Below are 235207 nucleotides of genomic sequence, written 5' to 3' on the forward strand. Positions count from 1 at the left end.
TTCCGCATGAAATATTCAAGGGTTTACCGGTCGTATACGCAATATCTCGGACTCCGCGCGAACGTGAATGATTGGCTTGGATCCGGGGTAGGATTTTGGTTTTGGTTTTTGTTCTGTTGGTGGTACTCTGAGCCTGGGATGGACTTGAACTGGAGCCTCAGCTGGCGAGGGGGGGGGGTCGTGATGAGATGGTGATGGTGATGGCGATGGTGGCCTATGCTCCATGCAGCGGCAATGACGTCGACGGCGTCTGCACACCTGTTTGACTCTGCTCATTGGCCCCGCAGAGCAGAGCAGATGAATGGAGGAGCCCGGAGTCCGGAGCCCAGCCCGATCCGAGCTGAACCGAACCGAACCCGATTCGCAACCGATTCCGGATCCGATTCAATGCTGTGCTGTGCTGTGCTGCGCTGCTGCTGCAGTTGACACTTTGACCTTATGCAGTTGTGCGTCCAAGTCGGAGTCCGCTTCCTGCACTTTCCACCCCTCCCCGCCCAGAAAAAAAAACATCATACCCCCCTCCCCCCCATTAAATCCCAGCCAACCCAGCCAATTACGGACCGACCTTCGCATTTATTTTTAGTGCACTTCTAAAAATAAATCGGGGTCAGATAGAGAGTCAGAAGACCGAAACCGAAAAACCGAAAACTTTCAGTTGATATTCTTGCAGGCGTATAATTTTGCTAGTTCGGGAATTTCAATTCCCAGTGGGATTCCAGATGCCAAATAAAACCAGATGCGGTGCAGGAAAAGGGGGTGCTTCGCAGAATCGAGTAGGTGGAATATGGCAAGGAGGTGGCTATATCTTTAGACGGGCTAGTTGTCGCTGCCAACAGAGAGAGGAGCCAAGAAAAAGAATAGAGACAGCCCGAAAGAAGCGTATTTTTATTATGCCACATATACATTGTATGGGCGTCTATATAGACTACTGTATTGGTATACCTCACCATATAGCTGCAGATATGTGCCCGAACCCGAACCCGTACCCGATTATTCGGCTCTATGTGCATGCATGGATTTCGTTCTAATGCCAAACACGATTATGTGCGTCTGAAGATCCACATACTATATGTTCAGTCGTATATAGTGGGCCTATTTGTGTGCAAGATCTGTGAGCGATTCACTTATAGGAATGCGTCGATTGTTGTTCATGCAAGTGTCTGGCACAAATAGAGGGAAGACTGCGAGAAAATGCAGCCGAATGCTGGGTTTCCTGATTCAGCTCTGCAGAGATGGCTATGTATCTATAGATTCAGGTGTTTTCATTATTCTCTGAAATAACGCGCTTTCGTGTAACTGACTATTTTCTGAGTATGTGATTTTTAAAAGATACAAATATCTATACGTGCAGGTGTTTAAAAAGCTCTTTAAAACAAAATCATTTAGCGTAATTGCATAGTTTTAAAGTCTGTGATTTTTAAACCTCACTAGCAATTTAAAATTCCTCATAAAGAAGTCTATTTTGAATCGAAAAGTTTGATGGCTACAGCATTTATAAATGAATTAAACAAAAACGCTCATAAATACAAAATAATTTAAGTGAAACTTTAAAATGGTTTTGTTACTTTGGCATTTTTTAATAGTGGGATTGATTAATTACTAGAATTTCTAATTTAATTCTGGATATCCGAAACTGATTCAAAGCGAGAATTCGTTATCTTTATCTCAGTTGCAACATTTGGGGACAGCCTTATAGTTTTTAATATTTTCCAAAAGTTTGGGGAAATTCCGTTTAAAAAATATTAAGCATACTTATTTTATTCAAATTTAGTAGTTGAATAATATTGCAAATTATTAATATAACTTAATATTCAAAGTAGCTACAAAGAACTTATATATTTCTTAGCTACTTCTCCTTTTTATCCACACCGAGAATCAAAATCTGTGATGACAGCAATGGAACAATGAGAAGTCCCATAGTGGATCAATTTAAACGCAACTACCTTTCGCATTCAAGTCCAAATTGCAAATCGCATTGGCCATTTCCTTTTCGAATTCCCCATGTCTGTCTGTTGCAAAATAGGGTCGCTTAAGTCATCAGAGTCCGGGGCAGATAAAGTGCCCCGAATCAGATCCAATTGAAAGCCAAACAGGACACAAAAGGAGTACATTTCCATGGGCCAGGACAGGCCAGGACAGGCCAGGACATGCCAGGACATTGGGCAAGCACATGGCCAGCTCGGCCCGCTTGACATTTATCTGGTTTTTGCATTTCAGTATTTCTGTTGCCATAGCGCCACGCCCACCCACCGACAACGGAAAATCGGAATGGGAGGCCCATTGATGACGCTGAAGATTTTCATTCACAAAACTGCAGGATTTCAAGGCAGGCACGGAGTAGCAAACGTCAGCAGTGAATGGAAAAGCCAACCTCCAACACCCTCCCCCCCCACCCCACACCATCCCCCTCTCATTCAGTCCCTCGGCGAAAATGTGGAAAATTGTGCAGCTGGATGTCCTTCGTGGCGGATGTGGATGTGGATGGAATGGCCGGGCGACGGAGGTTCCTTGGCTAATGAAGACCAATGACGTCCGACAGGCCACTAAAGCACTCGCAAAAAAGTTTTTAAATTTCAATTAAGAACATCACCTTTCATTCGGCTTTACAATTGCATATTTGTCCCACTTTACATGGTTTTTTATTTTAAGAAATACATTAAGAAATAAAAGATTGTCTACAAAGATAATTTGCTAAAAGATATTTACTTATTTTTAAAGCAAATCATATTTTTGCAACCGCCTGAGGAACAATTTTATTCAAGTTCTCTGTATTTAGGAAAACAATTTTGTTTTATGTAAAACGTTTATTTCAAGTGTTTGCAAAAAGTCAGGGAAAAGACGTGGAAAAATTCTGGAGAAATCGGGGCTCCTGATTGACCTCAGCTTATTGGACCATCAATCAATTAGGCGCCATTTTCCTTTCCACGAGCGCATGCACATGGAATCCATATCATATTCCTGCATCATGTTGCATGTTGCATGGACTGACCTCGCTGCCTCCGATGACGTCTGCCGTGGAAACTATGACGTCACTGGCGGAGAAACTAGTGCAAATCCACTACACAGTGCTCACGCCTTCCATCGGTGTGCCCGGCTGTTTGTGAGTGTATTTGTGGGTGCGCACGTCATCATTATGGAATATGGAAACAAATGTAGAAAAAAAACAGAAGCATAATAATATAGTTATGGTTACATAGATATTAATCTGAAAACTATACGAATTGCTTAATCCAAAATGAAGTTTGCATTTTGAGCTGGTTTGAAACGAACTCAAAGATCACTCTTAAATTATTAGTTAACAAATAAATATGATTTTAGACATTGATTTCTTGATAAAACAAACAAACAGACAAACAACAATTAATATTAATTTGGTATAAAAATGTAAAAAGTTATAAGTTAGAAGCAAATAAAATAAAGAATTCAAGAGTCGAGCTAAAATTCATTTTTGAAAATGAAATTCAAAACAAATAATTGACCAATGAATTAACTATTACTCCCAGAATATGAATAAAAATACTTTTTGTGGTAGCATAACTTTTTAAAATATGTGTTTAGTTTAAATATTATTTTTTGGCTATCTGTAAATTAAGTTACTAATAAATCCTACTTTGACTTTTTCATCCAATCTCTTTCAGATTGAATTTCAGATTAAAGAGATCGCCAAAAGTTTCTGTAACTACAGTTAATACAAGCAATATAAGTAAAGTGCATTTGAAACTATAATCCATTTAGTTGATTTAAATAAATTTGAGGAAACTTTGGGGAAAGTTTGGGGTCAAGTTGGGCAGTGTTATTTAAATATTTCGCAGGACTTGTCGGAGTTGGCGAAAGCTGACAGCTTCCATGAGTGCCAGTATATATATTATGCAAGTGCATATAGCAAAAAGGAGGCAGGATGCAGGATGCAGGATGTGAGTGCCTGTTTGTGTATATATAACCCTAAATGGGTCAGCAGCAACAAGAGGGGAGTTCGGCGACGACGACGACAGCAGCGACAAATAGTTGTCAGGTAGAGCGAACATTACAAGGCCAAGCCCAGAGTGTGTGGTTCAAGAGGGGTGTGGGGGTGGGGGTGGTGGTGTTGCCAGAGGGGGGTGGCAAACAAGGGGGCGGTAAAAGGCGGTTCAAAGGCGGTTCAAAGGGGGCGTATGACGTTTGTTTTGCTTTGACGCACTCGCAGAATGTTGACCATCCATCGACGGTTCGCCTTTAGACCCAAATTAAGCTCGATTTCAGCCAGGCATGTCTTTTGCCTACCTAAATTTGCCAGAAAATGAAAAACGATGGGTAGAGTTAGGCAAAATCTTAAAATTCATATAATATTTTAGAGAATTGCTATTAATTGCCATATCCACATACTTTGATAAGTAGCTCATGATTATGACTATTATTTATGTACATTCAAACATTTTACTTTTATTGGAAGCTTAACTTTTATTTTGTTTATTGGTAGATTTGACAAACGCTTCAGTTTTTCTATCATTTTGTTAATCAAATTGTTTTCTTCAAAAATAAAACTTTAGTTTCTTAACTTTACAACCACCCCCGCTCTTATGTTTCCTGTTTGCCAAAGAGCCAAAAATAAAGCACAATATAAAAGATGTTTTTGAAAAGAAAAACATTTTCGAAATTCATAAATTAAAACGAAAATTGCTTGGGCGCGCAACGAAACTTGGTTAAATGCTTTAAACGAAAATAAAGGCGAAAATAGATTCGTCCAGGCATAGACGAACTGATCAAGTTCCCTACGAAAACGAAAAGGAAAACGAAAACATTTCCCTCAAGCTAACCCACTGCCCTTCCGCAGTCCCCTTTCCATTTGCTCCCCCCTGGAAGCCAAGATCTAAATTTAAATGGGGAAAAAACAAAATAGAAATCATCGAAAACACATTTCGAAATAGAGCTAGAACAAGCCACACAACAACAAGAAAAATTAAAAAAAAAACCGAGAACAACAAGAAAAGCAAGGAAAAGCAACATTATTTTCAACAATATATTGTTTTTGCTTTTATGCAGAAAGTTTATAGAATCGGAACATACATATACGCGTCTATGTATATCTAAATTCATATATGATATATATATAGACACGGTTTCGTGATCGAAACGTTTTATTCGTTTCGTTCTCGGCGAAATTTGAAATTACTTTCAACAAACGTTGCAAGGCATTTTGTGTACGGGGCGTATGCGTGATTTTCACTTAGTGGGCTTCTGTAGGTGTGTTGCAGCGTCATTCGCAGAGTTTACCATTATAGCATATATATGTATACATATATATATGGAATGTATATGTGTATTTGGCCATATTCCGTACATACATTATATTTAGATTGACGATGCCAAAGTAATTCAGCTAAAACATTGATATTAACAAAACGGACATAGGCTATACACACGTACAATTCGACAAGAATTCACTATTCGAAAGTTTATAGTTATGTCAGCGTACAACATCCAAGATAAATAGCCGAACAAAATGAGGGAGACCGACTAAAGCAGTTTTCTAGATCAAGTCCAAAGTGGCTCGGTCTGAAACTAAATTAAATGTGATAACTCCATTGATGATAAATTACTTACAAATATTCTAATTAAGAGAATAAAACTTTAATATAATAATAATAATAATAAAACTATATTAAGTTATTATAACTAAAGGATTGATATAATTGTTGTATTATTTTTCTTGTTAGTCATTTAATTTCTTTAGGTACTTCATTTGTTACTACTTTTCTATCAAAATAGTATCATTCATATGACATACTCGTACTTCTTTTATCACTTAAGCCATTTGGAAACTTTAAGCTAGTTGTACATTTGTTCTGGTTGTTTATATGCTTTTGAGGATCAATGTTTTGTACAAACTTAGTTCAGGAATTAATGCATTTTCTAATTTTGTATTATATTGGTTGATTAAACCGGTTGGGAGTTCTAGGGGAATTGTACCTATTACTTTATTATTAAACATAAGAAGACATTTAATTGGGAATAAGTCGCTTGACCTTTAATCCCAAAGGTGTAGTTCGCGTATTCAGACTACGGATTGTGCCCAAAACTATATAAATATTTTCGAATTTCTGGCCTGTTGGTCAGGGCTGGCGAAACCCGAGGCCGGCTGCAGGCGGTCGCCACCCCTGGGCGCCCAATCTCGTAGAGCGACTGCACCGCCATTGCGTAGCCTCCTCCCAACTGGAGCAAAACTTATTTTTATCCATTGCATTGAATTCCAAGCGGCTCCGTTTACACCAGCGCACACACAGACTGCAGATACGGATTTTCGAATACAGATTCGTCGGATACAGAGCCTGTTCGCTCTTCTCCAAGCGGTATGATGGGCGTTACGGGCTGCAGTTGGGGGGAGGGGGGTCCTATGGGTGCCGGATCGGGATGCGATCGGAAATGCTCGGCACCGGCGCCGAACACTTTTCGGTATCCATTTCGATTTTGGGGCTTTGTCAGTGTTTTGGGGGGTCTATTTTTAGACCTCACGCCCAGATACATAGCCCCGGCCCCCGAACCACTCTCGCCCCGCTCTCTCCCTCTCCCTCTCGCGCTGTCGCCGTCTCGCTCTCGCACGTACGCGAAGGACGGTGGGCAGGTGGGCGGTTGGCCGTCGGCTGTCGGAACGGAACGATCCGATACCGAAACGATAAACGACGGACGATGAACGATCCGTATCTGTATCCGTTGGTTGGCTGGCCGCTAGAATATAGTCTGCCGTGGATCGTCGGACCGTTCAGTCTTTTTGTGTCGTTCAGTATCATCCGATTCGTGTGATCGACAGCACAGCCGAATTTTTTTTCTTTTTTTTCTAATTCCTTGAAGGTGAGTGCTTGAAGCGGAGCAACATCCACAAATGACAAAAAAGAAAAGGAGAAAACATCATCGACAACAAATAACAATGAAAGATCAACAGAAAAGGAAAAAAAAACGCAAAACTTCAAAATGCAAAATGCAAAGAAAAACAAATGTGCCTCAATCCTTTCTGATACGTTGTATATGTCCACATATACCTGGACCTGACCAAAATCGTGTGTGTTTCCCAGAGGAGGATTCTACCTTTTTTTTTTCACCAACTATTTTTTTGATATTTTTTTCAAGTGATACACAAGTTAACAAGTGTTTACAAGACAATTCAACGAACAACATTTGCAAACATTATTTTGACTTCATTTTTTTGAACAATTTTTTTTTCTTCTATTGGCTTGCCAATTATGTAAGAAGTTGCAGTGTGTGTGTGTGTGTGCGTGTGTGCGTGTGTGTGCGTGCTGAAAGCTAAAAATGTATTCCACAGATACAAGATACATTTCGAAAAAGCTGAAATACTGAGAAAGTGCCTGAAAATAGAACGAAGCGAGAATACGAAATCCTAAGAGAGAAAAACAATACACACACATGCAAAACACACTCACACACACACTCACAGACAAACACACAGAGAAAAAGACGCACACATCGTCTATATAAAAATATATCTGGATAAATACTCTCCGCACTTTTGGATTATTATTCGATTTGAATTTCGCTGTTCCAATTTCATTTTTTTTCCGTGAACACATAAACAAATTGAACGGCGAATCATAAATAGCTGCCATATTTCTCGCATCCGAAATTCGTGTATCTATCAACAGGTTTATTTTTAAAACAGACAGATACTAGATACAATAGAAGCCGTCTCATTCGCTCTTACTCTGAGATCTATGCTAAATGGAGACTGAGACTTCAGCAATGCTTAAATTTGTTCTGCATTTTCCTCAGTGTGTGTGTGCATATCCGAAGGTCGTCATTGTCAGAACATTTTCACGCCTTACCTTCGCAAAGGTGCGCAAAGACAAGTCGAATTCTTGGGGCTAAATATACGCCTAGGCCCCTAGCTTTTCGTTCTATTAAGCCATATGGTTCTGGCATTTTGGTTTCATCATTAAAGAGGCAAATTATTGTTTCCTTAAAAAGATAAAAGTTCACCAAGGTTTTTAACCTATTAAAAAAATATTAAGGACTTCTAATAGAACCGTTCCATATCAATAATACAATATTGTTAAAAGATTACTTTTATTAACTAGCAGAATCTTCACAGGAATATACTGCATATTTATTTTCCAATAAAAGCACCTAATTAGGAGTTAAATCTCTAATTCAATTCAGCTACGAGTGGATATTCACAGGCTTTTATCCCTTTATTATTTTATATTTTCCTTGACTTGTTCAACCACCTATAAGAAGGATTAGTCAACAATCATAACATAATAATATGGCTTATAGTAATGTCATCAAAATATACATTTGCTTAAAAGCCTTTCAAATGTTTTATACTCAAAACTTGCATATAAAAACATGCATAAATGAGTTCATTAATCAGATTGAATATGCAAATGTTCAAGTTATACCTTTTAAATGGTGGATGCTTAAAGTCCATATTGTAGGAAACTTTCCATTAACAAGATCAGCTGGCTGAGATTGGTTGGTTAAGAGGATTTGCCTAGCTTTCTTTACTCGGCTTCTTAGCACTCACTTGAAATCGGATATCGAAGAGAGAAACTGAAAAGATCTAGCAATACAGTGGTCTTTTTCTGGCAGGCAGACGCCCACGCCAAAGTAAATGTGCGAAAGAAAAGCAATCGAAGAGAGAGAGAGAGAGCGAGCGAGATGCTGGGGTTGCCCCCCATATACGGCATGGCCCAATGCTGCGTATACGTAATATGCGGCATATGTTAGAATCATTGCGCATACGCACTGTGGGCCTCGGTGAGATCGTAGGCGTGTGTGAATGAGAAAAAGAGAGAGAGAGAGAGAGAGAGCGACTGATTTATGGAACAAATATATATAAACACACACATATACACATATATCGGCGTCTATACCTATAGCCGTGTATATATAGGACAATCGGAATGATGTCACCGAACATTTCCATTCACTATTCACCATTCACCACATTCACCTCCAGTTCCAGTTCCTTGAGTTCACCTCTCGATTTTTTTTCCCTTTTGCAGTAACCAAAAACACAAATCAAAATGGCTGATGATGAGGTGAGGTGAGTATCGTTATTGAAACGCTCTCCAATCGCTTTGACCTATGGTGGATTAACCTTTGACCTTCTTCGGCAGTTAACTATTTTTGGGTATTGATTGCACGCACTGGCACTGGAAATGGATGAGATTTGGACGGGACTACCCCTGACTGGATGTGGCTAAAGGTAAGCAGAGTTCCCAATAGATCCCAGAGCTGCTACTGCCCCTCACTTTGAGCAACCAAGCAACCCAAGCCAAAATGCCTTTCTCTTGCTTTCACAGGATCGCAGCTGTTCGCGCCCCCCCTTTGAGTCCCAGCCATTTCTTCCTTTCGATTAAGGAGCACAGATAATGATAACTGTCAAGTCTAAATCAAAAAGCTATGTCTGTTATCGTTAGTGTGTGTCTATGTCTCTGTGCTTTTCGCTGTCCCTCATTGTTTTCAGTTGGTTTTGGGCTTGGAGAAAGTTGTAATCTTTAAAACGAATCAAGAGTTTCACCTGCTTAATTTTTTGTTTAACGAAGAATATAGAATAACTTTTTAAATCAAAATGAAAGAAGAACGATGTCCAAAATTGTTGATGATACAAATTACCTAATGGATAACCATTTTTATTTCTCGAGTATCTAATTAAAATTTGTTGCTTTCCGTTCATAAATTGGTTCTTAAATACTTTTGAATATGTTATTTGTCAGAAGAGTAAAATCTTCCGAGTATTTGTTTGAATTCTTTACCTTTTTTTAAATTAATAATGGATAGTCCAATCCTTAAGGATAATCCAAGTACATCTTTTGAAATATTTGAAACTCTGGCTATTTTCTCCAGGGCAGACCACCATTTCTGTCTCTATGAACCCCACTTAATTGTAAATTCTTTGCTTTGATTTCAGAAAAGGCAGCAGCTCCGGCCGCGGCTCCGGCAGCGGCAGCGGCGGCCAAACCGGCGGCTGCTGCACCAGCGGCAGCGGCGGCCAAGCCGGGAGCGGCCCCGGCGGCCAATGGCAAAGCGGCAGCCGCCGCGCCAGCAGCCCCCGCCGGTCCGCCCAAGGACCCCAACGACCCCAAAGTGAAGGCCGAGGAGGTACACTTGTGTACGTGTGTGCCCGTTCAACTCCAAGTCCACGTCAACGTTCACGTCCAAGTTCTGTGCTGTGCTGTGCCATGTTCGACCATATAGTGTTATGTCCGATTTTGGATTTGTGGCTTGACCATGCTGATTCGCGGATTGTGTCTTTGATTTGCAGGCTAAGAAGGCTAAACAGGCTGAGATCGAGCGCAAGCGTGCTGAGGTGCGCAAGCGCATGGAGGAAGCCTCCAAGGCCAAGAAGGCCAAGAAGGGTTTCATGACCCCAGAGAGGAAGAAGAAACTCAGGGTAAGTTTCGGGGCTATTGGCTGTTCCTGTGCACCCGGATCACCTGCTAACACCGATACCAATACTCCATCCACAGTTGCTGCTGCGTAAGAAAGCCGCTGAGGAGCTGAAGAAGGAACAGGAACGCAAAGCGGCTGAACGTAGACGTATCATCGAAGAACGTTGCGGCAGTCCCAGAAATCTCAGCGATGCTAGCGAAGGTGAGTAGCCTCGGTCCTCGAATCGAGTGGTGAAGATCCCGGGACGAGGTGCGTGGAAGTTCCGATCCTCGTGGCTTCCTTGCACCTTCAACGGGCACAGGCATACAAAATTAATAAACTTATAATGGAGATAAATGAAATCAACCAGTAAACCAGGCTGGCGGATCATATATCCGCTTTGTCGAGAAGCATAAAACGAAATCGATAACTAAAAGTTGAACAATTGTCATCAATCGCATACATACATTCCAAAACATTCCAACACCAATACACCCACACCAACACGGAGACACAGTGCATAAACACCACACACACCCACACCCACACATACATGCATACATCGCAGGATAACCAATAACCGATAACCGATTACCTTCGACCTCCCAAATCGGATCACGACGTCGCAGAGGAACCATTGTCCAATAACCATAGCCTGAAAAGGAACCACTTTGTGCAACATGTATCTAAATGTGTCTCTATCTCTATCTCTCTTTTGCCGCCCCCCATGTCCGTTTTAAATCCAATCGATCCACACACACACCCCACTCCACAACTCCAACACAACCAACACCCCATACCAACTCCGAACCACTCCGAAAAAAACCCTTTGTGAACAGACACACTCAAATCTCTGCTCAAGCAACACTATGACAGGATTAATAAATTGGAGGACCAGAAATATGATCTTGAGTATGTTGTTAAACGCAAGGATGTTGAGGTACACGAACACCACCAACTTTATATACGCCACCTAAATACGCCTAAGTCTATCCTCGATCAAAATCAAAAGTTAACAACTACGCTTAACAACTACAATATAAACACCTTCTGTCAGCTGTCTCTTTCTATATATCTAAAATACTATCTCACTCTCAATCTGTTTACTGTATAATACATTCTCTTATATATGTTCGTGAAAAGTGTTATTTGCCCAGGCACTAAAAACTGTACAGAAACTCCATAGCTCTATGGCTCTATAGCTCCGTGTACTCACCCAATTAATGTAGGTCTCTTTCTATATGTACCTCCAGTGAGGATGATGTGTTCTGTTTACCCATGGAAGTATAGGTGTCATATCTCGTGTAGATTAGTTTCACAAAAACACACTCACCCAAACCCATACAAAAAAACACACACTTAAACACCTATACAGATCGAACCGTTTTGATAACCACACTTCGTTCCCCAGATACTCTTCAGGGTGTTTGTAAGGACTATCAAAATAAGATACTGAAACTGGAGTCTGAAAAATACGATCTCGAGTACGAGGTAGCCAGAAAGGATTATGAGGCAAGCAGCTCCGGTTTCCAATAGTTTCAATCTTTCGCAGATCGTAGAACTTGTCGATAACTCAATATTTATATAGACTTACTTCACTAGCCGAGGCAGCAACACAACCAGCCCAAAAATATATGCAAATATTTCGGAGCTATATATACACCAGTGTGTGTGTCCGGCGGACAAAAAAAAAAAAAAAAACACTTTGTAGAAACCGTAGTTAACATCTTGTATTTTTTAAATATGCCTTTTCTTTTTGGGAGAGAGCTGTGCAAACAAGGCCCCCCCCTCCCCAAAGACATCGAGGTGTTTTGGGCACCCGAAAATCGTATATACCATATAGAAAGTAGAGCCCTAGTCAATGCAGCTAACACGTAACATAAGAGCCTACAGATCGGACCCAAAATATCGGGAAGATCGAAAATAACTACGCTGCCTTCACATACTAACAACCCAAGCCGAATGCAACAAATGCTGACAATACCTATTTTTTGATGTCACCGTATTTGTGCGTTTTTTTGCTTTTTGCGGCTTTAGCTATAAGCTTTTTGTGGCTACAAGTTTTTTGGCTTTTTTAATGTAGCGAAAAACACATGTACTATTTTTGTATTTTTGTGAAAGCTTCTACTAACCCACCAAAACAAAAGAATATATAAAAATGAAATGAAACGGTTAGGGGTAGGGAAGTGCAGCTTACTCCTAGAGTGACCAGAGCTCAGGCCAACCACGTACAGTCATCCCAGAAAGTACAGTCACGCACAAAGAAAACAACAGAAGACACTGACACTTTTACAGACACTTCATGATGCACCAAGAAACGAATACACAACACTGTCTTACATTTAGAACATTTGTAGGTGATAAAGACCGAGTTCAATCTATAACTTTATATTAATCAAATCTTAATCTAATCCTTCTTTTTCTCGAAAACGCGCCAACCAATCAATCAAACAAACCAAAAACGAACAAACAAACTCAAATCAAAACAAACAATTTACTGCGTCTTTGTCGTCGTCTCTATCTTCTTCTCTCTCTCTCTGTCTCTCTTGCTATCTTCTTTTGACAATATCTATCTTTGTATCTTAACCTATATCTGTCACTGTCTCTTCTTCCATGTCATTCCTTTTCTCTTTCCCAATATTTGTCTTTATATCTGTCTTCCCAAATCTTTCACTCTATATCTTATCTCTATTCTTGGATCCGTAACCCCCACACACACATACAAAACAACAAACAAACACCAATACCAACACACCCACAACGAACACACTCGTAAACACCAATACAAAACGAACTTTGTCGTTACGTCTTCTCAAAAACGTCGAACGTTTACCGTTTCGTAACCGCTACTGTTACCGCTACCGTTACCGTTACCGTTTACCGCAGCCGAACTGCAAACAATATGCAAACAATATTGGCAACGCGTTTACGAATTGGAGGGCGATAAGTTTGATTTAGAACACGTGCAGAAAGTCAAGGCCCAAGAGGTAAATTCCCCAAAGATTTACAAAGTTTTGCCATGCACCCAAAAAAAAAACAAAAAAAATGAATACAAAAAAAAAAGAAACCAAAATCGAATGTTTTTTTCTTACTTTCTTATCAAGCCAAAAAAAAAAAAGATATTTACATATATATAAATCGATTATTAATCATAACTCTACTTTACAATTATGCCCTTGATTTAATTACTTGATTTCATTTCTAAATATTTCCTAATCATATTTTTAGTTTTTTACTGCGATACTTCTGTTCGTTTACCTAATTTTGATATTGTTTTAACTGCGCTAAACTACAGAACAAAAACAAAATCAGAGAGATTTTCTCGCATCGGCGCGTGCTTCAAACAGTTCGGACTTGGGCGAAATAGTTCCCGGGCCGCCCGTGTATATAGTCTATTCGTCCGGATCCGGGAACTGTCTAACCCGCCGAACCCCCCAAGCCAGGTCTTCGGTCCGCCGGAGGGGAAGCTTGTAGGAAAATCAATAAGAAACAACTTTCATTAATTGTCAAACCCGAATAATAAGTCTCAGCTAAACGTGAAGCCCATGGAATTCACGCGAACCCAATAAGCCAATAACGTAAACCGTAACGATCGCTTCCGTTCCGCTCCGATTTGTTCCGTTCCGTTCCGAAACAGAAACAGTAAAAAATCCAAGCCAAAAAAAATCGAAGAATGAAAACTCATCGAACACATAACATCTAATGAAGCTGCGAAACAACAAACGATAAGATATCGATAACCATTATTGCGATAAACCAAAAGAAAACTCTATAAACAGTAATTCCAATCATAACTACTTTTAGTCATACCTAGATTTAGAACTTTACCAAACGTCGATCGTCGATTAAAAGTTTAAGCCAAAACCAAATCCCGAAAAATAAAATATTTTTGCAGGCGAATTGCAAGAGATTTGCGAAGAGTATTACGAGCGTATGTATATTTGTGAAGGCCAGAAATGGGATCTGGAATACGAAGTCAGGAAAAAAGACTGGGAGGTACTGCAACAATTTCAATTTAAATTTTCAAATCGTTCTCAATCAATCAATCAATGTCAAAACTCTGAATACAAAAGAACAACCAACCAAACAAAAAAATAATAATAAAACCAACTCACCTAAGACAGAATGCAACAAAATTGTATCAAAACTAAAATCTGAATTGATTATCTAAAGTATTCATTTGAGTTCTAGTATCATGTTCGTTTCCGTTCCGTTCAGTTCCGTTGTTTCTTTCTTACTTGTTGAATGCGCATCTCAAAAATATGTCTCTTAGTTTGTATCTGTTTTACTTGACTGTTTCACAAAACAACAACCACTCGTGCTTCCCCTGCCCATATATATATACAGAAGCATATATGTGGGTGTGGGTAAGGGCACACAATCGTGACTATTTATTCGTACTACTCCCTCTGTTCGATTTCAATTTCGATTTTGAGTTTCTAATGCCGTTGTTACTCACGTTTAACTCCAAAACTCAAGACGGAAACACGAATAAGCTGAAAACGCGCGGATTGCCAACTAGACCAGACCAGACCAGTCAATCGTTATCGAATCTGTCGAGAAATCTACCCAACTACCCGACAACAATGTGTCGTTTCCAATGAGGTTATGTCCGAACGATTAGTGAGGTTAAGTCCGCTACCAAGCACACGAACAAATATGTCACATGGCACCTCCTCACTTCCTTTTTGCAAAAATATCAATTAACTGGCAATCCAAGTATGCTCATCAGTTACTACACACCCCAGACAACAAGAACAATAAACAACCAAAAAACAACAACAAGAAACAAGCAACAACAATGTAGTATTAGTAAATTGCACAGCAACAACAACAGCAAGATAACTAGTTTGTTGCACCATTTGTGAACTTTGTTTTGTGTGTGTGTTATTTCTCTTTTTTCTTAACTGTAACCAAAAAATAAATTTGTTTGTGCCGCTGTCGACGCGTTACCGCCATTACTACACAGCACCGCAGTCTGTGCGTCCGGTCCACAAACACAATTACAATTAAAAATTTAGAAGCACAAAAGCATACAAGCACACTAGCACAAAAGCACACGACCACAAGTGAAAAATAAAAAGTACAGTCACGCTCACACGAAACGCAACGCACGCAAGCACGCAACATTTTGCATGCAGCACATGAAAAAAAAACAAATAAAAAATTACACCGTAAAGACCGACAAGCAGCAGCCAACCTATCCCGATCAGCCACGCCCTCTACTGTCCACCGCCCACCAAGCCACCGCACTTCATTGTAAATAATGTTTGTGTAAATATTTCCCATTGCCGCTCACACTCTGTCTATCTCTGTCTCTCTATCTATCTCTGTCTTTCTGTCACTTTTTTTCTGTGTTTCTATTACTCTCTGTCCGCGAAAAGCCACAAAAAAAGAAAAGAAAAGCAAAGCAAAGCTAAGAAGAACTGAGTTCCAAATTGAAAAGCATAAAAGCCAAGCGTCGATTACTTCTCGATTGAATCACTTAATGCTAGTCCACTAAACGTGAAATACCGATTACCGATACCGATACCGTTTACCGTTACACGAACCCGCAAAAATGCCAAATGAAACGCGCAGCCGAACAAACAAATCAAAAGAAAGAGAAACAAGAAAGCAAAGCAAAGCAGGAAAAGCAACACAAAACAAAATAACGAAGGGAGCAAGCAGAGGAAAAGGAGGCTGTTATTAGCGATCCGATAACGATTACGATAACGATATATAAGAATACCGTTAAGCAGTACCTCAGCCCAGTCGCCCTATTGGGTTTATGTTTCAGTTTCAGTCGTTTCAGTTTCAGTTCCATTTCCATTGCAGTTGCAGTCAGGCCAACGTCGCTCGTTCCGTCACACTCACTCCGAATCCGACTATCTATATCTCTATCTCTTTCACTTGATCACTCTGACTATCTGTCTCTGTCTAGTGTATATATGTATAAACGAACAATACTCTCTATAAAACTACAAATAAAGCATTAAAGCAAAAGCAATCGACATTTGGATGTTATGCTGTTCAATCAACAAGAGGCGCGAGCTGAATATAAATATAAAAGCGCCAATCTTTTGAACCACCATTCCGCAACCACCAATATCCTCGTCTCGCTCCCACTAGGCAGTTTAGATCGCAGAGAACTTGGCTCGTATGGCTCGTCCGCTCGCTCGCTTACTCGCTCTATCGCACTCACTCACCCACGCACGCAAGCACGCCCTAGTATTAGCTCCTAGAACTTAGCATTACGACTTAATGGTAGTGCCAATGGTAGAGTATGCTCTATATGTCTGCAACCCATGTTTCCTGTTTCCTTTGCATGCCTAGTCTATAAAAAACCTTCCATCGAAAAGAAAGAACTTCTTCTTGAAGCATTTTGATTTTGATAGTTGCCCGCCAGTAGCTGTAGCTTTATGTGTCGATAGACCGTTTGACAATAGTCGATGAACTCGTTCTAATCGCGTAACTTCTCTCTTCCCAACTCTCTCTTAATCTCTGACGTGTAACCACAGATCAACGATCTCAATGCCCAAGTTAACGATCTTCGCGGCAAGTTGTAAGTACAATCGAAATAATCGATCGAAATTCGATTATAAATCGACTGTTTCCTTTTTGCTACCTATAGCGTCAAGCCAGCCCTGAAGAAGGTCTCCAAATACGAAAACAAATTCGCCAAGCTGCAGAAGAAGGCCGCTGAGTTCAACTTCCGCAACCAGCTCAAGGTGGTGAAGAAGAAGGAGTTCACGCTGGAGGAGGAGGAGAAGGAGGTAAATGGGGGACTTCTGGGCGGGAATCTATAATTTATAATCTCTTCTCGACGATGATCAAAACATTACACCGATCTTTATATCTCTATCTTTTCTGTGACGTTTAGAAAAAGATAAAAGATGCCGCTGTGCTAAAACAAGCCAAAAAGTGTAAGAACCTGAGTGTGTGCGTGTGACCCAGAATCCTTCTGTTTGTATTGAGCACCTAAGTGCACCCGCTCTATATCTTTCTCTCTATATCTTTTGTCGCACACTGATCTGTCTTTGTCTTTCTACGATTGGTAGCTGTCTTTAGTCAGTAGTTATAGTCCAACACTTTCTCTCTAAATCACACACAAAAAAGAAAAAATACCATAGATTTACTCGATGTGTTACGAGGTCAATTTGATCTTTCTTTTATAAAAGAAATATCACTCATCCAATATTGAAATTAATCTTGAGAGGATAATGATCTCTATTTAAAATTTGTTGATCGAAGGATCAATGCAGATCAAATTGACCCTCAAACCATATTACTTTCTTTCGGAGCACACACAAGTCACTTGTACATGTAGATCACAATGTAGTTTTTAGTGTCGGCACCGAGCATCCAGATGTTGTATGTGGCCATTCGCTATGATTATCCAACTAATGCCGATTCATTTTCTCCTCTATTCCGTCATGACATCCACCTCCGATCCCGATTCCGGATGAGCAGAAGAAACCCGACTGGTCCAAGGGCAAGCCCGGAGATGCCAAGGTGAAGGAGGAGGTTGAGGCCGAAGCTTAAGTGTCCACACGTCCACTAGTGTCCACTGACCCGTGACTCCCGCCCTAAACAATAATTGAAATTATTTACAACAATTATCTGAAGCAATACAATTTATATAAATCTATTAATATATATATCTACAAAAATATATATGCATGTATATATCTCGCCATATATATGTGTCCACAATGGATTTGATCAGAAATGAAGTCAATAAACAACAACAGCAACAACTTAAACAACTCAAAATCAAACTCAGACTCAAACTCAAACTCAACTGCTACAAATAATTCAGATCAACGATTCAAAACAACAACCAAACATCTGAACATCTTGATGAATTATTGATTATATTTCATTATTTACAAATTATATTTTTTAATGTAAATTAAATTAAATTACAAAAAAAAAAGAAACAACAGACAGAGTCTCGCACATTATTTCTATCTCTCTATAATTTAATTTTCTTCGGCACCTCAGATCATAATTTGCACACGAACATTCACACGGGGAGGGATTACAGCTTAGTCGATACTTTTTGGAGGTAAATAGTTTCCAAAAAGAATAGAGACGAATTTAAGACATATGTAGGCTTTTATAAAATGAGTATAAGCCGAAGGAATCGCAAACTCATGTAATATTTTCATATTCCACAGTGGACATATTGACACTCACATTTTTTTGCAATTATAAATTTGCATATTATGGTATTCTTTGCAATTTATCATTTGGCAGCAGCATGTGTGACAATATTATTAATTTCGCATCATTGAATTTATAAAAGTTCGCAGCACCTTCCGTTCGACTGACTACGATTCTAATTACCCACACCAAAGTATTTGTGGAAAATATAATCAGGATAAACGCTTTAACGTCGACTACAAGATACCCAGCTTGGATAATATTTTGCCTACTTAAGCGGATAGAAGAAAATGTTTTTAACGAAATAAACTCGGTCTTCCTACTTATTTTAAATTAATTAGGACATAAATAAATAGGTGCCAGCCTAATGTGAAACAAATCTGTAATCTGAATCTAAATATTTCCTGAGATTCTGAGCTTATAAGGTAAGAGTATATATTTCAAAATACTCTTCTTCTCTTATTTCAACCAGGCATTGAGGGGCTGGCCTTCAATCGATTGAAATATCACTAAAATCCCAGCCAGTAAATATACCCTAAATATAATCGAATACTGATTTTAAAATCCCTCCGTATTAGCGTACTTTGGGACGTGTCAAATATAGTGCACAATCTCGCCATAATCAAATCATAAGGCCGCGCTTACGGTGTAATTTAATTACAAATATTTCACATTAAATTATTACCAATGACTGAATCCATTCTGTCCCCAGCTTCTCATATTGACCGGGCTATAATAATTGGGCTTATTTACAACAAATTCTGGGGACTGGAGGAGCATATTATTGCACATGAATATAATTCGATTTAATGTAAAATATTAAATGCACCATGCGTTGAAACTAATACGGTTGGACAACAATATTTTCGCATCTCATAATTGGCTTGTGCTCGTAGCCTTGTTTAATTCAAAGGTGAGAACTTTGACACGCCATTAAATTGGATTTTATAAAATTAGTCACTCCCAATTGATACTGATATGATTGGGCAATACTTTTGCATTTTACAATTGAATGGTTTTAATAAGTGGGAGGTTTAACAATGTTGAATCACGACCAATAAAACACAAAATAACTAGCTAAAAAGGCAAGGAAAAAGAATAAGAAGTAGATCTACCTTAAGAGGGAGCTACTATTATTTATCCATTTCCGTTTAATTGACTACAAGCTAAGTCTCGCACCTCGGTTGTTATCAATGTTTTATACCAACGTCCATTTAAATGGTTTAAGAATACACTAAACCAATTTCAAATAAACTATTTGAAGAACTTTTAAATTTGTAATGAGTATTTTAAAATAATTTTATTTTAAAAAGTAAATAATTTTATTTTAAAATTTAAAAATAGCTCTACCAATAAGAACTGTTAATTCATAATAATGCCCCTTGGATGCTCAAACCCTGTAATGTCCAAAATAAAACTCCAGATTGACTTGAAAACTCACCTCAACGGTCAGTTTGTAACTTAGAATTTATATAAAACCGGAGTGTATAAATTGTCTATCAATATTTAAAACCGCACACTTAAATGCTACTTTTGGTTATCTCTAGGGTGGAGGGCGTGGGTATCGTTGGTGCTGTGGTTGCCAGACTGCGGCTGGGCATAATTCCTGGTGTCGGGCCAGTCTTGGAGCGCTTCGGCAGGGTAGCGGCACGTAAATAAGGATTATCTATGTTTGGGTTCTCCAAAATAGCCTTGTTAGTGGTGGAATTGGGCTTGATCTCCAGCTCGGGCTTCTCCTCCTTGGACTTGTCGCCATCCATCTCCTCGTTCTCGCTGTCACCCTCTTCGCCGTCCTCTAAAAAATGAAGGAAGTGTTTAAAGTAGGCGGAGTTGGTGTATAAAGGAGAAACGCACCTTTGCTGGGGACATCTTCTGTGCGATTGGCCACCAAATAGTGATACTCCAGCTCCTCGAAGTCAAACACCTGATCCGTGGGGTTCAAGGCAGCTGCATACGGAGGAAAGGCAGCCTTGCAGGCAATTACTGGAAGGAAAAGTAAAACAAAATTAATTACGAGAAAATGGGATACTTTTGATGACTCTTACAGGGAAACATGTTATCTTCGGTGGGGAAGAGGTTGTTCGTCTCTGTAGTCTTGCAGAGGAACTTAGTGAGTGCCTTTTCGATGTCCCGCTTCTGGCAGGCGGCCTTCTCCCTTATGGCCTCGTACTCCGTAACCGGCTGCTTATGCGTGGGGGTCCGTATGTAGGCGTGCGGATCGGGCATGGCCGGGAAATAGCTGGGCACATAGTGGGGATGCGAGGACTTGCTGCCCGCCTGGAGCAGGCTCAGTTGACGCTGTTGCGTCTGCTGCGGCGGCAGGGGAATGCCCACATGCGTTTCCTTGCGCATATACGGATCAAGACTGGCGATCGTGATGCCCATGTTGATCAGGGCCAGGCTGACATCGCCCACGGTGGGCATTGTGCGTCCGCTCAGTTCGCAGTAGTTGTGCGCGGAATTCCCAATCTCGCCGATCACTGCAAGGGGTGTAAATCAGTAATGGGTTATTCCTAATCCCCAATTTCTACTCACGGGCCTGCAGCATCTGGGTGAGCGTCTCCAGACACTGGTTACTCGCCTGGCCAGCGCCCTTGTCCACCAGCAACTGGGACACCGCCTTGTTCAGCAGTCGCCGATACGCATCCACATTGGGCACCGTCACCGCCTCCACTTTCTCCATAAGATCAGTCTTTGTCCGGTTTGTTTATGCTAAGAAATAAAAAAACAACCAAAATTGTACTTTCGCCACTCGAGCGGTTAGAGATGCTTGCATTCTAGGAACTATCGATGACTACGAGTATGTTCGATAGCATATAACCCACTACTCTAGAATCTCCAATGCAAGTGCACACTTATAAGCGACATTTTAGTGGTAAAAGGTGGCGGGCTATCTCTGTTTTTATTTTTTACTAAAAATATTCTTTTAAGCATTTTAATAATTTGGTTTAATAATTGAAGATTGCAAAATCATCCAACTTTTCGCGGATAAATAATTTATTAATAATTGTATCTTATACCAAATATGAAGAATCCCCTTCAAGTTTTCTTAAGGATTAGAAGGTCAAGGTTCTTAGCTTAAGGTTCGGATTCTGAACTGAAAATCTTTATTTTTATTAAAAGTAAATTTCTGTATTGCTCAAAAATATCTAGGTTAAATGGTTATTAATTTCCAAGGCTTAAGAAATAAAAAACTTTATAAACATTCCTTTTGTGATTTTAAAGTCGGAAAAAAACAACCAATTAAAATTCAATTTAAGAAGTGTCTCTGTGTCATTAAATTAATAATTCGTTGTGCTATAAAAGTAAGTTTACTGATAAGATTTCTGAAATTCTTCTAGAAGAATTAATTTATAAGTTTTTGCTGCTTGAATAAGTTGACTGATAAGAATCCAGAAAAATTTTACGAAAAGATTTTACTCGATTTTTGATGGCAATATAAAGAGCAATCATCGATAGTCGCGGGAAACAATCGATGATTAGAAAAATAGTGGCTCATCTCAAATAAATCAGTGTATTTTTTTTTGTTGTTTGCCAAACAATAGAAGACGGCGTACTCTGAAATCGGGGGACCGGATCGTTAATTGTTTTATTAAATGCTGCTAGAGTTATCGACACGGCGGAGCAGAGCGGATCCTAAACGTTGAGTGATCTCTGGGCAACCTGGAGTCATAGGTGCCCGCGGACTCGTATTCTGAACCCGAATCGCTCCATCGGGAATTATTAATTGTGTACGTATAGAGTGAGTGTGTGGTTGGATGCTGTGTTGGTTGACTAATGTTTTTTTGGGGAATCGGGAGGGGAGCCTCTCTATTTCTTGGCAATTTGCACTTATAATTGGAATCGTGTGCGAGGTGTTTTCGGACGGTTTCTCTATGGTTTCTATTTTTAAGCCAAGTGTGCTCCACTTTGGTTATCAGCCGGAGTTTCCCCACATCCCCAGACATATATACACCAACCACTCGTAATCCCCCTTTCTTTGTCTGCGCGCCAAAGTATTTTTCTTTCGAAACCTTAGAAAGTATGTGTACAGGAAAAAAACAAGATCTTAAATAATGATCGATGGGATATTAGGCTGCTTAAAATAAGAATCAGGCAAGAAACTTATATTGAAAACCAATATTATAAATTTTCTTTATATCTTATTGAAAAGACAGTAACGAATTTAACACCAGACATTGTAGGGTGCAATTATTTAATATCTTCTCAAAACTTATTCGAACTTGATAACATATAACTAGTATAAAATATATACTTTACAAATTTGATAACAATGATTTCTTAAAAGAATCTAATAGGACTATATTTTTTAATAAATTGTTTCGAACTCTCTGCTAACGAATAACCAACTATCATAAAAACCAACCCCTTTTCTTACAGTGCTGTTGATATTGGTACTTTATTTGTTTTGTATATGGTTATTCTTTGTCTGGTTTCTGTTTTGATTTCTTGTAAACGGGGTTTTATTTAATTTTGCATTTGGTTTTTGCAGTTTTTGGGTGACTCAGTGTTGCCGGCCGTCACCTTACTCAGTCTATCTTATCGGTAATTAAATATAGAACTAATTGACAATCCGGAAAACAAAAAAAAAAAAAGAGAGACATCTCCACTATCGGATTGTAAAGTGCGCACTCGATCGGGCAGCCGTTTGTTTATTTTATTACCCCTGACCCCGCCTCAGCTCTTTGCATATGTGAGTGGTTAAAGAGAAACTCGGACCTGGCCCTGGTGAAGCGACCTACAAAAGAATGCCATGCAAAAAACCCAGCAGCAAGATCATGAATCACTTGCGTGGGGCGGGAAAAAGCACCACCAGATCGCCAGTGCGATCAGAGGTGGGGGTATCACAGTATAAGTACCGGTATTAAGGTGCCTGAGTAATAATTTCCAGATATTCTTACTTGATCATGAAATGTTTGATAATTATTTCCGAATTCCGGATTATTAAACGGATTAGGAGAATATACAATATTTGTATTTTTTACAAACACATAAATATTATCTCACCCATCACTACCTTCGACCTATAAATCAAATCCAAATTTGGTTATTTTTTATCACCGGCTAACGAATTGTTTTCTCTGCTAAATTTATTTTTTAGGAAACTAAGCAATGAACAAGGTGGGCAAGCATATCCAAAGTGGCATCTCGGGGCTGGGCAGCGGCGGATCACCCAACGCGGCACTGTCCACGGCAGCTCTACTGGGATCCCCGCTGGAGGCAGCCAATGGAGCAGGGTCAGCCAATACCACGAATGTGTTCAATTCCATCATGAGCTTCCTGCCAGACAATCGGCCCATCACATCGCTGCACATTGTCGAGGACTTCGAGCGGTTAGTAGGGAGTTTGCCATCCGAAAGTGATTGATCCATATTAAAGATACTTATTTTATCAGCTGCCCGAAGAACTTTAGTGCCATACACCGCACCTATGATCAGGATTCGGATGCGGATCTGTGGCGCGACTACAGCCTGTTTGGGCGCCAGAACACACGCTATCTATGTCTGTCCAAGTCCGAAGGCCTACCGGAATACGTGGTGGAGACACTGCAGTAAGTTTAACTATTTGTACCTCATATCCCCTGGATTACCCATTGATTTGCAGAGTCATTGCGGACAAGACGGCGCCGCCCAAGGAATTCTCACAGGTCTCCCGCACGGCCGACAGTGACCAGAAGGCCTGGCGCAAGCGGCAGATCATCTACAAGCTGTCTAAGCGGGGCACAGTGACCCAGGCGGTCACCGACATCATACTTTGCTCCAAGCTAAAAGCGGCACCTGATGGCTTTAAGCTGGCCGGCGATATCAACGGAGTGCTCATCTGCTACAAGACCAGTGCGATTCCAGTGCGCCAGCCGCCACCAGTGCCGGGAGTAGGAGTTTCAGCTGCTGCTACTTGCGAGGTGGAGCAGGCCCTAAACCGCCTAAACCTTCAAGGGCAGCGCAACTCACGGGGACCAGTAAGTGTTTCCGTGTCTTGAACCCATCGTTATCTAACTAATATATACCCATTCTGCCAAGCAGCTGCCACAACCACCGACTGAACAGCATGACTATGAAGAGATCCAAGCCAACTATCAAATTAACTCGCCACAACGACCGGCGCCGCCTCGTCCGGCGGGAGGACGTGGTACTTACGGCGGCACCGGCACCCTGGGAACCTACACCGAACTGGAGGGAGTGCCATTCGTCATGGACATTAGGCTGCAACGCAATCAAGCTGTAACTGATGTGAGTGATGCATTACAAAAATTCCACCATCTCGCTCTAATTCGATATTTGTATATATATATTTATATAGATACCCACATTGCCAGAAATCTCTACACTGCTTAAGTCTCTGGATTATGACTTTCAATTGGAACGTCAGATCTTGTGCACTATGAAGTCATCGGCGTCGAAGAACCCGTTCTTCAAGTAAGAAGATTGCAAAACTTTATTCGGGAACGTCACAAATTGAGCGTTGAGCAATATTATACAACAAAGCAAAAGAACCGTAAATGAGTGTACTTTATATTTAGTTTAGCATAAGCTTGAACAGATCTGATGCGCATGTGGTAGCTGCCATGGTAAACCCAGTAGTTATTCAGTTAAATTCAGTTCTGAGGACCCTGTCCCCTTAGAGTAAAATGTGTGTAATATTCCTGTGCCTTCGATATGTATCTAATTTTCATGATTGCCAAAGCAGTCATAGACCTCAGTTTTTTAAAGTCCCTCATTGGAAACCAACTTAAGCAGAATCCTACCTATTTACATCATAGAAATCATTCATATACATGCATCGATTAACCCCGAATTGTGATCAGAAGAACAGGCGAAATGTTTTGTCATTATTTTAGAAGCGCTAAATCGGATGGCTTTACGTGTATACAACACATACAATTATGTAATTTGAAAGGCCCACGCATAAGATAAACACCTACCACATATGTCTAAAAATATAATGTTAATGTTGAAAGAAGTCTAGAAAGCTGATTGCTAATAACAAACTTAATATAAACCTAGAACATACAAGCATACATCTGATATATATATATATACGTTTATAGGCCACTTAGCACTTAAAACCAGTTGGTTTTTAAAAAAATATATCTATTACATATTAGCTCTAGTGACGATTAGACTGTATTGCAAAATCATAGATTCTTCCCAACTGCCTCTGCCCCAGTCACCCCACATTCCCCCCTCCTAATCGCCTCCTAAAAAACACAAGCCCCACCATGTTATAGAGCAGTTCAAATACAAAAAAATATATACATATATGTAATACCGTGAAAATCCATTACCATTGTCTTTTAATGATTCAGCGAACTAAGGGTTTTGGGAAAAACGTAGCTCGGGTCTTTTCGAAATCTCGGAAGATTATAAAAGCATTAGTCATTTTGTTTATTACTCAAATGAAAAATGTGAAAACAGCACTAATAAAATATTTTATTTTTTATTCTATGAAGGATAAAACCTTAAAGTTGATTAAACATAAATAAAAAAGTTATGATATAAAAAAATCAATATAATATTTGTGGCCGTAGTAGTTGCTTGTGTCCCTGTATGTGGGTTAGTAAGCTTAAGCCTAAAGTCATTCAATATGTACAGTGCTCTCTCTGGCATAAAGGATCAAAGGACTGAGGTCCTATGGATCCCGGGGGTCCATTTCATCGGGTCAGATCAGAACAGATTGTGGAAGAGGAGGTCCGGTTGCGACAGAGTCTTCTTCAGGTTGCGCATGCTCAGACGACGCTGGCGGCGATCGGCGGTGCATCTGTAGACGACGGGATCGTTGGGAATAGGGATTCGGGTAGCAGGTACAGAGGGTGTTGGGTTCAGGTTCAGGATTTCGTGTGGTTAGCAATACGTTCGAGACAACGGCACAGGGATGAGCGGTTTGGATGAGGCGTACATAAGCAGCTAGGATTCGGGTTTGGGAAACAGTAGCGGGCGGCCGGAAACCAATGCACCTTCACCAGGGAGACGGGGCTGGGGCTGGGGCTCCTCCTCCTCCTCCTTTATGGGGCTCACTTACTCGAATATGCGCCCCTGGTACTCGATCATCAGCTTGACGCAGTCGGCTAAAGTTTCGCCTTCGCGCAGCAGTTTCTGGATGTCCTGCATGTGGACGCCCTGCGGCACCGTGTGGAAGATCGAGGGTGTCACCGATATGGACAGCGTCTCGGCGCTGATTTGCTGCAGTGGTACTTTAGTCAATCTGTTAATATATGTATAAATATGAATATTCAATTGAATTTATTCTTTAATATGTATTTCGCTACGATCCTAGTATTATAACCATTTCCAAAAATATTAATTAAATTTATTACTTGCATAGAAGATTAAAGTTAAGAGTGGGTTACGTGAAAGCATTTATAAAATATGATTATCTGTTCTAACTGAGAAAAAGAACTACAATTGAGTGTCACAGAGATTATACATTTTCTTTTCCTATGACTGTTTGCGAACAACTTTAATATGTTCTTAAGTCTCTTCACAAATAAAAATGGTATTTGATTTGTGTAACGAAATTAAACTTAAAGCGATGGTGATGAATTTATTACTAAAAAAATAATGACTAATTGGAAATTTATTATAAAGCCTGGGTCATGCTGAATATTTCTGAATAATTTTAATAAAAAATAAAATATGTCTGTTACTTTTCATTTGAAATATTTTAATTAAAAACCCCATTCATAAGAATGTCCATAAATTGTGGACTTAGTGGAGGAGATATTTTCCAAACTAACAGCTATTATCACTCTAAGGCAGGATGGGAACCACTCACTTATTGAAGTGCCCGAAGATATACTCCATGGTGTCGCGGTTGCTCTCCGGCAGCGAGCGTATCAGTCTTTTTAGGGTGTCCAGCTTGACGGAGAGATCGGTTAGCACTGTGGGGCGAAAAATACGAAATAGATTACACACGAATACTTTTAAAAGGGGGCTTCCGAACTTACACCACTGATTGGCCGATCCAATGAAGGTCTTGGCCTCGTTGACACTAACCAGCGGACTCTTGATTTCACGCAGGAAAAGCTTCAGCACCCCGGTCAACGTGTGTATATCCACGTCCGGCTGCTTCAGTGCGTCATAGTCATTGGCATCGATGCTGAAGCGCAGCGTTTGGATTTTGTTGTAATCGCCGCACTGCCGGTAGATGCCCTCAATGGGCTGCGTGGAGCTGCGGTACATCTTCTCGATGAGATGGCAGCAGTCCACAACGATCCGGGGCACAGTGCTATGCTGTTCGTGCTTTAGAACCATCTCCAGTTCCGTATCGAAGCAGGGCTCGTCGAAGAAGATGCGCTGTTCTCGCAGGGTCTCCACGCTGGGCCTGCTCTTAAACCAGTTGGACAGGTTCATCCAGGCCACCAGGCGTGAGGGTCGGACATTGGGACTGCCTGTGGGATGGGGATGACGCCTGCCGGATCCTCCTCCTCCTCCTCCTGCGGGGCGCTGCCTTTCCCTGTCTCTGTCCCGCTCCTGAAGCAGCTCGCCCAACTGTCGACTCATTTCGCCTACTTTCTGCTCCAACTCCTGACTGTAAGTGGTCTGGACTAGCAGGTCCTGCTCTAGCGTGTGCATACGCTGCTTGAGGTCATGCCAACGCTTCGAGCAGCTGCTGCAGCACTCCACCGCGCTGTGGCGATCCCTGACCCTGGACCTACCCACCGCCGGACTTCCGCCGGAGCTGGAGTTCGAGGAGCAGACATCCAGGCTGGTGTTGGACACCAGCACGGCCGTGTTGTTCGCATCATCCAGGAATAGGCGGGTCAGATCCCTGCTGCTGCTGCTCTTGAGCAGCGCCAGTTTGTTGGGCTTGGTCTTCAGCTCTCTCAGCAGGACGACCGCCTCGGGTCGTCCAGTTTCCTGCCTGCCTGCTTTGTCCAAGTTACTGTTGGAACCGCCATTGCCTTCCAGGCGGAACAGGGTGCCCGAGGTGACGCTGTGGCCGCGCACATAGACGTGTTGGGCCTGCGACGACGACGACGATGTCGTGGAGCGGTCGCGGAAACAATTCATCAGGGTCTTTCCGGGCTGGCGTCTCTCATGTGCCACAAGTCCCGCGGCGCCGATCACGATATGTGCCGAGTCTGGAGTGCCAGGCGTTACTGGCCGTTGATGTGTCGTCGTCTGCATGATGCTGGGATCGCTTATCGTGGTCCGCCCTTTCCTCTTCACTTCTTCTCGATTGGCTGCACTTGGGCTTATCGGAATACCCGCCAAAGGCAGAGGCAGCTGACCAGCGAAACCCTCCTTCTCCTCCTTCTTTGGTGGCAAGTGACGTCACTGTGCGGAGGGAAATAATCGTGGGTATAATTAGTTCATGACTATTGAATTTAAGTGAAGATAGCAAAGACAGAGGGCACTGGTAGTTATAAAACCCATTTGAGAGGCAAGAACCTACATTATATGACGACATATTTGCAACTTTAAAGCTATAAAAAAAGTGGGGTTTAAGTTTATAAACTAAAGAAATATTGTTTATGGCTGTTGAATGTTATAAATAACTAATATTCGACATCCTTAAGAAGAGTCGTACTCTTTAGGCAGTATATACTGTGGTAAACACCCACCTCTTCCGCTTTTTAAGTGCCTATTTCCGCCAAGTGTTGTTGGCCGAAGAAGTTGCAATAGCAAACGAAATTGCAACTCCAGCAGCAACACCTTGCACAGCGGCAACACAAGTTGACCACAAATCACTTCTTGGGCTTCTGATGATGACTTTTACTTGGCCAATCTTCCTTTTCTTTGCGATTTGAATGACGCAGTGTCAGAGGCTCGATTGCCAGTCGGTCATGAATGGTGGATAATTCGCAGGCAGCTCCAATTTCAACTGACTGACTGGGACCAGCGTTTGGAATTCTCTGGGCGCTTATCGCACGTTTAATTGTTCCCCAGTCACAGTCTCTGCCACTCCGACACCCCCGATAAGATAAGCGGGGAGCCAAACAAATGCCAAAGCATTGGGTACAAAAATAAATAAAACTAGCTGTCACAGAATTGGCGATAATGTGTGAAATGCACTGTAGGAGTTTCTATCCTCCCCATGCACATGATATATCCAACATTCATATCGCTCTGTTTACACTGCCAAATGGCAATGGCTTCTGCTCTGGTGGCTGTATACCCCGCCAGCTTGGACTTTGGCAATTTGTGGGTAACTGGAGCAAGTCAGGGCCTTGACCAACCCATAGAGATATAACTTATCGGCTGCGATGGGAAGGGCACTACCGCTTATAGGTAGGAAATACCAAAGCCGGTAAAGGTAAAAAGTACAATGCCAGTTATCGTACACAATCAAATGAATATAAATCCTAAGCACCATTTTTAAGTATTTAAATATTGATTATTGATATAACTAATAGTAAAAGGCTCCCTGTTCCTAGTTCCGATGAGGATTATTGAGGGACCTCCTCTTCCTCCTTAGTTATCTTAATTAAGACGCGACAGGTCTTCATGTGTGCTTTCCGTGATTTATCCTGGGCAAATCTCCTCCCGCAGGTCTTGCACAAATACCGTTTGTGCTCTGCGTGGATCTCCTTGTGGCGCCTCAGGTACCTGGCGCTGGTAAATCGCTTGTGGCACACATCGCACTCCTTATTGCGCACGTTCAGATGCGCATTGATGTGGTCCCGCAGCTCGCTTCGCGTGTAAAAGCCCTTGTCGCAGATGTGGCACTTGGCCACCCGACGCTGCTCATGCCGTAGCTTGTGCCTCTTCAAACAGGTGCTTGCTAGAAAGCGCCTGCCGCAGATGTGACAGCAATAGGGACGTTCGCCGGTATGCGTCCGCCGATGGTTTGTAACATCCGCGGTATTGGCGAATAGCCTGCCGCACTCCTCACAGCTTAAATGGTAGTCCGGATTGTGCCTCCGGAAGTGATTGGTGCAATCACCAACCTTGTAAAAGCCCTTACCACATGTTGGACATACAAAGGGGTGGCTGCCATCGTGTTTGGCCCGATGAATCTTGTAGAGATCCACGCTGTTTATCAACTTGTGGCACAAATCGCACCGAAACGGCGCCATGTGTTGTTCTAAAAACTTCAATTTCTCGTAGTAGCGGGAACGGGAGCAGAACTCCTTGCCCTCACATTCACTCTTAAGTTGGCGAGCCTTTTCCTGACGATACGTGGACCTCAGGCGCCGAACAAAAGCCTGCAGCTGCGAGGGATCTAGCGGAATATGCAGTTCAGAGCGACACAGCTCCAGCAGGCGGTCCTTGGCTGCCCGACGGACTTGATTCAGTCGGCAGGACATGTCCTGCATGTCCCAGTTCGCGCGGCACTGGCGGTACAGCTCGATGAGCTTCAGGTTCTGGGCATGATGCAACCCAAGAGGTTGCCCCTGTCCTCCCAGGCTCTTAACCAGAAAGTGAAGCCGCTGGTAATACCACGTTGGGGTAGCTGGTGGATCTGTAATCTGCTCCAGGCGTAGCTTTTCCTTATTATATACATATTTCAGTTGATTGGTATATGAGGCTATATCTTGCTCTGTTAGCTTTAGTCCAAATTGATCCAATAGTCCACCAGCGATCTTCTCGTAGGCCTTGCTGCGTTGCCTGTAGTTCCGATAGCCCTCCATGCCCAAGTCCCAGAGCAGAGGCTGCTGCTCCAGCTGTGCGATGAAGGCCAGCATTATGGGGTGCTCCAGCAACCAAAACGGCGATAAGTCCGTGATTGTAGGTGGCTGAAAAATGGGATGAAAGCTGTGTAAGTATAAGAAGCGAAGTATGTGCATATGTTATTGGTAGCTCACAGTTTGCACTTCTTTGCTAGCCTGCAGCGACTCGATGCTGTCGCAATCGCTCTCTAAGCATTCCAGCAGGGTGTCCTCCTCATGGTCCCCTTGGAATTCCTGCGCATCGTCTTCTGACAAAAATTCCTCCATTTTAATCTGTTCTTCGACCTGTGATGCCAAAGGATCCTCTTCCTTGGCTGTGGGGACAGCCTCCTGATCTCTGTTGTCAAGTATTTCATTTTCCAAAACGGGCTTTATGTCCTCATTTTCTTCGCCCTGGAAAAGCGCCGAGTGCTGTCTCTCCAGGTGCAACTTAAAGTCCTTGAATGTGGTCGTCCTGCTGTCCTGGCAAAAGATGCACTGGAAAGCAAAGGTGCGCGTCCGCTTCTTGCATATCCACACTATATCTCCGCAGCGCTGATATTGCGGCATTATCTTTTTAAGAGCGATTCTTAATCGAGTTTGTTTACAATTGTAAAAGGAACTGCCAACTTGCGTGAAATGAAATCAATTAAAAGGTTGGTGTTCTAAAATACCCTTTAAACTTGAATGTTGATACTAAGCTTTGTTCATAATTTATTTTAATTTATAATGCAAGATAACCACAAATTTTAATTAAACTTATTTAAAAGTGTATTACCTGTTGCAGATGAATTTTAACCCAAAAAACCCTATAATACCATTCAAGTTTTCAACAGTGTTGAAAAGAGCCAAACAGACGGGCCCCTAAAATTTGAAATGTGTGTTTAATAGCAATTATTACATAATTTCGGGACAGATAATAAAACTTTTCAGCTTAAGCACTAGACAATAGATAAATGCAAACTGATCGAGCCACTTATGGGTTCTTCATAATAAGATTTAGGGCTGCATACGCAGGGCACCGTCGAGGCGGATAACCTCGCCGTTGAGAAGTGGGTTCTCGAAGATGGCCTGCACCAGATGGGCGTACTCACTGGGCTCGCCCAGGCGCTGCGGGAACGGTATGGATTTGGCCAGGAAAGTGCGCACCTTCTCCGGAAGCGCAGCTAACATTGGGGTGTTGAACAGACCTGGGGCAATCGTACAGATCCGGATGCCCTGGGTGCTCAGATCGCGGGCAATGGGCAGAGTCATGCCCACCACAGCCGCCTTGGAGGCCGAGTAGGCCGCCTGTCCAATTTGGCCATCAAAGGCCGCCACCGAGGCGGTGTTCACAATCACGCCACGCTGTCCATCCTGATTCGGCTCGTTGGCACCCATCAGGCCGGCGGATAGGCGGATCACATTGAACGTGCCCACCGTGTTGATGTTGATCACCCGCTGGAAGTCCTCCAGTCTGTGGGCCACGTTCTTGTTGAAGTTGTAGGTCTTCACCGCCGTCGCGGTGCCCGCACAGTTCACCGTCAGATCCAGCCGACCGAACTTGTCCTTGGCCGTCTGCAGGGCGGCGCTCACATCCTTCTCGGAAGTCACATCCACGGGCACAAAGACCACCTTGTCGCCCAGCTCCTTGGCCACCTCGTTGCCCTTGGATGAGGGTAGATCGGCCAGGATCACGCTGGCTCCCTGCTTAGCCAGGCGTTCGGCGGTGGCGCGACCCAGTCCAGAGGCTCCTCCGGTCACCAGCGATACTGCGTTCTAGAGGGGATCAGAAGGAGGATTATAAAATTTAAATTTTTAAGATTTTGACATTGGAAATTTCTCTAAAAACCGGTATAAAACTGACCCCTTAGAAAACAGGAATATTAGGTTATTTTAGGCAAAAAAACTAGGTAATTTGAACTGTAATTTAAAATATATTTACCAGATTTTTACTATCTCAAATGAAAGTATGATTTTGCTGTCTTTATGAATTGGTGAAACACTACCAATTTTTACTACTGGTTAACAATGTTATCTTTAATAAAATGTTGCCTTGCAAAATATGTAGGTTATGGTTTTCAAAACAAAACATTATATTTAAGTTGAGACTTGTGCAGAACCTTTACTCTTTACAGTTATGTAGCTAAAACAGGGTCCACTATCTCCGACCAAGCCCAAGAACTATAACAAATCCCTGACGCCGGTTTATTTATTTATTTTTAGCAAGCAACAGATGGGAGCACTCTGCATAAGTATCAGTTCACTTTCCAGATAAGCCCCCTCTATGATGACATTATGTTATTGTATAACTTGCGAGAAAGTAATGCTAATTGCCCGGCGGGTACAAGGTGCATCGCTACAGAAAGAGATACGGTTATTTATGGCCCCCAAAGACACGAGTTCAGATCCCAATTGGACTTTGCACCCGGGCACCGGGTCGTCCGGCATTTTGTCTTCACTAATTCCCGAGTAATCGCTATATGGTTATTATTTACAGCCCCCACGTACCTTAATCATTCTGCCGAGTTGTGTTGTGTTTGCGGAAAGAGGCGGTTACTCAGTGGTAGGGAAAGCTTTAAACAAAAACTTGTTAAACAATTCGAAACCGGAGCAGTGTGCCCGTAGTCGGACCGTTAGGAAATGCTGGCGCGGCTTTAAAAAATACAAGATAAGGGTATTCTTGATATTTTTATATTAATTGCTTTTTACAACATTTATACGGATATCACCTACACAATTTGGCGAATCGTGAAGTTAAATATCAATTTATCAAATTTTTCATTTATCAAACATTTTCATAATGTTTTACATACCCAACTATTTGTCATTATTTCCTATCGTGACACGAAAGAAATCGGTGCGTCACGTGCGTTTGGTCCATCTCTAATCTGATTGAAAGCGAGTGGTGTGCTAAGCAAAAACAAAAAGCAATACAATAACAAACAATTAAATGGTTAAGAAAACATCATGTCGTCCAGTGGCAGAAACAAACAAGGCAAGTTAACGAACCCCCGACTTTTGGGCGACGAGGAGTGGGATAAACTGATTGGGAGTCCGCGGTTGCCAAATGGTGAGTTTTTGCCCCCTCCGAAATGAAATGTTAGCCAGTTAATTATCGCATTTCAACAGTCGTCCCTGGCAATAGGCAACCTGCACAGGATCGCCTAAAGCGGCTACAAGCCAATATAAAGCGGGTGCAGGACAAGAACCCGATCAAGGAAAGGGACATCAAGCGGACCACGCGCAGCTCGTCCTTATCCAGCCATCCGCAGATTAGAGCTCCGACTTCAGTTCCAAGCCGCCGGGCAAGTGTCTCCGTGGCCCCAGTGGCCATATCCACACCGAAAAGATCCGTGGGGGAGCGACTGAGGGTCAAGGCCAGAGTCGCAAAGAGTTCGTCCCCCAAAAACGCCTGGGAGAAGCCAAAGGCTCTGCTGGATGCCAGCAATCGCCTGAAAGCTGGTAGTTCTGAAAGTGGTAGGTGCTCCAGGGGTATAGTAAGTTTTTTCATTAGTGCCTTTCCCATTAACCATTTCCAAAAGTCATCTTTCCCGCTTATTAAGTCGCTAAATGAATTTCCCTCTTGTGATTCAATTCCCTAAAAATCTCCTGTAATTTGGGTAGATTTTTTGACATTTCCACATTTTTGGAAATTGGAGTTGCAGAAAAGTGACCTAAAATATGCACTTCTAAGCCCATAACTTTTCTATCTGAAGTCCGATTCTAGAATGGTATGTCTTAAATAGCTCGTGGTTAAATTCCCTAAAAATCTGCATTCCCATATTTTTTGTAATTTTGGGTCGATTTCTTTGACTTTTCAATGAAGTAACCCCTTTCCAAATTTCCGGAAATTGGAGTTGCAGAAAAGTGACCTAAATCTTGTACTTCAGAGCCCATAACTTTTCTATCTGTAGTCCGATTCCAAAATGGTATGTCTTAAATAGCTCGTGGTTAAATTCCCTAAAAATCTGCATTCCCATATTTTTTGTAATTTTGGGTCGATTTCTTTGACTTTTCAATGAAGTAACCCCTTTCCAAATTTCCGGAAATTGGAGTTGCAGAAAAATGACCTAAAATTTGTACTTCTAAGCCCATTACTTTTCTATCTGAAGTCCGATTCTAAAATGGTATGTTTTAAATAGCTCGTGGTTGAATTCCCTAAAAATCTGCATTCACACATTTTTTTGTAATTTTGGGTCGATTTTCCATGAAGTAACCCCTTTCCAAATTTCCGGAAATTGGAGTTGCAGAAAAGTGACCTAAATCTGGCACTTCTAAGCCCATAACTTTTCTATCTGAAGTCCGATTCTAAAATGGTATGTTTTAAATAGCTCGTGGTTGAATTCCCTAAAAATCTGCATTCACACATTTTTTTGTAATTTTGGGTCGATTTTCCATGAAGTAACCCCTTTCCAAATTTCCGGAAATTGGAGTTGCAGAAAAGTGACCTAAATCTTGTACTTCAGAGCCCATAACTTTTCTATCTGTAGTCCGATTCTAAAATGGTATGTTTTAAATAGCTCGTGATTAAATTCCCTAAAAATCTGCATTCCCATATTTTTTTGTAATTTTTGGTCGATTTCTTTGACTTTTCAATGAGGTAACCCCTTTCCAAATTTCCGGAAATTGGTGTTGCAGAAAAGAGACCTAAATCTTGTACTTCAAAGTCCATAACTTTTCTATCTGTTGTCCGATTCCAAAATGGTATGTCTTAAATGGCTCCTGATTAAAATCCCTAAAAATCTGCATTCCCACATTTTTTTGTAATTTTGGGTCGATTTCTTTGACTTTTCAATGAGGTAACCCCTTTCCAAATTTCCGGAAATTGGAGTTGCAGAAAAGTGACCTAAATCTTGTACTTCAGAGCCCATAACTTTTCTATCTAAAGTCCGATTCTAGAATGGTATATCTTAAATAGCTCGTGGTTAAATTCCCTAAAAATCTGCATTCACACATTTTTTTGTAATTTTGGGTCGATTTTCCATGAAGAAATTGGAGCTGCAGAAAAGAGACCTAAATCTTGTACTTCAAAGCCCATAACTTTTCTATCTGTTGTCCGATTCCAAAATGGTATGTCTTAAATGGCTCATGATTAAATTCCCTAAAAATCTGCATTCACACATTTTTTTGTAATTTTGGGTCGATTTTCCATGAAGAAATTGGAGCTGCAGAAAAATGACCTAAAATATGCACTTCTAAGCCCATAACTTTTCTATCTGAAGTCCGATTCTAAAATGGTATGTTTTAAATAGCTCGTGGTTGAATTCCCTAAAAATCTGCATTCACACATTTTTTTGTAATTTTGGGTCGATTTTCCATGAAGTAACACCTTTCCAAATTTTTGTAAATTGGAGTTGCAGAAAAGTGACCTAAATCTGGCACTTCTAAGCCCATAACTTTTCTATCTGAAGTCCGATTCTAAAATGGTATGTTTTAAATAGCTCTTGGTTGAATTCCCTAAAAATCTGCATTCACACATTTTTTTGTAATTTTGGGTCGATTTTCCATGAAGTAACCCCTTTCCAAATTTCCGGAAATTGGAGTTGCAGAAAAGTGACCTAAATCTTGTACTTCTAAGCCCATAACTTTTCTATCTGAGGTCCGATTTTAGAATGGTATGTCTTTAATAGCTCGTGGTTAAATTCCCTAAAAATCTGCGTTCAAAGCTAAGTTTTAAATTTCGAGTTAATTTTTTTTAGGTTGCCTACTGTTTTTAAGTGTAAGTTTCTCCTTTTAAAAATCTTCCTACATCTTCCTTCCTTTTTAACTTTTTTTTTTATTTAACTTGTATTCTTCTTGCTAGCCAACCAGCGTCTAACGCAGTTAATAACTACACTGCAGCAGAAGCAAAAGGAGCAGGAGCTTAACAACAATGATGTAGGCAAGGCTAACGAAAAAAGCAACAAAAAACAGCAAGGAAACGGCCATACCACAAACACGAGTGCATTTAACAGCTCGACGGCGAGCGAGGTGGAACCAGAGCCCATGGAATGGGAGGAGTCCATAGAAGATGAACCTCCAAAGCAGGATGAGGATCTGGCCCGGAAGGAGGACGACATCCTGCTTATGCGCCAAGCCGCGGATAGTGAGGAGTTACCCACCCACCTCCTAGATCACATGTATTTCGTTTTGGACACAAACGTTCTAATGCACAACATTAAGTTTGTGGAGAGTCTCACCGAGGTGGTGCTGCCGGGAACGGTGGGCAGCATGCTGTACATTCCCTACATAGTCATCAAGGAGCTAGACAAGCTGAAGGGTCAGCACCACGGGGATGATCCGAAGCGACTGATTGCCGTGCGAGCCATTCGCTACCTGAACACGAAATTCGATGAGAGTTTGGAAATACAAGGTGGGTTTAAACAGATTAAACATAACAAAATCTCTGATATTAACCCATATTACTCATGTTGCAGCTCAATCCGCCGTGGATGAGGCGGAGCACCTGATCGAAGTGGACTGCCCGGACGACAGCATAGTCAACTGCTGCCTGCAGCTGCAGCAGCAAGTGCCAAACATGATGCTCCTCACAAACGATGCCAATCTCCGTCTCAAAGCCAACGCCTCGGCCATACAGGTCTCCTGTCGCTCCGACCTGTTGGCCGCCCATCCTGATGAGTTTGCCGCCTTGGGCGAATAACTCGAACACCTCTAGTTTTGATACTCTAGTATACTAAAGACTGCGATTGCGTTTGTGATATGGGATCCGGAAGCAGCTGGAGGGGATCCACCAGTCAAGCCACTGCACCGCAGCACACATGAAGTACAATCAATCATTTACACACACATCACATTTAAGAAAAAGGCCACCGGCAATGTTCAATGAAGACTAAAGCTACTGCCTTTTGCTACCAGCAATAAAGTTTGTTTTTTTGAGATATTTGCCTTTGAGATTAGCGAAAAAGATAGGGAAACTGTGATCCCCGGAAAGGCATCCTCGGATCGAAGACCCCCTCTTGTTTGAATTTAATTAGCCGCACTCCAGAATTGCCGCCTTTGATTGCGACTTATCGGTTGGGTAAACAAGATCGGTGGAGGAGGCGCCTCCACTCCACACATCCGCTAGAGTTCACCTGGCCCGCGCGGCTCACAAGATCGAATTCAAAGCGAACGCAACGTTCACCCAGTGCGGTGGTTCTTCTTCTCCAAACTTCCACGGCGGAAAATTCTGCGGTTTACTCTCGATAGTGACAACTTTATTGCCGTGCGATAACTTAAGCTATACAAAGTGTACGTATTTGGGAGCGTTAAATAGGGTGGCTCAATATTTATAGTTGCAAAAAACAAAAAAAAAACTTTGGATTCCTAGAGACGGATAGTAATCTGTGGGTAATTCTAGTACTTAAGGGTTTTAGATTAAATTTAAAAGAAAACTCAACTTATTGAGTAAAGATCTTATATCAACACTATTTCTATTTACAAAGCCAAATCTAGCATATTTTAGCAGCTTTTATTATTAAGCCATAAAATATATGGAAGTATGCAACCTTCTTTATGTTGTATTTCATTCCTAGCAATTGTAAAATAAAGACGAAAGGCTGTTTCTGGTAGTATATTTTTCATGAACATAAATTTGTCTTTTTTCCTATTTTTAAAACTTTTAAGTCTTCAAATAGCATAACTAGGGTTTCACAATAGGTCAGCTTGGAATTAGCCATAAGTTACTTTCCGCCACTTTGAATATATTATCTAAATAATGTAATTCACTTTAATCTTGAACTCTACATACTATAAGGTATATATCTTTGTTAATGTACAGTCTGGCGACAAAGATAAGAATACGGGATAGGGAAGTTATTAGAAAGTCTCGAAGGTGGCTTTTGATTTGGAGAAACCAAAAGCTGATATTATGCAGGGCTTTTTAGGGCCACTGGAGCACCTTCTCCTAACTATCCACACCTCGGTTTGGGTACGCTACATTCTACAGGGTCATATTCTTTGCTAATGTACAGTCTGGCGAAAAGGAAGGAGACGAGACAGAGGAGGGATCCCTTCAGACACATTGCAGCTTGAGGCTAGCGTCACGGACCTGCCTCTTTGCCTGATGCATGGCCATTAGCTGGCACCAGCCCCAGGCCAGGGTCCTGTCCTACATCTTGGACTCGAGAAGGGAGCCCGCAGAGCCGCCGATGCATGGCAGATGCATCTGCATCCGCTCCAACTGATCCGCTAGCAGGCGTTGTTCGTTGGTCAGTCGCAGTATCTCCTGCTTCTCCTCGATGGTGTGGCCCTTGCGTTTGGCCCGATACTGCAGCATCCGTTTGTAGCACTCAAGTATCTCCTGGTCGACCGTGTCCAATTTCCGCTTGATTGCAATCCGTTTGATCTCCTCGCTGGCGGCGGAACGAAGCCGCTTCAGTTCCTCGCTGTTGAATTGGGAAATAGTGCTTATTTCGGTCGTGACCCGCTTGATCTCCAGCAGCACCTCGTCTACGTCCTCCTGGGCCGCAAACTCACTGGCGTCGATCAGACCGTTCTCTATCAGAGTCTTCTTCAGGCGCTGTTCGATGCCCACGCCATGTTTCATCATGGCGAGTGATCGGAAATTGCCGGAGGCAGCCGCCGCTGCGGCATTTGCTGAAGATGAGGAGTGTGAGTGGGTGTTCTCGTTGCTGCTGCTCGTGGTGCTGTTGCTGTGCTCCCCCACCGCGGCCTGTTCGCTGGGAAGCGTCATCAGCGACTCCTCCATGAAGGCGGAAACCAAACGCTGGGTCAGCGGGCCCGTAATGCTCTCCTCAACCATTCCCTCGGCCTTTTTGAGCATTCCGCTAGCATTATGCGACTTGAGGCGTGCTCCTCCGGGCTGCAACGCCTTCATATCCTCCTCGGCCCAAACCGTGGAGTAATGCGGTCCCAGCGTGGGCACTGGCGGCACCAAAGGACCCCGGTACTGCTCCAGCAGGTCATCGATTAGACGCAGATCCTCGTTGGTTAGGGGCATGCAGTAGGGCTCGACAGACAGCCAGAATTTGTTGGGTGTATCGTTCTTGGGCACCGCCACCTTGGGCAGCTGAGGCAAAGGTTGATGGTGCGGCAGCACGGATCCAGAGGCGTTGGCTGCCACCAAGGTGGGCAGGTAGTCCATGCTGTCATCGGTGTGCACGATCAGAGGGCTGTTTTTGGCCTGATGCTTCGCTGCGCTGCTGGAAACGCCTTGTTGCTTAAGAATGGTCATCGAGGAGTGTTTTTTGCGCACGCCCGTCGGTTCTTCACGCTTCCGCTTTGACTGGCTGGAGGAGGAGGCGCCTCCCCCGCCCAGGGGACTGCCCAGACTCGTGGAGGAGTTGCTGCCAATGCCGAGTAAGCCATTTAGCATACTAGTTGGGCAAGGTGGCGATCCAGGGACGCGGTCTAGCTTTCTGCGATCTTGGCGCTTCTCATCTTTGTCCAAGCTATCGTACTCTGTCTTCAGAACACGCGTGCGCAGCGCCACATTGGAGAGCATCTGTTCTAGCTCCAGCTGCACTGCATCCAGATCCTCGGCGGCCAAATGATCATCCGCCGGACGCTGCAGAGCGGTTGCAATTGTGGGCAGCAACTTAGCCACGTCCCGGGTGCGAATGATGGGTATAACGACGCCTCCGGGCGTGGCCAGCACCTCGGCCTCCGCGAAGGAGCTTGTCGGAGCGGATTTCCCGCCACCCGTGCCATTTGTGGGCAGTTTGCCAGCGCCTCCGGACGACGCTGAGATGCCAAAGCCACCGGAACTGGGCGCTCCGCCGGATCCGCCGCCACCGAAGTGGCTCAGCTTTATGTTCTTCAAGTTTGCACTCATGGACTGGAGCGAACGGATCGGGTCCTCTGTTTTGGTGAAATAAGTTGTTTTTAGGTAGTATAATGTAAAATCGCAATTTGTTTGCGTCAGTGGCAGTGTGACCAAGTCGGAATAAGTAAAATATACCAGGGGGTGAAATACTGAAAAATACCAAACACGCTGACAAACTACAGAAGTACAGTGGTTCAAATTTTCACTGAAATTTTAAATAGACTGTTTTTGCATACAAATGTTTACAAAATTTAACTTGAGACAACCGTGGCGCTTCCCATTTGTATATATTATAATAAATATATGTGAAATCAAATATGGTTAGCAAAAGCGCTTATCAGGTTTCAGTAAGACATTAAAACAAAATTTGCTTAATACATTTTTAGTTTGCTGACATTCTTCCACTGCAAAAGAGGAAAATTCCTAGGTTATGTTTTGTCTCTGTTGTATTGTAATTAATTTTTTTAAAATTTATTTTTTCAATAAACTTTAACAGTGATCGTGACTTATAACATGCGCCTAACAGCACTGTTCGGTCGCTATGCAAGACTGGTGCCCCAGCAACGCGCGCTCGTTTTCCAATACTTGGTATGTTTTTAGTTTGTGTGGTTCGTTTAGTTCTTTGTTGTTGTTTGGCCCTCGCATTTCGCCCGTCGTCTGAATTTCAGTGATATGCGCGCTATTCGGTGATAAGCAGTGTACTTAACAAATCAGCGACTGTTGACAATAAGCAAGGGCCTGTGTGGGAGCAGCTTGAGATGCTAAAATAGAAGCCCCCTTGGAGACGAATTGCAAGTGCAAACTGCAGCGCGGTGCAGCGTATGTATGTAATTTTATGTAATTGAAAAGCAATTTCCCACCAGCACCCCACCACCACCAAATCCCCCCCAAAAACGTCCACGAAACGTCCGATAATCTCGGACTGGGTGCCTCCAATTGCGCCTCGTTTGAGCCAATTGTGGGGAAGGCGAAAAATCACAAGACAAATTGATGAGCTAGCTCTGCCGCCCCGCCCACTTCGCTGCCTCCGCCCCTGGGCCAAAATCAACAAAAATCAAAAGCCAACGATTCAGTCCAGTATATCCCAGCTTCAATATCGCCACTTCGCTCTTTTCATTCGTTTCTACTTTACCTTCAAAGGGGTACTAACATTACTCGAAGAGGTTTGCAATACCTGCTTAAATAATGATCGTCTCAACTAAAAAATATATTGACTTATTTATTTTTCCTTTCCATTAATCAAAAGTGTTTTATTTGAGTTTTTGAATACTGCCTGAAAGCTTTTAAAGTTTCTGAATTGAAAGTGTTTTTAAGTGAATATCCTATCTTAATCCAACTAACCTGAATATATTGTAAACAGGTATTTAGTTACTAATATTTCTAAATGATAAGTGATTACGAGAATATTAATTTATATTCCTAACCCAAACTAAAATTGAAAAATGTGAGTTTTAGCGTATTTATGTTTCAATTCAATGACATATTCTTTAAAACTTTCTTACTTATACATTTCACAGCTCTTAATGAAAAACAATTAAATGAGTACTACACAGTGCTTTGTTTCATTCTCTCTTTGTTTTCGTTGGTTTCAAGTTTTCTCTGTTTATAATGAATAGTCTAATACTTTGTGATCTTTAATGTACAAATGGAAAGGTTTTTTGATTATATACTATAGTATGTCGCAAGTTGTTTGTTTTTTAAGATAAACCAATCGAGATTGTTGCAGATTGGGGCTTATAATTGACTTAAGATCTGTAGTATTCCAGCTCCCATAGCAATAGTTTGTGGGTAAGGGTATTTCCAGTTTCGGTCCCCCCAACCGAACCCTTCGTTCTTGTTTTATTGATCAAATATTTGCGTCTACGTGTGCCGTCGATGTGTTCCGGCGATGTCTCAGCGATTATGAAGCTTTGTGTGTCAGCTGTTGGTGCTGTTGTTTTAGTCGGCACTAGCACATGTTTTATAAGCCCAGCCGTTTCGTTATCAGTGCTAATTAAACTACAGAGGAGAAATCTGTGAACAGCGGCGATAAGGCGATAAGGTCGGAACTATGAGATCGCCGGGATAACTTCAGATCCGCCGACGATGTCGATCGATCAGAGACAACACCTCTAATCCATTACGATGGCCATTGTTCGCCACGGGTCTAATCAATCAGCGAGCCGAACCGATCTATATTTAGGCTGTACTGTTGACGTTAATTGACCGCCAGTCGGTCCCACCCCCTACCACCACCACCCCCTCCACTGACCCTGTCATCAATTATCGCCCAGGTATTGGCCACTCTTCTGGGTTCCACTGGTGGAAATAACCATAAACTATGGAAATGGGTATGCAGAGGAAAAAAATCATCAGAATACCAGTTCAAAAAAATATGCTTATTCTACGTGAATCAAGTATAAACATCAAAATAACATCAATTTAAACTTGGTATTTCCATTCGATACTAAACTGTTCACATATGAATAAGATTGTACATCTTTATTAAAATGGTTTAGTGGTTATCAATAATAATAATATCCAGCTTGAATTCGTAGTATCTACATCATATTGATACAACTAATTAATAATAATTCAAATTAAATCGTAACAGCAAATTTAAATTGCTTGCGCACTTATAGCTATGAAATGTTAAAAATAGTATACGTTTTTTTTAAATTGACAAGTTAATAATGAGATTAAGATAACAAAAAATGCTAGCCGTATTTATTAATTACGTCGGCCACTATCTTTTTCAGGGTTTTCAATAATGTATCTAATCAAAAATAATAAATGAACTGCATTCTAAGTGAAAAACTTCTAAAATAAAGCAACATGTATAGATTTCTTCAAAACATTTTCTAAAAAACAATCCCCAGATATGTTGATAGTTTTGCAAAATTAATTTTATGCCCAATTAGTGGTTCATTTTTAACTGTGTAGGAAAGGGGCTTAGGCGGAAGTTGCGCCCAGAAAACGAGGAAGGGCAGCCGTAAAATAAGAGACATAAATAGTAACAAATGCCACAGCAACAGTTGGCGACGCAAATATTTGTGCAATTGATTAAAACTCTCTCGCATCTCTATCTGTATCTGTATATAAGAATATCTTATTCGGTGCTGTTTGAACGGGCGACAAAAATTTTCCAATTTGCTTAACTCGTTATGCGGGCCCCGTTAATGATATAAACATATATTCTGTAAAGAGTCGGGTGGCACAGACCCCAATAATTGTGTTTTTATGGCTTATATGTACGTATATTCTCTTTTTTTCGGGGCTGAAGCTTATCAGTTATGAAAAACACACCCACCAACGTGCAATTTACGATCGCTGGTAGTCGTATATTAGGTGCTTGGTTAATACGACCGATTAGCTACCGCATTGATTTGAGCCATTATCCATTAGTCCAGTCACTCATCCGTTAAATTACCACTAGCAACTTGGAGAAAGCTGAACGATGGGTTCTGAATTCATGGATAACTCGGTTCAGTATAATCCGAGTGCTGCTGACTCGACTTTTAGGCCCTCGCATTACTCACTCTCAGGGAAAACAAGTGTATTTGGGCTGTGAATCATTATAAAATATATCTTTCCTAATCTTAATCTTTCTTGCTGCACGTTTTTAATAAATAAACATTAATTTTTGTGCTTAAAGGCCATAAAAGATTACTAAGCTTGCACAATAATATAAAATTGGATAATATTCAAGTACTTTTAACGGCCTTTATTATTTTATTTTCTTAAGTTTGACATTATTCATGCCTATACTTAGTTATTAAACTCTTTGTTCGTTTTATAAATAATGTTGCTTAAAAAAGTCTTAGGGTACTATCATATTTTAAACCCTATTATGGCTAAACAAAAGTCTAGTTTTAAGTAATACGATTTACTATCAGGAAGTGCCCTTAACAACTCTCATATTTTATCGTTTCAGACGCGCTTCAGTGCAGCGCCGATCAACGGAACGGATCCGATCTGGACTGGACTGAGCTATAGCCCTAGAATAGCCAGGCCAAAACAGCGGCAGCCATGAAGTTCGCCGAGCACCTGTCGGCGCACATAACGCCTGAGTGGCGCAAACAATACATCAACTATGAGGTGAGTTCGAGCCAACCCAATATGAACCCATTGCTGACCCAACTGACATTCAAATTTCTGCGCTACAGGAAATGAAGGCCATGCTGTATTTGGCCGTGGAGGAGGCGCCATCGGTGGAGAGTGTAGAGGATGATGTGCTGAAGCGGCATTTTGCCAACTTCGATGAGAACTTCTTTCATTTTTGCGACAAGGAGCTAAAGAAGATCAACACATTCTACTCAGAAAAGCTGGCAGAGGCCACTCGTAAATTTGCCACCCTAAATGCCGAGCTTAAGACCTCCATTGAGGAGTCGGAGCGGAGTGCCAAGAAGTCCAAGGGCCAGAAACGGCATGCCGCGCTGCCGGATCGCAAGGCCCGCGAACTGAAGTTGGCCTTCAGCGAGTTCTACCTGAGTCTGATCCTCCTGCAGAACTATCAGAATCTGAATCACACCGGCTTCCGTAAAATACTCAAGAAGCACGATAAAGTGAGTCTGATTTACGGCCACCGCAGAGGCATCACTGAACCTTGACCTAGTCAAGAATTTTGTTGGATTACGTCTAGTCTGCGGCGTAAAACACGTTGAGGAATAACACATTTTGTCTGAGGAATTAGTAATTCATATTTATTATAGAGTTTTCGGGGAAAAGTTGGCTAAATATAGTCAGCGTTATCGCCAGCTATGACTTGTATTGTTCGAGCTTTTCAATTATGTGCTTTTCGGTTACCATCATAAAGTATGAGTGAATCATTTACTCTTTTGAGATAAAAACAATCGGTGAAATATGTTTGAAATCAATTCCAATTCACTAAGGGATTTTGGGATTTACTTTTGGTGTATTTATTACTTTTGTGAGCCAGTAATTATTTTGAGATTTATTAGAATAAATTGTTGATATTAGTGACTATATAATCTTATGAAAGCTTTTAATTTAGAAAGATACAATATCATTTTTTAATAAATATTATAGAATATAAGTGTACTTTAATACATATTTCTAACTATTTGATTTATAAAATGTTATCCTATCTTTGCGCCACAGCTTTTACGCGTTGATACCGGTGCTAAATGGAGGCAGGAGTATGTGGAGGCGTCGCACTTCTTCACCAACAAGGATATCGACAACATCATCAACGAGACGGAGACGACGGTCACTGGCGAACTGGAGGGCGGCGATCGGCAGCGGGCAATGAAGCGACTTCGAGTTCCACCGCTGGGCGAACAGCAGAGTCCGTGGACCACCTTCAAGGTGGGCCTCTTCTCCGGCAGCTTCATAGTGCTGGGCATTGTGGTGGTGCTGTCGGCCATCTTCCACGAAATCAGCGGCGAGAACCTGAAGGTCACGTTCCGCCTGTATCGCGGTCCCCTGCTCATCATCGAGTTCATCTTTCTCATCGGCGTGAATATCTACGGCTGGCGGTCGTCGGGCGTGAATCATGTACTAATATTCGAGCTAGATCCGCGCAATCATCTATCCGAACAGCATCTTATGGAATTGGCGGCGATCTTCGGCGTCATTTGGACACTCAGCATGTTGAGTTTTCTCTACAGTGCCAGCTTGGCTATACCGGCGTTTATCAATCCGCTCACGCTTACGCTGATTATGGTGCTGTTTTTGGCCAATCCGTTCCATGTGCTCCATCACGATGCTCGGTTTTGGCTGTGGCGAATCACTGGTCGCTGTCTCTCCGCACCGTTCTTTCATGTGGGCTTCGCCGATTTCTGGCTGGGTGATCAGCTGAATTCGTTGGCTACAGCGATCCTGGACTTCGAGTATCTGATTTGTTTCTATTTCACAAATGGCAACTGGACGGAGGCAAGGGATGCCTCTATTTGCATGGAGAAGGACTTCATCATCCGGCCGATTGTCAATTGCCTGCCCGCTTGGTTTCGATTTGCCCAGTGCCTGCGGCGATATCGCGACTCGCGGGAGGCTTTTCCCCATTTGGTAAATGCCGGCAAATACTCAACCACCTTCCTAGTAGTGATCTTCGCCACCCTCAAGAGCTTTCACAGTCGTGAGTGTTATATTTTTCTCTTTAATATATATTTTTCAATGGTTTTGTTCTTTTAATTTAGCGAACTATGCCAGCACGTTTGACAATCCCTATACCTGGCTGTGGATCATTGCCTCGATTGTATCCTCTTGCTATGCCTACACCTGGGACATCAAAATGGATTGGGGTCTGTTCGACAAGAATGCCGGCGAGAATACTTTCCTGCGCGAGGAAGTCGTCTACTCTTCGACGGTTAGTAAATATTTTAATTCGAAATATGTTGGATACAATATAGTCAATATTTCCGTAATTTGTCTGTAATTGTATTTACCAGTCTTTATTGACTATGGTTTAATTCTTAATCTTTATTCACCCCTTAGGGTTTCTACTACTTTGCCATTGTCGAAGATTTGGCATTACGCTTTATTTGGGCGCTGTCTTTCTACCTTACCGAGATGAAAATAGTGAGCAGTGATATAATGACCTCCATCACAGGCATCCTGGAGGTGTTCCGGTGAGTTTAGATGGCAGAATACAATCCTGTCCAAGTTAATTAAGCCTTATATCATTTCAGGCGCTTTGTTTGGAACTTTTTCCGATTGGAGAACGAACATCTGAACAATTGTGGTAAGTTCCGAGCTGTGCGTGACATCTCCATAGCGCCGCTGGACTCCTCCGACCAGGCGCTCATCCTGCGCATGATGGACGAGAGCGATGGAGTGATCAATCGCTACACGAAGACGAACAGACCGAAGCCCAAGAAGGTCAAGGATCCGGAGAAGCGGAGTCTGTTGCAGACTCGAGGATCGCTGCCCGATCTCAGGATCGATATGGACAGTAAAAAATTGTAGGCAGCGATCTGCGCCCACCAAATTGTGCTTCCTAATGAACGATTTTGCGGAACGTGTTATACGACAGTTTATCAATAATTCTATTTACATTTTTTTTTTAAATTAATTTTTTTCGCGTTGTTTAGCTAATTTGTATATTTAGTGACTAAGTACTTAAAGTTGAGGAGAGACAATGTCCAGCAATAATTAGTGCATAAGTTTTCTAACTAATTTAGCATTCCATTTATGCGGTGAACTAACTAAAAAGACCAACCTATATATCTACAACCTATTCCCTATGCCCGTAACCCTTAGCCCCTAAGCCACATTTCCACGTTTCCAAATCCAATTCGAAATCCACACCTTTCACAATAATTGGAGTAGAGAACGGCAGTATTAGTACTTAGAAAAGGCGAACAAAATAACAAAAACCAAACAAAAGAAAAACAACTGCATTACCTGCAGCCACCACATTCCTCTATCTATCAGTGTATGTTTATCGTTAGTCAATTAGTTAGATTTGCCTTATCTGTTATCTGTCTGTCCACCTGTCGATTGATATACGACATAGACTGTGACCAAACCGAAACTTAAACTGAAACTAAAACTGAAACTGAAACCGAAAGGAATTGTACATAGTATACATATAGTTGTGCCTGTGAGTGTGTTTCTCTCAGTGTGTGTGTAAGCAAGGTCTAGAATTCCAAAGTAGATTTGATTAATACTGAATGAGAATATTGAAAAGAGACTTGAAAAGTAAAATCTTGTATATACGAACAATACAGATGTCTACAAAAAATATACGCATAGGCTTAAGAACATTTTGTCAGATATTTAATGAAGACTTTGTCAGTTTTTGCCATAACTAGCTCGTATTTTGAGCTCTACTTCGACCCCAATTTGCCTTGTCAAAATAAATAAGTCTAATTTGTAAAATTGCTTTTGATACGATACAAAAACTAGTGCACAAAATCGGAACTACTTACTAAACGATGTGTTTGTGAAATCTCAAGAGATTAAATATTTGAATGCCTTTGAAAGAAGGAAGAAATCTCTAGGGATTTCAAAAACACTTCGCTTTTGTATATACTCTAGTTCACAAGTCTTGACCTTAAGCTAAATAGTTAACTAATCCACACACACACACAATACGTATTGTACACCTTCGCTAGAAATCCCGAGAACAAGAAACGAAATAAAGACGGCTTGAAGTATGCAGAAAAAAAAACCAAAAAATTCGAATAATATCTAAACCTCCCCCCACTCGTAAGTCTTAACAAATGTTTTCCAATACCGCCGAAACTAGAGCTGTGCCCCGCATTATCCAAAACTCTGGGTCGTTGTTGCTGCGCAGAAGGCACGCCAGAATGAAGTTGGTCGAGTGACCCGTGGTGGAGAGGACGCCGGATCGCTGTTGGGTTTTGTAGAGGGGCGCCTCATACCGCACCACCGGCGAGATCTCCAGGCAGGGCTTGAACCTCACCACCGGCATCCGGGAGAAGAGCTCCCCGAAGTTGGCGTCGCACAGACCACCCCGGCTCAAATCCCAGCGAGCTGCCTCGATGAAGATGCCGTGCACATTGATAATGGCATCCGTGCACTCCTGCAGGTTGCCGTACAGCTTTTGGTCCTGAAAAGAGTAAAATAAAACATTAAAATAAATTAATTTATGCAACACAGATAGGAAGTTAATAGGAGCTACCGAATTTCAATTAATTTTACTTTTACTATTTATTTTCTCTGTGCAATATTTATCTGCAAATTTGGGTCTTAGTACTCACATTCATGTTGTTCATGTGCATCTCGAAGAAATCCTGCTGAATCAGCTCTTTCTCGAACACATCAAAGTCGATCTTGAGCGAATCGATGGGCAGGACTCGTCGGCGGGCGTATGTCTGCAGGACGCCGGTGAGGAAGGACTGCGGAAAGAAGAACCCACTGATCCAATAGGAGCGTGGTGCTCCGTTTTCCGCCCACTGCTGGATGAAGTCGATGCGCCGCTGGAAGTCGGCTATGTAGCTGGGGAGCGGCTTGATGGAGAGGAAGCAGCGTTTGGCCCAGGATGCGGGCACTTGGTTGGACAGCAGCGCCTTGAACACGTTCTCCAGCTCCTCGGACATCACCACCAATCCCTTGATGGCCTTGGCCAAGTTGATCATGCTGTCATGGATGATGCCCAGTGCGATGTTGAAGCGGTCGATCTCCTGCACCAGCACAATGGTCAGCGATGGCACCTGACCCTTGGAGTCCAGCTGGAAAAGGGGTAAATATGATGACTTGGAACGTATGAAACTCTTTTCAAAACCCACCATCGAGAGCGTGTCGTGGATGGGCTCCCGTTTAATCTTGGTGGCCAGGGCCTTTTGGATGCGAGCGATTGTCTGCTGGCAGATCTCGTTCTCCGCGGCCTGACCCTCGTCTGCGGCGGATCTCGGCTGGCCCAGGAGCAGGGTGCTGATGAAGAAGGCCGTCTCTTTGGTCTGGAACACAATGTTGGCGTTCTGGTTCATGCCGAAGATCTCCGGATCCTCCAGCACCGGGAATCCCTGCACATAGGCAGAGTATTCGACCAGCGTCTTTTTGCGCGGATCCCGGTAGTAGCTATCGCCGCGGCAGTACTTGTAATCCGGCTGGATTATCCTCTTCGAGGAGAAGATCGTCAGGATGGTGCGCAGGCAGCGCAAGTCCCAGTAGTCCGTCACCCGGCCGCCCCAGGTGATGTCCCCGTTAATATAGAGTATGGCCTCCCAGGGAATGTCGTCGAGCACCTCTCGATCGATAAAGAAGTCGAGTGTTTTTAAGCCGCATTCGCGATCGCTTTCGCTGAACTCGTACGTGATGTTCCATCCCAGAGGACCGAACTTCCGCCGCTCCAGCAAAACCGCATGGAACATGCACAGCCCGAAGACAATGGCACGCCAATTGCCGTTCTGGATGTGCTGCTCGAAGAAGTCCGGCTTCAGATCCGCCATCGCCCCGAACACATTCGCCTTGATGCCCTTGGGCGGTTCGTTGGTGATCTTCACCGAATTCTGGAGCACGCTGATCGGGAACGTCTGAATGGGCATCGAGGAGAGATACAGACGGAAATCGGGATGCGCCTTGGTGATGCCCAGCGTCAGGTTCCGCACAATCGTCTCCAGCGTCTGCATGAACGAGGTGGCCAAGTGGCAGTTCTGCAGGAACACCCAGTGACCCAGTCGCAGGCTCTTGTCGATCAGGTTCTCCGCCAGCGGGCCCTGGCCCTGACCCAGCGAAATGGAGTAGTACTTGTCGGTGAACTGCATCTGGGTGGTGAACTTGAGGAAGCCCGACATCGGATCCGAGCCGGTGGACAGCACAAAGATCAGCGGCGTCACCGCCGAGGTGTCCAAATAGCTGAAGGGACATTTAAAAATACGGATTACAAGTATATACTGGGAGCAACAGGAGTAGAGGATCTTACACAGAGCTCAACTGAGTGCCGCCGGAGGCCTCGGTGAAGTACTTGCCCACGGTGGACTGAAGGTAGCAGACCACGTTGAGGAGGAACCGCGGTTTCCGGAAGGCCCCGATGAACATCAGCTTGTGGAAGACCAGCAGACGTTTGTTCCACTTGTCCGTGGGCGGCTGATTGGTCTGGGCAAAGTCGAAGACCTCCTTGTTCTCCTGCAGCTGGATGAAGAAGGGCTTGTCCAGATCGCTGGTGAAGCCGCTGAAATAGTTCCCGAAGTTGTCCTCCAGAAAGATGCAAGAATCCCATTCAATCTGGCTCATCTTGATGTTGTCCGGCTTCTTCTTTGGTCGAATATTGCCCACGGGACCGCGGGTGAGGAAGAGGAACTCTCCTTCGGTCACCCGACCCTCCTGTCGCTCAACCGACAGGGCCAGCAGGAAGCTGAAGATGATCTTGTGGTTCTCGAACAGGCCACGCGATATGTTGTCGAAAATGGCCTTCAGTTCGTCCGTCATCAGTGTGGAAATGCGCAGCTCCACCGCCTGCGGTGGATGCTCCAATCGCAGGACATTGCAGAAGACCTGGGTGAAGTACTTCAGACTGTACTGGTACATCGGATCGATCTCGGCCAGACCCGCCACCACAAAGTAGAGAATGGCCCCGCGGGAGGCCAGGATGCGATAGCGTTCCCGAGATGCGGTTATGACCTTCTCCGTCTCCTCGGTGTCAATCAATCGGGCGGCAATGATCAGCGATGTTTCCTATACAAAGTCATTATAATAAGGCAAGTCTGTGTATTAATACTTATATTCAAGCCCACCTTGGCGTCATTGAGCGTCTCCACCAGCTCTTCATCATCGAGGATGTTGCCCTCGGAATTAAAGAGCAGCTTTAGCACCTTGTCCTCCAGCGCCAGCAATTGTTGTTTGTCCGAGTTGATCTTGACCACCAGATCGTTTCGCTGGATCTCCATGGCGGGCAGCTCGATGGCCACAATGTCTCTAACAATGTAATCAAATTAATTATCAAATCAGATATATTTATAAACCTCCCAAAAAGTGTTAAATTATTAGTTATAAAATCTAAGCTAATTTGAATAGTTCTACTCACGCCAGTAGCTGATCCTCGAGACCGCTCTCGGTGACCAGGAAGTTGACCAGGGTCACGTTGATGCACACCTCGGGCAAATAGTGGGGATTGGGCAGCTTTGTGGTCATGTACAGCTTGAAGTTGTCGTCGTAGTCGATCACCATATCGCCCAGTTTCAAATAGACGCGACCCTCGAAGCGGTACGTTTCCCGCTGAAGGATGGGCCGCAGACTGGGATCGATGGTCTCGTTGATCTCCTCGAGCAGCACCGGGTATCCCTGGCGCACGCTGTTCTCCAGCACCCGCATCATGGACGAGTCGGTCATCTTGATCACCTGCAGATTGTTGGCACGCTCCATGTTGCGGATCCAGCGATTGGCCTGCTCCTGGGGATCGATCATGAGGGCCCAGCGCAGAGCCCTCGTGGCATAGATGCCGTTCTCGATGGATATGTTATCCTTGGGCAGACCGTCCACATTCCACTGCCGCATCTCGTACGGATCGCCCAGGACCTTGAGCAGATTGAACTCGGGACTGGAGGGGATCTTGTGCTCATGGCACTTGCTCACCCACAGGGCGCTCATGTCCCTGCGATATTCGTGGGAAAAGGCTCCCAAATAGGCGACACAAGCGGCCGCGACCAGGACATCGCCCGGCACACAGGCCAGATCTCCTGTCAGGGATTTCACCGTTTCCCGCCAGCGCACCTGTTCGTCGGAAAGGGCAGAGGTCAGGCGACCGGCTCGATTGATCCGCCCGTATGTCAAGTCCACATTGTCCTGGATCACTTGGAATTCGCGCTGCTTCTCCTCGAGACTATCGCGAAGTCCTTGGATCTTGGCCTCCACTGCGGCCAGTTCCTTTTGCTTCTGCCTCAGCACCGTCATCACCTCCTTGAGCTCCGCTTCGGCGGCCTCCTTTCGCTTGATCTTCGGCTCCACCACCTTGTACACCTTGGAGAACTTGTCCATGGATATCACCCACATGCTCATCGACTTGGCCACCTTGGAGACCTTCTCGAATTTCTGTCAAGTGTTTTAAAAAACGTGGTTGGTCAAGATATTAATATTCACAAAAGTGCAAGAACAATCTCTAGCGACTTTAAACTTCTAGAGGTTTAACTTACAGCCGGCACGAAGTCCTTGTGATCGATGTACTTCTTGACCTTTTTCAGGGTATCCTCCTTCATGTGCTCCTTGTCGTACTCGAACAGCCGCTTGATGAAGTTAATGTCCGCCATAATGGCTTTGGCGGATGCCCATGTAGGTCTGTTATAGATACAATTAAATGCAGGAATGTGAAGGAGAGAATCCACTCACTTGACGCCCAGCAGGATGCAAACGGCCTCCATGCAGAACTGCACCAGAGCCGGCGGCGTGGTGAAGGACTTCAGTTCATTGATGTCCGCCTTGGTCAGACCCTTGAGGGCATCCTCCGCCTCGCGCAGGGCGGGCATGGCAATCTCCAGATCCTTGCCAGCATCCTCGGATATCGCCTGGGCCACCGCCGCCTTCTCCTTGGCATTCATCTCGTCCTCCATCACGCTCTGCTTCACTGCGTCCGCCTGCTTCGTCTCCTTGGTCAGATTGTCCACCAGGGACTTCATCAAGGCTGATTTCTCATCCAACTGGGGCACCATCACCTCCAGCTCTTTTCCCATGACAGCGATCTGAGGGAAGGCAACAGGATATACCCTCTAAGGAGAACAAAATAAGGGATAACTACTTACCACTTCATTGGTCTCCAGTAGCTTGTTCAGGCCATTGGCAATTCGCTTTCTCTTGGCTATGATCTCCATGTTCTTGATCTTCAGCAGATTCTGGTAGAGCTTCAACAACTCCAGGTAGCTACTGGGTGTGGTGTAGTAATGCCTCTTCATCTCCTTGTAAAATCGCACCGAGGCATCCTCAACGGTCTGCAATAGATTTTTCCGTGAGCGAAGGAAGCTATTCATGGGCCTAAACCTTACTCACCTTGTGCATGAACACCGTGGTGCTGGCCAGCGATATGCGATCCTCCATTTTGGGGGCGATCTTGGTCAGCAGTCCCAGGGCCACCGAATAGAGGGCCTCCGTGGGCCAGCTGGTGAACCAATCGATGGTGGTGCAGTTGACCAGCGAGGGGAACATGCGGCACCGGCGGCGGAATGCATCGCCCACCGGACTCATAGACATCACCACGTGCAGATTATTGCGCACACGGTTGATGAAGAACTTGTAGATGTCATCGCGCGTGCAGAGCTAAACCAGACATTAAAAAGATTCCCAGATTATATAGTGATATGATGTGGTATTAGGAGTACCCACATCGTCCTTCCTGAACTCGTTACACCCATCGCGGGCATCCAAGATGATCTTCTCGAACTCATCACCTTCGAATAGATTGGGCACCTCGCCGGAATTGAGGATGTTGTTGATGTCCTCGAGGAACTCCTCCTCCACGATCTGACTGTCGATCAGCAGGAAGGTCACAGGTTGATTTTCGATCTGTTCAAGAAAGGAAAAGGAGAATTTAACAAGATACTCTTAAAGTCTCCAGTTAATACTCACCCCAGCGATCCGGTAGAGAACCCGCAGATCTTCGTGGAAAGCATTTAGGTCGTAGTTGCGCCGCATCTCGATCTGCCAGCAGTTGTACTCGTTGACGTGCGATGCCAGCCGGGTGAGGGATTGCTTGCCCATTCCGGCCACGCCCACCAGCAGCCCATTTCCACGATCGCTGCGCAGGAGTCGCGCCAAGCGCACCGTATGCTCCATGGCGTCCTGGAAGAGGATCAGCTTCATCTGCTTGCCCACCGCCACCGAGTTGTAGTCCGAAATGTAATCGTTGAGGACGCTCTCCAGCTTTGCGTGATCCTTGACCTCATCGTAGATACGCTCGTTCTTTGGCTTTCCAAACACCATAAAGTCGCCGAAGAGGATTGGCGGCTCTGCGTCATCGATCACCGGCCGATTGAAGTGATCCTGGCAGACGCTCTTCATCAGCGACTTGAAAAGGTTCTTGTCGTCCTGATTGATCAACCGGTCGTGGAAGACGCAAGTGGTCTCGTGATAGAAGAGCCGGAGGATCTGGTTCTCCTGGTTGTAGTGCAGATTGCTCGCCTGCAGGATACCCTGTATGCACTTGGACAGATCGCGCAGATTGAAGATATAGTGCGATCGATCCGGTGTGGGCAGCATGACGTTAGCCACCCGCATGTAGACATCCACACAGGCATTAACCATCGGCTCTGAGAGAGCTCTCACCGCGGAGGAGAACGTCTGCAGGAAGCCGCGCAGGATGCCATTGAAGATCTGGGTTAGGGTCTCTTCATTTGGCTTCGGCAGGGAAAACAATGCAAAGTGACGAACAAAGCGAGGTGTCAGCGGGTTTCGTCCGCCACCCGGCGGAGCACAGGCACAGCCCAAGACCACGTCCAGGATCTCCTTCCAGTAGAGCTTCTCCCGATCGTAGAAGCCCTTGAAGTCCAGGAACTGACGCAACAGCTCGATGGCCGGCGAGGCGCCGTAAGTGTCCAACTTGGGCATGTTCACGTCGTCGATGAAAATAATCACCGTCTTGCCCACCGGAGCACCCAATTGGGTTTTCTTGCGCTTCTCCAGTGGCCCCTCGATCATCTCCTGGGTGCGCACACTGCTCGTCTGGGCGGAGAAGTTGAGGATCACCGGGATGACCCGGCCCTCGGACAGTCGTTTCATGCAACTAATGGCCAGGACTGTCTTTCCCACACCCGTATCTCCAGTCACCATCACGGGCATGCCCCGTTTGAACAGAAGATCGGACACATAACTGGAGGGGATTGGAGGGGATTTAGTGGTAAGGATTTGTATACTGCTCATAAGGCAGTTCTCACCCGTATTTGGTGGTATCCACCGTGGGCACCTGCATGTCGTAGTAAGAAGTTTCCGGGTCGAAGACGAACTTGGTCATGATCTCCAGCCAATTACCCCAGTCCATTTTCTCCAGGTCGATGCGATAGTTCCACATGGTGTAATTTGGCAGGCTGTTGGCGGTGGAGATATAGTCTTCGTTGTTTAGTGAACCACCATTCATACCTCATATTCGGATGCTGGGAAATGGCCCTGCTCCACTGCTCCTCGAAGGACATCTTCTCCGCGTCCTTGAGATTCGAGGCCACGGCCCAGAGCACCGCCCAGGCGAAGATCTTGGTCAGCAGATCCTTGGCCTGCTCCTCATTCAGCGCTGCCCACTTGACCGCCTCCAGCTGGGAGGAGATCAGCTCACAGCACAGTCGCACCTTCGATCCGAGCACCTGGTGGATGGTGTACACCGCCCGCTTTCGTTCGATCTTCAGCGCCTTGTCGAAGTAGCCCACGAAGAGCTGGTAGAAGAACTCGGCCAGTGGAGCCGGCAGCTTGTGCCGCATGTCCACCTCCCGCCAGGTGTCGATCAGCGGCATCCAGCCGAGATCGCCGGGATCAACATACACCATGCCGCACCGGGAAACGGTGGCCGGCGAGGCCTGCAGCAGGTCCTGCACCTCGAAGAGCATGTGGATCCAGGCGGTCAGCTTGATGCGCTCCGAGTTGGCCAGGCACAGCATCTTGTTGTCGTCCAGCACCGTGTTCAAGTTCTCGATCCAGACCGCGTCCACGGGCCCGTCGCACATGATCCACTGGTGGATCTCGTCTGCAAAAATAAGCAAATGTTTTTGTGCTTTTAAAAACTATTAAGGATATGCCCCACCTTCTATCGTGGTGGCAGTTCGCACGGCCAATCCCAGTAGCCCATCCTGCCACTCCAGCGTCTTGGGATCCACATAGCCGTACAGCTCGTTCATGGTCACCGCCTTGGGGTTCATTGTCTGGATGACGACGGGCCGGAAATTGGGGTCCGGCACCTCGTTCTCGAAGAGATGCGAGAGGGCGAACTCGAGGGCGTGCAGCACCACGGACTTGCCGCCTCCGGTGGGACCCACCAGCATCACGCCCCAGCGGACGCACATCGTCTCGTAGAGCTGCAGACACTTCCTGATGGTCGTCGGCACCGCCTGGAGGTTCCTCTGCCGCAGTCCCAGTCGCAAACTTTCCTCCAGATGCGGATGCTGTGAGTCCGGCAGCTCGACGCCGGGAAACAGATCGCTCAGTATGCCACGAAACAGGATGGCATCGTCGGCCAGGAACTTGGGTATATTGGAGTCCCTCAGAGCCGCAATCAGGGTGATGTCCTCCCGCTGATTGGGCGCTGCTCTCTTGAGAGCACCTGCCATCACCAGGACAGATTTCACCGCTCGCATACCGAAATCGTAGTGATTCTGCTGACTGAGTTGCTGGCTGCACAACTGGTACATCTGCACCATCTTGCGGGCCAGGATCTTGGGGTCCTCGAAGCCCTCCGAGTACAGGATCACCTCCGAGATGAGCGCATAGTCGGGCACCATCATGGAGATGGGTCGGAACAGGGCCTTCAGATTGTCGGGCAGCTCGGTTCGACCCGCGTAGCCGGGATTCATGGTGATGAACACACAGCAGGAGCGATTGATCTTGATCTCGCGACCTTCGAAGATGAAGCTGTGCGACAGGAAACACTCAATCAATATGACTGCCTTACAAAATTCATATTTTGATTAACAAAAAAACTGTAATTGTATATTTTACCATTTTTTAGACCCTTAATGACTTAACATACAGTTAATTTTATTTATTGTTGATTTGACCCCAAAAAAAAAAAAAAAAAAAATGTGGTTCGTGTTTAGGTCCACTTTAATGTAGAATACCAACTAAGTATGTTGACTAGACTTTCTAATTAGATATAAAAACAGATGTTGTTTATATTAAAATGAACCCATTTAATGTTTGATTTGACCCCTCCAAATATATTAATATTGGCAAATATGAGAAATATGAAAAGATCGAAGATAACTTACCGCTTCACTCTCATGGCCTTGGCCGTCCGGATGGTGATCAGCTGCTGGGCAATGACGGACAGCACCTCGATGTCGATGCGGTTGAACTCGTCGAAGCAGCACCAGGCACCACATTGAGCCAGTCCCGAGAAGAAGCGCCCCATCATCTTGTAGTCCAGGCCATCCGAGCAGTTGAAGACGACGCACTGTTTGGCCAGCGCCTTGGCCAGATCCTTGGTGGTCTCGGTCTTGCCCGTTCCGGCCGGTCCCGCTGGTGCTCCGCCCAAATCCATCTGGAAGGCGCCCATCAGACAGAGGTAGCAGCGATCCGTCAGTGGGGTGAGCACCAGGACACCACCCGCGCCCAAGTACTCGTAGTAGTAGGGTATGTTGGCGGCAGCCATGCGGGAGTAGACCGTTTCCGTCTCATCGGCCCAGTAGAATCGCAGCATCTTCAGCCAGTTGAAGTCGGTGCTGGATGGGGATTGGGATTGGGATTAGGCTAGATCTGGGATCAACATTTCCTCCTCCTCCATCAAACACTCACGGTTTGCTGACCTCCTTTTCGATCAGCATGCGCACCGAATCCTTGGCATGCACATCGATGGTGATCAGGGCGCAAAGGATCTTGCGCAGCAGCGAGCTAATGCTCTTCCTGGTCAACGCGGCAAGGGCGCCCAGATCCTTCAGGCACTTCACCTCGAACTTGGCCATCTTCTCGAGAATGTTCAGGGGATTGCGCTCCTTGCCCTCGTAGATGCGATGAATGTCGGCGGCCCACTGAACCTGGGAGACGGTCAACACCACCTGGTTGGGATGGTCCTGGAACCAGTCCTCGCGCTCCTTGGCCGGATAGCACTGGTACCCGAACCGCATGTACCGCTTCCCGGACACGAACATCGCCTCCTCCACCTTGCTGAGCCACTCCTCCACGGCGCCGCGCGCTTTGAGTCCCTTTCCAAACTGCAGCTTCTCTCCCTCGGGCGACAGGAAGGCGACGATGTCGTTGGTGGCCACCATCTTGCCGTCGCCCCCCTCCTTCGATCCGAACTCCAGCCGGTAGATGGCGTCGAAGCACTTGCGCAGATGCGGCTGCACAGCCTGCGGAATACGCGTTTGGGCCAGGATCTCCAGCAGCTCGTCGTTGGACAGAAAGTAGAATCTAAAAAAAAAGTAACGAAAAGCAATCCAAAGTTATAAAATCTGAGAATTAAGAATTAATTAGAGAATTTAAGAGCTTTAATGGCATTCAATTACCAGATATTTTGACAAGCGAATGTTCTTAATATACTTTACTTACTCCCTGAATTTATTATTTTACGAAATATAAAATATAAAAATATCCTTACCTGGGGAACACCACCCGCTTCACCTCCAAATAGGCCTCCAGGCCACGTGAAATGAGGTCGAGCAACCGGTTGTTCTCCAACAGCACCTTGTGTACATCCACATTGGACATGGTGGGCAGGGCCAGGGCCACCTTCTTCGCCTGCCGCACCGTCTCCTTGAAGCTCTTGTCCACCGTGAAGAACATCTTGGCCTCGTGGGGCAGCTGGCGCTGGATATCCGCCGAGGCGAAGATGGCCTCCAGGTAAATCCAAGCGCCCTGGCAGTCCATCCAGCTTTCTGTTGGGCGAATTGAATGAGTAATTATACCCTTATGTTATTATTTAAGAACACTCACCAAAAGTCTTGCTAAACTGATCCATGGCGCCAATCCACTCGTCCACCTTGCCCTTGATGGGTCCCACAAACTTGGAGGCGGCTATGGTGTTGATGTTCACATTGGAGTCGTCCAGGACCGCCTGCAACTCCTCGGTTCCGGCCAGGATGAAGACGTCCTTGGCGTCGTGGTGCGACACAATGGCCAGTTCCGTCTCCTTCCAGGTGGTCTCGATGGCTTTTAGCATGTTCTCCAGCTGCACCTCTCCGGTGGCCTGCGATGATATCTGCATCAGGGCCTCGCCGATATTCACATCATCGAATGCGTGCACATCCTCGTACGTTTGGATTATAATGTCCTTCTCCTGGAAGAACTTTCGGTTAAGCAGATCCTCGATCTCTGCCCAGTGGCGCTAAGGATAGGAAGATTAAAGGTAGGGATTAATTGTCAATATTGTGGGACATTTTATTATACTCAATATACATGAGTCAAAAATGATTAAAAAATTAAGATGAATGAAAAATAGTTTAGGTAAAGGACACCCTAATTTTTATACCCTTGCAGAGGGTATTATAATTTTGGTCAAAAGTGTGCAACGCAGTGAAGGAGACATCTCCGACCATATAAAGTATATATATTCTTGATCAGGATCACCTCCTGAGTTGATATAGCCATGTCCGTCTGTCCGTCTGTCCGTCTGTCTGTCCGTCTGTCCGTCTGTCTGTTTCTACGCAAACTAGTCTCTCAGTTTTAAAGCTATCGAATTGAAACTTTGCACACACCCTTCTTTCCTTTGCACGCAGTATATAAGTCGGAACGGCCGGGATCGGCCGACTATATCCTATAGCTGCCATATAACTGATTAATCGGAAATGCCATTACTTTGGTGTTTGTAAAGTTAGGAAGCTGGGATTTACTATGGGTTTTATATTTGGCCAATCAATCCGACCTACCAAATTTCATAAGGATCGGCCGACTATATCCTATAGCTGCCATATAACTGATTGATCGGAAATGCCATAACTTTTGTGTTTGCAAAGTTAGGAAGCTGGGATTTCCTATGGGTTTTATATTTGGCCAATCAATCCGACCTACCAAATTTCATAAGGATCGGCCGACTATATCCTATAGCTGCCATATAACTGATTGATCGGAAATGCCATAACTTTTGTGTTTGCAAAGTTAGGAAGCTGGGATTTCCTATGGGTTTTATATTTGGCCAATCAATCCGACCTACCAAATTTCATAAGGATCGGCCGACTATATTCTATAGCTGCCATATAACTGATTGATCGGAAATGCCATAACTTTGGTGTTTGTAAAGTTAGGAAGCTGGGATTTCCTATGGGTTTTATATTTGGCCAATCCATCCGACCTACCGAATTTCATAAGGATCGGCCGACTATATTCTATAGCTGCCATATAACTGATTGATCGGAAATGCCATAACTTTTGTGTTTTTAAAGTTAGAAAGTTGGGATTTTTTATGAGTATTAAGAATGCATCATATGAATAATTTTGGAGAATATAATTTACAGAGTATTCTGCAAGGGTATATCAACTTCGGCTCCGCCCGAAGTTAGCTTTCCTTTCTTGTTTTAAATTTAATGCTCAGGACATAACTTACAGCTCTCAGATTGGGATTACGCAGGTAACCAATCACGGGTAGCTTCTCCTTGAAGGCTTCTGCGGATTTGTGGAGCACTGGTACGATGTTATTCTCCGGCAGATACTTCAGGAACTGCAGACAGTTCTTGATGGTCTTGGCGTTTAGTTCAACCAAGTCGTTCACCGACAGGCTGTTGAAATCGGCCACTATCCACTCGGCCAGCGATTCCTCCCAGTCCGACCAGGTGCGGTAGAGGTTCTGGCGCATCCGGATGTCGTAGAAGCCGCTGGCCATCTCCTCGTACATGGTCAGATCGATCTGGAACTCCTTCTGGTAGCCCAGGAATTCGTCGGCTCTCTCGCGACATTGGTTCAGGTGGTCCAGCATGGCGTCCAGTTTGTTGGTGACCGACAACCGATTGGAATTGGCCTAGAAAGGATTACATTTAATTACAAATATCAACTGCTTTAAAATATTATTATTAGTTACTTATTTTTCATATACGAATTTCAATTGTTGCGATGCGAATCAAGAATATATATACTTTAATGTATTCTTAATTACTCATTGAAATTTTAATATATAAATTTCTGGCAAAAAAGGTAATTATATTAAAATGCCATTCAACATGTATACTTATAGAATAAAATTTATTTTTTGGAGCACTCACATCCAAAAGCCATGGCTGCAAAGCTTCGATGGCCACCTCGTGGATCTCCTCCTTGAGCGCCGCTATGTCATCCTGCATGGCGTCCTCGAGTCGATTGATGAAGTCCTGCCGCTTTTCCCTGATCTCCTCCAGCGTCTCTCGCGTGCGGTTCAAATAGTCCTCGGTGTCCATGTAATCCTCCTTGGACTCGTCATCGATCGGTATGCCAAAGTCCTTGATAATCAGCAACAGGTCGTGCACATAGTCGATGCCACTGAATATCTCGTCCAGTTCGGAGGAGCACTTGTCCAGGAATCGGATGTGGGCCACAATCTCCAGTGTTTCGTGCGGCTCGTAACAGATCCTGCCATAGAAGTCCTGGGCCTCTTCGTAGAGCCGTGTGGTCTCCTCCTCGGCCAATTTGGGTAGGTATGTGGCCAGGATGTTCTGAAGTCGAGAGCAAACTGGTGTCACCGTATCCTTGAAGTTCGTCTGTGTGAGCTTCAATAGTCCCAGGAACACATACTCCAGGATTCCATCCAAAGCTCTTAGATTATTGCAGTATCTATCGCAGTAGGCCCGCAGGATCTGAAGATCTGAAAATGTATGGGTTATATTATACTATATTCCTTAATATTTATTATATTACCTCTTTCGGTGTTGAGAACCGTGGGATCTGTACTATTGTCTATCTCAAAGTTCTCACGGATCTGCTGGAACCTCTGCGTATAAAGACGAGCTCTTTCATAAGCTTTGCGGATCAGCACGAACATGTTTTTCCTATTAAGAAAATATTTAGATCAATTTAATATTTATACCTTGAGTGACACTTACCGATTAAACTGAAATCGATGATCAGCGCGCAGCAGATAGTGCAAATCGGGAGCGCCATCGTAAAGCACCTCCTCCTGACGTCCCATAATCGAGGGTCTATAATTAGGTCAAGTCAATTAATAAAGTGCCTAACTAAGAAAAAGACAACCAACTTACTGAGTGTACTGCGTGAAGAAGGGATCTGTGGTGAACGGGTGGATCTCGAGGACCGTCTCCAGTATAAGTCCAGTGATGCGCTGAAAGATAATCCTGATCACATCCTCCGAGGGCTCCACATCAATGCGATCGGGCAAAAGACGCAGCATGGCCAAAAAGAATGGACTCTGTGGCTTGTCCGCTGGTCGCTGCCTCTCAATCCTCTTGTCCACCCGATCGTGTTTATTAATATCCGCCTCCGAGGGTCCCACCTCATCGTGCAACTCAAAGGCACTGGCCAAGTCGGCGAAACTTTTGATCGTTATGCGGTAAAGCATTTGGTAGACCATCATGTCGCAGTAGGTGAGAAAACTAATCATAATAAATTATTAAAATATATTCACAATATTAATGGTTTTAATGGATTATCCTACTTGGTCAAGGTCTTGCAGAAGGCTCGCTTTCGTGCTCGATCCATAAAACTGTGCGCCTCGCGCATCTTCTTCAGCGACGGGTAGTAGTTGATCTCGTCATCCGGATAGAAACCCCGTGCTTGGATGGCATCCGTGCAGGCTCGAACTTTGATGAGGATAGAAAAAAAGTTAAAGATTTGGTTGGTTATTTGCAATGTATACATTTTTGTTGGGAATAATTATTGAAATCACTTTTGAAGGTATCTACAAGTATGCTGAGCAACAAGGAACTTTATCTAACCCTAGTGATTTTTGTAATAATTTCTTTTCTAATTCAGATTTACTAGATAATTTATAAATTTAGCTAGCACTCACATATGGTTTTGCCAATGAACTCCCGAAAGTCGGTAAATATCTTGTGCAGCTGCTCGTAGATGCGCATGTGCATCTCCAGGAAGTAGAACGGATGCCAGTTCTCGATGTTGGTGACATTGACGAAATTCAGTCGCTGCATATGGACAATATCGCTGCGCATGCGCAGAATCGCTTTGGCCAGCTGGGGAATCACGATGAAGAGGTTGTTTTGCAGATAGTCGCGCGCCTCGTTCAGTTTCCGCCACTTGATCGTTTTTTCCCACACCTAGAATGTCCGATATGCAAATGGTATTTTCAATTATTAAGATGGTTACAAATATTTATATCAATGGGTTATGAGCTTATCACTAAGTTAGTAAAACTCTCTGTTATGCTTTAAAAATAAAATAATCTAAATTAAAGCGAGTTGGCATATGAAATATATAATACAAAATAAATGTTTTAAGCAATAGCTAGTTGATTACTTTTGGTTTTTCCTATAATTATTTTATGACTAGATTTTTAATACCTATGCTGACTAGCTATTAATACTTATAAGTACGGTTCTTCTGCTCAAGAATTATAGAATGTTCTCCTTATTACAAATTGCTGTATTCGTGTTTTGCAAACCTTACCTTAAATCCCTTCCACAGCCGGAAGATGGAGAAGGATCGTATCTGGATGATGCTGAGGAACTGCTCGAACTCCTGCTGCCACTGGTCGAGTGGCGTGAAGAAGTTCTCGGAGCAGTGCCAGAAGGTGACCCCGTGGCGGGTGACGGTGTAGAAGGGTTCGTAGGTGTTCAGCTCCTTGTACTCCACCAGTCGCAGGCTGTAGGGCGTGAAGTACTCGCTGTCGTGGGGCAGCATGTAGTCCATGTAGACGAAGGAGTCGTCGGGCATGTTGCGCATCCGGTTGATGATCAGGTTCAGGTCGGGGATGAGCGAGGCTCCGGTGGTGATTTTCGTGGAGCTGGCGTTTCGCGACTTGGCACCACCCGTCGAGGTGACCGATTTGGTGATGGAGAAGTTCAGTCGATAGTTGGACTTCTTCTTCTTGCCTCCGGTGCCGTGGTGTACTCCGGTATGGCCCCTTCCCCCACTGGCCTCCGGCGGACCCGTGCTGCTGCCATCATTGGCATCGCTGGCGCGATCCGTGAGGGCGGTGCCGTCGCTACCAAGTCGGTCCATGGACAGGCCACTTGGTCGCTCCTCGTTGGTCAGTCGCTTGTGCCCCATCTCGTTGTAGGGATCTCCGCCGTCGCCCGCCGACAGCCTCCTCCTCCGCCTTCTCTGCTCCCTCCCGTTCCGCCAGTCATCGTCCTCATCCTCCTCGTCCTCCTCGCTGTCCCGATCCCTGCCCTCATCCCTGGCGAGCCCCTGGCGGCTGAACATTTCCGATTTTGGGACGAGAGAGAGCCGACCTGGATAAGTGGTTGGGTTTTGATCGGCTTCGCACCGACTGACAGCTGTTGGTTGTTTGTTTTTCCGGTTTGTTTTTCCGTCGCTATGTCTACTGTTGTTAGCCGTCCGGAAAAGGAAACAAGTTTGTTTATAAGCAGCCGTTCACATACCCTGTAATATCAGATGGCTGAACCAAATTTCCAATATTTTCCATGGCAACTTAATTGTATAAGAAATAGATCCAAGAGCATACAAAATGTTATAATTTTTTTAAATATATATTTTGTAAATGTATCTCCTTTTAGCATTTCTAAAAATATGCTACGCTAAAACATTGATTTATAATTTAATTATAATTTATTTGAATGTTAATCTGTTTACCTATTAGATCTTCTAAATATCCTTGTTTTTAAACTCACCTTTTGTCGGGCTTTTACCAAAAGTTTTTGAACAAGTTGTCGGCGATAAGCTTTACGAATAAGCTTTAAACAAATCGTAAGCATGTTTTCCAGTGGGCGTTAAACATTTAAGTCTCAAATTCGCCAATTTTTTTAGTTTAAAAGGTTTATAGAAAAAAAAACAAACAAAAACCTATAAAACCTTTAAATAAGTAAACAACATTTTTAAACTGTTTACTAGTTGAATAATATGTTGATTATTGTTATATGTTTTATTAGGTATTTGATAGATAGTTGGAAAAAACTTCAGGTTTTAAGTTGACCAACATTCCTTTCACTTTTTTTAATGTAAAACCAAACAAACCAACAAAAATGTAAATTTATGAAAGTATTTTATTCAAAATTAATTGTTTAGGTCTTTTCTTAATTTCAATTATTTTAAAGGCCATGTCGCCAACATCCTTTTAACGGTTTTAAACGAGTCGAAACTTTGTGGAAGAGCTTTCGCGTGTGGAAAAGTGGAAACTCGAAAATCTGCTGCATTCCGCTGCGGTGGTCGCGTCGCTCCAAAGCCAAAGCCAGTTGGCCCACTTTCCACCCGCGTGTCCACGTTCTGCAGGATGCCACGCTTCCACCGGCAAAAAAAATGGGGAGGCGAGGGGCGGCGATTGTTGCGCCTGCCTGCCGCTGACCTTCAAAGCTGCGCCACAAGCTTTTTCGACATCGAAACGAAGCGGTGCGAAAAGAAAGGCAAGGTGAAAGCATCTCTCTTTCGACGGCGACGTCGCTGTTGGCAGCGACGCCTCCGTCGGCGGCTGCAGTCGGTTTTGGTTTTTCAGTTTCGGAAAAAAGCGACTCGATTCGGCTCCGTCGGATTTTCGGACACGAATCGGTTGGCGATATTCGGGCGCTGCGATTCTGGGTTCCGTTCCGCACACTATAGTCTCCAGCTAGTCGAGACTAGTCGTTGGGTATACGGCGCGATGTACAGAGCCGCGACACGCGACACGCAACCACCAGCAGCAGCAGCAGTAGCAGCAGCAGCAGCAGCAAAAGTTGTGGCAGCAACACCAGCAACAGCAACAGCAGCAGCAGCAGCAGCAGCAGCTCTTGCAACAGCAGCAACACTGGCAGCAGCAGCAGCAACACTAGCAACAGCCACATCAGCCGGAAGACCAAACGACCATTGAGCCGCCCTTTTTAAGCCGTGTTAGTAGACCGTCGTCGAAATCGTCGCCAAAAGTCCGCTAAAACCGTCGCAGCCTCCTACGAATTCTTCTATTTTTTTTGTACATTTTTTTCCAGTGCTCGCGACGCGAAAAAGAAAAATAGAAATTTGAAATCTAAAAAAAATCTATAAAAAAAAAATCTCTTTCTAACTTCATCTCAACTAGAAGTCCTTTGACCATCCAGCATAACTTTGAGGTAGGTGTTTACCCCTCGATCATAATGTTCCCATTCCCCTGGCTTTTATTAATATTTAAATAGCCATCAAATTGTTGTGACGTAAATACTAAACTGAATCTCTTTTTTTTTTTTTTGGTTTTGAATCTTTCTATTTATTTTGAACGTCGCGTCGCATCGTTAAAAACGATTTTCATATTCATAACATTGCAGGTCGGCTGTAATACATAATTTTAATTTTTCCTCTGATATTTTTCGTATAATTTTTTCTTTAATGGTTCTCACATGTGTGTGCGATGTTTTTGGCGATCCATTGAGTAGGAATATATTTTCCCTTTTTGCGCACTGCCATTGGAAATGTCCTTGAACATTTTTTCCTGCACATGTGTGCTTGTGGCTGAGCATCAGTCAAGTGGGCCTGGTTTTTTGCTTAACAGTTCAGGCCATACAAATGTTAATAAAACCCCAAAAAAAAAGACAACAAATAATGGGAGGAGATGCAAGAAACCCAGGTTAAAGCAAATTCAAATGGAAAAAGAAGCCAGGAGGAAAGTTCATACTTTCAGACCATCCCCCAAATCTCCAGCCCCTTGCAGTTTTGTGGGCGGCTGCAGCACCGCCCCCTCAACCCGCCTAATTTTCCACCCCCCCTCCACCAGGATACACAGATAAAAATGGCAACAATTTTAATCTCTTCTTTAATAAAAGGAAGATTATTAGAGTTAGGTAAACGAACATAAAATTATAATTGTGACTAGACAACGTACTAAACTAATACTGAATTAATAACAACAGATTAGGTTCTTGATTATATGCTTGATTTCTGAATATTTTTTTATTTATTTTATAATGTAAACAAGAGTTTCACACACAAACTGCAGGTGTGCTATGTTATTATATAAATTATAAAACAAAGTCAGTTTAATAGAGAGATTTTTAGGGGTTAAAATGTAATATTTGATTTGAAAAGATATTGTAAATTAGGTGCCATTTTTATCTCTCTGTACTTTGGGGTAACTTTCTGCCATTAGCGAAGTAAAACGAACTGAAATGAAATGAAATAAAACTACAAAAGACAAAGTCAAGTCGCGGAGCATTTTTGGCCCGCAGGCTGTCGGAGCACAGGAATTCACTTAAATTGCGAAGAATGCGAATTTGGTTAAAGACCCAGCGAAAGAGATGGCTATAGCCGGAGGAAAGGAGACAGGAGAGTAGAACCCCCTACCACCCCCTACCACCTCTACCACCCCCAGCAACCTCCGTTGAATGTGCAAAATTTTGCACGCCCCGTCAGCTTTGGAGCGGCGGAAAAGTCAGGGGTGGCGTTATAAAAGGGGGCCGAAAAGGGGGTGGAAGGCCAGGTGAGAGGAAATCGAGGAAAAAGGGGGCGAAGCAGCGAAAAAGGAGGCGGGGCGGTGCTGACAGCATACCAGGCCCTCGAGGGAACAAGGCGGATTCTTTATCAAAATGTATGACAAGTTTAAAAAGCCTTGCGGAGAGCATCAACAAAACGAAGGTGGACGGGCGAAAAAAGCGAAGGGGGGCCCGAAACGGTGGTAGGTAAGCCAATATGCGAAAGGATAAAGAGATAAAGTAATATAACGCCAAGGTACTTGCCGTTTCAAGCTTTAAGCCAAATAAATCAGGCTGCGAAAGTTGGCTGAAATTGGGCCAAGGAGTCAAATATCACCAGATTCTTGCTCAAAAGAGCAAAACGAAAAACTTCATAAGATTGCAGAAATTCCTAAATTTTCATTTCATGCTGTTCCAGCTGCAATCAATTATTTTCCATCAGAGATTTTACAAAGAAATATTGTGGAAAATGTTTGTGCCACATGTGTAGGTTTTTAATTTTGATTTTTTGGTTTGGCTTCTAATTATTTTACCTTTGTGAATGCAAACATTTTGTAAAATTATTTTTTTGTAATTCTAAACAAAGTGCTTCATTTATTGAAAGTCCTTAATATTATTTAAAACTTTTCTAGTCAGTTAGTATGATGTTTCCGAAAGGACTTAACCAACTTAATGCCAAGTCCAAGTAATTAGCAGCCAATCCTAGCTAATTAAATTTCTAGAAGCCTTTTAGGCCGATAAGTGCACTTGATTAATGCCAGATATCATTTGATTACTGCATTAAGTAAGTGACCCCATTAAGGCAACTGCGCTCGGTGCATGGACACTTTAAAGTCCTGAAACGCACTGTACCTTGTGGCAGGCCTGCAAACTAGGTTTATTTGGCCAACCTCAATCCCATCGGCAGTTTGTGCAAACACTCTATCCATCACCCACACAAACACACGCGCACACACACACACACACGCACACGCACAAGCGTGTGCATAACCAACGACCATAATTTGTTGCAAATTTATTGAAAAGCCATAAAAGAATTTCCGTTTCCTTTTGCTTTCCGCTTTTCCACGATTGCAGGCGGAAAACGACACGAATCACACCCCAACTAATGCCGCGCCAAATGAGCTGGAAATGTCCAAGTGGCCGGTGGCGATGGTGATGGTGATGTTGGATGGGCCATCAGGGGCACAACGACAGCGGTGGCAAATAGGCCAAATTAACGAGATCCCGGCCAGAAGCGGGCACATCTCATTCGCATCCGAGGAACAATGCCCTGAAAGAAAGCCATTCAAATCGCCCAAGTAATCGGCAAATAATCGAATAGTCGCTTTGTTTCGGTTCTCCGTTCTCCGTTCTCGGTTTTCGGTTTTCGTTTTTTTCGGTTTCGGATTTTCGCGAGTGCTCCCACCACTTCCGTTTCCGCCCTCGTCCTTCGTGTATGTGTTTCTGTGTTCTTGGGTGTGAGGAGCAGTTGGCCAGATATATCTATCTTCATTTTTTTTTTGTTTTTTTTTTATCCACTGTCCAAAGATCTTGGCCGCTCGCAGAGTTGAAAAGTTTTGAAGAACTAACTAAAGGGATGCGAATAAAGTCGGATAAATGAGCACTGAGAGTTGCGGTCGAGGGCAGTTCCAGGACCATTCTCGCCGGCCTACACTGTGCATCGCGAGTGGGACTCGAATCGCAGCCATTCTCGCTCCTCCCCATCCTCTGTCCTTCGCTCTCAGCATTATCAAAGCCAACTACGGATATTAATAGTTCTTAATGCATAATTATCAATAGCAATCTACGATTCAAGTAATAATACAATACATATTCGAAACATAACAACTACCAGCTCAGCCAGCACACGGAAAAGCAATAAGGTGAGTTTAACCACGTATTACGTATTATAAAATGATGTTAAGATGTTTATAAAAATGAATGGAATATATGAGGGTACTCAGAATTCGTAAGAGGTTTAAGATCACATATTAAAGTGTTATTAAATCTTTGGATTTTATGAAAAAGAGTACTGTGAGTTATTATGATTTCTTCAAAGATATTAAGTAAACTATTATTGGAAAGTTTTGAATATTTTGGGCTAAGTTGAAAAGTCTAGGCTCTAGTTCTTGTTTCAATTGCCTTTATGTTAACATTGAACGTAGTAATTATACAAATTTAAGGATTCAGTGAAAGGATTTTATGAAAAGGTAAAAATAGGAGCCACCATATGACTTTGCGCATACCGTTCCCATTGGCGTCCTTCTTCTGTGACACATAATTGCGAAAAATAATTCAATTTGCCAGCATTTTATGGGTTCAAAAGCAAATCATTGGCAATAATCATAGAGGGGAAAAGTCAAGGGGCGGTCTGGTGGAAAATGGCGAAAGGCTTGGCTTGGCTAGGGGCCAACCTGCCGCCAGTTGGATAGTGGATGGACCAGCGGATGTCCCCCAAAACACCCACATCCCCATTTTTTCATGCCATGCCTGCTGAATGTTGAATGGAAGCAACAGCCTCCTTTGGCTCGTAAATGTGAATGATGCTGCTGATAGTCGGGTGGGGACTCCGGCGGATAACTACGGACTACGGACTACGGACTACGGACTGCGGACTACTGAACTACGGACTTCGGTTGCGGCATAGTCCCCTTCCAGAGACCGTGGCCCAGCTAAAGTGCTCATAAACATTTTGTGTCCAGTTTAGCCCTCTGTCCCAGCGATTCCCCTGTTTCCCAAAAAGATGGACCACAACTTGCATGTGTCGCTACACAGAGAGCAATACTCTTTTGAAAAAGGATAGATTGTCTTTCAAAAATTTCGAGTTTCAGAATCGTATTCAGAATAGATTCAAGTAACGACCTTTTAATTATTAATCTAAAGGAATTGGTTTTTAATCTCTCATTTTATTGCGGTATTTTTTTTTTATATTTTGATTTTGTAATACAAATGGCTAGAAGATTATATTTTTTTTTAAAGAATTTGAGCTTAGATAGTTTTCGTTCAATTAAACTCAAAGGACTTCCTTCCATTTTATATAAAAGCTAAATATTAAAACATGTATAACAGTTTTGTTTACCTTGGTATACCTGATTAACTAAAAAGTGTATTCAATATTGATATCCATTAAGGATTTGCAATAAAATTAATAGAATCCTTGAAATTTTTCATATTTAAAATAAATTGGTGTTAATTTTTCTCAGCGTTGCCGCAGCTCATAGTTTACGGCCTTCTCTTTATGTGCAAATATTTTAGGCACCCTACATTTTTTTTGCTTCATTCCGCGAAGAAACCAAAAATTGCAACAGAAGCTTTGAAAATGTTTGTAGGCTTTTCCCGAAAAAGAACCAAAAAAGGCGAACTAAAACCGAAAAAAAACACAAACAAAAGAAACCAAGAAAAATATGCGTACGCTCCAGAACGTCCAAGGTCGTCCCACTTGCCACCACCCCCCCACGCTTCACACCCCCTCCCTCGAGCACTTCCTTCATATTATTATTCGCTGTTGCTTTGCGCGTGCCATTCGTTTTGCGAAATTGCTGTATTTAATTTGGCCAGCTTCTTGTGTCCATCGCCCTCTCGCTCGCACGCCCTCTAAACATCGCCGGCAGGACGAAAAGGAGCGGAGCGAGTCCCGTTTGCGCAATTTTACGACTCACCAGAGGCATCCTGCTTCTCCTTCTCATCCTCGCCACTTCCGAACCTCAACTTCCCACTTCACTTGCCTGTCGTAGTACACTTACAAGCTTTTCTATAAAGTTTAGATCTTCAATAATTTGGAAATGTATTGTATTTAGTTGTAAAGGATGTTATTCCTAAACCCCGAAATTTAAAGAGGCTATTTTAACCATATCGAAAGTAAGCCAATTTATACTCACTGAACATTTCATTGATAATAATTTAAATTCAACTGACTTCAGAGTACGATTTTCTCTGAGTGCATCTGTGTAAAACTCTTGTTGTTGTTTGTTTTTCCGTTTTTCGGTTGTTTTTCCTCCTTACTCCTCTTGCCCATGCAGCTCCACATAATTTAAGCCGCCGACTCCTTCTTTTTCGTTTGCTTGTTTTTCCTTTATATTATTTTTATATGCTCCAATTCGAGTAGGAATTTTGCAGCTGGTGTCCAGAGTTGCTTTTCAGCCGCATAACGGGAATGGCCTAAGCCGCTTTGCAACTCTGATTTCAAGCAATTTCATGCACTTATCGATTGCAAGGCTATTACTGCGAGGTTGAGATTTTTATATATTTTGTACCACCTAATTGGTCGATATTTTAAAAATATTGATGCATTTTTCTATTTAAAGAAAAATATAATTGGTGAAAAGAATACAGTATCTGGCAGTACAATTATGGTAAAACTTTAATATTTTAAAGAGCATCTGGTAACACTTTTACGTTGCATATAAACAGCTGGTAACACTGCAATCAGCGGTGAAGTGCAATTTTCCGCGCTATTGTTTGGGGCATGAGTTAGCGTGTCAAATAAAACAGATTTGCCTGTTGCTGCGTCATTTGTTGTTGCCGTTTCGCCTTTTTTTGGCTTTTCGTTTTTCCAAAAATAAAGTGCGTTTTGGGAGCAGTGCGACAAACGACATATCCACGACTGCCCGCCAAGACTTCTAAATTTATGTAAGTTTTATTTTCGTTTTATGGCCGTTGTGTTGTTGCTATTGCATTTCGCATGTGTCGCTTGGTTGCGTTTTTTTTTTTTTTTTCTATTTTTATCTTGACACACTCACATACCCACGTGTGCCTTTGCTATTTTGCATATTCGCTGCGCTTTTATTATTTATTTTGGTCTTCTTCCCCTTCAAATCAATGAGATCGCCCGCGAAATTGGGTCGAAGGGATATATTGGGCCAATGTTTGGGTTCTGTGTGACCACACACGTAGGAACAAAAACAACAGCGTTGCTTCATTAAAATTGCTCATTTCACCGGGGGCTTTAGAATTTCAAATTTCAGGGGGGATTGGTCAATTTATTTTGCGGTTTTTAAACTGTGGCATCGTTGCATTTTTAACGTCCCAGCTGTGGTCTTATTTTATGTTCTCTTGTGTGTGTGAGCCAGTGAGGTGGATGTGAAAACGCAGTGAATGAAATTGGGGAAAATCAAATTAAAGCACGTGCATGCAACTGAAATGGAAATACGGTAGAACATACCTAACTCCGTTAGGTTTAATTTGTTTGTGTGGTCGGTGGAGATGATAAAGTGTCTGATTTTCATTTTCATTTTCATTTTCAGACTATTCATACGACATATGTACTATTTTGAATCCACTTCGCTGGATTAGATTTCGTATTGCATGTAGAAAAAACCAGTGTGAGCAAAATAGACTCAATAGACTGGGCCGGATAATATATTCGAATCTATTTTTGAAAATGGAGCTGCTAATATTTTGGTATTCAAGGGTAACAACAAAGAAAAAATTTGGTATAATAAGGTTAAATAGTTCTTAAAGAGACACACGATTAATTCAAGGGAAACTAGGAGCACTCTGCCTCGTTCTGCCGCTCTAACAAATTGGCAAAACGAAATGAAATCAATTGGAAATGGGCCTAGAAGCGATCAAAAGTGGACGCTTCTGTTTCTCGCATGTGCTTTATAGGCCCACGCAAAGACACACACAGACGCACATGAGATATAGACAGTGGGACAGACATGCGATAAATCGCCGCTGATATTTATAGAGGAGTTTAGTTCAACGACACACCCAGCGAATCAAGAACAACAAAATGCGGGGCGAAGGCAGAGGCAAAATAAAAACTAAAACAAAACACGAAAACCAGGCTAAGCTGCAGATGACCTTGCGATACCCTTCCAAGTTGGCTGAGATCTTTGGCCATTGGAATCGATTAATTTATGGACAAGCTCATGGCCCACTTCCCTCGATAACGCATGTACTCTGGCGAAGGGAACAAATAGCGAAGGACAAAGCACAGACCTATACCACGACGTACGTACACAGGGAGAAATATCGGTTCATTGTTAAATTCATACTTGTCACATAGGCGTGCCAATATTGCCATTATAATTTTCCATTAGTAAGACATCTTTTCACTATTTTAGTTCTATCAACTATGTTATATACCTAAAAACAAAATCATCTAAAGTAGTGATATAATAAAAATATATCAAAAAGAGATAGCATAAAATACTTTAAATAGGTAAAACAGAAAATCAGAACAAAAAATTATTATTTTCCGTTAAAACAAAACAATGGGTTTCCTTTGGCTTAAGTGTCCCCATTTAATACTCTTTTTTTAAGATTTTTCATACTTTATGTATGCTTGCCAATATTCGTTATAATTTTTTCCAGTGTGCATGCAACTTTGGCCCTGTCATCATCGGGCAATATTCAAGACATTTTATAGTACGCGCGTGTCCATCGATAAGCAGCAGCCCTGCCCGCCCTTTTCACTCCTTGGTCTTGCTTTCCTTGAAAATGCCGTAAAACGCCAGAGTGCGATGCGAATCGTTAACAAATTGAAAAGCAACTAAATATTCGCCTACTTTTGGCAACCAATTATAACTTTTATAATATCCTGTTTTTTTAGTAATTCTGTCACAAAAAATTATTTTGGTTTGAACTTAAATGTCTGTACTTGATTTGAAAATTAATCAGAAACAGGGTATAAGACTGACACACAGGAAACTGGAAATATTAAAGACGGAAATAAATTAAATTTAATTATCTTTCGCTTACTTATATGTTTCTATCGTTTGAGCAATTGTTTCTTTCTTTCCGAGAATGATATTTAGTTTAACTATCAGTATGGCATCATCAAAAGAACACTTTTAATAGTTTTTACTTTCCCTTTTTCCGCATCGCCTTTTATTCAGTGTGTTCTTCTCGATTTCAAATTTTAAATAGTTTATTTTTAGAGTTTATGGTGACAAAGCATTGGAAAACGTCGCAATAGATTTTCCGATGATAATTTGCCAAATCAAAAGGCCCTTGGGCTTTTCCAGATTTTTACGCACAATCAATAAAACCATGAAATGGCAATTTCAACAGGTGGAAGAGCTGAGAAGTCGAGGAAGTTACTAGTCGAGGGAAGTGCTAGAAAACGCAACTAAGTAAAAACCCGAATAAAATTGCCGCTAATCAAAAGCTGCACGAATGTTGTGAAACGTTGAGGCAGGTGGGTGGAAAATTGGGGTGGCAGTTGGGTGGTTTTTAGTTTTTCGGTTTTCGGTTTTCTGCTTTCGGTTGGTATATGCCTGCAACAATAACTAATCAAAAACTGGGTGACGACGGACGGGGGCAAAATGTTGCAGGGCAGTGTGAATGGTTTGGGCTTAGGTTTAGGTTTAGGTTTACGGATTGTAAACTTGGTCCTTGCACACGCACACAAATGCATGTGCAACATGGCAGCAGCTGTAGATGTCTGCAGCACTTTGTTGCTGCCGCTAGAATTCATTTTAAATTGAGAAAAATCGCAGCTACACTGGCACGAAATCACGAAAAGTTTTAATTATTTTCTAACAGGCGAACACACACGCAGCAAGGGAGGGGCAGCAAAAAAACAGAGGAAAGCCAGTGAGCGGAAGCGGAGAAAAGTTGCTCGCGGCATTTAAGTTTTATACAGCAGTTTGTCACGTGCTGTAAAGTCTACAGTTTTCGAAAGTAAGCAAACAGATTTATTTTCCATAATTGGTAATAAATTGGTATTCATTTTGTTTTTAAAATGTTTTAAAAAAAAGGTTAAAAAATGTAATACTTCTAAGTCTGTTTTATTTAACAAGCTTTTTTATAATCTTTCTAAACTTTAACATTTTTGCGTGCTGTAAATAAAAAACTCTAAGAAGCACAAAACCGAGATTTTGAAAAAAAATTAGTAAACTAAAAAAAAAATAATGCAAAAAACTTAATTTAAAAAATATATATTTTTTCGATAGTTATAAACTTATTTGAATCATTTTTGTTAACTCAAATTTTATTTTTATTTTGTATAGTATATTAGAAGGCTAATAAATAAATGGATGATTGCAAATAGTTAGCCATCTTAAGTTTGGCCTTAACTTTTCCCAAAACGTTTGTTTTAAAACCCCTAGAATGTCGAGATCTTTGTTTCTCGAGCTGATACTGAAAATGAAACTGAACTTGCAATATATTTAAGTTGGTAAAAACAATCGGAAACAGTTAAGTACTTGACCTGGAACTGTTATACCCTGAAATACTGTGATGGGTGTTTCTGTGGAATTTCGGCACGTCTTGGGTGCAGAGGAGATCCAAGGAATGGTCCTGCGAAATCGTGTCCTACGCTGTGCCTCTGTGTGGGTGAGCGAGAGGGGGAGAGGGAAATTAAATACGTTAAATAACCTATATACATGCACGTAGCCGCACACACTCACACATTCCCACGGCAATTTGTGGTCATTTCCTTTTTCATCAGCTGGGGCAATAATTCCTCGTCTCCGTCCTTTCCTCTTCTCTCCGCTCTCTCTCACTCCCCATCTCTCTTGCTCTTTCTCTATTGGGCTGTTTTCTTTGGTCCGCTTTGTTTACCGTTAGCTCTCTGCAATTGCGGTACGTGCAGATGCCCGACTTATCTATGTGTGTGGGAGCGAGAGGGGCGGAAAAAAAAGAAGAGACGCACGATGAGTGAGAGAGAGATATGGGGGCAGCCTTGCATAAATATTTTGTAGCTCGCTTTTCGACAAATATTTTTCCGACAAAGACAACGAAAAAAGAAAGGCAAGAAATTCAACCAAACTCTTAAATTAAGTCTGGAAACGACTGGAGAACCCCCATGAAATATTGATGCCGTGCACAAGTGCTTAAGATATACTCGATACAGTCGCCCAAACTCCAAAGAGCATCTGTCACGTTCGAATTAAATTGAAAACTAGTTTAAGATGCTCACAAAAGTTTACAAAACATGTGTTTGAATTTAACTTTAGCAAGAAACGTTTTTATAAATTCTTGGGAAGACAGCAGTTTAAGCGTCTACTGAAAGTCTTTTGTTTTTGTGGCCAAACAGTTTTTCTTAATATTTTAAGCGTTGCGAGTGGTCACAAAAAAACTGGTTCATGGAAAATTACTCATACGCTACGTACACCCAACTGGTGATTAGATTATTTTATAATTATTATACATAACATACAAATCAATAATTTTCCAAAACTAATGGTTAAAAATAAGCTTTATATAAAAATTGATCAAAGGCAACAGTACGTATGAGTGATTTAATAGGTTAAGCGTTGCCAGTGGTAACAAAAAAATGGTTCATAAAAAAATTACTTATACGCAATGTACACCAGTTGGGCTTTGCATTCATTTTTTGAAATATTGTGCATGGCAAACAAATCAATAATTTTCCAATACCAATGCTTAAAAAAAAAGCTAAATTTCGAAATTGATGAAAGACAACAGAGCGTATGAGTGATATCATTAACATTGTATTTCTTCATAGCTAATGTTAATTTTCGTCAACTTATTTATAAAGCGTTTATCAAAGTATTTTGAAAATACCCAAAGTAGAGCAAAGACGTTTCCTGACACATGACGATATCTTTATACATAAATTGTTATTTATGTGGGTATAGTCAGGAATTCGGACTATATCTTCCTCCTTGCAACTTTTTCAATCTCGCACCCGTTGATTAAAGCACAAAACCAAACTGAATTCAAATGAAATACATAAATTTTGGAATGCAATTTGGTAGCTCATGCGGAATAATGCTCTTAGGACACCGCATATGCATCTCACTTGCCGTCTCGCTCTGTTCTCATACGTATTTGTGGTTCTCCTGGGTGTGTGTGTGTGTCTGTGAGTGTGTGTGCGTGCGAGGACATGTGGTTGCATGCATGTGCAAGAACCAAAATGAATGACAAACTTTCGAGCGAGCGAGAGGGAACATGTCTCTGGGCCATTTGCATAAATATTGCCTCTGCCGCTGCCACTCGCTATCTCGCTCGCTCACACTTGCCGCGCTGCGTGCGGCGGTCGCTAGGTGGCGCTGTAATCAACTGTGTCAAAATGCCAGCGCAGAAAGTCAAAAGTCGTCGCTGTCAAGTGAAGAAAAGGGCAGAAAAGGGCCGACTGACGAGTGGTGGGGGAAGGGGGATAGAATGGTAAAGGACTCGAGCAAGTCAAATTTTAAACACACCAAAACACACACTTACATCTATACACACATAGATTTCAAGGCACACCTGCCCAGCATCAGAGACGTTGTAAATTGAGGTTAAAAACGAAACGAAACCAAAGGAGGCAAAAAATGGGAAACAAGAAAGGCGAAACCGAAAAGGAACAAAAACACGGCTGTCAACTTGACAAGCACGTAGGTGACTTGCTCCCTCTTCCTCTGATTCCCTCGATGAAAGGTAGACAAGATGTGTAAAGCGCTATCTCCGTCTCACTCTGTCATTTGTCATCTTTCCTTTTTTTTAGCCATGTCTCGCGTTTTTTTGTGTGTTGCTGTAATTGACACTTAAACTCGAAATTTGACGCAAATTGCTGAAATACAATGCACAAAAATAGGGTCTTAAAAAATAATAAATGCAACTCGCTTGTTCCTCTGGGTAAAAAAAAGTGGGGGTTAAAGAAGCATTTTTTGAGGACCTCTTTTATTTTTATCATAAAGTTTTAAAACAATAAAAATAAATTCTCGAAGAAACCGCTTTTAAGTGAAATATTCTTACATTTAAAAGAATGAATATATAAAACTACATATACAATTACTGGCACCATACATCAAAGGATTGTTTCAATTTTGAAATGGAAGGGTTAAGTTTTTTGTGTGTAAAAGGAGGAGTTGCTCTATGCAACCATTTTTACCCAGCAGTTAAGAGTGTCTTGCAACTGTAGCCAAGGCAGAAGGAGCAGAAGCAGCGACGTTTCAAGTGTCGCATGCGGAAGTCTCTGCCGCAGCCTCTGTCGCGTCTCTGCCGGGGCTTAAAGCCTGCTTGCGTCATAACCGCGCTGCTTGACAATGCTCCCTCTCGCTCACACCACACAGGTACACTGAGGATTATAATTATAATTAGAGTGCAGGGGAATATTGATTTTGCAATGACTTTTTAGTTTAATTAGTTATAAGTCACAAGGAATGTTTACAGAAAACAATTAGCTAATAAAAAGGGTTCTCTAACCCAGTATGGTTTTAGAATCACTTATAAAAACTAAACTTGGTCTTTCGGAACTTATATGTCAGAATAAAATTATAATTCCGCATACTTTTAGAAAGATTTTTCGGAGAGGACAGAAAAAATGTCTAAAAAAAATTAAAAAGTTGTAATTTTGGTTTTCGTCATTTATTCCTGGGGCTTTTGGAAATGAAATAAATTAAAAGGGACCATTTTCAAACCTGCAGAGAACTGGTTTTAATTACTTAAACTTGATGTTACCTCCTTTTTGGTTGGAAGTGGACATAATGAAGGGATTATTTCAGTGCACCAACTCGTACTTAGCGTATGCACACACTCACTCGCTCGCCACCTGTACATAATGAATTGTAATTTGAACAGACGCGGAGCTCTGAATGCGTGCGCTTGTATGTGTGTGTGCGTCGCTCTCTCTCTTCCCCAGTATGTGTGTGTGTTCATGTGCGAGTCGGCTATTAACTTAAATTACGTAGCATACTTTTGTGAGCCGCCTGCGGATTTAACGTATGTGTGCTACAAAAGCAACGCATTAAAGTCGCACATACATGCATGCTCTCAGTTGTTAAGATTGTGCAGAAAAAGCAAAAAAAAAATAAGCGAGAAAACACCAGATTTATTGTTGATGCCAGGTAACAAGAATTTTAGTGCTACCTTGATTAAAGCACAAACATTATTTACGCACACACACACATGCTGGGGGACATTTGCATAGTTATGCTTGTCACTTAACACATGTAATATGCCAGGGAAATGGTTTGGACTTGGCTAAAATTTGCCATTAAATAAAACCCAACAACGGTCATGAGATTTCACTGATAATTCAGCTAAATGTAGGATATATTTAATTTATGCAAAAATCTGTTTAGAGAAGCCAAACAAATGTTTACAACCTAATTTACTGTGGCCAATCGAAATAAATGTGCGAGCATATACAATTTCAGCTGGTATCCGACAGGTGTATGAGCGGTTAAAGGGAAACGGAAAACGGCTACCGGCACAGGTGTCAAAACCGGAAACGGAAACAAAGTTCACACTCGCCTTCCGACCACCGACGCCAGCCCCAAAAAAAAAAACAAAATCAAAAGCAGCCACATCAGTGGTAATTCATATGCGATTAGTCCAAAGGATCAGAGGGGGTGTTGCTGTGGTTTCGTATCCTTGTTGGGGCACAACAAACTGCAAAACAAACCGCAATTGCAGCGAAAATCTGCCAACGGGTAATCGTTCGAGGGGAAAGGTTAAACATCAACATGGGTTGTAGGGTATCCCCGGAGTTTACTTAACAAACTTATAATATTTGTAATTTAAATGTAGAAAAATATATAAAGCCTCACAAAACTATTTCAATTTTGATTTTTTGTTATTTCAATACAAACATGCATTGCAAATATTTAATTTTAAACAATTCAACGTTTGTTTTATTTTATTTTAACGTCTATGAAGTGTATTCGGCTATTCTGCATTAGAGACTTAACCCCATTATTCTTCCTAAAAGCCCTGTTCGCATTCAATTCAATTTGGGAAAGACAAATACTTTTTAATTATTTATTAATGCATATGGAACACGGCGTTGGAGGCAAACTTGCTCATTAACAAAACAAACGATGGCGGAAAAGCGGTGGGCGGGGTGGAGGCATTTCAGTTGACGCAGTTGTCAGACAGCTTGGCGCCAATTGCGCTGTGCGACCTTCACTGGCGGCCACAATAAGCGGGAAGTTAACCCCCAGCCTCCGAAAAGAAGAAAACAGAAAAAAAACAACATAGCCACCCACCACACGCAAGTTGCGTATACGCAGCGTGGTCGCTTTTCTCCTTGTTTTTAATACCCTTTACTTGTGGAGCTAAGGGTTTTATAGGACTTGAAACTGAAAGTTAAAGATTTTTAAAATATGTATATTCCAGAGAATGGTCTTAGCATGATTTAAAGTAAGAGAAATATACACCAAACTAGAAAAAAGTTGATTCTGTGTAATCATCTTTATATTTATGTGGAAAACAAGAACCATGATATCGTTTTTTTCCCTTTTTGAGCATAGCACTTACATATTTAAAGATACAGATCGAATAATAAAAAAATATTCGTATGACACTAAGGTAGGCAATGATTTGTGAAAATCGAGGGTATTTAATGGTGGAATGGCTCGTCCTTTCTTAGTTTTCCTCGCCTCTTTCTGCCCTTTAACCGCTTCTTCCTTTTTCGCTTCGGGCCGAAAACGGAATGACGGGCAAAGTGAAAAAATGGCAAGAGGCCCAAGCGGGCATTAAGGGATAAGCTCGCTGTGAATATGTTAATTGTGCCGCCTTTGTGCGGGAGTGTGTGTATATAGTAAGACGGGAATGGGTGGACTAATGGGTGGCGCATACAAGAAACGTCCATGGGGCAGGGGACAAAATGCTGACAATGGAAATATATTATAATTGGAGAGGGAGACAATTTCGTTAGAGATTGATGATGCCTTTGTGGGAAAGCGCTATTCCTAAGTGGATAAAAAGCTGAATTATCGATATGGCTCTGCTTTGTGTATCCGCATAGAATACTTCACAAAGCATTAAATTTTGTATGCCGAGAAATGTTTTGTATAGGCGCATTTCCAAAGTTTAGTGTGGGTTCTATGAAAATGTTTTTAATGTATTTATTGTATTATATTTTTATCAGAAAAATATTATATTTTAAATGAAAGTTATGGACCCATGTTTCCAGGGCCCTTAATTAAAGTTTTAAGATAGAAAGATTATTGTTTTTAAAAGATCTTAGATACCTATAAAAATTGTTTTGATTACTGGTAGTTCTAACACAAGCTGAGCGGTCGAATGGCCATCAAAATCTTGGCTATATTGTCCCTGAGAACGGGACTCATGGTCCGCTGTTTCTCCAGACTTCCTGGCTGCGAATGAGCCTGCGACAGTTGATACAGATCGGCGTAGTACTCCATTCCGGCAATGCCCACGGCATTGAAACTGGCCGACACTTCCGTACAGTCAATGATCGAGGTCTTGAGCGGGGTGACCAGTAAGGTGGAGTAGTACGGCACCTTCTTGCCCTCTATTAGTTCACGGACGAGCAGGACAGCAGTTCGGGAACCGGCCAAAAGGTTCCAACGCGACCAGCTGAAATTGTGCGACTGGGCCAAAGTCGAGAGACACGCGTAGCAATGCATCTCCATCACATAGTTCTTCTCGCAGGATCCCTCCGTATAGCAGAAGGCGTCCTCGTCCGGAAAAATGTCCACAGCGGATATAATCAGCGTGGCCTTGAGCTCCGACAGCGACAATGTCTTCCCAATCATATCGGTAATGCCCTGAGTGCTCCCACCCTGAAAGTTATTGACCGTATACCCCGATTCGGTGATGGTCATATCCAAACTGATCAGCGAGGCCGTAAAACTGAAGATGATGGTGCCGGGACTAAAGGTTTATGGTGTAAGAATTGGCATAGTTTTTATACGAGTTCACTTACTTTTTCATATCGGGTCGTAGGTCCCAAGTCTGATACGGCATATTGCTGTATTTATTCAAAGCGAACCCAAAAATACCTGCAGGTTTCGGTAGATTTGGGCTTTTGTTGCATTCATTGTTACGAGCAGTGAGTTTCTTACCCAATCTTCCGGTTCGAAATTGTATGGAGAGCTTGTCCTCATTGAACTTGGTATCGTGCACATCGCGGGTGCTCCATTTGCCCTGGGTTATGGCGGCTGCATTGCTCATTTTCTGTTTGCTATATATTTGGATTTATATAAGGATAAGTTGGAAATAATATATCATACCATATAAGCCCCCATTCCTCTTTTATTAAATAAAACCTTTCAATACCTTTCGCTGTCACTGTTGTCACTTTTACTTAGAGGACCCAGCAGATCGTGCAGGGTGTTGGCCGCCGTGGAGGTTCCTCCTTCGAGGAGTTCCACCAGGCTATCCACATCGTCGTCGTCGTCCTCACTGCTGTCCATGCTGTTGGATCGCTTGGCCGTGGTTTCCGGTTCCGGTTCCGGTGGTAGTTGTGAGTCCCGCACAAAGGATATACCCGTGTAGTAGGCGAAAGCGGCGGCTGCAGCGGCGGGTTGCAGGACATCCACTAGCTCCTGGCTAAGTGGTTGCATATTCTCCGCCTGATCCTCATCGTTTTCCACCTCTTTGGGGTCTTTCTCGCCTGCAGGCAAAGAACTGCTCAAAGATCTTTCCATTACTTGTAAACAAGATATATCTCACCTGACTCACTCGCTCGCGAACCAGTTGGAGATAGCTGCTCGGATATCTGCTGGATGAGCTCCTCCTGCTGATCCCTGGGCAGCTGCAGTCGCCACAGTCGATCCATGTCCTCGATCAGCTGGGAAAACAGGTAACCCTGCAGATGGGCCGGTGGTCCAGATCGTGGTGCCAATTGCCGGAACTTCAGAAGCTTATCGAAACACAGGGGTGGAAACATCTCGGCCGGTTCCTCGGTGTCCAGAAACTCAGCTCCCAGGCCCGTTTTGCTGGCATTCAGCTTCTGAAGCTCCTTGGGTATCAACAGTTGATCGTCTTCCATGCCCAATCCACCCAATCCCTGCTGACCCAATCGGATATGGGTTTGCCGAGCCAAGAACATCACTTTGCGGTGTCGCAAGCCCGTGGCCATGATCGGCGTCGATTGTTCCAGGCGAACGCAGAATCCCTGGGGCAAACGTGGCACCACAAAGTCCTTCACCAGGCCATACAAATCCACATCGCTGGGAATGGCCCGCAGGTCGAAGTCATTGATTTCACGGAGTACCTGTTGCCGGGATTCCCCGGCAATATCCGATTTCTGGGAACGCATGCGGGCTGGACAGCGGGGTGAACTCTTCAGGGGGCTGGGTTGGGCGTGGGTGGAGAGGGGCGTGGCCTCGGTGGGCGTGGCCGTGGTGGCAGCCGCCGTTCCACTCACCGCACCCGTGGCATCCGCCTCCGCATCGGCTTCTATGGGTGGCTTCTTCATCTCCGGCGTCATGCCATCGGCCAGTTCCATTTCAAGGGTCTCCACATTCGTTTCCCAGCGACAGGCCACAGGTGGTTCGAACCAAATCACCGAATCCGGTAGTCTTTGGGTTCAATGTTTTAATAACTGCGTTTGTTTTTGAGTAATTACATTACTTACTGAAGAGTGACCAATGCCAGCTTGTCCAGCGCCGCTTCAATCCATCGCATTTCAGCTTCAATCTCTTCGGGCAATCGTCGTACTCCCGGCAAAACTGGAGGTGGTGGCTTGTAGGTCTGGTAGTATTCCTTATGCACCAAACTGTTGGCCGAAGTGACTGGAAGTAGTTAAAAAGGGCTTTCAATTGGGATATCACTTATACTCTGGAGTCATAAATCTAATAGAGGGACAAAAGAATATAAACTGCAGGTTAAGAAAGGAAATTCATTCAAATTTAACCAGCGTTCTATAAACATAAGTTGATTTAAAACATAATAAATTGAGTAAGTTCTTTAAACCTTAATAGTAAATGCCAGATTTTTCATCTCAAGTTCAATTCCGAATTATAAGAGAATGAAACTCAACTGGTGCGAATAAAGGATCTAGCATTTAGCTGCTTATCCTGCTGCGGAGTTTCGAGGAAGTCGATGCAGTAGACCCCGCCAATAATGCGGTATTTTCGCAGATTGACGTCCGTCTCCAGCATTCCGTAGGCCTCGGGTCCGATGGCCCTTCGATGGGCCTTGCTCAGCTCGTCCTCGTACTCGGCGTACAGTTTGTCCACGTCGTAGCTGCGCTCCCGCGGTGGCTGCGAGCTGGCCGAGTGCTGATCCTGGGTGAGCTGCTCCAGCTCCGAGAGTGGAATCTCCCGGCCGCACTCGTCGAGCATCGCCTGCAGGATCTCCTTGCGTTTGCGCCACTCACGCTTCGTTTGTCGCAGGATATCTGCAGGGAAGGCATTGAATTTAGACTATACTTTATAGTACTTTTGTAGTTAAGTGGAGATAGCATTGTAATTATAAAATCTTTCATTTCCATCAAAATCAGATTTTAGGTGCCACTATCTAACAGTCCAAAACTAATCAACAATATGGTTTAGGTCTTACATTCAGATAGATTCATTATGAAATACGACCGATTAAGTGATTTCTGTAAAAGGTAACTTACTAGCATTTGCAGAACGAGCATGTTTCAAGCAATAACTACTGCAATAGTCACTAAAGTGGTCATAATTCAACCTGAGACCCCGCAAAGCTGAGCTCTGCAAATAAACCGTGGGTGGCAGTGAGATTTGCATTTCGATGGTGGGAAAATCGATCTCATTGTGGGCGGACTGCTCGCCTATTCGAGCTTTTGGGTTAAGAGCTCTGAGAAATAGGTTTTTAATATAATAATAGAGTATTTCAATTATTCTAAATTTCATATATAACTCACATTTGAGCATCTTTGGAGAAAGTCCACACGAAACTCTGAAACACCTCCGAGCTGTAGATGTGTTTCGACACACCAGGCCTATCGATTCTGCATGAATGTAACAGATTGTTTTTATTTATTTTGATTTCTTTTAATACTTCATTTAATTATATTTATTTTAATCCTTCCGCTCTAAAGGATTTTTTGAAAAACTGAAGAAATATAATTATGTGTATCACCGTACTTACTCCATATCCCTTTCAATGTGTGACATGGTCTTGTAGGTAAACTCATCCAGATGTTGTCTGAGGAAGACCCTCATCTCGGTCTTTAGCTTCACCAAATCAGCGGCAATCAGTGCGGACTTTTGCTTGAATGGCAGCATTTCGTCCAACTCATTAAGGATCTGTAATCATTTAGAATTATAATAAACTAGAAAGGAAGCTTACATTAGCTTGCCAAAGTTTATTTATTCTTGCAGCTCTTACAAAAAATTTAAAATTTGTTAAAATGAAAAAAATTAATGTAGAATTTAAGAGAATAAAACCACAAGACCTAAGAGGTATGCCACTTTGAAATCGGATAAAATTTGGTGAAGTTTTGGACCTTAGCAGTCCAATTATGGGTAACCTTTTTACAAGTCATTGGAAACTTGGAAAAAAATGACATGAAAATGGGTCAAAAATTTGATCAACGCTAAATTGAAAATTTTGAATGCAGATTTTTAGAGAATCAAACCACGAGTCGTTAAAGGTATGCCAATTTGAAATCGGATAAAATTTGGTAAAGTTATGGATTTTTGAAGTCCAATTGTGGGTAACCTTTTTACAAGTCATCGGAAACTTGGAAAAAAATGACATGAAAATGGGTCAAAAATTTGATCAACGCTAAATTGAAAATTTTGAATGCAGATTTTTAGAGAATCAAACCACGAGTCTTAGGAGGTATGCCACTTTGAAATCGGATTAAATTTGGTAAAGTTACGGATTTTTGAAGTCCAATTGTGGGTAACCTTTTTACAAGTCATTGGAAACTTGGAAAAAAATGACATGAAAATGGGTCAAAAATTTGATCAACGCTACATTAAAAATTTTGAATGCAGATTTTTAGAGAATCAAACCACGAGTCTTAGGAGGTATGCCACTTTGAAATCGGATTAAATTTGGTAAAGTTATGGATTTTTGAAGTCCAATTGTGGGTAACCTTTTTACAAGTCATTGGAAACTTGGAAAAAAATGACATGAAAATGGGTCAAAAATTTAATCACCGCTAAATTGAAAATTTTGAATGCAGATTTTTAGAGAATCAAACCACGAGTCTTAGGAGGTATGCCACTTTGAAATCGGATTAAATTTGGTAAAGTTACGGATTTTTGAAGTCCAATTGTGGGTAACCTTTTTACAAGTCATTGGAAACTTGGAAAAAAATGACATGAAAATGGGTCAAAAATTTGATCGACGCTAAAATGAAAATTTTGAATGCAGATTTTTAGAGAATCAAACCACTAGTCGTAAGAGGTATGCCAATGTGAAATCGGATTAAATTTGCGGTGGTGAATAATTCCTACCCCCAAAACCTCCTGAATCCTTTGGGAGTAGACATCGCCCAGTCGTCCCTGTTGTTGACGCAGGGAAATCCTGGTGAGATCCGGCACCTGGGCATCTTGGGTTAGTAAGGTGCGCTCATCGGTGCGCAGGAGCCAATTCCTGGACTCCAGATGCCGCCGAGCGATGTCCGCGTGCCACTGGTGGATGTACTTGCGCAGGTCACTCGGACTGGCGGCATTCGGGAGGCCGTTGCACCGCATGAACTTCTCCCAGTCCCGCTCGTGCCGCTCCCCATCCTTGATGGCCTCGATGGCCGTTCGCACTGCCTCGAAGAAGAGCATGCTGTCCTTCAGCTGCGATCGCCGCAGTCGGTTCTCGGCCACCTCCTGCTGCTGCCGGTGCTTCGCCTGCTCCATCTCCAGCTTCTTCCGCTGGCGCGCTTCCTCCAGCTTCTTAAGTCTGGAAAGGATCAATCATAGCTTATCAGTAGTGAAAAAGGCCTATACTAGCTCTGTTAATAATACTTTAAACTTGTCCCGTTGGGCTAATAATAAACTTATAATATGTATATATTTGGTTGAGTCTGGTTCCAAAATTAAGGCCCAAAAGTTAAGTTTTTCAAGATAATTTTTGAATTATTTAATTAGTTTTAAGATCCATTGTGTATTGAGAGTTAAGCAATTAAAAAATATATATTTTGTTTAGAATTTTGGGACTCACTTCTCCTTCTCCATTTCAATCCGCATGAGTTCGGCCTGTTCGGCCTCCAGACGGGCCTTCTCCTTTTTCGAGAGCTTCTTTTTCGGCGGCTGTTGTTCATGAAATTTGCATCATCATTATTATCATCATCATCATCATTATGGTAATTAGCATATTCAACAGCGCTTAGCTGAGCATTTGACCCGTGGCCTACCATCTTATCCCGTTGTGCACTCCCGTAGAAATGGAGACCTCGCCACGTTGCTATTGATCCAACACAACTCCTGGCAACCGGAGCTCTAGGTTTTCGTTTTCTGTTTTGTTTTTGTTTTTCTTGTTGGTAGCTGCCCAGGCAACTCAGGTGGCCGGTAAGCAATCCTTTCTGGCCTCGCCATAATTTGCCTAATTAAATATTCAATGGGAGCTTAGCTCCGTTGGCCAGAAATGTTTACCGAAAATCCCCCGTCAAGTTGCGCGTGGCAGGAAACTATCCGTTGGGGGGGGGAAAATGCCGGGTGACACGCCGGATTCTCCGAGGACAAGGATTGGATGGGAAGGCTTGGGGAATTCGGGATTCAGGATTCTGGATTCCGGATTCCGCATCCCGACGGCCGAGGTGAGAAGACAGCGATGCTTCGGGGACTTTGGGGAGTTGCGACAGCTTAATCTAGAAAGTCACCGGAGCGAATATCGATAAATTGCTTGTGTCATATTTAATACAAAAATCGTGGGAATTCAGATTAATAATAGCCACTAATAATTTATACTCGGATGTGGTTATAATATTAAAAATATCAATTAAAGCAGACTTCTTCTTTGCCGGCCTATAAATCAATGCCACAGGCCATTATAAATGCAATAAAATAATGGAGATATTCTCATTGACACTATCGAAGGCAACGAAAATTGAATATTCACGAGTGAGGGTAATTAAATATTTTACATTTCGCCCGTTTCGCAGGGCTGACAATAATTTCGAGCACTTTTTTGATTTCCCACGGCAGTGTTGACCGCTGGTATCGAGTTAATTGCCATAAGCGTTACCCCATTTGCGAATCGAACTTTGCCAACTTTTGCCTTCCCTTCCCATTTCATTTTTCATTTTCTGCCAAAGTTTTCCCCATGCGAGTCCTTGTCTTGGGTTTCCTTTGGGGCTGTAGAGGAGGAGGAGGAGGGGGGGGTTTTCTTTTTTAAACGTTTTCAGCCCAGTTCCCTGGGTGTCAAGGTGACAACGTCGCTTAATTACCAGCCTATTTAAATTTCAGCCCTGGCTGCTCGAGTTCCTTCTGGTTTCCTGGCTAATTGCAGACCCACCTTTGGCTTATCAAATTAATAGCAGGTGCAGGACCAAGGATGGGCATGCAGATCTGGGTTCAGGTTCCGTAACTGCTTTTAAACGAGGACTAAGTCCACGCAACTCAATCAGTGGACCCTAAAATACCCTAACCGAAGTATAATTTAATGATATTTGATTAAACAAATTATGATACTTGGGAGATTATTTTAACAAAAATGGCAATACAAAATAAAGGACATTTTAAGGGATGAAAAACAATATAACAAAACTTAATATATATTCAGGAAATTAAAACATTTGAGAGATTACTTAAAAAGTATTGGCGATCTAAAATGTAGAAATTTTAAACGTGGCAAATCATGCAATGATATTCAAACTAAAAATAAAAATGTTCTCTATAATATTTTATTATTTTATTAAAACCTCTGTTTTAAAGTGTAACTGCATTAAGAGCTATGTCTTTTCTTGCATTTCCTTCATTTCTGCTCAATTTTCTGAGTCCCTTCTTTCGGTTCGCTCTGTCCTTCTATTTTTTAATTTTCCTAGTTATTTATTGCAGTTGCCCCGTGAGAGCATTGGGCAGCCACAGGACATGGCTTGCAATGCCCTCCTTCGAGCGTAAACCCAAACCCATCCCACAGCTTGACCAGGTGCTGGTGCTTATAATGCGATATAATTTTTGTGTAAATAATACAGATTGTGGGGCCACTGGTTGGCATGACAATATATACTTATAGGAGACGACTCGGGGGTAATTAGTTTAAATTGGTTGACAACTTGCAGTGTCCAAGTGGAAAATGGGTAATGTCAAATGGTGGGTGGAATGGTGGGATTCATGGCAGATGCACAATAAAAATTTATCATACGCACCGTTGACGTTGACAGATCGTCGAGTTGAAGCGTTGCAAGTTGCTACAGGCGACAGTAGACAGAAGACAGTCGACAGGCGACAAACTGCAACAAAAGCGATAAAAAAGGAACAAAAAGAAAAAAAAAACGGGGCGAAGGGCTTTAGAATCTGCAGCTCATCCTTCATCTCCATCGCCACCACCATCACCATCACCATCTCCATCTGGCTGCATCCTTTCCATCTCCTGGCTCTGAATCCTGAATGCGGCACGCTCGAGTGAACTTTGCAATCTGACAAAATTGGTGAATGGCGGATGGTTAAATGCTCCGTGTTTTTGAGCCGAGCAGAAGCTGGAAATGAAACTGCACTTCATGCGGAAGTTGCAGTCGGAGTTGCCTTTGTTTAACCCATGATGTGCTCTTCATTGTCTCGCCTCCTTTTTCTTCTCGGGCGTGAAAGGGATCCTGAATGCGAAATTGTTTACAAACTGCATCACAGTCGCAAATTAGCTTTAGTCAGCATTTCTAGTTGCTAATTCACTTTTAAAAGCAATTTACAATTTTTGAACTCTAGGAGTTTAAAAATGAAATTACAACAATTAAGTTGTTTTCCTGTTTTGAATTTATTATATTAAAACGTTTTTGACATTGAAAAAACATATTTTTAGATGCTTAATTATTAATGAACCTGATGATGACTAATTTTTGTAGGGTTTTATGAAGAATGCAAATTTATTCCTTAAAATGTCTGTACATTAAAGTGTTCACTATGATTCAGCTAAAAATTGAAATATAGCGCAAATCTATCAAAAAATACATATATAAATATTTATGGATAATACTATTTTGTAAAATATTTTTGTTTGCTTCTGAAATATTGCCAACAATAATTTATTAACTGCCAAAGGGCGATACACAAAAACCACTAAAAAATATCCATTTCATACAATTTTAATTGTTATTTTTGTCAGTTAAAATAATAAATCCATTTAGTGAGTATCTCACAGCAGGATACTCAATTTTTGCGCTCTTGGTTGTCGATTTTATAATTATGTATTCTGAGGCTATAACTGGTGTCCAGCTGGGCGGGAATGAGTTTGGTAACAGCACAGTCAGACACAGTTGGTGTCGGGAAATGGAAGAGAAAGTGGGAATGAGGATGGGACAAGGATGGGGACAAGGAGGAGGATGTGGATGGGAATGGTGATGCGGATGAGGATGACGATGACGATGCCGATGGAGAGTGTGATCCGAGGTGGAATGGTTTCTTAATGTGCTCGATGCGACGTTGATGGCATTGCAAATGTGCACACGCTCGAGTCCCCAAAAACGTGGCTGTATGAAGTACTTAGCAGACTGACAGAAATGGACAACCCGCATACACACACTTTTTGTCAGATTTTTTTTGAGGGTGCAAAATATTCCCCCTTCGAGCATTGAAAATTGGAAATATTTTGAGACATTCCCGTAAGCTAAATGATGATTCCCATTTGGAGACGATCCGAATCGTTGACATAATTGAGGCGATGGAGAGCTTTGTTTTGGTAATGGCCATTGCAAATGGCAAGCGAAGCGATGTTGTATACATTATGGATAATTTACTGCAAACAAGTGAATATTTGAGGGGGTATAAATTAATACCACAGCCTGAGAAGATTATACATTTTATACAGAACATACAACACTGTATAAATATATCGAGAATGAAGTGAAGGTGTATTTTGTATGAAATTATGTTAAATTGGCAATCTGGTAATATAATTTAGTCCAAACAAGTAAGTTCACCATTTAAAATAACGCCTTTTATGAATATTAATATGGTGGGATGAACTCTTTACTTATTTTGTATTAATTGTAAACTTGATTAATATCTGATGTATATTTTCATTTATATATTTTCAGCTGCCTGTGCACGTAATTTCTCATATCGTCGTTTGAACACCTTCCTGCCCTATGCACTATATCAACAACAACAACAACAACAACTACACCTATCACTACTGCAACAACAAAAAATAAAAGTCAACCAAAAAGCAATCGTAAAAAGCAAATAACTGGTAAAAGTTGTAATTGGAACAAATGTTGTACATACCTACGGATAAATTGTAAATAAATTTTATTAAATTGTGAATACCCGTTACCCGATAAATACATAAAAATATTACAATGCAAAAGATAAGAAATAGGCTTCTTCCGAATCATCATCGTATGTCCGTTTAATATGTTTTGGTTTATCCACAAAAAGCATAATAATTTGTTCCTAAATTAAATCAATTGCAAATTCAAGAGTTTCGGGTATCAAATAGTCGACCTCCTCGGCTATCCATAATTCCCAATAGATCAATAATCGGACTAAATCCATTCAATAGAACCTTTGGCCAGCAAAATTTAGCTAGAAGACAAAATATACAAGGAGAGAAATTTTTGCATACTAAATTTAATGAACCCATGTGGAAATCACAAAACGCAAGAAATAGCAAGCGAAGCAGAGACCCAACAATAATTAGTATTAAAAATTGGTTAACAAACGGAAGACCCCGAAAGATCGAAGGAAAAGGATAAGTTGTACGCCCATTGTGATTATTAATTTTAGACATTAGGCCAAGAAACCAAAACAGCAATTCGAACTGAACGGAACAGAGCCAACTGGAGAATCGTTGCTTAGCCAAAATAACACCAGCTGCAGCAGCAAAACACGACCAAAAAGCAAAGCAAAAGCAAAAGCAAGAGATAAGCAAAAGCAGAAAGCAGAAAGCAACATTAGCCGCCCAAAGAAACTTGAAAGCATTAGCCAAAAAAAAACAAAAAACTCTTAGTTCAATTCCATCCAAAAACCAAAACCAAACTCTCGTCTTGGACAAATGTGAGGCGTTCAAACTTAAACCAAACATAAAACCCCATTGATGCGGCTGCCAAACAGAACGACAACACAATCTCAACTTTTGCCCTGAAGCATCTTTCCTACTATATCTGAATCTGAATCTGAATCTAAAGTTTTCCCCCAAAACGCAAGGTTTCTCCTTCTCCAAATCGCGAGTGCGTCTCCGTTTCCATTTCCGTTTCCGTTCTCGTTTCGACTTCGATTTCGGTTTCGGTGGGAAGCTAAAGCGGCTGCTGCCACTGCCACTGCCACAGTTTCGATCGGAGCCGGATCTGGGAAACAGCCGCCAAGATGACCATGTGGCAGAGTGGCGGCATGGGAGGCCATGGCTCCCAGAACAATCCATGGATGAAGCTGATGGGCATCGTGCACAAGGAGCGGCGCCACACGGAAAACGTCCAGAGTCAGTCCGGTTCCAACGAGCGCAACCTGAACCAGTGAGTATTGATCAGACTAGAGCAATAACCTATATCCTAACCTTAAGGATAGATTCTTAAGTTTACCATAGTATTTACCATAGTATTTTAAGCACTATTTTTCGATTGCCCAGTTTGGCATAATGACAATAAAAGCTGCCAGATACAATTGATATAATTAATAGAAACCACAACATAAGTACGAGTATATACAAAATAGCTAAGTTGCAAGTCTTGCCAAACCACACGACAATATTTGTTAAGCAAAGTGGCAACATTTGTAGAAAATGTATGCTGTAGTTGTGAAACTTGTTGGCAACTATTACAAAATGTGTGCTATTTAATACATTTAAACATTTTCCACACTTCACGTATATTTTGGTTAGACATTGTATATCTTAGTAGCAACATTTGCAGAGAAATGTGGTAAAAGTTCTTTAAGAAAAGGCTCGAGTTCTTGCTAAAGATCTTTTTGTATTTATGATGCTATATGAAATATATTCTGTTATCAATTTCGTTTCTTTATTTATTCTTTATCAAAACTATCATAATTGAAAGATGAGTGGCAATGCAATAAGCAGATAAATCAAGGGAAAAAATAACAAAACAACTAGTGTAAGTTGGCTTTATAGCTTCCCTTCCCCTTTTCTTTTGAAATTTTCTCGAGCTTAATAAGCGTAATTTCTCAAAGATTCGCGAGTGAATCGAGAGTTATCTGGTCTGTCTGAGTGTCCTGAAACAAGGATATTCGACGCTGCTTGCGCAGGAAAGTATGCGGCGGTTTTTTTTGCTCTGCTTTTGTTTTATTTGCCTTGCCAACGACTTTCGAATGTCGAATGTGGATGCCATGTTATGCATATTGGTCGTAAAACATGCGCCAACTGCGCAATTAAATGGCCCGCAATGCAAATGGAATGCCCAGGACGAGGAGCAGGACATGTTGGCCAGGACAAAGTGTGCGGCTCAAGGCGGGTTCTGGCGGGGGTTCCCGTTCGGAGTCATTTGCCACAAATCAACGCTACCCACTGGACGTTCCCCCCACGCCCCGCGGGCCACCTTGTTTATCCAAGTGAAGCGCCCTGTAAATGATATATCCAGCCGGCTGGTGGCCAACTATCATTACCCACCCACTGGCTAGTGGCCACCATCCTGCAGTCTCGGAAAGTGCAGCTCTTTGGGCTTTTAAATTGGCTATAAATGCGCTGGAGCATAAATGGATTTACACACATGCAGCTTGTTGCTGTCCCCATTTCCCCCTCTCCCCGCTCCCCCCTTTCCTATCCATCGCCATCATTCATTTCCATTCCATGTTGCATGCAAATACGAGCCACTGCATCGACACGCCTCCCCCACAAACCCCCCCCCATTCCGCATCACATCCATTTCCCGCACTTTTCACTGCGGAGTCCTTATAAAAGTTGTACAACTCGCAATATGCACATGCATATGTACTTGTGTTCGCCAAGGAAGTAAAATGGAAAAGGAACTTCCGGCAGTCAGATGAGCGGAGCGGATGCCGAATAGATTGAAAGATGGATCGAAGAGGAACAGAAGCGGCAATCTGATTAGTTAGTGGTGGGTGGAAGCAGAGTCCTTGGGATACAAAGTATATTGGATTTCTCCACCTGGTATATAGATAATTAAGCCACAAGCTTTAAGAGGTCTGTTTCCTTGAAATCGGGTTATTACGGAAATTTAGAAATATATAAAATAAAAATAGGTAAAAAGTTAGACATTATTAAAATGATTAATATTCCCGATTAAAGAAAGAATTGCTGAACTCAAAATGTCTTATTTCAGGTGTTGCGTTTATAAACTTTAAAGTAGCTTTCTATCAGGATTGCAAATTCAATTTTAATATAGATTGTAAAAGATTAAAGTGCCTTTATTTAGGTTAAAAATATTTAAAAACGGAATAAATATATTTTAAAACTTTTTCTCCGTGCATTAGTTGCATTGTGGAGCACCGCTAAACTTTTTTATTGCCAAGCAGGACTCGATGGGATCCTTTTGCCCCCGCCCCCTGCGCTACCCAAAACTTTGCTCGAGCGGATTAATTGAACTAGTTCCCCAATTTGCCAACTAATGTGCTCTAGAATCCGACATCCTGCATCCTGCGTCCTGCGTTTTTCCATGGGGTATCATAAATTTATGCACCCACAACGGCACACATGCACTTGCACACAATGGAAAGCACTTGAAAATGAAAGGATAATAATAATATTTTTATTTTATTATATTTTTAGTTTTCTCCTTTCCGTTTTTGTTGCAAATGCAACAGCAGCAGCAGTAGAAGCAGCATCAACATATGAGAGGTCGGTTCATGGGTTAAGGGGGCGGGTTGTGGGGGGCGTGGCAGGGTTTAAGTGCACTCTAGTGCCATGGGGGTGTATGTGTGTGTGTGTGGGTGTGCGAATGTGATGGTAAACTGCAACTGTAACTGTGTGCTAGCGTGCAAGTGTTGGAAAGTGCTTGCTAACTGTGCGATGATTTCGGGATTCCGCTGGATTATTTTCGCCCAAGTATTTCGCAATTTATGTCCAACTCGTTCGCTCTCTTTGCTCTTTTGCCCTTTGCCCTTCGTCCTTCGTCCTTTTCGTTTTCATTTTCATTTTCCTTTACCATTTCCTTTTACCTTGCACTTGTTTCTGCCCCTCGACAAAAGTTGTGAATTATTTGATTGCCTACCAAATGAATTTCGAATTGTTCATTTTTTTAAGTGGTTTTAAGTGCATGTTTGAGGAGCATTGAAAATCAAATGGGGAATTTCAAGCCAAGGGATAAATAAATAAATAATTAAGCCACTCACCATGTTGCCTTAACCCATTTTTAATCGACGAATTTATATTTCATTGATGGATTTCAATTAATTCCGTTTTATTTTACCATTGAAGGCCGTTTAACAGTTTTTATTTTCAAGTTTTCATTCATCAAAATTTTAAACAGAAAAAAATAGAAGTCACTATTTCATTTAAAAATTGTATTACTAAAATATTGGGGATCTTGTTATAAATATATGTTACTGCTGTTTAGACATTTGCTATTCGTTTTCTTTGTGCCCAGGAAAATAGGAAATTTCATATATTATTCATTCGGCCCTAAATCTTGTGCTGCAGCCTTCTTCCGATTTTTCTGTCTCGATTTTGGCACAAGAAAAACAATGTACTGCTGAGGGTGAAAGGAGGCTTATGCATAAATATTCCGAAGGTCAGAGATGCCTACATAAAAGGGTTACGGAGGCGTGGCAGCAGCCCTTTTTCGCCAGCCCAATGTTGTTTGCTATTTTACCTATTCTTTTATTTTTTTTTGGCCGAGCAACAGTTGAACATTTGGAAATTTGCATAAATTTCCCAACACATCCCCCGGCCCCCTCTTCCCTTTGGCAAACTTTGAATTTATAGAAATGTGCACAAAACTGTTTCCATTTGCCTGGGCGGTCGGGCAGTCGGGCAGTCGGGCTCTTTGTTGCCCTTCAAAAGCATTTGGGTCCAACATGTCCAAATGAATACTTTATAAGCCCCTCTTTATGGCCATAGTCCTGCCTCTGTCTCTGTCTCTGCCTCCATCTCCGTCTCTTTCTCTACCCGCCGTCTCTGTCTTTCGCTGTCTCTTTCACCGGCCCCCTTTCGTTTTCTCATTTTCTCCCTGCCAATGTGTAATGTTTATGCTGCGAAATGTTTGAAGTTGACGAAACCATCGGCGTGGTTGTAATATTTAACGCCAATTCTGTGGAATTTACACCAAAACAAAAACAGTATAAAAGTAGTATCTTAACAAATATTAGTAATATAATAAGTTAAATAGAAATAATCACAAAAACGTATAATATATAAACTTGATTAACATTAAAAACTTTTCTAAAAAGTAATCAACTATTTGATTTGCTATTAACATCTTAATTAAATTTGAAATTATACTCTAAATAAGTGTAGTAAAGAACTTTCAATGATTGTTTACATTTGTTTACTGCCGAAATAGAACCTAATTTTTTTCTCAGTGCTTGTCATTCCACTCGACGGCATTATCTCCCCTTTTTCCCCATCGTGATGGTCGTCTGAGCTATTTTGCATTGAAATTGAAATGTCCGCAGCTTTTGTGGGATGCGTCCGCTTTGGCCAGGTGAAAAGCATTCGCCCAACTGGGCCAAAAACACATTTACATTGGCCAGCGCACATACACCAGTAAGTGATAAATGTGTGCGTCCCTATATCCTTATCATTTTGTCAGGCCATTGCATACCGACAGGCGCGGCGAATTAATTGAAAATTCAAACATATTGACCGACATAAATATGTGGATAAAGTGCAAGTCCAGTCGGCTGGTTGATTACTGCTGGCCATGTTGTTGCTGGCCTCCCTGTTTTTGTTCCTGTATATTTGTCAATGTCAGTGGCGCCATCTGGCGTACAGGGTGTCGCATATACACACATATATCCTGCGGCAATTAAGGGATTACAGTGAAAGCTCTCGTTTCAAGCACTGATTTTTGTTGAAAAACAGAGATTTCTGCTTAATAAAAGCGGGTTTTTATATCTAAAGGAATTTTCCAAAAAAAAAATACAAAAAGTTGTAATACACTTTAATTTTTCGTCGATTAGCGAGAGGATAGGCCGTTTGCCTGCGGCACCCTGTCATCGTTTGTTGCCCCTGTCATCGATTTCGGATTGCATGAGACACGTTAGTTAGTTACTTAACCCAACCCAAGACTGCCTGCTTTTCCTTTTTTCCCCAGCCCATTAACCCATTAATTATTTGTGGTCGAAAAATCGTCAAGTTGATTTGCACGCCAGCAGAAAATGGGTTTCATTTAGCAGGTGAGAAAGTATCTTAGTTTCGCCATTTGGGGCAATCCTTAATTTGACAAATTAAACAGAAATAAATAATAAAAAAAGTATAAATTATCCAAACATATTTCATTTACTTTTATTTTGTTGAGTAAAAGGAAAAATTGGTTGTTTAGGGAAAATATACATAAATATTTTATAGGAAATCAAATTCTGAACTTCCGTTTACATATTACGATTTCTATTTCTTTAGCAAATCAAATAACACGGTACCAAATTTTCGATCGATCGTAATGGGTTAAATTGCCGCCGGCGTCTTTGCCTTCTGTCTAATTGCTGGCCATTCGTTTGGGCCACGTTACTTGGCCAGGCTTTGCTTATCAGCCAGCTGCTCCTCCGCCGACTTATTGCCACACCCACGTAACGAAAATTGCGACCCATTTGTTAGCCGGGGCTGGCAAATCATTTTTCATTTGCCTGTGGAAATTCGCAGCACTTTGTCTGGGTTCTTTTTTTTTCTGTTCTTTTTTTTTTGGGGTGGGGGTGGGGGTGGGTGGTGTTGTGGTCTGGCCAGGTGTCCTATTGAACTTTACTCAGGCGAAATTAATGAGCGCATACGGGCATAACACCTATTACCACCGGACTGCGGACTCTACGCTCGTGCGTCCACTGAAGTGCACCTAAGCGCGAAATGTGTGGGCGGGGGAGGGTGTCCTTGTCCTTTTCCTCCCCCCCTCCTCCTCCTCCTCCTCCTCCTCCACCTCATCCTCCTCCTTTTCCCGATCCCGATCCAGATCCCCCATTCTGTCCCTGCGGCTTTTATTGGCGACCATAAAAACCCAAAGTGTCAAAGCGAAACGCTTCAAAACACTGCGTGGCAGCCAACGAGCTTGGGCAACATTTTGGCTAACATTTCAATTGGCACGGCCATAAAGAACGCTTCGGGCGGCATTAAGTATAAATAGTTGGGAATGGACGAAGGAATGCCCTGTAAGGAGAATAATACACACTTCTAAGCTGATTTCGACACCAGAGTTCATCAAACGGAACACATAAATATCAAAATATCTAACAAAAATGGTTATAAAATTGTCTATTAGTCGTATAGCTATTTATTTCTCCCTAATCCTTAATTCCATTTATTTTTGTGTTTGGCCATTTAAATAAATACATTGAATGCAAAGCCAAAGAGATGAAATCGCTTATTGCTTTTATACAAATATTTAAGCACAACGAGCAGATTGAAATATTTGCTTTGCATAATTAAAGGCACACTAATTATAGTTTGGCGATTAAAGTTAAGTATTTTCCCAAATAATTGTACATAACTCAAGATACTTTCCATAAATATTTAATTGAAAACAATTAAATTAATTTTTATCGACAGTTTAGCTATTTGAAGGCAATTGAATAAATGGAACTTAATTGAGTTTATTTTCTTTTTACCACACATTACGTATTTAATATTTTCTATTATGTTTATTCAAATCGCTTGTGTTTGTTTGTGGTGTTAATAAGCGAATGAACATCAATTTCAATTTTGTTTTGATTGGCATCCGATTAAATGATATGTCAATTCCTGTTCCCAACTCAAGCAGCCCATTAACCCAACTGTCTGTATGCAATTCCGGTTTCGATTTTGATGGTAACCATCTGGGTGTGTCTTGTGTGGTGTGCCTTTGCTGTGTGTGCCTCGTTGACCATTTGACTTTGATTTGTTGTTTGGCTGCGTTGGACTACAAGTGCCGAATGCCTCTCTCGACGAAATGTATAAAAAACACACAGAACACAGAACACAAAGGATGCCAAACAAAACAGAAGGCGATGGGTGCATAGTGCAAGTGGGCAAGTGCCGAAAGACAATTCGTAGCACTCAATTAACGCATTTAAAAGTACAATGCAGATCCAAGGCGGGCAGGCCAGAGGTTGCCACTTGTCGGGGTTTATTTCGAGATTTCGAGATTTCGAGACCGATGTCGTCGGTGGACCCCGGCATTGTGCATCCGCCCCATTGTCTCTGGCACGCGGCGAGGGCCATCAGGGGCATTGTCTAACCCACAATGGATCCTCCTTCCCCCATCCTGCTCCTTCTTTAGCTCCTTCTGTTTCTCAGGCTTCTCCTCCCCAAAATCAAGCAAACAAACCTCCAATCACCGAGAGAAGCAAGTGCCAACACAAAATTGAATTGGGGGCCAGCATGAGCTGGATTAGAGGACTTGCCATAACCCGGAGCAGTCAGCACCATCAATTGATTGTCCTGACCCATTTGGTCGCCAGATAGGAAGTGACTTCGATCCATTGAAAGTGGTAAAACAAACTGAAAATATAGCCCCTCTGGTTAGGTATACAATAATTAAGTTGCTAAATATTCCAAATTTAGGTAATCCTTTGGTAATCTTTAGATAATCTTTGGGTTATTTACTGAATGAATAGGGTTTACTTTTCAATATTTCATAATTTCATAATAAATAGCTATTAAAAAAACCAGGCATATTTGAGGAATATAAATAAGGAATAAATTGGTTATAAAAAGCTAAAATAAATTATTCATATTTATAAATCAAATGATTTATACACTAAACTAAAAACCCAGCATATTATTTTGTTGTTATCTGTGCAGTCTCTTTTTTTAAGGAACTAAAAGCTAAAGTAAATAATTAATTTTTTATGAAACTTTTTATGCCCAAAAACTAATCTCAGCTTAATGCTTCTATTTTTTTCCTGAGAAGTCTTGAAGTTTTTAATCTTTACAAGTTGACGTTGAAGTTTTTATTTGAGACTTGGTCAAGTCGTTTGGTTATCGCCAATAGCGAACTATGACAGCTCGTGACTCAATTTACGACTGTTTATGGCAAGTTATAGCCCGCTCAAGTGATCTCTGCCATTTGACGGGGTCATTCATTAAAGTTTCACTGGCACACCCTCTCGTCGGCTTTATTACGAGAAATAATTTAACGCATCAACGATTGGCAGCTTTGGCCATGATTATTGGCCCTTTTCCCTTGGCCCTTTACGTTGGCCTCTTGTAATTGCTATCACTGTCCCTTTCACACCCACTCTGCCCCTCTCTTTCACTTGCTCTATCTGTGTGCCCTTTAGTGTTGCGATTTTGGCTTTTTCCCAGCAGTATTTGATTTCTTTCGAACTGCTTTAAAAAAAAAGGTTCATATAAGTCAGGGTATAATTTTTGAATACCAGCCTTAACAAATAAATACATTTAAAAGTGAAACAAACTTTAAAGCGCTGTCATTTAAATGTAATACTTTTGTTAAGAGGTTCTGAGGTTTGGTAGTAGTTAAGTAAAAGCATATATTATAAATAGTCCGCCAACTAGTAATAAGAGAAAATCAAAACCCTGTAATATGCATTAGTTTAGAAGAGTAAACCGCATTTATAGCTACTTTAGCCGATTGATTCAACCACCTCTGTTTGTCTTTTCTGATACAGAAAGCCTTGCTAAGCCATGAAATTGTATGGGTCCTTATGGCCCAGTGACCTGCTCACGTTGTTCATGTTAAAATTCCAAATTACATTTTGCATTTTGATTAAAACGTAAACACAGTGACCTCCTCCAGCCATTTACTCAACAGTTCTGGCGAAAGAAAAGGTGAACCCCCTCGCCCCCCAGTTGGGTCTGAAACTCATTCCCCCCACGAGACAGTGGGTTTTCTCGATGCTCGTTTGCAATTTAATGAAGCAAACTGTTGCTAAACACAAGTGAAAGCGGCGGGGGAAAGTGTGGATCAGTTTGGGGAAAGTTGGGGAGTGGTGGGGGAGTGGCGTTCGAGCATGAAAATTGTTTGTCCACAGACTCCAGCGTATTCCGGTGGAATAAAAGCGACTGAGGCAGATGGAAGGCGCTTAGCGTCCAACAGCTGTTCCAAATCCGCTCCACAGCCCACCCACCTACCAGTATCCTGTGTACTGTATCCTGCAGACCCCCCCCTCTTGGCAATTTGACAAGAGCGCATTATCCTTACAAACGGCACCAGATGGGCCTGCCTCAACATCGCACAAAAAAAGAACGAAATGAAAAATGATAGAGAGCCTGAAATTCGGTGGAGGGGGTTATAAAACTGAGGATTAGCCCAGTCAAACGATTCCGCTGGCATTGTGCCAAAAAAAAAAAGGAAAACGAAACGAAGGGAAATCCAAACACAAGAGTGCGGAAATTATATGTATATTTAAAACTGCATAAATCAAAACACTCGGGGCAGAAAGGTCAAAGGTTGGCCGGTGGTGATAATTGATTGATGGTCAGTGCCAACTGACGCCGTTTTTTAAGAGCCTCTGTCACCGGCAATCAGCGATGAAGGGTTTAGGCCGAGAATAGCATCCTAATGGGCTTTTAATTTTAAAGTACTTCGCCTTGGCCTAAAGCAAATGCTAATGAGTTTTTAATTAATTTAGAAAATAACCGAAATCAAGCATTTTACAAAAATATTTCCCTTTTACTGATTAGAAACTCTGTAAGATACTTTTAATTTCTGCAAAATCGGTTTTGGCTTAAACTAAAAGGCAAATAACTTTAATAACCTTTTACTTCTTTAAAACCAGCCGTAAATATTAATGTCATGTATGATAAACTAGGCTAGTCTTCGATGTATTTACTTAAGAAATTCCCCAAAAGCTAAAGCAATAATAATAATTTTACTCACTTCATGTGAAATCATCAAGAAATCTTAAAGTTATAATAATTCAGTTATAAATTCAGAATTTCATCAATAAATTTGTTCATTTGTCTGCTTTCCACAATCAACTTTGGTGTTGCAGATTTAAGGTATCGGATTCAATTTTATGTCATCTGTTTGCTTTCAATCGTCGATAACTCAAAGCAGATTTCATTTCACTCACACGCGTTGGCTTTGCCATAACAATGGGGAATGCAATCCTGTGCAAAGGAATCCTTATTTAGGAGCCGGTACCATCTGTGACTGCTCTGTTTTTCCCAATTTTCCACATTTTTTCCCCTTTTCTCCCGCACTTTCCCGCCGAGTTGCCGCAATCCTTGACGCATTCCGAATCTCCGAATTGCCTCACGGTCCCACCGATGACAAAGGGAATCGGAAAATGCAACTGAAAATCGCTCAGACAATGGCCGAAAGGGGGGTGTAGGCGGAGTGGGCGTAGGGAGGGGTTGCTTGGTGAGTGGAAAACGAAAAATGCAAATTGTCAAACATGCAACGCAATTGACGAGAGACGAACTCTGTGGCACGCACAACAGTGGAGGAGGATTTCCTGTAGCTACCCACTCAACTAAGCTGGATTACACTGTTCTACTTTTTGGTGCCTTTCCATATCAATTGTTTAAAAAAAATCATTTGGATGCAAATTTGAATAGGAATACAATTAGTCAAGCTATGGACTCTAAAGATTCATTTTTGGGGTGCCTTTCTACAAGCCATCTAAATATTAAAACAAACAACATAGTAATGAGTATAAAAATTGACATTTAGTAAACGGATCAATAATTAATCAGAGATATGCCAAATTTAAATCAATTAGTCAAGTTTTGGACTATAGATGTACAGTTTTGGGACACCTTTCTGCAAGCCATTTAAAAATGTAAAAAAAATATGTAGTAATGAGTATAAAAATTGACAATCAATAAACTGGATTAAGATTAATGCAGATCAATAACATATATAGAAACGCTCAGAGTATTTAATTAGTCAAATTATAAACACAGAAGTGAAGTTTTGGGCTACCTTTCTGCATGTCATTGGCAAATTACAAAAAATTTAGCCTAGAAATTTATGAAACATTTTAAAACATTTTTAAAACATCTAAATGCTAAATTGAAAGTTTTGTTGGTGCTTTGGGTTGACTTTGTCATTATTGAAATGTCCAAGAGATTTAACCAAGATATTATTTGAATTATTAAATGCTCCATAATAGAGGCGACAAGGGACCTCCCCTTTTTTTCTGTGTGTACCAACATAGTGGCTGGACGAGAGGGTGGCAGTGGTGAAGGTTAGGGTGGTGCTTTCGTGCCGAGCTTGGGTGGTGTCCCTTATTGACAGGTCGTCACTCTGCCAGTCCGTCAATCTGTGGAGCTTCAGCTCGGCATGTGGCCTACATACTGGGCTCTTTAGCCCCTCGCCAAATCCCCTGGCCGATCGGCAGCTGGGTCCCAGGCTGGAAATTAACTCGAGCCAATATCCCGCACATGCCTCATATCCCTCATCGGCTCCATTGATGGAGTCTCGGGCCAGAGACGAGATGGACTTGTTGCTGCCATTGGCAATTGGCAGCCAGCCCTTGGTCCAGGCCTTTTAAAGCAGGCATAATTAATGGAACCAGCCCCGGATAATGTCAACATTATCGCAGCTAATTGCCAATCGGGAGGAGCTGCAAAGTGGGAAACGGAATTTAATGATACAGGGAATATGGAAACGAAGATAATGGGTAAATGCTTAAAAGAGCATCTTACGTTGCTTGATAAGTGGACGATGAGTGGCCATCACCTACAGGTTAATCAGTCTTATTAATTAAATGACAATGGTTAGGCATCAAATAAAAATACTTGATTAACAACATTATTATATAGCCATAGACACATTAAGATGAGCCATAAAATAATAATAATAATAAAGAAAGAAAGAAATGACAGGGAAAATCAACTATAGAATATAGAAATTAAATTGCATTAAAAATATACATAACTGCAATAGTAAGTTTTAATGGGAAGAGTAAATAGTTTTCCCCCCACAAACACATGTCGCTTTTAAAACAACCCCTGCCATCTTTCATTATTTGTAGCACTTTTTTGTTCCACCTTTGGCAAATTAGCAGTTCACACCCAGCTATTTTCGCACACTTTCCCTTGCTGTGCCTTTCAATTAGCGAATTTCCAGACATGCGAAAAAGCGAATTGAGAAAACAACCCAATGATCTAAGAGCCACTATTGACCGAGAGAAATTGAGACAAATACACATTTGCTTTAGAAAAAAAAAACAGTTTATTTATTGTGCCTTAGACTAGGTAAATTTGAGCCTGGACTCTGTGGATCTTTAAGATCGTTTTACTTTCTGTTTATTTGTGGCTCCTAACTATTGTCGGAGATGAGACGCTGTTCGTTGTAGCGTATGGGATATGTGAGTGCGTTGCCCTTGTCCCAGGAGTAGAGTTCCTGAAACGGAATAGCGTATATGGTATTCGGTCAGAGTAAAAGTCATAGCCAATACTTACCACTGTCTGGGGATTGTAGCCAACGGTGGTGGTGTGGCTGAAGGGATTCGAGAAGGGCAGGTTCGTGTTGAGGAGCTTGCCCTTGTACAAATCCACCACATATCGAATCTGGGTGTTCTTATCCGTACCCGAATCGATGGCATACAGATTGCCACACACGATGAACATCTCACCGAACTGATGATGGTCCAGGGTGATGTTAAAGTTGTACTGCATCTTTAGGGTCTCCGCATCCAACTACGTTGAAATTACTCTAATGAGAAATATACTTAAATGTATTTGTTTAATATCTTACCTTGGCCACCATTGTGTTGTTCGAGTTGTAGGTGCTATAGATCACCCACAGACCCACTTCATCCACATTGAAGTCCATGTAGTTGAAGTCCGTTGTGTAAAGTCTATTCCCAGCAGCCACTCCAGCATATGGTAGTTGTGTGGCTAAGAAAATACAGTTTGTAGTAACTTAATGACCATGAGGAATACGATTACTTACTTATCTTCTTGAGACTGATCAAGTCCAGCTTGACCACCAGATCCGAGTTCCTTTGTTGATAGTAAAACGAGTTATTGAACACCACATGAGCATTTCCCTGAAAAGGAAATGTATTAAACTAAGGAGATCCCGAAGTGGGAGGTGTCTCAACCCACATGAAAACCCTCTTGTATTTCGTACTTCCGCCTGGGGATGCTATTCATTCGATACTGGATGCGAGTGGTGAACTCAAACAGATTGTACGGATCGTTCTCATTCGTCACGAATGTCTTCTCACGATCGCTATCCGGAGATGGATCCCTCAGCCAAGAGCCGAACTTTTCATTGACCACCTTGTGGAAAACGGGCTTGCCCACTGCATAAAGATAGCAGGCTGATGGAAAAATACATATTATATTTTGGTTTTGTTAAAGTATACTCATCTCTACTCACTCTTCGGTCGCTTGGGTAAGCCTGGATAGCTCAGATTGCCCGTGGGTTGTATTTCAAAGTTATTCAGAATGGAATCTTTGCACTGGTATAAACTGGGGATTCATATGGACTTAGTAGACTTATAAAAGGGTTTATTATAATGACTAACCTGGGATCTGGACACTGGTCGCACACAGGACACTCACTTTCCGGCGGTCTTTGGCCATATACCTTTATGCTATTGCCCACATAGGGGGTCTCACTATTCGGATCTTGAGCTGAAAGTGGGGGACTTATAGAAGGGATTCTAGTTTTTTTTTACCCTTAGAGACTTACGTGCTATTTCAAAGTTGACCATGGTGGCATTCAATTCATTCCGGGCCACACAATGATAGTAGCCAAAGTCATCCTTGCGCAGATTGCTGATGGTCAGTCGCATGGAGGTCTTGAAGCTGATGGACAGAATCAATGGGAAGTCAGGGGAAGTGCTTATGGATATACTCACCCCTCCGGGTACGATTCAATGCCGTACTTCTCGCTGGGATCCAGGATCTTGCCGTCGTAGGCCCGTTCCCAATACCGAATGGCCTCGGGGAAGGCCTCCACCTGACACTCCAGTGTGGCACTGCTCTGGTACTCGGCGTAAATCATTTGGCGATACACCGATATCATGGGGGCAACTGGTTAGGATAGGAGATATCTCTTTTCGTTCAAAGGAATCAATACTTTCTCAACCGAAACTCACACTGCACTTCCACGATGAAAGTGGCATTGGCCACGGGAGCGATACCATTGTTGGCATAACAAGTGTAGGCCGCCATCTGATGTCGGGTGATGTTGGTGAACTTCAGGAACTGTCCGCTGATGGAGGCCACTAAATTCAGGGGAGGATTAGCAGTGGTAATGGGGAAAGGCAGCCCGGAGATACCCACTCTCTACGCCATTCACATTGATGGTGCGGCCATCCTCGCGGCGCCATTCCACCATGGGTGTGGGAGTTCCCGTGGCCGAGCAGCTCAGGTTCAGGGATCTTCCCTCCTCCACAATCACCGTGCGCTGGAAGTCCGGATGTTGCAGATCTGGGAAATCAAATAGTGTATAATTAGTTACATTTTCCTGAAATTATAATCAAATGGAAACCAAATTCAGCTGTTCTCCAGCATTGCCATTTCACAAACCATTTTCATAGAAATAGGTTTTACCACAACCTGGTTTAACCTCAGGTTAAATGGACTTCGGGTTAAACTCACCTGTTATGGAGGGCGGAATGAGCAGGTCGTTGGAGGAGCTGCCATTGGGAAACTGCAATTTCCAGGCATTGATGCCGGGCACTCCGGGTGTGCCATTGGTGCCCGGCTTGCCAGGACGACCACGTGGACCGGCAATGCCTGAAATGGGATAATAGCTCGCAGTTAGAGGATGTAGTTTGAAGGACACATTACGCACCCTTGAGACCCCGTTCGCCGGGCGGTCCCTGGGCTCCTTTGGGTCCCGTGATGGACAGCCCGTCCTTGCCATCCTTGCCGTGGAGTCCATCCTTGCCATCGCGACCGGAGAGGCCGTTCTTTCCATCGGCTCCAGCCCGACCAGGTACTCCATCGAGTCCCGGTTCGCCGGGCACTCCATCCCGGCCATCCAAGCCGGCTCGTCCGAGCACGCCGGGATCTCCCTTGGGTCCGCGAGGTCCGGCTGGACCCAAATGACCCACACCATCGACGCCGGGGGCACCGGGCAGTCCCACATCTCCGCGGTTTCCCTTGGGACCCGGGATGCCGGGCAGGCCGGGATTGCCGGTGGGCCCCTTAGGACCCACTTCCCCCGTGGGTCCTTGCGGGGCCGGCGGACAGTAGTCCTGGGTGCCCTTGCAGAAGCCCGTGATGATCTTCTCCGGAACGCGGCAGTAGGTGTTCAGGTAGATCCACTCATCTCCGCCGGGAGCGGCGCCCTTCTGGCCCGTTCGCTTGCGGATGTCGGTGTCCTGCTCCTCGAGAACCTTGCGATGGTTCGGATTGAAGAACTCGATTAGTGGATCGGCTGCGGGGGTAAAAGAGGGAGATTGGTTATTGGGACTGGGCGTCAGGGGACGCAGGACTCGGGAGCTTGCCATGCATGGAGGCGGGAGCGGATGAGGCGATGTCCCGACGCATTCGCTTTCCGGTGGGACGCGGCGTGTGGCTAATCAGGTTGTCCGTGAACTTGCGCTCGTTCTTCAGGGGATCCTGCGATTGGCTGGTGCTCCTTGCCGTGGTGCCGCCACCCAGTTCCTGCTCCTCCTCGAGTATCCTGCTGACCAGCGTCCTCAGCTCGTCCTGCGATCGCATCAGCTCCGCCTGGAATTGAGAACGGAAAGCACTCGACGCGAAGTAGGATGTGTCCAGCGGCGCAGGCGAGGATTCGTCCTGGGTGTGCGTGTAGAAGACGATCGATAGGCTGGCCAGGATGAGGGTGAGGGCGCCCAGGTAGATGTAGACCAGGGCCAGCGACTGGCGGCCGGGGCACTTGCACACCTGGCATCTGGGGGATCCTCCAGGTCCGACCAGCTGGTCACTGGAGGCACTGGACTCCAGGGGCGGCACCGGGGGCACCGGATCCTGCGGATCATCCTCAGCCGTCCGCCGCTTCCGCTTCTTCTTGCTGGTGTTCTGCAGACTCTGGTTAACCGCCAGAAACATTTTACCGGGTTCGGGGAGCTACACAGGTACACAGGAAAAAAAATGTTTAATATCAAAAAAAAAAGAAAAACTTATATTGCTAAAGAAATAATTCTTATTATTTGTAAAATTATATAAAAGTATATTTTAATTTAATAAATAGTTATCTTTGAACCTAATCAAATTTATAAAAGTTTATTTAACAATTATTATTATTCAACATTTTAAGTCTCTTCATGTTTTACCTTTTTTAAGCATAGACAAATTTATTTAATAAAGTTAGTATCTAAAATAGTTTGAAATTAAATTTGAATTTGAACATTTTTAAGCAAGTGATCATTTATATTTTTAAGATTGCTCAAGATAAATAAATTTTTTGTGTGGTATATGTTGTTCGAATGCCAATCGAAAGCAAAAGAAGACTTTTGATTTGTTTTGATTTATGGCCGGCGAGTGCAGTTCGAAAATAAAATGTCATATTTATAGATCGCATATTAAATGGTGTGGCTAAAATTAAACCACTGCCTCAAGATCCAAAAAAACGATAAGGTTAATATGAAACACGGAATGCCGATGCATTTCCCTGTTTTCCCCGCTTTTTACTACATACTTGTGTACATAAGAGCAGAACTTTTCACACTTTTCCCGCTGGAGTCGTTGAAAGTGTGGGGGTGTGAGAGATGGAGGAAGCGAGACGAATAGAGAGAGACAGAGACAGAGAGAGAGAGAGTGTGTGGGAGAGAGAGAGCTGCTTCCGAACGCGTTGGCGTCTAATGCTCGACTGAGCGAGTTGTGCGGCGACATTTTCCTCCGTAGCGGTTTGTTTTCCACGCTTTCGCCGGCAACTTTCCCACGCATCCGTTTCACACTCTCTCGCTCTCTTTCTCTCTCTCTCTGCCGCTCTCTCTCAGTTTCGGAGCGAGTGCACGGCTATATCCTATAGCTATCCTATACCTCACGCACATCGTAAATAAATCGGAAAGACTTAAGATTCGCTTGATTTCTGCTAGTTAAAGAACCAAAATAAAATCACATAAATAATGGAAAGCAAAATGTTTACTGCCTGAAATAATAATCTAAGAAGAATTCCGCGTATCGTAAAATATATATATATATTATCCATATAAATATAAGGGAAATCATTAATAACTATGGACGAGAGAGTTAGTTGCTCTTTAATTTCACGCCTGCGCCTTGAAAGTACTTCCGTTTTTTATTTTATTTCTTATGACTGGCATGTCCTAGGATATCCTTCTTGAAAAGGGGGCGGGGCAGGGGGGCGGTAGAACACAACAATGGATGCACACTCGGGCTTAGCAGGAAAAAAGCGTCTTGGCTTGATTTTTCCTCCTCGGAGAGGGAATACTTTGCGATATCCTCAACAAGTACAAAGTTTAATGGGGCAAACTTGGCCCATGGCAGCCAGAAAGTTTTCCTATTCGCAATCATGGGTTTCCCACTCAAGTTTCCCACAAGATACTCTGTTTGGAATAGTGAGCATCAGGAATATTGTCTTGTATTTCTACACTGCAAAGGGTGATTAGAAAATATACCTTGTTTTTATATTAAATAAACATGTCATTCTAAAATAAGTAATTTGTAAAACTTATAGCACCAATAAACGAAAGGCCCTCAAAATATAAATATACAATATGCAATATACGCAAGCGTTATTCAATTTATGTAATGTTTTATCAAGTCATTTATTTAGTTGCTGCTTTTGAGTAATGCTCTCTCTTTCGAATAAATCAATTTAAAATGCGCTTTAAATCTGCATTTGTTGACTGAGATTGTTAATTTTCCCAATATTTATTTTCAATCTCTTTTGGGTGCGCTCTTCTACTTACCCAGTAATTAACACAATTAGCGCTTCAATTCTGTCGCTTCGGCTGCAAACGATTTAAATTGATTGCATTTGCTCAAATAATTATATGTTATTATGTGCCGTTCCGAGTGCCACTCGATTATTGTTGCCACGCCTCCCCGCACCGCCCCACCTTTCGACGCCCACCGCCCACATTTCGACGCCGCATTTGCGAGCACTTTGCGCTTAATTTGCATTTCTGTTTCTGTTTGGAAGGCGGCGACTGCGACCGAATTCAATTTACATTGGCCAAATGCATACAAGAGCACGACCCAAAGGCCAATGAGCCGTAACGAGCTCGTTAACTGGATGCCGTACTCGGATCCTGGGGATCCCAGTTACCAGGACCTGCATTTCAGCCATTTACTTTGGCCAGCTGTGCTCCGCATTAGTTGCCCAAACACAATGGTCAGAAAGGCGGAATGGTCGGGAAGGAGCCGTTTCCCATCAAAGGCCAATGTCAGAAACTTGGCAGCATCAAATGCACTGGGGAAAACTTCTTGATTATCAACAAATTCTTGCTAATTAATAAGGTATTTTTACTTTTAATACTTTTTTTTGTTAGGGTATTCCCTCCTGATATCGAAAAATGATCTTCAGAATTAAGTTACTATCATTTGCGTGTTATGTGAAATGTTTTGTGTCTAGAAAAAAAGATAGATAGATAGATTTTATGACCTTTTCAGATTTCTAGTAGGAGTTCTCATCTGTTTTTTCTTTGTGTGTCAAATAGTAAAATCTCGCATATGACGCATATAATTACGGAATATATGTAACAACTTACAGATAACAACAACTTAATTATCGCACTTTTCAAACTATAAAATACAACAGAATGTAAAACTCATATAAGAACTCTGACCATGTAAAGAGTTTACTTCACTAGCGTATGATTTTAAGATAGATTTACAGAGGAAAACACCAGTATGCCAGCAGGTTCTGAGCCGCAGCATATTATGTTTATTATTGTGCGGGGATTTTCTGTGTGTAAAGCCAACTGGGAGCCGGGCCAAGTTGTTTGGCGGTTTGGCACAGAGCGTTTCCAGGCGGGCCAATACTTGTAAGCGGCTTACTGCCAAGCATTGGCAACAGAGCCATCAGAGCCATCAGAGGCAGCAGAGGCAGCAGGAAAGCAGCAGCAACAAGCCGCAAGGAAAGCAACAAGCCAAAGTTAAAGCCAAAGCCAAAGTCAAAGCCGCAGACCAAGTCGGCAAACAACAGCAGCGAAGCCAATAAATCAAAATGTCAAGATGATGGCCTTTGAAGTGCTTTCGAGCTGACTGAACTGAGCGCTGAAGGTGAGATGGGGCACTGAGGTGGCATAAGGTGGCACGAAGTGGGTCGACGAAGGTGGCAGCTGAAAGATCCAACAGGCAACAGACGTCAGACAAGAGGCAAGAGACAAGAGGCAGGAGACAACAGAAGACGGCCAACAGACGTCGCTTAATTTCGACCGAGCCGTGGATCTCCCGGGGAAATGACAAATTAAATGACAAGAACTGTCGGCTCAGGATGGCGACATTTAGTTAGCCCCGAGCTTAACACGCCTCCATCTCCACTGTGCCACCGAATTCGGGGTGTAGCTAAGCATATTGATTGTTGTTAATGCGCTCCGACCTCGTGCCACGTTGCGTATGAGTAATAAATGCATGCAAAGTCACTTGCAAATGTCGGATCATTGATCACTGTATACACTTTTTAGGGTTTGATGTCTTTTTTACTGCGTTACAAGTTTCTGACCAGCATACCATTTGCATCCGGGTAATATCAACTTATGAAATTTCCAGTCAACTGGCATTCACAGAAACAAATTTTTTTTTTGCTTTCCTTTAGGAGAAATTTTGTTGCCGAGACTGGAAAATTCAGCTCTATTCTTCGGTTTTTTAATGAAAACCCTGGGAATGTCATACCTCTTTGAATTCCTTATTGAATTTCCAAGCCATTATGGCAGCCCCCATTAAAAATATTTCATACCAATCAATGGGCATTTACAGCTCAGCCCTTTTATTTCTGAACATTTTTCTAAAACGTCATTTTTTGAAGTGTGAATTTGCTATTAATAAAATATGCTGAAACTATGGCATCCTTTTTTTGTTTTTCCTGTGCAGCGGTTTTTTATGACCCCAACAGACGCACGGCCGAAAGTGCATTCGGAGTTTGTTTTTTTATGGCCCAGTTAGCAATAAAAACCCCAGAACAATAACAAAAAGCTCCCAAAAACAACCAAAAAGCAATACGGCAGCAGCGCTGCTCCCTTGAAGAAACTGAAATTGAAATTTTATTACCGTGCTTCTCTGGCTTCCTTCAAGGATTTTGCCTATCTTGCAATCAGGCTGTTTGGAGCATAAGGTTCCTCAAAGGAATTTCGAAATGGGACTTAAAGAAGGCTGGGAAACTATCAACAAACCACAAACTATTCAAAGTGTCCATTATAAAGGATTTAAATAAGATTGATAGATTGATTTTGCGAGCAACAAAGTCAGAATATTTAAATAGGCTGTTAAAGGATTTCAGAGACAGCAAACAGCATTATAAACTAAGAAAATTAAACAGACAATCAGTTTTATTTATTTGAAGTATATGCACATGCATTAAACGTTGGCGAGTATGTTTTCATAATTTTAAGAGAATCAATAATATATTCTAAGACATTTTTTGATTAGCTTCCAAATAATATTTTAAGAAATTCAGGGTGTTGAACTTTAGTCAACATAAGTGTATTAAAAATACACAAAATATATGCTTAAAAAAATAATTTTTCTTCATCTTTAATATTAAAAGAAGGTATAAATTACGTTTAGAGGAACTTTGGAGGCATAAAAAGTAACCGCAACAATATTCCCTGTCCCAAAAAAAGCCCTCAATTTTAAGGCGTGGGAAATGTCTTCAGGTAATTTCTTAATTGCCGCCTGTCGCGGAAAACGGAAATGGGCGTGGCAATCGGCGCTGAAATTTCTGACAGCATCTCCTCACTTCATCCACGTTTGTTTGTGGGCGGAGGAGGGCGGTATTTTCTTTGGTTCGTTTGCTTCGGTTTGCATTTCCTTTGCATATTTATGAGGGTGGCAGTCGAGGAAAAGTCCTGAAAAGCGGGCAAAGCCTACAGGAAGCATTGAACACCATCGAGTGGCAGTGCTTATCTCTCACAGAGAAATAAAAAAAAAATGAGAAAAAAATGCCAAGCCTACGGAGGCTTTTTCCTTTGGCTTTTCGCAGGGCAACGCAAACAACAACAAAATCAACAGGGAAAAATGTGTTCAGAGTTCAACTGAAGCACAAGAGCTAAGCTGAGTCGATATTAAAAAAAATTAAAAATATTTAATGCATTTTAAAGTTTGTTTCCTTTTCTTGTCTTTCGTTTGCTATTTTATATAATGCAACTCGAAGAAGATACTTAAGCAGGATTTCATTTTTTTGTTTCCAAGAAAAGTTAATAAAAAACAGCTGGCGTTATATGGCTCATATACTAAAATTATTTGTTTTTTTTTTTAATTTTATTAATAACTAAATGTATAAAGAGATAAGAAAGACAACTGTCTAATAATCTATGTCAATTTGTATTTTACGAATGTAATACGTATTAATGCGAATATAAATTACATTGTTTTGGTTAAAGATAACAATTTGTACTTAAATGAGCTTATTTATCAGGGATTATTTATTTATTTTATAACATATCACTAACTATGAAATATATTCCAAAGCTAGTCTCTTTCTCTTCAATTTGAAACAAACTGAACTTGAAAGTTCTAAATATGTCATCATCATTTCTCATTGTCAAAAAACATATTAATTTAAAAAGAGATACATTTTAACTTGTGAAGTTCCACTTAGTTTAGCCATTTTTCTGCTCTCTTATTTATTTCAATTGTGCTCCTTTTGTCTGTGTCGTTTCAATTGCCTTAAACAAAAATAAAAAAAATAGGAAAACTCCCAGGAAAGAAGAGATGATGGAGCGCGACTTTCGGGGCGGGTGGCGGTGGGTGGCAGTGGGTGGTGCTGGGTGGGCGGTGGTGCAATCTGCCGCAGATGCCGAACGCTGCTGACTGGCGGTGAGCACGTGTTCGCCTTTGGCTCCTGCTGAGCAACAAATGCCGACGAGCCGAGCGAATTTCGCCGCCGATGCTTCGGTTGCTGCCGACGCCGGCATCGCTGCCTCTGCCGCAGCTGGCGTCGCTGCCGGCGTCGACGTTGCCTGTTGAAAACCTCGAAAATTCAGCAGCAGCGCATTGGAAATTCGAAAAAGTGAAAAATCTCACGGGAAATTCTTTCAGGCTTTCATCGCTTTCAAAAGCTTTTGTTTCCTTCAAGTTTTCACATTTTCAAGCTTAAATAAAAAGCAGTTCTTCGAACCAAAATTTAAAACAAAGCACACAACCGATTGAAGTTTTTAACCATAAATGTAACAGTTACCAAAACCGATATTAACGGATTCAAATAAATATGAACTTTGAAAATTCTAGTCTAAGTTGTTGGAAAATATTTAATATTAAGCGGGGTTCCTTGTCGTTTTTCTAAACTCTTTAGGCTCTTGAGTTTAAAATTAAAAAATGGTCAAAAAGTAAATACATTTATTATAATAAACTTAAATATCGATGAGGGTTACAATAGTTCTTGAGTACATAATTGAGTTACAAAATCTTAGAGGTCTTTTGTGTGTCGTCATCAACTTGTGATTGACCTTTTCGAAAGCATATTGACGTCATTAAACAAGAAAGCTTCACCTCGATCTACGACAACCAGAAAATTGTGAGCCTTCGAGTGTGTGGTGAAAAGCGTCACACTTGGCCCAAAGTCACGTTTTTAGCCTTTTACCCTTTTAGCCTGCATTGTGTCAATGTCCTTTTACTCAGCGGAAACGCAGCAAAATAAAAGAAAACGGCTGAGAAGTACAAAAAAATCAAGCCAAACGAGGTCATGAGGTCACTGCGGCTGTGACGTCAGTGCCTGACCCCCAATTAAAGCAAACGAGAAATAACACTGAGATAAACAAGGAAAGGGGATAGGGTCATTATTATCATACTATACTTTTGAATATAGTTATTAAGAGTTTAGCCTAATTTTAAATATCCATTAAAAATAGTAGAAATTTAAGGTTATAAAGTATTTATTGCAATAAACTAATGACATTATTCTACAATTCTCTTTTCTCTTTGCAGGTGAGTAAAACCTGTCGAAAGCAGATCCTATATACGACTATACTTAAGTACAAATCGAGTTTGGCCAAGCAAAGGACTTGGATCTGAAAATATAACTACATCAATTAAGCGTTATCATAACAATAACAAGTTATTATTTCTTAATCATGTGTAATTTATTTTTTTAACGACCTGCTCATCAATCATTTCATCAATCGTTTGAATATTATTTACAGTCATTGATTAAACACTTGCCACCGCGCAAAAGCATAATATAAATAAAGCAACTAAATGCCAAAATTCCTAGCTAAGTGCGGAAGAGTGAGAATGAGGTTGGGGCTTATACACTTGGCAGATGATGATCCGTTCGGATGATCCATCCATGCCAATCCATCATCGGCGCTCCCATCTCGTCCCTCTGTACATTTTTCCAATTTTCTTCCACCCACTTTTCGCGCATTTCCCAACCCCCGATTTTCCCAGCAATTCTTGTTACTCATGCAAAACGTTTTTCGTGGAACATCAACAGCAATCAATCGGCAAATGAAAGCCAATGCCAGGAATTGGGAATTGTGAAAATGCATTAAAAATGTTTCTCATTCGGAAAATCACCCCGCAGCCCATCAAACCACCCACTTTGTACGGGGAGGTGTGGGTTTTGTGTACGACTTTAAATTAATGCAGGGTATACGAATGCTTATCTTATTGAGGCCCTTGATGATTCCACATTTAATTCTTGAACGTAGTTAATTTTCTATTATATCGACTCGTGGTATGTGTGTTTTATAAATTTATTTATTTCTTAAAGGGATAAAATCTATTTGTTCTAAACAGAAATATTTACTACTTCGTATATAAACTCCATATAGAAAACCTAACTGTTTGGATTTGATTCTAACATATTTACTATGTATAGAAAACAAACTTGATAATAAATTATATTTAATAAGTATGTCTCAGTATTAATATACAAGGGTATTTTGAGCTTCGATCCCTCGATTGCTGACCTTACTTTTTGGTTTGACTTCGATCGTTTTCATAGTTCATATCTTTCTTTCTTGTATCTTTTTCTTTTAAACAAATAAAGAGGCGCATTAAAAAAGATATTGTCGACAATTGACGAAAACAGGGCAACATGGTCGACGGCTCTTTACGCAATCTTCGCTTTTCGCCTCTTGTGAGTGAAATGGAAATGAAAATGAAAAACGAGTGAAGGTCGCCGCGAGTGTGTTTGTGCGTGTGTGTGTGTGCTTGTGTGTGTTTATGTTGTTAATCGAGAGACGCTATAAAAACGCACTTATAAGTGTAACAACATTGTTTCTGCCCCATTCATTCACATCTGAGTTTTTTTTTGGCTGCTGCTTTCTATCTACTGCATGCAAATATTTGTGATTAATTGAAATTGCGCAGGAACTGCACTTTGCATTTGCGTCGATTTCGATTGCCAGTTGGAAGATGCAAATTACTCGTAAATTCCGTGCCATCTTGTTATCATCTCAAAATGTTTCCCATTTTCCTGGGAAATTGCCATTGATTTTCTTTTGCATGTCATTTGTGTAATCGATATTCCCCCTCAAAAAACACCGCTTGTTTGTTTGTTGGTTTTTTGTTTTGCCAAATTCTCGGATGGGTTTCGATGCCGTGATTATTTGTGTCGCCCTTCCCTTCCACTTGTTGCTCTCGGATCTTTCGAGGATTCAAGTCAATTTGAACCAAGGCCGAGGACGGGCATCCATCGCCCCCCTTTTCTCTTTTCCATTTTCCATTTTCCATTACCCGCCCCCTTTTGAAAATCATTGAATGCAATTCGAGAATGGTTCACAGGGCGCTTGGCCATGGCACTAAGTGATTGGTTAACGATTTCGGTGAATACTTCGTTTATACGGAAAGGGTTTTTTGCTTTTACGATTTAGTTTAAGTTCAATAAAATATGTAAAATATGAATTCGAAATTCATAATGGAACCAATGCTAAATAGGTTGTGAAATTATTATCAAAAGATTTAAAAAAGCAAAACTAATTAATGTCTGTTTTCACGTTAGTTTACGAGTTTCTTAGTTTATTTTCTAGAGGCTGCATGAAAGAGAAATAATTGGTTTGAATTGGTTGAGATCTGCTGTGAGATCTATTTTTTAAACAGTTCATTTCTGACAATTCGCATTTTATGACCATGTATAAACGCATCTTTCGAATGCCGTTTCTTTGGGTCGTCGCTGGCCGTTGACGTTGCAAACAATTTGCGTGAAAAACACTTTTCACACAAACACACACTGCCATATAGACAGTTGGAATCCCACTCACCCACACTTCTCAGACGCAAATTCACATTTCAAATTGCTACAGTAAATATTAACGCCTAGGTGACGTTTTATGTTGACTCAAAAAACATATTTTTCTACACCTCCCATGTGAATTTATGGTCGCTTAAATTATAATTTATTTTGCATTCAAAAGATGCCTTCTAATTGGCGGAAAGTGGATTTTTCAGACATTTATTATTTTAGGAGACTGTGATCTTCGAAAAAGATTTAGTTTTTTTGAAGAACTAGCATTGGAATCTGAACTTTTATTTTAATATTACCATAATAGGAACAAAAAGTTGCTTTTATACCGAAAAGTATTTTGTTTGATTTTTAAGCTACTTTCAAATTGCAATTTTTTTTAATAAACCAAAAGGTAAACTAGGATTTCAACAAAGAAATCACAGTAATTGGAATCATATTATATTTTTATTTTTATGATCTGTTTCTTGATGTTATAAAGTAGGTTATTGCTTTCGCATAAGCTATAGCCACACTGTATTAACATCGGTATATAGACTGGATCTTCCCGATGCTGCCCACGTCGCTGCCTCTGCTGGCGCCTTGCAGCGACTGCGACGCCGGCAGAGTTTTGGGGCCTGCGAGCAGAACGATCTTCAGTACCGCGCACGCCGGTGATCGCTTCGCACTTGTTGTAGCCAAAAAAAATGATCATAATAAATAATTACAAGAATACAAATAAACGATAACAAAGGAAAATAGAAAAGCGGGAAAAATCCTGACCCATCGCTTGTGCGTTTATGCCATTTTTTTCTGTGAGTGCATTCCTTGATCGTGAAGTGAAAAGTAAATAAAGCCGAAGATCGATGGGAAATCGGCTTCTCATGTGAAAAGTGTCGCGTTGGTCGTTTTTGTTGTCATCCTCGTTGATGACGTTGTCAATCTGCCATCGCCCCTCTCTCTCTGACAGCCTATACCCCTCTCTGTCTGCCCCACACACCCGCCACAATTATATGTAAAATTCTTCATTTTTTGTGAGTGCTATTTTTTTTTTGTTTTTTGGTTTTTGTCAATGTTGTTTCTTTTTTGTTGTGTTTTGTGTGTGTGCCACCGCGCGGCGTTGGAAATGTGAAAAATGTGTGCGACAACTGTGGCCCCGCCCCCTCAAACACCCCCGCCCCCCTGCCACGCCTCGCCTCTGCCCGCGTCGACGCTGACGTCGCTGCCCGCTGCGTGGAAAACAAAAAAAAAGTGAAAAATAAATGAAAATTGTTTCGTTTCATTTCTTTTGTCATTTGAATATAAATAAATATATATCTAGACGTCTGTCTATTTGTCTCCCCTCAAAACCATCTATATGTATGTATACATATATACGTTCGCATATCGGCTGATCTATATACGATCCGTACAGACTTAAGTGTTTCCCGACTTGCCAGCGCCGAAAGAAAAGCCAGACAATATTGGAAAAGCGATTAAAAGACGCCCAAAAAAAACCAAAAAAAAACGAAGAAAAGAACACGAAGAGGAGATCAAAGTGCAAATACAGAGGGAGAAAAAGTGGAGTAGGTCGATGAATGGATTGCCTGCATGGCCCACATCACGACGACGCACGGCAGCTTAAGCCAAGCGCCAAGGTAAGCGCCATTCCCGTACCGCCTCTGCCTCTGCCGCCGTCGCTGCTTCAGTCGCCGTCGCTGCCGCCGCCTCTGCCTGCGTCGCCGTCGCTGATCTATGGATCCATGATTTAGTATGCCCCATACCATCCATCGGTTGGGGTAATGTCTTCTCTTTACCCTTCATACATCAATCAATATACATTTTATCTATAGTTTTTTAAATTATTGCTTGGGACAATTATTTTCTCACCCATAATTTTGAAGAAGGAATTTCTAACTTGACTTTTTAGTTAGGGGTTTCTTTAATTTTCTAATCTAACTGCAAGAGTTAGAATGGAACATAAGACACATTGTCCTTTCGACAATTTAAGTATACATATATTAATTAAGCCGCATGAAGGCTTTTATTGAAATATTATTTTAATAGTATATTTCAAAAATGTCAATATGTTTATGACTGTTTTTCACAATTCGCTGAAGTTTCTTGGCCATAAGCTGCATACCAAAATATATTTTAAATAAAGCCAAATATGCATTGGTTTAGAGATTTATATCTGCATAATGCTTTTCATTAGTATCATTTAAGTTATATTCTTCACATAATCATTATCTTATATACTTTTTTTTATATCCTTATATTCCAGGGATATATATTTTATGACAGTAAGAAAAACAACTTCGTCAAGATTATAAGTGTACATCCAGTATACAAATTAAATAGGCAATATTTTAAACGTTTGGTTGCTACTTCTAATATTTCTCCTCATCGACCAAAATTGTTTTCGAGCAACACGTTTTTTTTAATGTTTCAGTCCTTGAAGTTCAAAAATATATCATACATGCGACGAAAATAATTAAAACAAGTGGTCTGCTGTGTTTGCAAAGCTATTAGCGAGACAATTAAAAAAAGCCCTTAGTCAGTGTGTTTTGGGATTATGAAGTATTTGGTTCCCTGAACTGAGAGGCCCCAGTTGTTTCCCTTTTTATACATATACTCGTAATGTGTGTGTTTTTTTTTTCCGTTTTCGTTTGCCACGCGATTTCGGACTTTCCTTTTCTTTCTCTTATTTTTCTCTGCACGCGCTTCAACCAAATCATTCTTTTTCCATTCTGCATTTAAATTTGGTTTTATTATTTTCTAAATATTTACTTTGGAGCGAGCATTTAGCGTTTACGACTCGGGCTGGAAAATATGTATGTGCAGGTGGCCCAGGGCAGCGTTTGAATTATGATCTGTGGGGCATCAAGCCCCGAAATAGTTGACCAGATGATCATTATCAACGGTCATGTAATCTTTTTTGTCACTTTTCCCCCTGAATGAGCCAACCTCGAAATGGGAAATGCATAGAATATTATGGTTTTCCTCTGTTGTGCTGTGTTTTATGTTATATATTTTTTTTAGTTTTTCTGCCATCGATTGGTGAGGTGGCTAATTAACGTGGTCCAAAAGCGCATATGCCATGCATTTGTGTTCACTCAAAGTGCGACAGAGACAGCCTAAGTGGGTGCGAAAGAGAGGGAGAAGGGCGTAAGAGAGGGACGGGGCGATGGTTATTAAGACGAAGGGTCAGCCTTGGCGGCGACTTAAAATGCGCTAACAAGCGGACTCCCATGTCTCCCGGGTCTTAGCTCACCTGCACCGCCCCCTCCCCTCCCTGTTAACCATAATTCTCATCTCTCGGCACCCACTTTCCACTCTCTACTACCTGGTTTTCACTGCCAAACCCTCTCTTTCCACACCTTGGTAGCACTTTTCTCTCTGGCATTTCCCACTTGTGCCAAAGCCAAGGCTCAAGTCGTTTCAATATTAAATTAGAAGCATGACTGGAGGCGTTTTGGCAAGACCGGCTCTTAAACTACACTCTACAACCGATCAGTTACTAAATACTAGATGGTGTTACAATTGATAGCTCTGAGTATTGGGCATTAGACCATTTCATAAAAGTTTTTCTTGCCAACTTTTTATTACCTTTTCAAAAACTTCTCCCATGTTTTGATGCTTAATTAAAGTAAGCAATATAGAAAACAATTGAATTGATTTTTGAAAGACAATTTGTTGATTATGCTATATGATTATTTATATTTATTTGTGTACAATAATTAGTGGTTAGCTAAGCAGGGTAAATTGAACATGAATTAGGTTTTCCAAGAGGGTTTTTAATTATTTATGGTTTAAAATAATTTATAAATCTTAGAACGAACTATCAGTTAAACGTATACTAAATCGATACAATGTGGGGAAGTACCCTTCGAAAGGGTAGGGAAAACATTGCCACCGCCGATCGTTGTCTTTGTGGACCCACCGTGGGTACTTGCAACCACCAAGTCGACTTGGAACCACCGACCTCCCAACCACCCACTGTCGCTGTGGCCGTGTCAACCCGCCACGCTGTTGCACTTTCAAGTGGCGCGCGCGCCCGTTCACATCGCTCCCTAATTAAAACAAGAACACAAAAAAAGAGGCGCCTCCAGGTGGATTTCGTGCGTCGCGTGGGTGCCCCAAAAAATCCACAAAACTGGTGTCTGGAATTATGCATGCGGCGCCCCACGTGCGCTCGCCAGCAGAGATGCGTCACAAGAAGAAGAGGTAGTGATCTCCAGTCTCCAGTCTCCACTCTCCAGTCACCCACTTTCCAGTCTCCAGTCACCCACTTTCCAGTCTCCACTCTCCAGTCTCCGGAGACTCTATTTAACCGGCTCGTTGCATTTTGATTTGCTAATTTTTTCAAATATTTTTTCAATGTGTGTGCATGTGGCTTGTGTGTAAACTCGAAATCTCGTTTCGCATCGGAATGGAGGCAAAACAGGCAAAAGCAGTTTGTCATGCAGGATAATTTTAAAATGATGTAAATATGTGACACGATTTCCGTCGATTTTTAGTGGTGTAGTTAAAAACATTCAAAAAGTGCTCGACTTTGGACTAGTTTGCAGTAAGCTTATGCTTGCCATAGGATTTATTAGTAAGTCTAAAGCGATTGTAATTCATTAGAAGTAGTTTGTTTTAAGTCTATGTATTGATAAAGCAATCTTGAATTGTATTTATTTTCCTCAATGCTTAAAGCTCTACTGTTTTTAGTTTTATTAATTTTGTAAAGATTTTCTGTTGGTCCTTTTATTTATCAAAAATTTTCATTGATTTCTGAATTATATTTTAAGCAAATTTCTGTGTCTCATTAAAAATAAGTATTATGAAGTTGAATGCTCCCTGCTAATTCAAGAGTATTTAAATATTTTACCCATTTGTACATAATAATACTTCTTGCTGTGTCAGCACATTTATTTCCCTGATTTCGGGGGCAATTGCAGGGAATGCCAAGTTGGCAGTTGAAGTGGCAAAGCGGATATGTTGGACGGCACGAAACAATCCCATCAAGCATTTTTTTGCGTCCTTTTGCGAGTGGTGTATGGTGTGCGGTGTATAGTGTGTGCCTTTTGATTGCCACAACCTTGACGTAAAGCGGAAATATTTGCCCAGCACTTTTCGTCTTTGGTTTTTCTTTGTTCGGTTTCCATTTTCCCTTTTTGTTTCTGTTTTGTTTTCACGAAAATTTTTTAATTGATTTGCCTTTGTTTTGTTGTCGTTGTCGCCTTCACCGTGGCCATGACCAGTTAGCCGCAAAAACAACCGCCGCTTCCTCACTTCCCCCACATCATTTCTCCGACTTTCTTTTTTGCTTTATGAAGCACACACGCACACGACGCTGCTGTGTGTGTGTGCGAGTGTGTGTGTGTGTGTGAGCGGAGGGAGCGGTGAAAAGGCCATCAATTTTGTTATTTTTAGCATGCAAATCGTTTTGTCAGCCTTCGAGGCAAATGACTTGGTCGAGAGGGTGCCTTCATCTTCATCTTCATGTTCATCTTCATAAATCCGACTTCCAGCTGGGCAAAATCCCCCAGCTTCCCTGCAATGCAATCCGCTGCACTCGTGTTTTTTTTTTCGTCCGATTTATCTGTTTGTTTTAACCCCCCCTCTCCACGTGCTGGGGCAAACATTTGATCAATAATATTTTGGAGTAGCCCCCATCTTCCCAACCCGAAAAACGCTTTCGCTATTCTCCTCACGTGCCGTGACTGCTTATTAGCCATGAAGGTTGCCGGCACCAGCTGAGTTAAGTTGAGCTCACAGGCAAAGAAAATAGGGATTCTAAAGTGCAGATATTTGGTTCAAAATATTAACCAAAAGTACTGCACTTTGGAAGCTAACGAAAATTCTTATCGAAGTTATACTTAATTAAAAAGCGACTGCCTGAAAACTTCTAGGGATATAAAATCTCCTAAAAATGTGTGAACATATAGTTCATTTGTAGATGTTTTGGTTATTTTTTTTTTTTTGTAAAATATAACTTACCTTGTCTTATTTTCCTACCATTTTATAAATATCAATAGCTTTATTTATATTTTTTCTTTCGTGGTATTGTGTTGTTTTCGCTAAGTGTTGGCTTGGTTTGGTTCGGCTTTTGCCACATGGTCGCCAGGCATGCAAATGCAGCCCCTTAACCCCTGACTGCCCAACCACTGACACTGGGCCGGGGCAATTTGCATGGCAACAACAGAAAGAACACGGCGAATATGAAAGGCACAAAGAGTCGGCCGTGATCCATGGTCCAACATTGCGTATGCGTCATATGCTCAATGTTGCTCCCTTCGCCGACAAATTGCAATCGCACATGCAATTCAATTTCATTCCCAGCACCCGGCAACAATTGTCCTTCGTCCTTGCAAATACCCCCCTTATTCCCCCCTTACTTTGATGGTGGGGAAAATGATATTGGAATTTAAATTTGAATTTGATTCGGAATATGAATGGGTGCTTGGCTTTTACGAGCCATAAGTTGCAAGTGTTTGGTGCTGAAGAATTCATGGAAGAAATTAGGGATATGATAATGGGCTTGCCAGAGCACATATTGTGCTCGTATTTAAATTAACACACGTTTTGGTAGCACTGCGAAGTGTTTCCCTTTCTTGTGGGGTACACAATTCTTCCAATTTATTTCGTTTGTTTAATAATTGCCAAAACGGAGTATGAATGATTGCCCTTGCACGAACCAGGAAAGCTATCCATTGAACGCATTTCCAACTCTGGTCGAGGCCAGGCTGAAAATAATTTACCAGCCAGCTGCCGAGTTTACACCGTTAAAATTACAAATACATTTATCAATTTTATTTATAAAACTCTAACGAAATTATTAGCTTTAGTAGTTAAGTAGACTTAAAAGAAAACATTTTCAATAACATTCTATACTTTCATATGCAAGAATAAATGTGTAAATTTATACTATAAATTGGTGTATAATTAATAACTTTGTTTACTACTTAAATAAATGATTAATGGCATATTTGACATATTAAATAACTGCTTGGTGTTTGGTAACCTTAAGTGTATTCATATGCCAATATAATGAAAACAATTTCTATAAATATAAATGAGTAATTTTCCTTATCTGGCGTTATGTATATTGGAGTTAACCTTGATTTTTCACTGTGCAGTGTTGCTGCTGCTGCACACACATTAACATTAATCGCCATGCAAACGCACACATACTCACACTTGCACACAGAACACTCACACACAGTCAAATAGTTACGAAACTGAACAACAAACCGAGCAAAACAAACTACCAAAATGACGAACGCGACAACGACAACGACAACGACAACGACAACACAACGACAACACAGCGACAACAGAACGACAGCGACAGTGGCAACGACGACGACACGAAGCCGAATTGAAATGTTGCCCTCGGCTGTCAGACCAGCACTCACACTCATTCACATTCGCACAATGGCGGCCAAGATAATAGGAGTAGAGATAGCAGCATTAGCTGCTGTTAAGATAATTAGTGCATTTCGGACTTATAAATGAGTTAGAATCGACTTTTGCCGAATAAATGATTGAAAATAAGTTACATTTTGGCCTCATCAATAAGTATAAATCAAATATGTTTTGGACTAATTAATGAGACAGAATTGAATATATTTTGATATAAATATATATACAAAATCAAACAGATTAGGAATATTTTACTGGTTCTGAGCTAATATAATTAATAAGAAATTAATAATTTGTTGATCCACTAAATTATGCTACTATTTTAACCACAAGTGTCTACTATCCACTCGTAACTCGGAGTTCACGAGCTTTGGCCTTTGTTGTTCTTGTGAGTTGAGTTAAAGTCGGGCAGCCAGCATATGTATGTGTGTGTGAATGAGTGTGTGTGAGTGCGCCATTGTGTGAGTGTGTGTGTGTTGCCGCCATCTGCAGCATTTAGTTAAGTTAAGCAATGAAGTGAACCCAACTGAACCGAAACTGGCCGAAATTGAAACGACGACAACAGCGATGAGGAATCGTTGCCATGCCTATACTATACAGGATATATATATATGTATAATATTTTTATGTGTGTGTGTGAGGGGTTCAAGTAGTGCTGCTGGCTTAGATTTCTGTTCTTTTTTTTTTTGGATTTTTTTTATTTTTTGGAGCTGTGCTGTTTCTGGCTTTTGGTTCTGGTTTTTGGCGAATAGTTTGTCCCGGCCAGCCAGCCAGGAAGCCAGTTAACAGAGCCTCTCTCTCTCTCTTTCTCTCGCTCTCTCCCCGTCTCTGTCTCTCTGTGTGTCCTGCTCTCTCCCTCAAGCCCTCGAGTGTGTGTGTGTGTGTGTGTGTGTGCGTGTGGAGCAACTTCGTTGTTGCTAGTGGCATTGCTGCTGCCGCTTCTGCCACTGCCACTGCCACTTCTGCTGCTACTGCTGCTGCTGCTGTTGGCTTTTGGCATTGTCAACAACGCGGCACAAAGTTCATACAATTGTGACACGCGGCGCGTTAAGCACGTGGCTCTGACTGATAACACCGAGTGTGTGTTAACACAATAAAACTCAATAAAATCAAATGGAAGTTGAGAGAGAAATGCAGCAAACTCGAATGTATTTTTTAAACAATTTTTTTCGAGTGCCCCCTTTCGGCGGTGTTTTAAGTGCGTGAGATTTGATAAGATGATCGCAAATGACCTCCTGAAACCCTGTCTGTGATTTTTGTTCAAGTGCCGCGGGAGAAAAGTGCGTGGAAAGGCCAGGAAAAACTCGGCGATTAGCTAACGTCTGGTCATAACCATTTACCATTTACAAGTAACCGGAGCAGTGCATTCAACTCCATTTGGATGCAATCCAAGAAAAAAAACATGAATTGTGAAATGTAAAATGTAAAAGGAGGGGTCCTTAAAGAAGTTTAAGCAAACAATCTAACCATGCTATAATATATGTGGAAATTACAAATATGATAAATTAAAATACAGTTTTGAAGTAATAATTTAATATTTCATATATAAAAAGATAAATAGAAAAACATTTAATTCAAGTAAACTTTAATGATGAAGGGAAAAACTAAATTCTAAAAGCACCTTTACTACCATAAATCAAATATAAATCAATAACTTACAAATTTGTAATTCCTAATAAGATAACAAGTTCTTAGCACCTTAACAAGTAAAAGTTCAACATAAATCGGTTATGAAAACACTATTAATAATAAAACGATACATTTAAAGCGCGTGTGTCAAGTATTAAAAACCATTTAATTTTAAACATTTAATAAAATTGTGATATAAAACTAAAGATACATTTAAAGAAAGTAAAAAATTTACATAAAATAAAATCAAAATACCTCATGTAAAAATGTTAATTCGTGTTCAGTATGATTATTAAACTTTTAAGTTGAAAAAACTTATTTCAAAAGGTTCTAAAATACTCTACAAAAAACACTGCAATCAAATAACTAAAATAAACAATAAAATACAATTTCATATACATTATTAAGCCATAATTTACAAATAATGATTCCTTAATATATAACGAAAGTAATAAGCCACCATAAAAAGCGACCAGAAATATTTGCAAATGTTTAAAATGAGTCATAAACATTAGTTTGGAATAGTTTAAAGCCTTAAGAATCACCCAAAAACCACAGCAATGAGCAGCAACAATGGCAACGAACAGCCGCAACAGCAGCAGCAGGCGGAAGCCCCAAGAGCAACAGCAGTTGCAGCTGCAGCAGCAACAACCACTGCCAACACGGAAGCCAATGCAACTGGATCGGGATCCGGATCGCAGAACTTGCGACCTGCAACGGCACCAGCACGCTCCAGCAGCAGCAGCAACAACAACAACAACAATGCCACCAGCAGCACCAGCTTTTACAGGGTCAACCTGAGCAACACGAACGGCAGCAACATCAACAACAACAGCAGCACCAACAGCAGCAACAATCCGAATCTCGCCAGCAATAACAATCACCATGAGATCAGCAGCAACACCACTTTGGTGGTCAACACCAGCAGCACTGCAGCAGCAACAGCAGCACCAGCAGGAACAGGAGCAACTGCAGGAGCAACATCAGCCACCAACAACAACCACATCTATGTGAATCCACATAGTTACGACAGCAGCACCACCGGCAGCGCAAGTGGTTCCACGGCGGTGATGTTGCCCCTGCCCCTCACTCTGCCGCTGAACCTGCCACACCAGCTATTGCCAGCAGCAGCAGGAGCAGCGGCAGCACCATCACTCGAGTCCCACCAGCAACATCCACTGGGCGGCAGCAACACGGGGGCAATCAGCCGAATCGGAACTCTAACTGGAACCGGGACCTCCACATCCACCACCCTGAGCACCCTGAATACATATCTGTTTCCCTGCGGCGCCGATTCCGCCAGCAGTTGCGACCTGGACAGCAACTTCAGCCAGATGCTAGGGGCTGGCAGCGAGGGGGGTGGCAGCAGTTCCCTCAGCCAGACGACTGCGCCGGCGGGAACGGTGGCGGGATTGGGATTGGGGGTCCAGCTGGGACTCGGGTTCATCAACAGCCGGCGGCGCATCAGGCGGCTGTTCGGAGTGGGCGAAGTTGTGCCGGCGGTGGCCACGCCCACACCCTATGCGGCCGCCCTCCGACGGCGCAGTTCGCAGATTGTGCAGATGACCAAAAAGAGAGAGAAGGAACTTGAGGATCTGGAGCAGCAGCAGAGAATAGCCACGGTGGCCTCGGCAAATGCCGCTTTTCTAGAGCGTCGCGAGCAACAGCAGCAGCAGCAGCAACAACAGCAACAACAGCAACATCAGCAACAGCAGCAGCCGCAATATCAGCAACATCTGCAGTTTGCCTTCAATCCCATGCAACCAGAGGCTGGTAAAAAGAAGAAAAAGAAACCACCTGGACCGCCGGCCCACACGAGACAGCAATCATCACGAACCATGGACGATCCCATGATGAATCGACCGCGGAAGGGCACACCTGCTAGTGGCAAGAAAAAGGACAAGGGACCGGAGAACCCCTATGAGAAGTACCCATCACCAAAAATCCAAAAGCACCCACCGCTCTTATGCCTCACCTCTATGAAAACAAATATACAAATATTAATGAAATTTTTGCAGCAAATAAGAGCTTTTCTTACCATTTGATTTAGCGCTGCCATTTATCTGATTTTCTTGCTTGTAATGATTTGAATAAAATGATTAAGAATACCTGCAAATACATTGTATTTTTTAATTAGTTTTGCGTATCGCTTTGCTTATCGCTTTTCAATGCTTTTTCGCCTTGTTGATTCTCCTTGCCCTTAAGCACCTAAACTAAAATATAACTTAAGTCCCGTAAGAAATAGGGGGTGTATTTAGCTAATCTGTATATGTTTATGAAAACTATTAGGTATTTAGTTATAAAATAAGGTTTTTAATATTCTGGAGTGTCGCAGTAATCTTAAACAGGTTGTATGCTAAATGTAATATAAAAATAATATTATTATGACATCTAAAGTCATTAACATACAGATTTTGCTGTTAAATATATTGACAACATATGAAATTATATTATTAATTTAATTGCATGGTAGTTCAAAGTCTAACTAATCTTTTGATACTTTATTTTATACATATTGATGAGAAACTACTTACGCAATCCAATGAGATTACTGTGGCACTTTGATTTTACTCTCCATAAAAATTTAAATGATAAAAGTTCTCCTGCTAATTTTAACGTCCCAACAATTGTGCGCAAGTGCCACATGGGTGTAATCAGCTTGCTTACAGAGATTCTTTCGTCCCACAGGGCGTATGCGTAATGTCCGCAACAGAGGGAATACGCCAAAAAAAGCCCAAACAAAAAAAAGGAATGAAAAATAGTTACTCTTTGGCTTGGGGTCAGAGACAGAGCCAAGTTGCCGCCAAGTCAATGCCCGAAAGTCAGACACAGAAACCGTAAACGAATCCAGAATCTATAACCGAATCTGAATCAACAGACAGTAGACGGCGCCAGCTCCAAACTCCGGCCAAAAAATAGAATAAAGGGAGAATAACTCTGGGAGCAGAAAAAAAACAAGCACTGAAAAGTTTTCGGTTGGCCGGGGAAAGGCGAGAAATAAATGCGTAGTCATCTGTGCGACTAACTGGAGCCGGCATAAGTCAGTGTCCTGCCCAGAATTCGCCATCCCCCGAGTTATCCTGTCTGCCAGGCCGCGTTACGTATACGCCACCGAGGCGGGGGAAATAGTGGCATTTGTGATTTTGGGTTCGTGGCAGAGTCAAAATGACGACGGTTAATTGCCCTAGGTCAGCACAAATCAAAGTTTACTCTCAGCTCAAAACTCAAGGATCTGTGGCAGCTGTTTCCCACTTTTCCCGACGCGTTTGACTGCGAACTTTGGTTTATTTTGTCATATATTTACCGCTTTTATGTAATGCCTTGGCTTTCGGGGGCCTGGAATGGGCTGTGTGGAATTGCTTTAATGTGGCTTGCGTGTCGCTGTGAGCTGTGCCCTTTGTTGCTCTGCTTTTTTGTTCGCCGCTAAAAAGGAATTTATGTCAATGCCAGAAGCGACAAACAACAAACGGCGAAACAGCAACAAGAAAACAATAACAGAAAGCGAATATTATAATGAAAGGGTGGCAGGGGGTGAATCGGGGGGTGGCAATCGGGAGTACTGACTTGGCCCCAAAACATTACTCTGCAGTTTCAGTTAATTGGCAAAGGCACACACATTCGCTCATTTCTGGGGCCTATCCCCCTTTTTAGTGGCCAACACGTGGGCGACAAAAAAGCAAGCACTGCGAGAAAACATCACCGAAACTGGTCTTGGTTGATTCTTTTTTTTAAACTTTATAAACATATTGAAAATATATTTTGAATATGGGAATACCACTTTTTATACCCTTGCAGAGGGTATTATAATTTTGGTCAGAAGTTTGTAACGCAGTGAAGGAGACGTTTCCGACCCTATAAAGTATATATATTCTTGATCAGGATCACCTCCTGAGTTGATATAGCCATGTCCGTCTGTCCGTCTGTCCGTCTGTCCGTCTGTTTCAATACCGTTTGCGAGCTCAGTTTAAAAGCTAGCGATCTGAAACTTTCACACTCGTCCTAAAACATGTGTACGCAGATCAAGTTTGAAAATCGCCCCGATCGGACGTCTATATCCTATGGCTCCCATAGGAACAATCGGATATATCTTTCAAGAATTGATGATATTTCGCGCAGTGTAAAAGCTATTGACATGAATCTTTCCAAATCGTATTTTTTTATGCATACCTTGATCAGGGTAAAAGCGCGTGGCGATCGGACGTCTATATCCTATAGCTCCCATAGGAACAATCGGATATAACTTTCAAGAATGGAAGATATTTCGCGCAGTGTAAAAGCTATTAACATAAATCTTTCCAAATCTTATTTTTTTATGCATACCTTGATCAGGGTAAAAGCGCTTGGCGATCGGACGTCTATATCCTATAGCTCCCATAGGAACAATACGGTGAAATCGGTTAAAATTTAATGATTTTTAGGATATTTCGCACAGTATATAAGCAATTGACATGAATCTTTCCAAATCGTATTTTTTTATGCATACCTTGATTAGGGTAAAAGCACGTGACGATCGGACGTCTATATCCTACAGCTCCCATAGGAACAACAGGGTGAAATCGGTCCAAATTTGTTGGTTTTCTGAATTTTTCGCGTAGTGTGTAAGCTACTGACATACATTTTTCCAAGTCTTATTTATTTACGCATATCTTGATTAGGGTAAAAGCGCTTGCCGATCGGACGTCTATTTCTTATAGCTTCCGTAGGAAAAATAGTTAAAGGCTGCGAAAGTATCCCTTTTTTTCCATTTTTATGTGACATTTTTGCAGTATAAAAGCAATTGACATCAAACGACGCAAATCTAGTTTATTTATGTATATCTTATTCCTTTCGCTACTTTTTCAGTTTTAGCAACTTCGGCAAAGTCTGCAAGGGTATTAAAACTTCGGCTTGCCGAAGTTAGCTTCCGTCCTCGTTTCTATTTATTAGCAATGTTTTTATTAAGCCTCACTAAATTGCAAGTTTGATGTTGCAGTAACTCTGTAATCAGACCGTTTCTTAAGAATGCTTATAAATGTTTGGTGTTTCTGTGACAAACAGTTTTTTATCTATGTTTTTTATGTTCTTCCATGCTTTTAATGTAGATCGATTGGAGCAAGTAAACTTTAAATAAATATATTTTATTAAAAGGAGCAAGGGACAGTTTTGAAGATAACAACAAATTTGTATATATATATATTTATATAGATATTGATATGTTTACAACTTAATTGCTTTAAAAAACATCTTTCAAATATTATTGAAAAATGTTGTTGAACATTTTTTTTTGTTTTTACAAGTAGCACAATAAATTATAAGCTTATTTTTAAGACTCATGACAAAGCTTACCCCAGTTTTTAAATATTTTCTCGCGGTGTACCGACAGAGTGATGTCGGTGTGGGGAAGAGTAAGAGCGAGAACACGCGACGCCAGAGCTGCGACATGTAGCCGCCATTTAAATTGCCCGGCAAGGCGACCTCGCCACCCCCGCCGGCCACCCCCTGGCCACCCACCACCCACTAGTCCGCCAATTCTACCACCACCCCTCCCCCCCTCTGCGTCTGCCCCAAACGTGGGAACAGACCCGGAATGAGACATGTTGCCCTTGATTTGTGTGCACGGCATGTGGCGGCGTGTTGACTATTTGCATTGCATGTCCCCCTCACACACATGCGGCTTTCTTTTTCTCTCAGTGTGCGTGTGTGTAAGTGTGTGTGGGAGCGCGTGTGTGTGTGTCCAATAATTTCGTAACATGGCCTTTGTGGCGATCCTTGCACAGCGATAAGCGAACTGGGAGGCGAACTCATTGAGTTGGCCACTCGCAACTTATTTTTTTTCTCCCCATTTTTTTTTTTTGGGCCAAGTGTAAAGGCCTTTTGCGAGGACAAAGCAATATCATTCGACCCACTGCAATTGACTCTGTGAGTGGGTCCAATGCCAAGTGATTTGCATTTTTATTTGTGATTGCTTATGCCTTCGCCTAATGACGGGGTAATTATTAATTATTCGATGCCAGTTGTGCTCAATTGTTCCTATTTTTTTTGCTGAATAACTCTCTGGCGATTCCAAGGAAATGGAATAGGTGCCTAGAGTTATGCAATTAAATAGCATTAACTGGCGCATAATGGACAAAATGGTTTTTCTATGCTCAAATGCAATACAATGATGGATGACCTATATGCTTTAAGAAAATATATTTAATTTCTATAAATAAACATAAACATTGATTTTATATAATATGTAATAAAGGCTTCTTCTCTATTTCTAAAAAGATTAGTTATAGTTTAACCATCATGCTTCTAAAATGTTATTATATAATCCCAAAAAATTATACGTGATTTCATTCATGCTTTAAGTGCATATAAATATAAATTTTATAACTTGACAGCAGCATAGTATATTCTGTAAGCCAAATAAGACATCAAGAAACTCAGTGAATTGGTTTTATATATTTGTTTTAAAATGTCGCAGACTTAAGTATAAAACGTTAAACACAATTAAAATATTTGTTTAAATCTAAAATTGCTACGATAAATTTATAACTGAGTAAAGTACTAGAATTACCAACAGGGTAAATAAAATAATTAAATTAATTACAAATGAAGAATGTCCAAGAAGTTTGAAAGTATGCGGGAGTGTTATTTAATTAATCTAATTGCCTTGTCAAGTGTTTACCGGCTGGTCCAGCTAATTTTTTGGCTGTGAAAACCTATTCAAATTTCCACCGCCTTTTTGCTCAGAAAAAGGGCGCAGAAAAGTAGGCTACGAAAAAGGTTCACTTACAAACTGCAGTAGGAAGAATCGCGTCTCGTCTCGCACACAGCCTTACCGCAAGGGCCACCAATTAGTGGAGGCACCAGTGGCAAATATACCACCCCACCCCACCCTGCCCCTCCCCCTGCCCACCCTGCGGTAGCGACCTTGAACTCGCCGGCAAATCGAAGCACGAAACGAACACAAAGCGAATGAAAGTAAAAGTTGCACGTGCTTCGTCTTCTGCGGCTTCTGGTTGTGCTTCGCCTTCCAGCTTTTCCTGCCTGCTACTTGCGGCAGCTGCATGCATAATGTGAAAAGCCAGCACCCAACACACCCACCACCACCCCCCCTTTGGCGCGAAGGTCGCCACTGCAGGCTATAGATGGCTAAAAAAAATCCATTAGGCCCTGTTGATGAGCGTAGACCCCACCAGTCTCGAGAAACTGACGTCACCGAAGTCCCAGACCTGACTTTCTCACCTTTCTCACCTGGGTCTTTGTCTTTACGCCCTGCATTTACTTATTTATTGAGCGCTGCGACAAAAATTTGCAAGAAATAGGTGTACACGGGTGTGCATATGTGTGTGTGTGTGTGGGGATATAGGGATATAAAAAAAAAAAGGGGGCGGGTCGAAGTGACGACGTCAGCAGCGATTTATTTCGCGACAGTTTGTCGTTCATCTTTTTTTACGACCACCGACTTTCAGATTGCTGTTGTCATTTATTTGCCGTCATAAACTTTCAATGGAATCACGCAAGCGATTTTTGCCAACTTTTCTCCTACTTATCCTTCGCCACCGCCGCCCGCTGCTTTCTTTTATTGTTCCGCATATATGACAACATGTGACAGCGACAGCAGGCTTATATTCCAGCCCCCCTCCCCCCATTTTTCCATTTCCCATTTCTCTATTTTCCGGGCTCCCCCATTCCGCCTTAAGGTCTTCTTAAAGCGAAAGGGGACGCATTTTTGGCTCTCAACCCTTCTTTTTTGGATTAATTTCCCAAGCAGACTTTAAATTTCTGTGTGATGTTTTGCATGTTTGACACCGAAATGGGGAGAAAAGCGAGCAGAAGGCGAAATGGAGCCAAAAGGCGAACAATAAGCAAATTGGCCAAAGGGCGAACGGCAACAACAGCAATCAACAGCAATGGCAATAACATGGCAGTTCCGATCTAGAGCGAATCGGTTGTGCCCTGACTTTGGGTACTCCTCTTTCACTTATCAAATAGAGAATTCATTTGCAGGTATCAATATTTATCTTTCAACAGAAATTATAATGTTTTCACAGATTTTTCGCACATTCAAGTGTGCATTCAACCTGTAATCCTCAGTTTTAAACACCAATAGCTTCATATTACTTAAATTTAAATCAAAAAGAAACAAGAACTCATTTGAAAACCTTCCTTAAAGACAAAAATGTATATTATTATATACATTTTTATTTATTTATTATCACTTTAAGTGGCCAGAAAATCCTAGCAAGTTTAAACCATTTATATAAATGTAAATTTTAAGCTTGTAATGATAATTTTTAAAACCAAAAAGTCCATAAAATGTTTTTTTTTTGTACCATTTTGAGCTACAGTAAAGTTTTTCGTACTGTATAACTAAGCACTGTTATCTGATGTATATTTATCCTAAAACCAATATAGACTTTTTCGTGCTACTTTCTTTTTAACAAATATCTAAAAGAGTAAAGTCATTTCAAAATGTCTATATAATTCATACAAAAATTATTTTAAATGTGCTTAGTTAATGTTTGTTTTTAAGGCAACTTAAAAGATGTGAGGGCTTTGCTCTAGTCGTGGCGCTTGGTACTCTTGATATGGCCTGCTGTTTTTTTCCTCCGCTTGTGTGTTCTTGCCCTGTATAAATAACATTTTTGTCAAGCGCCTCGTATGACAAAGTGTCAGCTATAAATGTGTTGGACACACACTAAGGCGGGCACTCGCTCATGAATACATATATGGCTAGGCCTATTGGGCACTCAAGTGGCTGCAATTGCTGGTGTTGCTGTTGCAGTTCAAATGGCAACAGCAACAGCAACAGCAATAGCAATAGCAATAGCAACAACTGCAGCAGCAACAGCAACACAAGCAGCAACAGCAACAATTGCCGCAGCTGCTGTTGCCGTTGGCGTCGCTGCTTTCGGTGTCTCCAATGTCTTTGATTGTTGTCGTTGTGGCAAAGGTGTTGTTGCTGTTGCCGCTGCTGATATTGCTGCTAATGTTGTTGTGCTTGGTGTTCTTGCTGTTGTTGTTGCCACTGCCTTTCGCCAGTTGGATGCCCAAAAATTTTGTGGCGTCTGCGTTGCCCTTTTGCACTTGTTGTTGCTAGTGTGATTTTTGAAATTTTTACTGCCTAGTCGTTTGGTGTTGTTGCTACTGCCACTGCAACTGCTGCTGCTGCTGCTGCTACTGCTGCTGTGGCGACAAATATTTTTGTTGCCTGGCGTTTGAATTGAGTCTGCCCTTTTGTATTTGTTATTTTTGCCAATTCCATTTTTTTTTTTTTTTCGGCAGTCAGGCAAAACATTTTCGGTTCTGGGTTTCTGGTTTTCGGTTTTTCGGCCTGATGTTGCTGCCGTTGCAGTTGCAGTTGCACTCGGCGCGGAAAGCGGAAGCGTTGCCTGCTCCTCGCTCGATGCGGATAAAATTTATTTTTTGGCTTGCCATTTTGTGATCAGCCAGCTGAGAAGTGTGTGATCCACGATCCTTGGTCCTCGCCGCCGGGATCGTCGCGTGTGTGTTGCTGCCTTGGCAGGATAATGGCCTTCGACGGCTTCAGGCCGAGCAAAACGCATTCTGGCCGGCCAGCGGATTGCCGTTTTCTTTTTGTTCAAGTTTTTCACATTTTTTTCACGTGATTTGTGCCTGTGCCTTGTGGTTAAGTGGAGTTGCAACAGCAGCAGCAACATCAGCAGCAGCAGCAGCAGTAGCCGTTACAGCAACAGCTACATCGCCAGCTGCTCCAGGATGTTCGTTGTCCATGCCATCAAGGATGAGATCGAAAAAATGTAAATATGCCGGGATGTGCCCTCTTTTTATTGCAGTTCGCTTTCTCGGGTTTCACGCATTGATTTTTTTCGTTTCTCGCTACCCCCAACACTTCTGCCAGCCATCAGATAAAATTAAAAATTAAAAATTTATTGGCTTAAACAAAGGGAGAAAGCAGTAGCACAGCTCAATTATGCAGAACTCCTTGATTTGATTTGATTTGACTTCGACAAAATGTTGCACGGAGCAGTGGGTAAGGGGCGAGGGGCAAGGGGCAAGGGGCTTTCCCAGTAGCTTTTTCCTGCTCGGAAAATCAATTGATACGCAAATTCCGCCCCTTCACCTCCCGACATGCTTGTGTGCGGTGACCCAGCCAAAAATAAACTTCATTGACCGCTTCCACTTTGCTTTGACGCTAGTTTTTTTAAATGTCTGTCGTTTGAGGGAACTCCCAAAGAAAAAATGCAAGTTCTGGCCAATAAAAATGAGGCTTACATTATTCCACTTGAGAAAGTGTAATATATGGAGCAAAATAAGCAGAACAATGCAGCAGAAATAAATCACAAGAGGTTTTAAGTCATAAGGAAAGCTGTGAAAAATGGTAAATTCTTTGCGTAGATTAAAAAGTATCACAAAATATTCTACACTTCAGTCTTAGTAACTTTTTGTCGCACTCCTAAAATAATCCTACATAAGTGAATTCAAAAGGACTGTTTTTTATATTTATTTACAATTGTGTTGTGTATTTAAGCTGTTGGATCAAAAAAATATGTGGGTCAAGAAGATTTCTTTGTGCATTATTCTTACTACAAGTAAAAAATTCGGGTTATCTAAGAAAAAAGTTTCAGGGCCTCAAAATGAGATGTGATGTACGAAATGGCCAGAAGTCATGTTTGTGTGCGCTGTATTTATTTATCGATAAAGTAAATCCATATTTTCCGTCCATTGAATAACATATCATTTTCCATTATTATTTTCTGCTTGTGTGGCCCTCTTCTGCTCCCGCAATCGCAAGTCAATCGAGTTGATTGATGAACCCACCGATGGCCACCGACCAATCAATGTCAATCGCTCATCCTTCGTCCTTTCCCAGTACTTGCTTTATTTTTTCTCCTGGCCAACTTCCGCTTCCTTATCTTCCCCTCTGCCTATCTCCGTGTGTCATGTTTCTGCTCCTTCTTGCCGTCTGTCTTGATATCTCCTTCGACTTCTGCTCCGATAACCAAGTTTAAACGTCATTAGAACACTTTGCGTGCCATGTTTGCTACCATCACACACCTTCCATCTCGCCACTGTGAAAAACAATTTCCTATTTAAAGTTGGAACGAGTTTTCCTAAATTTATATATGTGAAAACTTTGATTGCAATGCATCAAAATAAAACTATATACTTAAAAATAGTTAACTTGATAATAAATATTAAAACCTTAAAAACAATAATATACATAAGAAAGAAATTTATAGTATCCCTTTTCTGTTAATTACCATTTCTCAATATTTAAAAAACTAAACCCATTTTATCGATGAGTTCAAAACCTCTAATTAAATGAAATTAATGTTGTAAATACTGATATTATCACTACTGGAGTGTTCTAATTACAATGAAAACTATAATTTTTGTTTGTCAGCTCAAAAATCTTTTTGGTGTTGAATATTGGCCACGTTTCCTGTTTTTTTTCGAGTGCAACTTTTTTGTACCTCCTACATTTTTGCAGCGTTCTAGTTCCTCTTTTGGTTTCGGTTTCGTTTGCTTTTTGTATTGTTTCTGTTTTTGTTTGTTTGTTGTCTGTGGCATTTGGCGCTAGTCTGGCGGCCTTTGCCACCTCAGTCAGTCCGTCAGTCAGCCATATCCCCCCAAGCCCCCCTGCCCCCTGACCAGCATACGTTGCCTGTATCTTGGCGGCTATATTGTCTTGCACTTTTGACTAAGCCTCAAGTCGGGCTAAACGCTAAACGCTAAATGCATATCTCTGTGCCAGAATGTGGAACAGTTGGCTATAATTACACACACACCTCGCTGTCTCTGTCGCTCTCGCCGCATAAAAGTAAAAAAGTAACTGAATTTGGTAGCCCCGATCACCTTTCACCTGCCGCCCGGTGAAAGTCGGGTGAAAGTGGGCTGACAGGTGGCAGCGGGCAAGGGGGCGGAAAATGTGTGAGGGGGGGTGTTTCCGGTGGCGCCAAAGAAACGTTTAACGTTTTATTCCCATTCTCATTTTCGCCAGTTTCATTTGCATTGTTTGCCACCGCTCCAAAGTCCTTCCACAGTTTTAGTAATCAATTTTTGTTCTTGCTTTTGTTGCACCCAAATGCTGTCGCTATCGATGTGTCTCTGTGTGTGTGTGAGTGTGTGTGTGTCTGTGTGTGTGTGAGTGTTTGTGTGGGTGTCGCTGTATTTGTGTGCGTGCTGGGGGAAAACTGGTGAAAATGTGGCATCGATACAGCCAGTTGCATAAACGTCGCAGTCGCACGCGGAACCAGTCGAGAGTATTGCAATCGCATTAAAGCCCAATTTTCGTTGTTTTTTTTTTTGTATCGAGCAGCCGCAGCACTTCAATTACATAAATCCTGCGTATCCTGCGAGCAGTCCTTGAAAATGGCATCCGATTCACAAGTTCTTCGCTCACTTTCACAAAAGCCCGTGTGCCATCTTACTCAAAGGAAATGAAATAACAAACAAAAACGTGATGCTGCTGCACTCTCAATCGCTCCGTCTCACATTCCTGCTATGCTCGCTCTCTTTCTTCTTTGTATCTGTGTGTGTGTGTGTGTGTGTCCCACTCTCTCTTTCTCTTTCGCTGGCCCTCTCTTTCGGGCATTTGCCAGGGAAACGTTTTGGCAAAATGTGAAACATGAAGATTGGACTTTTCTTCTAGCCGCTTTCCTTTTTGTTGTCATGCTGCATTGAGTTTCCATTCGCCAGCTGCCATTAACATTACCGTTAGCATCGGGCATCAAGTGTTATCTTCGCTTTTTTTTCGAGTGTACTTGGGTTAAAACGAAACTCAATTTTCCTGATGTTCGTGATTTTTCTACATTTTTTTCTGTGATTTTTCCGATTTTTTTCTGTGACTCTTGTGAAGTTGGGAAATTTTATCCGAATCTTCGGTTTCCACATTGCGGATAAATTTCGGTTTGTTTGCCTTCGAGCTGCGCGTAATTTTTGTATATGTGTATATAACAATGAATAAGTGCCATGCGGTTTATCGAAGCTATTAAAAATAGATTTTGTGACTACCAATTTGTAGATATGACCATCTGCGGAGCGGGATTGGAAATTGTTCGTGTTTTCTATATATAATATAAATTAAATATACAACAACAGATTTATTACGAACCTTGTCCTTCTAAATATTTTTAAGTTTAATGTTGCATAGATATATGTTTAAATTGGATATGTTTTCTTAGCTCGTAATTTCAAATTATATTCAATTTTTGAAAAGACTATTTCTTATTCTCCTATGAAAACTTATCATCAAAAAGTAGATTTTAATAATTCATATTATTAATTCTATTTTTCATACGTATGATTTTTTTTATTATAATTGTTTTATAATTGAATAGTTTATCTTGTTTGCTGCTTAAATTGTTAGGATTTTAAGGAAATATTATTATACAATTTAGATATTTCAATCATATCTTTGTAAATACTTTTGTTTCATAGTCTCAAGAATAATTAATGGCCTCCCAAAAAGCAAATAACTTTATATTTAGTTTTGCCTCTCCGAAAAAGATGTGATTTATTATTTTAATTGCTGAAAGTATAGTTTGCCATAAAGAAACATACAAGCTAAACGTATAAATAATAGTTCGTGTTATTTGTTTCGTATCTAATTGGATTTACGTTAGGTTTATTAGTTTTGGTATATGAGATTTTATGTTTGGTTTTCAACGGTTCAAAAAGTAGGAATATTTATTGCTTTAGTTGCAAAAATTTGAATATCTGTGGTATATATATTGTTTTTCTGGCAAGACTTAAGAAGTGTCAGCTATCTTGTGCTGCTACAAGATTCGAGTGCGTAAAGTTATGGCTTTTAAGTAAATCTTTTTCTTGATTGTTTTATTTTCCAACTGTTTTTATATTAGTAGATATGCAAGTCGAGCATATTTGCATTACATTTGCTTTGGCCTTTTGAGGACTGATGTTGTTGATCTTCTGAGCTCTATATTATTTGTTTGCTTGCCAGTTGCAGCACAATTTGCCTAGCTTAATTGAAACAAAGAGTTAACTCAGTTCAACACTCTGACGCAGGGTCAAATGCTGTCCGAAGCGTATTAACCGTAAAAGCTTTTCATAGTCCTTCTCTTACTACGCTACGTTGGGTCCAAACACCGCCCACTTTTCGGCCCGCTTTTCCACCCCTAAACCCCCACCCCCACCCCTCTCACCTTGCAGTTTACCGTTTTACTCGCTTTCCGATGTCAGTGTGTCAGTGTTACAGTGCCAAAGCCGGGTCCATGTCCGTGTTTTTGTGCTGCTGTCTGTGTCCGTAAGATGCCGACATTCCACGAAGCCTTTCTCCCGCATTCCCCCCCTTCTCTCCATCTCTGTCTCTCTCTCTTTCTCTCTCTCTTTCTCCATTTTTGTGCTGCTGGGGAAACGATTTGGCAATTGGAACACGACGGCACATTCACATTTTGCTACGCGTTCATTTCGCGGCATTTTCGTTACGTATACGCAATGTGAGCCAAAGGTGAAGGGAACAAATTGTTCAATTTTGGGCGGAAAAATGGCAAAAAAAAAATAAAAGGAGTTCCTAATAACGAACAAGTCTATTAGTATATTGGTATATGTGTGGTATTTATACATGAGTTGTTTCTTTGCCAGTGATTGTATATGTGCTCACTAGTTAACTTCCTTCAATGGCCCGGTGTTTCCTTTATTTTCCCTGTCTCCAGCCAAATGTAAACAAATTTCAATAATGGAAAAAAAATGTGAGAAAGGAAAACTGTGTGTCTATATGTGTGTGTGTGCGTGTGTGTGTGTGTGTGGGTCAGGCGCATGTCTGCAGCAGAAGAAGAAGAGCGAATAAAGCAGCTGTGCGAAGCTCTCGTTTTATTTACATTTATTAATATTTCCTTCTTCAGTTTTTTATTATCACTCTGTGACTGTTTGTCTCCGAGTGTGCGGTTTTGCTCTGGGGAATTGTTGCGTCGCCATGGCGTATGCGTAATATTTTGTTTTGTAATTATATGCGCGGCGGGCAAACGAAAATTTGTGTTTAATTAATTAATTGAAGCGCAGCAGCAGCAGCAGCAGCAGCAGCAGCAGTAGCAGTAGCAACAACGACCAGTGACAGTGGCGAGCGTTTTTAGTTGACCGCGTGGCGCCAACTGGAGCGCAACTCAACGGCAGCTCCCCCGAAAATCGTTGTTTTTTCTTGTGTTTTTTTTTCGGTTTCCCCCCGATTTTTATGGGACCACATACATATATGTACCGCTCTATATATGACTTTTTTTTCCTGGTGCCCAGACCTAAAAACAGCTGCTTGCCGCACAGCTGTGTGTGTGAGTGAGTGCGTGTGTGTGTGTGTGTCTTGGTGGAAACGAGATGGTCATATATAAATAGAATATTCTTTTTTGGCCTGCATCCGCCAAGCAACGACCTTGGCGCCCAAAAAAAAATACAAAAACGAAACGAAATGAAATGAAACACGCAGCGGCAAATGATAAATAACGAAAGCCAAGTGAAATTATAAATAACAACTTCCTTTTTTTTCGGTGCCCCCATAAGTAGGCAATACTTTTGGCCCAACAAAGTGCATTCACATACACAACCATTGAATAAATAAGTAAACGACAATTGGCAGCAACATGTGGCCAAACCGCAATGCCAATGCCACTAAAATGTAATTACAACTGGAAAACCAAACCGGCAATGAAAATGAAAAACCACAATGAATCAACGACAGTTCTCGATGAGCATAAAAGCAACAAATAACTACAATTAAAAGTGCAATGATAATTTAGTCCGATTGTATTGAGTTTGTGGGGGCCACCTTTGGTGTCGATCATCTTGGCGATTGCACTTTCAATCTTTAAATGTAGTAGCTCAGGAGAAAGTTTGATTTATGAATAAGCTATAGTTTTTTCTTGAAAATTTCCGTATTACAAAATATGTGGTCTCTTTTTAAACAAAACATTTTTTGAACTTACTTGTATATGTCTTTATCTAAAGTTAATTCTTACATTACAAAAATTAATTAGAATAGAACAGTTTTCGCTATCTGAACTTAAAGATATTATTTACTGTCTGTAAATTTGTAAGCTCAAATTTACATAAAGTTCATTAAACATATCCAATAAATGAGCTTGATATTTTTTAAATTTCTCTAGGATTTCTTAACATGTTTTTTTTTTCAAAGTTCTTAAAAAAGCAGATACAATAAAAAAAGCTGTACATTAAATATTAGCATGATTAATTTTGTTATTTTGAAAGACCCCTGATTTCTATAGACTAAGGATCAATAGAAAATATTGCTTAAATTCGCCACATTTTCGAACTACGATCTGTTGAAAGAGATCCATAATTATTCTGTAACTCTGTTGTACCTAGTGCGCCCTGCAATGCGCCTAGATGATCGGCCAGGGCCCCTACTCGATCGATTCGCTAGGCAGACCCAACAGAAAGTGACCAAATAAATTGATACCAAATGCCGATCTGCAAATGGCAACCAAAGCAGACGCAGCACAGACAACAAACGGAGCCCGAGTTCCGCCCACGCAACCGCTTCCAGTACGAGTGCCAGTTCTTGTTCGTCCAGCAGCAGTGGCAGCCGTGGTGACTACAGTGAGGCAGAGCTAACAGCGACGCGCGATCCAGCGGGAGATCTTCGGCGCCCGAGGGGCCAGGAGAGGCCAGGAGGTGGCCGTCATGCAGCTGCAGGCGGCCGGGGCCCAATTGACCAGCAGCTGCATTTAGCTCACCCATAGAATACACCGGCACACACTCACAGTCACTAGTACACTGCCACACTACCACTCAGTCAGACACGCACACAGACACACGCACACACACACAAACACACACAGACAAACAGACAGATCAATACATTGGCAAGGATTCGGTAGTGAGCTCATCGAAGCAGAACCAGAAGTAAAACCAGACCCTGAAAACGAAACGTAAACTGAAACCGAAACCATGCAGATGATACTTGTTGCTGGCGGGTAAGTGAAAAGCCAAGCCCCACCTTCCTCCACCTCCGATTATCCCTCCGAAACCCCCTCAACCCCTCACCCCCACCCTCGATGTGATATGTGTGCCTCTGTGTGTGCGTGTGTATTCGGAACTACTCGTACTAACTGCAAATACCTGAGACTGTGTATGTAACCCCCGTGTATCTATCAAAACTATCTGTAACTATATCTGTGCTAACGAGTGTACTATACTACGATCTAGCTGAGGCAGTCTATACAAATATGCTATGTCTCTCTCTACATACCTGTATACCATATATCTCCGTACTGTGCTTATTGTTTCGCCTTATTTGCCCGCCCAATGCCTTTGCTTGGCACTTGTATCTAGCATTTATATTTAGTTATCATATCTCGTAACTCTCGTATTGTGTACTAAGTATAGCTTTTGTCTCTCGTCGAACAAATGCGCAATTAAATTCCTTTCTAACATATGTCTTTCTTTGTTCTCCTATTTGCAATACTCCACGCTTGCTACGATGACCAAACTCGATGTGTCTCAATATCTTCATAATGCAGGTAAGTGACAAAATAGTAGTATTTTATCGGATATGAAATATGTGTAATGCTGGAAAACAAAATAAATAGGCAGGTTAATCTACATTATTTTAAAATAGTTTATTCTCCATTTCATGGTACCCCTTAGAAAAAATAATTTGGCCAAAATCAGGTAGATTTTTCGGTTTCCTAATCCAAGCCCTAGAAATCGTATCTTGGAATGTCATACCTTGTTGAATTCGTTATAAAATTTTCAATTAAGATGTATTCACAGAAAAAATGTCGTAAAAAAATTTGTTGTGGCTAAAAAACATTAGGAAAAATATTTTCGCCGAAATCCGGAAAATGCTGCTCAATTTTTCGGTTTTTTAATCAAAACCCTAGGAAATAGTGGACGTATGTTGAAATGTCATACCTCGTTGAATTCGTTATAAAATTTTAAATCAAGCTGTATTCACAGAAAAAAATGTGTTTTTTCAGCTCGATTTTCCGTTTTTAATTGGTCTCAAACTCAGGAGAACCACAATTTTATGGAATAGTTCATTTCATCTATTTGACGGTTAATTTTATTAATATGTTATTCTATTTAAATGGTTTTTACATAAAGGACACAATCAGTACCAGGTTTGGGTTTCAAATAAGAAACCCATTTAAGTAAGGACACTGAAGCTTAAAGCTTTCATTGGACGTAGAGCTTGGAAACTTAGCTCGAACCCGGCTTATTCGATTGAAGAAAACTTTTGAAAAGCTTTTACGCTGGCCAAAACGTGTAACAATCCAAACTTTTAATAAACGGAAAGGCGAGCTTAAAGCTGCGCTCTAGCCAGCTTTCTCTGTCCTTTCCCTTCCACCTTTCCTTTCTGAACTTTCTCATGCTTTGTTTGCGCGCGCGTTTGTGTGCGTGAATGTGCCATGTGTTTATTTATTAATAATTGCATTACTCATACGCCACGCTGTCCCAAGCTGGAAGCAAAGCGTTCAAGTGCACACGTGACACGTATATGCCAGTGTATGTGTGCATTACTGGGAGCCAGTGTGTGCGTGTGTGTGTGTGTGTGTGAGTGCAGTTATTCGCATTATTATAATCAAGTGGAGCCCAACAATGGGAGGCGATGGAATAGGCCGAGGGAGCATAACGAGCCCGGCGGCGTTTTAAAGCACACATTAATAATGGAGCAGCACACCTTGCTACCAGATGATGGGGAGATGGGGTTATGGGGCTATGGCTTTTGTGGTTTCTCCTTCGATTCGATTTTCACTTGCTCTCCGGTCTGTGCACGAAACATGGGTATGTGTGAGTATGTTTGGTTCATTTACAGTTTTCACCTAGTTTTCATGTTTTGGTTGTTTTGCCATTGGCCGCCGCCTCAGCGGCCCCAAGCGGCATTCGCTTTGTTTGACACCCCGTCCGTCGACTGCTGGCCCCGCATTCACCATTTCCAGCGGCCGGTGCCCGAGTGTCGCCAGTGTAGCCAGTTTAGCCAGTGTCCCTGTGTCCCTGGTTCCCGCTCTTCTTGCTCAGCCATGTTCACTCAGGCTACTCTTTGCCTTTGTTGTTGTGGCTGCTTTGTTGTTTTCCCATTTCTTTTTTTTTTTTTTGTTTTTGGGGTATGCCTTTGGTCCCTGTGTTCGTGCCAAGTGGCACTAAAACTATTTGCCTTTTGCCCAGTTTTTCGTATGCCTGCTGCCCGTTTGGCCAGCGGGAACAGGAGCGGTACCTGCCACACACAGCACATCACACGGCACATATAGCACATGCCACACACACACACACACACACATAGAGGGCTCAACACGCAACACGCAGAGGCGCCAGCGGAGTCGGAGTGCAGCTCTGGGAAACTCCATGCCATCCATATCCATCCGATCCAAAGGAGTCGGAGTCGGAGTCGAAGTCGGAGCCAATGCAGCAAATCGCACGTGCTCGCTTCGGCACAAAGCGTTCGTAGCTGGTTCGTGGCGCCCAACGTGGGGCATCGGGGCTTCGTGGCTCCGCAGGCCGTTCGGCTCGGCGTTCGGCGGTGCTTGTGCCACGGCTGGTGGCGCTGGACACTTTTGCAGCGCCTCAGTTCGGTTCAGTCGTCGCAGTCGCAGTCACGTCGTCACAACGTAATCGTGCAACGCGTTCCGCGCTTGGCGGCGACTGTCGTCAGTCAGTCAGTCAGTCAGTCAGTCAGTTAGTCCGTCAGTCAGTTAGTCAATCAGCCAATCAGTCAGCTAGTCAATCAGTACGTCAGTCAATCAGTCAGTTAGTCAGTCGGTCAGTCAGTCAGTCTGTGAGTCAATCAGGCAATTGGAGTTTTTCACCAGTCTTCAATACTTTTTAACATCGCCCCCCCTCCCACCACCACCACTACTCGCACTTCTTTAAAGCAGGTGGTGCGTGCCGCGTTGCCGCGCGTGATTATTGTTGTTTTTTTTTTTTCGGTGACTGTGAATGTGTGGTTCTTTTTTTTAATGTAACTCTTGTTGTTATTGTTGTTGTTATTCAGAACACGGTGCGTGTCGCGCAAAAAGGAGGCATAAGGAAAAACTCCATTTAAAAAGGTGTTTAAAAGAGCTCAAGAAGCCATTTAAGCAAGTTTCGCCGCGTCGTTGTCGCCAAAAAAAAGTAAAAAAAAAAAAGAAAAAGAGAAAAGAGTAACATTGGAGAGGACATGATCAGCTCAGAGGCAAGGAGAGTTCTTTGCCAAGCGTATTGCTCCATCTGCCACTGTGTCTGTGTTTGTTTACCTTAATTAATGCAATGGCAAACGGTAAATGGACCCGGACACGGCCAACATAATTTGCCTTGGGGCGCCACTCGAATCCACACCGTTGCAGCCTCCGGTGGAAGGTGGTGGTCCGGTCCTCCTGTTAGTGGTGGGTTGTTGTCCAAGCCAACTTAGCAGCTGCAGGTCGAGTTAATTAATATTTCACTCTAGTCAGTGGTAGTCAGGGATCGGGGGTCAGGGGTCACGGGGGAAGAATGTGAAGAGGCACACCACTGAAGTTCTGCTTACATAAGCAACTTCAATTCCTATTGCCATTTGCCATTTCCATTCCCATAGCCATACCCATACCCATACCCATTCCCATTTCCATTTCAGTGGCCTCTCTGCTGCGAGTGGAGTGGCCCAAAAGAACCAAAGGAGCCTAAAGAGAAACTGGCAAATTTCTCATACGACGCATTGGCGCCGTCAAAAACTGAACGAGCCACAAAAGCGGTGGGGAGAGCAGCCGAAGCTAAAAGAAAAACAAGTTGACCCAATTTGCAATTGTAAATCAAACTTAAAATCACAGCCGAAGCTGAACAAAAATAGAATAGTCAAAGAAATAGGCACAAGGCAAGCCAGTCATAGAAAGTTAATTTTTAATAAGCCTGCCTCAAGGATCAAAACTAGGATCATTTAAGCAGGTTGAAAATAAATTGGGTATTTAATTAGAAGTGAACATAGAATATTAATTCTGTATGTCAAAAACAAATTGATATACCAAAAATGGCATTGATTTGATTAATGGCTTTTGTTTTATTGTGATTAAAAGAGGGATCTTATTTCATTGGTCTATGAAAAACATAAAGATTGCAAGACAAATGTGGAATTTAAGAACTCTTTTCCTCACATGTTAGCATGGGAACAAATAAATCAATTAAAATAAATCCTCCTAAAGGTTTTACAAATGTATAAACCATTTCTGTGTAACAGTTAGCAATTCTCAGAGGTTTATTTTTTAGGTTTTAGCTTATAACAAGAAGGGTACCCCATAATTTGAACATCCATTGTTTTACAAGTAACTGGGATATCTTGGAAAACTTTCCGCTATCCAGTTTTCCATAGAAACTACTTTGGATTCTCGCTCTTTTCATTAATTTGTCTAAGAGCAGCTGAGGTTTTTCCCCGTTACAACTTGAGCACAAGGCATATGAGGTTATTATTCAGCCTCGTCTTTTATTTGTTCCTGCTCACTCTAAGCTTCTTTTGTGTTCGCTCCTCCTTTTGTTTTATGTTTTACTTTTTTTTTTACGCCATGTTCTTATTGTATTTGCGATTAAATTCAAGTTTGACTCGCACACGCCAAAATTAATTGGGCACTTGAAGAGTTGAAGAAGTCGATCGGTGTGGCGGGGCGTCGGGGGGTTAGATATGCCGTGACGGCTCGACAGCTCAGCCTTCTGTTAACCCTTATCCACTCAAGGGGGTCTCGCTGGCCCCCTTCAACGGAGCCACCCCTTCCTTCCTTTTGTAATGTTCTAGGCAACTGATTTATTTTGATTGAACTTTGCATGCAAGCAGCTGAGGCAACAGGAAGATGGGGTAGCGGTGTGTAGGCTCAGTTTGAGCAACAACTGGCAAGTGAAACATCATAAAACAAAAGCAGTTTGCGGTTGAATACGAGTGGGGAACTCCCCTTTTTGGCCACAGCTGCGATGGGGGGGGGTTCTTCTGTTGTATTGGATTGGAGGCCATTCGCACGCACATAGCTCGCTTTTTTAGGCGCCGAGGCTTAGGCTCAGCTCCAGCTCAATCGTAAATGCGTCGAGTGTGGCCCAAAGCTCCACCCCCCCACCACCACCGCCTTAACCCCTTTGCGCCTGTGTGTGTGTGTGTGGGTTAAGTGGTTATGGCAACAACAGCAACAACAGCTTCTCTCCCGACGCTAATAAATCCCCTTTTCGCTAAGCTCTCCTAATGCCACTGAGGCAACTCGGCTTTGTCTTTCGCCTTTGCACCGTATATCGAGTGGCTTTAAAGTGTTGACTGTAGCCTGTCTTCAGCTGTAGATTTTCGATTTTCCGTTTTTCCGTTTTTCCATTTTCCATTTTCGAATAAAACATCTCTGATTGAATGGCAGTGAACTGTTTTTATTCTCCTCTGGCAACTCTTTCGCTCCATTTTGTCCTTCCTGGCACGCTTGCCCATTTAGTTTTGGCCCAATTGCTAACTTACATATGTATATATTTATGCGCATATGTTTGCGGTTGGGCACGGACACACGCACACTAAAAGAAATTTGGTCATCAAAAATATCCCCAGAGTGAACAGGAACGAGAGTCAACTATATATGTATATGTGGTATATACTTGGGGAATTAATGCCACAGTTTCCCTTCATTACTTAACTTATTTTGCATAACTATAAAATATGTAATGTTCGAGCAAGACTTTTTTATTCTATTTCCCTAATTTGTACATTAAACTCAAGCCGCATTTTATGGTTAAACTCCATTTAGAACACTTTGTATTCTAATTAATTAAAATCTCTAGATTGTTCTGTGGCGTTTCTGCTCTGTTTCTTCCTATGCAGCAGAGTTTCTGATAACATTTATAAAAATATGAGTTATTCTCCTTCGGTTAAAGTTTAAACTACAACAGCTTGTGGTTAAAAGAAGTCAGAAAGTGAAATAGTTTTCTCGGTTCTCGGTCACACTTTGCGCTAAGTGTGTCATCTATCTGGGCATGGATATTGTAAATTATTCGCCTGGATCCGGAATCTCTTGCCAGTGGATTTGGGTCCTCCGGTTTGGAGGCAGCTCGGAGAAATGTGAAATGCGAATGGCGAACGGAGAACGGAGAAAGGCGAACGGAGAATGGAGAAAGTTACGCACTGCGGCGATGGCGATGGCGAGTTTTGGGCTTTTAATATGCTGTCGAGAGGTGGAAATATATGTGTGTGTAGATTGCACGTGCGCTGCGTGATTTTAATTTGAAACAAACATAGCCAGGGCACCCAAACACACACACCAAATATTCTTCCTCGCTTTGCGTTCCTCTCTTTAGGTTTTGGTTTTGGTTTCGGTTTCTTCTTTCGTTCTTCTTTTTTTATTATTTCTTTGTGTGGCCCCGGCTTTTCACAGTTTTATTTGGTTTTTCCGTTTTCGCTGGGCTCTCACTCTTTTACTTTTTCTTTTTTTTGCGTTTTTATTTGTTTTTTTTTCGTAATTCTTTTTACGACTCAACAAGCAGCAGAAATATAACAAACCAAAAAAAATAAATAAAAAAGAAATGGTGCGGGTGGCAGAAAGAGAGAACATTTATTGATCTGCGGCCGCTTGAAGCCAATTTGAAGGTCAAGCATACGCACTGTTGGCCCGTGGAGGAATCTACGCAGAGCGCTGCGAATGAGTTCTGCAGTTCTGTTATATAAACATATGCACCCCTCCCCCTTCCCCGTCGGCAGTGACGTCATTGTAAATTATTTTCAAATTTGCGCCCAAAGGCCAAACGAGAAGCAGCTGCTGCACAAAGCGGAAACGGAAGTAGCATCAAGGAGACAGGAGGCCACAGCACGGCATACACAGCATACTTTTCGGGGCGAAAGGCGAATGGCAAAAGGCACTGTGTGTGTGTGTGTGTGTGTTAGGAGTGTGTTGGGGGTGTGCGGCGCTGTAAAACGACTGCAGTTTGGCTCCCGCTGCTCCTTGTTGTTCCGTGTCAAACATTTTCATCCACTTGTTCGCATTATCCTGCCAGACAGCGCACAGCGGGCGAGGGCTTCAAAAGATGCCGCCAGCAGTCGCAAAAATTGTTACAATTGCTGTCGCGGACGGGGGGCTCAAGTGAAAGCCAAATCCGTGCGAGCCAAACGAGCGAGAGAAAAATGAAAGGAATAAAATGACAATAAACAGGCAAGAAAATGGCCGTGATAAAACGAAAGTTATATACACTTTCCATGCGGCCAAATGAATTAAAGAGAGTTTTCTTCAACCATAGAAACTATAAGACTTTGCAATTGCTGAATTTTATTAAATTTCTCCCAAAAGCTTATTGGCCAAGTTTAAATGGCTCACAAAATTTCCTATTTCAAAGGGAAAAGCATTGGGCAGAGCTAAGCTTACAGATCCTTTAATGTCTTCTCTTCGTTGCAAGAACATAAATATTTATTGTTATACTCCCTTAAATTCTCCCATCACAGAGCAGAAAATTGATATGCCCACTTTTGCAAAACCCATGATTGAATAGACTTTCCCATTGACTGCACTCTAAAGTTTATCGTTAACCTTCAGGGAAGGAGCTGGAGCTGGCACTGGCACTGGCACTGGGCTTATCCCCAACTTGCAGGGTATTCCCATCAAGCCAAAGGCTTTTCCTACCTTCATCGCCCATCGGGCGCCTTGTGAAAATTCTTTGCGAAATCATGCAGAAAATCGCTAAAACCCAACAAGCAACTGAAGCCAGCTCAAGACGGTGGAAAGCACGCACATTTTGCTCGTTTTCCTTGTTGCCTTCTTGTTTTTTTTTTTTCCCCCTCTTTCCTTTGTTGTTGCCTGGGCGCAAAAATTTCATTAATGTTAGAATAGAATTTCGAATCGCATTTCGGAATCGATTAGCATTTGGCCGGCATCTACTGAGCCACCAGGCCACCAAGCTCCTTGAAACGTCAGGACGAAGGCGGCATTGGATGCATTTCAATTATGCAGCAGGAGCCAGGCAATCGGCACTGCATTAGAACGCCTTGAATCAGGGTCCTAAATGAAATCGAAGCCGGCACTCGGTCTCTCTGGCTTTTAAGTGCAAAAGTTTCTTCCATATACGAATAACTGAAATTAATTCCAGGACTTATAGAGCAGAGATGATTGCATAAATTCTAACGGAAATTCTGTTTGACATTTTAAAAGTGAATTTTGCCAATGGACTTATCGCTCATCCGCCCCGTAATCCGTCTAAAATAGGTAACGCAATCTGGATAAGAGAATACATAAATAACATAAATTAATTTCACACTTTTAAAATAAGGTGGTGATAAAAACAGTTCATAGATTAGCATTTGAAAGGCAGTACTAAATCGTTTCTATGATTGTTCATTAGCATTTTGCAGTGCTAAGTATTTTAAATTCCAGCCCATAAAAGCACTTTCGTCATTTCCGGTTTCTCAAGATCTCTTGCTGCAGAGTGATTTCTTTTCTGGCCGCTTATATAAATACTTCAGTGCCAAATTAAGCAAAAATAAATAAACAATTGGCCAAGACGTGGCTGTGGTAGAGGGAAAACAATCGCAAATTAAATAAAATTAATTCAAATGGCAATTCGGCGGCAGTGCCAAGAGCAACCACAACAAGCAACAGTAAAAATGAGCAATAAAAATTAACATAAAAATGCGCGAATGTCAGGCCAACTTGGGCTTCTGTTACTCTGCCGCCTCTTTCACTCTCTCTCTAATTTCCTGCCGCCACTCTGTGTGGGTCTATAAAAATCGTGTTGTGCTTTAGTTTTAGCCATAGCATTGGCTTTATTTAACCCTAAGCCCCATGCGGCAGGTGCAACACACGCTCTGTCCAAAAGGAACTTTCCTTTACTCCCTGGCGCTCTCTTTTTCCTGCCGTTTTTTTAGCTGCCTGCCTGCTTTTTTTCCAGCTTTTTGGTAAGCAAAATCGATACAACCACAGTCGAGGAATTAGAACTTGGCTAACACACACACACGCACACGCACACACACATACAGGCGAAGCACGCGGCAAAAAAGAAATGCAAAGGCAAAGGACTTTTGTTCCCCTAATTAAAACCAGCCGGAGCCTGGCTTTCACCTCAGCGGGCTCTCTCATTGATTTCCACTGCACTTAGCCTAATTAAATTTGTGCAGCTTAATTTTCGTGTGTGTCAATCGATTTGCATATGCCAGGGAAAGTTCATGAAATGCCTTTTGTCTGTGGCCAGCAAAAGAAAAGATTGAGGGAAAAACTTTCGTTCAACTTTGAAAGTCACGTGCGAGTGTCCAAAAATGAACTCTGGCCAAGTCTCGTTTCAGTTTACAAATTTCAAGCCAGCGCCCAGGAAAAGAGTTTGAAATTGTCGCACTCGAGCGAGATGGGTTGGATAGTAAGAGCGAGAGAGGGCGAGGAGGGGAGAGAAAGGGGGAAAAACAAAGCCCCATAGACTGGGATTCAACTAAACTCGACACGAAACTATAAATGTTAATAACAAGCAACATTGTAACTAGTTCCTCTTCCTCTGGCACATCCTGTTCGCCCGCTTTTCGAGGGTGTCACTCAAGGTATTTCCTCGCAGATGGAAAATAACATCGTAACATCCTTAAAATACAGACATTTTATAGATAATAATGCACACCTTTATAACTGTCTAACATACAAATAACATACAAAATTCCTAACTAATTTTACAAGCTCTATTATTACAAGGACCATACTTTAAAGGACATTTAGGGATACTCTTGATACCATGTAAATGGTACAATCTTCCCTTCTCTTTTCAATGGGTATATTGACAGTCGTGAGAAGCGACTTTGGGGCAAACTTAATTGTTCGGTTGTATCCTGACTGGCATGCCCGAGTTGAGTCCTTGCGCTTGTTGTTGTTTCTCCCATTGTTGTTGCACGCCGTTGGTGTTGCTTTTGGGTATGTTAGACAACAAAGTTTTAATGGTATTAGCAAGCCAGAAATAACACACACAAAATGTTGCCAACAACAATGTTGAATTTGAAGCGAGAAGGGCGACACACACACACACACACACACACAGCCACACACATAGAAAGTAAGTTGGCAGGAAGTGAAAAAATCCATTGCCTACTTTTTGGGAGCAAGGCAAAGAGTTTCCCTGGAATTTGCCACACTTAAATCGAAATTATCGTAAATTAATTGTGAAAACAGTCGCCTTAAAAGGTGACGAAAGTCCCAGTGGCAATATAATTTTTCCTCTGCCTTTCTTTCTTTATTTTCTTTTGCTCTTTTTGCCCTAGTGTGTGTGTGTGTGTGTGTGTGTTGTGGTCAGTGCATATGTGTGTGTGTGTGAGGGTGTCGCCGTCTATGTTAGTGTCAATTATCTGTGTCCATGTAGACGAGCAGAGTAAGCTTTTCGGTGGGCAGAGGAAGGGGAGGGAAGTGGGGAAGCCAGCTAGGCTAGCAGAAAATTTAACTTTGTCAACCTCTGCAGTTTTATGAATTTCAAGGCCCACACTAAACGGGTGGAAGTGAGAGGTTAAGAGTGGAAAATTAGCTGATAATGCTTCTGGCTCTTGTGCTTGTGTGGCTTTTCTCGAGGATTATGCGATGGCTTTTGGGAATATTATGGAAATTGTGCAAAATTGAGAAATACACACAAAAGAGCAACTTCAAAGCCTCACAAACTAGTCCTTTTTTCTGTGTGTGTGTGTGTGTGTTTGTATATATTGGCGATGAAGTAAAGAAGAATGGCAATTTTAATTCCCACTAAAAATGAATTTATGAAGCGTCCATAAACAACAGCACAGAACCGAAAACTGGGAATAACAAAACCAGACCAATTGCCCAATGGAAAATTGAAATAAAATTCTATTTTGCATTTGTTTACACATTTTGCATGAAATATATACATTTGACCAGGCCAAATAGACCAACAACTCAGCCCACACACGCATACATCTATTTACTTAGATTTTGGCCAAAATAAATGGTAGAAAATTAAATTGTTGAAAAAATGTTGTTTTTGTGTTTTTCTCTATTTTTTGTTTTGTTGCCGAGAAATGCAATTGCAAATGCTTGCATAGGCGAAATTTGCATAAAGAATTTCAATTAAAATTTTAAGGGTATTTCCACCTGACCTACCATTTTAACGGCCAGCTCAATTTCGGTTTAAATGAGAGTGGGAAACGAAATACCATTGAGGCAAATCGCCATGAATCATTTCCTGGTTCGGATTCTGACATCTGGCAATTAATAAATCCACCTATGGAACAGGGCGTGTAGGTTAAAGTAGGGCTAAAATTTTCAACGCGGTTTGTTTACCCACCAAATGATAGGGGGGTGCTTAGTGGGTGGTGGTGGGTGGTGGCAGGTGGATCGGGTGGATCAGGTGCCTAAGGGGAATGACCAAGCACGCACGAACAACCCCCCGCCCCTCCTCGACCAAACCAACAACACAACTCGCGGTGCTTTTTTTTTGTGTTGCCCCCAAGTTTCTAGGAATGTCAGCTCTGATATTTGTCGGCGCTTGTCTGTCATTTCCAATTTGTTGTCCCCGTTCTCCTCCGCGCTCACCTTCCCACCACCGCGTTCCGTAACCCCAACCTTTGACCTCCCCAACACCCCACCACCCCGCCGGCAGGCCCTTCATCGCATTGGCATTTCCGCTGTCATTTTGTAATCGATAAATTTTGTATTTGCCTTCGGTAAATGCTTCTCGTTTAGAACTGGCTTTTGTCAATGCCGCTGGCCGGCGATGCAAATGGTTTTTAGCGCTCTCGCAAACTGTTTCGCCCCCCCCATTTTCCACCCACTTTTCCATCCACACCTTTTCACACATGTGGGCATGGCAAAGATTTGTTCACAGTGAAAAAAAATAAGACAGAAGTGCTTGAGCTTGAATGCAACATATAATGGTTTTCACAGTACAAAAAACTATTATTATTAATTTATTTTAAACTTTGTTGATACTTGGGAGAAATAATAATTGTGCATTTTTTTTAGTTCCAAATTAGTATATAATTTAGTGGATTGGCATTAAACAAGGCCACCTAAGCAATGCATTTATTTATTGATCATGCAAAACAGCTCTACACACACAATTCTAATAGGAACTTTAAAAAAAAAATACTTTTTCAAAGATTATTATTTATATTTAATAAATATTATCATAGCTCAAAATACTAATTAGATATTCCATTAAAGTAGGAAAGTTCAATATTTAACGTGTTTTCCCAAAAGTAGTTTAGTTTTCACTGTTTGGACAGCTTGTGTTCTGCAATATTTCACAATCTTAAATGAAACTAAGCCCTGTCGCACATTTAGACAACCATCTTAATGACACACAAGGTTTCAAAAGTCTCAATGACTGTTATTTTGATAAACTAAATGTTGCGTTGTCAAAATGTCGCCAAATGACAGATGAGCCATGTATTTCGGCCTGACAAAACGGCACAGTTTTTGTGCACCGTGCAGTTTGGCTGCATCTCGTGGCAAATCAATCAATCAGAACGTCGAGCTGAGTGGATGGCAAACTGAAACGAAACCGCTAAGGTCCCCATTATCACCCCGTTTTGGCCAAAGTGGAGATTAAACAGCCCCCCTCCAACCCCCCTCCCCTGTCATGGTGTCCTGTGTGCATAAAACAATAATTTGTGCATAAGCCAAGCGAAAGCGAAACGCTTGGAAATGTTTATGGCACCACGGGGATTCGGGGATCTCGGGGAGATCCTGCAGCCTCAACTATGTCATCTTTGCATGGATGTATGGTACACAGATGTGGCACCAGAGAGAGATGGAGGTCTGAGAGAGTGGGACGGCACTAGGGGGCGGCCCCAAAGAGATTCTTGTCATTAGTTTGAATAATTTATTTATGTGTACTTTCAAACTAAGCTCTCAGTTTGGCTGCGAGCATTATATCACATGGCTTTCAATGCAGTTTCCAGCTTAACCCATTAAATAGTAAATCAGGCTCTGACTGTGAACATTTCTTGGCAGGCAAAATACGAATGTGAATTGCAAATAACATTATTAGTGGGTTTCTATAGGAGAAATAGGTGTGTATTAATAATAATTCTTATTATCTACCAACCTTGTTTGGATATAAATTTAATTTCTCTTGTTATTAGTATAAATAAAGTCAGTTAGTGCCAAACTTTAAACAAAACAGGTACTATTATTTAATTTATTTGGCAGCAATCTTTGGAAAACACACTGATTGTTTGCTTAAATCTGAGAATTCCAAATTAGGTTACCTTGAATGGATTTATTTAGGCAGACAGTGAGCGAAATCAAGTTAAAAGCATTGAATTCTGTGGGAAATTATACTACCATTATTTAATTTATTCTCCTGTCTTATTTACCACTCTTTTGCTTTCATTTTGTGCTAATGCAAAAATGGAAAACCTATTTCAATTTTGCAAATTTCATATGACATTTGGCTCTATTACCTGTTTGACCGAAAAACGCGGAAAAAGGATGCTGGAAGTGCATTAAATGCGCATTATGCGGGCGGCAGTTCACCTCCATTTTCCCACCCATTTTTCTGGCTTTGTTTTATTGCTTTCAAATTAGCACAGAACTCAATTAAAGGCAAAGGAAGTGGAGGAGCTGGTGGTCGAGTGGGTGGCTGAGTGGGTGTTCTGGGTGGCTCTTTGGGTGGCTCATTGGGTGGGTGGTGGTTGGTGCGTTGTGTGTGTGGATGCGCTTCAACGCGCATTTTATACTCCCACACTACTTCCACTTCCACTACCACTTCCACTCCCCTCCGCACTCTCGTTGCAGCTCTCGCATTTAATTTAGTTGATTCTAATTTAATAACGAGTTGAATGGGTTTTTGTGTACGCTGCAAACGGGCACCGCCCCCCAACGGCCACGCCCACCTCAATTGTGGTCAGCCACATCATGTTCACATTAATGATAATACTGATGAGCATAGAAATTACAGCCACAAAATGCGAAGAGTGGACAGAGTGTGTGGGTGGAGGAAAAAAGTCCTTCATAATGAAGAAATCCGATTAAATTGCTCGGATTATCTATAAATAAAATAAGCCACCATTTGTAAGATCCACAGCTTACTGGCTTAGCAGTTACAAGTTCAAGTTCAGTTATGTGGCTAATTTTAGTCTGGTGATTTTAAGTCGATTAAGGTCACAGCACAGAAATCTCTGGTAATTTTAAATGGGGCTTTAAGGTGTCTAAAGGTCAGCAGCAGAAAAGTGATATGAAACTAAATTCATTTTTGACGAGATATTAAGCCAGTTTTGATCTTTACTTGTATAAAATTTGATTCAACTGAATCACAAATGTTGCATTTGTTTTATGAATAATTAAACCAGATTATTCAGAAACTCATATGCAGGAAATTAGGTAATTTCCACATATGTTTTTCAGTAAAAGTGGATTAAACATAAACTTTACAAAATAAGCATAAGAATAAAACAAAGATTTTACTTGGGTTAAATTTCGTTTGTCTAGGTATAATTGACCGAAATATGTTGGCGGTATATATTTATGGATGGCAATAAATATATAACCCACGACCTCAAGGTTCTGGCCCATGTGAGCATGCTTGTAAGCCAGTGAACGAGGCGATTTCCTCGAACACCTTGGCCACAGTGAGGCTCCCCTTTGCTGTCGCCGTAATTGAATGGCCAATGGACTGGTCCCAGTCGAAAGCACACCCCCACCGCCCCACACACTGACCATGACCTTGCCGGGTGGTTGGGTGGTTGGGTGGTTGGGTGGTTGGGCGGTCGAGTGGCTGAGTGGCTGAGGCCTATGCTGTCCACTCACTCCCCCTTTTCTGGCGATTTCCCCGTTTGCTGTATGAGTTAATGCGCTTACATGAACGTCAGCGTCAACGCAAGTGTTTGGCATTGCATTTTAAGCTTGTGCAGCCGGGCAACTGTCACCTAATGGTGAACCGTCGACCGACCAAGCCACCGACTGGAGGAGATTAGTGCAATGGCAACAGCAACAGCAACACGAGGCGTATACGTGATGCGGGGCGTATACGTGATGCGAGGGCGCATAAATCAATAAAACCCGACCTGGCACCTGAGCACCAAGCATTGTTAACTCAATTTCAACACGGAAGCAATTGCGACAAGCGGCTTTAAGCCTTTTTGGCTTAATAAATGCTTCTGCCACTTGAGTCACAAAACAGCATCTGCAATTTGGCATCTTGAACATCTTGAACATCTTGTGCAATTAGATGAGACAGCTAATTCAGTGTTTTGGTGTGGAATATGAGCAGCGGGTATTACTGCAGCAATTTATTAAACTTTCCTGTTTGCAATTTGCAATGTAAAGCTGCGAGGCATGCTCTTGCATTTGTAATTCGAAATGGAGTGCGGATGTTTCCCATTTATATGATATTTGTGTAATGTGCATGCCCATGAATACACCGCTCTCCATTAAAATAATGGATTCGAATAAAGATAAAAAAACATTATCAATTAGCAATGATGAAGAAAGCATTAATCTTATATGCATATGCACAATTTCAGCTGATTGAAAGCAATCTCTATTTCATATTTTCATCGCAAGTAATTTATGTGCTATTTTTATATTTTCCACTAAAAACGGCAATTCGATGTTATAAATTTCAATTAACTGTCTTAATGCACTTAATAAATTAACGATTGAAAAGCAAATTAAATTAGGTTTGGCCTTAATACCAAAACGTAAATTTTCAACATGAATATTGATATTAAGGCAATGACAGATTTGTATATCACACACAATTTGAATTATGGCATAGTTTTGATATTAATCAGCATTAACAATATTACGTTGGCAACAATGTGCCTGGAATTTCGATACCTATTCTGATATGGGATATTTGCAATTTAACCAATCTCATCAAATGGCAGAGATAGAATCTCCTGCACCTTTTCCAAATCAAAGTTAATTTATTAAAGCAGGCAGAAGGCATCCGAATTCCATTTGATAATAGATAATGGCGCATTGAACATGCCGAATGCGAATGCCACATGCGGCGCAAATGCCAGCTTTGTTTGCCTTTGCGAGTTGATTTCGATTCGATTCGATTCCATTCGATTCGATTCGATCCGATTCGATTTGATGTGATGTGATTCACTTTCCTGTGGGTTTTTTGTTTGCTTTCCCAGCCATGTGCTTCAAGCTAAACAACCAACAACGGCGGCCGGAACAACAAAGTAGGACCAACAGCGATGCAATTATGGCTGGCATTACGCAATGGTTACATAAGTCTCAGGGCTCAGGGCGAAGGCACGCTAATTGATTTGCCAAGCGAGTGGGTGGTGGGCGAGAAAAGGATGGGGAAATGAAGGTGCAAAGAAGGTGCAAAGAGGGGGAAGAAGAAAAGCAAAAGAAGGCAATCGAAGGGAGCCGGAAAATCGGAAATCAAAAGAGGGTTTCGGTGGGATGGGAAGGGGGGGAGGGGGGCGAGCGATAAGTAGCTATATATACACCCGCTTAATTGCACCTATTAAGGGTCTAAATCTCAGCCAGAGTTTACCGGCTATATTGGCTATTAAAGCTGGCAAGCTATCAGTAGCAGCAGGTCATTATCGATAGTATGCGATGGCTTTATTAGAAACATCGATCGGACTAATGTATATATTAGTTTAAGACCAGCGTAGTAAGACCCCATTTCGCAGTCTCAAGATAAATACTTTCGATAGATATTTCCCTGGAAAACAGATCCTCTTAGTCGAATGTGTATAATGTTTTTTTTTTTGGGACTTTCGAAAGTGGCTCAAAACAAACGACATGATCGATAACCATATCGTTTGTTTTTTTTGGCCAGCTCTGTTAGCCATGTATTCAAGTGAAATGCCGCGATATTAATAAAATGAAAACGAAAGTGAAAATGAGCGAATGGCAGTCGCGGCCAGAGCAATCGATCCATGACAATCGATCCAGTGACAAGCAGTCGTCGTTGTCGTCGTTCCCCAGTGAATCCGAGTGAGTGTGAACCCATCATCGGGATTGGAATCGCGATTGGGACAGGGATCGGGATCGGGATCGGGATCCTGAGCCTGAGCCAGTGGCCCAGTGACCTGGTGGCATGGCCGCCGTCGCCGGCCTCTACGGCCTTGGGGAGGATCGGCAGCACCGCAAGAAGCAGCAGCAGCAGCAGCAGCACCAGAAGGAGCAGCTCGAGCAGAAGGAGGAGCAGAAGAAGATCGCCGAGCGGAAGCTCCAGCTGCGCGAGCAGCAGCTCCAGCGCAACTCCCTCGACGGCTACGGGTATGCCCAGAAAACCATTTCATTTGAATCACCTAATCTTTAGATACTACTTTTTACTATTCTCAAGTCTATTATGCTTGCAAACTGCAATAGTTTTCTTTTTATCGCAAAGATATCACAGACTTTTTGCCATTTTAAAACATCTCAGGCGTTATTTCCTTTCCTATTTTATAACAAGAAAGGAAAGCTAACTTCGGGCGGAGCCGAAGTTGATATACCCTTGCAGAATACTCTGTAAATTATATTTTCCAAAATTATTCATATGATGCATTCTTAATACTCATAAAAAATCCCAACTTCGTAACTTTAAAAACACCAAAGTTATGGCATTTCCAATCGTTCAGTTATATGGCAGCTATAGGATATAGTCGGTCGATCCTTATGAAGTTTGGTAGGTCGGATTGATTGGCCAAAAATAAAACCCATAGAAAATCCCAACTTCCTAACTTTACAAACACCAAAGTTATGACATTTCCGATCAATCAGTTATATGGCAGCTATAGGATATATTCGGCCGATCCTTATAAAATTTGGTACGTCAAATTGATTGGCCAAATACAAAACCCATAGAAAATCCTAACTTCCTAACTTTACAAACACCAAAGTTATGGCATTTCCGATCAATCAGTTATATGGCAGCTATAGGATATAGTCGGCCGATCCTTATAAAATTTGGTACGTCAAATTGATTGGCCAAATACAAAACCCATAGAAAATCCCAACTTCCTAACTTTAAAAACACCAAAGTTATGGCATTTCCGATCGTTCAGTTATATGGCAGCTATAGGATATAGTCGGCCGATCCTTATAAAATTTGGTACGTCAAATTGATTGGCCAAATACAAAACCCATAGAAAATCCCAACTTCCTAACTTTAAAAACACCAAAGTTATGGCATTTCCGATCGTTCAGTTATATGGCAGCTATAGGATATAGTCGGCCGATCCCGGCCGTTCCGACTTATATACTGCGTGCAAAGGAAAGAAGGGTGTGTGCAAAGTTTCAATTCGATATCTTTAAAACTGAGAGACTAGTTCGCGTAGAAACAGACAGACGGACAGACAGACGGACAGACGGACAGACGGACATGCTTATATCAACTCAGGAGGTGATCCTGATCAAGAATATATATACTTTATATGGTCGGAGATGTCTCCTTCACTGCGTTGCACACTTTTGACCAAAATTATAATACCCTCTGCAAGGGTATAAAAAAGGTCACTGAAAATATAATTGAGATTATTTTCATATACAATTTATCAAATAAAAGGATTAGCCCAAATAGTAAAAAAATACAGACATTCCGTATAAAATATATATTCAAGAATCATTTACAGTTCCTTATTATAATTTTTTAAAACAAGTTCGTTCTCAATATAACTTAAAATCGTACGTCGCTTTAGGTCTATAAGTTATCTTGATTAAATCAATATTTATTTTATAAGTCATTTCCTCCCAACGGAAATGTTTTTTATTAAAAACTCTGAAGTTGGGCATTTGAAATTTAAATAGTTTCCAAGGCGAACCTGCAAAAATTTGCATTTTATGAACATTCCCTTTTTTTATGAAAATCCCCCCTTAATCCGCCATTCGAAAAGGTGCAAAATGGTTAGCCTGCCGCATTGCTGATGGCTTCATCAGAGGTGAACCCCCGTTCCATGCGGATATCCAAATGCAAAATAAATAAATAAGGAGCGACGGAAGCTGTATGCCACGAATGTAGCCTAAAGGATTCGTTTATCTGCGTCCCACAGCTGGCACAGATCTCGGGGCACTTGGGTGCACCACCTGCCATGCCACACCTGCACCACTCGAGGAACGCCCCCGAACTCCGCCACTCGAATTGTTTACCCCGCCCAGTTCGCATCTGGGGGCAAAAAAAAAAATAAGGAAAAAAAAAAGGAGGGAAAAGGCCTGGGAGTGAAGATATCTGTCCTAAAAGCGCAATAAACGTGACTAAAGTAAACTAAATCAAGAACGAAGCTCAGGGAGAACTTTGAGTTGAGCATTTCGTGTTGCACTTGACAGCGAGAAAGGAGAAGAAAAAAGTGAGAAATGAAAGCAACCTGAGACTTAAGCTTGTATTTACACTGAGGAAAACAGGATCGCTTCAAAAAGATAATATAATAATAGAAGGGTCAGAGCAAAGGCTGTATATCAATTTTGTAATGGCATACCAAGTAGATATTAACATGTTTCATATTAAAAAGTTATTCAATTTATTCACTCTATACGAAAATTAATTTTTTATAGGATTAATGAATTCTATATGGATAGAATCATAGACTTTTAAAATTTAATTACGAACATCTATTAGAAAATGACATAAAAACTCATCAAATTGATTACATTATCACTTACATTTCTTTCCATGTAGAAAAGCTGTCTAATATAAATCAAATAAATAATTAATTTCGTGAAAGCGGAAGTGAAATTGTTCACATCTTACTTTTTGACATATTATCACAATATATAGAATCTTTGAATAATGGTATCCAGATATGTTTGTATACACAATAATAAGTAATTACATCTATTTCACCTTTCTTTTCTGTGTATCTGTACATAGTTTAAAGATAGAAATGTAACTAACGAACAAGTCTTCTTTGAAAAGCACGAGTGAAAACAAGCAAACTATTGAAAACTTAATAACACAATTTCATCGATAAATAAGTAATCCTTAGCAGAAAAGTACTCAAATGGCACTCTGCAATGTCAATATTACTTTTTTGAACAAATATTTGGGAAGTCAACGTTTCCACTGGCTTATTTATAAATTTTAAAACTGACTTGTACAAATTGAATTTAAAATTTACACTACAAGCAATATACGATAATGCATATTTTATATTTGTAGTTTTTCGATTTTGCAAATCCAATTTATAAGTATTGGTAGATTTTCGTTCACCGATTGTGAAGCGTTATTTAAGTGGCTTTTCTTTGTATCCTGCATCTGTGCAATTGAAGACAACAAAAACCATTGAGCAGTAAGCAATGAAAAATGCCCAAAAAATAATGGGGCAAAAAGCAGGCTGGCAGGGAAATAGAAAAATACGACTAGGAAAAACAAAAAGTGAAAGCCAAAATGTTATTTTGTTCAAGTTGCAGGGCGCCAGGCAGTCAGCCTGTCAAGCAGTTTCCAGTTCCCAGTGAAAAACCACCCCCTCCCTCGCCCCCCTTCCGTGCCATGTATGCTCGGGAAAAACTTGTGCGAGGGTGGGGAAAACTCTCTTGCTGATTTTTCAGTGCGCATTTCTTTTTGTTTCTCGTTTTCCGGAGAAGTTTCTTATTGGACTTTTGTGTGCTTGCGCTTAAACTCGTATTTTATAGAATGATATTTTTGGCTGAATGCCAAGAGGCAGTTACCAGCAGAGGGGAGGGGAGGGTGGAGGGAGGGGGCAGAGTATCCCGCATACACATGTTATTGTGTGTGTGTGTGTGTATGACTGTGACTTGTGTGTGTGTGTTTGTGCACTGAAAGCCTTTTGGTAATTACATTAAACATGCCCAAAATGCAGCAGCAATTTACACATTTCCCTCAGCCAGCCACGCCCCCTGTGACGCCTATGCCCGCCCCCTTTTGGACAAATCCAACTCCATTTTCTCCAGTGCACATGTGTGTGTGTGTGTGTGTGACTGTATGTGTGTTTGTCAGTGTGACGTCACACGCTGCAGCAGTTGCCAAAAATTGCAACTGAAAACTCTGGCGGCCATAAAAAAGGATAAAAGCGAGAAAAAAGAAAAACAGGGCAGGCTACAATGTTGCTGATGCCTTTGGGTTAAGCATATATATAAATCTGTATATATATAACTATATATATCTGTGTGTGTGCTTGTGTGTTTGTGTGTGTGTGCAGCAGCCTCAAGGACATTTCCAGTTGCATCTGCTTCAATTTTGTTGCATTAGTGTCAGTATCTCGCTATCTCTCTCTCTTTTCGTCCTTTTTCCACTGCTGGCTTTTTGTTTATTCCGGCAAAGTTGTTAGGCCTTTGGGGGCGGGTGCCTGGGGGGGGCGTGGCAGAGCTGCCCAGACACAATGTCGCGTCAAAGGAGCAAAAATGAAATTAAATTCATTTTACCCGCCCTGAAGTTGCCATAATTGTCAGTTTTATACTTACAAGATCGCTGGCGAATGAAGTGCTAACTTGGGAAATAAATTACACTTTTAAATTCTAAGTACTGCATTAAATGTTTAACAGCCCTTCAAGGTCATCAAAAGTGCATTAATAATTTGAATATTGGCTTCCATTTAGGAACAAACTAATTGAGCATATTTTAAATATTTAAATATCTTGTTAAGCCATTTCCAAACAGTTAACAACTTCTTAAGAGTGTCAAGAATTAAATATTAATTAAATATAAAATGTGGACATTAGCAACCATACCGAACATTAACTTTCAAAGCATAACCAATTAAAACTTAAACTCTATTCAGTATTAAAAGTTTTGCATGTGAAAAAGTTGGTCCTCATAGTTTTTGTTTTTCCAGTGTGCTCGATGTGCAACTAATGACGTTGACAAATGTTGCAAGTGTCGCTTGGGCTGGCCAAAATCGGAGTGCACAGCCACAGTTACACTTGCAGTTGTACAGCTGAAACAGATACAGATACAAATGCGGATGCGGATACGGATACAGTTGCAATTTCAGTGGCCGTTGCAGTTGCCGTTGCAGTTGCAGTTGCACTTGCCAACTGCCTGCCAACTGTCTGTCGGATTCGGAGAGCCGCAGACAAACTGACGACAGGCAAAGCGTCGCCAGTTTCGCCTGTCAAAAGCCCACCGCAACGCCCCCTTTAAGCCTCTTTGAAAGGCTTTTCCCCCGCTTTTCCTTCGCTTTTCCACCGCCTTTCCTCTCCTTCTCCATCCCTTTTCAGCTGGTCCAGACGGAGTCGGCGGGCCTCCAGCAGCTGACCAGTGTTGCCAACTAGAGACCATCAAAAGTAGCTAAAGAAAGCGATTTCGGGACAAGTCGTGTTCTCAAAAGCTAAAATTCATGCATGACCTTATATAAAATCGATGGCTCTTGCCCCCATAATATCTCTTACTTGGCAAAAATGTGTGACTCCAACTTATTATTATTATTTAATATACAATTTTAATAAATTGAAATTAATCTAATTTTTTCAATATATAGGACTAAACAAATTTTTTTTAATAAATCTATTAAATATGTTAAATCCCTAAGTTTAAAAGAAGAATCACATTTAGGGTTAAAGTGTTAACTTTGCTCCTCAGAAAGTCAGAATGCTTATAAATTTAAAAGCGAATAATCTATAAATATAAAAATAATATTAAGACATGTTTAAATGTTGTACTTATAAAACTATTACGATTTGCTAAGGGAAATACATTTTTTTTTAGAAAATATATAGCTTAAAAAAAAAGGTTATCAAAATATTTTGTTAGAAGTGATTAAGACCTTTGATTCTCGATAAAAGCTAGATATATCCAAAGTCAAGTTGCCTGCACTCTCCTTCGTAGCCGACGGTGCAGCAAATTAACATCATGACACACATTTAAATGCAGACAAACAGGAGGGGTTCAAAGAGCTGGGGCTGGGGAGAATTGGAGTGGCAAGTGGCAAGTGGAAAGTGGAAAGTGGAGAGATTCTGCAGTAGTAGTACCCGGGGACTTGGGAAATCCAGGCCAAGCACAAACACACACACACACTTACGAAGAAGGAGATGTATGGACATACAGAGATGGGGACAGAAATTCGGGTAATATGTGCACCTTCACTTTCGCCAGATGTGGCCGCAACCCACGTTTGCATATGAGCCATCTAATTACCCGAGAATTGCCAGCGCACTCCATTGAATTCAATTACCAATAAATTGACATTTAATTGGTTGTAAAAAAAAAATTTAAAACAAATTTGCTTAATCGGTTAGATGGAAATATATTTACACACGCATTTAAATCACTGAATTGTTTTGGCATAATGTGTTTTAAATATGTCATGGGTTATTATTGTGCTGAAAGTCATACATGAATACACAATCGATAAACGCAATTTAAATCTCTTTCCATTTTTTTTCTCGTTATTTATGTCTTATTTTTGAAAACTTGGCCAAAAGGCAAACTTCGCTTGCATAATCGCCTAAAAGTCAGCGGAGAAAGTGTGCGGAAAGTGAGACTTGTGGTGCCGTATGCCCAAATAAATATGCAATTGTTATGAAAAATCGAAGGCCAACTTTCAAGTGTCAGCCATATTTCACACTCTCTTCGCTGTGTGTGTGTGTGTGTGAGAGAAAGAGAGAGACAGAAACGGAAGTGGGACGAGAGGGAGAGCAGACGGGCCGGAAGTGACAAGCAATTTGGGTGGCAAAAAGATGCAGCACACCCAGAAAAATACTCTCCAACTTGGCTTTAGTTTATTTAAATAACCTTGTGCCTAATCCACATGACATATTAGAATATTATAATATTTATTGTACATATATAAATTTTACAAAATATTTTTTTTTAAATGAAACAGATCACATAAAGATGTTAAGAAATATAAGGGATAGCATTGTGAATTTATTGAATTACATTCTGTTAAAATTTAACTTTAACCGAAAGTTTTTGATTGGAATTTGGGTTTGATTTTAAAGAGGGTATTGCTTTATAAATTTGAATTGCTTTATAAAATAAATAATGTAGCTACATGACTAAAAAGAAAATATCTAAAAGGAGAGGGGGAGTTGTAATTTTTCTCAGTGCAGATGTCTTCCCATCAGCAACCTCTCACACACAGATGCCCAACTGGTCGCTGGTCGTGGCGCCAAGTTGCCGCCTCCCCGCTTTTCCACGTCCACCTCCATGTCCTTGCCCATGTCCATGTCCATGTCCGTGTCCATGTCCCTTTTCACATTTTCCTGCCATTGCAACTTGCAACTCGTTCAAAGGATGCGCTATAAATTTTGCACGTTGTTTTGCTGCGCTTCTCAAATTTCGGCGGTCCTGCTCTTCCCCTAACCCCCTAACCCCCTCCCCCGCTTTCCCCTGATTTTCCCACATTTTTTCGCCACATCGATGGCTCCGGCATTTTTGCCTCGTTTTTCTTTGCTGCGGCTCTTTGCTCAAAAATATGTATATTTCTCGTCCCACTCGACTGCCTTTGGTCGCATATTTTATGCAGCTGCCTTTGGGTCCTCGGATCCTGGGCGGCCGCCTTTGGGCCCTCGAACAGGACGAAAAGGACGAAAGGACGAGCACCAGACGAAATGTCGGCCAAAGCTGCGGGCCACAATTTCCATGCTCGCCCCTCATCCATTGACGTTTGAGGTTGCTGCCGCTGCATTGTTGCTGAATTGTCGTCGAGTTGCCTTCGCCATCCCGTGTAATTGCACCAATCGCTTCTCGGCGGAATATGAAAAATTCCTGCTGCTCGACATCTCATAAATCTCATTAAAAATGCGGGTGAACAAAAATGATAGCAAAGTGTTTAGAGTGGCTACTACTGAATACGGTTATAAGTTATATAAATTATTTTCACTATTTGTGCTCTCTCTAGAACTTTACAGGCTTATCAGCAGATCTATTAAGTTCAGATCTCCAAATTCAATGCATCTTAAAGTGTATTACTCACTTTTTTTGTAATTTTGGGTCGATTTCTTTAACTTTTCAATGAAGTAACCCCTTTCCAAATTGCTGCAGGAAAATGACCTAAAATATGCACTTCAAAGCCCATAACTTTTCTATCTGAAGTCCGATTTCAAAATGGTATGTCTTAAAAGAATCGTGTGCTAATTACAAAAAAATCTGCATTCAAACCTTGGTTTGTAATTTTGGATCGATTTTCTTCACATTTTCATGATGGTTACCCTTTCCAAATTTCCGAAAAACGGGTTTGCCAAAATATGACCCAAAATATGCACTTCTAAGCCCATAACTTTTCTATCTGAAGTCCGATTTTAAAATGGTATGTCTTAAAAGGATTGTGTGCTAATTACAAAAAAATCTGCATTCAAACCTTGGTTTGTAATTTTGGATCGATTTTCTTCACATTTTCATGATGGTTACCCTTTCCAAATTTCCGAAAAACGGGTTTGCCCAAAAATGACCCAAAACCGGCGCTTCTAAGTCCATAACTTTTCTATCTGAAGTCCGATTTCAAAATGGTATGTCTTAAATGGATCGTGTGCTAATTACCTAAAAATCTGCATTCAAACTTAGGTTTGTAATTTTGGATCGATTTTCTTCACATTTTCATGATGGTTACCTTTACCGAATTTCCGAAAAACGGGTTTGCCAAAAAATGACCCAAAATATGCACTTCTAAGCCCATAACTTTTCTATCTGAAGTCCGATTTCAAAATGGTATGTCTTAAATGGATCGTGTGCTAATTACCTAAAAATCTGCATTCAAACATAGGTTTGTAATTTTGGATCGATTTTCTTCACATTTTCATGATGGTTACCCTTTCCAAATTTCCGAAAAACAGGCTTGCCAAAAAATGACCCAAAACCTGCACTTCTAAGTCCATAACTTTTCTATCTGAAGTCCGATTTCAAAATGGTATACCTTAAATGGATCGTGTGCTAATTACCTAAAAATCTGCATTCAAACTTAGGTTTGTAATTTTGGATCGATTTTCTTCACATTTTCATGATGGTTACCCTTTCCAAATTTCCGAAAAACAGGCTTGCCAAAAAATGACCCAAAACCTGCACTTCTAAGTCCATAACTTTTCTATCTGAAGTCCGATTTCAAAATGGTATACCTTAAATGGATCGTGTGCTAATTACCTAAAAATCTGCATTCAAACTTAGGTTTGTAATTTTGGATCGATTTTCTTCACATTTTCATGATGGTTACCCTTTCCAAATTTCCGAAAAACAGGCTTGCCAAAAAATGACCCAAAACCTGCACTTCTAAGTCCATAACTTTTCTATCTGAAGTCCGATTTCAAAATGGTATGTCTTAAAAGAATCGTGTGCTAATTACATAAAAATCTGCGTTCCCACTTTTTTTTTGTAATTTTGGGTCGATTTTTTTGACTTTCCAAGTTGGAGTTGCAGAAAAGTGACCTAAATCTGGTACTTCTAAGCCATAACTTTTCCATCTGAAGTCCGATTCTAAAACGGTATGTCTTATATAGCTCGTGGTTAAATTCCCTTAATTCCCTTTGCACCAAATCCTGCACTTCTAGGCATATAACTTCCTTAAAACTCTGCAATTACACCTTTATTTCTATTGATTTTCGAAATAATTGCTCCTTGAGCAGAAAAATTTAACAGGAGATCCCCTAATTTGTGGCACAGAGTAGTTAGTAGCTCTTGTGGCCTGGTAGCCGCAGATATATCCTGGTCGCACCCTTTATTGTTATCCTCGTTAAGCAGGTTCACCGAATCCACGGCCAACCTCTCGGAAAATATGCAGTTTTCGCGTTTTTCCCCCGCCACGCTCTGTGGCGAATCGCTGGCCATAAATTTGGCCAGCAGCTTAACAAGCGAAAAGAAAAGCCCAAAAAAAAACAACTGAAAAAGCGAGAAAAAATGCAGCACCGTGGTGGAAAACACGCGGAAAGGGAAAAAAGGGGGGGGAAACAGCAGGCGGCTGGGTTACAATGTATAACATGACACTAAAAATTTTATGGCTCCCCCAGCCTTTGACTTCAGCTAAGGAATCGGCTGCAAGCCTCAGCTTTTGGGCTTAGCTTTCGTTTGGACTTGGTTAAGTGCAGCCACGGCTAGTCGCATTAGCCTGGTTTTTGTGCCCAGTTATTTTTGTATGGCTATTCGACTATATATCCGCAAACGCGTGTGCGTCACTTTGGGGGCCCTTTGTTATTGTTTGGAGGCCAAAATCGTTGCCAAAAATAGCATATCCATCGCTGGCTAATTGATGGAATTCGAGTTTGCCGCAACCACAATTTGAGCGTTCGATTTATTATACCCACTCTATATGTATATGTATATATCCTGTGGCCGGCCTTTCAGCACACTTCTAATCGATGGAGTGATGGCTACAAAATGCACAAGCTCATAGTGAATATATTTGCTTGATTAATTGCCAGTCGAACAATGCCAGCAATGGGGATTTCTAAATTCAACCTCGAGTGCAACACATAACTGCCAAATGAAGTAAGCTTATGGGAATTTGGTTGAAAATCTGGTTGGTCAATGAATATTGCATTTCATGTGCATTTTACATGCCACAGAAATCTCAAGTTAGTTTTGTTTTGTGGTAAGCCTTAAAAATCTGTTGTTTTAGTAATATTTATACTAACAAAGGAATTGACAAATACATACGTCCAGCAACGTTAAAATCGGTAGAAAATCTAATAATTTGCATTTGACGAGAACAATAGGTTATTGTAAGAAATAATAGATAAAACTTCTGCCATGCAATTTTACTAAATCTGATGTTTACTTTACAATTTTTCATAAATACATTTTAAATTTAATTTTTTTTTATCGGACATCAGCAATAAATATTAAATTTCAAACGATTACGCTGACATGCAACTACAACTCAATTACTCTTTGCTTAAGCTGCCAATTATTTTGTCGCTCCTTGAAAAAAGTGGCGAGTTTTGCAATAAATAATTAATAACATACGAACATGTGTAATTCCTATGATTGCCTGAAAACCTTTAAGTACTTTGCTGGCAACAATTTATAAGCATTTTAGTACAAATTTTGGTTGACTTAAAAAATCAAATAATTTAATTTTGGGCTGTGTTGTTTTCGTCAATTAAATTTCAGTGACCTAAATTAAAATATTACTCTTAGTGAAGATTTTTCGATTAAAGAGCTTGACTCAATTATGTTGCATCAATCAAAAATATGTGAAATATATCTGGAGCAAAGTTTAAAGATAATTTAATTAGTCGTTTTTTCCCTCGTATGCAACATAAATTTAATTATTTTCCACAGAAATTGTCACTGCTGGTAAAAAGTTTGTTTTTTTTACGCAGACATCGTGTTTTTGTATATACAGCGTTAGTCCTTATTGGCCAATGGACCTGACTAATTGATTTAGTACACGAAATATGAATTCGATTTGAGTTGTTTACCATTGCTGGTAGCTCGTGTCGCATGTGCGGATTAATCGCATTAGGTGGTCCGGTCGGTGGATATTGTGGGTGGGAATGGAAATGGGAATGGGAATTCAGCCTTGGCAGTCTGTCAAGGATACGTGGACTTCAGGGCCCGCCCACTGACGTCACACGGGGGCGGTGAACTGCGGCAATTGCAATCGATGCGGATGACCCACCGACCCATTAACCCATCAAACCACCAGCTTTTCCGATTCATTCACCTGCGGATTTTCCATTTTCCGAGTTTTTAAGTGCGCGCCCAGCATCCGCAGAACGAAGCTTTTGCAGCCGCAGATGGTGGCGCCCTCTGACGCCAAGCTTTCGACTGGAAAGCGGAAAAGCCGCAGACGCACAGCTTCCGGCTTCCAGGCGGAAAGCTCACTCTGTTGACAGCTGGCCAACTGACAGTTGGTCCTTGTTCCGTTTCCGCTGCATTCCAACAGTAATTAATTGCGATATATCAGTAAATAAACTTAAAGACTGGTTAACTAACTTAGGCATTTAACAAAAAATAAATCAGAAATGTTTCGCACAATTTTAAATTAAATTTCTGCGAGTGGTTTTTGGCATCCTGTCGGCGCTATCTCTTTTTTTAAGGGCGGAGGTATAAGCTGTTATATACTTTTCCATAACCAACAGATATTCAGTACGTTAATTTACATGTACATATAAATTGTAAATTTTATAAGCAAAATAAAGCTTGCTCCTATTTTTCTGAAAACTGACCGTACGATTTGAAGCAGCAAGTCTTTACGAAACAGCCACTCCCACTTTTAAATAAAAACATATTTGTTTGTAATTGATATATGTTTAAGATTATTTTTCTTTACTATGCTATGGACCCTTTAATAAAATAAACAGGAAATAAACAAATACATTTAATACAAGCACATTTAAATACATTAATTGCAAAAGATACCTGATTGCTTTGCTCAATCAATCAAAAAACACCTGTGGACAACACATTGTTATAGCATACTAACTAATAAATTATTTATGTTTGGTTTACGAAAACTAAAGAGAAAGTAAACCATTTTTGTTAAAATATATTTAATGTGTTTGCAAATTATTAAACATTTTGCAAACTTAATGAAAAACTTAAGGCCAACCAATAAGACATTATAACAGACATAAAACTTTTTGGTATGTGTACCTTCTACAACGTACAACAAAAATAGTTAAATGTAATTGTACTTTTTCACACACTTTTTTGATAACTGTGTAACAATTTTAATTGTTATATTAATCTGAATCTCAATCTGCCCACTACAAAATTTAGTGACAAAAATTAAGTTTGATGTCTACAAATTTTAATACTTTGTATATTGATGCTTTGAATTAACACACAGGTAGTTTTAACATTGGAGCTTTGTTTAAAAAAAGTATTACTTACGAAATATACTTTAATTTTAAAAATGAAAGGCTAACCTTAATGAAAGTCTTGATTTTGACAGCTGCCAGCGGTTTGCCCCCCTCGTCCTCCGCCCGCGAGCTTTATTCATTGAGGAATCCGGCGCGGCGAAGCTCAAGCTCCGTGGCTGGTCCTGTTGGAAGGCCAGCTGACAGCTTCCAGCTTCCAGCGGCGGAGCAGCTGTCCTCCAGGAGAAACAGCAGCCGGAGCGTGGGCGGGCAGAGGGTGGGCGGGGGTCAGGGGAACGCCGGCAGCGAAACACGGGGGAACGGCGGAAATGGAGCTACGAATGGCGAACGGAGAACGAAGAACGGGGAACGGCGAACGAAGAACGCCGAGCGGATGGCCCAGTACACTCTGCCGAGAGTCAGTCTTTGGCAGCCAGCAGCCGACAGCAGATGCCGACGAGGATGCAGAGCAGCCGACCCAAACAAACCGAATACCGAAATCCACACCGAATCCGAAATCGAAACCAGAACCGAATGCCGAACCGAAATCGAAACTGAAACTGAAGCTGGGAAAGTGTGCGCGGCTGTGTTCCATTGCCGATTCGTGGCGTTCCAGTGGCGGTGCATCAACAAGGGGGCGGGCGCCGCGAAGGGGGCGGGGCAGGACACAGGACCAAAGACGAACAAGTAACGGCCGCGGGCAACCAAAATACAAAAAAAAATCCAAAAAGAAAGCAGCCACAAGCAGCCAAAGAAAACGTGCTGAAACCTCCTGAAATAAAAACACATTTTTTTACACATTTTTTTTTAAAGAAAAATACACTTTTTTTACTGTGTGTGTGTGTGTCTAAGGACAAAAAAAAAAAGTTGAAAAGAAAAGAAAAAAGTGCGGCAAATGGAGAGATTAAAAACGAGCGATAAAGATACATAAATCCATGGGATTGCGTGCGTGTGCTTAACCTTGACATATCAAACATCAAACCAAACAACAAAACTAGACCTGTGTGTAAAAAGTAATGATATTGTGTCTGCAGTGCAGATTCTGAAAATTTGGCATCGCCGAAATTCCGCTGACATGCCAGGCATTTCAACGATAAATCGAACAAGCGCAAAACACACAATTTTAGATAGCTAAATAACCAACAAAAAAAAATTTAAAAAAAAGAAAAACTCAAAATAAAACCAAAGAACACTTAAAAAATAATATTAAACAAGTGGCCGCCAAAGAGAAAGTAGTGCAAGAAAGGTGAAAGGCAGGGGGTGTATGTGGGCACATAACATATTGCTAAGCAGAAAACACACAAAGAGAAAGCGAAACACAGAGAGAGAAAAAGAGAGGGCTTAGTGTTGTCGCTGTTGTTGTTGTTTTTTGCACAGCAGCCTACCTGAACAACAACAAGAAGAAAAAGAACAACAGCATCAGCAGCAATTTAGCTGTAAGCAATATTTTTGAGGTATATCCTTCTTAAGGACGTTCCAAAGGCAATTTGCTGCCTTCTTCTGCTGCTGCTACTGCAGTATATGTGTGTGTTTGTGTGTATGTTTGTTCCTCTCCCTTTTCCCCCAACATTTCTCGCTTTTCGCTTTGTCTTTATCTTCACGCAAACACACTCACACAAATACCCAAAGAAACAACAAAAACGAAGGCATAACGGAGAAATACAGGCATACACGTAAATATCCTTAAAGCGTTTGCAAATTGTTTTCGAAAATTCAAATTACGTAGAATTCCCAATTAGATCAAGAACTTTGTTTATTTTCCGTCTTTTCCACATTGGAATTCCTTTAAATGAACTATAAACAACCGTTAGTGAAATTCTCTATGTCACACACTGCGTATGAGCTATATTTTGTTAGTTTTTTTGACCATTTTTAAATTCTTAGGAATTACTTCAAAGAGATTAAGAATTCTTGTTTGCCATTCATAAGTTGAAATTCTCAATATTGATTCCAAACAACAGTGCGTATGAGCGATTTATTGCAATTTTTTATATGTTTGACATTGCGTATTCGTTTTCTTTTATTACTCATTCGCCAGGGTGGTTGACTTAAATTAAGTAATATATTACTTAAAGATTTTAACTGTTGGCGGAATACAGTTGAAAATTCACTTAGAATTTAACATTATCCAAAACAAGGCATCAAGAATTTCTTTTAGAGAGTTCGATGGAGTTCTTCAAACAATCCACATTGCGTATGCATTATTTTCAATGTAAACAATAGTCCAGATGAGTTATTTTATTGGTAACCAACGGGCCGTAAAAAATCGCAAGCTAACCACAAATCTGCTCCGGATTGAGTCCTTAATTCATCCTTTATCCGTTCGACCTCTCACCTGACTGCAATTTGCCTAAACTTTTGGCAAGTGCTCAATTCCGTGGCGCACAGATGCTGGATGCTGATGTTGACCTTTCGAGGATGCCAAACTCTCACACTGGCGCACACAGACAGCTGAAATTGATGGATGAGCTGCTGGTCCTGATTCCGCTTTTCGCTTAGAAAGAGATTGGCAACGTGTGAACTTCAAACTGTTGCCAAAAGCACCGCCAGCACACTAACAGGCACACGAAAATACAAGGATGGCTAATCAAAATTGATTAAAACTCATCGATGACAGCGAATGCGGGGAAGGGGAAATGGAAGGAGGGTTGTTGCCACAATGCAGTTAGACCCATCAATCAATTAGCATCGGCAAATGACAGTCGAATAATAAAGCATCTGAAATACTTGTACAGCTAGACAGAATTTAAATCGAAATTTAAACTTAAAGCCATTTCAACGGGGCATTGAAAAATCCAGCTAAAATATGGAAGCCGACTCAGCATTCTCAATGGTCATGTCGTATGTATTTATTTTCAGTTTGTTTTTATTTAATTATTTTGTATTTATATTAGTTGCTAATCTGTTAAGCTTCTTTGGTTTAATACATATAATATGCTGATTTGTTTTTACACTCTTTAGTTTTGTGATTCTTATTCTCTCGACCTAATTTAACAATTATTATTTTCAAAAAATGTATCTAACAGTTTTTTTGTTTTAATTTTTATTTTATTGTGTTAAAATTAGATGTTTGCTTACTTTTTAATTTGCTATATATGTTAATCAAATTTGGTATTGCCAATAACTTTGTATTTAATTTTCTTCAGTTGTATTTAATTTCGTATTTACATTTTAATTGACTTAAAGATTTGTATTATTTAATTTATATTTAGCTATCGTTCTGTTTTAATTTGAATTTTATTTCCTATATTGTAATTTAATAATTGTTTTAGATAGGTTGATCTGAATGTTTAAGGTATTTGCTTAGATTTTCCAAACATATTTGTTTACCCTTAAGAAATGTTTGCTTATTGAGCTCTGATTAAAGTTCATTCTGCGAAATACTCTTAAAATATTTAATAGTTTAATTGGTATTCATTTTTGAATTAGGTCTCCCAGAAAGGTGTGCTACACTAACTAAATTGAAAAACTAGGTCATAAATAATAGATCTATGAAGCCTCAGGTTTTAAGAAGCTCCAGTTAAAATACAAAACAAATTAAAGTCCTTGGATCCTTTTCTGCAAGCTCCAGTTTTAGATATAAATATTTTCTTATGTCTATGAAATATGCATAGCCAAATATTGTCGATTCTGTACCAAACTAGGTCTTAATCTCCACACATGATTAGTATTTGTGCGTTCTTCTTCTTCCCTGCCTTTTAACCAACTAAAATTTGGTCTAGTTTGGCAGAGTAGAGTAAAGTTAAGTAAAGTTAACTTGAGTTGAGTTGAGTTCAGTTCCATAAAATGCGTGACAAGACAAAGGCAACAACAGAGGCGTGAGTGGATGTCTCTTTCTGACCAGCTGCCTTTCTTTTTCTCTCTCTCCCCCTTTCTCTCTCTCTTTCTTTCTGCATCTCTTTCTTTTTGTGGGGCTGGAAGAGGGGAGCGGGGCGATAGGTGAAGTATTTACTGCGCACACCGAAAAAATAGAAAAAAGAAACAAAATTCGTTGGAGATGCGAAGAGATGAAAGAGGGCATGGCAATGGGGACCCGGTTCACTTTTCCCGGCCTAGGCAAAATTCCCGGCCCAAAGGGACACCCCCCACTCACACACACACACATATACAGCAAACACGCAGACGCAATAGCAAAAAAAAAGGAAATGGGAAAACAAAAAAATGACAGCTGCTTAACACTCCTGCGAGTGAGAGAGAGAGCGAGAGAGGGAGAGGGAGATAGGTGTAGCGGAGGTGTCTGATAATAACGGTAAAGATAATGGAAAAGCGCACAATACGCTAGGCTGCGAAGCGAACGAAGCAGCGGGCCAAGCAGGAAACGCCAATAAACGAGGCAAAAGGCAGACAAACGGTAAACGCAGCCAGGACACGCACTAAAGTCCATGTGCGTGTGGCTCTCTCTCTCTCTCGGACTCTTTTTCTCTCTCTCTTTGTGCGTGTGTATGGGTTGCATAAATCCGCCAACAAGTTTCCCATTGTGCAGGGCCATTAGACCAAAGGACCCACCAGAATTTTTACCTCAACATCATCCTTTACTTGCTCTTCTTCTCTCTCGCTCTGTGTGTTTCTACAATTACTCACGAACTTTTGCCCTCGTATTGGTGTCTTGTTATACACACACACTACACGTGTCCCCGTGTGTGTATGTGTGTGTGTGAGTGTAAGAGAGAGTGTGGGTGTGCTGCTGTGTGCGTGTGTGTGTCGGTGTCATTACATCGCCAGTTAAGCGCTTACACGCTTCAATTTCTCGCTTGCCACTTATGGCCCAACATTCGTCGCCTTTCGTCCTTTTGCGCCTCGCTGTCCGTTTCACTGCCATTCCGTTTCCACGTTCCACATCTCTGCCCGTCTCACTGGCGTTCCACTGCCATTGTTCCCGGTGCCGCGCCACGTTTTTGCGCGCTCTTCCAGGCGGACTGTTGTTTGTTCTGGCCCTCGAACTGGAAACCAAGCGAAAGCGAAAAGGAAAAGGCGAAAAGCAAAAAGCGACAAGCGGGATAAGCCCCAACGCATACAAAGGAAAAGGAGCAAAAGAAAAGAAAGCCAGAGGGCAAATCAGAAAAGAAATCTTCCTTATATTCTACTTGCTAGCAAAAATATCTAAACGAAAATCAAATAAAATTATTTATTCGATGAGTGCGTGAAATAATCAAAAATAAAACACCTCCACAAATAAGTGTAGGCGTGGTGTGTTTGTGTGTGGGCCTCACCTGTTTCACTCCCCCTCCATTTTGCTGCCCAATTTCTCTGCCGAACCGAAAGGTTCAAGGTTGTTGTTCCCAATCGAAAAGTCGCGCCAAAAACAACAGCAACAACAGAAGCTGCTGCAGCCTCTCCACTGGCAATCAATTGCAATTATTTGCAAATATAAAAGGGGTTGAAAGCGACAGAGGGCTAAGCGAAAACGCTTTAAATGCGACCCATAAATAAAACGTGAAAAAATCTGGGCTCTAAAAATCAATAGGTAAAGGACATCTCGCAAGCTCTCTCTCTCTCGCATGCCAGCCTATTTTTACCCAACAAATTCAAAACAACCTAAAACTTGTATGAGTGCTTCTAAAAGCGGAAATTGCCGTTTTCACTTGCTGTTTCCGGTTCAAATGAAACTGTGCCTGTATGTGTGTGCGAGTGTGTGTTTGGTTGGCTTGTTTTTTTTTTAATTGCTTCTTTGGGAACATAAGTGGTGAAACAAAGAGCTCACATGAATAAATTAATGTTAAATATATTCATCAGACTGCAGCTAAATATGTGACGAAAACCGTGAAAGCAATGACAACAATACAGTGCAAAGTGCATTGCCTAATTGCCCAAGTGAAAACAGTTATAAATGCCAAACAATAACAACAAAATCCCAGACTAGTCTTCATCGCCCAAACAAAACAAAACAAAAACACAAAGGACTTCCCCGTTTTACACTGCAACCAATTGCCAAATGCTAGCCAAAGTAGGAGCCAAATCAACCTTAATGGCCAGAAGCAGCTGCACGGAGGTGCCAGAAACCAGAGAGCTCGCCAAATAACAGAAGGTGCTCCAGACCAGCATCGCAAGTGGATTAACGTAAAGTGGAGCAGGAGCAGGAGCAGCAGAAGCAGCCGCAGGACGAGGCCGCGGCCAGGATACGCCATCATCCGAGCAGGCTGAGCATTGGCGCAATTAGCGATTCGCACCACTTGCTCGTCCTCAACCATTTCCCGCATCGATTTCATCGAGCGATGGGGCCTCACACCGGTTCTGCGACCGCGCCAGGAGCAGCCGTTGAGCGGTGAAAACCTATCCAACGCCTCGCCCCCTCTTCTCTGCGATAGGTAAGGTCCTTGGGCGTCCGCTTACTCGAATTCCATAATGTTAATTTCGAAGAAACAACTGGGGTGTTAAAAGGAAAGCCTTCATTTCTTACATTTCTTACTAAAACCATTAGAATTCACTTGCAGAGGAGCCTGCAAGTACATAGACTACTTAATTGCATCTTAAAAGAGATTTTATGTAGGCTATTACCTACATAACTATACATACTTTGACATATTTCTAGCAGAAAAGTGCTTTGAATAGTTCCTAAAACCCAAGCAAATATTAAAACAAAATTGCTAAAAGTGAATAGTACAAAATTTCCTATTATTAATTTGAAATACAGTTTACAAATTATCCATAAGGAACATGATTCTGAAGTCTGACAACGTTGATTTTACAGTAAACTGTTTAAGATATTATAACCTTTACATTTTTAGGCTTTACAGTATTTCTAATATAATTAATCCCGTTCATCAAATTAAGTTTAAGAATTTTCTTTAGTTTAAGTTATTGCCAAACTATTTGGCAAAAAACAAGGCCAAGAAATGCTACTCAAGCTAAGAGAACTTTAAAGGACGAAAGGATAAGAGTCGCAATATGTTAACCGCTTGTCACGAATTTCCATTGCATACCTTCTGGCGCGCATCTCTACGAGATGATGATGGTGATGATGAATGACAAATGATGAAGCGCCAGCCGCAGAGGAGTGAATGCAGATGGACAAACAGACAGACAGAGAGACAGACAGACGACAGGCACACACACACACTCACTCGCAGCCATCCAAACACTCACACTCACCTACGAATGGTGGGTGGGTCAATGCGGCGTATGCGCAATGTGACATTGACAGTTGCCCAAACAGCAAACACAAAAGTGGCACAGCATCAATATCATTAACATTCCAATGGCCCCAGACCACACCATCATTCCACCCTGCCTTTTCAGCCGATTGAGACATAACAATATCCTTTGATGATATCCTGTAATCGTCTCAGTGAATTGACATGAGTTTGACATCGATAACGATGCTGGATGGGTAGCTGTATCTGTATCTGTGTGCCTGTGGCTGGTGCTCCTTTGCTTTTCCCTCCTCACACAAAGACTTTTCCCAGCAGAAGTTCAAGAACAAATGAAGAGCGAATCTAATGCATCTGGGTAAATTGGTAAATTGATGCCCGACGCCAGCGAAAGCAATTCCTGACACTAAAATCGCTGACACCGAGTCCTGTCGATCCTGCAGAGAGAAAAACCAATAACAAATAAGTGCATAGTAAAATTTTTTATTATTTTAGTTAGTTAGAGCATTTTGCACTTTCTTTATGGTTATATTACCCTAGAACAAAGCCATAAAAAAGGCAAACACTCATTTTTAACAGCTGTGGTTACAAATTTTTCAACGTTTTTTTTATTAAACTACTTAAAGATCTCTTTAAAAATGGTTATTTAAGTTTGATTTTCCTAGCAGAAACTTTGACACAAAGAAGCACTATTAAAACTTAATAGGGGTTATATATCTCAAATCAAATCTTAAGAACCAAACTGATAATGATTTTGTGGACAAAGTCTTATACTAAAAATAAGAAAGTCATTTTAAAAGCTTTTTAAAAATAATAAACAAGAAGCATTTTAGGATTTGAGAACTGTCTATTACCAATTTAAGCATGTATTATGAATCTTAAATGACTTTCCATAGCATTATTATATATTGGCAAATTTTTCCCTCAGTGTCTAACTGTTCTTGTTGTTGCTGATTGACGAGGCTTACACTTTCACTTGCCTTTTGCCCGAGCAAACAATTGCCGCACATTTCAACTTGCAACTTGACTTTTGCCCGCTGCTCGCCGCCTGCTACTTGCTATTTGCTGTCATTGTTCTTGACTTTTGATCCTGGTCTTTGCTGGTTGTTGTTGGTTGATACTAGCACTAGTGGCAGTAGTTGTTGCTGGCAGCGACAAGGCGACAAGCGACGTCAACGTCAGCGGCAAGGCAACAAGGCAACAAAGCCATGAACAATGGACACCGAACAGCCAACAATGAGCGCAGTGTGTGTGTGTGTGTGTGTGTGTGTGTGTGTGTGCTCGCACCATGAGCTTTGTGTCGCTTTCACTCGCTTGACTTTCCCCGTACTTTTACCCTTATCTCGACCACGAAAAAGCAAAAACCCCTCCACAGTTTCCTTGTGCAGTGCATTAAAATTAAAACCACACAATGGGTAGGGGGAGCATTAAACGGTTTCGGGGACTTAACAAATTGAATGGAGATTACTTTGATTGTGGCCAAGACGATTGGAATTTATATTGAGTTGTGGCTGGGAGGACAAGTTGCTGGGTCATTTTCGACCATTGCGGAAGCAACCCCATTGGGTAAACTGGTATCCACTACTACTACCCAGTTATTGTGACTGAAAGGGAAATATCTATTTGCTTTTTAACACAAAGGGATTCTATTTTTAAGGCTCTCACTATAATTTTGTAAAATGAAATATACATATTGATATTTAAGAATTTTTTTATAATAATTAGAAAATTTCTCTAATTTTATAAATAATAAATATTCCTCTTTATTTACATCATTAAATTATAGAAAAATTATTCTTAAATGGATATGACAGCATTTTGAAATATTTTCTAAGACTAAGCTTATTTATACTCAGATATAAACGGTTGGTCCCTTAACTTTGTTGAAATTAAATTTAAAAACGCTATTACTTAACCATTATTCAACTAGGCAATATCGATTAATGAATATGCCATAGCTTTCTGATTGTCTTATCTCTGCCGAAGAGCTATGAACTGATTGCACTTCTGCGAACCATCGCTAAGGACCCTCAATCGCCCTCTATCTTCTATAGTCAAGAGTCCATTCTCCAGTACCTTTTTCACCCTTTTCCACCCCTTTGACCCACTCTTAACCCCTTTCTGCCCACTCTACTAACTCTTATGCCTTTGACGCACTTGAGACATTTGAAAAGTTTCACCTTTGGAGAAGTTCGCTTCGCTTTTAAATTGCGCGCTTAACAAGTTCGTTTCCTGTCCTTTTTTCTACCTCGAACTCCATTCCGCCATTCTGTTGTTGCTTTTCTTTAAGCGAAGCCTTCTTTTTCGAATAATAAACGACGAAAAGTTTCAAATAGCGGAACATGTTTAAAATGCCTGACGTGCACACTTTTCCAGCACATTTTTGCACCTCACCAGGTGACCCCTTCCCCCATTTTCCATTTTCCACAACACCTTCTCCATTCTCCACAGCCCCTTTCATACATTCTTCTGGCACGTTTGCATCGGCAAATGCAAACAGCACCGAAAACAGAAAGCGACAGGCAACAAGCTTTCACCCACTGCCACTACTCCTACGCCCTCTTTCACCCCACTTTCACCCCACTTTCTCCCACTTCTCACCACTACTGTTGTTGTTGGCTTTTGGCGAACAGCTTGCATGTCGGTGCACACGGGTAGAACCTGAGAATGGTTGCCAAAAATAAAAAAGCCAAACGAAAAACAAGAACTGAGAATGGAAATTAAAAACCAGAAAGTAAGGCCTCCAAACGACACATTCGAAACTTTCAAATGCCCTGGATCTTGGGATCTTAAATTTTTAGAAAATAAAAAGCTCACTAGTCTTGATAACTGACCAACTTATGATCCTTGGTTCATTAAAATATATTTTGAATGTCTGACTATACATTGTTCACTTTTAAACTTTTAAATTGTAATCTTTCAGTTTCTGTGCTGATTCGTCAAAAGTTGTATTAATATGAGTATAATACATAATATCGATAATATATGATATTAAATCAAAAATAAAATTAGGCCTAGGAATACCGTATGCCAATTGTTCCAAATTGTTCATAAAACTCCCATTTTCCATGGCAAGGGGTATTAAAAAAAGCGAATCACGGAAACACACCAGCAACTCACACAAATTGTGCACGCAAATGGCCAAGGTCGCGTAGGGCAGGCCAGTTGGTTAGTCCAACTATAACTATCCGCCCGTGAATCTTCCGGCCAGGGATTTGCATAATTCGACGCTGCCGCGGTCGTGATTCCCGATCCCCGATCCCCCGTGTAGCGATTGATAGCCCCGGGTGGTGGACCTCTTAAAAAACTATTTTCGCCACAATCCGAACAAAATCATTTCTTAACTTCAAATGTTATAAGATTTCCAATCAAGTTGTATTCAAAGAAAAAATATATATCTCTCAAAAAATCATGAGGAAAAATATTTTGGCACTTCTTTATTCTTTATTCTTCTTTATTCCTATCCACGTACGAAGTTTTATCTGCCTCTTGTTTCCTTGCTCTCTTGGCCGCCGGGTCGTCGCTAGTGGTGGGTCCTTCGTCCTCGAAGGAGCTCGGGGATCCAGGCTCCAGGATCCTGGTACCCTCGGACGTATCACTTATGGGAATCACTGATACCGTCCTAATTCGCTCCGCATGGCTCTTAGCATGGTCTTTGTGGATGTTGAACAGCCTTATCAGACTCTTGTAGCACGACAAGCATAGTGGTTGCGACCGGAGCTGGGGGTTTATTCGTTGACCGAACTTTATCCATTGAGAATTTTCGAGAAAGCGGTACGGGGTCTTCAACTTGTGAATTCCCAGACCACACACGCGCTGTTCCTCTGCCATCTGCAGTTAATACATTATTCAACTGTTTCTATACAAAATCCAGAAATTAATATTTACCAGTAACCAAGTTCCTGCGTTTGCCTTACTCTTAAAAACGAAGCACAAAAGCTGACAGTCGAGGCCTACCAAAAATCGAAACACGGAAACATACCAGCAACTAACACAAATTGTGTTCGCAAATGGCCAAGGTCGAGTAAGGCATGCCAATTGGTAAGTCCAACTATAACTATCCGTCCGTGAATCTTCTGCCCAGGGATTTGCATAATTCCACGCAGCGGCGGCCGCGATTCCCGATCTCCCGTCTGGCGATTGATGGATCTGAATCCGGCTGCAAATACAAGTCCGGGTGCAAAATCCGTGTGCCAGGTGCATTTCCAAGGCAAATTGGTAAATGCAATAAGGTTGTAGGAAATTCGGCTGTTTGCACAGAAAAAATTCTAGAGTTTTTAAGTTGCCTAACATAATAAATGTACCTGAATGTGTTCACTAGAGATTTTAAAGTTGCCGCAAGATATAAAATACCGAGGTAGCATTTATTATTTCTCCCAGTAAATGTATCCTAAATTTAGAAAATATTTTCCAAAGGAGTTGCATGCCTAGTAAACGACATATTGCTTAATGAGTGTTAACTGTTATTTACTAGGTATGTACAAAATTCCGCATTACGACCTTTTCTTCAAGTGCATATTCCCTCATTCGAATTCACTTTAAAAACTTTGTGAGTCGAATGTCGTTTGTGACGTCAGCGTTGAATCCAGTTTCGCATTCACCTTGCACAGCCTGTGGCGCCTCTCGTTTGACGGCGTTGATTGAATCATGTTGACACGAAGCTCGATCCCCCTCGACGTACGCCCATGTGGGTTCCAGTGGGAGGCGGTTGCAAATCAGCTTTAACAGTGCCATTTCCCACAGGGGCATCGATTTGCCGTGGGCAGCGCACAAAGTTGCGACTGAGCCAAAGGGATTTCAGGCTGTAAAGCTGAATTTACAAGGTATGGTGAGGATGGGATAGGATAAAATACAAAGTCGTGGCCTTAGTGCCCAATGCAGGGAGTTTTGGCTTAGTTTTCAAGCCGAACATACAAGGTATGTTGAGGAACTTTATATATTTTGGATTACTTTGTTATAACTCAACGCATAGTAAGTGGTTAAGCAAGTATGTAGATGTGAACTAACCGAAGGTTTACATTAAAATTTAAAAAAATAAAAACACATGGCTTCTGCACCAAAATAACTACTCGAAAATTTCTCAAGATGTTAAAACCCGTCAACGAAAAATGCAAAAATGGTTAATACACTTGAGTATTCAGTATCATTATTAACCCCCAGTGGTTCCTGCGAGATATATGTCCATAGCTTCCTTGTTCAGGTGTACGAACTGGCGCCTTCGTGGAATGGGTTGAATATGGGGTAATCGCGTACCGTTCACGGCATTGAGACTCAGATTGGAATTGGGATCGTCGGCGTCGGAGAAGTATGATGTGTTTTCCGAGGGCTCCGATTCTGCTCCTTGTTGTTCCCTTCTTGCTCTCTTGGCCGCCGCCGCGGCGCTGGTGGTGGGTCCATCGTCCTCGGAGGAGCTCAACGGAACTCGGGGCGCTACAGTGGACCCTCCGGCAGTGGAACCGTCGGACTGACTAGACGTAAGGCTGCTGCTCTCTGACGCGATCAGCGCAGCCAGCCTTTTTCGCTCCAGATGCCTCTTCGCATTGTTGTTCTTGAAGTTGTAGAGCTTGACCAGATTTTGGTAACATGACAGACACAGCGGTTGCGATATCAGCTCAGGGTTGATCCGCTGGCCGAACTTAATCAAATCGGGATTTCTCAGAATGCGAAACGGGGTCCTCAGCTTGTGGTTCCCCAGTCCGCACCATCGCCGTTCCACAGGCGGCTGTTCCTCGGCCATCTGCAGTTAATAATATTGTTCACCTATTTCAAACTAAAATCCAGTAAGTTAGTTAATACTTACCAGTTTATCAATTTTCTGCTTGCTCTCGGAACACGAAGCACAAACGCTGACAGTTAAGGCAAAGCCTATTGATTCTATTGATTCTATTGAAACTTTGACTTTGAATGTGCCATTAAAGAGCAGAAGCTTATTTGAAATCCTCGAAATTATATACTTTTACATTTTTAACACGGTCACATAGAAAAAAAAATTACCAAGTTTTTTGCTTTCCAAAACAAAACCATACTCTTCTAAATTAGGATGCTAACTTTGTGAAGTGGCATGAAATTTAAAAATATTCATAAATTCATTATATACACATTCGCAAAAAGTTTCGAAGATAGACTCTTCGCTCTTTTTAATAAATTTACTTCAGCTGCAAGAACCATTTGCACATAAATTTATTATTTTATTAACTCTTAATAACGTTATAAATTAAGTAAATACATTTTTTATTCATCGTATTATCTTTTGATCAATTCACAAAAGTTGCGAAAAATATTTCCGTTTTTATTTTGTAAAAATGATATCTAAACGTGATATATAAATTTTATTTATTTTCCTTACCATAGCCAGTGCTCTCCTCAGCGATTCTCAATGGGTTTACTTAACTGGCACAAAATGCGGCACCGATGGTTGGGTAACTCGCAGATGTGCGGCATGCATATAGGCGGGTCCTCAATGAGGACTGACTGGGTGGCGAGTGCAAGTGCACTCCCCCAGTTCAAGGCTCCTTCGGCGGGTGTGCGTGTGCATGCCTTAAATTTCCTTTTCGCCATCACATTAATTCATAAATTTCAGCATGCCGTTGTTGACGCTGCTAAAAATAGTCCAAAAACAGGGGGAGGGGGGGGAGGTTCAGTCTTGGGTGTGGGGAGGTCTTGGGAGGTCTAAGGACTGAGGCTGACTTTGCCTTGACCGGACAAAGAGAAACAGAAACTAACACACACACAGACTGACTCACTTTGCACATGTCACATACCAAGGCACTCACACATAGGTTTGTGGGGGGGGGAGGGATCACGATCCCCAGGACGAAATTCCACTTCGATTTTTGACTTTACATTGAACTTCAGTCATCGCCATTGCTGTTTCCGTTTCCGTCTTAGTTTCTGTTGCAGTTGCAGTTGCCGTTGCAGCCTTCCGACTTATGCAATCCACCTGCAATACGATGCGGAAGTGGGTGAGACTCAAGTCGAGTAGAGTCGACTTGAATCGAATCGACTCACGTTGAGACTTGTGGATACATATGTATCTTGTAAATAGGTCGCTGCTGCAGAGCACCGACTCATCGACATCGGCGGCATCTAGAAAGGAGGGGACAATGACGTCACAGCCGCATCAGGCCGTGCCGCTGACCTATATACATGTTCGCAAGTGCAACAGAGACAAACAGAAAGAGAGAGAGAGAGATAGAGAGAGAGAGACGAGCGTAAGCGTATGCATAAATTGCTGACTGACATTTACATATAGTAGATAAACAACGAAATTGTTTCCATGTACTATACATGGATGGAGATAAATAAAAGGTAAAATGTCGGCGAAGAGGAGCCTACTGCACCTGGGCCCAAACTGTTTGTTGACATTTAGCTTGCAGCTCGGCACGATTCGTCCTGAACCGGTCTTTTCCACTTCCACCTTGCACTCTCCTTTTTGCGGCTGCAACAGCTGCTGACGTCACACCGAACAATATGCCAATTTCTGATTAAAGTTACAGGAATTACGAAATAAAATACCACCTTAATCTAGTGCCAATAACCAAAGTATTAAATATTTATATGCCAATTAACAGGTGGATCTTGTTTCAAGTAATAGCTAATGGGACATTTTCAGTTAGTTTAAAATTATGTCGCTGAAGTTCTTGTATTATTTTCCTGCGGTTTCTCTTCTCCATAAAAATAAAATAAATCATGACTCTTTCTGCGCCTTTGGCAATACTTAGACTTCATTTAACTGACAAAGTTTATGAATGCTTTCTTTGACAGAGAAAATATTTTTTCTTAATATATTGTTACTTATGGACCTGTCACGGCCTGGGCCATCCATAAATTGTTGTATTTTACCTTAGATAACAATGCTGTGAACGTTGATTTTCAATACCATTATTATGTTTGCCACATATCCGACCATAAATATGAAGAAGTGCCCGCCGCGAAAAGATAGAGTTGCAGCCGGCAAAGATTTATGCCGACAAACAATTTGTCCGAGCAGGCAATCGCCATTATTGCAGTCGAGTAGAGGGGATAACTGATGTGGGCAGTGGATGAGGATGAAAAGGAGGACGAAGACGAGGACGAGGCTATCAGGTTTTCGAGGGTGGGATAGTGCACTTACACGCTTAATTAAATGCTACGGCGCGGCACAGCGCCAGAAAGCAGGCAACCTGCCATGCAACGCCAAAAAGTTGCCAGCAGCGGCAACGGCAGCAGCAGCAGCAGCAACAATTGCAGCTGCAACAGCAGCAACAATTGCACATTGTCAGCAACATCAGCGATAAGGGCGGAAAATGTTGGGCACACTGCCAGCAAATGGGTGTTTCGGTGGGTGGTTCGATGATGATGGTGTTGCTGTGGTTGAGCCCGACTCGTTGGGTCGCTTTTATATGCGATTGTAATACAATTTCAATTACAAGTGTAAACATAAGTATATTGCCGGCGTGGGCGTGGTGTCCATATATATTTCTGTATACATATATGTATGCCTGTGGAGTGCAATGAATTTAATTTGAACGAGGCCTTAGCCAAAGGAAAGAGTATACCTGCTCCCCGTCTCCTTTTTGTAGCCCCAAAAAGTTGGCATCGCAATTGCGAATTGCAATTTGAAATCGAGAAAGTGAGGCTGAAAATCCCCGACTGCCGCCGGTCATGCAATATGCATGGCCATTGAATATTCAATGGCAGAGCATCTGGAAATTGATTCGAGTCGAAAAGTAATTAAAGACCAGGCCACTGGAGAGCTTAAAGATCGAAGGCGTTGAATAATGGAGATGTGACTTTCACTTAAAACCGAAAGAAAGTCGAACACCGAAACTTGAAAGTATAAATCGAATGTCTGTGGGATAAGTAATGGTAAAGTAATTGCTGTCTGGTTTAGTTTAAATATTCAGCTCAAAGCCTTTCATCTGCTTGGATTGAATTAATGAAGTTTTAATCTAAACTAAGACGGGATATATCTATACACATCACTATTGAATATTTGTATTAAATTTTAGTATAGAATAGTCACGTAATTCTGGTTAATTCTTAAGGAATCAACTTATATTTTTCTTATGCTTAAAATAAGAGAGAGAATTAATAAGAGTACATACATTTTTATAAAATATAAATATCGGTTAATCATGTGTACTTACTGTACTTCCTTTTATCCACAGGTCTTTGCCCAAATTGAGCAGTCAAGACGAAGAAGGGGGGGCTGGTCATGGCTTTGGTGGCGGACCGCAACACTTTGAACCCATTCCTCACGATCATGATTTCTGCGAAAGAGTCGTTATAAATGTGAGTCGCCACACTATATCGTACTTAAGGTTAATGCCAATTTATCCACTATTCCGACGCTGCTTTCCAGGTAAGCGGATTAAGGTTTGAGACACAACTGCGTACGCTAAATCAATTCCCGGACACGCTGCTTGGGGATCCCGCTCGGAGATTACGGTACTTTGACCCGCTTAGAAATGAATATTTTTTTGACCGTAGTCGACCGAGCTTCGATGCGATTTTATACTATTATCAGAGTGGTAAGCAATCATTCAATATCCCTAACTTAAAAAAAAAAAAAAAAAAAACACTGTTTTTGTGTAACCCCCGGCTAATGTTTCTCTATTTCTCTTTACCCTCGTCGTCGCCGAAACAACAAACAATGAATACTTGACTTTATTCACACCCGCCACCCAACCACCCACCAACTCAAACCAACTCACTACCCCAAAAAAAAAACACACTCATCACGTTCATCCACAGGTGGCCGACTACGGAGACCGGTCAATGTCCCTTTAGACGTATTTAGTGAAGAAATAAAATTTTATGAATTAGGTGATCAAGCAATTAATAAATTCAGGTAAGCCCACGTGTTGCCCACTAGAAATTCCACCACTCCCTTACCAAAAACAAAAAGTAATAAACAAAGCCCAAAACAAAACCCAACCAAAAAATAAACAGAAAACTAAAACAAATCAAATAAAAAATGCAGGACAACAAATTGGTTCGGTTTGTTCTATATTGGTAGCACGGCAAATTTTCTATCGAATCAGTGTAATGAGGCATGCAACACGGCAAACAGACCGACACACGCACATAGACATAGAGTTAGATCTAGACTTGGCTTAAATACAAACATACATACCTACACATTGCGTTGGCTGAAGGTGCGGTTTAAAGGGAAAGTTTTGTTCAAAAATAAATGTATTTTTGATTATATTAGCTTAAACGTAAATGAAATAAACTTGTAGTTTGTATTAGTTAATCATTAAAACTGCAGTTGTCATTGGTATCATTCAATAGGATATTTGTACACATAAAATTATAACTATAAGATTAATTTAATATGTAGCTTGTTGGCAACTTCCCCTTAAAACTTAAGCATCTCCAGCTATGGCTAGGTAGAAGCAAATTATATAAAACAAACTACAGATATAGATGGACTGGAACCTGGACCGAAGTCAAATCCGAAAGTGAATGTTAATCACTTGACCACCAGCTTAAAATTTTGTTGATACGGCACGGGGGGCAGTGTGGCCGGACCCGTGGAACGGAAATGGAGAACGAAACGGAAGTTCAACCGAAGCAAGGAGGACCAAGGATCCAGCGGAATGCAGCCTACTTAATATTTTTTAAACTCTTTGCTGATTGCCAATGCCAAAAACTAGACACACCTTAGCTTCTTGTACGGCTTTAAATCTATATCAATTTTTAGTTTAGCTTAGCTTACGATTAAAGCCTTATGCCTGCTTCCGATTATAGTTGCGAACCAATAAATAAAATCTGAGCCTAAAAAATACCGAAAATACTTAAAGAATGCCACACTCACAGACCCACAAACACACCCACACCAACACCAACACTCACACATTATAACTGGAATGAGAAATCGTAATGAATATTTGATACTAACAAGAGACCATCAATCATTGCTCTATTTGCAGAGAGGATGAAGGCTTTATTAAAGAGGAAGAAAGACCATTACCGGATAATGAGAAACAGAGAAAAGTCTGGCTGCTCTTCGAGTATCCAGAAAGTTCGCAAGCCGCCAGAGTTGTAGCCATAATTAGTGTTTTTGTTATATTGCTATCAATTGTTATATTTTGTCTAGAAACATTACCCGAATTTAAGCATTACAAGGTGCGTACGAATCAAGCCGAAGGACCACCAAGGGATACATCTATCTTTGTCTTTCTCCTTCTCCTTCTCTTTCTCTTTTTGTTTGCTCAATTCTTAAATTTGCAGGTGTTCAATACAACAACAAATGGCACAAAAATCGAGGAAGACGAGGTGCCTGACATCACAGATCCTTTCTTCCTTATAGAAACGTTATGTATTATTTGGTTTACATTTGAACTAACTGTCAGGTAGGCCGCTCACTTCCATTCCAAACAATTTATGCGTACACCTAGTTATAAGCTAAGCGAACGAAAGAGAAATATTATTTTGAACTTGAACTCGAATACAATATCTCTCTATCCATCTATAACTCTGTCTCTAATTGAGTACAAACATTGATTGATATTCCGTTCTCTCCTGTTTTGTCTTCGATATGATTTGATTTGATTTGATTTATTTCAATATATTATATATACTCGTGTATATTTCTCTGTCTGTTGCTTTGCTTTTGTTTGACACTCATGGTTTAATTCAACTGTTTCAATCTGAAATCTTCTTTCTCTCTCTTACATCTCTATTTCTCTCTCTCTCGCTCTCGGTTTCTCTATCGCGCTGTCTGTGTGAATCTTTAAACCAAACCAATCGCTGGTCGTTGTATCGATTTTGTGTGTGTTCAGGTTCCTCGCATGTCCGAACAAATTAAATTTCTGCAGGGATGTCATGAATGTTATCGACATAATCGCCATCATTCCGTACTTTATAACACTAGCGACTGTCGTTGCCGAAGAGGAGGATACGTTAAATCTTCCAAAAGCGCCAGTCAGTCCACAGGTATGAGATTTCTGTTTGCCCAATGCCAACTACACATATATCGATATTAACCACTCACACACGACCACACACACTCACATGCATATACAGTTGAACCGATTAAAGTAATAAGTGTTGCCATCATCATTTATAAGTTGCCTGACATGATAAAGGGGTTGCCTGCCCGCCCCAAACCAAACCAAACCAAAAAAAAAAAAAAACACCCAACTTTCAATCAAAACTTTTCATTTGTTCCAACTTCAATTCACAATCAACCCAACCATTATCCCCATCCCACAGCCCAGTTTATCGATAACTTATGACCAGGTTGTGTTCATTGTTGTATATTACCGATACTAACACAAGCCAACATCTGCTTACTCACCTCTATATACATGCAATCAAGCTATGTAAATGAACATCCATCATATATATATAAACGATACACACCAGTACATACCAACATACATATATATATATGCATACCACCTATAATATATATATATATATATATTTCGATAAAATTTTTAGGACAAGTCATCGAATCAGGCTATGTCCTTGGCAATATTACGAGTGATACGATTAGTTCGAGTATTTCGAATATTTAAGTTATCTAGGCATTCGAAGGGTTTACAAATATTAGGACGAACTCTGAAAGCCTCAATGCGGGAATTAGGTTTACTTATATTTTTCTTATTTATAGGTAAGTTCCATACAGTCAACAAAAAAAAAAAAAAAACCAAAAACATACCACATTTACTTATCGATTTACATACAAGTTTTATTCAAACAACAAAAACAAAAGAGAAATACTGCAAAACGACTGCGACCATCCAGACAGACTCTCACCCCTGATACTCCGCACCCCAAAGCTCTATTTCTATAACTACTTCTCTCTGTCTCAATGCCCTGATACACACGTACTTACTATAACTATATCGATACGAAGATCCGCGAATTAAAACAACCACAAAAGATACATATTAAATATATATATCTATGCTTACGTCTGCCTCAAGCCAGCACATTTATGTTAACGCTCATCACGAACCCCAAACCCTCTAAAAAAAAAAAAAAAAAAAAAAAAAACCGAACCTGCCAAATGTTTCATTGCGCCACAGACAACAACAGCCAACCAAGCCACAAATAAACAAAACAACAAATACAGAAAAGTGTTATGCTTTTTAAGAACTTATCATTTTCGATTTAATTTGCCTCACGAAACTCGGCGAAAGCCAAAAAGCCCAGACTTAAGACTAAGGTATACCGATTACGAGAGCTCCCAGTACTTGCACAGATCAAGTATACAACAACATTTAGCTATAGTGTATCTGCAGACATCCTTGCCCCGTGGTCCCAACAACTCAACGAAACACCTTAAAGAAACCGCTCCAATAGAGATTATACTTAAAACATCAAGCTAAACTAAAGTTAACTAAAGTAAAGTAAACTAGTCATACTATATAGTTACAACCATACACATCTACACACTCCACAACCACCAACACCCCCAAAACAAGCTAAATAAATAAACTAGAGGGAGGCCCTTAGAGCGTGTATCCGTATTATCTAGGTGTACTCGTAAAACTCACCCATTACGTATCTCTAACTTATTTAGTGTCGTCTAATCCTAGCGCTAAGTAGGTACGAACTATCGCCCAATGGAGCAGCGGTACGTTAGCGATCCCCTGATCTCCCGATCCGAACTTCCCCGTCAGATCCGCTACAAAAAAAACAAACAAAGCTCTATAAGTATCATTCAATTTGGATATGTTCGTTGAGTTCTCTTCATTTGCGTTTTGTATTACGAATATCAATTTGAATTTGAGTTTGGTTTTGGCTAGCTTTTTGAATAACCAGCTGGAAAGTCTCACAATGTACTCGAATTTTAGTCTATTACTCCTGATATACTCTGACAAAGTGCGAACGGCAGACCAGGAAAGCGAAAATGATCGAGTGTTCTTTAGAGTGTTCGAATCGTTTCGGGATTCTCCAAAATGCCGCGATCAAGTCGTTGGCAATTTTAAGGTCCTCAAGCAATTTGTGCGCAGATCTAACCTAATTCAAAACCTCTATAATCTTTATCTATGTGTCTTGTAGCCTGAATATTTCCCATCCCTTCCTTTTCCAATCCCAAACAAACCCATTACTGTTTTTTGATGTGCCCAAACTGCGTTGAAAATGCCTTAAAATTGGCAAGCTTCTTGGCATTCAAATTGTCCAACCAAATAAACATATGAATAGCAACTAGAAATGGTGATCGATATATGTTCCAACCTTATACATACAGAAAGATCAAGCGAAAATAAATTATACCATCTGTATCAAATAAATTATATATATTTTGTATTGTTGTTCATGTTCTACCACATTCAAGTTGTTCGTAAACCGTAATCAGTAATCCGTATTCAATAATCCGTAAACCGTACTCATCATCAACGTTGTCGTTTCGATGTCCATGTCCACAGATTGTGCCGTGGTTTGAATTTTGCTTTTAGTTCTATAGTTTTTAGCTTCTAGTTTCTAATTTCTAGTTGGTAATTTCTAGCTTATAGTTTGTTGTTGTATCCGTTGACCGATTAACGTATTAAACTAACCATACCTAAGTATATCATATGTATAATCTATAGTGTACCATATCTAAACCGACATAAACATGAACACATCTATATCAATATATCGTTACTTAAATACTCTGAACTATCTGCATATCCAAAACTATATATGTTCTGTATATATCAGTTACGTTGAGTTCTGTGTCTGTTATGTTTTTGATTCCATTCCATTCCGTTTCGTTACAAATTGTTAGATATATGTTGTTTAGCTTACAAAATTGCAGAGTTCCCAGATGATGATCAATGAACTGGCCACTGCGATATATAACTGATATATACATGTATAGTATATTGATATTTTCTATAGGCATTCGATGGTTGTTTCGATTTCGTTACCGTATCATTTGTCTTGCCGTAGTGTAGCCCTATCATATTTAACATATACATCGATATATTGATATATATGTATAGAATCTACTGATATGACTACTTACCTACTACTACTTATGAACCGATAACGTATGTATATTGTATTGTACAGAGTACCTAGCTAGTTTCATGTTTAACTCTAATCAAACAAACAAAAATAATAATGATATTCTCTATAAATAAATAATCTTCTGTATAGCTAGATTCCACTGATCAAGTAGCCTTACTAACCTTACTAACACACACACACACACGCCCACACACACACTCTATCTATCTCTCTCTCTCTCTCTCCGTTTCTTTCTCTCAGACACCCACACTTGTGAAAGCGCAGAGATGTAGGCAACGATCCTCGATCTCTGCTCTTTTTACTTCGGTTTCCGCCGAGGAACATGACAATTTTTGTTATCGCCTTTGTAATATTTTGCTAACCTTTTGTGTGACACTCACACAGATAAACCCACAACCACACACCAACTACTAATACATACATGTCCAACGAAGAATATTCTTAAAACATTTTTAATTACATATATATAGTTTTCTTTATCGTGCACCGAATCCCAAGAGAAAGAAAAACCCAAAGCATTTACTAACTCATAATCATAGTCTTATGTATATCTTGTAGTTGTTTTAACGAACTAATAAGAGGGGTAGCAGTCCACCCTGAAATCTGACGGGATTCAGATTTCACAGCCCCTGCGACCCAAACAACCAAGTACCAAAAACCAAGAACCAAGAACCCAGAACCCAGACCAACCCCCAACCGATTCCCAAGCAGAAAATAACAATTAATTGCACATTTAATAACGATTGATCTCTATTTAAACGATCCGATTGGATCGTGATTCAGGCGTGGTCCTGTTCTCGTCGGCGGTTTATTTCGCGGAGGCTGGCAGCGACAGTTCCTTTTTCAAGTCGATACCGGACGGCTTCTGGTGGGCTGTAGTGACCATGACGACGGTGGGATATGGTGATATGAGGTACAGCCCACGTTTCAGCTCCACACTGGTGTGGTCCCGGCACTATCTATTCTCGATCCCGCCTTCTATATCTACACTTATCTGTATCTTTCTCTCTATCTGTCTCTTTTTGTCTGAGTGTTTGTAACTGAGTGTTGTACAGTCTCTCCCATATCTCAACTTAATGTCTTTCTGAAGCTATATGTGTGTCATTGATGTTCTGCTTTCGTCACTCTCCTAATGCTAATGTAAATAAATCTTAAGAATTGGGTGTTCCATTCTCATGCGTTCCGATCCCAGGCTGTGCCTTTTGTACAGTTGTGTTCAAAATGAGGGCTCTGTAAATTGAACAATGTGAATATACAATTGATGTTGTGGTTCGCTCGCTTTAATGGACCTTTCCCCCTCCCCCTGTGTTTTATGTCTCATTTTCATTTCCGTTCATTCTTGTTCCTTACGTGTTTCTTTTGTGGCATGATCAGTTCTACGTTTTGCGTCGCTGTCCATCCCATTTTTCGTTTTCCATCTGTTTTATGTTATGTTCGTCTCCAGTATGTACCAACATCTCCCACTCCGCATCCCACAAGTCCCCTAATTAAGGAATGGAGTCTGATTTCGTTTTCAAGACATTCGCTATATGGTCCACTATCGCCGTTTGTTCCATCCGCAAAAAATATCACCATATTTCTGGGCCCCATAGCAGTACGAACAGCGGGAGGCTCACCAGAAACCGAGTTCCTATCATTGCTTCTCTGACCTATATTATTTAGAAAACAATACAAACAAACCCCCTAGGTAAGCCTTGATTTTCTGCTTGGGAATGCCGCCGGATTGTGGTGAAGTCAATCCGAAACACACGTGAATATATCAGAACTCTTTTAAGTTGAACCGAAAACAATAACACTAAAACTGAAACAAAAACAGAAGCCGTTCCAGGGTTTCCAAAAGTATTTTTGGAACACGAATTACCCCACCATCACATACGTACACCACCTTGACGAGCTTCCGACGTATCCAGACATATATGACTTACTTTCAAAAAACACTCTTTGGTTAAATGTTAATTTTGAAAAAAAGAAATAAAACTAAAAAAATACAACAAAAAAACATAAAAGAATATAATACCAATGCAAAGCAATGTTTCTCCCATCAATTTTTTTAGGCGTCGTACTCTTCTCATCGGCGGTTTATTTTGCGGAAGCTGGAAGCGAAAATTCCTTCTTCAAGTCCATACCCGATGCATTTTGGTGGGCGGTCGTCACCATGACCACCGTTGGATATGGTGACATGACGTATGCAAATCTATACAATTCTAACTTTTATGATTACGTTTACGATAACTCCAGTTATGATTTAAAGTTTCGTTTCCGTTTCCGTTATCGTTTCGTTTTCGTTTTGTTCCCGCCTCTTGGGAGCGCCTCCTTTCTGGCCGCTCCATCCCTTCTCCGTTCCACCTCTGTGTTCTGTTCTAATTTTCATTTCCAACTATTTCGTTAATTGCGTTATGTGTGATTATTAAAAGCCCGCCCCAAAAACGCTAACCCAACTAAAGCTATCTATCGAAATGTATCCAAACCTAACAGTACTTCTTGTTAACCCCTTTGAGTTTCGTATCTCCCGATTAATAATATGCAAAACCAAACTTAAACGTTGTTGTCTCTTACTTTGACTCGCTGAGCTGTTTGTTTGTATTCGTATTCGTCTATAACGACTTCTATTTGTATTTGTCTTTGTCTTTGTCTTCGTATTATATTTATCTTTGTCTTAAATTTTGTGTTCCATTCTGTTTTGTTTTGTATCGTTAAGCGGTTTTCAGTTGGCATCACTTTTTCTTTCTCGCTCGCACTCGTTCATCCTCCATCTCGCTCTCTCGCGTGTTCCGTTGCCATCTCATTGCGTTTTAGCTGTTTTATACTTTGCGCCAAGTTAATGTATTATGCTTATTATTTTCTTATCGCAAATTACCTATGTAACGTTGTGTCGTTGTTTAGTTCACAAAAGATACCGAAAAAATACCGAAATAATTTCGCAAAAATACCGAAACAAGTCGTCATCAGTTCAACTCGATTTAATACTCATACCCGGCGCTGTATATTCATAGTACAGTGCCGCCCATAATCGCCATAATCAAACACAAAAACTATACACACACAAACACTGGTTGATGGAACCACGCCCACCGAGCGATAACGATAACTTCATTTGCTGGCCAAACAGCTTATCGAGTTTAACCCCCCAAACACCCCCACAACGAACACAAAAAAGCTGGAGGAGAAGAATACAAAAAAAAAAACAAAATAAAGGATGAAGGAGACGAAGACGAAGAGGAGCATGCTGCATGTGCCCGATAAACACATTTACACGACATACTCACACACACACACACCAATTCGCCCTCATTCACACACGGACACACACGCACACTGAGACAAAAAAGTTTAGCTACAGCCGCCTAATGAGCAACAAAGCCCAGCCGCCTGCCAAATCCAATTGCCTATGATACCAGAACCTCCCCTCCCCACCAAAAAAAACACCTCTTTCCACTCATTTTCCCCCGTTTTTCAACTTTAACTGGAGGAAGAAAAAGTTTTCGCCACACTCACACACATGCACCAACCTCCCACCTGCCACCCACACACACACACGAACACCTGAGCCAGTCGCTCGCACTTATGCAATAATTATGTCTGTATATATCTGCACACAAACAAGCCGCCTCAAAAACTGCCAACAGAAAAAAAAACAGAAGACAAAAAAATGAACAGAATACCCAGATATACGCTTACCCACCCACCCGTTGTTCTAAGTGTTGTGCCTTCTTCTTCTTTCGACTTTCGTACTCTTTGCGCCACTTTGATTTGATTTGAACGTTCTCTGCTAGACTAATGCCTACTCAAGCCCTCCTCTCTATAAATATACTTATATAAGCGTACACCTATCGATATCTATACCTGTATCTGTATCTGTATCTATATAATGAGTAATGCCGTATAATTTTGCCAATGCATACAGTATATATGATAAAAAAAAAAACCTACGCAAAAGAAATACTAAGAACAAAACGAGAGTTTTACTTTACATTTCTTATATATTTGTATTTTCATTTTATTTATATCGTTCGTTCGTTAACATCGCTCGCTTCCATCCAAACAAACAAATACCAAAAATCAATTTAAAAAAAAAACAACCAACCAACTCCAAAATTCTCAATTCAAATAAAATATATATCAATTGTTAATCAAAACCAAAAACAAATATCCCCAACAAACAACAACAAAAAAATTGCACCTATATATTATCATAAAAAAAAATATAATAATAATCAAAATAATAAAATGCAACCCTAAAACGCCCGGAAAAAAAAATTGTATGTGCAAATGATTGCCAAACGAAAATTGCATTGATTCGTTGTATCGTTTGACACACGATCACGACTATCGATTGAAATCGAATTCGAAATTGAATTGAAAAATTGATTATCTGAAACTGATTGATTGATTGATTGATTGAATGATTGAATGATGATTGATTGATGGTACAGACCCGTCGGCGTTTGGGGCAAGATTGTGGGATCACTGTGTGCCATTGCTGGCGTGCTGACCATCGCACTGCCGGTGCCGGTCATCGTCAGCAATTTCAACTACTTCTATCACCGCGAAACGGATCAGGAGGAGATGCAGAGCCAGAACTTTAATCACGTTACTAGTTGTCCATATTTGCCAGGTACATTAGGTAAGTTCAACACTGTGTGTGCACTCCCCCCTCCGAACAAGGCCCCCCTCCCCCACCACGGTCTCGCTATCGCTCTGTGCCCCCGGATCTCCGTGTATCTGCCGTGGCCTTGAGTGAGCTCAAACCCAACCCAACCCCCCCTCCGTACTCGATTCGCATTTACCCCACCCCGAAAACCCAGAATACCAACCACCTACTACCGACAGAACCACCAAAACCAAACCAAGCCAAACCACAAATTCAAGTAGAGCAACAAAAAGTAGAACCCGTCGAATAAAAATAGAAACATTTACGAAGAAAGAAACGAATTGTGGATGCCGATGCCGAAGGCGGTGCCGTGTGCCCCCAAAAACCACCAACCGAACAAAAACCCCAAAAAAAAAAAAAAAGAAAACAAAATCCCCACCATCCATCCTCCCATTTGGCAGCACCACCAACTGGCGCCCAAGCGGATGGGTACCGGCACTGCTTTCGAACCAGACACGTTGTCACACAGAGAAAAAATATCACCACAGTCCGGTCATCGATTTCGAGCTACCTTTGATCTGAAGCATATCAACGTCGTATCTATAATATCTTTAATGAGGAGGTGCCAGTTGAATCTCTAGATACGGTGATCTCAATGTCTTGATATCACAAGATTAAACATTATGTTCATAACAATTTAATACTCATTCTATATGTCATTAAATGTTGTTACCATTTCTCTATACTTTTAAATGTTTTCATAGCAATAATAAAATTAAAGTATTTTTTTTTCAACAACCCTTTTACACTTTTATCAAAATTTTAATGACCAAATTTGATATGAATTTATCTTCAAACATACATAATTTTGACGACAATGATATTTTATTTTTCAAAACCTCTATTAAGTCAGTAACCATCTCGAGTATTATTGATACAACATACTATGCCAGATATTATTGACATTGTTCAAGGATTAATTGAAAAAGTCGAGATGACAATATGAAACAGATGTTATGTTTTTTCTCTGAGCACTGCCGTACACCCACCATCCCCCAAAACTGGTGGGCTGGTGGGTGGTGGCATGCTGCAGCGCCGGTGGGTGGCAACCCTGTCGGTGGGGCAGCGGTATTGACAGCGGTGCCACAACCAACGTGCACGAACCGTGTGTGTTTTGTGTGTAAGCGAGTACTACAGCAAAAAACATTACTGTTACCGATGCATTACAACTGTATGTGTGATCTCCTCTTTCTCTCTTCTCTCTCTCTTCTTTTTGTTTCTCTCTTTATTCCGTCAATTTTATGGCCAATTCGAATATCGAAACGTGACCTCCACACAAATAATTCCCCAAAAACCCAACAATAAACCCAAAAAAACCAAATTCAAATCAAACTCGAACCAATCCATCCAAAACTCCGCTCCTGCATTCCTGACATCGTGTGAATCCCCCAATCAAACTCACGTACACACCTCATATATAAACACACACACACACACGCTCTGTCTGCCAACGCGTGATATACACTGCGACAAAACACACTAAATGCATACAAACCACCAAGTAGGTCAACACATGAAGAAATCATCGTTGTCCGAGTCCTCATCGGATATGATGGATTTGGACGATGGTGTCGAGTCCACGCCGGGATTGACAGACACACATCCTGGACGCAGTGCGGTTGCTCCATTTTTGGGAGCCCAGCAGCAGCAGCAGCAACAACAGCCGCAGCAACAGGTTGCATCCTCAATGTCAATGTCGATCGACAAGCAGTTGCAGCATCCACTGCAGCAGCTGACGCAGACGCATTTGTACCAGCATCAGCAGCAGCAGCAACAGCAGAACGGCTTCAAGCAGCAGCAACAGCAGCAACAGCAGCAGCAGCAGCTGCTGCAGCAGCAACAGTCCCACACAATAAACGCAAGTGCAGCAGCGGCAACGAGCGGCAGCGGCAGCAGCGGCCTCACCATGAGGCACAATAATGCCCTGGCCGTTAGTATCGAGACCGACGTTTGACTACTGGGTAAGTGTTGGATAACGCCACTCGCTTGCTGCACAGACCCCTCCACTCCCACTTTTATCACACTCTCTATCTCTATCTTGCTCTGGCACACTCATTTCTCTAACCCCCCCACCCCAACACCCTCCACCGAAACCCGTGCACCTTGAGCCGTAGAGCGTAACTAGGATTAAGTGTTGCAAAATGCCACAAGCACAATGCAAAATTCTAAAACGGATCGTTCGCACTGACCGTAATAGATGCCGATCAGTGAAAAGACTTTAATTTGAATCACTTGTCGAATTTTCGAAATATTTCAAAGATTTCGTTGCAAAACGACCAAATTATAAAAGGTCAGTCACTTGTATTTAAATATCTCAAATATCATATTGCAGACAATACGCGATCAAATATTTTTTTTTTAAATCAAACACAGCTATTCTCTGTGCAGTGCGAACGTCCGATCAATTAAATTGAACTGAATTGAATTACGATTTGATTAGAACATAACTTTTTCTCTCTTTTCTCTCCACGTGGCGCGCTCTTCTACCTACGCGATACATATGTTTGCCTATGTTTACGTATAAACCTAATCCTAAACCTAAACCTTTGCCTACGTCTCGATCCCTCTGTATGTATTACCGTATGTATGATCTATATATGATATATGTATAACGCATTAATCAGTGCAAAAGACGTTGCGTGGTATAAATTTGGCCTTGACAGGAGTTACGTTGGATGCCAGAAACGACTACAAAAGCTGTTTATATTTAATTTAAGTAGAACAAATAACAAAACAAATTTAATCTATTGCTAAATTAAATTAAATCTAAATTTAAACTTAAATTAATTTAAAATTAATTTAATTAAATTATACATTTAAAGATAAACAACACAAAAACCGAAAAACAAATCCAAACCAAAACAAACAAAAAGCAAAAAAATGAATGAGTAAGGGAGTACCAATAAATACGAGTAGCATGGCATAATCCAAACTAAAAAGCATTGACAAATAACAATGATAAACAGAGGAGAGATACAAAAGCAACAGCATAAACATCGAAGAAGTGAAGGCAGAATTTAAATCAAATTTTTAACAACCGAAAGCTGAATAACAACCCGATCACACTGCAGCTGCAAACGGAAACTGTAAATAATGCAATAAATCATTAAGCACACACGCCATTATTTTAGCAAGAATGCAGAGAAGAAAAGCTTTAAGAACTCCGATTGAAAGGACATGAGTATGATCCGAGTGATGGAACCCAGCACAGAGAAAGCAGTCTATGATGTCGAGGGATGTCCCTTTAACCAGCTGAAAAATAAATATGTATATGTACATCAAAGCAGATTTACGATTTACACTCAGTCACCGAAACACACATTACAAGAAAGTATAGTAAAACTGCCGTAATATTTAACTAAAAACCGAATCCAACTTGTATAGTCATCAAGAGAAACCCGAGGCAATATGTGCTTATAAATGTAACAGGAAATACTATCGTGTAACAAAAACTTAGACAACTAACCATCTAACTGAACTACTGAATAACTGAACTAACCAACTAAGCATATACACACATATATGTGATAGATGTATTATGTGTATAACCTAAACAATATCGTTCGTGGCATTCTCAAGAAGACCCTTTGTTTTTTGACTAAAGCTTAAGAGAAATCTATACCCTCCGCCTATGACCTATGACCCACCCCACAAACTACTAACCTATCCACCTCTCTACCGACTAACTGAACCCATATCAGCTATATCTTCTGCTTCGATCCCCCCACCCCCGAATAAAAACGAAATAAAAAGTACAAATATTCAACTAAAAGCAAAAGCGAAACAACTAACGTAAATAATACGAATGCTGCAGAGCCAGTGCTAAAAAGTAAAGGCGAAACGACTGCAATTAAACTCAAAGACCGAACATTAGTCAAAACATCCAACGGATTGCTCGTATTCCCCAGTCACAGATTCGCTCAATCACAATAAAATCACAAGCAAACCAAAAATGGCGACAAGATATACAACAAAACAGAAAACGCTCTTATGATTTTTGTAATGAAAGCAAACTATATACCGCAAAAAAATGAAAAGAAAAACAACCAAAAACCAAAGCTAACAAATGGTAAAAGTTCAACTAAACAATGGGGCTCTCCAGCTATGATTTCTTCGACTGAATTGCAGGGGTTGGTCACTACACTATCACCACCCCGAAATAAATACCCACACCCCTCGAATTTTACAGAAAAAGGTAGTTGCAAAAATAAATAATAAAACCAAGAAATCGTTGACTGAATTATGCGAATTCAACTTTTGCATTAAATGTATAATAAAAGAGAAACTACACAATTATATATTGTAATATGGAAATATATATTTATGTGTGTGTATGTGTATACCAAACTGCATAGATGAATATATATTATATATATATATAGAGGAGGAGACCTGTATATACGAAGGGTTGCTCTTGCCGATGTAAATTGATTAATAGCAATGGCAACAAGATATCGATGATCATTCAAGTGTAAATTTTAAAAAGCTTCGAAAACCGTCCACGCACACACACACACACACACACACGCGCGCACTAAAACACACACATAGATATGGGAGGGGGGCTGACGCGGCCAGGGATGGAGAGTAAGAGGGGGTTGCAGAGTCCGAAGCCAACCAAAGATCCGGAGGAGCAGAGCAGAGCAAGTGCCTTAAGGAACATTGTGCGCTGGCCGACATATCGATCCCCTCTACCTCAGCCCCTGATCAGTAGAGCAAGCCCCCTTCCCCGTTTGTTCCCACGCCCCCGCAACCCCTGGCAATTCAGTGGAGAACAGCTTAAAGCGAACAATAATGCAACGTTTCCAAGGTGCCACAGTGGAGGCCAGATATAAAGGGTCGAACGATACGTGTGTAAATACTCAATACCCAAAACCCAAAGAAAATAGGGTATTCCCACTGTGGCTGCTAACTGCTGTAAATACTCTCCAGATACAACTACATCTTGCAAATGCTATTTTGTACAAAAAAAATAAAAAACAAAACAAAAGCTTACGATAAACCCAATAAAACTAATGAGTATAAGTAATAAATGAATAACACTTTCAAATGTCAGTTAATTGTACTGTACTTAGTCTTTGTATCTGTAAGAAGGCAAAGATTTATGAGATGAATAAGCATTAGAGAAGATAAAGATATAGATAATGGTCCAGACGATGACGATGAAACTTGCAAAACACCAAAAACGAATGAGGATTGAGGAGAGGGAAATGAAGCATAACGAAAAGAAAACCGCTTACTTAAGATTAGATTTTATGTTTTAGATCGGTCAGAGGAGATGATTTTAGCTTCATATATTCAAGATACCAGATAGCAGATAAAAGATAAAAGATACCAATACATGAAAATGGAAAAATGAAACCAGCTAGCAGATACAAAGAGCCGAGTGTAAAGTAAGGTTGTTTTTTTTTCCTAGCCTTAATCTAGACAAATGAATAAATTTAGCAAACATAACTGTAAATGAGTCTAAGAATTACCGATGTATAGCAGAATTTAGAATTTTATTTTAATTTTATTATTACAATTATACGTTCATATTTTGTGTCCTACATCTTAAGACTTTGATTTAATCACAAAATAAGCCACTATAATTAAAGAACAACAAAAAAAAAACACAAAACAAAAACCACAAATAAAGCGGAGAAATCAGAAAATAAAAATCGTGTTAATATTTACCTATGAAAGCTTACAAAAAACTGAAATTATAAAAACATGAAAAAAAAACAGAAAAATTTTGGAATAAATGTGTTCAGCAAAAGAAATGTTATTATATGTTTAAATAAATTACAATTAATTCGAAATGAACAAAAAATTTAATGTAATTAAATTGAGCTAAGTACACAAGTAAAATTCTAAACAATTTCAAATTGTACATAAACACAGCATATACATATACAATACATATAGCATGTAGCATATATCTAGACATATGCATATGCTGCAACCGAATTACAAGCTAGCTATCCGCAGACTAAGCGCCGACTAAAATACGAAAACAAGAACCTTGAACATACCAAAGAAATACTAAATACACAAGATGAACGAACAGTGAGAAGATTAAGAGAAAACGGAGCCCCATGCTGATCCAATCCGATCCGATCCGAACCCACAATAAAGAAGCGATTTCGAAGCAAATAAATTGACAAAAGTTTTTCGAACCGTTTTTTATTTCAATTTCGCACAGTCTCCTGTGCCCCAACCCCCCTCTCTCCCACCATCCGCCTTGTAAATAATACTCGCTAATCGACTTATGTATCTTATCCGTCTCATTCCATTCCGATTCGCTCCGTTCCGTTCCATATATATTATATATATTTTTTGTATTTGTATTTTGGCGTAGATCCGTAGTTAGTCGAGTCGAAATGGAATCGGAAACCGTATCCCTTTCGATCTAGGATCTAGTCTGAAGCAAAACCGATAGTTCTGTATCCTTAGTTCGTACTGTAATTGTATTAGCTGGCGCTCAAAAATGAAAATAGCGATAAATACTGAATTGTAAATATTTTATTTGTTTTTGATTAACGTAACTTGTGTGAGCTCAACCCAAATCTCGTCTATGGCATATCAATCACCCAGCTGCAGTTGTTGAGTTATCCAATCAGTAATCAGTCAATCAGTCGATCAATGCTAGCCGATTAGAAACACCCACATATAGATACACACTCACAAACACGACTTAGGAGCTGAAAGCGCATTTCATTCGGTTTTTGTATTACTTTCGTATGCTTGAACTATGATCTACTCAACTCTACGCTCTACTCAACTCAACTCTAGTCTAGCCTACTTTAACCCAAAAGCGAAATGCGTTAAACAAAAAAACTTAGGACGATACATTAGTGAATGGAAATCCAGACAAGAAGAATATGATGATGAAGAAGCAAACATATCGTTGTAAAGCAAGAACTAAGTTATGATAACCACGAATAACTCAAAGGAAAAGTCTAACTTATTAATGCATAATTATTTTCGAATATAACACTAACACGCCACAACAAACACTCGACTTCGACTTCTCCAGTTCAATTCAAACCAAAAACAATCTTTTCAAGTTTTCCATTAAATTTAATTGCAAACCTAACGAAAAAAAATTTTAACACACATACGTAAAGAAAAAAATATATATAAAAATATTGAAAAACATTTTGATTGTACGGATTATGATGAAACAATACACATTTACCATATGCTATATACGAGTAAATCAAAACATAAACCGACAAAAGGAAACAAAAATAAAAAATCTTTCAAAATCTTCTCAATGCTTCAAAAATAAAGAAAAAGAAAACCAATTTCTATTAAGGACAAAGACTGCAAATAGAGATTTAAAAAAAAACGTACACTTAAAAACCAAAAACAAAACCAAAACATTTTAATTAATTGATTTTTAATTCTAATTTGGCCTTGATTCAACATACCAATAAATAAGTTTAGGTTTAGTTAGAAGTTCAAGACATAACACTACACAATACAACCGAACCGGACCGGACCGGACAGAACTGAATCGAATCGAACTTTCAATTTGGAGAACTCAACCCGAACTCGAAAAATAGAGCATCAGCCTAACTTTAAAACAATAACAATAATACAGAACCAAACAACAAAACCAGTCCTAAACAAGCAAATCAAAGCAGATGAATGATAACTAATAATACAAATTCGAATGCGAATGACAGGCGAAATAATACCCATAGAACAAAATCCAAAATCTAGTATTACGCCCAATAAGATATTACAAAAAAAACCGAAACTCACACACAAATTAAACCAAAAGAAACAAGAGAACGCAAAATGAAAACAAAACAAAAAAAAAATGGAAATGTTGTTAAGATTAAAAATGAAATGTTTTATAATCGTTATTCAATAAAAATAAAAAATAAATAAATTTCCAAGAAATCATTAACCCAATAAACGCAAGCAATGCCGCAATTCGAATTCATTCGAACAATTCTAGCTGTAATCTACCACCATCCAAAAAACCCAACCGACTTCTCCCGAAAAGCCCCTTTTTACCTCATTTTAGACTAGCTGGTAGTATTTGCTTTGTGTTCGTACTCCTATCTAAGTAATTTTTTGGGTAGACTTCTTTGAAGGGGGTGGCATTATAACTAGTTAGTCACTATCGTTATTCCTACAGTTATCGTAATTGTAAGCTTTGGCTCTAGTTCCTTTAGCTTTAAGTCCAGACCCTTGGCCCGAAAAGGGGGGCTTGGCACCTCCCCTCTTTTTTGAACACGCAGACAGACAACCCTCACACACACACAAACACCAGTCATACCCCAGTATATCTATAGTAAATATATACATATATAAAATATATATGCGAAAATGTCATGCCAGTAGCACATTCCATTGCAGACATTTCCTAGCGTAGTTTAGCTATATTGCCCACCTCCCATCACTCCCCAAAAATAAAAGCATACACATATCTCCGTGAGCACACACACACACTATCGCAGACTCGTTCATAAAACTGCGACAAAAAGAGTGAACAAAAGAAATATTTAAAAAAGAATATCCATGCAACTTACTGAAAATCTTGGAAAGTTGAAGTCCAAACAGGTTAAATCCGGCCCGGCAGTCAAAGCGATGCTAAACCAACGAATGGTGAGTGCAAAAACCCTCGAGACCTCTCTCCAAAAACCCCCCTCCGCCCGGTTATCCCCCTCTGTCTACGTCTCATTAACGATACCCTTTAATATTATATATATAAAAATCTATGAAAATTTCTATCGTTCCCTAAGAAAACGCAAAGTCTCAGTCGGTTTTTTCCCATGACTCTCTATCTTTTTATGTTTTGATTTTGATTATGACTTTGAATTTAACTATTCGTATTCGTTTTTGTGTATGCCTCCGCCTCCATTTTGATTTTGCCTATGCCCTCGGATCTACGCTATATATATATATATATACACATATCGATTTACGTATAAGCATTGACCATAATAATGATAATCGTACATGGAATATTTTGTAAACTTTTGCTTACGTTCTCCCCCCTGCGCCGAATGTAAAACTGTAAGAATCGCTTCAGCGCTCAGCCGCCTGCGCCTGCACCTGCTCAGCCGACGCTCCTGCGCTATCCTGCTATATCGTTACCGTTACCGTTACGTTACCGTTATCGCTATATCATTACCGCTATCGCAACCAGCAGCAGCAGCAGAAGCAACTGCAGCAGTAGCAGCAACTGCCGCAGCAGCAACAACTGCAGCAGCAGCAACATCAGCGTCTAGAACAACAACGAACAACTAGGAAGATCTAACAGCTCTCAAAATGCTGAGGCTGTGCGGCTCCTGCTTCTGCTCCTAAGTCCCGTTTCCCTGTGCTTCCCGATTCCGGTGCATGTGCAATCAGTTGCTGTATCCAATCGAAATCGAATAAATCGAAAATCGATGTTGAGATCGCGACAGTACCAGAATCAGATCGCGTCAAGCGCAATCTGCCAGCAAATTCGAATCCAAGCAAAGCAAATCAAAGCAAACAAAAAACGCAAAAGCAAAGCAATCCCAAATCAAAAGCAAAGAAAAACAATACGCAAAAGCAAACGCATAGCAAAACAAAACAAAAAAAAAAACCAAAAACACAAGGGCGCACGCTTAGCACATTTGCATAAATACAACTTACTTGCTACCCTACTATATCTTCACAACCCACAAGCCACACACCCAAACACAGACACGGAAAACACACACACACACACAATCACACAGGAATGCATACACCAAATAAAGAGTTGAATCGAATCTTTTTTGGCTTTTATACTCACTTTGAACACGTTTTTTCTCTCGCTTTGATTTTGATTTCGTTCCTTGAATCGAGTACTCGAATGAGCATTATATCAGCAACTACTCTTTGCCTAATTACGATCGCTTACCTATACCTAATCTCTATATAACGAACACATTTATAAAAACACGCCCAAAAAAACACTGCACGGTAACTTTGCTGTTAGTTCAGGGAAATTGCCGAGCAGCATTCAACCCCTCCCCTCCCATTCGTCATCAGCCATTTGCCATTTTCATCAACGCGGAAAAATAAAAAAATATTACGCACACGCACACTATCATGACACACACACACACACAATCGAAATAAGAATCGAACCGAAGAATCATGCATTCAAAGTACAGTCAAATCAAAACCCAAAGTACAGTCAGTTCAAAACACACAGTCAGACAGTCTACACAGACGATCCAGAACAGAAAGGAGAAGAGAAGAGCACGAAGCTCCACACGAAGACGATGGAGAAGAAGAATTGGAAGAGAAGAACGAGTAACAGACTCCCCAGAAGAAGCGACAGAAGAAGACATCCAAGGATCAGTCGCTCTTGCTATGTGTCTCCCTCCCACCTCCGCGTGTGTGTGTGTGCCGAAGCAGTCGGCAAAGGATGACCTTTTGCTATACCGATTATCTATGTCGATCCCTAACCAGATCGGAATCGGGATTGGCGAGGATCGATCGGTTCGATTTGCTTTGGTTTTTCCACACACATCTCTCTATCTATGTATCTATCATTTATGTCAAGTTTAACAGCGACGACGCCAAACGCCGGCACATTTTGTTTATTCCATTTGGCAATAAGTACGCTTCGGTTTTTTGTTAGCCAAACCAGCCCTGCTATCCACCCATCTATCTATATTTATAAGTAATCATCTTGTTTTTTGTACTTCATTTAACGATTTTGACTTTGGTTTTGATTTGAGTTTATAGTTACCACCCATCCCACCCTTAGTTGGTTTTTGTAACCGATTATGGTTGCCGCCAACGAATTGCTTTCGATGTTTGCATACGAATACTTATACGAATACTAATAACATAAACAATACCTAGTCCTATACTTATACCAATACCGATACCTAGTTGAGCATTTAGTTTTGATTTTTGCTTTACCTTGAGTTCAGTTATCGCTTTCCCCACCCGCCTCCCCACCCACGGATACTTACTCGAACGCCTCCAGCCATCCACTAATATATCTATCTCGTATCGCTTCGTTTATATAACCCATTTGTATCTGTTGTGACACGTTATTATCTTTTGCGTTCTTAACAAGTTTTTAACACTTTAGTTGGACCCGGAGCCACGAGCTCGGGGGCCCGGAATCTAAGCCGCTATCTAGAATAGTATATCGAATATATCAAAACTTATAACTTATTTCTATTTGTTTGTTTTCTTACCACCTGATTTACATACTGCGTTCTTCTTCTACGTTCTTCTTCATACCAATACCAAATCAAATCAAAAAACCAACAAAACACACCAAATTCAATTGACTTTGAAACGAATTTGCATATTTAAAAACGATTTAAATATTCAAACCAATTCGAACTCGAACACACCCAACGACAATGACCATTGACAAACATGAATCGAATCCACAAATATTGCCATTAAACAAACGAATGCATTCAACAAAAATGCATCCAGGCCCGTCGGCTTCTGGGGCAAAATTGTCGGCTCTTTGTGCGTGATCGCTGGTGTGCTGACAATCGCACTGCCGGTACCGGTTATCGTCAGTAATTTCAATTACTTCTATCACCGCGAAACGGATCAGGAGGAGATGCAGAGCCAAAATTTCAACCACGTTACAAGTTGTTCATATTTACCTGGTGCACTAGGTACATACTACTACTACTAGCGGTTAAGAAAAATCCCAAAAAAAAAAAGAAAATATCCCCCAATCCCTGAATCCCGCCCACTCTGAGCAACCCATTTTAGTGCCCCTTTCTAATCGTTGTATCTGATCCACGACCCCGGATATAGGTCAACATTTGAAGAAATCCTCACTCTCCGAATCGTCGTCGGACATCATGGATTTGGATGATGGCATTGATGCAACCACGCCAGGTCTGACTGATCACACGGGCCGCCATATGGTGCCGTTTCTCAGGACGCAGCAGTCCTTCGAGAAGCAGCAGCTCCAGCTTCAACTGCAGCTGCAGCAGCAGTCGCAGTCGCCACACGGCCAGCAGATGACGCAGGCGCAGCAGCAGCAGCTGGGCCAGAACGGCCTACGGAGCACAAATAGTTTACAGTTAAGGCACAATAACGCGATGGCCGTCAGTATTGAGACCGACGTCTGACTACTAGGTGAGTATATTGCGTGAGTATGAACAAAGTCCCTCGTTGGGCGCCATATACTTCTCACATGTTGGTCCCTCGTTGGGCGCCATATACTTCTCACATGTTGGTCCCTTGGTGGGCGCCAAGTCCTTTGGCAATTGAAAATTTGTATAACTGCATTTATATCGTCTTAAAAAAATTATTTAATTATTATTTATAAAATTTCCATTAGTTATCGAAATGTAGTAGTGTAAAATATATGTATTGGCAAAGTCCATAGAACTAGTCATATAAATTAAAATGTTTAAAAAATGTTTAATATTATTGTAATATCCTCTAAAATCGTAGTACAAAAAAAGTCATCTTGAACAGCTTGTTTATCATAGTTACACCTTTATTAAATCGATCGCAGTTTTATTAATAGGCAACATTTGATCCTTTGAGTCACTTTCTTTATCATTCTACTTTGAATTTGTTTTACAGTCAAACAAATGGAAAATGGACGAAATTTGCGCAGTGAAATGCTACGTTGGATGCCAGAAACGTCATCAAAAGCAGTCTAATTTAGAATTTTATTAATAAATACAATTAAATTATAATTATAATAATTAGTAAGCAGCGTAGTTGTAAATTAAACAGCAAATGTACACAGACACAACACACACACAGTGCCAGTTCACTCAGCTTGAATTAGAGTATTCGTAGACACCAAAAAGAGTCAAATATGGACTGGCTTTCTATAGGGGTTTTCCTTGTTTCTCCTTTCATTTTCCTTCTGGTAATCTCCACACCGAAGATACACACACCCTCCACACACACACACAAGTCCACACACACTCAAAGAAAAAAAGAAAACTCTACTTGATACCTATGTTCAAATTTAGCAATTAACAACTAACAATCGTTAACAACAACAAAACAAAACAGATAAAACCAAAAAACAAAAAAAAAACAAACAAAACAAAAATCGAATTATCTTAGTAGACTAATCTAATTGGAGTTTCTTCCTTTCTTTAGAAGCTAGCTAAACAAAAACAAAGAACAACAACAACCAGACAAAAACAAACAAAACAAACAACATACAATATCTGCTAATTTTATTTTCAACTTTAAATTATGCTCTATTAATTATATATTAGTCAGAATATTAGTAAAACAAACTAAACCAAAAAAAAAACGAAACAACAACAGCAACAAAAAGCGGAAACGGAAAAGCTAAATGCAAACTAAAGGCAAGGCAAACAAGAAGAAAAATATATGAAACGACGGCCCGTCGTCGTTAAAGCAGTGCTCTGGCTTAAATATAGTCCTATTGAATAAAACCTTAACGGTTTTCAAACGGGAATGTTTTCAGAAATTTTTTGTATAACCCAATAAACTTTGAAAGCAATGTTTAACCAAATGTCTTAAACTTGATTGAAACTGTTGTTTATTTAAAAGGGCAATCAATTGGACATAGAAAATTGAGTTTATAAATGTTTCGGAGCTTTGTTATAGCCCTTAAGCCAAAATTGTTAATTATTGTATAACTTTGTCCGATTGTTAATGCTCACTGATAGTCATCAACGTGTATAAGAAGTCTAGTCCGAGCACTGTTTCTATATTTTGTTGACACAACAGACACAGCCATACACATAGACACACATGATAATGCTAAAAACATCAAAACTGCCGTTAAGTTTAAAGAATGAGTAATACAAAGATTATATATAAATAAATATATATTAAATATATACATACATTTACATATATAATTAAATATACATAAACTAAACTAAAACTGCTATTTTGTAAATAAGTAAGTCAGAGCTGAAGCTGAACAAATAGACATAGACATAAAATAAATATTAAACAACAAAAAAAACCAAAAACCAAACAAAAACCAACCAAAAAACCAAAATCATAGCTAACTAAAGGGAATACAAAAACGAACCTAAAACCAAAAATAAGGAAAGCTGCTAACGATACAAAAACAATAATTAAACTTAGCAAATACAGACAACCGAAAACAGCCACTACAAAAACACAGAGAACGCTAAAAGAACAAAAACTAGAAGAAACCCAAGGTACCACACGCTGATCTTTCCATTTAGGAAACAACCAAAAAAAATGTATCAATAAAAAAATAGCAAATTTTATATGAGACCTGTAGGGGAATCCTGGCTCATCCAGTACTAGCTATGATCTCTTATAGAGACCCTTGTGATGCACACGTGCATGGACCTGCTTTCGTTTAGTTTAGTACAGTTTTTATAGTTTTAGTTTAGTTTAGCTTAGTTTAGTTTAGTTTGTCTTCCTTCATTAGAGAGACAACAGTAACAGCTTCGATATTCTGACCTCAACTTGAGAGATATTCGTATATCCAATATTGCCCAGAACTGTTGCATAAAAATTGTGTCTTTCTTTTGTCTCCACTCGCCTGCACAAAACATAAATACAGATACAGAAGCTTTAGGATCTAATAGCTCTCACACAAACATGTTCATGAGTTGTAACTTGATTCGCTGTCTTCCTGATTTTTGTGATTTGAAAACAATCGAAATCTTCTCATTTGAAAACATTCAATCTAGCGACTTCAACTTTTGTCAAACTCCTAGAAAAGACAAACGAAAAAAAAAAAAACACCAAAAAAATATATAAAACCAGATAGGAAAATCGTAAGAGGTAAAACCAAAATTATCAATTTCAATTTGCATGCGCATTCGATATATCAATTCTTTACAACATAAGATACAAATACGTATGAACTGCTTCCACTGCTTCACTGTGCAGTGCATAGTGCCGAATGTTAGCGTGCAAATCGATCGATCGAAGCCATATCTAAATTTCTCTATACCTAGAATCCTACCTACAAAGCTTTGCTTCTACTGCTCTTGCTAACCAAAAAAGAAATACAAAAATCGAAACAGAGGGAGGAGAATCAGACGAAGACGAAGACAAAGACAAAGAAGATGAGCCACAAATTACTTTGGACCACAGAAGAAACATCTCACAAAACGGAAGATTGGGAAGTGGGGAATACGATAACGATAACGACGATGATAAAAATGGGGAATACCAAGCCGAGAACTAAGCTAACGCAGGCATATATACATACACACATATATGATATTTATATATATATGGAGATATATATAAATATGTTTTTTGTTAGATATGCGACTGAATAAAATGTTTTTATTGATTTGCTGCTTGTTGTAATTAAGAAGAATTTAAACCAATATTTATACCGAAGCAATCTGTAAATATGTAAAAACAAAAAAAGAAAAAACCGAAAAAAACGGGAAAATCAAGCAAAAAAAAAGAAGGAGAGAAAAAAACGTTAAATAAATCGAATCAATTTACAGCTTTGAAAACCGTCCACACGCACACAGCAAACGAAAGCGAAAAAGAAAGCGATAGCGATAGCGAATGAGAAAGAGAAAGAGAGGGCGTCGATGAAGAAGAAAGTGGGAGAAGATGAAAAGAGGCAGAGAATAAAAAGGGAAAGAGAGGAAGAATCAACTAGAACCGAAAGACATTCTTACGTATACTTGATTTGGCCTTAAAGACACACACCCGCTTGCACCACACACACGAATACACACACTCAGACATATATATACTCAGATCGGCCCTATATATATATCTGTATATACTAGCAGGAAAACTTGAATTATCCCCGATATCCACAGCCCATATTTTGTACGTGCCGCGCACTCATGTCAATGTCCCGGCCATATCCATTAGCATTATATCATTAGCGGATTTACGGAATTACGGATTTATGGATTTATGGATTTATGGATTCACGGACCTGCGTCCTGATTCAGTTTGGTTTTAGTTCGTTCGATTCGTTGAGAAGTTCTCGGTCGGCCAATCGATTAGACACAACCAATGAGCAATAACAAAATACCACAAGATTGCATATAAAATATTCTTAATATTAACTACGATAATTACACAATAATCTCTATATAGACATAAAAATAATAATACAATTAAAAACATATCGTCTTCAAGTCATGCAAACGGAAAAACCAAATTCAAAATAATTTTTTTTTTTATAAGCGTAATTTACAAACTAATATTAAACAAAAAGATAAATCGCTAAGAAAAAAAGCTTACTATTGAAAACGAAAAAAAAAAGCAGAGAGACCGCAGCATAGGAACGATAGAAAGGATACACAGAGGGCAGAAGGAGGAGATGAACCAACTTGGCCAGACTACAACTAAAAGTGATATAAACCAAAAACAAGAGTCACAAAAACCACAAAAAAAAGACACAAAAAAAAACTATTAACAAAGTAAAGATAACTTGCCAAAATAATTAAGGGTATTAGAAAGCGGAAGGAGAAGTGAAATGAAGAGAGAACTATGCTAAATTATAACAAAAGTAATGCCTAGGATCAAGTACAGTCTGCAGAGTCTAGCTACTTTCCAGCTAAGTCCAGCTTGCCCCTTCCAGTAAATCCCCTCCCCTAAGTAGACACCCAAGTAGAGCCCCTTATACCCCGCCCAATTCCAGGAATCACAGATTCTTTCGTTGCTCGTTTCAGGATCGATGAGGTGGACAGAGAAGCCGGAGGAGAAGCGAATAAAATGAATAAAAACAAAGACTGGAATAAAAATAAAAAGAAAAGATTTAAAAAATATATATAGACACACAAGCCGCAGGACTATCACACATATATACAGCCAGAGACTGATCAATCAGTTGGATATATATGCGTGCTAGTTCCAGACCATCACTCAGTTCAAATCAAATCTAATCAAATCAAATCAAATCAGTCTTCATTCTCAATTTCGATTTCGATTCCATTCCGAGTCTTCATTTCGATTCAATAAAAGTGCAACTACCAAACAAAAATATATTTAGCTCAAGCATGCGAAATACAACAATAAAAGTAAATGCAAGTAAAATTATGATAACTATGCCTAGATAATACCACACACCCACACACAGAGAGCAACGTATTAGGCCCAGATCAAGTAGGAGGCAGGAGGTGAAGATAAAGGATGGAAAGGATATGGAAGGACGTGGAAGGATATAGAGGGGATATGGACGGAAAGGAGCCAAGTAGAGAAGGTTGAGCTGGGAAAGAGTTAGCATTACGAAAGCGGTAGTCACTCCATGTAAATTATGCGTACAACAATAATAACAAAATAGCAGCAACAACAAAAGAGATGGGCATATGGAAAAACTACTTATGAATTAATGCTAAACAAATTTACATATTAAACGTATACATAAATAACACTTAAGTAAATAAAATTATAACAGAAAAACGCCGCAGCAATTATAAAATATATAATATATATATGTATATATTATATATATATATATATGTTGTTAAGATTCTAAAATGAAATGTTTTATAAATAGTTAAACCAAAAAAAAAAAAACAAAACAAAAAATGATTATTATATATTAAATACGAGAGAAAGCGAAACCAAAAAACAGATAAAGATAAAAAAACACACAGCTAGGAAGCAAGACAAAAGCAAACAAACACAGAACAAACACACATGGAGAAACAACACCAAAACCACAATAAGCAACAAACAAACAAACAAACAAGGCGAGCAAGCACAAAATCTACCGTTTGACTTTCGATAAATTTAAAGCAAAGGATAAAACCTAAAACCCAGGTCGCCTCCTTGGGTGGCCCAAAATCAATTTTTACAATCATTGTAAATTTAAACAAATCAGATTGGATCTCAAATCAAAGCAGCTTACAAATGAACAAATTAAAGTGAATAATAAAATATATATAAAATCAAGAAACACATGCTCAACACACACACACATACAAACATACACACATTCACACAGACAGAGGCAGACACACGTTACTTTATGAACATAAAACAAATTAAATGGAAAGTATATAAAATAAATTATGCTAAAAGGAAAATTAAAAAACAAAAACGGGTTTCATTATATTTTGAATTTAAGCAAGTAAGCAGTGCCCAAATACGTATCTATTGTGAGCCGATGAAAGTTAACAGATATGTAGGCAAGCAGTTGATCGCTGTTAACAACAGATTATTGCTTTCGCAAGCAGTATTCTTTTAACCGAATAGGTAAGATTAAGTTGAAATATCTACATCTTTTAATATTTATTACCTCTTTAGATAATATTAGTATTCAAACGAAATATTAAATCGAAAACTAACAAGCTGTGGAAGATTCCCAAGATTTTCCGGCCAATTTTCATAGCGTTAATCCTCCCAAAATGAAAACCAAACATTATATACTGGTATCTTAAAGTCGAGACCCTCGACTGTAGGTTTTATCTTAACAACTATGTTTCTCACATTCAGAATCTTACATTCAATGTCTTATTCTACGCAACGGTCCACGATTTGAAATTCCATTTCATTATATATCTTTGCTTGCTCGATTCGGATATTTACAGTGTGAGGATGGATGTAGTAAATGTGAATGTGAATGGGGCTTAGGATTGGGATTGGGATTGGGATTGTAGTTTTGGAGCTGTGCCATAGCCACGATCTGGTGTGCATATCACAAAGTGTTCATCCCCGATGGCGGGACAGCTGAGATATGTGAATAAGTGAATATCAGGGAAGCAGCTTGGGGGATCTGCCACGCCTTCGGGCCCTCGAAACGGAAACGGAAGTGGAAACGGAAGCGGAAACGGAAGCGGCAGCCGAAGCCGAAGCGGAAGCAGCAGTTTGCGGCTTGTAGGTGGGCAGATCGATAAACACGGGTCGGTACTCTGGTGTTTCGGGTCGCATGGACCGCGACTCCGACTGCAGCACATTGGTGTAGTAGTTGACCTCGTTCTGCTGCTCCTGCGGCTGTCCCTCCTGCTGATCCTGCTGCTGCACTTGCTCCTCCGACTCCCTTTCCTCCTCCTGACCCCTAGATCGCGATCGCATCAGCCGGAAGAGGTTCCTCTGCTGCACGGCCGATCGACGGGCGGCCTTCTGCGATCGCCTCCTCGGGGAACTGGCATTCAGGAAGGCCGACTCCTCGTAGCGCGGAATGTAGCGCGGCTTTCGCGATTCCCCTGGACCGGCGATGCCCCGATCGTGGGGCGTCACATTGAAGCCAAAGAAGCGCGGCGCCTGCACGGATATGAGTGGCAGCAGGGTCTCGCGGGCATACCGCTCCGCCCGCTGCAGGAGTTCGCCCAACCGGAATGGCAGCAGCTGCACCGTTTGCGGCTCATCCGGATCCGGGGATCGTCCTGTGCCCACCTGCGTCATCGTCTTGGCCGGAATGTGCGAGGAGCCCGCCGTAACGGCGGAACTGATGGCGCCCAATGTGGTGACCATTCCGGCCACCACCTCGCTCTCCGACAAATCCAGATCCTTGCCCTGCTTAACACGCGGCGTGGTGGCCTTCAGGACCGGCTCCACAATCTCCGGACTCTCCGTGGTGCCATAGTCCTGCAGATTTCGCCCCCTATTCACGGCCAGCCTGCGATCCTTGAGCACGGGCTCGAAGATCTCGCCGGCGACCGCCGAGTCCGAGAGACTGCGACTGGACTCCGCCGCCGCCGCCGCCTCGGCCGTCTCGTTGTCCAGCGAATTGCCCACCAGAATGGGCTGCCAGGGCAGCTCGTCGCCCTGATCCAGGGGATAGGTCTGATTGCGGGCCAACTTGAAGCTGGTGCCCAGATTGAAGATGTCCTTGCGCTGTTTCACCGTCTCCACGCCATCCACGCCGTCCACGGAGGCCGCCAAGTGGCCCGACTCCTGGGGACTGGAATCGGTGGGCAACTCGGTGGGCGGTGATATTGTCGGTCCACCAGCTGGTGGTGCAGCCGGCGGCTGGGTGGTGTAGGCCCCGTAGTCCTCCTGGTTGTCCAGCTCACAGTTGCCCGCCTGCAGGCGCAGGCGCACCGGACTGCCGCTGCTCAGCTTCGTGGAGGGGCGGCACAGGGAGTGGCTCCGGCCAAAGCTGTCGGTCAGCACCACCTTGTCGATGTCCCAGTGGGGCAGCCCCTTGCTCAGCCACCCGCTGTACGACTTGTAGTGCAGGCTCAGCGTGGTGGGGAATCCCAGGGCCGGATGCGGCACGATTATCTTGGACACTATGTCCCCAGCGAAGAACTCCGCATCGTCCTTCCTAATGGGGAAAGAAGTAGGGGGTTATTTGAATGTACTTTCAGGTAAATATCACAGGAACACTAAATTAAAATTATTTTAATTTCCACGAACCATATGCTCAAGTCAGAATATACATTTTCAAGACGTGACTATCATGACATAATAACCCTAAAAATACATAAAAATATTTCCTAAGGCTTTTTTGCAAACATTAAAAAATATATATTTCAGCTGCGAATGCCGATGGATTATACATTTAATAACGAATTCTGACCATTATTTCTCAGGGCTTTAATTAAAAAATTGGAACTAATGTTGATTTTTTTCTGTTTGTGAACACATCAAAAATTAATTTTTTTTCTAAAATAGAAGGGCTTTTCTGCTCTAAAAGGTCCAAAAAACAACGCACAGCCAAAAGAAATACTGTTTTGTTCAGCTGAGGATCTAAACTATCGATTTCAGGCCGATTTGAAAAATTTTTTTTTTACCTTTTTTTAACCATTTTTCACCATGATATATTGCGAAATTTTAACAAAAAAAAAATTTTTGAGCTGGGTTCATCAATCGATTGGAAATTTTGTAACGAATTCGACAAGGTATGACATTCCAACATTCGACAATTATTTCCCAGGGCTTTGATTAAAAAACCGTAAAATTGAGCTTAATTTTCCGGTTTTTTTCAAAAATATTTTTCCTAAGGGGTACCCCCATCTTTTTTTGCAAAATTTTTAGTGAATGCAGCTTGATTGAAAATTTTATAACGAATTCAACAAGGTATGACATTCCAACATACGACCACGATTTCCCAGGGCTTTGATTAAAAAACCGTAAAATTGATCTGAATTTTCCGGATTTTGGACCTAAAGAATGTGCATGAAAGGGCTGTTTTGTTCTAACAGTCAAAAGAAATACTGTTTTGTGCACCTGAGGATCTAAACTATAACAAATATAAGTACAAATGAAAATGGCTCGTTGAATTTTAGTAGTTTTCCGGGACACCCCCGATTCCGTTTAGGTTTCTATAAGATTCCACTCACTCTGATATCTCGAAGGTCTCATTGAGACCGCCATCTCCTTCGAGGATCGCCTCCAGCCGACCTATAGTGCGCAGTGGCAGGTCATTGAAGGAGTTAAAGATCTGCAGCTGGAACTGGTGGGCGCAGAAGGGCTCCTCCTCGCGGGTCAGCAGATACAGCTGACCCCTGCCCGTGGATCGATCGGCGTAGTAGCCCATGTTGCCGCACCGGGGAACACCCTCGGCCAGGTCCTCGTCATCCTGGGCACACGGGAAGCATCGGCCCTTGAGGAAGTCGTCGTAGCTGCCGCAGGGAAAGGCGGGAAAAAGGCAGCGCGGTGCCACCGAGTCGATGAAGAACTTGTAGGCCCGTCTATGATTGCACAGAGAACGTCCCTCCTCATCCTCTGCAGCCTGGGCAGCTGTGGAAAATGCGGAAATAATAGAATTAGCACACAGAAAATAACTAATCAGGCCAAGTAAACTTTTATGAGTACATTATAAAGTTAGTATGATTTGAGAATAATGGTAAATTAAGACAAATTAATCTCCAAGAAGAAAAAAAAGTAATACAAAAATGGCAAAATGCTAAGGTGGCCGGGTACAGGTACTGAACCTAGGCCCTTGTATGAATGAATCGTACAAGGACCTAGGAACGATTCCCATACCCCTCAGACCACCTCTGCTACATAAAATTAAATGTCGAAATGTAGAGTTTGTTGTTCTTTCAAAATTCCGAGAAAAACTGTTGGCTTAATAAGACTTAAAAAAAGCTAAAACTCTATATAAATTAAGTTTTTATTGCATTAAAAATAAAAAAATATTTAATTGAAACAAATATTCGAAATGCTGTATTTGATTAAAAAACTTCTAGAGACCAGAAAAGTAAATGGATATATAGTCTACTACATATATTTATTATTTCGCACGAGGACCTATAATCAAACCCATACACCTCTAGTAGTTCAGCTACATAAAAAGTTACGTCAAAACTTGTAGTTTGGGATTAAACAAAATTGTGAACGTGTATGATTAATAGTTTTCTCTGATATCTTAATATCAATTAAAAAAGCTTGAGAATTAAAGTAATTGAAAAAGTTGTAATAGGTCTAAAATGCAAAATCATATTAAATGAATTTATGTTTCTGCGTGGATATTTGCTTAGCCATATCATTAGAATATTCAAGTTAAAGCCCAAAGTCGACTTACACCATATAAAATCGGTGACGGCGCCGACGAAAAGATTGGAGCAGCCCGTTTGGACGCGTCCTCCGTTCGGATAGTAGTCCACGTGGCCCATGGGCTGCCAGGAGCCCAGTCCGCCCAGGATCAGGTTCTCCCCGTTCGAGTGGATCACGTCCACGAACTCCGCATCGCTGCTGTCCAGTCGCACCTTCGGGTGCTGGGCCTCGAACAGTGGACCCGCCGGATCCAGACCAGTGATCCGCGAAAGTCCGGGCAGCTCGGCGCCGGCAAAGCCGGACACATGAGCCCCCAAACTGAATCCAATCACATGGGTGCGCATCAGGTCGAGGCCCTTGTGCTGCTGCAGGTTCCTGAGCAACATGGCCAGCTGCTTGCCCACCAAACGCGTATTGGCCGCCGCTCGAACGTAATTCGGAAAGGTGGCTCCATTCTCCCAGTCCACGCAGATCACAATGCAGTCCTCCTGAAGAAATTATTTATATATGCATTCATATATAACGAATAATAACACATGAGAAATGGGTTATAGTCAGGGTTAGGAAAGCTTATAGTAAAGGTAAAAGTTAGTGGCTGAAATAATTACTTAGGTGCATAATTAAGCTTCAAGATTTGAAATAAAAAAAAAAAATTTTATTTATTTTTTAATGATCAAGGTGAATAAATATCAATACTTAGGTAAGGAAAAGAGGTAGTCATAAATAAAACAATGTTGTCTAGGTTTCCAACACAAGTCAGCCTACATGAATGCAATCTAGTTTAAATAGTTTTAACTGCAGTTTAGCAATATAACTCTGGTATTACTCCTCTACTCACCACCGCCATGAGGGCCGTTTTCATCTCGTAGATCCACACATGCGGACAGGCGGAGCCGAAGCCATGGACGATGACCCGCACGGACAGCTCATCGAATCCCTCGAGATCATCGATGGAGGGCTGGGCCGGTTTCTTTGGACGCTCCGTGCTGAAGGTGGCGTTCTGGGCGATCTGTCCAGAACTGGACGACCTGCCACTGCCCTCGGGTGAACCAGAAGAAGGACCGCCCACCTCCGCCTCCCGTTTGCCGCGGAAGGCATTGGTCATGTTCAGGAAGGACAGCTCCATCAGCGGACGATCGGATCGCTGGCGGGTGGAGTAGAAATAGAACTTGGTGTTGATCTCCTCCGGCGGCGAGGGCAGCATCTCCAGATAGGCAAACGGGCCGGAGTCCTCGAAGCAGCCCAGTTCGCCATAGCAAACCCGTTTCACGGCCCTGCGGGATCGGTGGCCCTGACGCAGTCGCTCCTTCTGGTGCTCCTCATAGTCCACCAGCGAATCCTCAACAGCCTGCGAAAGCTCCGCGAAATTCGATGGCGAGGGCGCTGAGCTCGACAATGTGGACACTTCCTGGGCGACAGCTATAAATGTCCAAAAACAAAACAGGCAGTCAAATGTGAATCAGTGGGATATCAGTAATAAAATTCAAATAAATTCAATAAATACGATTCTTTGCATGGCGAGCACGTTTGCCGATTGATACATTGGATTTAATTGGATTTTGGGATTTCCATTAGCTCCTCCCAGCTATATATAATCATAAATCTATCAACCAAATATGCTTTGAATCAATGCATCTAAAAGCTTTCTTGGAAACAACAAAGTAAGAGATCCTACTTCATTGTATAAAAAGAATTTATCTATCATGAAAAAAAAAATTGAAAAATTGCTCAACGCGAGGTATATCTATAATTCAATAAAAAAAAGTCCAAACAGAAATTCTTTCTAATTGATATAGAGCTATTTAATATAGGTATTGCATTGATATACCTAAGGTTTACCCATTTTCTAGGGTTTAACCAATTAAGCCCAGCCCAAATTACTGATATAACAAGGCAAGGTGGTGACAAACTATTTAAAATTTCTTTCCAATGACAACGCGTGAATTATTTTAATTTTAATTTTAATTTTCCGTCTTACGTTTTCCTCGTGCACTTCGCCAAACATTCGAACGATTCGATTCGAAACGCACGGCATGCGGATGACATAACTCCGCTGTTCGTGTGCGAGTTTGTATGATAAATCGCCGAAGCGTGATTGCGTTTTTAAAACACCTAAATACCTTAAAGCCGAAACTGAAACCAAAACTAAAAGCAATAACCAAGCCCACTGCCCAAAGTTGTCAACACGCGTCGTCCACAAAACGAGCTTCTAATGTCCAGGAAAGGAAATGGGGAAATAGTGCGATTTATTTCTTTATAGAAATCAATAAAAAGTGTATTTTGCAAATGCAAAAATGCTAAAGTACTGGCTGTACAGGAACCGAACCTTAGCCATAAATACGAGACTTCTAAGGACTTTACTTACAATGCCCATACAGTTCAGAGCACCTCAGATATATAAAATGTTCTGACGAAATGTAAAAGTTGATCTAAAGAAAATCCGGGATAAAATTCAAGACTAAAAAACATGAACCTTGTTTCGCTTTGGAATCCCTTAGAAAAATGTTAACTATCTCTGTCCTTGCTTTTAAAAAGCAGTTCCCTTATAAATTTATTAATAAACATAAATAAATAATTACAAGATCCTCAGCTCTTCAATTCATGGCTCAGCTCAAGGGTAAACTAATCTTGGAAGCTCTTTGCTTTATTGGATTTACCTTCACAATACAGACAATCAGACACTTGTCTTCATGGAAATGTACACAGTAAAAACGATAGGAAATTAATTTAAATAATGTAAGAAAATGGCTGTTATAAATGCCAAAAGAATATATAATTTATAAATGAATTTAGAAACCTGTGCAAGTCGACCAAAATAGTTTAAGGAAAATAACTTCTGTTTTTTGTTTTAAAGAGGATACACAATGTCTATTTATTTAGATAAAATCGATTCATGGCGAGTAAAAATTACGTATACGACAGCTTTAGTTTTGTAACCTAATTTGAACCTTAGTTCTTCTCGTGCAATTGAATCTTTGCAATCTATACGGATTTTCATAAAAAAGAATGACCCATTTTGGACATTATTTTTCTTTGTGCAAACACAGCATATGTGCCCCTTTGAAAAGCTGCTCTGTGGACCATTGTGCAATCAACGCAGTGAAGTGGTTCGTTGATCGTCTTCTCAATTGACACAATCACCGCACCACCCACATACAGCGATATACATACATGCAAATACATATACAGACACTTGTTAAAAGCAAATACGAGTCGAGCACTAAGTAAATTAGTTAATGTCTCGCGCCGCCGGCTGGCAATTAGTTAATGGAGCCCACGGGGCGTATACTCACCATTTGCCGTGAGGCATGTCAGCAGCACCAGAAATATATAGCTAGCACTCAACATGCTGATTTCGATCGCAGCTCGTAGTTTGCTTGTTCTACAACGATCTTCATTGATCGAATGCCCAATCTGTTGCCCCTTGGATCTCTCTCACTCAATGGAATTGCAGTGTCTCCAGTTGTAGATCTTGTCTCAATGGTGTTATGCGTCTCTTTCGCTTTGGTAATAGCAAAATATACAATAAACAAATTCACTTTCACTTATTTGTGAACCTGCGGGGCGACAACAACAGCAGCAGCAGCAGCAAAAAAAAAGAAGCAAAGCCAAGCGAAGACGATGTGGATGTGGATGTGGTTGTAGTTGTGGAGTCGGTACTATAACTATGACAACAAGTTCGAGTGTCTGACTCACTGACTGACTTAGCCAAAAGGCAGACAGACATAGACACCGCCGACAGTGTCGCCAAACTCCACTGGGATCTCGGATGCCGAATGTCGAGTATCGGGTATCAGGTATCGAGTACCGAGTACTGAGTCTTGGATCGCGGTCTCTGTCGCTGATCCACTGTCCAGGTTTCAGGTTGCCACTTCGGCTTTCTCCGAGAAGGGAGAGCGACTCCAACGACTCCAACTCCGACTCCAACTGCAGCTCCAGCTCCAATTTGCGACAAGCGGCATTGACTGATTGATGGCCTGATTGATGGCTGGCGATCAGTCGTCTGCAATCAGAAGAGTCAAACTCAAATAAGTTAAACGGTTTCGCTGCACACAGAAAAAAATATTATTTCAAACAAATAAAATATACAAAATAGTCTTCCTTTCAACCGTTAATGACATTAAAAAAAGAAAAACAATAATGATATATAATACGAACAAAATATAATGGAGGCACACGATAACTTATATTTATTTGTATCAAACTTAACAATACCAAGTTCATTTTAAAAATGAATAATATAAAATTGCCGCAATGCGTCATTCACTTAACAAGCTTCTAGAAAAGAAAATGAGTAAATAGTTCAATATATAGTATATATTTATTGAGAAACAAGAAAAAAAATTACAAAATGCTGAGGTCGCCCCATACAGGAATTGATCCTACGATTCCCTTTGTGACCTAAGAACAGCACCCGTACACCTCAGACCACCTCAGCTACATGGAATGTTAAGTCCAAACTTATTGATTATATTACATTATTAATGTACTCTTATATTTTGATAATATTTTAATTTGCCAATAATGTTAAATCGGATAAAGTTGACCAACACAAGGTATAGCTATAAGTAAATAAAAAAAAAGGCCAAAATGCTGGGGTGGCCTGTACAGGAATTGAACCTAAGTACTTGTACGAATTATACAAGGACCAAGGTACAATACCCATACACCTCAAACCACCTCAGCTACATGAAATGATATGTCGATTTGTAGACTTTGTTTTTCCTTTTCAATTTCGAGGAAAAATTCTAGACATACTAAGATTTCAAAAACTATGAACATAGAATAGATAAGCTAATCCTAGAACCAATCCCCAGAAATCGACAATTTAAAAGTAAATATGAAAGAAAAAGGAATAGTCGTGAGTGGCTCGCCAATGGTCTGGTTATTTTTCTCAGTGTAGCCAGTGGCCATTGTATAATAGGCCGGTTGCAGTGCCACCCGAACAGGATGTTGCGCATGTGCTGCGATGGTCTCACGTTTGGTGTCTGTTGTCTGGTGTCTTGTGTCTGATGTCTCTTGTCTCGTTTATCTTGCAACTGCGGCGCCTAGTCCATTGACCTTACACTTGACTGACGAGCATTCTGGCCGCTAAATCCCGCCCGACAACTTTTGGCCGGCTCACGCATTTGGGTCAACAGGCGGACAAAGCCATTTGTTGACTTTTGGCTAATATACTCGGCCCAAATTGCACGGGGAGGTGCGGTGGATGGAGGCGGATGAAGGTGTGTGACTCAGGCGAAGATGTGACAAACGAAAGTGAAAACCTTTGGCCACCAAATCGCCAAACTGGAACTGAAGTTGAAACTGAAACCGAATCTGAAGCGGAATCCGAAACTGTTTCCCCTATCGATTAACAAACGCGTTGTTCAATCAACACTCATTTCACTTTCGTTGGGCGGAGGACGTGATCTATCAATTAGCATCCAAACACCGGCGATTGTGCAACATTTTACAAAGATACTTTTGTCAAATGCTCGTACCTCTGGAAATTGCCCGCCCACGAAATATTTTGTCATCGCTTCAGCAGACAACGAATGCATTATTATAATATTACATGGCAAAATTTCAAATGAACTTAACTGAACTTGAGTATAGATTGCTTGGACTTTAAGTAACTTCGTTTTTATGTGCCAAATAATATAAAGGTGATAAAACAAAGATCAAATTGTGCTGAATTCAAATCAATCCTGATTAAATATTATGTTTCTAGAAGTCACAATAATTTTATACAAATTTAAGCCTTATGTGAAGTTGCTGTTATGCTAACTATCTAATCGCATGATTAAGAATAGGTGAATTCCAATAAAATCATTAAAGCTTAATGATAAAAATAATGAATTTTCAGAAAATTCTTTTATGTATTCATTTATGGGAGTATAAGAAAAAACCACAATGTTCTTCAATAAGATATACAATTCTATTAACATTCTTTAAGAATTTAATTAATTTATCTAACGGGAATTTCGCATTTCTGATAATCATAAATATTTATCATTAAATAAAGTATAAGTTTTCAAAGTAATACTTAAATTTGTTGATGTTGATTTGTGTTTATTTCATTAACCCTTTTCTTAAGAGCTTTTAATCTTTTAGTGTTTTGTTTTCTCAAGAAGTAAATTGTTATTCCAAATAAACCAAAGCTGTAAAAATAAGTTTAATTAATGACTCAATTATGTCGAAGAAAAGACATTTAACGAAAGCTTTTTTTTAAATCGACTGCGATTTCCTTAACTTGCCGTGACCAAACCGATCACCTTCATTAGCTATAGCCCACCGATCCGAGCGGATGTCAGCACATGATCATTATCATCACCAAAGTGGAGGCCCTTTGTTCGCTTGGAAGATCGTGTGAAGATCTCAACATGGAGTGCCGTTAAAGAATGGAAAAATGTTGACAGGTGAAGTTGCTGAGAAAGCAGCGACAAAAGTCAGCATCATCAGCTCAACACCAACTCTTGAACATCGCCATCAAAATGGAAAGTAACGCACAAAATAATGCTTCTAAGGCGACTTTCGCATGGGCTCTATCAGATGTTGATATTTATGTATACATATATACGTGTATATAGTGGGTAGACTTGATTCGCTGGTGGTGCTGTGGCCAGCGCTTCCACTTTCAAATAGATTAACCCAATTTGGCGGCTCTGACGCTTTCCGTTGCTCATTTTCGCGTTTGACGGCTAATTCAGCTCATTACGAAGAACGAGTGCCTGTGATCTCTGCGATCGCACGGAAAAACTCGATGCAAGTACTTAAAATTAGAAACTCAGAGTGCACTGAGCAAAATAAGATCAAGGAGTAATATAAAATTTGCAAGGCTAATTAGCTATTTCTTCAAGATCTTCTTCAGTGCTTGAAGCCACCGTCGCAATTAGAAACTCGGAATACACTGAGATAATAAATATCAAAAAGTCGTGTAATATTTTCAAGGCTTATTTGTAATTTCTTTGGGAAAGTTAATCTTCTTTAGTTTTACGAACTTTCCTTTATTAAAAGTATGAAGTTGATATTTTAGAAAATATGTTTTTGACATTTTTAAATTACCTTTAATTTAATCTTAAACTTTGTATCTTTAAGATTTTTTTGCCTGGTAAATTTTTCTAAAATTAAGTTTATTATTAAGGTGCCTGGCATCAGTACAATAATTTTAAATATAATTTTTTTTCCTGTGTCTAGGTCCCATTTGAATGGGAAAAAGTGAGACGAACTGAGAACTGGCTGGGAAAGTCTGCGAATCGATAGAGAAAACCGAACCAAGCCAAAGAAAAGTGCAGTCCGTAGCTGGCAGCGCTTTTCTACCTTCTGTCCGTCCGGCCGAATGTCTCATTAAACTCTGGACGTGGGCCAAACGAATGGCGGACAATGGAAATGGCCACTCGGCATTGCCAAATGCCAGACAAAAAAAAAACAATACCAATGCATTGTCTTCGCCTTGTGTCTTTGTGCAATCGAAATTCGCATGAAGCGGTTTGATTGATTTGTCAAGCCAAATACATACAGACAGACAGACGGACAGTATGTGCTCATGTCAAGCGAAGCACAAAAACAAAAACCCCAATGCAATAGTTAAAACTTTTATTATTATTACTTTTTACTCTCCAAGCCCAAACGGTAAATTCCACTAAGAAATCGAACAGATAATGAAGAAATCCAATGTGATTTATGGGTTCCCAGTCTGATTTCAAAAATGAGGTTAGTCGTAAAAACAGTAAGGCAATCGATTCATTATTGTTGAAGTTTTGAGTGCAATTGAATTTAAACAACGCAAATTCCGGTTTCAACATTCTTATTCGGTTTAAAATTTTTTATTTTTTTGCCTAAAATAGCATGACTATATTTTTTTATTTCTACTTTATATTTAACTAATCAGCCTTTCTAATAATTAGAGATTTTTTTCATGTTTTAGGCAAAATGCCACTTGCCAAACGAAAGACTTAGGCAACAAACTTGCCACCGATGGCCGTTGTCTGATTGCAATCCCAATAATAAAAAAAAGCTATTTGAAAAAGAAGTAAGGAAAACCCAAAAACCGAAAATACATACATAAATTTCCTTAGCCAATTTTCGCATGGCAGCATAAAATAGTTTCCTGTTTGTTACGACGGACCCAGCAACTTAAAAAAAAAAGGGAGGAAGCCGATCCGATTCAAGTCGAGAGCCTAAGCTGGGGCAAGAAAATATAACGAAAACCAGCAAAGCATAAAGTTTCCGCTCGCGCCTTTGGGGATTTTCAACCCAATGTTGGCAGTTACACAGGAAAAAACGAGCAAATTAAATTAAAAGGGAGTAAAAACCAAGCTTTGACTTTTCATTTGACTAGCCTGTTCCTATGAAAACTGAACGAAGTTTATAAATTATTAAATATAATTTAATATTAAATTCATAATTTGAGGCTGTAAAGTTATTTATTTATGTAAATTTTATTACAAATAAAAATACCAAGAATACCTAAAGAGCTAAAGCTGAAGCTACCTAAGCTTAAAAGTTAAAATGACTTTCTCAGATCGTAATCACATATGTGTGTTTTCAAAATTACTGCACATTTCCGCTTAAGACTTAAACCTTTTTTTTTTTATAGGTGTACCTTTTCATAGCTGTTGCATGCAATTAGTGGCGGCTATTTATGCCCGTTTTCGAGGTGCTTTTTATGCCTCCCGTCACACAGAACTTTTCGTGGGGCCATGCAATCCGCATTGGCGATGCAGAACAGCAGTAATATGTAAACAATATTCCATAAATCAGCCAAATGCAACGGTAAAGTGGAACAGCAGCCAATCCGAAAATGAAACGAGCACAATTACATGCATGCAATGAATGGGCTAGGTATATGCGACACAGTTTTCGGGAACACCACACTCCGATCCGAAATATGTTACCAGCACTCTTTTGTCATTTCCCGGCGACAGCATCAAGTTGCCAGTTATAGCTATAGTTATAGTTATGGTTCATGGAACGAGTTGACCTAATGAGGCACTACCATATATCATTTCTTGTCTTATGAAACCTTCTGGCCCAGTTACCCAACGACAATGAGATGATTAAATAAAAAGCAGAGAGAGCCGCCATAAAGAATATCTTGTCTGAAGAAGAGCTAGATTACACAAGAAAAAAATATGGTAAAACTATGTTGACACAACATAAACTATTTATCAGAAAGTAAACGTTCAGTATTATAAGCAAAATTAAACTAATATGCCTTTTTAAATTAATCCCTATTAATAACATATGTATGTAAGGCTTCTAAAAATATTTGACAGATATTAACTAAATCAAACTTATGTTAAAGGCATTTTCCTTGAAATAGAAATGGGTTGAAAAATGTTAATTATATGGCATAAAAATGTGTGGAAAAAAGAGTGTCACACTTAAATAGAATTTTCCCAGAATCGAAGCTTGAAAATCTAGAACTCTGACTTATCTCTCGCTTTCCACTCTCTTGGCCAACGTAATGACAACCACAATTAACGCACCAGATAAAAATAATTATTCTTTGTAATTACATGCCTCGCTTTGCTGTGTCAAGAACAAAAGAAATTTAATTTGTTTGCGCTGGTTTTTATAGTCTCTTTTCCAAGCAATTATAACTTTTTAATTGGTAACTTTAAGTGATAGACAAATAAAATATGAAATAAAATAATAGGCGCATCGAAAGACATGGCACAATTGGATGTACATACATAAGTGAACAAGGCAAGGGTAAACAAATTGAATGCAGCCATTATCCAACGAATTACGCTTAATTAATTTGAGGAAATTTTCCAGCATTTAGCAGACATAATGTCCATTTGCATTTGATAATATGCGTGGTAAACGACCTTGTTCCTCGGGCAATTCGACGCAGGCAGGTGGTAACCGCCAGCCAGCAAAGCCAATCGACAACCAGCAATCATCAAGAGTTGATTGTTCGCTGGCTCTTCGATCGGTTTGTTTAACTCCAAATGCAATTCAAAAATGACACACGGAAAAAAATAATGGTCAATGAGGTCTATTTGATATTTGGACTGCAAAAATGATGTCCTCCAACTAACTTTTCTTTTTTTCTCTACGTGAAATAATCAACTTGAAATAAATACAGCTCTATCAACAAATTGATATTTGGCAAGTTAATAAATAAGAATTATTTCAATCATGCAAGTTTAACCGCTTTTCAATATTATTATTTCTTTCGGTGCGATGTGCCACCGAATGAACCAACAACAAATTAGTAAGCTAAATTAATATATTTCATTGTTGTTGGCTTCTGACATTGGTGGAATTTTATGCACTTTAATTGTGGAGCCACATACAACAAATCTTAGTCATAAATTTGGAGTTGGCAGTTTTGTTTGGATTTCAACTTTAAACTGTATGATTTGACTTTTGTTTGTGTTGTGTCTTATTTTGTTTTGTTTTTTTTTTTTTAGTTGTTGCTGGCGTCGACAATTCGTGTCAATGTCAGCATGATTTTTAGTTTTTTCTGATCTGCTAGTGGGGTGGGGAGGGGGGAGTTCAGGTGTTGATGTTAATGCCTCTGCAAACAAGTTTAATCGAAACATGCATAATATGCCTGGTCGCACGAAAAACCAAACAAACTGGATGCAATCAATGCAAGCAGGGCGACACACTTAAAAAAAAAAAAAACAAACTACGAGGATGAAAAGCTACTCCCGTACACTGCAATGCACTTAATTTTATGTACATAACTCAGTCAGTTGGACAAATTTGCGCCGCAAGAAATATGCATTTCTGAAATAGTTTCGCAAAACTCCAACTGACACATAAAAAAAACGGTAGCCAAAAACTCGAAGTAAGGCACGTAAAAAAAAAATAAGTAAAACAATGCGAATATGGGGGAAAAACACAGTCCACCAGCAGCAGCAACTATACCAACAACAATAACAATAATAATAATAACAACACAAAAATAACAACAAATTATGTGTGTTCGGCTGCTGTGCGGCTTCGCTCTCAACTTCTTCTTCATTTCGCTTATTTTTATTTCGGACCCGGCTCACGGTTTTCACCTGAAGCGCGTGAAAGTTGCGCTTCACCACGGCAGTACCACACTGGGAAAAATTACTATACATTTTTCATGGCCCCTTTGCTGGCTCTCCCACAAGTCCACATCATGCTGACTACCACATTTTTTACAAGAAACCTTCAGCAACATACCGCTTAAAACATATATCTTATATATCTAGAAGATACAGATAACAAAGTCAGAAATTCCATCAGCAAAACAAATATTAAAAAGAAATGAATTGTTAGCTCTCCTAATCAAACATTAAAGAATCGAAAAGAACATCAGCGAAAGATATAGATCAACAAAATTGTTTAATAGAAATGAGAATTAATACAGTTTTTAAGCAGCTTTTTTTGTGTCTTACTCAAATTTAACAAAGTTATAGTTAAAAAAAAAATAAACTAAGCATTACAATTAAAAGTTGGTTTAAGATGTTGTCAAAAACATTCAAACAAAACCTATGATTATTTTAAAATTTATAACAACAAGACATGTTTAATACTTTATGTGTTATAATGGCTAAATGGTAAATAATTTTTCTCCGTGGACTATTGACCGCACTAAGAAAAAGAGATCAAATAAACTGTGGGTAAAACCAGGGAGGCCAAAAGAAAAGGGCCAGGCCCATAAGCCAGGTAATTAATGCACCTCAAGAAACCACAACACAACAAACAAAAAAACAAAAACCAATTGCACACCAAACAAAAACAAATCACAACAAAATACGCACTTTTTTCACGCTTGCCACCAGAAAACAAAGTTGCGCAAAGCAAACCGAGAAATGTTGTTGCCGTGTATCTGTATCTTTTGGCTTTGTATCTTTGTATATTTTGGCTCTGTGCAATGCTGCACTCACGTAACGGAACTGTCAATGTGCGGGCGAAAAGCTGGTAAATATCAACGCGGACCGATCTTGGATTCCCGAACCTCTAGCCTTTGCGGCTGAAGATCAACTGAAACTCTAGCCCAAAGCCCGGCTCAAACTCACGATCGGAACCCCAACGATCCGAAGTTGAAAAACCCGAGCCCGAGCCCCACGATCGCTGCTCGGAGCTTTCGGCGGCGCACTATGGAATTGATCGCTAAAATAAACAAACTAAAATCATAAAATATTATTTATAATATACAAAATGTAATATTGTTAATTGTTAATTTGTTAAAAAGCTTTTTTAAATACCTTTGGATACAGTTTATATAAAACATTTTAATAAAGAAGATAACCAAACCCTTTTTTTCATAACTAAATTTAATGGCTTTTTATACTTTCATCTATCATCAGTATTATAATCTGCTTATAACTTCTATTTATTTAATTTCTTCATTTTAAAAGTTGCTTAAATCCAAATTGTAAATAATTGTCAAAAAATTAAACAAACATAAAATTAAAATCTGCATTTCATATTTTACAGCATTTATTTTACTTATTAAAATGATGCCGAACTAATTAAAGCTAGATTAACATAAAATAAAACGTTATCATTGCAATA

At 41.0% G+C, this 235207-nt stretch overlaps 15 protein-coding genes across 41 annotated transcripts; 5 read left to right on the top strand and 10 right to left on the bottom strand.

Moving 5' to 3' along the window:
• The first annotated feature begins 6700 nt into the window (after window positions 1-6700).
• LOC108049997 (troponin I) lies at window positions 6701-18308 on the top strand. Of its 7 annotated transcripts, none has more exons than XM_017131473.2 (9): window positions 6701-6825; window positions 8994-9029; window positions 10256-10384; window positions 10461-10584; window positions 11202-11302; window positions 16863-16906; window positions 16976-17117; window positions 17225-17267; window positions 17815-18308. In XM_017131473.2, coding segments are annotated over exons 2-9 (600 nt in total). In that variant the 5' UTR covers window positions 6701-6825; window positions 8994-9014; the 3' UTR covers window positions 17817-18308. The 7 variants fall into 7 exon arrangements, with proteins under 7 accessions (XP_016986962.1, XP_016986963.1, XP_016986960.1 ...); XM_017131474.2 differs by lacking the exon at window positions 11202-11302 and adding an exon at window positions 13249-13349; XM_017131471.2 differs by lacking the exons at window positions 11202-11302; window positions 17225-17267 and adding an exon at window positions 11774-11874.
• A 1626-nt stretch (window positions 18309-19934) lies between these two features.
• On the bottom strand, window positions 19935-21302 carry LOC108049952 (transcription initiation factor TFIID subunit 8). The gene is made up of 4 exons (XM_017131359.2): window positions 21046-21302; window positions 20556-20990; window positions 20365-20493; window positions 19935-20305 (listed from the first exon to the last, which is right to left on the bottom strand). Exons 1-4 carry the CDS (start codon window positions 21191-21193, stop codon window positions 20031-20033), a joined length of 987 nt encoding a protein of 328 aa, XP_016986848.1. The 5' UTR covers window positions 21194-21302; the 3' UTR covers window positions 19935-20030.
• Window positions 21303-22026: 724 nt separating this feature from the next.
• Window positions 22027-25010, top strand: LOC108050016 (multivesicular body subunit 12A). The gene is made up of 6 exons (XM_017131495.2): window positions 22027-22241; window positions 23612-23843; window positions 23906-24061; window positions 24115-24469; window positions 24534-24740; window positions 24811-25010. The coding sequence occupies exons 2-6, from the start codon at window positions 23623-23625 to the stop codon at window positions 24928-24930; spliced, it is 1059 nt and encodes a 352-aa protein (XP_016986984.1). The 5' UTR covers window positions 22027-22241; window positions 23612-23622; the 3' UTR covers window positions 24931-25010.
• An 855-nt stretch (window positions 25011-25865) lies between these two features.
• LOC108050017 lies at window positions 25866-29707 on the bottom strand. The gene is given in 7 exon segments (XM_017131496.2): window positions 25866-26338; window positions 26341-26382; window positions 26385-26410; window positions 26530-26712; window positions 27283-27388; window positions 27455-28787; window positions 29075-29707. Coding segments are annotated over 6 exon segments (1704 nt in total). The 5' UTR covers window positions 28638-28787; window positions 29075-29707; the 3' UTR covers window positions 25866-26174.
• Window positions 29708-29825: 118 nt separating this feature from the next.
• Window positions 29826-31726, bottom strand: LOC108050014 (zinc finger protein 492-like). Its single transcript, XM_017131494.1, has 2 exons — window positions 31259-31726; window positions 29826-31189 (listed from the first exon to the last, which is right to left on the bottom strand). The coding sequence occupies exons 1-2, from the start codon at window positions 31670-31672 to the stop codon at window positions 29900-29902; spliced, it is 1704 nt and encodes a 567-aa protein (XP_016986983.1). The 5' UTR covers window positions 31673-31726; the 3' UTR covers window positions 29826-29899.
• A 241-nt stretch (window positions 31727-31967) lies between these two features.
• LOC108049992 (3-hydroxyacyl-CoA dehydrogenase type-2) lies at window positions 31968-33725 on the bottom strand. Its single transcript, XM_017131455.2, has 2 exons — window positions 33593-33725; window positions 31968-32860 (listed from the first exon to the last, which is right to left on the bottom strand). The coding sequence occupies exons 1-2, from the start codon at window positions 33599-33601 to the stop codon at window positions 32102-32104; spliced, it is 768 nt and encodes a 255-aa protein (XP_016986944.1). The 5' UTR covers window positions 33602-33725; the 3' UTR covers window positions 31968-32101.
• Window positions 33726-33948: 223 nt separating this feature from the next.
• LOC108049991 lies at window positions 33949-37962 on the top strand. The gene is made up of 4 exons (XM_017131454.2): window positions 33949-34154; window positions 34214-34561; window positions 36888-37436; window positions 37501-37962. Exons 1-4 carry the CDS (start codon window positions 34052-34054, stop codon window positions 37722-37724), a joined length of 1224 nt encoding a protein of 407 aa, XP_016986943.1. The 5' UTR covers window positions 33949-34051; the 3' UTR covers window positions 37725-37962.
• A 296-nt stretch (window positions 37963-38258) lies between these two features.
• Window positions 38259-40954, bottom strand: LOC108049990 (transcriptional adapter 3). The gene has a single exon (XM_017131453.2). The coding sequence runs from the start codon at window positions 40857-40859 to the stop codon at window positions 39174-39176; it is 1686 nt and encodes a 561-aa protein (XP_016986942.1). The 5' UTR covers window positions 40860-40954; the 3' UTR covers window positions 38259-39173.
• A 497-nt stretch (window positions 40955-41451) lies between these two features.
• LOC108049989 (xenotropic and polytropic retrovirus receptor 1) lies at window positions 41452-48961 on the top strand. Of its 2 annotated transcripts, none has more exons than XM_017131451.2 (7): window positions 41452-41673; window positions 44764-44927; window positions 44996-45394; window positions 45951-46926; window positions 46988-47157; window positions 47286-47419; window positions 47480-48961. In XM_017131451.2, the coding sequence occupies exons 2-7, from the start codon at window positions 44859-44861 to the stop codon at window positions 47754-47756; spliced, it is 2025 nt and encodes a 674-aa protein (XP_016986940.1). In that variant the 5' UTR covers window positions 41452-41673; window positions 44764-44858; the 3' UTR covers window positions 47757-48961. The 2 variants fall into 2 exon arrangements, with proteins under 2 accessions (XP_016986940.1, XP_016986941.1); XM_017131452.2 differs by having other exon boundaries at window positions 41452-41669.
• Window positions 48548-65292, bottom strand: LOC108049988 (dynein axonemal heavy chain 6). Its single transcript, XM_017131450.2, has 27 exons — window positions 64419-65292; window positions 63805-64069; window positions 63451-63595; window positions 63038-63388; window positions 62882-62977; window positions 62697-62827; window positions 62069-62643; window positions 61417-61827; window positions 59811-60201; window positions 59476-59752; window positions 58674-59288; window positions 58148-58600; window positions 56968-57791; window positions 56316-56910; window positions 56114-56263; window positions 54810-56049; window positions 54567-54746; window positions 54234-54500; window positions 53990-54175; window positions 53580-53929; window positions 53387-53528; window positions 52282-53285; window positions 51992-52172; window positions 51181-51932; window positions 50045-51113; window positions 49517-49987; window positions 48548-49365 (listed from the first exon to the last, which is right to left on the bottom strand). Exons 1-27 carry the CDS (start codon window positions 65175-65177, stop codon window positions 49009-49011), a joined length of 12237 nt encoding a protein of 4078 aa, XP_016986939.1. The 5' UTR covers window positions 65178-65292; the 3' UTR covers window positions 48548-49008.
• Window positions 65293-66708: 1416 nt separating this feature from the next.
• Window positions 66709-215918, top strand: LOC108049958 (potassium voltage-gated channel protein Shaker). 20 transcript variants are annotated; one of them, XM_017131376.2, is made up of 14 exons: window positions 66709-67009; window positions 69419-70206; window positions 92076-92278; window positions 92543-93491; window positions 189945-190068; window positions 190139-190307; window positions 190531-190627; window positions 191712-191907; window positions 192013-192134; window positions 192564-192717; window positions 193228-193399; window positions 197805-197934; window positions 200184-200374; window positions 201904-209636. In XM_017131376.2, the coding sequence occupies exons 4-14, from the start codon at window positions 93346-93348 to the stop codon at window positions 202353-202355; spliced, it is 1953 nt and encodes a 650-aa protein (XP_016986865.1). In that variant the 5' UTR covers window positions 66709-67009; window positions 69419-70206; window positions 92076-92278; window positions 92543-93345; the 3' UTR covers window positions 202356-209636. The 20 variants fall into 20 exon arrangements, 19 of the variants coding, with proteins under 19 accessions (XP_016986865.1, XP_016986866.1, XP_016986869.1 ...); XM_017131377.2 differs by having other exon boundaries at window positions 92767-93491; XM_017131380.2 differs by having other exon boundaries at window positions 92076-93491; window positions 201907-209636.
• Window positions 82225-88630, bottom strand: LOC108049957 (dynein axonemal intermediate chain 7 homolog). The gene is made up of 13 exons (XM_017131368.2): window positions 88550-88630; window positions 88049-88137; window positions 87349-87787; window positions 86030-86187; window positions 85803-85889; window positions 85536-85735; window positions 84954-85313; window positions 84549-84705; window positions 83642-84492; window positions 83246-83582; window positions 83032-83150; window positions 82893-82968; window positions 82225-82840 (listed from the first exon to the last, which is right to left on the bottom strand). Exons 1-13 carry the CDS (start codon window positions 88628-88630, stop codon window positions 82225-82227), a joined length of 3570 nt encoding a protein of 1189 aa, XP_016986857.2.
• On the bottom strand, window positions 105212-109768 carry LOC108049962. The gene is made up of 15 exons (XM_017131390.1): window positions 109611-109768; window positions 108454-109039; window positions 107796-108383; window positions 107600-107737; window positions 107282-107428; window positions 107095-107223; window positions 106855-107029; window positions 106686-106801; window positions 106519-106627; window positions 106371-106462; window positions 106094-106311; window positions 105939-106035; window positions 105741-105883; window positions 105446-105682; window positions 105212-105386 (listed from the first exon to the last, which is right to left on the bottom strand). The coding sequence occupies exons 2-15, from the start codon at window positions 109019-109021 to the stop codon at window positions 105303-105305; spliced, it is 2841 nt and encodes a 946-aa protein (XP_016986879.1). The 5' UTR covers window positions 109022-109039; window positions 109611-109768; the 3' UTR covers window positions 105212-105302.
• On the bottom strand, window positions 185714-186634 carry LOC108049963. Its single transcript, XM_017131391.1, has 2 exons — window positions 186596-186634; window positions 185714-186532 (listed from the first exon to the last, which is right to left on the bottom strand). The coding sequence occupies exon 2, from the start codon at window positions 186530-186532 to the stop codon at window positions 185945-185947; it is 588 nt and encodes a 195-aa protein (XP_016986880.1). The 5' UTR covers window positions 186596-186634; the 3' UTR covers window positions 185714-185944.
• A 2777-nt stretch (window positions 215919-218695) lies between the features above and the next one.
• Window positions 218696-226113, bottom strand: LOC108050044. Its single transcript, XM_017131530.1, has 5 exons — window positions 226009-226113; window positions 223554-224134; window positions 222744-223203; window positions 221557-221956; window positions 218696-220538 (listed from the first exon to the last, which is right to left on the bottom strand). Exons 1-5 carry the CDS (start codon window positions 226061-226063, stop codon window positions 219023-219025), a joined length of 3012 nt encoding a protein of 1003 aa, XP_016987019.1. The 5' UTR covers window positions 226064-226113; the 3' UTR covers window positions 218696-219022.
• Between the last annotated feature and the right edge of the window lie 9094 nt (window positions 226114-235207).

This window comes from Drosophila rhopaloa, unplaced genomic scaffold (genome assembly GCF_018152115.1).
Source record: "Drosophila rhopaloa isolate 14029-0021.01 unplaced genomic scaffold, ASM1815211v1 contig_3, whole genome shotgun sequence".
NCBI lineage: Eukaryota > Metazoa > Arthropoda > Insecta > Diptera > Drosophilidae > Drosophila > Drosophila rhopaloa.

Bases quoted from the DNA above. Each gene is read 5' to 3' on its own strand.
- LOC108049989 (XM_017131451.2), top strand. From the start codon at position 44,859: ATGAAGTTCGCCGAGCACCTGTCGGCGCACATAACGCCTGAGTGGCGC. The intron at 46,927-46,987 runs GTGAGTGTTATA...CTTTTAATTTAG, and splicing joins CCTCAAGAGCTTTCACAGTC to CGAACTATGCCAGCACGTTT. The intron at 47,420-47,479 runs GTGAGTTTAGAT...ATATCATTTCAG, and splicing joins GGCATCCTGGAGGTGTTCCG to GCGCTTTGTTTGGAACTTTT.
- LOC108050014 (XM_017131494.1), bottom strand. From the start codon at position 31,672: ATGCCGCAATATCAGCGCTGCGGAGATATAGTGTGGATATGCAAGAAG. The intron at 31,190-31,258 runs GTGAGCTACCAA...CCCATTTTTCAG, and splicing joins CTAGCAAAGAAGTGCAAACT to CCACCTACAATCACGGACTT.
- LOC108049958 (XM_017131370.2), top strand. From the start codon at position 127,844: ATGAGCAGCAACAATGGCAACGAACAGCCGCAACAGCAGCAGCAGGCG. The intron at 190,308-190,530 runs GTAAGCAATCAT...GTTCATCCACAG, and splicing joins TTTATACTATTATCAGAGTG to GTGGCCGACTACGGAGACCG. The intron at 190,628-191,711 runs GTAAGCCCACGT...CTCTATTTGCAG, and splicing joins CAAGCAATTAATAAATTCAG to AGAGGATGAAGGCTTTATTA.
- LOC108049990 (XM_017131453.2), bottom strand. From the start codon at position 40,859: ATGAGTGCAAACTTGAAGAACATAAAGCTGAGCCACTTCGGTGGCGGC.
- LOC108050016 (XM_017131495.2), top strand. From the start codon at position 23,623: ATGAACAAGGTGGGCAAGCATATCCAAAGTGGCATCTCGGGGCTGGGC. The intron at 23,844-23,905 runs GTTAGTAGGGAG...TTATTTTATCAG, and splicing joins ATTGTCGAGGACTTCGAGCG to CTGCCCGAAGAACTTTAGTG. The intron at 24,470-24,533 runs GTAAGTGTTTCC...TCTGCCAAGCAG, and splicing joins AGCGCAACTCACGGGGACCA to CTGCCACAACCACCGACTGA.
- LOC108049957 (XM_017131368.2), bottom strand. From the start codon at position 88,630: ATGCGGAATCCGGAATCCAGAATCCTGAATCCCGAATTCCCCAAGCCT. The intron at 88,138-88,549 runs GTGTCACCCGGC...CATGAACAACAG, and splicing joins TTGTCCTCGGAGAATCCGGC to CCGCCGAAAAAGAAGCTCTC. The intron at 83,583-83,641 runs GTGAGATATATC...CTTTGCCTGCAG, and splicing joins TTCGCGAGCGAGTGAGTCAG to GCGAGAAAGACCCCAAAGAG.
- LOC108049952 (XM_017131359.2), bottom strand. From the start codon at position 21,193: ATGGAGAAAGTGGAGGCGGTGACGGTGCCCAATGTGGATGCGTATCGG. The intron at 20,991-21,045 runs GTGAGTAGAAAT...CACCCCTTGCAG, and splicing joins CACCCAGATGCTGCAGGCCC to TGATCGGCGAGATTGGGAAT. The intron at 20,494-20,555 runs GTAAGAGTCATC...TTTTCCTTCCAG, and splicing joins CGAAGATAACATGTTTCCCT to TAATTGCCTGCAAGGCTGCC.
- LOC108049988 (XM_017131450.2), bottom strand. From the start codon at position 65,177: ATGTTCAGCCGCCAGGGGCTCGCCAGGGATGAGGGCAGGGATCGGGAC. The intron at 57,792-58,147 runs GTAAGTTATCTT...CCTGTCGCACAG, and splicing joins AAGGCCATGAGAGTGAAGCG to CTTCATCTTCGAAGGTCGCG. The intron at 51,114-51,180 runs GTAAGATCCTCT...ATGTCCCTTCAG, and splicing joins GGCACTCAGTTGAGCTCTGT to CTATTTGGACACCTCGGCGG.
- LOC108049962 (XM_017131390.1), bottom strand. From the start codon at position 109,021: ATGTTTCTGGCGGTTAACCAGAGTCTGCAGAACACCAGCAAGAAGAAG. The intron at 106,628-106,685 runs GTAAGTCTCTAA...CCCCACTTTCAG, and splicing joins GGTCAACTTTGAAATAGCAC to CTCAAGATCCGAATAGTGAG. The intron at 105,884-105,938 runs GTAAGTAATCGT...GTATTTTCTTAG, and splicing joins GATCAGTCTCAAGAAGATAA to CCACACAACTACCATATGCT.
- LOC108049997 (XM_017131471.2), top strand. The intron at 10,385-10,460 runs GTAAGTTTCGGG...CTCCATCCACAG, and splicing joins AGAGGAAGAAGAAACTCAGG to TTGCTGCTGCGTAAGAAAGC. The intron at 11,875-16,862 runs GCAAGCAGCTCC...GTGTAACCACAG, and splicing joins TAGCCAGAAAGGATTATGAG to ATCAACGATCTCAATGCCCA.
- LOC108049963 (XM_017131391.1), bottom strand. From the start codon at position 186,532: ATGGCCGAGGAACAGCCGCCTGTGGAACGGCGATGGTGCGGACTGGGG.
- LOC108050044 (XM_017131530.1), bottom strand. From the start codon at position 226,063: ATGTTGAGTGCTAGCTATATATTTCTGGTGCTGCTGACATGCCTCACG. The intron at 223,204-223,553 runs GTGAGTAGAGGA...TAATTTCTTCAG, and splicing joins AAACGGCCCTCATGGCGGTG to GAGGACTGCATTGTGATCTG. The intron at 221,957-222,743 runs GTAAGTCGACTT...CATTTTCCACAG, and splicing joins CGTCACCGATTTTATATGGT to CTGCCCAGGCTGCAGAGGAT.
- LOC108049991 (XM_017131454.2), top strand. From the start codon at position 34,052: ATGTCGTCCAGTGGCAGAAACAAACAAGGCAAGTTAACGAACCCCCGA. The intron at 34,155-34,213 runs GTGAGTTTTTGC...GCATTTCAACAG, and splicing joins GAGTCCGCGGTTGCCAAATG to TCGTCCCTGGCAATAGGCAA. The intron at 34,562-36,887 runs GTAGGTGCTCCA...TCTTCTTGCTAG, and splicing joins AGCTGGTAGTTCTGAAAGTG to CCAACCAGCGTCTAACGCAG.